Genomic DNA, 288,358 nt, shown 5'->3' with positions numbered 1-288,358 from the left:
CATTTCCCATATCAAAACTGTCTAGTTTTGACACTAACAGGATTAGTCCCCATGCCTAATGTCAGTCTTTCTTGCTACAATATAAGATGATTATTTCCTGTGCTATTCACTGTGGACATGTAGAATGGATTGTTCCCTTCTGCTTTGCAGCAGCACTTTATATCTTTGAAGATATGTCCTTCTTCAGTCTTCTCTTCCCCAATTCATTCATTTTAATTTGTAAAGCTGTATTTCTATATACTCAATAGTTCTCTTTTCTCTTCTATAGTAGCTCCCTTTTTGTCTGTATGTATCTTGAATTGTAGTGTGCAAACAACGGCACTGGAGCTGAGGCTTGCTTAGTAACTCAGAAAGATTACCTTATACATCTGGCAGGGTGCATTTCTGTTTATACCAGTTTCACAGCCTTATCTGGATCATGTCTCCCTAGACTCCTTATGACAATTCTTTCCAGCCACTGCAAAAGTAGCAAGTTTGCCTTTTTAGACAAACTAGAGCCATGTTCAGCTCATGATCCACTGGAAACCCCTGGTCACTTCCTGCAGAACTTGGTAGCCAGCTGTTCCTGCTCCAGCTTTCACTCCCACAGAGCATAACCATCAGATTTCATCCATCTTCTTCACAGTATTTCTCCAATTTTTCAAGATCATTTTTGGATTGTATTTCCATCCTCCAACACATCCAAATTCTCTCCCAGATGTGCTCCAAATTTGAAAAGCTGGAACACTATTCTATCCTCTAGCTCATTCATTAAAAACTAAATAAATGCACACAGAAAAGAATCAGACCCAAGACAAGTAACTGAACAGCCCTGTTCAACATTGCCTTCCATTTTGACTCTGGACCACCAAGTGAAACTATGGATATGGATTTCCAACCAGTTTTGCACCTGTCTGTACTAACTTCATCTACATTGTTCTTCCCTAGATTATCCTGAAATTATTTTCCTTAAAAGATCTGCTACACCATTGCAACTGCTTTTTCAATTGGACCAGCCTTTAAGAAAAAAAGTCATTTAGGAGTTCTCTGTGGCAGTTGAAAACTATCTTTGTGAAATGCCTTGGTTCCTTTAGTGCACTTTGGGGAGTTTTTTTGTTTGCTTGGGAGGACCAGATTGTTTCTGCTCTTAAAGGTAAGAACCTTTCCAGAGATCCCAGACTCTATCATTTCTTGGCTGTCCTTATTCAAACTACCTCCAACTGTAATATTAATCAGCCAGAACCTGTCTAGCAGGTATGATCAAGTCTACAAAAGTATCTCTCTCTAAATCTTTCTTCTCTATTAGGAAGTAAAAGAAGAGACACCATCTGATTTAAGGAATCTGATTGATTTGTACTCTACTATACTCCTTTCCCAGCTCAGTCAGTTAAACCTCCCCCTTATCACACCATCACATGCCTTGGGCTACTCTGTCCATTGGTCACCAAGAGCTTCACTCTGATCTTTCTGGTTTGGAAGTTCACAGCGAACAACTAGCACCCCAATAGTACTCACATTGTTCTTCCCTCTACTTCTTTTTATGTTGTCACCCTAAGACCACTTTCACAGGTTTTTTGTCCTCCTTGATATCTGCCTTAGAACAGACATACACATATTGGATACACAAAGCAATGCCTCTTTCCTTGCAGGCCTCTTTTTTTCTTCAAGGTTTGTCTTTGTTGAATAAGCTCATCAGGTATTAGTATACCTGTCACATAAATTACTCCATAAAACCAAATATTCTCTACTTTCTATATGTCTTAACAAAGACATCGAATGTGATCTGAAGACTGGCCCCACTATCATTCTCTGTCTCTTCTTTGAGATTGTCATAAAAAATATAAAACTTCTAATTTTTAATCCTGGTCCACCGGCAATCCCACTTACTTGCATATTTTTATCATCCTCCCCCCACAGATCCTAATTCAAAGCCCTGCACTGAGTCGAGGAAGCTCATGAACATTAGTGTAATTTCCAAGCTGAACCAAGGGATGGTGCTGCAGCAGAAGAGCAAACAAAAATAAGGTTTCAAGATGAAGCACTGCCACTTTACCTGGTTATTCGCCATCTGCTACTTCTTTCTGCTTTATCACACCTGACATATGAATGAAAGAAAAATGCAGTAACACACAGAAATGAGAGAAAATTAGAAGAACATTAGAAGGAACTCAGTGGTCACAATCCCCTAGTTTCACATGCATTATAGGATTCCATTAAAAGTTACACCAGCATGATATTATTTACACCACTTCTGCATTTAGTTAATCACTGTAGGAACATGAGGTTTATAGTAGTCATTTTCAAATTAATGAAATTCCTTTCTTGTTAAAGACAGAGGAAGAAAAAGAAATTTTATATTCAGGAAATACTTTGCAAAATGCATGTATAGATATTTACTAGATATTGGTTTATTGACTAAAAAAATGGGGTGTTCATATGTAAGGCATATGAAAAGATTTATTGACACTAAGTAGTTAGGACAAAAATATTGATTCTGTACACTGCAAGCAAGTTTAACCTCCTGCTACATTATACTTCCACAATGCCTGTGAAGGCATATGTGATAAGCTCTGTGCTCAAATTCTTTTCCCATTACTTTTGTTGGGTTTTTTTAAGGGAAGATCATAATGGAATAATTATGTTATTGGTTGAAACAACACTTTCACCTAGTTCAGAGACTCCACAGATGGAGTCAAGATTGAAGTCAGACTTTTAATAGAAACTCATGGACAGAAAACCCCATTTTAAAAGACTGCAAGCAGAAACTCCTCTTCTTTTCAGAAATTGTGAAGTTCAAGACAGGAATACCACCCACACACGTATTTCCAGATCTCAAAAGCATCAAAATAAGCTTATGCATCAGCCTTCAAATCTTGCAACAGAAAAACTTTAAATTCTTGCCTTTCATTGACTTGAATCAAAGAAAATTTTGAAGAGCAACAGCTTATTCAAATTTAGCTTCTGCCACACAAAATTCTCTACTATATTTCTAAGTCCATTAATGCTGTAGGACAGAATCCACAATATATGCAAAAATATTGCAAAACAAACAGCATATAAAATGAAGGAGCAGATGCAAAAGAGAACAATAATTTTATAGTAAAATAACCCTGAAAGTCTGCACACAGGCAGGGCAAATGGAAAAACAGACAGAACTTTCTCTTTACCTCTATTTTCATTCAAGTCAGAGATTTTTTTTATAGGATCAGCATTACCTTATGTATTGCTTTTTCCTTACATAGGAAACTAGCCTGGGGCTGATAGAGACATTATTTATGCATGAGATTGAGGAGTGAAGCCACCGGTCCCCCATGAAGCCCCCTGGACAGGCCCTCCCTGGCCCCAGCTACTGGAGTGGGCTGACAGGAATGCCTCCCAGGGCCCCCAAAAGCCCAGCCACAGCTCAGAGCCCTCATTCTCACATCAGGGTGTTCGTGCTGCGCAAAATCAACTTGAGAAGTTTTAAAATTGTGTTTCTTGTGGAATTATACTTGCTTGGCAACCAGGAGAGAACAAGACCACCATCATCGTTTTATGGGATTTTTTTTTTTTTTTAGGTAATCATATTAAAAACAAGCAAATGGGTTATTTAACAAACAAACAAAACAACCCTTATTACAGTGACTGCTCCACAGCTATAGAGCACAAAGAGTCCACATTCGTTTTTTGCTTCTTGTCCTGCTTTGATTAAAAGCTACAACCACTAAATCTGATGATGAAAATCAGAGTAAACCAACACTCCTTACTTAAGCCAATTAAGCCAACCTAATTTTCACCAGCTGAGGATATAGCCTCAATAATTTTTATTCCTTTAAATTATCAGAGAAGTGATTCATTTATATCCACATATTTATCACCCACTTTGTCTGTATTCCATGACCTCAGGCTGTTTTATGAAATCCATTTTTTTATATTATTCTGGTACCATCACTAATGATGAAAAGTACGATCACTGTTTCCTTGTCTGCTTAAAAGCCCATTTAGACAGGTAGTCCTCCTGAGTAGAAAAATCATTTATCTGGTAAAACTATTAATTTCTTTTCATCTTGCTCTACCTGTGAAAGACAATGTGTGAATCATATGTACAAACAGTGATAATTTTTCAGTACCATCACAGCTGGTATTGTGCCATTTTAACCACACCCCTCATGGTGGGGTAGAGTGGTTTCCCAGAGTGCCATTATAAAGGAAAATAAGATTATGTTACTGAATAAATTTCTGTAAAACAGAAAACATTTTGTATTTCAGTGATCTGAAGGACATGGAAGTTTATGAATACTACAGCCTGCTGTGGCTTGCTCTATCACTTCTTCAAAAATACAATTACTGCCCATCAAAATAGAAATATGCAGGAGCCTAGGATCTCTACAATGTCTTAATCTGAAGTACTTTATGCAACACTTTGCAGTGCTTTGCATTTGATGTTTTCCAAGTCAGGTGTTTGTGTCTGTAGTTTTGCCTTTTAATTACTCATCATTACCCTTTCCTGGGTAGGTCATAGGGGACTAGTGGCTTTATCTGACCTTATTGCAGGGCCAGATAAAGGTTCTGAAACTAAGGCAGGATGATCTTCACAAGAAACCTTGGTATTTCACAAGAGGTAGATTTCTCCAGTTTAGAGGCACACAGCAGCATCTAGAAGAAGAATAGAAGAAAACTGGGAAGCTGTCATTCTTTTGAAGTTTCACAGACAACCTACTTCCTTGATTTCCTACTACAACAACGCAGCAGGGTGACTTGTCTTCCTGTCACCAGCCTGTTCCACTATTTCACCTCTTCTATCTTAAAAACACAGCATGTCCCCAATGCTTCCAACGGTAGCTCTGGTGTCCCCAACAGTCATCTTTTGGTACATGATGTACTCTCACACAAGCCCCAAGATTTGCAAGAAAAGGACACTGCGGAGGAAGGAGGTGAGGGCTCTTCTCAAAGACAGGGAGAACTAAAGAGCCCACATGCAGAGTCACACTGTGGCTGAGAAAAGCAGCACCTGAAAGCTCTGCAAATCACTAAATGGAGGACCCTGGGAAAATAAATTGAAGCAGTGCTTAAACAAAAGCTTACATGCAGGAAAAATTTTGTGCTGGTTCTTAGGTACAAGATATCTGTTCCTTGCGGCCAACAACATATCTGAGGTAAGCTATTAGATAGGGCAAATTACACCTTTCATCTCCGAATTTGTCACTTTCTTTTCCCCTTGCTTCAGTTCCCTCTTTCTGCTTTGGCTTATTTGCTTTTAATTCCTATGGATTTCCAGCTAATAGTGCCCAGTCTCTCAGTTTTACAACATTCAGTATTTCATAACTCTGAGCAAAGTTTTAAATGTTAGAATCTGGTGATTTTGTGAGGTCAACTTTTAGTTTACAGGAAAAATCCTCATTACTACAGAGAGAAGCTGACAATACATCCCCTAAAAAGCTCAAAAACACCGTTAGAAAGAACAGGAAGTTTCTTAAACATCCTACAAATTATGGGCTCAATTTTGAGGTCCTTGTAGCTACTGACAAACATTGAAAAATTAACATTTTCCCTGCATGATTTTCTGCCTCATTTCTAGCTCACCCAGCTGCATTCCAAAAAGCAGATTAAAAGCAGTAAAAACACAGGTTGTTTGCAGTTTCTTTCCTGTCCTACCCTCTTCTCTATTATTCAGGTTTGACTGCTTCAAATGTAAGCCCATGTGATACTTTTGCACGCTCTCCCTAGTACTATGAAAATAATGTGTTGTAACGTAAGTCACAAATAATTGTTACTTTGATCAGAAACAAACATCCAGTCATGCCCCCATTTTCTTCCAAAAGGGGGGGGGCAACAGGACCTTGCAATCATAATAAATGTTATGATGTTTCTGTGATAAGAACACATACTTGCAGGGATGTTCATTTCACTGGAGAGTAGAGGATAATTCCTGCCCAGGACTGCAGCACGTGCTGGACTGCCTCTGTCGGCTTTCATTTTATGACCTCTACAGTACATAGTTACCCTAACACTCAGGAACCTAAGTTTCAGCTACTAAAACTATGGAACTTTTTTTGCATTCCCCTAGATACAAGGATAAACCAATGATACTGCTTGTTAAAGTCACTGGAATCCTCTCTTTATATGAAAAATATTAATTCTTCTCTAAATTATACTTTATATGCAGAAGAATTTTCACAGCAGAGTTCATTAATGAGGATGCTTTTTTTTTAAGCAGTTACTGTCAATTGCAAAGCTTCTGAAATTACAGTTAACAACAATTTTGCATTTTTATTCCTAACATTTTATATTGGCTGTATGCTATTTTGGCAGTCATAAAGCATGGGTTCAGGTTTCATAATCTCTTTGTAACCACTGACTATTAAAGTCATGATAGGTGTGTTCAAAACAAGTGTATTCATACGTGCACTGAGTGCATGATTCTGCAAATTCTCTCCTTTAATACATTTGGAGAGAGGGGTGTTGGTCCACCTTCAGGTAGAATAACTACTGCTTCCAGAAGAGACATGCTCAGTTTTGCAGAAATGTCGTCACCTCTGTAATGATTCAGAAGGTCAGCCCTGTAACGTCATCTTGCACCCTGGTACATCACAGCACTAATGAGTTCCACATAATAATTGCTGAGTCTTCAGGCTAAAAAAACTACTTATCACTTTTCTTTCAGCTCATTCCCTTCTTATGCTTGAATCCACTTTTGTGCAGAACAGGCTCATTTATGTTTGGAGTTCATTCCCCTTTGTTTTATTACCTACCTCAATAGCACCTGGGTCATTCTTGGTGCCATACAAACAAGAGATAATAATGCATCATATTCATTTTCTTTGGTGGAAGGCATGATTCATCCCCCTCATCCCAGATGCAATGATGTGTCCCTGAACAGATGAAATCATGTGGGTTTGGTTAGGTAAATTCTATCAAAGAAAGCCAATTAGTTCGAGATATATTTGTGGGAAGAATGCTTTTAATCACAGCTTTTAGAAACCTAAACTATGGCGTTAAATAATAGACAGAGGAAAAGCAATATTGATTGCGTGGGCTGATGTAAAAAAACATTAATCCGTTTGAGAATCTGAAGGTCATTTTACATTGTTACATATTATACTCCTATATTCATGTTGTTTTGCATGTTCAAAATTTCCTTTTCCAGAATCTGTCAATAGCTATTCTTCCTTCAGTCAGTGGGATGATATATGTTAAAGTATAACTCAGATTGTCTACACTATGGATGGAATTTACATACATTTTTCTTCCATAATCTGATAAAGTCTTGGTTTGATACATGAGTTTTCAGTAACAGCAAAACAGAGGATGAGAAAAAGAAAACAAGAAACCAGACCAAAAGACTTTCACATGATGAAAATTAGCAGCAACTCTGATTCAGTGGAGTTCAGTGGTGCTGCTATAGAGCTGCAGTAAGAAAGATCAGAACATGAGTAGAGTCATCTGTGATCCAAACTTAGTTCTTATGAAAATAGGTATATTTTACTCACCAATCTTTACAAATTCTGTCACAAATAGATACAACCTTAACTGATTTTTTTTTTCCAAATCCTAACTAGGCTTAGTCAAAAATTAGTTTCTATTCTATAGTGCATTCTGAGATTTGAGTCTGTAACCAACCGATGCATGAAAATATCAGACCTATGTCATTTTACCTTTTTCTAAACATTTTAGATGTGACCACGTTGATATTTATTACAAAAATAATAGAAGAGCTGAAAGGAACCTTATTTATGCCTTGAAACTTGATACAAGGTCAAGTATAACTACGCTGTCCATGCAAGATATTTGTCTAACTTATAATTAAAATTCTGCAGTAAAGGGCATTTCACAGCCTCCACAAGCAGCCTTTTTTGGTTCTTAAATATCTGTATAATTAACACATTTTCACTTACTCTAAATCAGCTTTCCTTAAAATTAAGGTAATTACCCCCTTTTTCATAGCCTTTTAATTCTTAGAAACTACTGAAACTTCTCCCTCCAGCCTCTCTTTTCTGGGCTAAACAAATACAGTATCTTCACTCTTACTTTTCAAGTATTTTATAAATCTTGCATATATTGTGTGGTGCATTTCATATTTATATACACACACATATATATTTAGTATCAACCCTGAAATTATAACAGTGCAATAAAGTGTTTTGAACTTGCTGAAACAAAACAACTTTATAATATTCCATGAAAATTTTTATTACTTAGGTATGTTCCTGCAAAAACCTGCAAATAGTTGGCATTTCTGAGTCAGCATTTTCCAATGAAAAACAAAGCACCAGAAGAAAATAAAATCCACAGGACTTGCTCTCTATTGGCAACATGTAAAAGGCCCAAGCATATCCTCAAACATAGATTATTTACTAAAACTAGGTATTATTTGTTGCAAACATTAAAAGTTTGGCCTTGCATCAGGCAATAATCTATACAGATTCATATGTTGCTAAAACTGTTTGCAATAACAGTCCTAAAATCCTGGTTCCACTAGTGCTAAATCACATAACTCTTTCTAAAGGAAATTACCTTTTCTTCCTAACCAGACTCTTACAAAAGACAGTACTGCTGAAAGAAAACTTTGTAGGAATGCCCTCAGACTCAAATTGTTTAGTCATATCTTTCACCAAAATCAAAGGGTTTTGACTAAAACAAAAGCCTGCCTCTGAACAGTTTTCTTTCACAAACCTGAACTCTGGCTAATAGAATTTTACCAAGATGAAAGCCATCACTACTCCAAACTTCTGGTCTGTTATGCCATAAACCCTACATATATATAGTGACCCTCTTTCTTTGTGGGTTCAAAGAGGAAAACAGAGGAACTGGACAATTTTAGATGAATTGGCTTAACGTCGATGTACAGAAAAAGTCTGGAAATTCTATTAAAACGCATTTGTAAGCACTTGGACAGTAACAAGGAGGTTCACAGCAGCCAGTGTGTTTGTCAAGAACAAATGTCAAATCAGTCCGCTTTCCTTTCAAGACAGACTGCGTGAACAGGAAAGAAGGAGTAGGTGTCATATACCTCGTTTTTAGTAAAGCTTTTGACACAGTTTTGCATTGCATTCTCATAGGGAAGCTTTAGAAATATGATACAAGTGAAATTACGATTAGAAAGATGCAAAATTAAGTAGATAACTGACACAGAGTCGAGAGGGACTGCAGGTAACATTGACAAGCGGGATTCAAGTTTGGAATAATCCTGACAGAGGAAATAATCTTAAAAAGACAACAAAATTCCAAAGTGACAAATACAAGTTGCTGCACGTGGGCAGGAAAGATGAGCTGCGAGAATCGAACCTGCCCAGGGAACCGTATTGCAGGGAAGTGTCTGGGAGCTGGTGCAAGTTCCTAAACCAAAGGGGAGCCAATAACAGCACAAATGCTGTTTCAGGATGTATCAGGATAAACAGAGCCTGCAAAACACACAACCTGGGATTCCTCCCACCTAACCTGATATAATTAATAGTTGGATGTCTACGCTATTCACACAGGTTCTCATCATCATATAAAAAAATGACAAGGCCTTTCTTTTTTACCGGCAGCTGGCGGTTCCAATGGGGCAATCCTCTCTTCAAAGTCAAGGAAGAGAAACAGTCCTGCAGTGGCTTGGAAATGTATCAGTTATATGAGTGACTGAAACCCTTTCAATATTTATTCATGTGCCCTAATTTTTATCATCATTATGAAGTCCAGAGTAATAAAAAATTGATCACAGAGCTAATACAATAAAATTACTCTGTGTTGTTTGTCTAAGTTGGTCATAAAATCTGACCAAGGGAATTAGGCCCCAGATGTGGGGTAATTAAGTAAAAAATGGATGTCCTGCTTGGCATCAGAATTAAGTGAGCAAGGTACGAAGGTAAGCTCGTGGCTCACGTCAGGTTAGGAGAAAAAGGTTAAAATTCAAGCTTTTCCTGGAAAGATTATGTAGCTCCTTTGACCTATTGTGTAAAGTGAACTGACTTAAGTGAAAAAGCACTGAAAAATTTAGTATAGGTCAGACTATTAGCTCTTTTTTTTTTTCCTCTCATTTGCCATATTTCAGTCATCTTCCTTTTAAATCTGCTCTTTTCAAGTGGGTCAGATAAAGTGTATCTGTTGCACTCAAGTTCTTGTTGGCTGATCCAACCGGACCCTAAATCAACAAGTCTGAGTCACTGCCTATGCAATCCTTTTAAATCTACGTTACAGGGCCAGCTTCATTGAAGGTGGTACAGAAAGCAAGAAACCGGGGCTCTAAACTCTGCAGGCTGTGTTTCTACTCTTGCCTTCACCAGGGAGGCTTCTTCTGGGGCAGAAAGGGGCATCCCTTCTTCAGTGTGCTCAGGAGGGAATGCACGTGGGTGTGATGATGTTTGCCTGCAGCCACCAAAATCTGCTGCTGAGCTGTACTCTGTGTCTCCTGCAAGAGAAAAGCTCTGACTCAGCTTCCCTGTTTATTCTCTTCTAGGTACTCAATATATTGTTGTATGACTTGAACTTGGCTGTCTGCTGAGGCAGAGAAGAGGAACAGTTTTAGAGGTGAGACTCAAATACATGTGGTCCTTAAAGAAAAAAAAAATAAAAATTACATCTGAAGAGTGGGGTTGAGCAGAACAATCTTTCATTTCATACCCACTGAGCTGGAGCCACCAGCGTTTCACTATGTGCCAACACACACAAAAAAACACCCTTGCCCCAGGCACCATGCAGGGGCTGTTGGAGTAAGACACCTGAACAGTGTGAGTTTGCCCCTGTCCAGTCATCTTAACACACATTTGCAGCTTGCTTGGGTTTTTGAATATGTTTCCAAGGATGATTTGGCTGCTTGCTGAATACTCCCAACACAGAAAAGAATTTAAGATATGCTTTTTTCTTTTCTTTTTAATGACATCCTGATTTTACCTGATATGCAGATGAAATTGGCTCATATTGTATAGCATGTCTCTACCATCTTTCTTCACACCACTAATGTCTTATTCTTTAAGCAAACACTGTTGAACTCATGTTATCAGTATTCTTTAACATTGATAAAGCAGGAGAATTTAGCTCTTAGTCAAGATACTTTCAAAAAACACCAGACCAAAAATCAATCCCAGCATAGACAGTGGTCAAGTACTATCCTGTTCACAGCTACTCTGCTCCTTGGAAGTCACATAAATTGTCAGGTCATATAATTTGGCTAAATAATTATCTGAGAGTGACTTGGTCTAAAATACGAATGATACTCAGCAACTCCACAGTTATTTTCAGCTGCTGAAAAAGCTGACTGTCAATGGCAGTTGTCTTACTCTACCTCATTTGAATGAAGACCTTGGACAGTAAAAATAAAAATAAATAAATAAATAAAAAATTTAAAAAAAAAACCAAACTATACTGCATTATTTCCTCTGGAAAGCTCCAGAGTTTTAAGGTTTGCTGATGCTATACATTTAATTGAATAGAATTTGGTGATAGAAAAGATGAAATATTTTGTAAATTGTGTTGACATTTTGCAGTTCATGGGGAGGATGCTTCAATAAAACAGGATTCAAGCACTAGAAATCAATAAAGAATGTGAGCAGAATGAAAATTCTACATTGCAGAGAAGTACCTCTGATTTCTACTGAAACTGGAAGAGGGGTCATTATTCTGAGCATGATACAGTTATACCGCAACTTCATCCACCATGGTCTCCTCAAGGTGGCCTTTGACTTGCTTTGAGTTTGTGCAGGTAAAAGATTCCCCTGCAAGGACCAAATGAATGTCATAAAAGACCTCACAAATGCAAAGTGGAAACATTTTGTAGGTAAGAACAGAATACTGAAAGAAAGTAAAAGAACTTTCAAAAAAAATTTCCAGTACTTAACACAAAACCTCAGAATACATTTCTCAAAGCAAAAAAGATTTTTACACTGTGACAATTTTGCTGTCTCAATAGGGCAGCTGGACGTAGTCACAATACCAGGGCAAAAGTACCACCTCAAGTCTTCCGCACCCTGGGAGAATAACGAGTTGTCATATCTGGGATAGGGTCATATATACTTGCTTACAATGGAGGAAGCATGACAACGTTATAGCTCCTAACATACTTCCTGATGCCCAATCTGCACACAGCACCAAGAGCAAGACTTTCTGCTCTCTTTGCTGGAGGAGGGCAGCGTGCCACTGGGGCAACAGCTGTTACTACTGGAATAAAACTAGAAGAGTACAAAAAGAAATATAAAAAGATAAAAATATTTACATCAAACAAAAATGAGGCAGAAAAAAAGACCTCCTACTACTTTATGAGGACCCAGGCTGTCAAAGTGGGTAGCTCTCCATGCCACAAGAGATTGTAAAAGCAGCAAAAGCCAGCTTGCAAATATGAACAATCACCAGTAATAACAGTTTCCTGTTAAAACTGGCAGGAAGGATCCATTTAATCCTTTTAGTATTTCACATGGAACAAACAAAGTTAATAAAAGAATCAGAAAAATTTCATCTTGTTTATTCTGTAAAATAGGCTACAGCCAGCATTATTTTGCTGCGCTCTAATATTCTGCTCCCCCTTCTTTAAAAGGTATATTTTAGTGAAATAATAATTGAAATAGAAATAATAGTAATATGTCTCCTGATGGACTCTGCAAGAAGGAACAGTATTCCTTGGGACTTTAAAATTTCTGATATGGTATATGTGAGGTTTGTAAAAGGATCTTTGTCATTTTGCACTCCTTTCAAAACTGGGCTATGTTTGAGGTGTCATAGCTGGTTCCAGTGAGCTAAATAAATGTCTAATAACACAAGAAAGTTTCAGCTACTCAGAATAAATAACTCAAATTCTCCACAATCCATCAAATACAGAGTTTGTAAGTATGGATAAACTAAAATGTGGACACAAAGACTGGTGAGATCTTTCTTTATTTCAAGCATGCAAGAACTTGAATGTGAACCATGATATTTCACTCTTTTACCTAAAAGAAAGGATTCTCAGTGATATTCAATTGCCATTTAATCCACTGGAATGATCAAAGACCAAACAGTGCTATCATGCATTCAAATATGAAAAAATAAGAGGAACACATACAATAAAACAGCAAAACCCCATCTGCTGTAAGGTATCATTTTTTCCCACAAAGCTTCTGAAGAGCCTTTTTGGTTTTAAATGGCTTCCACCAGTGAAATACAACTTTTGACCTTTATGTGTATGCTGCCTATTTTTCAAGGCACAAACACAAAGTAGCATTAAAAACATTAATAGCATCAAGCTCATTTTCAGCAAAGCACGGGTATGTTTCTATGAGCAAGCTTAAGCACAGCTACTAAATTCTACAAGTTAAGCATGTGTCAGCATGTTTTGCTAAAGCAGAACCTGTGTGCATACTAAAATTCACATGCTTAAAGCTCTGATTCAACCCGCATAATACCAATTTAATCTGGATCTAATTGAAGTGGATCAACACCAAATCAAGACGACTTGTAATTATATGGGACCCAGAAAGTATTTCCTTAAACTTTCCATTTCCAGACTGAGATTACAGGGATAACTATGAGGGAAAATCTCTTTTTATTTTATAATGTGAGATGGCCTAATAAGAAAAGGGGGGACACTAACAAATGTGGAAATTCAGGCTACGTTTTTTAAACAAGCAATTTGCACCGAACTTTTTGTTCTCCAAATACTCTATATCTGAGTATACTTCCCACTTTTCAGCTCTGCAGTACTTTAGGTATTCACATCCAGTTCCCTCCACATGCTTTAACACCTGCAGAAAGGGGACTGGCCTTTCCTCCACCATGTTGTGGCTTGCCACCTACCCTCTGGAACTGTCTCACCTTCTCTGCAGACCACTAATGACTATTTCCAGATTCCACTAAACCCTTAAGACTTTATTAACTCATTGGGAGGTTTAATGCCTGTTTGTACAAAGGAAATACTCAAAACTGCCTGTTATATGAATTCCTATTTTTCATGTGAAATTTGAAGTGGCATCATACTTAGTCAGCAATAGAACACATGTACATGTGATCAGTCCTGACAGAGATCAGCCATGACAGTGACTTTGTGGTGATAATGGTCTCAAGAAAATGAGCGTCCCAATCCCAGGCTTACCTACCAAATAGCAGTTAAATGGTGTTCATTGTAAATATAGTAGCATATAATACCCTTCCTATGACTAACAAGGGTTTTAAAACATGAGAAGGGTTATATAGTTTTCATTTCACTGCAATCCAGCTAGTATGAAAATAACAGTATTAAACCTTCCTTGTTGAAACTGCACTCTCTTTAAAACAGTCTCACCTAAGAACCTCTGAAAAGATCCATTGAAGCATGAGCCATGCTCCAGCGCCAGTTGCTCTCCTCCACTTCTATTATCTTTCCAGCTTACATCAATGAGGAAAGTGTAAGTTTGATACCAGTCCTTTATAAAATACAGACCACTTGGTAATACTTGACTGAGTCAGGTTCTTCTGCCAGTAATTTTTGTGCAAGTCCATGTAGATTTCACTGACTGGAGCGGTTATTCTGGATTTCCAGCAGTTCAACTGAGAGCTAAATTTGACCAAATTCTCAGCAGGAATCTGAGCAGAACTGGACCCTTTTTGCTAGATATAGGATCAAGAACAAACATGTTGGAACATAACCCTACAGGTTGAAAAGCTTTCTCTCTTTCCTATCACAATTAAGCAAATACTATAATATTTGCCCTACATCGCCTATAAATCATGGATACTTCAGGTCTTTTAAGAAAGATTGGATAGATTCAAATCTGCTAACAGTGTATCAGATACTGTTCTTACCATATCCTTGTTCTCAAAGGACCTGTCAGATGATTCTTAGAGAATATTTTCTGCAGCCAATTTTACCTCAGGGATTATAGTCTTCTGTCAACACATTACATAATTTGTTTTCAGAACTGTCCTATTCAAGGGCAGAACCAGAGCATATGCTGTAGCATACCTCCCCCATGCACTGCTTCTGCTGCTTCTTCCAGTTGGTGGCTTTCACAGAGATTAATTTAGCAAGTGTATAGTAAAAATCTGGATAAAATAAGATTTTACTGGATTTGGGCCAAATAACTAGATATAGCACTGCTTCATCCTTATTCAGTAACTAACATATACTTGACAATCAATCTGATATTTACTACTGTCTAGAATTTATGAAGGCCAAACTTTTAAAAATTTTTGGATGCAAAGTATCTGAAGTCTGCCTGATTTCTGCCCCAAACATCTGGAAACAGCACCTTTCTTAGTATAAAAGTTACTAAGTCTGGTGGCTTATCTGAAAGGAAAAAACCCTTTAAAATTGTAATGTTTTTTCTTTACATTCTAGCAAACCAATACGCAAATTTTACATTGAAAACAGATGCATCTTGAAATTCAGATATCTACACGTGAAAACATGGATTTTTTTTACTTCGTCCATTTTTCTTTAAAACCTGTCCTTCCAAGGCAAAAGTCTCTAAAGATCACCCCTATCACAGATACTACTCTATTCACATTTTCTTTAATACATCAGCTAGTCATCTGATAGCTCCAACCCAACAAACTAAAATCTGAAACGCTATCATATCACGGTTTCCCTTAGTCCTGCCTATCTGGATTATCTCCTCTCTCCATTTATTCCTTCGTAGTCTTGTCTCTATTTGTCTCCAAATTTCTGTGGTAGTTCCACAAGGCTCTTTTTGTCTTCATCCTTTTCCCTGCTGGTTTGATCACAAGCACTAATTTAGTTATTGTCTTGATATTGACAATCCAAAGCTATGGATATAAGGGGTCCATGGTACAAAAGGCAAGCTAAAATCTTAATCACTAAAATCTTAACCAAGTTCTAGCTGTCAGATAAAGCTCCTGTGGGAAATTCACACTGAGCAGGTACAACAACAGATGATGCTGAAATGCATAACTATTGGGAAAATAACAACAAAATCTATGGAAATTAAGTTCCCATTTGTAAAAAATTATGACATATTGCAACTTGATACCTGGTGGAGATTTCTCTTTGTTCTCTTAACCTCTGTTTTGTTATGCCACCACTGCATATCCTTATTAAGACAAAATATAAAAAATTATTTCAGCAAATTTAATAAAGTTCTGGTGGGACCCACTATGCTTTAGCTGAGAGCCATCCTCTCTCTAGAATCGCTGTGTTCTCCAAGCAGTTCTGGACACAGTTTGGTCCTCTCGATTTCCAATTACTCTGACACCCTTTTCTTTGGGCTTGTATCCTACTTACAACCAGCCAGAACGCTCCTGTGAAAATAAGTCCATGTCTGGCACTGTACCCATTGCTCTTTGCACAGTAACAACTATCTCTCTATTCAGAAATGTATTTGAAAACAACGTATCTGGCAAGGCTATATAATTCATTTAGTGCCTGAGCTCTATTAAGTAAGTGCCATTTAACATGATATAATTATATAATGTATATAACACAGCAAGATCTAACTAGCAGGTACCTAATCCTGCAAAAGCACAGTTCTTCCCCTCCACCCCCGCATCTGTCATTCCAGACATAACAGTTGGGTGTTTCTTCTTTTGGGGCTCTGTCTCTTTCACAACAGAATCTAGATCACTCTTACCAGGGTTGGCTGGTCATCCTCTAGCCAATTTCACCTTCCTGGACTCTAAGGGATATCTCCAGGTTTAATAGTCCCTAGGAGATTTTTAATTACATGAATTTGCTCCATCATCTGTAGCACCCACAATATCCTGCAGAAAGAGTTCAAGAGCTTAATTCCCTTCATAATGTATAATTTTTAAAGTGCCACTTGATAGGGGCCCATGGCTATTTAGCAATCACTAGCTCAAACAAGAAAGCACAGTTTATATAGTAGGGTCTATCCATCCAACAGCCCAGCACAAGTATCTGTGACATAAAGCTCGTCTTTGTATATACTGTAACACATACAGTATGTTTTTCTGTTGGTTATTATCTTGTATGTCACTTAGCCCTTTCTTAATAATAATGTTATCCACAAGTTAAAGTAAATTCAATTTCCAGTTTCCGTCCATGTCATCAGATTGTTTGTATGTTGTCATGTATATGAACATCCTCACACCCATATATCTTCGTTGTGCAATACCTTGTTCATGCAGACATACAGCAAGACCACAAATGTCCAGTCCTGGACATGTCTTATAGTTCAACAGAAGGCTTGGTGCATGTGATGGTGTATCCTGATTAATGTATGCTCAGCTACCTGCTTCCATTCCTCCCTCAAAATTTCCATCATTCCATCATAGAGATAAAACCCTGTAATCCTCGTACCTCAGTTCTACCTATCAGAGTACAACTTCACCTCTGAAACAGTCAGTTACAGGCTTGCAATGGTGATGTATCATTTGAAGAATACACCAAAACTTTCAGAGTACTACTGGACATTTACCTTCATGTCATTTCTTTAGTCTAAACTCCATTTCTTCCTCTTTGTGAAGACTTTGCCATATCAAGCATCACACTAGGTGTCCCAGATCATCAGGGCCATGTCCCTAGATCCCTTTGCAAGGGAAGGAATTACATGGGTCCCCACTGCTCGCAGGGAGCCAGGAGCTGCCAAGGGCCTTCATATTCCTCCTTCCTTGAAAGCTTGCTCATTGCCTTCCATTGCTATTATACACTTCTCCCCATGACTTTAATTTTGCACAAAGGTATGTCATTACAATCAGACACAATGCACAGTTAAGCTATGAACTGTAGAAGCCACTTATGGCATATCCTGTAATACTTTGGGTCTCTCAAATGATCATTACTGAAGTTTTTACCTGCCTATGCCACTCCTTATAAGCTTCTTATTTTGCGAGCTTATTGTTAAGATGATATCACCAGTTTCTTACTGTAGCCTATGCAACAAGTTTATTATCTCTCTATAACTTTCTACAGCTGGTTTCACAGCTGATGTTTCTGTCAAAAAAGACACTGATGACAGAAGCAGTTTCTTAGTTAAAAAAAAAATCTCTGTTCAGTATTTCTTCCCAAATGAGATTACTTGCTATGCTACTCATTCTGGCTCCTCACTGAGGAAGCCTTGGGAAAGTACTTGTAAACACTACTTACATAGGGAAACTTTGGTATCTGTTGGGGGGATTTTTGTTTTGTTTTGGAGACAGGGGTTTGGGGGTGGGGGTGGGGTTTGTTTTGCAGGGGGTTTTGTTTGGTTTTTACTTTTCAGGCTAATACTCTTTGACACTGCATTTAATATTTAAATGTTTCATTTGATGATAGTAATAGGAAAACATGGCCAGCCACAGCTGAATGAATTCACCTTGAACTTTCCCTTCTTAAATGCCTGTCACAAATGTTAGTTTGTAACGTGGCAGTGAGCACAAGGACTGCTTTCCATCCCTGAACTGAAATTTGTTTTGAGCATGCCTTAGTCCCACTATAAGGACTTGTTTATAAACCACTGAGCATTTGTAATTATTGGGATTTTATTCAGGTTTTTCTGTGAAGCAGTCCTTCCTTTGAGATAACAGGATGCTCAAAAAGGATTTAATTCTCTGCAGCTCAATAGGTGCAGCAGAGGGATCTTCTCTCTCTGTTTTGCTTTAGCTTTGCATTTTGAACCACACAGTGTGAAGCAGACTTAATTACCAGCTTACATGCCTTCTTCTTGGATTTCTTTTACAGAAGGAGAAAGGTTGGAGGACAGTTGTCCTTGCAATCCCATGAGGAAAAAAAAAAAACAAAAACAAAGCAATCTCTTTGCTCGCTTTTTGGAAACTAAAGTTTAGTTACTCTTAACTTTTTAGTTTTCTTTTTTCTCCTCCCCAAGATAGGAACTTTAGTTGGCATTGTTGACGCGGAAGTCACGGACACTGCACACAATCAATATGATCAAGCAGATGCCACTTTATTGCCAAGATAGCTCGGTTTATATGTTCATTCTAGTTACTGTTCACGCATAAGCAAATTAGAGATTGGTTAGCATGAGCTGTCCATGCGCCTAGTTACACCTAATGATTGGTTATATCAACACTGTACACGCGCATAAACATAAGGCATAATTGGTTGTATTAACTAAAACATGCGAAACTTGTCTCAGTCTAATTGGTCAAGATAAGCTGCCGAATTGAGGTTCTTTGTGCCAAGTTCCCTTTATCGTGGAATGCGCACCTGTGTTCTTCTAATTGGTATCTTTCTTTTTTTGTCTTCTTGTTTATTCTGTTCAAGGCCTTCTAAAGGCGTCTGGAATGCTCTTACTACCGTTAGCTAAATATGTGTCCACAAGCAAAGCATCCTTGAAGTCTGCTGCCTACAAAACATCCTTGGCTCACAAATTGATCAGTTCTATGGAGTCTGGATTGTTCACTGTGTGCCCATTACTTTCCAAGTATCCCACAGGCATAATATGAAAACACACCTCCAAACATGCCATGTATTTTATTTACATCTTTAGTAACAAAAAAAAAAAAAAAAAAAAATCAGTCATGCTTTAAATTTTAGGAAATAAAAAAAAAAAAAACCAAAAGAGAGACCTTCTTTCTTTTATTAACTGGACAATTTAAAATAATTTAATTTCCGCCAAGCTCTCATCTCCTTTCTTCATATATCCAGGACAGTTTTTAAAATCTTACGTTATATTCATATAGACCATTACCACACTCTCCTTCAGACCCTTAATCCATTAAAGCTCCCGTTGCTTCAGCACACTCATAGTTTGATTCCCTCATTTATGCACCCACAGTACTATTTCTTACTAACTCTTTACTCTCAACCCCATTTGGTGTCTGTCATGGTTAGATGCTGTTAATGAAACCTGAATCTGAGTGGGTATAAGGCACTATTTCCTTCTCTTAGATCCCCTTAGGGGTAATTCTGGTCAGAGTGAATTAATGAATAATGATTTGTATTATCACAACATTTATGCATCAGAAGGGAAGAACAGAGTACAATAAAAACATGCCAACTCTATCATGTCAAATTCTAACACGGAAATACTTTGCACTGATCTGTTACTCTGTATTCTTTGATTTTTTTTTGTTGTGACCACTAATAGTGGTTAGAGTTCCAGTCATACTGCTAGCTTGCCTTAGTATCACATTATTACTATCCTTCTATTTCTAGGATAAGTTTTAGTGCTTGATGGGGGGGGGGTGTCTTTTTTGGATTTATACACAACAGCAAAATCCTTTACAGAGCTGTCCCTTTTTAGTTTTTCATCTTCTGACTTACAGAGACTGTAGGTCTGAGTCTCATTTTGTAGTTTGGCATGGAAAGGAGTCAATTCATTTCTTGCTTTTTAAATGTAATAATTAAAGCCATTTACACTACAAGTGTTCTATCATTTGAGACTTTAAAAAAAAAAATTCCCTTTATTTTTTGCCAGTTTTCTCACTTCTCTTACTCTGCTTATCTTTGCATATTTAAATCTGCAGAGTCATGTATTGGCTATTGCCATGCCCATCAATCTCAGAATTCCCAGGGCACCTGAGAGTGTTAGTTATTTATTTCACACAAGTTTGTTTTCAGGTCTTACTGAGAATTAGTAGCAATAGTGCTAGGAGATTCAAGACAATTCCATAAAAGCAACACAAACATGGTATCCCAAAGATGGGGTTGGCTGTATAAATATTCTGAGACTGACTTGTAGACTTTTCACAGACTGAAAATTTTGTAATTTTCAATGGTGGGATTATGATAGGACCATTGAAAAAAGAAAAAGTAGTGGACCATTTACTTTTGGAACAATCCAAAACATCCAAAAACAGCAAAAGGAATGTGAGAAGTAGTAGCGTCAAAGAGTCATATAGGTGAAAAATGGGGGAAAAGTAGTAGGCCTACATCTTTGATGGGATGTGGTATATACTGTGTGCAGTTTTGGGTTCCACAATAAGGATATAAAAAGATTAGAATGTGTCCAAAGGAGGGCAACAAAAATTATGAAAGGACTAGAGGGCATGACTGACACAGAGAAGCTGAGGATACTAGGTTTCTCCAGCTTCAAGAAGAGGAGACTGAGGGGTGACCTCATTGCTGTGTATGACTTTCTCATGAGAGGGAACAGAGAAGGAGATGCTCATCTCTTCTCTCTGGCATCCAGTGATAGGATACAAGGGAATGGATTAAACCTGTGTCAGGGAGTATAGGGTTTGCATGGCAAGGTTTTGGTAGCCAGGGGGATACAGGAGTGGCTTCTGTGAGAAGCTGCTAGAAGCTTCCCCTATGTCCACTAGAGCCAATACCAGTCGGCTCCAAGTCAGCCCCACCACTGGCCAAGGTTGAGCCAATTGGCAAAGGTGGTAGCACTTCTGTGGTAACATATTTTAGAAGGGGAAAATAAAAACTATGCAATAGAAACTGCAGCTGGAGAAATGAGAATCTGTGAGAGAAACAACTCTGCAGACCCCAAGGTCAGTGAAGAAGGAGGGGGAGGAGGTGCTCCAGGTGCCGGAGCAGAGATTCCCCTGCAGCCCGTGGGGAAGACCATGGTGACACAGGCTGTCCCCCTGCAGCCCATGGAGGTCCACGGTGGAGCGGATATCCACCTGCAGCCCGTGGAGGACCCCATGCCGGAGCAGAAGGATGTCCAAAGGAGTCTGTGACCCCTTGGGAAGCCCACACTGGAGCAGGATCCTGGCAGGACCTGCGGCCCCATGGAGAGAGAAGAGCCCACACTGGAGCAGGTTTGCTGGCAGGAATTGTGACCCCATGGGGGACCCACACTGCAGCAGTGTGCTCCTGAAGGACTGCACGCCGTGGATGGGACCCATGCTGGAGCAGTTCGTGAAGAACTGCAGCCCGTGGGAAGGACCATGTTGGAGAAGTTTGTGGAGGACTGTCTCCCATGAGAGGGACCCCGCGCTGGAGCAGGGGAAGAGTGTGAGGAGTCCTCCTGCTGAGGAGGAAGGAGCGCATAGACAGCGTGTGAGGAACTGGCCATAACCCCCATTCCCCATCCCCCTGAGCTGCTGCGGGGAGGAAGTAGAGAAAATTGGGAGTGAAGTTGTGCCCGGGAAGAACGAGGGGTGGGGGGAGGGTGTTTTTAAGATTTAGTTTTTATTTCTCATTGTCCTGCTCTGATTTGATTGGTAATAAATTAAATTAATATTTTTTCCCACATCGAGTCTGTTTTGCCCATGATGGGAATTGTTAAGTGATCTCTCCCTGTCCTTATCTCGACCCACAAGCCTTTTATTATATTTTCTCTCCCCTGTCCAATTGAGGAGAGGAGTGATAGCGTGGCTTTGGTGGGCACTTGGCATCCAGCCAGGGTCAACCCACCACTCAGGGGAAGTTCAGAGTGGATATTATGAAAAAGTTCTTCACTGAGAGGGTGGTCGAGCACTGGAAAAAGCTCCTCTGGGAAGTGGTCGTGGCCCCAAGCCTATCAGTGCTCAAGAAGCATTTAGACAATGCTTTTAGATATATGGTTTAACATGTTGCCCTGTGTGGATTAAGGAGTTAGACTCAGTGATCCTCAGGAGTCCCTTACATCTCAGGATGTTCTATGATTCTATGAAGAGACCACTGCTAGTTTGGGCTTTATATGCAAATAAAAGTACCATAAGCACAGAGTTGACAGTCCATTTCTTGACGACTAGTCACACTACACAAACCAGACAAGGTCAGAAAGCAAAAATACTAAACACCAGCACAGAAAGTGTTAAAAAAAAATATAATCCCCAAACCACACTAAAGTGTAAATTACTAGTTGGGAGATTTTCTTAAGTGATTAAATAGCAAATCTCTAAATACCCTAGTTAAGCACTGTTCATGGCAGAAGTACCTCAGCATGTTCAAAGATGTAATCCTAAGCGCCTATCAACATATGGTGATGGTGTTTTTGTTGGGGGTTTTGTTTGGGTTTTTTTAATCCTTTAAGCATTTTGTTTCCTGTTTCAAACCCAGCTCATTATTTTGAAATTCAGTTTACAGATAGGAGCCCAATGACTAGGCTCAGCGAGGATGTTTTTTGTCATATGTCTAAACAAACACAAGACTAGACAAAAAAAATGCAATGACATGAATGTGACATATGACACAAGTTCAAGTTGGATCAAATTAAGAATATGATAAAAATAGCTGAATACCTGGCAAAATGTCCTGATATAGAAGGAAATATGTCATCTAGATCCCCTGCATAAAACTAAACAAACTCTAGAGAAACCTAGAGATACCAGGGAAGGGAAGAGATAAACTGATTGATTTCTTACACCCTCTCTTTCCATCTCTAAAATTTTTAATTCAGTATTTTCCACAGAAACAAATTCTGAAAATGGGTGTCCTGTTTCCAAATCAGTTATAGTTATTTGACTGTACTGTATTTCTATTTGAATTAACTACTTTGAGTGAAGCTGGTGAAAAGCCAGTCAGAATCAGGATGGGATTCCTAGAGTTGTGAATTTGTAATGTTGTATTTCTCCCCTCATGCCAAATTTCAAGATCCATGACTTTGGCTCAGAAAAAAAAAACAACAACAACAAAAAAAAACCAACTCAGAATTAATATTTTGGAGGCAAATGAAAGCATTCCCATTAGTTTTAACAAACTTCTTAAGCTACTCCAGATTTCTTTTATGAAGTTCTCTTAAGGTTAGAGCTACAGAGAGAAGACAAATAATGCACTATAGCATGGGAGAAGTGAATTAGTTAGGAATTGCTTGAAACAGTTCAAATTCTGTTCATTGAAGGAAGATTCAGAGAAGGAATGCACAAATATATACACATTTGGTGGAGACCTATTTAATAGGGGTACTTGCTCATAAGTGTATACAGATGAAGAACCCTGAAAAAAGTTCCCAAAAACTTTTTTTGCCATAGTTCAGAAAAAAAAAAAGAGGAGCATTCTGCAATTGCTTAGGCATACCTCAAAGTCTTTTTGAATGCAATTGATCACCATCCTTCCAAGGCATGGTTTGCAGTAAAAGATAAGCAATCAGTAATAGTGACTACCAGCAACTTTCTGGAAGCCCCAACTTAGAGATTCTCTGGGAGTTATGTGATAGTGCCAGAAATTCTAAGAGTCTGGCAAGAAAACCTAATTAGTAGAGCAGTATTGCAGTAGTTCATACTGCTATGGTTCGATTTGGCCAACAACAGAGTGCATAAGGGAAGAATTCAAAACGGATCTGGGTAGGAGTAAGCAGCAACTTTTTGTTATTACATTGGATTTCAAAAGGGTAGGTATAAAAATGTATATCTTGTCATAAATATTCTTGAGTGGCAATATCATGTAGAGAAATAGATATTTTAATGCTATAACTTGAAAATACCCATATTTTATGAGTAAATATTTTTAAACATAAACATTCCTGATTTTTAGTCCTTAAACATGTCACAAACATACTTTCATATTTTTAGAATTTTTACTTTGACAAAACAACTCTGATTATTAATAGCATGGTGCACATCTAATATTCACCAAACTCTTACATTCACTGCTTTAGAAAGAATTTTAAATACAGATTATGTGGTCTCTGCCTTGTAATAATTTCTGCATAATGCCCTTGTACTGCAGGGAATTTCATTAGCATGTGCCCTGATCTTGTCCTCCAAACCCTCATTGCTTTAGACAAGCATGGATTTAATTGAGAGAAAACCAAGCTGTGACTGTGGCTCAGGTGCGAAGGCTGTTTCCCTCAGCAAATTAAATCCAATGTAATGATTGAGCTTTCTTTTCCTTACTGTCCGCTTATGAGAGATTTAATACAGCATATTAATTATTATGTTGGGCTGTCTTACTATGATGTTGTTTTTCCCATCCTTTTGTGGGAGATTCATGCACAGATAAAATTGACTGGTTTATGTACTGTGAGGATAATTAACACTGTGAGGATGGATCACAAGATTATTATAAGTCATCAATTTTTATATGAATTTACTTTAAACCATGAAACCTAGATGGTAGGCCCTGCTGATACCATGTTGTATTTGGCTGAGCCCTGTAGCCCTTGCACCAGAAGTTTTTGCAGAAAGGCCTGACATTCTCTTGTCCTCCTTACTCGTGGGGAGCTCTCAAAGTACCATGAACTCCTACATTCATATTCAACAGCTAATCCCTATTTGTTGGCAGTACCGATCCGAATACTCAGGGGTAATAGCCTCAATCAAAACTCAATTTATGGTACCTCTAACCCCAGAATAAACTATACAGGTATGAACCAGCTGTCCACCTTTGAAAAACTGTGAAAGGATGCAGCCCACTGGATATATTGCCCCAGCAGAATGGATATGAGAAGTCTGAAAAACAGGGGTGTGCTTTCTGTATGGGAAGTGTTTCAGTAACATGAATCTGAACTGCCGGGGCTGACCCACCCAAGATATGCATTACAATCACTAAATGTAAATGAAAGAGCTAAACATCTCTAATATACCATATGATGAGTATATTCTACACAGGCATATGTGTACAGACACATGCACACCAAATTCATGAATCTAAAAGGTGGAACACTATTTCTCACTTCCAATCATCTGGAGTGAAGCAATATAATCTTTCTGCTGGGAATGTAAGCAGTAGCTATACCTGCATGCAAATCCTGTTTATCACTATTGCTGTCAAGTTTACGAGCACATAAATTTCTTTTCATGATACTTTTTCATCAGAGATCTATAGGCAGCCAGTAGCAAATCACAAAAAAAAGAAAAAAAGGAGAATTTATATAATTGACTTGCCGTATTACATTCAGGAAATCATTCTGAAGAATTTCCTATACAGCATGCAAAGTCTCAATTCTAAGGAATTTAGTAAATGACAGGAATTTAAGGAAGATCAGCTGTAGTAAATCTACTGAGCCTTTTATCTCTAATCCCAAACACATTATTTATCTTACATTGTAAGATCTTCAGTCCATGGACCATATCATTAAGCATGTTAGAGTCAAGCAGATAGAGCCAGCTATTGATAAGATTATTATAAATTAAATGGATTTATAATCCTATAAATTATACCTGAGTACAGAGAACTGTACTTAAATGGTAAGAAAAAGGAAGTTCATTAGCTAGCCTAACACCATGGAGTCATAGTGTTTAGAAAATATGGCATTTTTGCCACCCACTGGGTCAGAAACTTACAGTCTAAGGCACACAGTGTTAACTGTTGGCTGGAAAGAGAGGCTCCTATTCTGTCCTCTGTGCCCACTTAGCATCAACCATTAATAAGCAGCCAGAAGTGTTAACAATACTATAACACGTTTAATGCCTTTTGTGAAGAAAAGTAGTCCTATAAAAACAGGTGGGATTAAAAGTGCAGAGATCTAGAGAGAATGGGACTGGCAACTTGGAAAAGCCCTAGGCTGAGGTGCTCCAAGTCAGGTCCTCATAAAACTGTTTGTGCCTTGACCTCAGCTGCTCAGAGAATAACCTGCACTGGGCAAAGATGTGCTGTTACAGATGGAAGCTTAGATGTACCCAACCAGTTTTAATGCAAGTCTTCAAGTTCTTTGTTTTGTAGGGTCAATTTAAACTGAGACTTAAATTTAACAGGTTACATATTTCTGCTCCGGGAACCTGTATTAAAATAGAAGTCTTCCAATGGAAATAGAAAGAAAGCTGAGAATGAAGTGAATGGCTCTAGAATACTAAATAAAATACTGTATCTTCTCTCCTGAATCCAACAGTAAGAAGTAAATATAAACTGTATACTCTTAAGAGCCTGAATTGGTAACAAATCTGATCATAAACAATCTGTTATAAATTCGACTGCATTCCTTCCCCATCCCTCTCTTCCAAACTTCTCCAACGCTCCTCTCCATTTCTTTTTTTCCAAGTGTATTCTCTGCTTGCTATTTTGTAACTCAGTCCTTCAGAAAAAGTAAGTATTGATCACATGGTTCAGAAAAAAAGTCTCAGTGTTTGATTTGCCTCATTTTTCTTGATTCCAGAAAAAGTGTTTGTACACATCAAATGACACATTCCTAAAAATCTTAGCAAGAGCTACAGCTCTGACTGACCTCATTGAATAAAATCTTCAATGAATAGAACTGTTCTTTAAAAACTAAACAACAACAAAAAAAACCAACCCAAAAACACCCAAACACCCCCTCCCCCCCAAACAAAAAAAACCACCTCAACTAAGACTCCATTGGCCACGGGGCAGCAGCAGCCCTATTAATCTGGTATTTCTTCATAAAAATTGACTTGGATTACGCAGCTAACACAAGTGGCATAGCCCACTGCTTTCAAAAGGAAGGAGACCAATTTGCCTTAACTGAAAAATCTGGCTTTATGCTTTAGGCAAACTTGCTATGAATTCTTTATAAAATAACAGTATTCTTGCACATTGTAGTACAAGTGCTCTTCCTCTCAGGTTAATCCCCTAAACTACGCAAAAGGCTATTTGTAGTCCTACTAACAAAAACAGCACAGAAGTTGGCTGAAGTGACCTTAACCACGCACCTCCATCATTCAGAATTCTCTCGTTTCATTGACATTCAGCCTTCATAGTGCTTTCGACAGCATTTTAAACTTTGTGAGAATATTGCAGTTGTATATATATAAACACACAAAATCACACAATATATATACACAATATGTATACAATACTCTTTTAATGCTCTTCATCCTTAAATTACTCCTGTGTTCTCAGACTTCTTGGCACTTTAATAAGGTATTCTGGCTGGGAATAATAGAAATTGCAAAGCAAGAGATCAGGTACTTCCTCTCTGAGATTTCCTGAAAAGCCCCACATGACTGAACTGAAGGACAACAGAGGAAACTAACAACAAGGAAAGCAAGAAACCCTGTTGAATCAATAATAGACTATTTCACTCAGAAGTGCTCTGAAGAGATTGCTTTTGGGTCATGAGCCTGGGCAGGTTTTTGAACACCCTCCTCTTCGGAGGATTTAGCCTTTTGGCTTTCCCTGTTCAGTGTAAAAGTCATCTAGCTGCCAAGACTGTAAGATGGTATCTCAATCAATATCTGCTTTAAATATTTCTGGCAGGCACTCTGCTCTGGTTGACAACAAGCTAATATTTTTTTTTTTGTGCTGAGTTCAGCCAGAATTTTCTTGCTATTGAATGTTTCATAGGGAAAAAAATATTTATGGAAAGTTAGTATTCTGGTATGATGCTTATTTTTAAGAACTTTTTCAAAACATTTTCATAACATCTAGAAATGAGTTAAGAAGACTACTTTTTCTTTCACTACTGTAAGAATAGCTTTTCAAACACAAGTTTTATTTATATATAAAATGTAGTAACCATAGTAAAAAATTTATATATAAAATATAATAAGAGCATCTTTTTGATAAATAGAAGAATTATTTATTATTAACAGCCCAGGACAGATATCAGTCCTTGTTCAGGCTGGCAAAATGTAAAATTTAAGCTGGTCTTAAATAGCTAAGTATCCAACCTGTTGTTTCTCAGAGTGGAAAAACACCTCTGTACTTATAAAAGGCAAAGGGAGGTATCTAACAAGTCCACGTGCCATTAAGCAGCACAGGTTTACTCTTCACCTGGAAGAGGTGGGTGACAACCAAAGTTCATGGAATTTCTCTTTGATTAATGACTGGATGGGCGAAGCCAGTGGCCTTTCACTAATCCCAGGAACATATCCAGCATCAACATTTTATTGTTGTTTTTATTCTTTTAAAATATTTATCTTATTAAAAGCACTTCTTATTTTTACTCTTATCTCCAGGTAGCTGGAGAGCTTCAGGTCATAATTTAGTAAAGCATTTATATGGGTGAGTCCTAAGATATTCAGCAAGAATGCTTAAACATGCTTAAAACTAAACATATAGTTTACTGTACCAGAATATTTTCCTGCATTTATTCTTCAGTGCTCTTTACAGATTGAGTCGCTGTTTTGCAATTTTTTCAAGTAATTGTATAGCAGTAATCAATGCAGACTAGTTTAATTGGCATGTTCTATGGTAATAGCTAATATGGGATGCATAAACGTTTACATCTATATATATTTTCAATCTATTCTCCCCTTTTTGTCAATATTTCTGTGCACCATTTTCATGGCAGAGAATTGCTGAGCTACAGGAAAATAATGGGAACAAATAATGACTACAGGAAAACTGCAGGTAAGTGGCTGAAATGGGGCTACTGTAAGCATTTGCAGTTTTAATATAGCTAGTAGCACTTCAAAAACATTTGTCAGTATTTGAAGCTTAGCGTGCTGCTGTCCTGCACTGTCCAAGGAAAGCAAGCTGCTCTGGAGAGTCTGGGACCAGCCATTTATTTTAGGCCACAGTCAACCACCTTCCCCCAAAACACCCTTTCTGCAGAATTATAGCCTCAGTTTAAAACTTCAGTCACAAAAGTATCTGAGTACAAGTCATGTTTACATCTTTAAGGAACTAAAGCAGGACAGTTTCAGACAACACCACTAAACATGAAGCCACACGGGACCTATGTTTTGCTGGCTTACTGCACTTCATTACCACTGAGAATTGAATATAAGCTACTTCATTGTTTGGGGGGAGCTGTAGGAACAACCTAGACTCCCAAACAGGTGGGATTTCTCCTCCTTTATTATTATAAGCCTGACTTTATCATCCTGTTTAACTGTTGCTCCTAACACACTGCTTATTGCTCAAATTTGTAAGTTTAGACAACATCAGGAATGCTGGTTAAAAATAAGTTGTTCCACAAAGGTTTAGATATCATGCCAGTGGCTCCGGAATCATCATCTCATTTGAGCTGGTTAGTGAAAGGAGTGACAACTTCACTGTGCTAACAGAAAAATTTAAGTTACTTAGAATAGTGGATTAGATTCACTGCCCAGTCATTGATCCCTCTTCTTAGGTCCAGAATCACAATTATCCTGCAGCCCCTCCATTGCACAGGAGAGGCCAACATCTCCACCAGGGAAGGACAGCACTGGTACAGAAGCAGATGGCTCCTGTTTGACCAAGAGAGACATGATTCAGCACCTGTCCCTGGGCAGAAGAAACTCATTTGGCAGAGTGCTGCAGCAGAGCCTTGAACAGCCTTGTAAAGCCACCCTCCCATCAGAGAGCATCTCCTCTGCAATGCAGCTGCTCTCCAAGGGTGCAAACCAGTGCCAAATTGCCTAAGGCCAGATTCATAGCTAAGATTCAGTTTGTGTTTGTTTGATTTATTTTATTTTCCATTGCACTCTTGCTGGTTTTTTTTTTTCCAGGCAGCAACCTATGACTTTAATAGAAGATGCCGTGTTAAATGCTGTTTAACACTATGAATGCACCCATAGGATCTATTTTGCCTGTTTTAAAGTGGTGCTACAAAGCTTCCAGATCTCTGTCTTGACTATTTAAAAAAAACTAAAAATAACGCTTTCTTTACTTACTAGATTACAAGTGAACTAGTCAGTCCAGATTCCTGAAATAACTATAGGGAAATAGCGAATATACATTTATAAACATTTTTTACAAATTAGTTGTTATATCCATACAGTCCATATCCATACAGTCTCCAACACGGAAGTCCCTAAATGAAAGATAGAAGTTCAAGAGCCTTCATGATACTGGAGCACTTCAGGAACCAGTTTGAGAGAGACCATTTCACAAGCCACTCGGTACTCATTAGCATGCTGCACAGAACCACGCATGTAGATGTGACAAGGATTCATATCTATAAACTATGTATGTTGTACAGTAAATCACTTGTGGAGATACACCCTATCTATCATTATTGGAGGATGTCTATAGTTCTTGTCTAGTTCACTGGAGGACGTGTCTCCTATGCAAAAGGACTTTGTGTGGCAGCTAACTTTGAGTATATGAGAAATACCAAGTGTTGCTGCAGGTGTTCATAGAACTCCTCATTCCTCAAGCCTGCTTCCCAGCAAGGGAATAACTGCAGATAGCATTTTTTTTCCTCTCCTTTTTTGCCAACAGTGAAAGCATATCAGGACACACTTGCCTCAAGCATTTGTCAGTGTTATCCGAAATTATTAAGTTGAAACTTAAATTGTTGCAAGATTTTTATGTAGTAACAGCAATGGCTATTTTATTTTTAGGCAACTAAAATAATATTATAATAATGCTATAAGTCAAACAAAACATGCTCTAAAATTCATAGCAGATGTTTTTCCAAGCTAATTGTAACCACTTAGAAAAAAGATTGGAAATGCTATGGAATTCAAGAGTAGAAAAAGAAGTTTCCATCATGGTATCCTTTGGCAAGATACCCAGAATTACCACACAAATAGTGATAAAGTATTATAGTAACATTTTGACAGCAGATGTCAAAATCACATGTAAAGGCAGTGGCAGAGAAAACTTATGTTGTGCATTTGAAACCAAACACCGTAACAAGCAAGGCAGGCCTGGGGATTAGATCCTTGCATTTCCAGGGCTGATTATGAATTAAATCATGGGTCTGTTTCTTGCCTGTCAGAAATACGTCTGTTTCCATTTTGATTGGTATTTTGGTTTCCTTCACTTCTTGTTTTCTCTTTTTGAAATGACAGCAAATGGACTTATTACTTATTCTGTGCTGGGTCAGTAAAAGCCTGAATCCACACCACAGTCCAGGAGTTTCACTGCCTTCTACAAGTGCCCCTGGGGTATGTCAACATTAAACCCACACTATGATGTGAATCTCTTATATTTGTGAAACACTAAATCCAAACTATTTTTTTTTTTTGTTCTTCATATTTTACTGCCTGAAAACTAAGATGAAGTCTCTCCCTATCCTACGAAAACCACAAGAATGAGATTTTTGCAAGTACTACCCAGTAATAATAGCCTATAAGAAAACCCTTTCAAATAGTGAAATACTTAGAAAGATTAGTCCAAGACCTAGAAATGCAGAAGATGCAGGCAAAAGCACAAAACTCTGTGGGATTTCCTGGAAGAGGTCATTTTTCAATCACTTACAGCAAGACTGAGGCATCCAAACATCAGAAATTTTACTTTTAAAAAAAGTCATAACTAACCTCTCTCTATCATATTCCTGTGTGTAAAATCGAGTTAATGACACTGACCAGCGTTTGTAAAGGGCCTAAGATTCTGAGAGAAAAAGCTCTTTCCACATGCCAGGCAGGACCAGATATGATGCTAAGTAACCAAGTCACCCACCTTTTACCGCACATTTTTCTTTAAAAAGAGAGAGATGGGACCATACACTTATTCTACTGACAGTCTTCCCTCTTCAGTAAAGAACTGCAGACATGGGGAGCAATGTTATTTCGATTCTTTACAACAAAAACAATTCACAAAACAGGAAAGACTACACATAACTTTCAGACAACAAAGGCTAACCATCAGATATACAGAAGTTAATGGAGATGAGGGGTGTCTATTATAGAGAGATACAGGTTATGAGTGAAAGGGGTCTCAAAAAGAAAAAGTCTTTGGATTTAATGGATGGCAGGTTATCACTGGTTAAGCTGGGTGACCTAATCTTTGAACTCCAGGCATCAAGAGGAATGAGTAATTATTTATTAGACAGATGTCGCGCTCTAAATACTCCTTCTGTTTCTCCAGGTATTAAAAGGTTCACCATAGGACAAGTTTAGGATATTCCCTTAGGTTAATGAATATCCAGAGATAAAAAACGTGATCATGTTAATGTGCTTCTGCATAGAGAGGATGATATTCTCCATTAGGATAAATCCAGTGAGGTCAAAGCTGTGCCAGAACAGAATCTGACTCCCAGTGTTTATCTTACTGCAAATCAGAGACAGCATAGCAGAAAGTTCTGCTCGATTACTGTACTGGCTATATCGAGGCAAATTATTCAAGAATTCAATAGAAACTGAGAAGTAATGCACACCATATAGGCTGTATGTGACAGTTTACATCTAAATTGTTCATCAACATAAGAATCTACAGAACAAAATTAAAAGTTTTTAAAGGTTACAGCTGAAGTCTTGAAAGTACATATCGAAAGTGCATTATGGTTTGCAATGAGTCAAAGTACTGTTTCAGCACAACCACAAATTATTTATAACAATGGGTAAAGTGTATCATTAATAACAACCACAGTTCCATATATGGGTTGAATTCTTTCATCCAGAGGATCACCGAGTGTTTTACTGTCTATATTCATGGCACAAACGCACTGTCTCCATAAGTGGGCTTTCATTCTGGAAAGCATCGAAGAGATAATTGATTGCAAGGCTCATCCTTGTTCTCGATTATACCAATGACTTTTGTGCATGACATCAGCTAAGCTATTAGCTTGCCTACTTTCTCCCCAGCAGAGGCTTGTGCTCTTAGGAACTCCTCACGACATCCCAGAATTTTTGTGTTGTTACAAAGGAAGTAACGAGCTAAGTTAAATATAATAAATCAGTTAAAGGCAGACCACAGTCTGCCACAAAGGACCCTTGGGCCCTGCAGTGACCTCACAACCTGTTGAAGCTGAAAGGGAGTTTTGAGCAGAGCTTTTATCAACATCACAAGGAAGTAAAGCCAAGGACTTGGGCAGGGGGGGATTAAAAATGCTCTCAGATGCAATCTACTTCTAACTAATAATTTCTTACTTACTTCTCTGAAGTTAGACAAAGTGAAAAGTCTAGAAGAACCACTGTCTTAATAAAAACTGCTCCACTGACAGAGAGCAAACTTCCTCCCATCATTTAATCAACTGAACTATTATTTACTGTGGAAAAGATACATGCTTCAAACGAAACAGAGAATGATGCAAAATACACCAGAGAGATTTGTAATAGTGTATTAGCAGATGAATAATAATTTTCTTACTCCCCCAAATGTACTTATGCTTATAACAGCATACACAGCATAATTACAAAATATGATAACCAATTCTAAACTAATTCAACAAGGAATGCAAATCTGCATAGCAAGAGCTTGCTCCCAGCACTTCCAGATCGAACAGATGCAGGACCAGGCTTTCACAAGAGCCCAGGGGGTTATTTTCAAGGGCTCAGCACCCTCAGCTGTGAACAGATTTTCAATATGCCAAGGTCATATTTATGCACTTTCATGATTGCTAGATCCACAGAAGCAGCTCCCCTACTGTCGCCCCAGCAGTGCCACAGAGATCAGGACTCTGCACACACACACCCCACTGAGCTCTTTAGTTGAATATGGTCACTTTGTTTTGGTGCCTAAACTGGGGATGAGCTTTTCAAGGATGTCTGGCTCATATTGTGGATAATGACTTTTCTTTTAAAAACCTGGTCCATAAAGCATTCTTTGGATTACTGACAAGAATCTCCTTTCTCATCTAAATCCAGACAGACCAACTGGGTGACCTGCTGTGCATAGTTACATGGAAGCTGAAAGCTTATTGCTCTATCTGAAGTGTCTACTGGCGAGGCATCCTAACTATAAATGAATACAAGTTGCAGTTTTTCCTCTTCAGTTTATTTGTAAAATTCTCAGGTCTCCCATCCTTCAAGAAGAGGTTATGTGGTGCTACAGTAACACCTGACAGCCGTTACAAATGAGGTCTACGATATTGTATTACTGCATTACTACCACAACCAAAGACTCCAACTGATATTGGGTCCTAACGTGCTAATTGTAGCACAAAGGATGTTGAGAAAGGCTCACACACGCACAAAGATTTATTAGTAGGGGCCATACCTAATGGCATACATTGACTCTAATGGTTAAAGTTATTTGGTGAAAAAAGTACAAAAGGACAAAGAAAAAAGAGAAATTGAATCTCTCTCCAGTGGCCAGTTGGGGGGGGAGATGAGCATCCTACCCTGGGCATCCTTGCGAGTGCAGCAGGTTTCCTACCCCCAATACATCTCCCACAGTTAACTACCTTGTTTTCATCAGGACCTGATCAAACTCCCAACAGGTTGCTCCTGCTTATGATGCTGCTTGCACTGACTGGAGCACATGTTAATCAGGGGGAGGTGCTGCACAGCAGCTAGTTTGTAGTCTTTACATGTGTGTATCATTGGGTCCCATGCTGTAAACCAAGAGCTACAGCCAACTGTCAGGAAAAAGGGGGTGGGCAGTGAGAGACAAGTCTCTTGCTGGTAGTGATCACTTCCCAGGAGACCTGTCAGCCCCCAGTATTGGGTTTGCAGGTGTGCAGCCAGGAGAAAGGCAGCACAAGAGCAAGGGGCAAACCCTGCTGCAGCAGCTCAGGGAGAAGTCACAGAGCTGCAGAGACGAGGCAGGCTGCAGCAGTCCATGGAGGGCTGTGGCAGGACAAAGGCTAACGCACCTAAGGCACAGTGTGGCACAGTCACTGTTGGGTCACCAAGAGACAGACTGTCCCTTGAAAAAGTTAAGGTTTTTGTTATGAAAAGGCCCTTACAAAGCAGTGACTCTATACAAATATTTTCCACACTCTCACAATGTACTCAGTCTGACTGCACTCTAAAATGGGCACAGGGGGGCGTGGGCAGGGCTGCAGTCAGTGCAGCATCAGGTCTGAGCTAAGATAGATGTGGTCTCAGGTAGCACAAATGCATGGCTTCCACTTGACTCGCAGCATAAACAGCCTTTGTGCACCTCTACTTGCAGGGGAGCAAAGTGCACTGACCTCAGTTTGAAAATGACTGTGTTGACAGGTCTGCTGTATCCTGAGGAGCAAGTGCAGACACATCTGTACTGATGCTAAGGAAAATTCTATATACAGTGCAGGAGAAAGAATGGACTGTAACACTTATTTTGTGCTTTGTAGATGTTCCCTGAAAAGTTTCAAGGCCTAAAAAGAGACTTTGAGAGGTATCGGTACACCTGTATTTCAAGGTAATATAATTCATACACTTTTATCCTTCAGCATCAGGATGAGCATACACACTCAGAAGTTTCCAGATAGTAAAAGACATGATGTTTTCAACTACACAAAGATACGTTTTCTCCTTGGAGATGCAAAAAAAAAGAAAATAAATAAATAAATACTGGAAGACAGTGAAATTCCTGATTAGCCAATAAAACAATGAGAACCTTAACAAGTAGGTATTTCCAGCTGCTAAATATAAGGATCTTTCAAGAGCTGATATTTTGTCAGGTCACTTCCTAACAGGTGCTGTGAAATGGTATCCACCAAAGCCCTCATATATAGCAAACGGGCTGTGAAAGAAGCAGTTAACAATTACCAAACTCCACTAGGAAACATGTACTATAAGCACTAATGTAGTAGGGGTGTTCTGCTAAGTTCATAAGCACTATCTACACCAACTCAAACACCTTTGTTGGATCTTCGCAAAATCTCTGACAAAAGTAATTCATGGAAGCTCCACAGGGCAAATCAACACCACACAGCAGGGAACAACTCGGACAACAATTAGACCATTACCAACACTGGAAGCTACCAGCTGCACAGTACCAAGGGGAACACATTGCTTTTGAGACCTGAAAAAACATTTCTACATGATGATGTCCTGCGCAGTGTGGATGGCTCTCTACGCTTCAAAGAGCACAGGCAATTGTGTTATTCTGTGTGGTGTAGACACACCTAAAATGTCATTCAGAGCAAAGATTAGGTGGAATGGACCCTGTATTCATCTCTTCTTTGTATCAGAAGCTATGGGAAAGGCAGCAGTGACTTGCTATCATTGTATTACAAGAACAGTGTATGCTAATGTTTTCTTCATCAAGAACCTTCACCTTTGTAAATCCACAGGAACCTCAGCTAAGCCGAATGGGTAAATCACTGTGGGAAACGATGCTGAGCCCCCTGGGCACACACGAGAAGGCAGGGCAAGCCAGGTACTACTTGCAAAACATTTGAAACAGGCACCTGTTTCTGATTTTTATGGAAATTTTGTTTGACTTGTGGGAAAACCAGCTTGTCAGAGCACAAAAGAAGGGGTCTGTACTCCCTGGCTTACAAAGACAGCCCCCATCCCAACAAGCTTACAGGGGTTTTGCTGTGTTTGTACAGTGCCCAACTACAACAGAGTGCAAGTCAATAACTGGTGCTCCTTGGCAATGGTGCGGTAAAAAAAGAGAGTACATTTCTCTGCCATGTTACAGGGTAGGTCATGATGTACTTTCCTCACTCCTCCATTCATGTCTCCTGAGAGAGTGGTAAAACTGAGAGATTAAACAGTATTCACTCCCACTCTCCTGATAAGGGTGCTTTAAGCTTTAACTTTTCAACAGGCTGCTCCTGTTTCTCCTTCCTCACCACTCCCTGTGTGGGTGTGAAAAGGCTCTGCGGACATACGCTCCCTCGGCTTACGCATCCGCTCCTTCACAGGCGGATGGCACCCCAAGTGCCAGCCTCCTTCAACGGTTTCTGCGTTTGGCCTGCTAAACAGGATGGGCAAAGCCAACCCCTTTGTCCTCTGAGAGACAGCCACGGGTTGGGAGCTTGAGCCTGTTGACTAGATTAAATCCTACAGGCAAAGAGACACTGGCATCAACCCAGAGGCAGGCACTCACAAGGGAGGAGCAGTTAGTCCTCACCTCAGTAAGGAAGCTTTGGCTCAGGAACAGCTCATTTCCTGAGGACATCCCCTGCAAATCCCCAAAGCCCTTACCTGAATTTCTTAGCCAATGGCCCCTTTCTGCTCTCCCTGCCGCATCGTCACCCTCATCACACCCTTCTGGAAAATGGGGTCAAGGCAGAGGTGGCTCCACAAACCACCCTCGAGAGAAGTCACCTGGGCTGAAAGCACATCTGAACCGATCAGCCTTTGTGATTCAGTGACTTCTGAGGTGATGAGGTCTCCTTGCTTCCTGGGCTGGAATGGGGCGGGGCGCTTGTTCTTCCTCAGCAAAGCTCCTGGCTGAGAACACAGCCCCATGTGCCACCTCAGCATCCCAGGGCAATCCCACAGCAACCTCTCCCCCTCAGCCAGCTCCAGCCCTTCTCCTATAATTTCTATGCTCATTAAAGTCACTAAAACACTAAAGGCAAAAAAGTGACATTTTCTTCTCTTCAGCTCAAGAGAACCACATATTCCTGCCCACACTGAGATGGAAGGGAGAGGAGAGGAGGGCCAGGCCCTGGGAAGGCAGGAGAAGCAGGGCACAAAATGGCAGGGGACACTGCCTCACCCAGGGTGCATGCCAGAAGCATGCCTCAGCAGCATCACAACATATCCCAGGCTCTCGAAGGACAAAACCCACATTTTACACTCTGGCACAGACTCCTGCATGATTTTTGACAAAATATCCTTAATCTTTTTGCCTTCAGTCCTCTTCAATTAAATAACGTAGCTCATTGCTCAAGACAGGTCAGGCTCTGATCTCACCAGCGGGGGCTCAGTCAGGAGTGTCCCAAAACCAGAAGTTATATTGGGCTATATTCCCTGTTTTAAATTTCTCAATCTTCTTTCAAAGAGCCTGTCATGTTTTATTTGTGAAGTAGTGAGGCAGGTGTAATGGCAGGGCTGTTACACTAACAGTAATGAAAACCCAGGCTTCCACTGCTGGTAAATCAGCCACGATCAGCATAAAAGATTTTTTTTTTTTCATCTTGTTGTAATGCTTTCAAATTACCTTAACACACTGACTGGCATGACAATTTTCTAAAATTACCATAACTGTTACTATAAAAATGCTAGAAGATATTACTCCTCTTTTTCATCTTTTTTTCCTCAAATAAAATGGGAAGCTGCAAGCAATAGTGTTATAGAAAAAGGACAAACAACTGGAAATTGACAAAAAATGTCAATATCTTAAAAAATTACTAAATCCCACTTTCATTTCTGTAAGGTTGTTAAATACTTATTTCTTCTATTTGGTGGTAAGATAAGTGCTTCACAAATATAATCTATATATTAGGCCTGGGAGTGCCCTATTTGTGATACAGAGAAAACATTTTGATCTCAGTTCACCCATACAAAGCCATAACAACTGACTTCTGTGGTGCTCCTCTACATTTATCCTAGCACAACTGAGTCTAGACCCTGGCCCTTGAATTGTTCACTGAGAATTAAATGCAGCCCTTATTACTCTTGAGAATAGCCACATGTTAGTAAAGTGGGTACTTGAAATCACACAAAGTGCTTCTTCGATAATGCTGTTTATGAAGCTACATTGTGTTTGTTCCATAATGGATAGCTTCAACCCTGGTTCGGCACTGGGGAAGAGTTCTTAGAGAATGCAACAAAGGAGATCCATAGGATAGCTATGCTACAGAAACAATTAAAATCATTTTGAAGAAGAGAAAACATCCAGATGGACAAGATAAGACAGCAACAATTACACAGTGACCAACAGTTTTGTGACAGATACGCAAAACAGAAAGAGGTGTCTACAAAACAGAAGGAACTTACATTGACAATGCTTTTAAGAAAACCTTTCAGAAGATACCCTTTGTTCTAGGATCAAAATGTTTTCCAGGACCATTACATCTTCCAGGCTCCTCATCCCCTTCATTTTTAATTAGCTTTTTTCTTAGCTGTGCTTGGTTCCATTTCCTCTGTAATAGCTGTCTTTACTGCTGTCCTCATACCAGAAACGTTAGCAGGCAATCAGTGCTCTTGGAACAAGAACTTGGGATTACAAAGGAAGAAGATTTATGGGCCAGGCTTCTCCTGCCTTTAGGCAGTAAGCTGGTCTGAGTAGGGGAGTGTAGTCAAAATTGATCAACAGACACACCTGGCTGTACCTAGATATCTACCTACTGGTAGAATTAAAGCCGGTTCAGAGAAATAATGAGGCAAATACTTGAACATGTATTGTTCTAAGAGTAAACATAATTCCACAAGCAGAGCTCAAGTCACCACAGCCACAAGGTTAGATTTTGTTAGCTACACTTCTGTAACCCCATTCATTTTTATAAAGTGATTCCTGGCTTCTACCACTGCATCTTAGACCAAAACCTAACCTCTAGCTTTCTCCGATAGGAATAAATAAATCAACCTTCATTTGTACTCAGAGGGTTGATGCTGGGGATTTTGGTTTCATTTCCTCAAATTCCCTGAAATATTCCATAATGCTGTAGTTTTATCTCCCCAGCTACAATTGTCTGGTCTCTCCCAAATGGATTTTTAGCCAGTAGCAAGAAGTCTGTAGTAACTAAGAAGAGTATGCCAATATGGTAGAAGTAGACACCAATTAACATCCAGCAGCCATTTTTGTTGTTCTCATTGCATTTGAGCACAAACTTGGTAGAACTCACAGATTTCGTGCTCTCCATTTTCACAGATCACTCAGTTCTGCTGTCACTTCTGGTAAGGAATGTACCAGAGGGAATTAAGAACCACTACCTTCTTTTTACCACTGACAAAGGGCATTACAAAGTGCACCATTCCCAAAGGCAGCCAGGTTCAAAGGCAACTGCAGGCATTTCTTTCTCCATGAGCTGATGCTGGGATGCTGTTCTTCCATATGGTTTCCTACCATAGCTGTTTGTAAACACTATAGCAGACAAGACCATGAAAAAAGCACATTGCATACAGAAAGCTCTCTCTAAACAGTCTTGGGGGGGAAGGGTGGAAACACACGCAAACAAAACCTCCCCAAACCCTAAACACACACACACACACACACACCTGAGTATCCAAATTACCTGTGCAGAAGCTGAAAGAGAGGACAAAAAGCACCTAAGACCACAAAAAAAATTATTGTCATGGAGACTCCCAAATCCCTAAGCTTAGATCAATAAACTATTTCCCTCTCCAGAATTATCTTATTTATGGCACATTTCCATGCTTTCTAGTCCTTACTAACCCCAGGAGATATGGAGATATGTAAAAATGATTATCAGTTTCTCAAGCCTTCACTATTTTTGAATATTAACACAGGTTCAGTTTAATTTTATTTTTATCTGAACTAGTCTGCCCATATCTAATGGCTTGGTTATATTCCAAAAAAACCTCTCCTTCTAATTTTAGAAAAGAGATTGCAATTCACTCTTCTCCCCATTTATAAATGTTTTAAGGTCTCCACACTACAGGTTTTTCCTCCCTTCTGTGTTAGTAAGGAAAGGTGTTGTTTCTGTTTTAAACTGCTTAATTAATACACAGTCATTTTGTGAAATATTTGGCAGTAGTAACTTCCCCAAAATGATGATCTTGCAATTATGCGTCCTAAATTGTAATGACAGAAGACCAATTCAGTTGCTGCAAAATTAACAGTGTCAGCATCAAAGGGCTGTCTCCCTGAGCCTGTTTACTCCTACCTACTGATCTTTCCAAATTCTTATCAAGAGCATGATAAATTATTAAGACGTATGACAACAAAGACTCTTCCTTGAATGCTACTACAAAGACATTCTTCTAATGCTAAAATTCTGCTCATTACCAAAGAAATTGAAGGAGGCAGGAAGATGAAGAAGGGTCCTGTATAAGATTCTTTTCAGGAAGATATGTGCTTAAGGTCCTCTAAGGAAAGAGGAAAGCCAGCCAAGGGAGAATGCTGAACCTAAGGGATTTCACCCCAACATTATTGCCCATCTTCCATTCAGATAGTGACTGTGGAAACTGCTGAAGGAAAAGGTTATGGTCCAATATTCTGTTGGCAAAGTACAGTCATTGTCATTTATTTTATCATCATAATAGCCCTTGGCAGGCTATCCTTCCCAGCAATACAACAAATATTTTAAATGCCTTTTTAGCTAAGCAGTTTGGAGAGCTGTGCAAAAATAAACCACAAGTAAGCAGTTTCAACCCAAGAGTTAAAGCAACAGTACTTATTACTTAATTCCTACTCATTTGCAGCTCCTGTTGTGGCAGCACAAAGGAAGTGGCTGGTGAGGATTCATTGCTTAGGCACAGGTGACAAAAAAGTGATCAGCTGCTTTCTTAGTTGTCAACTAAGATGATCAACAAATTTTCACTGAAGGGATGCATTTGCTCAGTGGAATAGAATTGATAAGCCTTTGGGATGAGGAGACAGTGATTGACAATGAATAGTAACTGACTAATGAGAAGACCTGCAGACTGCTAGTAAACAAAGGTTTCAAACCACTAGCACTAGTGTGTACTGGACTTGAATCAACAGCAAGACTTCAGCCCACAAGGTTTTCTTAACTTTCATTTTGTACTTAAAACTTCAATCTTCTTCTAGAATACTCTGCATATATGATCATTTTTCTACATGCTGAAACATACCTTTTTCAACAACATTGTCAAATCACTTATATTGAGGAGATATACCTTGCTGCTGGCTGTAGGAAAAGAGTGTTTTCATGGAGAGGGATCAAGGAGAGAGGAGACACTGAAGTGCTCAGTTAGAAGAACTAGTAGCTTAGAGTGGAAGTGATTTTTTTCCCCTAGCACTCCACTCAGATCTTGGACCAGTCACAGCTTCACTCTTTCTGTTCCCCTGAGTGTCAGTCGCTAACATCTGATAAGCCTTCAAGACCCTGAAAACGAATATTTTCTCCAGATCAAGAGGTTACTATCATTCATCTGTAGCCTTCCTACTGCTTTAATGGGGATAGGACTCCACTATAAATGCATGTGACCCCCCATAAGCAGCAAAGGAAGTCAAATTTAGAGAGTTAGACAGTTCACCTGGTAGGTACTAAATAAATGTACAAGCCTATACCCAACTGCTCCACAGCACACGTTCTCTGAATGGTACACTCTAATGCAGCAGAGGAGCTATACTGATTACAAAAGCACAGACATTGCCCTTCAAACTGTGACTAAATGCATTCACCAGACATATAATAGTTCTGAGAAATAATGTGTTCTTTAGGATAAAGTACGTAAGATTAAAGAACTGGAACTGACTCATTGGACACCCAGTCTAGTCCCAGCCCCATGTTACATGATTGTCTCACTAGCTGACTAATTTCCAGTTTAAAAGTAGATCTACCTTCCTTTTTGGTATGAAGGTGACAGTCCACCTGCTGCACCCACTAACAGGAAAGCAGAGGCACAGCCAAGCCCAGCTGCTTTGCCCTTTCTAGTGGAAGTCAGAGGAAAGGTCCTGCCTCCATATTCAGCCCCTCCCTGCTTTCACCTGCAGCCATATGGCTCGATTTCCCACTTACTAGTCTTGCTGGAAGGATGCTCGAGGCCCTGCCTCCAGGAAGATTAGAAACCTATTTCTAAATCAGTCTAAACATTCACAATTTATCCATTTTTTCTTTTCTTGACATTAAACATGCATGATGCTTCCAGTCCTCATGTATATGTGATTCTCCATTGTATTGTCCTCCGTACACTTTTAAAGAATACCCTTTCAAATATTTTCCTGCTAACCAAAATGATGGCATATAGTGCACTCCCTTTGTCAGTCACCTTATCAACGTACAATACCAGTTCAGTCTACCACTGGTGACCTAATTCTGACTGTATACTGTTTATTTTCTCCTCCCCATCACATATCACTATTTTTTTCCTTTTACAATTTGTTAGGGAATTGCAAGCTATTTCAGGGTCAAAGGCGGCTGTACTAGTTAAGTGGCTAAATACTGTACTTTTCTAAAATGATTGAATTTATTTAACTGGCATTAAGTGCCTGTTCTGAGCTGCAGTTAAGTAACCAGCCTGAATGACAATCCGGCTATCAGAGTTAAAAACCTTTTAAATTTCACTCCTGCAAATCCTTTTTCTGATCCTACCTCTACAAGAGAAAGAGCTACAGGAATGATTGGGCTGCTTGAGAACATGCCCTGCAAGCCTGATCTTGCGAGGTGATGAGTCATTAATTCTGACTGAATTTAATGGGAGTTCAAGTTCTCAGCAGGTTTCGAGTTACAGCCCCCAAGCTCAGAACCAAACACTTTGGTGAGATGTTTCAGTGAGCATCCACTGTGCAGAGCAGCCATAGAGAACAGGAAGATTGAAGAGTTTACAGAAGAATAGGTAAAAGGACAGGAAAACCAGAGAAAAATAATTTGAACATAAATCTTTAAACATCTAAAAACCCAGACTAGCAGCCAATGCATATGTTGAATAAATGAGCCATTTTTCTTACTCAAATAATCACAGCAGCATGCATTTGGGTGCCTGTTTGAAGAGATTAGAGCAGTGATAATAATATTAGAGTCAGTAAACAACTAGTGTACGTATATTTGTATTCCACATCTTTTATTACTTAACCCTTTGGAATAGCAATTAGTCTTCAGTTTAATTGACCAAATAAAGTTGGTAGAAAATTTAAAATGTCTTTTCCAAATGACAAAACTGAGGCATTTTATTGATCATAAAGGTTTTTAATGCAAACTGAGGACTGCTGAGGTAGCAGAATTGTCTACAATAGGTTACAGTGTACAGTGATAAACTTCCCATCTCCTATCAAGCCTTTAGTGTGCTGTTCACTATGCAGTCTTTATCTTCACATGCTGACACATGTAATCTAACATTCTCACTTTGCCACAGTAGGAGCAATTGCTTGACAATTTGATTATGGTTTCCTGTCAGCTCATACACAGAATATTCTTTGAGCTTTCAAGAACTGCAAAATATTTTGATTTTACAATGATAATAATCTTCTGGGGAAAACATCATTTAAAATATTGATTTCTGATAGCAAACCTACTCCAGATCTGCATGCAGAAACTGCTCTGAACATCTAGAAGGAGATATGCTGCCTGTGAGAAGAGAGGCAGAAATGACAGTAACGTGCAAATAGCAGAGGGATAGGGTTCATGAATGAAAGCAGTTACCATCTGACAGCTGCTCTGCGCCCTGTGTGAAATGAGTGAATGGTCCCAGTGTGGGCTGTGGGAGACAGGCATCCTCCTCACAAAATTCCAGTCTGAGCACAGAGGCCAAATCCTGAAAGGACACGAGGACACCTTTATCTCTAAAAATGGATTTGGCAAATCCTGGGTGAGGTTCATGGACATAGGCAATGGCGGAAGACATGCGTGGCTGCTGCCTTTTTGGTTGCATCGAGACAATTCAGCACTCCACAGCAATTGCTGTCAGTCTAGCACATTTGATTTGTTTTTCAGGACAATATGTTACATAGCTCTTTGTGTGTGGGTTGCAGCCAAAGAGCTATTGCCTAAGTCAGAGGTTGGGCCCAAAACTGAACTGATGCCACTTTTGCATTCCCTCTGTCCTGTGCTGGCTTGGTATTAAATTGCTCCCCTCATAGTTTGTTCCATTTTACATTAAATGTCAAAACCCCCAGTGGGTCAAGGTGATATCTATCACCATGCAGCAAAGTCTCAGTCAAACTCTTTGGCTCTGGCCATGTCCTAGAAGCTTAGTGTTCACACAGATCTCTTGGTAGGAGCCAGAGATGTCAGGTGGCCTATCTGTGCTAGCAAAAGAGCCAGAGCAGCTGCAACACACTTGGTAAACTAAGCCCATGCAGTTATGTTTGTTGCCTTCAAATAAAATTTCAAGAAACATTTTTGTAACAAAAGAACATAAGTTTCACAGAATGTCAAGTGATACAGAGGTCTACATCCTGAGGTACAAATTGTGTGAGGAGTTTAGAGACCAGTTTCTTTCACCATATAGCCAAGAGTCCTATCTCCAATTGAAGCAAATGGAAGACAGACATCTAAACACTTTTACCTATGTGGCTGTTGAGCATTTGTGAAAACATTATCCTAAAAGCCAAATTGTCTTGTTACAACAAAGACGACCTTTTATTTGCTTAAAATGTAAAGTTGGTGTGGGTTTGTTTAAATTGCTGTTTTCATCAAGACATCAAAATACATTTTCTTCTCATTCTTCTTGTTGTCACTGTCCCCGAGGTACGACACTTACATGAAGAGAACAAGGGAATAACTACAAAGGGAGTGATGCAAGATAGGGCAGTCTTGGATGTCTAGAATCAGACTGAAAAGCAAAGACATTAAAATGGAAGAGATATCACTGAAAATAATCCTATTACTGAAACTGCATGACTAATAATAATTTATATGCACCCAGGAACATATGTGCACCCCCAGAACACAATCAATCACTTCACCTGGAATCCAGCCACTTAGCACTATAATATTCATACATACAAGCTGTTAGCTACCATTAATCAAAAAGCTTTTAACTAATTACTTAAACTTTTAAACAACAACTTTATGAATTTACACTAAATTACCAAGTTACCATCATATCTTATTTTATCAATAGGTATTCAGCTAACACCTTCCATTCAGCCGAATGCTAGAGGCAATCTAGGTGTGTCAGGAGAGGCAAATATGTCAAATCAGACAGCCAGTACCATGAAAACCTTTGTAAGTCTGAAGAGCTGTGACGTGCTGTAAGATGGAGAAGCCTCAGCAGAGGCTAAGAGCTACATGGACCTCAGCAGACTTAGAGTTTAGCTCCCTTATGTCTAAGGGGATCACAAGAAATCTCCAGATACAAAACATCCAAAAGAAAGTCATCTTCACTTGCACTACAGTATACCACAATTCATTGAAGTCAGTTAATTGTTGAACAGGAGGAAGAGCTTAGGAAATAGCTTCCTAACACTAGATAGTTTCTGTCTTCCACCAAACACAGGAAAGGACAAAAAGCTTCTCTCAGCCTTGTTAGATGAGACTGTCTAACCTACTGTACTATAGTTTAAAGAGGAATGATTTAGTTGTAACCAGTTGATTCTGCTGTTGTGCTGTAGTCAGTCTTGCCAAGAGTGTTAAAATACCATTACTATTTCAAGGTAGACTTTTTGGTAAGAAAAAAGAAATAGGACAGCCTGCGTGAGAAAGGAGTATAAACTACTGAAGCAGAGTACTTTGACAAATGGAGTTTCAGATTAGATGAATTGCAATTATTGTATTTTTTAAAATGTAATTATGTATACATTTTATAAGTAATGCTGACTACTCACACATACAAATGGAATGAAAAATGGAAAGCAATGCTCAGCAAAATGTAGGTCAGCTTTTTGAATTCATATGACTTTCCATCTTTAAAGTGATCCAAAATTTAAACTGAAGTACTTTTCTAGATGATGTCTAAATGGCTGAAGGGGCTTTCTGTTTGTTCTAGTTTAACTTTTTGGTGACCAACATAGCATTTCTCACTAAACTACTCTTTTCAGAAGAGATACAATATCTGAGGCTACACTGCCAAGCAGTGTAGATATGAGGCTGTGATAAAACACTTCTGGAATATTTTTCTTCCACAGTTCTGTTTTCAATACTATGCAGATACCCTTCCCAGAAACTGCACAGAAGCCATGAATTGAGTGCCATCAAAACCACATTGTCAGTCCTTTGTGGTCAGATCCAATAAACATTGAGAATATTTAGAGATTACCAAAAAGAAATGCCTCTCATCTCTCTGGTTGACTCCCTGAAGCACATAATTTGTTTTATAAATGAAGAAAATATATTTTTATAATTGCAGCAGGCGTGGAATATAGATGACACTTTATTTATGCTAATAATTAAAAATAAATGTCAGGCCTACCACATCCCTTATCATTTAAATCACTTCAATGATACATGAAATATAAAAGAAGACTTCACTAAAGGTCTCTAAAGAGAAAAGGGCAACACCACTGAATAAAGAAGGATTATCATGCTGGGGCAAACTTGAAAGTAGATGGCATCCATACAAAATGCAATTTATTTTGACAGTAGTTTTCTGTATTTCCCCTGTTATTATTGAAGATATATGGGTTTGAATAAGAGCTTTTTTCTTTGAGAAACCAGCTGTTCATTCTCTTTGGTCTGCAGTTAAGTCATATAGTCCTGTGTTAATGGCTTCACCATTTATTACATAAGAAAAATTATTATGATGTCATCAATTTGTCATTTAGAGCCCTATTGCAGGGTCAAGTAACTGAAGGAAGTGTCCTGAGAAACTGAACTGCAGTGTGCCTTGAGAAAAATCATTGCTTTCAGAATTTGGGGGTAGGTTTATTTTGCTTAAATGGTGAACAAAAAAAAGTGAGGGAAGGCACAAGCAATTCCTCAGAGGTATATGCTTTTATGTGGATGCTACACTTATTTCAAATGCCCATTTTCAGTCTCTCTGCATTAATGTTCTTGAATACACTGTCTCCCTTTAAATCAGGACCAGTTCTCTTTTTCCTACCTCTTTATTCAAAGTAGTCAAGCGTAGTTACAAATGTCCTCACAGGGCTTAAATGCCAAAAAAGTCTGCGGAAATATTTGACCCTCAGCATTCACCATACATCAAGGTTTTTTCCTTCTACAAACTCTGTCCCTTTGTGGGGGCATTATCTAGCTTATTGTCATGTCAACAGCATGTGCAAGTACTGTTCTGCCTAAAAAACCTCAGTGTGAGCAGGCAGAGGATGTGACCTTCTGACTGCTGTGCAAGGACAGACCCTGGGTGCAAGGGAGAGAACTGATTCTCCTCAGAAGGGTCAGGGCTTGCTCCAGGCCAAGATACTTCCAGGTGAGATGCAAGACCAGGTGACATTGCACTGTCAGCCCCAGTGGCTGCACAGAGAAACAGTGACCCTGACCCCAAAGCAGGAGACAATGTGCTTCTTCAGGACAGGAACATCCACTTTAATTGAGTCCTACAGACAGATGAGTGCTGGCAAGGTCTCACTCTGAGGTTCTCAGTCTCGGGAGAACCACATTCCTCCCAAGGAGCTCTTCTGGCCCCAAAGTTCTTGGAGGCTATTGGAAATCAAATATAATTTGACAAAGATCAAGAAAAAAGGAGTAACTAACAATATGGAAAGGTCAATAATGAGATGGTGGGCTGACAGAGAGAATATGAAACAAATCAGGCTGAAAAACCATTCCAACAGATTAACTGCTCCAGAAGAGGTGCTTACAGTTAAGTGTTTGATTCTATTTAAGATAGAAAAGTTACTTAAGGTAATCGACACACTACAGCTATTAGCACAATCCTATAAAAATGATGCATTGATCCTCAAGGTCAGAATATTTGGCTTTCCTTCCCAGTTGTAATACTCAAAATAATACTTAATTGATCATTGCTATATGCAGGTTGTCTTTTGCCTTCCAGGTGTTATCCAATTATATATAAAAAGCTCTGAGATACTAACAGCTCAACACCATTATTCCTCCTTTTTAGAGGGTCATAAAATATACCTAACAAACTTTCTTGTTAGAATATGGGTATCCAGAGCTCTTATCCAGGCCTCTAATGATTAGACCCCATGGCTTCTTTTACAAGTAGGTATGGCTACAAGACCATACTTTGCTTGGAGATTAACTATAGCATTTCATGTAGTTGTCCTTTCTTACTATATATCTGCACCAGAAACAGATTAAGCACTGGACCAAACTAGTTGTCCTTATTGCCAGTGTTGTGGCATTGAAAAAATTTTTGAAGTGTCTGAAACTGTGTAGATTGCAATTCAGTCCTTTCTCAGTCAGTTCTGAGCACAGAGAAGCCAACGCTTAGCTTCTACACATGGTTATACTGAATGCTTCCCATGTGCAGGGTTAACTGACATTGTGGAGAAAAGAACCACACAGCTCTAATTGAATTTTTGTTTGCCATCATTGAAATTCTTGAACTGATTTCAAATATGCAGTCTTAAAGTGAAAAAGAGTTGACCCCATTAACTGCGTTATCTTTGGATTCTATACAGCCCTAACAGAGCAGATTAGATTTCACCTTAAACTCCTACCCAAAATAAGAGACCATGTAAACATATGCAATTAAAATGAATTAGTTTAGTCACGTAGAGCTTAAATGTGAATGACGGATGCACAATTATTTCAGAATCCTTATTCTGCCCCAAAAATGAATATGGTGAAGGCAGATAATTAACAAATCTATTTCCAGAGATTGTTCCTGAATAATCATGGATGATTATAAATATTAGGTTTAGTTCCTGCACTTTGACCTTCAGGGAGCTCAGATCACTCCAAAAGGAGAACTCTAAGGACAAAACATGAATCTAATCAGGTACCATTGTGAACCGTTCCCAGCAAAAACAGGCACTGTTTGGCACTGTAAGAAGATAGACTTCAATGTCTACTCAGGCTCTAATCTGTAGCCTTTGGATATATTGAATGGAAGTCAGTATAGCCTAAAAGAAACCAATTATCATCTTTCCATGTCAGATTTACACAGATCTGTGATACACCAGTTAGAGGAAAAGACAGCATGAATCAGTATGCTCCTGCCTTCAGAGGAAAGGCAGAAGCATCCCTCTTTCCCTTCACCTGCACGGACCAAGGTGAGATGTGTCACCACCTCCTAGCCCCACTCCCTCACCCCCCAGTAAGACCAGCCCGCTTTTACAGCTCCCATCTCCATAACCCTCCACTAGCAGCAGTCTCTGGCCTTTAGTAACACTAGCGCTCTGCATTCATTTCCACGTACCGTTTTCAGACTCTAAATCCTGTTTGTGCAGTCTTCTGGAATAAGTTTATCTTTATTATTTTTCCCCCTCACTGTTGCCATTTACAAACCATGTAGATGTAGAACAGCCCTTTTGGGGAGTACTCTTAGTAACTGCATTGGCTCATGGTGTGCATACGTAAAAGTCAGGAGAAGCAGGAACATGTCTATCTTTATTTAAATGTTATTATTCTCTGCATAGCTTTTATAAATTACTTCCCTCTATTGGCAGCCATTTATGTCCAAAAAGAAGCATCTCTCAAATCATAGCAATGTTGACTTTTTTGCTTTACCAGCGTGCTCTCATACTTATGTTCTTACAAGGTAAAATTAGTATAAGTGGCAGCATGTTTCTACAAGGCACAGCAATGAAGCTGTCATATCAGGAAAGCTGGTTTGTCTCACTAAAAAAATTACAGAGAATACAAGCCACAGAAGGCTTTTGCTGAGAAACCATCTACTTTAACTATCAGACCATTTCCTGTTCACTATTGCAGGCGTAAGGACTACAAAGAATTTCTCCCTGTCAAGCAGTCTCCTTGCACAAGCACCTGAGCTCCAGACAGCTTACATATGACTTTTTAATAACATCTGTGTTTTACAAAACTATCTTAAAGACTGAAAAGTGTCAGAGAACTGATGAGGAGAAAACCGCCCCTTGGCACTGAGAGCAGGAGTGAGTAGCTACAGGGGGGCAGTGACCAAGCTTGATCACCTGAGGATAGGGCCATTGCTGCATTCAGGAGTCCAGAATTTCTCACAACTTCCCCAGCCTGATGGTACTCCAGCTTCAGGGGACTACCTGTATGCAAGTAGTTATTAAGCTACTATTCATGCTGAGTCAAAGTGAAGAAACAAGGCAGATGAGCAAGCAATGGCAGCAGTTGCTATTTAATAGTCACAACCCTACCAAAGACTGTTCATCTACACTTTCCACCCTCTCCCTGCTGCTGAGCATCTCCCTACCATCTCTGAGGTCTGTTGTGATAACTGTTCTCCTATAAGGAATTCCCTTGGGGCCTTGTACTGTCCTCCACTAGCTCCTTCAGTGGCCAGCATTTCATTTATGCTTTGTTTCTCGATGGCTACAGACTGGTTTGGTTTTGTTTTTTTTTTTCTTAAATCCCCAACCAAGTTCATGCCATTCTATCCAGTTGGTGTCTGTCTAGTAGCTTATGTGAAATGAGTTGGTGACCACTTTCTGGTTGTGCAGCAATAAATCCATTATCCCAGTTAGCATCCATGCTCGTCCCACGAGACTGAGCAATTCGTCTGAAGTCCAACAAGCACAAAACCACAGCAGCTCCTCTGTGAGGTTGTTGTGGTAATGAGGAAGAGCTCAACCAAACCATGCTTGTTTTCTGAGTGCACCATCTGCATCTACCATACAGACTTCAGCTTGCCTGGATATATCAACAGATGGGTGGGCAAAGGGATGTCTGATCATCTATTGACTCTATCTTGTCTGCAGAAAACCCTGGTGTAAAGCCAGTAACACCAGGGATCTTGCACACTTATCTGAACAGCTAATACTGCACATTGGAGCTGCTCTTCATTTGGAGGCTTGCCAGCGTGACGCCCATTTACAAGAAGGGTCAGAGGGAGGATCCAGGGAACTACAGGCCTGTCAGCCTGACCTAGGTACTGGGGAAGATAATGGAATGGTTCATTTTGAGTGCGCTCACATGGCATGTGCAGGACAACCAGGGGATCAGGCCCAGTCAGCATGGGTTTACGAAAGGCAGGCCCTGCTTGACCAACCTGATCTCCTTCTATGACCAGGTGACCCGCCTAGTGGATGAGGGAAAGGCTGCAGATGTTGTCTACCTGGACTTCAGCAAGGCCTTTGACACTGTCTCTCATGGCATACTCCTTGAGAAGCTGGCATCTCATGGCTTAGACAAGTGTACTCTTTGTTGGGTAAAAAACTGGCTGGCTGGACAAGCCCAGAGGGTTGTGGTAAATGGAGGTAAATCCAGTTGGCTGTGGGTCACAAGTGGTGTTTCCCAGGGCTCAGTATTGGGCCCTGTTCTGTTTAATATCTTTATCAATGATCTGGATGAGGGGATCGAGTGCACCCTCAGCAAGTTTGCAGATGACACCAAGTTGGGAGGCAGGGTTGATCTGCTTGAGGGTAGGGAGGCCCTACAGAGATATCTGGACAGGCTGGATCAATGGGCTGAGGCCAATCGTATGAAGTTCAACAAGGCTAAGCGTCAGGTCCTGCACTTGGGTCACAACAATCCCATGTAATGCTACAGGCTTGGGGAAGAGTGGCTGGAAAGCTGCCCAGCAGAAAAAGACCTGGGGGTGCTGGTTGACAGCCGGCTGAATATGAGCCAGCAGTGTGCCCAGGTGGCCAAGAAGGCCAACAGCATCCTGGCCTGTATCAGAAATAGTGTGGCCAGCAGGAACAGGGAGGTGATTGTTCCCCTGTACTCGGCACTGGTGAGGCCGCACCTCCAGTACTGTGTTCAGTTTTGGGCCCCTCGCTACAGGAAAGACATTGAGGTGCTGGAGCGTGTCCAGAGAAGGGCAACCAAGTTGGTGAGGGGCCTGGAGCACAAGTCTTATGAGGAACAGCCGAGTGAACTGGGGCTGTTTAGTCTGGAGAAAAGGAGGCTGAGGAGAGACCTTATCACTCTCTACAACTACCTGAAAGGGGGGGTTGTAGTGAGGTGGGTACTGGTCTCTTCTGTCAGGTGGCTGGAGATAGGACGAGAGGAAATGACCTCAAGTTGCGGCAGGGGAGGTTTAGATTGGATATTAGGAAAAATTTCTTCACTGAAAGCATTGTCAGGCATTGGAACAGGCTGCTCAGGGAAGTGGAGTCACCATCCCTGGAGGTATTCAAAAAAGTACATAGACAAGGCACTTCAGGACATGGTTTAGTGGGCATGGTTGATGGTTGGACTCGATGATCTTGAAGGTCTTTTCCAACCTAAATGACTCTATGAGTCTATCTGTGGTAAGGCAGCCAGGCCACAGCTGTACTTAAAATAAGGATGCACTGTGAGGGTACTGGTACTTCCCTGCTGGCGAAGGGTTCCTGATGCAAAAAGAGCTAAGCAACACATACCTGTCCCACCCTGCCATGCTGTTGCTTCCACTAGTGGTGATATCAGCTCTCCTACTGTCAGATCCCCCCTTCCCATACAGGGAGCACAGAAAGGGCTTTCATTCATTAAATGCAAAAACTCAGGAGTAACTCAGACCATCAGGATTTATTCTGAATCGCCTTTGCCCATAATAAATAGAAGTCCAGTTCTTTCATGGTTAAACAAAATGAAATGCACACAGTGAAAAAAATTTAAAACTGTTGAGCCATTAGATGACTCATAATTATGTGCATAAATGTTCAGATTTTAATGGTGAAAGGTGTGAGCATTAGTAATTAATATTAGATGTTGCCAGTAAAGATTAAGCTTAGTTATCAGAACACTGGTTGACCTCTGGAAACTTCAGATCATTGCAAATGAGATCCTTTTTTCATTACACAGTTAAGTGTTCACATACGGCATCCTATTTCTGATGAATATAGCAGGCAGAAGGTGTATTTCTTACAGTGATTTCCCTACAGGTTTGAGAAGCTTGGAGTGGGGAGGAAGGAATTTAAACAACTAGGTGCTGACAAGTTGGTTTATACCATAATTACTATCAAATTATTTTTATCTGACTATTCTGCTCTGTATTCCAGTTGTGAAAGGGTGAGGTTTTTTATTTTTGGACTGAACATTTGAACTACTTAACATATAATTTACATATGAGGGAGTGTAACTCCTGGTTTAGTTTCCAGTAGGACTTCTGGACAATTAGGGAAAAATACTTAATACCTGTTCCCCAAGCGACAATTTTTGGCTCCTGAGCATACAGCCCACAGCAGCAGATCATGTGCTGGACAGTCTCTAGGGAAAAAGAAAAGGTATCCTCTGCTAATGCTAGAAGTAGCCACCATGTTATTCTCTTGCTTACTGTTTGTTTCTAATTTCAAGCAGAAAGAAGTAGACCCATTTAACATAATGTTTAATTCAGCCCAGCTGCTGGTGGGTGGATGGCCATATCCTTCCTTATCTTTTTGGTGACATGATCTCCTCTGGAGTCCATCAGGCATGTAAGGGAGGGTCACCTGCTGACAGACACAATGGCACATATCAACCCTTCATAGCCTCCGTGGCAGTGACTGGACCAGCTATGGACTTTCCCTCTTTTATGCAGCTCATGGTATCAGCACACAGCAAAGGAGCACCATTTGGGAGGAGGGCAAGGGCAGCAGGCCAGAAGAATCCAGCGAGAGCCACAGATGCCTCTACCTGTCAGTGCACTAATACCTGGAACCACCCCAACCCCATGCTGTATACACAGCAGCGAAGAAGCAGATGCCAGCCCATGAAACACTGTAGTTCTGTTGTGTCTGTGTGGGGACAGGCAAAGCAAGAGCAGGCTCTGCTTCCCCAGCTGTTCTCATGTCTCATGATTACTTCTAGAGCAAGTCCATCCAGACTTACCTACTGCCTGTTTTTCCACGGCACTGTTGCCAAGTTTTCTTCAGTTAAAGTTTATGGTGATATGCAAAGTACTTGCAAAGATGTAAGCTATGAAAAGCAATTAATTTGCATTGGCCATTCAAACCTGAGAGCAACGCTTGAATAACCTGGCTGCTCAAGCCTCTCCCCACTGCATTTTGCTGCAGCATCAGATCATCCTGAAGTCAGGGAAAATGGGATTCATTTCATGAAAACACAAATAAAAGTGATTTTTCTTTTACATACCAGAACAACATTTTAAAGTGGCAGAGAAGAAAGTTGCATTAAACACACTCAACTATATTTGCTAAATTATTAATCTAACAAAAGCCAAGCAAAGAACATACATTCTGGATATACTGCATTTTTTATTAATTAACTGAAAAGAAAGAAGTCTTCTGGTAGCTTGCTCTAAGACTCACTATTGCTTAGGAATGAGGATTTCTAAATAAGAAAGATAAATTGCTTTATAATTAGCATAACTTTTAATTCATCATGTATGTGAACTAACAGGTATATTAATATCCCTATTTCTACAAACACTCCTTGTAAAAGCCCACCCATTGTACTTTGTACAAAGCAATCGCACCAGGCCTTATGCTACACAAAATAGTCCGCATGGCTGAAGTAGCTCCTGAGGTTCAGAAAATTTAGAGGTTATACTTGGGAATGCAGTAGCTCCTCCTCACATGATAGCTTTGAAAGGCAGTTTCTGACCATCCTTCCTAACCACTTGCCTCAGAAATACAGTGCCAAAATAAAGCTTACTATACCTTTGGATATCTGAAGGTGGCAATGGTTTTACTGGCTGACAAGCAGTCATTCAGCATGCTATGCTGCACAGCAGTCAGCACCGGCCTCCAGCCTGGCTCAGGCTCCTGGGCAAACGACTTGGCTGTTTCTCTCCTCAGCTGTAATCTCCCCAGAGAATTTACCTGGGGAGTCAGGCAAGGTCTTTCCCAGGTGGGTCATCAAGATACATAACTGGGCCAAGTCTTCTTCCTACTACAGAGCTTCTAGTCAGGAAGCATTAAGCCAAATGGAAAGCCATCCACCCTATAGGCTTTCCAGTAATTCCTCCGATTCCTACCATAAAGCCACAGATAGGAGCTAGGTTTATAAGTCTCTGCTATTCCTCATTTAGGAAGAGGTTTACTACAGTTTCTCAGATAGCTTCTGACCCAATACTGCTGCTAAAAGCAATTAAAAAAGCAAAAAAACCCTCTCTTATTCCTTCCCAACTAAAATCCATGTTCTAGAGTCCACCAGTTTTGAACACAGCTCTTCTTTTTCAGTTTGTTTTTGTAGAATTTGGAAGAAAGTATGGTAGAAGCTTATTTGGTTTCTGTAATACAGAGATATTTACCTACCATCATTCAAGCCCCTCTTGGAGAGGGAGCCCAAGCTGGCCCTGCTTTGAGCTAGCGGTTGGGATAGCAATATAATGTCTGCAGCATTACTTACAGAAACCACATTAAATGCATAGTGTGCCTGGCAATACTCCTAGGAACAGTTATCTGATAACTGTACAGTATTACAGAGTCAGTTGCTAGATGTCAGTCAGCAGAAAAACATATATAGCTGTATTGGGGTTGTGTGGCAAGGTTTTGGTACTGGGGGTGCCTTCTGTGAGAAGCTGCTAGAAGCTTCCCCTATGTCCGACAGAGCCAATGCCAGCCAGCTCCAAGATGGACCCACCGCTGGCCAAGGCCAAGCCAATCAGGGATAGTGGTAGCACCTTTGTGATAACATATTTTAGAAGGAAAAAAAGTTGCTGCAGGACAGAAACTGCAGCTGGAGAGAGGAGTGAGAACATGTGAGAGAAACAACCCTGCAGACCCCAAGGTCAGTGAAGAAGGAGGGGGAGGAGGTGCTCCAGGTGCCGGAGCAGAGATTCCCCTGCAGCCCGTGGGGAAGACCATGGTGAGGCAGGCTGTCCCCCTGCAGCCCATGGAGGTTCATGGTGGAGCAGATATCCACCTGCAGCCTGTGGAGGACCCCATGCCAGAGCAGGTGGGTGCCTGAAGGAGGCTGTGACCCTTTGGGAAGCCCACACTGGAGCAGGCTCCTGGCAGGACCTGCGGCCCCATGGAGACAGGAGCCCACGCTGGAGCAGGTTTGCTGGCAGGACTTGTGACCCCACGGGGGACCCATGCTGGAGCAGTCTGTGCCTGAAGGACTGCACGCTGTGGATGGGACCCATGTTGGAGCAGTTCGTGAAGAACTGCAGCCCGTGGGAAGGACCCACATTGGAGAAGTTTGTGGAGGACTCTCCCATGGGAGGGACCCCATGCTGGAGCAGGGGAAGAGTGTGATGAGTCCTGCCCCTGAAGAGGATGAAGCGGCAGAGACAACGTGGGATGAACTGACCGTAACCCCATTCCCCATCCCCCTGTGCTGCTGGGGGGGGTAGGTAGAGAATCTGGGAGTGAAGCTGTGCCCAGGAAGAAGGGAGGGGTGGAGGGAAGGTGTTTTGAGATTTGGTTTTATTTCTCATTACCCTGTTCCGGTTGATTGGTAATAAATTAAGTTAACTTTCCCCTCATTGAGTCTGTTTTGCCCATGACAGTAATTGGTTGAGTGATCTCTCCCTGTCCTTATCTCGACCCATGAGCCCTTTGTTATATTTTCTCTCCCCTGTTCAGTTGAGGAGGGGGAGTGATAGAATGGCTTTGGTGGGCACCTGGCATCTAGCCAGGGTTAACCCACCACAATAGCATTACATGCCTTGGTAAATGGAGATTAAAGAATTGGGTATCTATCTGTACATGAAAGTACCTAGTCAATAGATCACCTGATTCTCCCGCAAGATTCTGCTTGCTGCAGTTGTCTACTAGAAGTGTTATTTATAATTTTTTGCTTCTTCACTTTTCCTTTTGTCATTAGCAAAACCTTTTTCCAGCTCAAAAGCATAAGCAGAACTTTTTGAGAGACACAACTGCTGATGGCAGCCCAGACATCTGGTATGGTTCATATCCAGCTCCCGCCCAGCATGACAGGCACGGCAGAAGGTCCACACAACCTGGGACAAGCAGGCAGAAATATTCCCTCTGCAGTTGTTTCCCACTTGTGTGCAGAGCTGGGTACCAGCTTCCAGTGCCCACGTTACTACACCACTATGCCACCCAACTACTAGACAGGAGCGAGAGCTGACGCTACAGCTCAGATGATGGGCTATATTAACTCTAGAGCAGATGCAAGACAGCCCCGTTCTTTCAATATCAAGATCATTTGTACTGGTCAGAGCTGGGCATTGCCTTCACAGCCACAAAAATACTTTAGATAAATTATTTATTAAAAACTTTGCTGCCTGTGTTGTATTAAATAACATATCCTTCTCCCTGACCAATGCCCCTATAGTGTATGCAAGCGCGTTTGTTCATCTAAAACACAAAATAAACCAAATAGTAGCTGAAAACCAAGCTCCTTATTAGTTGAGGAAGGGAAAAGGCAAGTTTGACACAAGCTTTTACAATTAATACCAGTTTTGAAGTGCCACTTAACAAGATATAGCTTTCCTCCAAATTTATTGTCAACTCTTTCCTTCTATAATTCTTATGTCCATAAGGGTTTAAGCTTGGACACTTCCAAGTTCAGGCCTAGAAACTATCTGTTCAGTCTCTTTTTCTTTTTTTTACCTTTATGGGCATAGCTACAGAAATGATATAATAGAAGTCTTTATTTTAAAAGCTTTTTCTCATTAGTGTCTGCTCTCAGTTCTATAAATCACTGAGCTGTACATGTGATTGTGCCCTGCCATCCAACTTCAAGTACAGAAGTAGACAAATGAAGCTGTTACCAACCAATACTATTTGACATTTTTAACCCATACATTTTGAGAACTTTTTAACTACATATTTACTATGATTTCTGATTAAACCAAAATTGCTTTCAATGGCACATAAGTCACAGTGCAGAATTATTCACATTGTTCCCAGATGTAGTGAAATGATTTGTTTGCCACATTTGTGACTGAAGTCCATCTTCCATTAAGAAAATAGTAAGTTAAAAGAAAGTACTTCTAGATACTCTGATAATTCCAGATCTTTCTATGACTTGTTCTGCTCTATATTGTTTACCTTCCAAGGGAGGATTTCTACATCTTTTTTAGGCAAAAGAAGACTTAACAGCAGGTGTGTGCACAGCATTGCCTGTCAGTGAAGGCGGCTGTATATGTTGCTTTGTACCAGAGCCCCTGTACAGCTAGGATTGCAGTTTGTGGTCAACATTCATCCTCATTCATGAAAGTATTACAACAAAAAAGTCAAAAATGGTCCAGCTAAAGAGTACAGATTCTCCACAGCCAAATACTTTAATGAGAAATAAAGTAACCAGTAACTTATTTTCTTCATCTGTCCAGGTCTTGCTTCTGCAAGAGGTGACTTTTAGACTTTTCTTACTGTCTCAAGCCATATAGCTCTTATTTCCCCCTCATTTCCAATAAACACTTCAATGAAGCGGCAGCCATCTTCTAGAAATACCTAGACATGAAGAAAAATAGCTTGACTTCTGAGTATTTTATGTAAAATCCAGAATTAATGACCACAATATTGAAAAATCCTTTTATACTGATCTAAAAGAAGTCTCATTTGATCCTTTTATCATCTGGAATGTGCAAATATCTGTATTAAATACAGTTACAATCACTTTTGTTCTCATGGCTCTGTATCCTTATATTTCATTGCAATGAAAAATATGGCCATTGCCAGCTAAAGAATAGGAACTAGTAATTCATGGGGAAAAAAGTCAACTTTTCTTTAGTGCTCTTTATATATGCAACAGCTCTTTTGCTCTCCTGTGAGGGTGTCATAGCTGTATCTCAGTACTTTGGAATATAATGCCACTCAACCATTGTGCAATTCTTCAAGATACAATTTAGAGTTCTTACTAGGAAGAAATTTTATTTACTGCCTTACAGGAGATTACAAGATGAGCAATACAGACTAATAAAGGATAAAAAGTTGTGCTTGCTCAGCATTAATTTATGCTTTAAACACCCTCTTCATACAAAACATTTGGGATTTTACTACCCCTGTAACAGCCTAGTTAGTGTAACACTTACATGGGGAGATAGGAAGGCTGGGAAACAGTTATTGTAATTCTTTTTTGAGTAACACAGGAAGAGACATCCACAATATAGAGAGTATTGGGCTTACAGAGAATATTGGACACGAAATTACTAGCAGTCCAGTGCACAATGGGAGCAGCCACAAGGCTGAGCTATAGCATGCTGACTTGTTAGAGTGGGAGAGTTTTCAGTGTTTATTAACATTTCACAAATGCTGCTGTTCACACAACTGCTACGAGAGAAATAGCTGTCTTCCTATATCACAGCCTATACCCTTCAGAGCACTACAACAGCTAAGCTTCCTTCTACTCGTAAGCTTTGGGTGAATTTCTGGGAAAGAAAAGGAGCCATCAACAATTCAAGTTTACCTCTTCAACCAAAACTGGAGTAAACAAATCTGGTTTGTTTACTCTTTATCTTGAGAGATGGTCAGGTTTATTACTGCTCTCCCCTGGCAAGTTGTCATTAGAAAATACAAAGCCATTAGCCAAAAACCAAAAAGAAAGCAGCAGCATGTTCCCGCCTTGAGACTTCACAGGACAGCTACACCTAGGTAACTACATTGAAGGACAAAACCCCAGAACTGCATTTCTAAATTGATCACGCAAAACTGGTACTTTAAAATCCTGGAAAACAGAATTTTTGAACTCTCCTGCTATCTCAACTGTTGGTTTCATGACACTTCAGGGGAACCACATCACAAAGGAATTTTAATTAGACACTTCTTTACTCAACAAGGTATCTTCAAGCTGAATGGCAGGAAACAATCAATGCCTTGATGAATAAACTGTCAATCAAAGCATATTCCTACACGTGGTTACCCTGAGCTTCCTCAGCCAGAAGAGCACTGTGAAAGAATACTCCTGTAATTAACCCTATCTGCACTGCAGTGTCAGGAATGGGGTGATTAATCCATTTTCCATCTACCTTTAGCACTGATCAAATCGATTCTCACAACAGTAATCTTTTGTTTTAGTCCCTCACTCTGCCACTTAAGACATCCTGTCAAAAACATTTTTCAGATGATTCTTCTTCTACTGAGCCATTACTAGAATGATAAGTGCTAATCATACTGATCCATTTTGTAATATAAAATATTCAATTAAGCTGCACACAACATTAATGGTGATTACTAGAGATCAAACTGAAGGGCAACCAGAAGTGACTTATCTATGCTTAAGTCTGGTGACCCCTTCATTCCTTGCAAGGGAGTGTGAAAGAACAGATTAATCAAACACAATGGCCATATGTTTACAATTTTTTAATTTTTTTTTTTTTAAGCAGACTTCCACAGTCAGAGAAGCACTGACAAGTTGATGCAGGATTTTCTCGGCACCCACAGTTCACAAAATCTTGTGTTCATAATCAAACTGCAGCAAATAGCTGTAGCTCTACCTGTCACCACGGCTCAAAGGGAAGACATGAGCAGTGTGCAACTATTACTCCCAGGATGTATTCCCCCGGTGCTGGAAAACCTTTTGACTGAAACACACTGATTTAGGGTTGCTGGACTCAGAGTAGGACAGAAAGGCAGATGTGTAAGCAAGACATCAGAGAACTACTTTAAGAGCATCAATGTTTGGCCTATATTTTCACAGGAAAAGTCGCAAAGTACAAGACATTCTTAGTATAAGAGCTTTGACTGAAATACCTCTACCATTTATAATAAGATTTATAACTTGAAAATTATTTTTCCCCCCTCACAGGCTTCATTAAGGGGGAAGATAGGGAAGAATAAACATACTGATAAGAACCTTACATTAATGGATTGGCAGAGACAGTTTTGTGGATGACAACAAATGAACTTATTCATTTTTAATCTTAATATACTAACCTGTGGTAGAGAAGGTCAAAATCAGCAATGCATTTAAGGAAGTGTTTAAATCAAAGCAGACAAACAGCCACACTACTGGCTACTACCATCAGATCATTAAGCTGCTTAGAATTCAGCACAGGCTTAACATATTGTTGGATTATGGCCTTAATATTGGCAGAGCCGAAAAGCAGGAAATCCAGAATATTTAACTCACATCTTACAAATATGTTCTATCATTGCAGAATTCTGAACTGCTTGGAAATAAGAGTTCCTACATTCCTCTGGAGTGAAGGTTGTGGGTTTAAATTTAGGAATTTCACTTGTAGTGAGTGACATTTGAGTAGGATGGTCAGACAGTGTGGTTTACAGGAATACATCCCAGCCAGAACAGCTGCCATTGTGTCCCAGCAGATTATGTAGAACAAGGATTTTGACCCAGTTCTGGCATGATTGTTGGTTAAAGCTCAACCTGCTTTGAAAACCAGGACTGGCTTTCCTGGTTTTACCTCTTTCTCTTTCCAATGCATTTATCTTTTTTGTCTTTTTTTTTTTAATAGGAATTTCTGTTCTAGGCATGCTGCAAGGGACCCTTCCTGATGAAGTGGATGTATTCACAAACACATGGTGCATTTCAAACCCTGGAACAGCCAGATGATGAAGAGAATCTCTCTGCAAATGCCATTATAGCAATTAAAGCAATGTTGCTGCAGAGAGAAACTGTCCCTTAGGAGGTGACAGCAGGGGAGAGGACAGGTTGATTTGGCCCAGTTTTCCCAACAGTCAGCTACTTACACTGCTAGAAATCTAGCACATTGTGCCACACAGCGCATACAGACTGGAAATCAGCAGGCACACAAACAAGTGAGCCTACACACAATCCTACTACTGAACTGTCAAAGGATTGCCTCAAAAGCCATATTACACAGGGGCTCAAACAACAGGTGGTTTTGTGGAGCTTCAGGATTACCCACTTAATCTTCTTAAAGAATGAAATAGAACAGCCTCTTACAGAGGAAGATCATAAAGTTCATCAGCTGAGATGTGATTAGAAGAGAGCTAATCAGTTTAGCCACAAAGTAGATGATACTATTTGTTCTCTGGAAAGCTCCTCAGCTTCCTCAGAGATTCTCTTTCCTCCCCTTTCCCTGTCCTTGTCCCCCTTCTCTTTACTCCCCTTTGTCCGCATACAGAGTTTAACATGTTAGGTTAAATATTCATTTTAACCAAGGAAAAAACAGTACATACTAAAAATATTTCCTGCATACCAGTGGTATTCCAATGCAGTACAGCAAGAGCCTTAAAAATCTAGGGAAGGATCACTCCAAAATTATCATTTCAATTTGTATTTCTCACTTCTATTTGCATTTATGTTCACTGTGTTGCTGTACTCAATTTTCAATGGAAACCAGCTCCAGGGTTTGCACAGCAGGCAGTGTCATGAAGCCACTGAGATGCCATACATCTGCATGACTAGTCCAGCCAGAAATCAGTCAGTCCACAGAAAACAGATGTATACAGTATTTATACTGTAGCAAGGCAAAGCACTGTTAACATGTTCTTTCCTAGTCCAGGGTTCTCCAGAAGCTCTGCTCTCCTGTCAGGGAATAATTCTTCACGTGCCTAGATGCTCATTTAAATAAGACCTTTCAGACCGTGCAGTAGTATGTTCCTCCACAGAAAGTCAATCCTTTTGTCTTATTATGAGCAACCTTTAGCTACAAACAGAAATAGCACCTAGCGGACAAATGAAAGCAGAAACCGCCTTGCCAGTGTGATCATTGCCCCTTATTTTCTGTATTCCAGCCTCAGTCACAAACTAAAATTCCAGGGAACTTTCTTTTAAAATTACCAAAACACAAGTAGTAATAGCTACAGGATTTATTATCTGAACACACACTTGTGGGGTTTGGATTAAAATCACAAGTTCACTTCACTTACCAGTCAGTAAACAATCACCTTTCTGTAACTCCTCCAGCTGGCTTCATAGCTACATCCAGAAGTCAAAACAGTTTACGCTCCCAAGAACTACATTACCCCAGTACTATTTTAAAACTTTGTTTTCTAAAGCCTGTTCTTAAAATCTCTTATTCAGCAACCCTTGTCTTGAGTGTTCCAAGATATCACTTAGGAAATGTCCTGATTGGCCACAGCAAAATCATCCCCATCTGCAGATTGATAAGGATCAGGTGAGTCAATCAGCTGTCAGACTTCGGGTCTCGTTTTGTCATCTTGTAAAGTAAAAAGCCTTTACCACCTGGGATTATTTCCATGTCAGAGTACTTACATACATTAAGCCCCTACTTTGGGGGATATCCTAATGGTTCATTTTTGCCATATTCTTATTTTCTGTTCTTTTCACACTTGCACTCACTGAATCAATGTAATGAAGATCTGTAAGAGAGCTGTAAAAATCATGGGATATATTCATAAGTCTGTATGATTCAAAGAAAGAAAATATTACAGAGTCTAATGGGAGACCTAAATTGATGTAACTTGCATAACAAAATTTTAATTTCCATTTATTTTGATTTGATTTTTAGCCATCTCTGAGTTTGGTTTAAGTTTAAAGTTGCAGAAGGCTTCTCTGTTTGCTACTTTACAAAAGTCATCTCATATTAACTCTAAAATCGTTAATAATGTTTAACCATTGGGACCAATATAAATGAATCTACAGACCTACTCAGCTGTTTTCCCAGCATCTGTCCCTGTGTAAGCGTAGCTAGTGTGAGTTACCTCCAGATGTAGCAGAGGCAGAGAGGGACAGAAGTAGCTGGTCACCCAGTTCCAAGATCATGAAGGAGCACCACTTTGGTGTTGGTGTGCGCTGTGTGCAATCAGATTTTGCATGTGTATTTATGCACCAGGTTAAGAAACTATCTGATAGAGGTCTTTAGTAACACTTCTACACACAAGAGAAGACTTGTGTGGGAACCACCTCTTTAATAACTGAGAGAAATTTTTTGAAGTGCAACATTCATGGTTATTCTTATCTTTAGAGAAGGATCCTGTAAACAGAGTGCTTTATCTATACCTTTCACAGAATATTGATTGAAGACAGGTTAAATTAGTTCCCCACTTTCATGGTCTTATTCCTTAGCTGGTGCTATTTATTACACAGATCTAGCAACACCTTGACTCTGGACCACTACACTACAACAACTGTGTCTGCCTTTTTTTTTAGGTTTCCTAATTTTTCCAGTTCTAGGAAGATTTACAAACAGTACTACATACATTTTCTTTGATCTTAGTTCAAGAAAGAACTTGCAAATGTTCTGCAGCCCACCTCCTCTCAGGGAAGCGTTTAAACACATGCATTGTGTTTAAGTGCTCTCCTAAGGATATTTCCTTGAGTCAGGACTTGAACTGAGGTCCATAGCACGTGGTTTTCAATCATATATTTCTTATACATACATTTCTTTATGACTGAGATGACATAACTCGACATTAACTCCCATGAACAGGCACTTTACTTTGCCATCTCAGAGGAGTAGCATTAGCCTAAGAAAACTTGCAGTATCAACCCATCCTCCTAAGGTCACTGAGAAATTCAAAGGAATTCTGAATATGAGAATATTGTTTATGTAGCTATGTAGAGCATTCTACTTGCTGGATATTATTTCTGAGATTAAATTAAAACCATAAAAAACTTTGTCATGCATTCCTATAGTCTCTTCAGGCAGGGCTTTATGATCAACTCTGATGGTATTTTACTTGCGTAGAAAAAAATGCAAGTAAACGTGCCTAACTAGGCAGCTAGACTTATGCTAAAATGCAATTTTTTTCGGTGAGTTGTTAAATAAAAAGCCATGAGAGAAAATGAATCTGTAGTCTTTATTGAAAAACAAAACTAGTACTTGCCTAAAAATGTTCAGCGTTACAGGAATTGTATGAAGGGAACCAAAATCTGAATCCAAAACTACTTCTTTTTAATATACACCATACTCTAGATTGCCTGTCAAGCTGGGGAACACTGCAGATATGAATGCAGCCAGTGCATATGCTGGCTTTCTAAATAAAACCTGTCAGCTTCATATTCAAGGGTCTGTTTTACATGTCTGTCTTCTGAAGCTAACTTCTCTCAGCACTCTATTGTAAATTAAAAAATGAAGTTCCCAGGAGCGTGTCTGTTGCTCAAGAGCGGAGACAACACTACAGATTGTTGATGACTTCCGCTGCCTCAGGCGTGGATGTACTGGGCAGTTAGGAAGAGCAGTGGGGACGTCCCCCTCTCCGCCACTCTGAGGGCTGTGTGGTGGTGCGCTCTGCACCACTCCCCTCCATAAACCAGCTATTCACATCCGAGCTATTTCAGCCCCCATTGCTATCTCAAAGTGTGCTTCTGGGATGGGCTCTACTATAAATTATTGATTATGTCTGAAACTGTGGTCTCTTTGAAGGCAATGACAAAAATCTCAATGAATTTTCAGGACTTTTGCCACTCAGATAGGAAGGGTCACTTTGCATTTGTGAGTCATATTTTTTATCAGTTAATTGAAAAGTCTCTTCTCTCCTTCTGTAGAGACTTATAAAGCAAGTTCTTGATTAGGTAAAGTAGTTAGCTACTACTAAAGTAGTAGGTTCATTTATTTCAAAGCCCATTTGAGTTCCTACTGTTCCCAGACTGCTGCCCACACTAACTGATAGAGCCTCAGTATTTCTCTGAGCTCCTCCACCTAACTCCATTGCCTCCAGTCTGATTTAAGTTCAGAAATCACTTAGGACAAGGTTTGCCTTTCTGCCCTGCATGTACCTAACACACAGAGTGCCATCTGTGTCTGGAGCTCCAGGTACAGCAATAATTTGTCTTGGAATTAAGAACTCTGAAAGTTAACATGTCCACAGGCCATTTCTAGCTCACATGCATGAGATCCACGAGCTCGGTGCCAAAAAAAAGACGGTATATGCCATCCTCTGCCAGTTGACTTGTTCTTGGTTCAGTGCATTAGAGTGACAATCTTGCAGGCAACTGCAGGCTCTACACAGAGGGCTTTGGATCTGTCCTGGTTTCAGCTGGGATAGAGTTAACTGTCTTCCTAGTAGCTGGTACAGTGCTATGTTTTGAGTTCAGAGCGAAGAATGTTGATAACACTGATGTTTTCAGTTGTTGCTCAGTAGTGTTTAGACTAATGTCAAGGATTTTTCAGCTTCTCATGCCCAGCCAGTGAGAAAGCTGGAGGGGCACAAGAAGTTGGCACAGGACACAGCCAGGGCACCTGACCCAAACTGGCCAACGGTGTATTCCATACCATGTGACGTCCCATCCAGTACAGAAACGGGGAAGTGGGGGGCAGGGATTCGCCGCTCGGGGGACTGGCTGGGTGTCGGTCGGCGGGTGGTGAGCAATTGCACTGCGTATCATTTGTACATTCCAATCCTTTCATTATTGCTGTTGTCATTTTATTAGTGTTATCATTATCATTATTAGTTTCTTCTTTTCTGTTCTATTAAACCGTTCTTATCTCAACCCACGGGTTTTGCTTCTTCTCCCGATTTTCTCCCCCATCCCACTGGGTGGGGGGGAGTGAGTGAGCGGCTGCGTGGTGTTTAGTTGCTGGCTGGGGTTAAACCACGACAGGATCTAAGGCAGAAATCATGAACTGGACCTTACTCAATGGGCACGCAGGCAGACAGCATAGCACAAGGTGATGTGTTGATGGTAATCTGCGTTACTAAGCCGGTAAGTGGCTTGCAGCAGTTAGAGGGTTTTCACAGTATTTATCTTAAGACCTTGATGTAATGAATTGCAATACTGAAAGTTAATAAGCTTACATATGTGGATCATGGTTTCTAGACCTTTCTAAGAAAAGGGGGCTTAATCTTCAATCTGATCAGTGGCAAATAGAAATAGGTGTGCTTTAAATACAACAGTACAACATCAAGATAAGCCTGCTGGGTCATTTCTTTCACAGAGATGCTGTGGAAATAAGGCCTAAATTCATACCTTGAGAAGCCAAATAGTTAAATTACAGTATTATCTTCTTAAATGAAATACTTTGTTAAAGGAATAAAACAGGATAGAATCAATTTTTATTGCTCTATCATGCCTCTAAACCGATTGCAGCTGTAATAAAATTAGGAATCCCATTTCATTTAAAGCAAGGAAAGTAATTTTATTTACTTTTTTCAGTCACGCCCCCACACAAGCACACGCACAGAGCAATCAGCTGCTGCACTTGTTAGCTCACTGATTAAATACTTTGTCACTTAACTCTGAACTAATTAAAGAGAATTGAAGCTGCCTGTGCATCAGCCAACACGGCATTAACTTTAACTGAAATTCCTATGCTTCACTCATTTCTTGTCTGCAGTGTTGGGGGGAGGAAGATTTTTTTGTTTGTTTCTTTCAGCCGGCAGCTCTACTAGATCCATCCTCAGCTGCTGAGAGTTCTTTGGTCAATAACTTTTGATAGCTGTACTAAAACAATAAAATCTCCCTGTATCTGCAGTCTTGTCAGCTTTGTGACCCACAAGTGCTCTGCATGTGTGTGGTGGAAGTGCAGTAGTGGAAGATGGTGAACGGTCCAATACTGCAGTTCTAGCTAGTATCTGATACACACTAGTGATGTTGGAGGGCTCACAGACTCTGATTATCTAACCATTGAAAATGTTTGTTTGTCAAAATAATTGCTAATTGTTAGAACTTATTCAAAGTCCCACCCCCTGGATGTCTACTAATTTGCAAAAATCATAGCTATGTTTTTAAGGGGTTTTTTTTGTTTGATTGATTTTGAGACACAAATCCTAAAGCCTCAAAGTCTAGGGACTGATTAAAAAGTTTTCCAAGTCTTTTCATTTGAAAAGTCATTATTTTTAAGCCAACATCAGGATTCCTGAGAGTTTGATGCACCATTTTCAAATTTTGTCACCAAAGCAGAATTATAGCCCAGGAAAACATATAGCCCAGGAAAAGCCTTCTCATTCCAAAGTTAACTACCCTAAACATATGCATTTGTCCTCTACCCTCCAAATGAAATACACTGTACTGACAAATGAAGTATAGATTGGTTAGTTGCGTAGGTACGTGTCTGTGTTTGTAGTTTATGGAGCTGATAAATTAATCTAGATTGACACTTAGACTATACACGTTTCACCATCACGTTTTTTGGAATATAACCAAACAGATGGTGCATGAACATCACAATATATTCTGAGGTTCCCAGAAGGAGTTAACATTTTTTTTTTGAATGGCAGCTCATGATATATCATAACTAAGGTTGTATCACGCTTTTCCCTATAAACTGTGATTTTCAAGGGTTTATGATGTACCCATAAAAATTCATTCAAGCTAGAAAAATAGCCTGAAACCAAGAACTCGGGTTTTGTTGAGGAATGTCAAGCAAGCCATCCCATCATTATAACATTTTCATTTTTCAAACTTTCCCAATGCATTCATATAAACTGGGGGAGGAGGGAAGGGAGAGGTCCTAAAAATAAATGAGTTCTTTAAAGAAGGTAAATACTTTGGGTTTTTATGTCAAATTTTAAAGAGGTTTAGTGCATGCCAAATAATTTTTTTATTATACTTCTTCCTGTTATAAGACAACAAAAGCTGGGAAGCTCAAAATAAAGAACAATACTCCTTCTTGGCCAAAGCATTTTTTTTAATGTCTGAATTTGAGAGACTTGAGAGTCCAGAAATTAGGCTTTTAACATATCCATATAGATTGTACACCCCAAAGTTTGTTTTCTCCATGTCATCTGTCCGTTTCAAATGCTTTAGTCTCTGCCCCTTAGATATTTAAAAGCAGCAGTAAAAAAAAAAACAACAAAGAGAGTTCATTAATATCGGCCTTAGCCAGCACTGTCAGGCTGTAGAAGCATCATCTTGCTCCCACTACAAGATGCATTGACTCCACTTTTGTTTCACCTTCCTTTCACAGGTGAAAACAGAAGCAGATTAAGGTTTGGAGAAGGAAAGTATGAGTCTTTCCTTTAGCTTTTAAATCTGTGGTCACACTGGCAAAATTTAGTTTGGAATTTTATTTTGGATAGGTTCAGGTATGTGCATAGACAAATGCATGCATGCCTTTTGTTACTGTACTTTGTTTTAAATATATCAAGCCTGCCCTGCTGAGCATCCCTTGTTGCCTGTCTCTGTGTTTCATTCCACTCTGTCATCCCTGTGGCTTACACTGTTATCCCCAGATTTTGGGGGCCCTATGCAAAGTAAGATATATAGGGCCATATCCACGTCAAAACTTGCTCTCCATAATTCCACAAGCTAAGCTGTGCATTATTTCTTTTTGGAAGCGCTGCAGGTTAGACAGCAGATGAGAGAAGAGAGAAAACAAAACCATGCAGCATTTCAGAGCTGCCTCCCCTATCTTTGCACTCTCTGCTGTCTCTCCAGTTTCCATCTTCTTCATGTTCCTTGTAATTTTTCTTATAGTTTGGTTTTTGTTTGGGGGGGGGGGGGGGGTCCTGTCTGAGTCTGTAAAATGGGGCTTCTCTGTAAAATTCCTCAGACACCCATATGAATAATTCCCCGTGCACATTGTATAAATGTGCCTTTGGTAGAAAGGTGCACGATGGCATCACTCACTGTGCTGGCGATGTAAAGGTCCCTGGCAAGCACAGACCAAATAAACCCCCTGAAGCCACTCATGAGTAGCGCTGTGAGTGCCAGCCCTGGAAAGCCCACATGGCAGCACGGTGCAGGGAGCTGGGGCAGCAGAGGGAAATGACAGGGAGGGGGCGGCAGGCAAATTGTAGCAAATTCTTTTGACTGCAGAACAAAATTACCTGCAGTGGGAGGCCTGGGACACGTCACTAGCTCTGCTGAGACACAGCTCAGCGCTGCTCTGCAGGCTACAGCTGACTCACTTTGCTTTGCCTGGCTAAAACACAGACTTGTCCCAAACAGCCTCTCCGCACACCCCTATCAGGAACACGAGTGGCATAAAAGCCGTAGGAGTATACAGGCAGAACTGACTGGCCAATAAACGGACAAAACTGAGGAAAAACAATCATCACAGTCTTACTGTCCTAAGACTCCAGGAGGTCACAGAGCTAAATTAGTGCAGCAGAAGCAAGCGACTGGCTGTGACCCAGATCATGTATTACATACCCCATGGCAGCCCTGGGGCTCAGCTCTGGTCCCCAGTATGCCACTGTCTGCTCTGACTTTTGCACGTCTGAACATCAGGGCGATCCTCAGCTATTCCTTTATGGCAAGTTCTGGTTGGCCTGCACCAAAACAGAGGTCAAAAATGGGACTCAGAGGACATGTTTAATACAAGATAAAAGTTATACGCGCACGAGACTAGGAAAAAAGCTTGACATCTCTTGCAAAACGGCATTAATTAGGTATTACTTTAAATGATGAATCCTGGCCCATTCCCATGTGAACAGTTGGCAAATGCACTGTTACCATCAGGTTGGATTTGAGGGGTTAGAGGTGTTGAGTTTGTTTTAATTAAGATACTTTGTTATAATCACAGTCTATTAAGACTTTTTTATTAGTTTATTAAGACTTTTGCTTGTTGTCTGCATGAGGTACACTGAGTGTCTCGTGTCCCCCTAAGTAGTACTTCTACTGAATATAAAACAATGGCATTAGAAGTAAAAAAGTCATGAAAATACATTAATAAAGCCTTTTGAAAGTGCAGGCTTAATTTGCACTCTTTGTGATCATTTAAGTGATGAAAGACTTTCATCCACAGCATCCTTGTTTATTCATATGGTTGATTGCTACATGATGATGATTTCTTTTGTTTTCCTCATTCAGCATATGCTCCATACCTTGTAAACTGCATACCTGTAAGAAGCATCCTATCTTGTTTAGATTAGAAAGATTTGTACGTACTGTGCCCTTCTGAACAGATTTGCCTGGAATGCTTTCAGGCTGGCATTAACAAGATAAGGCAATATGCAATAGAGATGTGCTATACTACTTAGAATCACCTTTGAGCTTAATTTTGTGCAAGTCTGGGTTGGGTTTTTTTTGTATTTAATGCAGGCCCACACCTATCTATGATGTTAGTGATGGTCAGTGATTTTTTACTAACAAATTTCGAGCAAAGTTTTCCCTTGATCTTTCCCATGCCAGCGAAAGTGAAATCTGTTGCCTTGGCATATGAGGGAAAAACTTGGTTCAGCACGTCCTAAACTGTAATATTTTAAGGATACTGCAGTTCTTGGTGGTTCCTTGTATGCATAGCTGTAGGACAGAATAAGACAATTTAGGGTAAATGCTTCCAAAACCTGATAAAAAATAGTTCACTTTATATGCTCAGTGCTTATCCAGTGAAATCAAGAGAAACTACTTGCACCATTGGCAGTAGAATTTGTTCTTCTCTATAATATTCCAGAAAAAAATAAAATTAAAAATCAGAGTAAGATTGGCTTTGATGACAAACCCTTCGGGGCAAAGACTGCCTTCTCACACAGTACCCAAGACATACTGAACCCAAATCATGACTCCAACTTTTAGGAGCTGGCACAAAGAGGAGTAACACAACAATGCCCGTTATGCCCATTACATGACATCCTGTGGTGTCTTTGCTGGCACCTTGCATATGGACTACTGTTGCGAAATGGAGTGGTTTGGACCGCCAAGAAATGCACCACCACAACTACATATTGCTTGAACGCCTTAGAATAGGTGAAACACCAAGATGCCTGTTTTCACCAGCCTACCATGCACATTATTTAATATTTTTAAGCTCCTTACTTTGACAATTGCAATTTGTCACTGCATAAAATATGGGAAATGCCACTTATTTAAAAGGGCTATATTTAACACACGCAGAAACTGCATTCAAATGCAGTTAAGGTTGTGACAAGCCACGAAATGTGTAAAATCACAAATAATGCAAAATTGGCTTCTTAGTCAGAGAAATTAAAGGTTTCAAAGTGCATGAAACCTTTGCCTCCTTCCCATGTAAGGCAGCAGTGTAGAGCTGGTGGCAGGCTGAACAGCTGGTAGTTTGCTGTGCCATTGGTAAAGAAAAAAATGTTTCGTTTTACTCTCTCTTTCTATGGAAAATTATCTTCAACTTTATTATAATGCAGTGTAAGTATCAAGTTTATTCTTAGCAGCATGTCTCTTCAGTCATGCTGTGAAGGTAATTGTAACAAAGGGAATATGAAAAGCATTACTAGTAAGAATAACATCTTACTTTTACGCAGATCTTTTCATCCAGAAAGGTTCCTAGTCGCTCTTGCAAACCATTGGCAGCATCTTGTTCTCAGACCCTCAAGGCAGCACTCAGCCCCAGTGCTCGGCTGTGCCTGCAAGTGCACAGCTGGGGCAGAAGCATCCTGGCGGCTCAGCACAGACAAAGAAATCATCATGATAGAAGTCACATCCTCCCTGTGAATCTGAGATCTGAAATTTGCTTTTACCTTTACCTCTGCAAAAATTCTTTACATCTTGTTGTACCCATCTCCCAATGGCTTCTGGTAAAATATCTCAACTCCTTGGCATTTCTGCTGAAATCTTAGGTCTTCTTGTGGAACTGTGGCCAAGATGCTTTCAGCCTCTGCATGCTTCTTGTATGCATGTGGCTGTTAAACCTGTGAAAAGGACACTGGAGAAGACTGAAAGATAGACAGACTATTGGCTCAGCGAAGGCAAGCTTTCTGAGGACAGTTTGTACTCAAAGGTCATGGATTCTTTTCCTCATTTAAGAGTGAAATACATGTGGATGTGTTGTTCTTTCAATAGCGGAGGGAATTTGGGCACACTGGTATGGCAATAGGAGTCCCTCAAGAACATTCCTTTAGGCTTTATCATTTCTGTTTTATGTAACTATTGTCCACTAAAACTAAGTGTTTACCTCTGTGGTTGGCTGTGATAACTCTATACCCTAATAAAACGCAATATTATGTGGCAATTTTGCTTACCTCACAAAGTATCACACCACGCTAAAAACCTTGCTGCTGTCACAAATGAAGCAATGCAATTACCTGCTTAGAATCTCTGAGAGGGAAAAACATAAATTAATAAATAATTTTGTAATTATAATTTTCCATCTCTTCCAAACAATGGTACCTTCAGCAGGCTACAACGCTGGATTAGTAGCAAGTTCTTATTAAACGTATTCTGAGTTTGAGTGGAAGAGTCTGATAATTATCTTCCAAAAGTAGGACTACAGGTTTCAAAGCACTCTGCCCTATAGAGCAAGGTGCACTTTTCAGTCTAGGAAAGAAGTTGGACAGCATATAGAAGGGCTGAGAACTGAGATGTAAAGTTGCCCGTGGATGCAGGAGGACAGAAGGGGCTATCAGATCAAACAGACAAAATGTTCTGAACTGGTGAAGAGGATTCCCCTGGAGCAGAACAGAAAGGACAGAGAGAAAACAGACTTCTGAGGAGACAAAAAAAGAAATAAGCTAGAAGAGCAAAAATATAAACAAACAAGTCCTAAGCTAATGAACGCATGTGAAGAACAAGGCAAATGCATGTGCGTGTCTGCACTCACACATGGGTAGACACTCAGCCTCCTGTGCAACCAACATCATCTTGGGAAAAAAAAGTAAGCCTTTGAACTGCAAAGCATGCAAAAGCATGCATTTTCCTCCCTTTTGGCTTTTATCATTTATTCATTTTCTGGCTAGAAAGAAACGGTTTGGCCAAAACAAACTGTCAAGAGAGGTAACATCTGTTATGGAAGGCAAATTGGCAAGGACTACGTTAATGTGGGATTTGAATAATGGTTGTTTTCCTCAAAATTTAGACTCTTTCCAATTTTTTTATAACTACAGATATAATTAATGAATTAATATAAAATCAGTCCACACACTGTTTTTATTCCTGGGCTTGGTCTTCAGCTATAAACAATTATATCTGAACATACATTCTGATGAGAATTAGGCCTAAACTGCAGTCTCCAAAATTCTCTCCCAAACCAGAGAGGACTGAGTTAGGACTTTATTTGCCTCAATTTTATATTTGTTTTTCACCTTAATAAATTCTGTGGAGTTGTTTCAGACTTATATTCTTACTAAGAAAATCCTTGTACAAAGTTTGGTCCCAGGAGCAGCTTGCTATCTTGTTCTAAATTTACTTGTTACATTGACCTAGTATTCATAGTCCTATTTCTATTCCTAATTTTCACCAGAAGTATATCAGCCACAAATGTGATAAATACACATGCATATGCTGTATTTCTATTTATTGTACCATGGAAAAGTACTTTATGCTGTAATAAAAACAAGTGCGTATATAGTAGGAAGCATTAAAATGTAGGATCGGTCACTATACTTTGAATAAACACTTCCTCTTTCAGCCTGTGTGGGCCTATACCAATTCTAATAACCACCACATCAGGAAAGTGATTCCAGTTATGTATATTCCTGATACCGATGCCTTTACTGGAACAGTGCAGTGCAAACAACATAGGCAGCAACATAAATTCTCTTTTTTATGCATTCTATTAATATATGGAAATGTTAAGTTTGCATTTAATCCAGACTCCTTTAAAAGAGTTGCGAGAACACAAGGAGGAACATGTGCTCATTCCTGCACAAGTTTCTAATTCCTGCCCAGGATTCTGGTGAGAGCAGCAACCCTGGCAGTGATGCTCAAGACTTTGGTTTACGTTACCAAAACTAGAAGGTGAAATTACAGTCACAGCATATGTTTATACTGGGGTACGAACTATAAAAGCTGCTCTTGTCCTTCCACTAGTTGTTCTCTTGGCCTCCTCCTCTCTCCATTTTATAAACTCCAAACAATAAACTGCCAGAATGAATCTATCTTTTTTTGCTAAATTACAACTGTTTTGAATTTAGCTCCTTGTATGATCACCCAGGGGAGCTGCCATCTTCCTGTCCCTTTACACTCCTTGAGTGAGATTTTTGCCCAAGGGAGCCCTACCACTTGCTAAAATGTAACTCAGATTTTTTTGTCACAAGTAAGCGAGTTGGTGCTGCTTCTAGTAAGCCAAAGCATAGCAATGTCAGTCAGTGCACTCTGCAGCTTTGCAAGAGGTTTTTCCCCACCATGATTTGTTGGTAAATGAGTAGAAAGCATATAAAATGTATCAACCAGCACATTTTGGCAATTAAAGAAACCCAAGGTTTCCCAGGTCATACTGCTTCTTCCCCATGGGAAGCTCAAATATGCGCAGGGCGCACCAGGCAGCAGGCTCGCTTCTGTGGGCAGAGCTGTTCAAACCTGTCCCTCCAGCGCCGTCTGCAAGAGCGGTTGGAGCTGGGCAAGCTGGAGCTGCTGTCTCAGTTTCGGGGGGGGTGCAGGATGCATGCCACCAGCAGAGACAGGGGAGCCACTCACCGGCTGGGGCCAAGGTCACTTGGACAAACACAGTTGCGTCTTGCCCGTGCACCACACCAAATCTCTACCTGCACCAGAGTTCACACTGCTAGTTGTGGTTTTCCATTGCTACATTACTTTTTCAGAAAGAGTGGGCAGACTGCAGCTTCAGGTTTTGTACTCTAGCACTTTCAAATGTATTTTAACATGGTCTAACAATGTAACTTTAGTTCTCGTTCCAATTTCACATCTTTTTGGCTGAAAGATTCTTCCTTCGGAAAATACAGCATTGCCAATATATTACTTCTCTGCAGGAATAACTCAATTTTGTTTAAAGGTCTTTATCTTCCAGCCAGGACAACTGAAGAACAATTACTTCAAAGTAACATTTCAAAATAGCTCTTATTTTAAATAAAAATTTGGAACAATGATTTTTATTTTTGCTTGCTGATTCTAAATGGGAAATTTGATTTCAACATGTGAAATTGCTTCTGACTGATGGAGCAGTCAGCACCTCCTGTTTTGGCATTTCTGATCTAAAACTTTTTGGAAGTTTTTCCTCTTGCAGAACTGTTGAAAATATTAACTTTCATTCTAATTTGAACCTGAGGTAGTACCAAATTATAACTATTCTCCCATGAGGGGATGATTCAGTTTCGGACACGGGGTGGGAGCAGGGAGGGAACAGTAAATTGCTGCCATGAATGAGCACAGGAACTGCTCATGCTTTTCTGATTTTTTGCTTTTTACTGCCACATATACTCATCTGTGTGTTTTACCTGAGCAGACTGCCTTTTTTAATGAGAATTATGTACACAGTTTATTCCAGTTCCAGACTAATGCAGGTTTTATAGTCAGCTTTTAAAGGCACAGGTTTCCATTTTGCATCTAATTAGTTTAGGGAAATAAAGCAGAAGAGTCAGCAACGCCCTACAACACCTGCAAGAAGACACTTGCCCAGCCTGGCTATGTACCCCACCACATTCAAGGCACATCCAACAGAGAGCTATGGCAGGCGTTGCCAGCAACACAAGGGCTGGCAAACCACACTCAAAGCTCGCTGTGGTTCACTGATTCACAAAGCAGAGGAGACCGTGTAAACAGCTCCTGAAAACTGTGCCACTGAGCCACTGGGAAAGGCAGCTTCCTCCAGGAGCAGGATCTGCCGCAGCATTACTGTTTCATCAGAAGCACAGCTGGAGCCCCGGGGAGGAGGGAAGGGGTGGGCAGCTGGCACCCTGCATCACTCCAACCTTCTTCTTGTTAAGCTTCAGAAAGATGTAGGAAGAGGGAAGGTGGTACTGGTCAAACAGGGCCCTCCAAGGGCTGATTCACAGGTGCATCGCCTGCCCAGAGAGCAGCATAGCATCTATAAAAGCAGAGCTGCCAATGGGGCCGGCGACGTGCAGCAGCCTCTGTGGGCATCCGTGCCCCTCAGCCCCCAGCTCCTGCCCCGCTCCCAGGCAGGGACCCTGCCCTGTCTGAGAACGGTAACACCACGAACAAAAGCCATGTCAAGATGCTTCAGCTCCAGCAGGGATGCTCCTGCTACCCTCCCCCGATATAAAAGTCTGCGAGAAGAGTCAGTGATCCAATACAATCTTTCAGGAGCAACCCCCGTGCCTGTGCGGGGGCAGGGGCGGGAGGGCTGTGCCACCGGGCAGCCCAGCTTCAGGGGGAAAACACAAAGCCAAGGTCCCAGGGACACCAACTGCTAAAGAGCCCACAGCATTTTCTGCAAGCGTGGGAGTGTTAAACATAACAGTTATCTGGGAGAAATTTTCAATTTGGATAAACTAAATTACTGCTGGATTTACAGTCAGATGCAGAATTATTTTTTCTTTCTCTGCCAGATTGTTCTGTGGTATTTCTGAGCTACTGTGGCCCAGACCAGAAGCAGGTGAAATGGTTCCTGCCTCCAGATGAAAAGTGTCTTTTCATTCTCTTTTTTTTTTTTTGACTCACAGAGCAGCTAAAATTGAAATCTAGAAGTAGCGATACGATACCTATTCACTCTATTTTGTATACAATTAAAGCAATAATGTGTCAGACTGAAGTGCTGTTATGGTATACTTGATTATTGCTAACAGCACTTGTGTGGAGGTGACCATCAGCTCAGCTCTGGGAGTAGTAAATCCATTATATTCTAAAAGGAGCCACAGAGAAGTTATTCTCCAGCTGGAAACTTGTATCTCTCTTGTTCAAGAATTTCGTTATTGTTTCTTTTCTTGTAGATTTGCCACTGTAACCCATGGTATTCAAGGGATCACATCAAGCAGGTAACCTACAGGGTATGCTTCTATTTATTTTGAAAGACGGTAAGCTAATTCCTTACTGTCCACATGAAATCGCTAGATACTATGTTATTAAACACACTTATAACGTGTGTGCTTAATTTCTCTATGCAAAACAAAGCAGGCAAAAACATTGGAAACAAAATTGGAAAATGCTTTTCACCAAGCTTCTGCTTGTGACCTGCAAAATACAGTTAGTTTGTTTTATTTGTGATTTTAAAAAAGGTGCTTCACTTGATATACCTATACAAATGGAATAATAATAAAGGGAACCTGAAACATAATTTAAATATTTGTAAAGATTTGTGAAATTCTCCTATGAACACCTCTATGGAAGAAAAAGAAAAAACACTTGATGCAGGAATACTAAATTACAAACCACCCTATTCTCTGATGGGAAGTGAGAGAGAGTGTGACTGCCCAAGTTGTGCTTCTTATTGGCTCCTGTATCATTGATTCCTTTTGGCACTTTCTATCTAGAACACAATTAAGTTGTTCAATCTTCATCACCATGCTACCTGCCAAGCTTTGCACCGCCTGAATTGTGCTGCTTTGTTTGGAAAGAATTAAAAATTGTGTACTAGAAAGGGTGAAAGTGTTTGATGCTCAGGTTTCAGAATGAGCAGCTGTTCTCATAGTCAGCTATCAGAGTATCAAGAACACATTATTGTTGCATGTGCTGCATATAAGAATTCATGAAAACAATGCGAGAGCCAAAACAAGTAGTGTAGATCATGATTTTTTGCTTTTAAAGTCTGTGCTCATGTTTAGCTAAACTTTTCATTACCGTGGCAGCACCCGTCTGATTTTTCTCATAATCCTCAGTTATCAAGACAGAAGTTAGCATATGGGAGGTAGAGCAGTCCTCACTCTTTTACTTCATAAAATCTTGGAGATATCAAAGCCACCAGGAGATTGTAGCCATGACTCTTCTAAAAATTACTCAAAATTAGGTTACTTGCATTCCCAGCAGATGAAGTTATTGCTCACCAATGGAGGTACATGGACAGTAACAAACAGACTCCTCTAACAAATCGCAGATCAGCTGGTGATATAAAACACTGGCTAAGAATTACAGCATTTGCTGCTGTCCTGGTCCTATTGCATGAGTTGTGAGATGAGGAGTACTCTACAATCCAATTTTAAGAATACAGCAGTATCCCTGAAAAATAACCGAGGAGAATTGTGGACAGCCATAAATAGGAAATCTCTAACAAACATATACTTTGAGCGCGCCTCTGGCTAGAGGGGCCACCATCAGGACTTTATTCCCACAGATAATTACACAGAGATGCAATTTGAAGCAACAAAATTGTGCTTTTAATTGTTCATGATTAGAGGGGGAACCCAAGCAGCAGTGTAAATAACAACAGGCAAAGAGAGTGAGAGCATTGCATTGAAAAGGCAGTATTGTTGCAAGGCAGACAGAGAACTGAGACCAAAATTTGCCAGTGTTTTCCAACTAAAACTGCTGATCTAATAAAAGACATCATCCTTCTAAAAACCTTGCCCCTTTAAATCCTTAGTACAGCAGCACTACAATAACAATACTATTAGGCTCTTAAATATGCATTTATCCATATACACAAATCTCCATTATAAAGGCTTGTATCGATAAGCAGATTGTTTAGGATATTTCTTCAGGTTTTTAGCATAATAATGATCATCATGTTATCGAGGAGGGGCATGACAGAAAGGAGAATTTCTCTAGCTCATTTACCATGAATAATGATCTATCCTTATGAATTATGATTTATGACCAGCTGGGGAAAATGCTTAAGTTAGAGCTACGGCAGCTACCTCTCATCCAGGACAGATAAAGCTATCAAATTCCTTCATTTATTTGCAGTTAAAACTACAGGAACAGCACCTAAAATGCAGGTACTTGGTGTTCAAAACCAGCCCAAGGAATGCAGGCAGCTTAAGAAGTCCTCCGCAGACTGCACTTAGATCCCACTTCACAATTTCTGAATACCTCCATATCCCCAAAAAGCCACAGCCAAAAGCCAAAATACCCCATTTGGAAGATCACTTTCTATGTTCCCCAAAACGCTGATGGTAAAATTTAATGTGAGGACTGAGGTGTGTTTGTACAGCATTGAGGAAAAAACATACCTGCTCACAGGGAACTAGCTCTTGCAAGGCAAAGTTATCTTTTTCTCTCCTTTTCCCTCTCCCCTACCCCCCTTTTTTTTTTTTATAGTGAGAGGATAACTGAAATTGCTTGCACTCACTTTGCACAAGTTCAGCCTGCATCAAAGTAACGAAGAGTAAAAGCACTAAATCCCAACGCTAGCATTTGGCAAGAACTGCACTGAGAACAGGGACCTAAAACGGCAGCAAACGACTGCCCGAATGCATCCCAGCTTCCCACTCCCTGCCGGATCTGCCTTCCCTACCTGGCAGGGCCCATGACTTTCGGAAGGACAAAGAACATGCTCAGCCCTCCGGCAGTCGGGTGCTTCTGCCAGCCAGGATTTAGGAACGGAGCTGGGCGAGGGAGCCAGCGCTGCTGCTGCTAACTCAGCGTTTGCTGGTGCAGTAGGTCACTCCAGCGCAGAAGCCAGCAGTGACCATAGGCTGCAGAATTAGGATCAGGCATAGGAAGAATGAGGGTCATTAAAACACTTGCAGCTAAAAAAATTTTAAAAAATCAGCCTGGCAAGCTTGGAAACCGCTGTAGTCAGTAGAAATTTGTAAAATAAATCTTATTGTAAAATATATCTTTCTGGGGTTTTCTTTTTATAGAAAGCTTTATTTTTTGAAAATTGGTATTCAATCTTACAAGATATTTACAGCTCTTACAAGCACAGCGATTTCTGCTTTCCTTACTGTTTTGATGTTAGAACTTGATGAACACCTTCGGATGCATCGATCTTTATTATCAACTGCAGCTACATTAAAAACTCAAAGGAAAAAGACGTTGGCTCACCTGTTTGTAAAAGCCATTCGTTACAATATGCAGAGAATTGGGCTGCACACAAACTCTAATCACAATCAGTAGGAGGCTGGAAACATTTGCCATTGCCAAAACAACAACAACAAAAAAATCCCCAAATCAGGGACTCTCATTTTTATTATTTATTTATTTATTTATTGTCAAACAGCTGAGGTGTTTCTACTCTGCAGACACCGAAATCGGTTCCCATGAAGGCAATTAGCATTGTCACTGTTTGTTCATTATTCAAACCTATGTCCTCCAATTTACACTACCCATATGCTGGGCTAATTTTGTACGGCATAAGATGCCAGAGAAAGGTGCCAGATCACTAATACATAAAAATTACAAATAACTGCAGTGGCTCAGCTGACAGGCAGGACTGCTTCCAGGGTGGAGCTCTGGACCAGTCTGTCACAAAATGCGCCCTGCCCATATGAATCCTTTAAATTATTGTTTCCCAGGCTAAAATTGGGTTTTAGCAATGTGAGGGGGCAGAAGGGGAAGGATTTTCCACAATAACTGATTTTGGTGGTGACTGCGCAGAATTGTATGGGAGGTATTGAAGATATTAAAAGAGATCACTCTCTAACAGTCTGAAGGGGTGTGCATGTGTAAACATACATTCATCACAGAAATAACTCTTGTAAGACAGAAAACATTTTTCCACACTAATCCTCTACTCTGTGCCACAAACCCACGGTATAGAACATAAGAGAGCCATACGATTAAGCTTATACAACAAGGCATTGCAGAGGTGCTGCTGAGGCAAGGTCTGACAAGAGAAGTCCAGGTTTCCCCCAGAGCTGAGGGGGGAAAGCATCTCCCTGTTTTAAGACCCATAGACACTGTTTGTGATGCACGGGGTAACCTCACCAGTATCAATAAGGACATGGAGATTTTCGCGGCTGATACAGAAGGCAGCAGTGAGACCCTTTAGTGTCTGGCAGATGGAGTGTGTCTCCCCTGTTTAACCCCTTGGTGGCTTGCAGGAACTCTCGCCAAGGTAAGGGGATGTGGGCAAGTGCCTGCCAGCTGCTCCTAGAGTGGCTCGGTCTGGGTAAACGCCCAGCCCCAACCCCCCCCCAGCACACAGCCTGCTGCAAGGCAAAACAGGGCTTCAGGAGATTCCTATCTCCCCCATCCTGGGCAGATCTGAGGCTGTGGCTGCTCTCTGCCCCCCTTCCTGCCTTTCCAGCTGAGCTCCCTGCCCCTCTCCTCCCACCCCACCAGGCCCTTTCTGCACGCCTTTGTACACAGGCATGCCAGTACAGTCTAAGGAAAAGCTCACTTCCGTCTACTACAGCAGAGAAAATCAGCAAAAACTTAAACTTTCAAGCTAAGTAGAATATAGAGAGAAATTTCTGAAAATAAAAGCTGAGTGGTCATGGGTTTTTTTCCCCTACTCCTACTAAGGAAGACAAAGTAGTGGTGCAGGGGCTATGTGATCTTCTCACCATGTATCACTGTTCATTACAGAGCCCCATCCAGCAGGGAACACCAATCAAATAGGCCATGTGAAAGGTAGAAGCACCATTAGCACCCGAACAACAACTAACAAGAGTGAGGCACAGTCTTCTGCGAGGGCAGGAATTCAGGTGCGTGGCCTCCTTCATCTTCATTATCCCATAACATGACCACATAGAGTTGTAAAAGGAAGATCCTCCTGCCGAGACCAACCGCAGATGCAAACATAACTGTCTACAGAAATTAGCAAGGCAAATAGATCAGCAGAGTCTTATCGAGGCTTGTGACCGCTATTATATTTGGCTGCCGCAGCTTTCCTGGTGGATATCAAACACTAAGTGAAGGGAAGGAAAAAAAAAAAAAAAATCTATCGCACCTTCCCTGCCAGTGAGCCATGTGCAATCCAGCCTGTAAATAGCTGTGCTAATTCACAGCTGTCACATTTATAAATGCCACCAAAGTGCCAAAGAGAATGCAGAAATCCAGAGCCATGCATTGTCTCTGATCGGCAAGAACAACGCTACCAACCCCTGCTCCTCTTCTGCCAAAGGCCGCTGGGCTAATATGGCTGATAAGTGTAATTCAGAAGGCCAACTGTCAAAGCAGATGAAATGCATGTTTTCTTCCTAGCCTTGTAATGCAAATCAGTATGTCCTGTTGAAAAATGACAATTTCTGGTTTCCTTCTTGTACCTGAATGAAAAAGGTGCCGATTCTCAAGACTTGCAGAGTCATATTTTGTTTATGCACAGGCCAGTGAGGGCAGCTAGCTACACTATGAGCCTTGCCAACGTGCTTCACGCCAGACCTAGAGTATGTGGGCAGAGGTTGCATCAGGCTCAGATTTGATGTACAGTCGAGTCCACTAGGAACTGAACTGAAAGCACAAGTTCCCTATGCATATATTGCTGGATTCTGGAGACAAATGTAAAACACCTGCTTATTGCTAATTGGGAAAGTAGTAAGACTGTACTCAGAAGAAAAAAAAAATATTTTTGCATCTTGTAACCTTGTCAAAAAGCCAACATCATCTGCTTTAGTGCACACACAAAAATGTTGCTCATGTCTTGCCCCTGGTATGAGAAGCTCATCGCTTCAGAAAACATATTTAACTTTATAGGAGTTTAAACCTCTGCTGAAACCTTTTAAAAACATCACATACAGCTCTTCAAAGCTCCAATCCCAGAGCCGTCCTCAGAATAATGGAGAATTTAAATCAACTTTACTCTGGGATTACCTTGCTCCTCCAAGTCTCCCCTTGGTCAGAAGTAATTTATTAGAAGATCACTTCCACTAAAAACAATTCTCTATCCTCCTTGGAAGTATTTCCTTCCAAAAAGTAAAGAGCTTATGCTAGACTTTGAAAAGCTGGTTAATCAGAAGGACATCTGAGTTAATTTCTCTAATGTTCTTTGCAAAGTGCTGGCATGGCAGGCAGTCTGCCCAGGTGTGTGGCCAACCATCCTGCCCATTTTTCCTCCATTTATTACAGACACAAATTCAGCCTCCACCAAAGTTCTGCACATCATACTGCTTTTAATAACGTCTCTGACATGTGAGTGGTAGATGAGCTACCTCATTAACAGCAACTGCTTTCAGTCTGTGTATCAGTGATTTACAGTTCAATGGCTGGGGCTCTCTTTGCATAGCTGTATAGGACAGTAAATAATACAACATAGGAAAGTGTTAATGAATTCATAAAGCATGCTAGCAGACAGGGTCAGTGACGTATTTATTATCTTAAAAAATAGATCAGTCTGGCCTTGCTAGAACAGGATAAAAGGTGGTTCTGCCAGTAGAAAAATGTGAAATCCCTATCTGTTAGCCTATGATACAGAGTAAGCAAAAAGAGCTTAAATACCAAGGTTTCTGTGCCAAGAAAACTGTTTCAGAGAATGCATAATTCAATCCTTTAAAAGGGTGGAGATACCTTTTTTATCAGTTTAAATTATATCTGTTTCTTGCTCAAGAACAATAAAATGAAAAAACAGCAGAGGCCTTAGCTTGAGGGGAAGCAAGCCAAGGAATGTTCGCAGTCTTCCCTTGCACATTGTTAAGCACATACAAAGCAGTTCTCTATTTCCAGGTACCCCGTTGTCCTGGTTTCAGCTGGGATAGAGTTAACTGTCTTTCTAGTAGCTGGTACAGTGCTATGTTTTGAGTTCAGTATGAGAAGAATGTTGATAACACTGATGTTTTCAGCTGTTGCTCAGTAGTGTTTAGACTAAAGTCAAGGATTTTTCAGCTTCTCATGCCCAGCCAGCGAGAAAGCTGGAGGGGCACAAGAAGTTGGCACAGGACAGAGCCAGGGCAGCTGACCCAAACTGGCCAACGGGGTATTCCATACCATGTGATGTCCCGTCTAGTATAGGAACTGGGAGGAGAGGGCGGGGAATCGCCGCTCGGGGGACCGGCTGGGTGTCGGTCGGCGGGTGGTGAGCAATTGCACTGCGCATCATTTGTACATTCCAATCCTTTCATTATTACTGTTGTCATTTTATTAGTGTTATCATTATCATTATTAGTTTCTTCTTTTCTGTTCTATCAAACCACGACACCCGTGCACTCCACTACTGTTCTGCACACCCTGCTCTCCAGGCTGCGCTGCCTCTGGTTGCGGGAGAGCAACCACTGCACATGGGCAGAAAGGGGGTACCCTGTACCTGGCGGGAGCAGGAGCAGGCTCCCTGCCCAAACCTCACAGCTCACCAACAAACCCCAACTCCAGCAAGAACCCTGAGACAACGAGAAAATTGCATCAGCCGAGAAGGTAAAATGTTAATTCCAATACTTTGACAGTAAGCAGACTGGATTTTAACTGCATTGTTTTAAAAAAATTAACAGATATAAAAGGATCATAAAAGTTTAACTTCAGATTTCACACGCAGAGGTAGAGCTGGGTTTCACCAATGATGCACTGACATAAGGAGCACTAGAATAGAGGCTTTCCTCTTCTCTGACATCCCTTTTACTATTTGGTGGTATGAGCTGTATCAGCGCAGCATCTCTCTGGCATTTCAGATGCATGTTCTACCTGCCCTCCTCCCCCCCCACCCTCCCAATACCCTGTCATTTACAAAAGGAAAGATTTTGATTAATGAGTTCTTCCTGCCAAAAGGATAGGCTCGCAAGCAGCAGAATGAAAATAAGTTAGATTGTATGGAGCCCATAAATACAATCCTTCTGCACAAAAATCTCCAATTAGTAGGCAAGCATACTTGCTTATGAGTCATTAATGAAAACTTCTATATGCTGAACATTCATATCTTTCTGTTTGTGACACCGCCTCCAAGCTTGACCCCCTGTCATCACATCAAAAAGATCAAGGTTTTAAATGAGGTATTAGCAATTTCTTAAACAGCTTTTTTTAAACAGCATGGAAAAACTATTGAACCATGACTTTTTGGTCATAGATGACTATTGAAATCCCAACACATCATCTCCTCAGTCCTTCAGCAGCTGAAGGCATGAATGCCACGTGTTTCACCATATATAGCATTCCTGTATGAGTGCAGGAATTTTTGGTTATTTAGACCCTGGCCACACAGCGAAGTCTCTGTGGGCAGTTTCCCTGCACTCACGTGGAGGTTTGCGGGTACAGACAGCAGAAAAGCCAGGTTCTGTAAGACAGCTTCAGGTGGAACTCGCCTGTAATTCACTTTGACTTCTAAAAGGCAGTTTGATTCCACCACATATATAGATTAGAGAGGAACTTAATTAGTATGTCTTTTATTCTTCTACTCTTTTACTAGCCCTAAAACTGCCTTTTTAATTACGTACAACTTACTCTGTATTTTAAAGTGAGGTAATTACCAAATGTGGGCAAATCACAAATTTTTTAAACTTATGGTGGCTGATACCATTTGGTTCTTGGACCACATCGCTACCAACAATACCAGTATCGCAAGAGCAGTAAGCAGGGAGTCTGCGCGTCATTTGCAAATGGAGAAGCAGTTTCTTTCTGCTTTCAGCCTTCCCCTGCACAGCCAGGATAAAACTTCCCCAGCCCCCCGAAGGCTGCAATACCAGTGGTACTCATCTGACTTGCCTTTCTCCCCAGAGCACTCCACACCACCATATGTTTGCTACCGCTTGATATCGGATATGTTTAAAAATCACCAAATCGCTATGGTGTTAGCATGCTCCCAGGTTTGGCGTAGCAGGGCTGGCCACAGCATGATCCCTAGCTTTGTCCCAGTGCTGGGCACAATTCCTATCCTCTTCACAAAGCTTCCAGGTTGAAGTCCAACACATCAGCAGCTGTGACACGGCTAGGTGGCCTCTCCTGGGGACATGCGCCACTCACTGTTCACCTTCCCCTCCAGTGAATCAGACGATTTTACTGCAATCTGGTTCATGTGAAAGTGAAGCAGTAAGATTCAGATACGTTCAGCTGGCCTCACTGCCTAATAAATGAATGCTGTCAAAAAAAATACAGTTCTTGTTATTTTGAGGCTTGCATAGGGTCATTGTACGATGATTGTTCCTTAGGGGGGGAAAAAAAAAAAGGCAATTTTTGTGGTAGATTGCTCCTTTTAGATATGAGAAGCCGTCTAAGGCAGAGGATGTTAAAAAAAATTGAAGAATGTGCAGAAGAGGCTCACATACATTATTTCAGGCTGGAGGAAATACCTTACAGTGAGAGACCTGAACAGCTCAATCTGTTTATCTTATCAAGAAGAAGATTGAGTGGTGAGTTGATTACAACAGATAAGCACCTCATGGGGAGAAAATATCAGGCACTAAAGGGATCTTTAATCTAGCAGGAAAAAGTGTCACAAGAAGCAAGGGCTGAAAGCTGAAGGCAGATTAATTCAAACTAAAAATTAAGAACATATTTTTAATTATGAATTCAGTGAGTTATTGCGCCTGATAGCAAACAGGGAGAAACTGAATGCTCTAACAGAAAGAGAAGGTTTGACTGGCCCATCTCAAGCTCCTTCCGGCCCTGCACTCTGAATTTCAGAGTGGGGTGGGGAACTGGGAAGCATCCTGGTTTAAGAAAGTGCAATTCATACTTCTTGTCAAAATAAAACAACTTCACTCGCCCATGCTTGATTTCTTTCTTCCACTGGTCAGTGAAAGGGGTATTGTTAATTTTGTTTATTAAGAATATTTCAACAGCTAAATCATTCATGTATTTTAACGCACATTTGTACTATAACTCCTAGTGAAGTCACATCCAGATAACATGTTAATAAGTACTGGAAGTACAATTCTCTTCATATGCTTCGTTGGGGAATATTCTGTATCTATATATGTGTTTCACAGTAACAGAAGAATAAAGCTGGAGAGCTAGAACTGGAACCAGACAAAGGAAGGTTTTAAAGATTCATTACATGGGACAACTCAAAGGGGCAAGAAAAGAGGCAGTGTTCACCTCTGGAAGAGGCTGAGACGCACCCCTTGGCCGCTCCCGCATCCCACGGGGATCCGGCCCACCTCGCACTGTGGACACGCCACCTTGGCTGGGACAGGCAGGGGGTCTCACACCACACAGCATCACACAGACGTGCCAAAGGGTCCTCATCTCAGCTGGGCTAATGGAGCTGTAGCTTGGGGATCTCTTACACGTCTCACTGGCCATTTCTTGATCAGGCACTTGGACAAGAGTGCTGGAGAAAGCATTTTGCTTATGAGAAAGCAACTGTTTTTGTGCATTTTCAGTTGCAGACCACTATATCCACTGGAAAACCAGTGCTGAAAAATAAAGCCTGTATAGAAATTGACTGCTTTCCTGTAGCACTCCCTGTTGTGCTATGTGAAGCTATAAAGCTACCGATATTTACCTTGGGCTTCATTCTTCTATTTACTGTAGATTTCAGTTAAAGCAATTGCTCTGGAAACCCTCATGCCAGTTAGTATGATCTCAATATATACTGTTTCTTTAAAATGCACACGTTCTACAAAGAATGCAAAGAGTATCATAGGAACTACTACTTTTTAATTAGAAATTGCATTTAACTAAACAAAATGTAATAAATTAAATTCTGCTCAGTTTTAACAATATAATCCAATGGACATTAGTACTATTACATTTGTGTAAATGAATATAGGATTTCACTCAGTAAAGCATCAAAAAGTCTCAATATTTACTAAAGAAACAAAGAAGGGAACCACACTGTGATCATCCATCACTTCCCCATCAAACAAAACAGATACTTTAGAGACTTGCTGCAGCTTTGCCCAGTTGGACAACCTGGTGCGTGAAGAAGCTCAGTGCTTGGGAACAAAACACAGCAATCTCCCAACTCTGTATTAGGATTCCTGATCATTCTCCAGAAGGAAATTGCCTACACCAAAAATACAGTTTGGGTCACTACCCCAACTGACAGCCACGAAGCTTCAGGAATCACCAGAAAACATTTGACCAACATTAGAAATTGCTCACGGTGAGAACTGAAATTATAAGACTTATATGACTATCTCAGAAAAAAAGACAAGCAGGGTAGATGCTGCATAATAGCTTATGCAGTGTGAAGATCTCTTAAGTGTTTGGGATTTTAGTATCTATAGTAAATGCTCTTTACTAATCAGCTTAAATAGTAATTTGAAGTTCCTGTGGACAAGAAGTCCTCTGAAGTCACACAGGACCAGGGAGCCTGCACTGGTGGGCTACCTCAGCTGAAAGACACCCACAGGAAAACAAGAGAAGCTTCTACACCCAAATGACACATCAAAAAATTCATCTGCAAAACAAGATTTAAAGTAAACAGGAAACCAGAGGTTTAGGTAATTAAGCAGGTATGGGATGAACACGTATTTGGCTAAACAGAAGTCCTATGCATTGGTGAAGCTGTGGCAGAGTACTGGCTGTCCAGATTAGCAGGATCAGGCTAAAGTAGAACAGCCCATTCCCACAGCCACTGTGTTACGGGAACAAAAAGCATATACTAAAGACAGCTCAGTTTGCCTGCAATACCATCTCAGGTATTTAATACAAAAACCATGAGATGGTTAAGGGAAGTCCAACAAGGCAGAGTGGTGCTGCAGGTATGGGATCACAGGCAGAGAAACCAGCAGGTCTCAGTACAGCATTAGGCAGAGAAGTGGAGGATGTTTCTATTCAATGGGCTTGGTCTCAGTTGGCAAGATAGGGGGAAAGGTGAGACAAGAAAAGGTTGCACCAATGATAAATTATCCACAGAAAAATCATTACCAGCTTTCAGATATGCAAAACATAGGTAGAAGTCTGGAATAATGAATCTGAGGATTACTCAGTTTAATTCCATCTGTAGTTCTGCCCGACATCTGATTTCCATAGGATAGAAAATACCAGAGAAAATCAAGCTAAAAGCAAGAACAGCAGAAAAAACTGCCTTTGGCTTACAAAGAGCAACTGCAGGAAGCAAATGGCTGTAGCCTGGAAGGGGGAAGCTCCCTGGGAACCTCAGCATCATTCAGAAATGCTTTTCAGGGTAACAGCTGACATAAAAGATGGGGATTAATCATGGTCACAGAAAGTAGCATGACAAAAGCCGCAAAAGGAGAGTTTTAGGCCAGCTAGTTTTTGCCAGTGAAAGCGGTTGTGCAGCGCGGGTGCTGCCCGCAGCCTGGTGGCAGGGGAGGCGTGAGGGAGCAGGGCACCCAGGGGACACCCAGGAGGGAGGGCACAGGCGGGGGACCCAGGCAGCCTTTTGCAGCGCTACCTGCCGTGATTTATTACTTCTGCTGGAGCACAGTGGCTCCCAGGGAGTGGAGGGAAAGCAACGTATAAGCAGGCTAGTGCTCAAGTTTGTGGAATTACTCTCTTAACCATCACTTAGGTGACTTCCTAATCACCATGTAAGCAGCTATTTCTTATCAGACCACTATTCTGAACAGGGTTTTCCCTGTCTCCTCTCAACCTTAATTTCATCTGGCAAAAAACCCCATAATGCTGAAGGCTTGATAGTCATTGCAAGAACAGTCGCTCTTTGCCCACCTATACTTTTAATATGTTACTGATGAGTAAGGCTGAGTCACATTTACAATTAAGACATTTGGTCATGCAATTAATGATGAAATTGTCCGACAAATGTGTCAGTAGTGCAGCGTGGTTCCTATGGAGGCTGACAGGAGTTCTACTTCTGGCTTCAGTGGCAGCAGAGCCAGCCTAATGGTGAGCAATTCAGAGTTTTCTACCTTAAAGCTTTTTTAATGCCATGAATAGCATGCTGTATCCTTGGTAGCATATCTTTGAGGCTATCTGTTGGCATGGCTTAATTATCCAGTATCAGTTTTCAATTACAAGCATATGAATTCTGACATGGCTGTTAGAAGTCTAACAGCTCTTTACCCAAAATGTACATGCATTCTCTGGTGTCCTTAGGCATAATTTTTCTTCTCCATCACAGCAAGATGTGACCTCTTTACTGGCATTAGCAGTGACATTGTAGTTCATAAACCATCTTTAGTTGGAGTTGAAAAGCATTGCAATGATGTGAAATATTTCCCTGGAAAAATAGATTCTGCTTGCCGAGGCACTGCCTGACAGCTTCAACACTCAAGAATCAGAAGCTAAAGATATTTTAAGTCAAAGAAAGCTTATGGTAATAAAGTACAGCCTGGTATATAGAGAGAGAAGTCATTGTCTTAAGTGTGAAAATAGAAGAGGACTCTGACTTAGACTACGTTTTCTTTTAGTCTTATCATGCATCTTATTACATCTCTCCTGCAACCACAGGTGACAGAAGACCAGTTTAGAGCAAGCTGCCTCCCTGATTGCAGTCCTGGACTTGACAGCAAGTCCCAGTGTTCCCAAAGCCAGCACCCTCCTCTGCTTAACTATGATGAGAAAAATGGTATTGGTAGGAGCAGGCTCTGAAGGAAATTGTTCTTCTAGAGAAAAACATCCTAATCCTATTATGATTTTCATTGTGTTTCCATTTTAAAATGTCCAAGTGATAAACTCATAAGAATACATAATGAAACCAGTCAGACCATTAACTACAGTCAAATGCAATACCACTATAATAAAACTTGCAGGTGCTTCTATAATCAGCAAAGCAACACAATTCAGATTAAACAAGGAAGAGGGGATTCTTTGAAATCTTTTACTCCTGCTTTCAAATATTTAGAAAATGCAGTTTTAATGCTGCAAATTATGTTTCTTTATGTTATTATCTTCCTGAACTAGATGCTGTGACAGCAGTCTGTATTTCATAAGGCATGGTTTCCAACCAGCAAAACCTGTTCTCAACAGGAAATTCCCTCCACTTAGTCCAAATGTTCTGAGGACATCAAACATATTTGTATAAACATGCTGTATCATAATTGAGAGACTTGCTAGTACTTGGGATTTAGACAGAACTTTACAGCTTCAAGGTGCTGTACAAACATTTAACCTATTTATTAATTAAATTTTCTAACTAGGGACATAACCTAGATTTAGTTAGAGAAAGCTGTGGATGAGAGGAGGTTGGATAAATGGGTTTATCATGTTTATGTAAAAGACCATACTGAGTCCTCTTAGAAGAGCTTCCTCACCAAACCAAAAAGGTAAAACTTCTCAAAAGCTTCTAATCCCCAGTGGGCAAACTAATGGGCAGCTGGATGACAGGCCAGCTTGGACCACTGGGCTGAGGGTTTCAGAGGTATTTGTCACTGGTCTCCCCAGGTTCTCCCAGAGAAGCAAAGATGCTTTTTATTGGATTCAGTGGAACCTGGATGAATGTTTTTAAAAACTTCACATCACTCAGCCATGTCCTTCCCTAATCTATAAACTAGAGCACTGCGAACCAGCAGCCTCAGTACTCTTGCTCTGGCTTCTGTTTTTTATTACCACACTAGGGGATATTTTCAAAGACTCAGTTACGAGTTATGACCTAGGTTTACAAAAATATTTGGATCTGTAATTCCTATTAGCTGCTTAACATTCAGTGACATCAACAGCCTCATTGCCCATCTCCAGCAGAGTTTTTGGTAAGAACCACTTACTTCACAACTGAATTCTTCCCAAACTCCAAAATTGCTCCGAGTCAAACACAGTATAGCTAAAATCACCTGTCCTCTATGGGTTTATGTTCTGACAACACAGGAGAGTGAAACTCTCTCATCTGATATAGGAGTGCCTCTGCAACTTATTACTCTTTCATTGGCACATAGTAAATTGAGCTCTGGCAATAGCAATACTACTGGGAAATAAAGATAATTAAGAAACATAAAGCACGTCACTCTTCTTGAGCCCAGTTGGAATCTTGGTTTTCTGTGTCTCTCTTGTTGTAGGATTATGAGCCTAGTTTTAAGTCTGTATTCTCATAATTTTACAAAATTGACCATTTGCAATCTTCTATAATCTAAAATGTCTAATAACTATGCATTGAAAGTGAGCCCTTTCCATAATATTTATAAATATTTCATATGAACTGGAGTTAATACAATTTATTTATAATGCATGGGAGCCTGCAGTGGGTTTATAAAAATAATGGGTGTTAACATGCAGTCATGATTTAATAATCAGAGACTAATTTCTAAAATACATAGAGAGAGTAGCTGGTTCCAGTAATTGGTAATAGGCTTGAGAGGTGCAGATGTAGACAGATGACTGAAGTATGGTTAATGTACCATATAGGGTGGAGCAAAGATGGCATTAACAAGAACTTCATCCTCCTGGTACTCTTATTATTTTCCATTATCTGCCAGGACAAAACTAGAATAGCTTCTCCAGAAATCCCCAGGCTGCTGGATTAATTCCATCTTCCTGCTGACAACCACTGTGCCAGAGGATGATGTCACATATATTAAGTCACCATGGTGCAATAACACCATCCAAGGATTCCTGCCTTCTCAGGAAGCTGCCAAGGAGCCATCAAGCTACATGAACCACTAACCACGTATTAACTAATTGATTCAAAACTGTTAAAAGGGAAGAAAAGTTCTTTATCTGTCCCACAGTAAATGCCTCTCTCATCTGATACACCAATGTTGCTTAAGCAATTCCCACAACAGTTTAGAGATCTACATGGCAGATGGGAGCGAAGAAACCCATCTGAAGGAGAAAACAGATGAAGTTATTGGATTGACTGGAGAACATGCATACAGCTGAAATGGACCTTGTGGTTTTCATCTGCTGTGAATAAAAGGATGCAGAAATAAGCAAGCAGATGCATCTGATAGTGATAATGAGAAGACCACAGCTGCAGTGAGACAACCACACACAAGTCATTCTAGAGAGCAACATGGCAATGGAACAGACTTTCCATGTTAATTGTCATTTTTGACACACATCTCAATTCACTTCCTGTACTCTTTTAGTAGCTTGTGTATGGAAGACAACAGAACAGCAATTTTTCAGGCCGTTAGATGCTCATTTCCGCATTTGGGGGAGGGCAGAGGACCTTAACACCCACAATTAGCCCATGAGACCACCACTGCAGTCACGCACGCGCTTCCTCCCTGCGGTTCCAGCTGCACATTGTTTATTATTCATTACGAGACTAATCACACTTTCTATGATAGTCCAGTGACAAAATGACTCTAGATGTATTTCTTCATAATTTTTTGCACTACTCAGCATCAGTAAACCATGAAATGTATTAGAAAACAATGTTTCTAATGGCTTTCTTTTCAAATACATTTCAGACTGTTCATGTCAAGAAATGCTTATCTTTTGAACTCTCAGATTGCAGGGCCTTTAAAAAAAAAAAAAACAACAAAACCAAACAAAACACAAAACTACTTCAGATCCCAATTTTAATAGAATTTTTTTTTGTAAGAACCTAAACGGAGTAAACAGTTATTTCAGGGCAGCTGGACTAAGTTTCTCAGAAGTAAATGAGTGTTCAGGCAACAACCTGTGACGTGACATCACTCTAAATGTTGCAATTCCCTATCATAAAAGACTTTGTGCTTTCTGTTTGGTAAGATATCCTGCATATTTATTTACAAGAGAATGCAATTACAAAGACAAAAGAACCCTTAAGAACTAATATGAAATTATTCCCCTAAGTAGAGTTACCTACAAGCTTCAGCATCTGCAGTTATAAGCTGTACTGCCTCGACTCTCATAGGAGTATTTAGCACACTCTTCCTGCTGGCTCCCCTTTTGCCTGCTGGTGGTGCCTGTTATGGGTTGTTCCAGCAGGGTCGCTTCAGATTCCAATCAGAGCAGCATGTTTATATTTCCCGTAAAAGTATCGTTTAGATCCGTGCCACTAAATATCTACAAATGTAAAATAATATATTTATGACTCTCTATAAATAATACATTTTTTAAATGTTGCAATATATATTAGTCAAGCGCACAATGTTTCTCACTCTGGATATAATCTGTGATTTCAGCTATTAGGTGAAGAATATGAAAAATGAGAACAAGTATTTTAGTTTATGTTCTCACATATGTTGGCTATGCTCTTTGTGCTCTACTGCTTCAATGTCCAATTGTACGTTCCTCACATAATTTTAATTACCATTTTTCTGTTTAGGAAAAAATATAGAGGGGTACTGCAATGGCCAATACTTAAAGTTACAGCTTTAGCTGACATCAATTCTGATCTGTGTGAAATGCTGGGCAGGACTGGAAGCCAGTGGCCAGATTCCCCAGTGTGGCAGATGCTAATGTCAAAACATGCTCTCCTGGTTCTCAGTCCCTGTGAACACAGCCCCAGATCTGCAAAGCAAGCTGCTGAAATCAAAGAGCCAAAGAGGGTAGATGGCCTGAAGGACACATTGCAGGCATCTTCAATAGAGCCAAATCTTGAGTCCTGCACCTGTTGAAAGCAGTTATAGCTTAGCATCAATTACAGATGGATGCTAGATGCATCCCCTTAGCACTTAACTTCTGATTTCAGAAACTTTTCTTTCTAATCCTTTTTTCTGTGTTTGTGCATAAGTCTGAAAAAAATTAATTCTGTTAAACTATTTGCCTTTGGACATCCTTTGTATTTTTCCTTTTACCAGCAGACCATGTCCATTGCCAAGCTTTCCACTCTTAACAAACCTCGGGTTCAGCTTCATCCAGTTTTGCCTTTCTGGAATTACTTGTCTGTTGTAAGCAGTCCTTTTCAAGCTCTATTTTATGAGAGAAACCTCCAGGTTCATGTCTTTTGCTCTCTGTACATGCCTTTTTGGAGCATGGTACAAGAAGTACCCACGCTCTCAGGTCCTGAAATCAGCCCTTAGACCCCTTAAAAGGTCCAAACTCAAAGGAGGGAGGGCACACGTGCACCCTTCCCCAGTGGCATCAAGGTCACAACCGTGTGTGATGTCTAATATAATGCCTTTTCAGAGGATGTGTCAAGAAAATGAGGAACAAGGCATTAGGAAAAGAAATGCTTAACCACAGAAACCTTGCTCTTAAAAGCCCTGGAGAAACAGGGATCTCTAAAAAAAAACCCAAAAGAAATCTCCAGAGAGGCACTGCCCTGTGGTCCGAGCTCACAAGCCTGACACGGGTCCGTGTTTTAGATGGGTCTGACGTCCTCTTGCCTTCCCTCTCCTCCAGCTCTTATTCATGCCAACAGCCAAACTCATGCAGCCTTTGCTCCTTAGCCTTCTCCGCTCCACTGCTCTTGCTCAGAAAGACCACCCTGTCCCAAGGGGGGGGGCACTGCCAAGGGCCCTGGTCCACTCGCCCTCCCTCTCCAGCCACAGCCGTCCGGGACATGACAGCACCGTCCGTACCCAGGGATGGCCCCAGCAGCTCTCCTCAGCCCGCTTTCACTCACGGTATGTGCCGCCACTAGTGATGCACATATACAGTATAACTTCACCTGGGGGAAACATTTTCCCTCCTGCTCTTTTTGGTTTTTTTTAGATGGAAGCCCTACCAATGCATGGAAAGCAGAGCTCCTCAAGGTGTCTGAGCAACTGCAGCAGCTCAGGTAATTAGTGTTCAGGCTGAAGTGCCAGGAGCCTCCTCAGGTAACCTAGGATACTTTTAGTACAAGAGAATACAATAATAATTATGTATATGAGAATCAGTTTGTAAATATTACTGATCAAACTTCAGATCAATAGATGTTTTACATATCAGCATAAACATATAAACCTCAGTCTCAGCTTAAGCTTTTAATTATTTAATTAATTTGCCAATTCATTTGTCTCTTTTATGATCTGATCTATTGGTCTGGTTCTCCAGCATTAAAAACCATTATTGCAGCAAATGTCACCATTTTAATTTGTAACCAGTGTCCCAGACGCATCCCATAAAATATTATTTTAATCCCTTAAAAGGAGAAGAGGAATTTTTCATTAATTAATTGGGCAGTCTTGTACATTAAATATAGTAATAAATGTCTTGCAATGCAGGTGAAATTTAAAATATAAATAAATGTTGTTGACTATAGGAATGTGAAAATCCTGATATTTATGTTTAGTTAGTACACAAGTCTACTAGAGAAAGAAAACAACTAGAGTCATCTTGGCCCTGACAACCTCCCTCCACTACCACAAGGCTGAAGGAATCGCACATCTGTGTGAAAGAGAGGGCGAGGATATAAAACCAGCACCTCTCAAAAGCAGTTCAGCAGAGCCATCCCAGGGCTGCAGAGACAGTGCCCGGGGGGGATCACTCACCTGGAGCCTACCCCTAAGCCTTAAGGCTGCCAGTTTGGTCCTCTCTGTAATTAATCCTCCCTAATTCAGATCTCTTACATGGGATGAATCCTTGCCTATCTCATCTCCTCACACTAGGGAGCCAAGGTAACTCACTTTGACCAAACGCCTACTTTTCTGTGCCTGAAGTGCCATGGATGCCATTCCTACTCTGTTCTCCACCACTTGGACCTTTTTTGGCAGGAAGGCCAGCTGTATGCCAGAAAGACTTCTGTAAAGACATCTTTAAAAAAACCTAAAGCATTCACATCATGCAAAACATTGCAAGTACACAGTAAGTGACACTATGGAATTCATGTTAGTACTTCAAATATTCAGAGCAGATAAAACAACAACAAAAATAATTCTGGATAAAGCAAGGAGTTCTGTTAACTCTAGCAACTGTTTAAAACTTTTCTCACAAACTTGCTTTTTGCTCACAGTGGAGGCATACACAATGATTACTTCTACATATATCACACACGAAAACTTCTGAGGTTAAAGTAGACACTTTTGGATTAATAGGCAAGGGCTTGCCTGACAGGTGGGCTTTACGCTAATCTTTATCATGTGTCTAAAAAGCTAATCAGCAGCATACCGCCCAAAGGGTCAGCGGGAGTCACTCCACTAAGAACTGCTCCTGGAGACCCCAGACACATTTCTCCATCTCTCTTCAGCCCTGGGGACTGCCCTCGGTCTGTGCAACCCCACTGCGGACCAGCTGGGCGGCCAGAGGCTACGGTGGGCAGCGTGGATGTGAAGGAGACAGTAAGGCTGCATGCGCGCACGCTTGCATTTGTGAGCTGAGTCAAGAGATGTTCTCTTTATCACTAAAATACTCCTAGTATTAGAATAATGATTTTTTCTGTAAAAAAGAACAATGCTGCAAATTAATATTGTTGGTAGCTATTTGAACATACATGGAGAGACCTTTCTCTACTATAAAATCACAGTGAAGATCTTTATTTACAGGGTATTCAGTTAATCATCTAACAGGACTGATTCATCTGTTTCTCACAGCCATAACAAATACTTCCAATTCAGAATGATGTATAGCTTTGTTTTTACAAGTAAACAGATGAACTATTGTTTGCATTAACTTACAGTATAACATAGCTTCCTATGGAAAGTCAAGATATTATTCTTTTTTGGGGGGTGGGGGGGAGGATGTTAAAGTAATTTTTAAATGTGCACATGGGCATAGAACATTTAAAATGAGATTAAACAGTAGAGCACCTTCTAATTTATTCCTTCCCAAACACCATAGTAAATAAGATGGTATTTTGAAAGAGTTTGTACAAGTTTAGAGCTAAATCTTCAGACATGAGAAAAAAAAATAAAATTGCCAATGAAAGTTCTTTCCAATATCCTGTTATATTGAGTATAAATACGAGTTTATCAGACATACAAATCATTATTTCCTATAAAGCAAGCTGAAGGAAACTTCGGAAATAAATTAACTAATCTCATCTACCAATTTGTGTAGAAAAGCATGCCTCCAATGTTTTGAACTACAAAAATATCTGTATTATTGTGTACGTATTTCTGATATGAAACATAATTCAATCTGCTAAAATCTGTTTTGATATGTAGATCCTATGCTATAACCTAAAAAAGCAATTGAATTGACCATACTCTTAGCAAGAGATTCAGTTTTTCAATAAATAAAATGCCCTTTCCTAAAACTTCCTAAAATTAAAAGGTGTTAATTTGTAGCTGCAGAATTCCACTCTATTACAGAATGCTCTTGAAGTTAGTTTTGCAGTAATACAGCAACACAACCAATTTCATAGCAAATCCAGTCAAATTATTAATGTTTACATAATTTTAAACTTGAAAACATAATTAGTAATCTTTCTAGTTACCTAAAAGAGTTGGTTAGTGCTGCCCTTCACTGGTTCGTAATGGTATACCACAAATCAAAACTAATGGTTACCAGACAAAAGTGTAGTTCAGCCATATGAAAACTGAGTTTTCCCTACTTCTCTCTCCAGGAGTTCCACACTCCTATCAAATGGACACCCAAAAATGCCTCTTAATAATCCAGGTTTTCAAGTAGTGAATGCTTTTATATACTTATTTCTCCTTTTCATTGGGAGGGAAAAGTTAATTTAAATGCTACCTCTGCCCATTGTTCTTGTGTTTTTATCCCATGCCAGAGCGCTACTGTAATTCACTCCTGAATGTTAAACTATGCTTTTCCTCCATGAAAGAAATTCATCAACAAAAGAACAATGAAAATCATCCCTGGAGTGTTTCTATTCCATATTAAAATATTGGGCTGATTAAAATTGGTACTAAGAAATGTCCGTATTTGTGTAGGAACATATGTGGGATTGGGTAAATAACTGGTAGTTCTCAATATGTGCCTTTTGTCCTGCTGAGAGAACAGAATACAGCTGGTTCTTTAACACAGCAAACGTAATCATCATTGTACCCAAACATTAAGCTCCATTTGGGAACTGAATTTGGAGTGGCTGGTTGGTTCAGCTAGCTATCACATACATACTATGAGAGCTACATGTCATTAAAAAGCTATTTTTGAAAAGGAAAGATGTTTAGGATAGTATTAACAGCTAGAAGTTACCTGACAACAGATGACGAATTACTGTTAATTACTGTATGTATTATATGTAGCAAGTCCAACCTTATATGCATAACTCATCTGAGAGCAGTGTTAGGTTCTGTACGCAAACGTAAGAAGCAGTCCCTGACTCCAAGACCTGACAAGTCTATCTGCTGAAAAAAACAAGGACATGAAATATTTTCAAAACATAGAATTAAAAGATGGAACCTCCATGCCAAAAACAGGTCTAATATTTTTTGACAAATAATCTGTTCCTTTTTATAATGTATTATCCTTACTACTATGCTTGAAAAATGACTGAAGCTTGCATTGGTGCAAACCATTTCTGTAGAACATTCCATTCTTAAAAGCCTTTTTCCAAAGGCAAAAAAACCTTTGCTGTGCACATTTTTGATCACTTGTATTGACAGCTGTACCCTATGGCCACCCATGTGGGTAAGTAGGCTCCCCCAGCACTCGGCTCAGCTACAGCAACGTGAGCCTCCATGAAGCTCTACGTGCCTGTGGGTTTCCAGCAGAAAGAGTGCCCAAGCAGAAGGTGAACTGAGCAGAGAGAAATTCAGAAAACGGGGAATTTTGAAAACTTTCCTCCAAAGAACCTCAGACAATACCATTCAGGGAGTTTGTCACTGTGTAAAAATGGCTGAGCCAGCCCAGCCCAGTTACTCTAAACCCATCCTTATTAAGGCACTTTATTTTCATTTGATTAATAAGTGCTGGCCCATGAATAGCAACTGGACTTTTATGATCTTTGCCTTCTACAGAATGCATAATGATAGCGTGAAAATGCTTCAGATAAATCTCTTTCATCTCCTCTCTTATTTCATGCTGGAATATTAAGGTTTACCTTTTCTGGAAGGTTTGACCAATTTCTGAGGACCCTCATGTCATACACACTGCTAACCACAACCAATGAACTGAATGAATAGTTAAACCTTCCACAAAGATGAGAGGTACCTAAAAAAGAGTTATCAGTTGGTTTGGAATAGTATAAATAAAAGCAGAACAAATATAGAAGCTATGAAGTCTTTACAAAACAGAGTAGTAAAACACCTCGATGTTTTGTTACTCCTCTGGTGTTAGCATATCCTTACCTTTCCCCAAAAGTCAGCTCAGCCTCCTCTGTAAGGACAGCTATTTCCAGTGCAGTTTAGCGAACCACAGTTATGTGTGGCTTCACTGATGATGAGACAATCTACATTCCATCTTGTACCACTAATCAATGTTATAATATGATCCAGTTTGTTAAGCAGGGTTCACGAGCACAGCTGCAACTTTCAGCCCAGCAGCTGCTGCTGGCTGTGCTAACACAGTAAGGAAGAGCTGTCACGCTCTAACTGAGAGCAGCCGCAGTGCCAGCCTTCAGGTGGGACAGCCATTAAGAGCAATACAACCCAAAGGCTTTGTCAGGAGGTTTCTCAGCTACTGCTGGTTTCTAGGAAATGATGAAACCTAAAAATACTGGGCTCTGAAGGGAGGAATGAATAGGTGAGAGAAGGGTGTACCTAGATCTGCTACCCTGTACCGCTCCCGTATCTTGTTCTGAATCATGTAGAGTCATTCTCTGTCCAACTGCAGGAGTGACTTTGACCCCAAGGAGGTCGTTTCCTTCTTTCCACTGCAGAGATGAGGACTGATGCTCTCATATCTCATGTTCCCTTGCCTCCATTGCTGGGATTTTCCACATTCCTGTCTACATTTTGCTTTGGATACAGCTGCAAAGATTTTGATATTAGCCACTTCCCCTTTTTTAATAATTGACTATTTTTCTTTTGGGAAAAAAAAAAAATGTGTGAAGTATTTGTTATTTTCAAAGGAAAGCATTTAGTTTAATGACATATCTGTTCACAAAACAAATCAACAGTGATTGAAAATAAAATGTATGCTACCACTTTGTGAAAGTCATTTACAGCACAGAAAGACCACTTTGGCAGACACATTTATGTCTATACAAGATTAGATTTTGCATTTATTATGGGCATGTGGCATATTATTAATTATTAACACCAAAAATAAATGTTTATGTTTGCAGAAAAACAAGCTGCTAAATTCTGAAAAAATATTGTCAAGGATTTACACATTGTGTCATGTGTGTTATGTAAATGGAAACAGCAGAGATTCAGTATTTATTATTAGAACAAAACATTTTTCATCCTGCAAGCGGAAATCCAGGCTGTAATTTACGTGCACCTCTGAATCAACAAGTCCGATACTAAGAATAACCCTTTGTGTATCAAATAACTGACTTTGCCTTCTCACCGAGAGTGCACCTCATGGAACTCCTTTGCCCACATTCCCTGGGGAAGTGCATGGGAATTACAAAAACACTTCTCACAGAAGACCTGAAATTTTTTTTTTCTATCCTAGACCGGAGGAATGAGTAATAGGGTCACATGCCCTGCCAGTGGGCAACAATCCCAGTCAAATGAAGAACCCTGCTGATGAGGTAGTCTCTCTCCCAGATTTCATACATACCCAATTTCAAGATTCAGACCAAGATGTCCTGTTCAGAGAAGCTCTCAGCCCTGAAACATGATTGGGAAAGATCTCCTTACCCTCTAAGCAGAAAAAGTCATTATCAAGCCGTATGGAAATGGAGGCAGGAGTAGGATGTCAGACTCGCACATCTCTTTATGTAGTGCGCATCAGTGCAACATCATACTCCCAGCTGGCCACGCAGATTACTTTACTCGGGGGCTGGAGGGCTTTTGAGAGCGCTGCATGCCTCCACCAGCCTTTTCCATTAAAACTTCCCAGTGCTGCTAGCCGGGTCTGCCCTGGGCAGAGCACTATGATGGAAGCCCTGGTCTAGACAAGGCACTTGTAGCTGCCAGCATTTTTCTGTTCTGCCATCCATCCTGCTCAGAGAAAACCTCTTGCAAACTGTACTGTGATGGAGGTTTCAGAGCAAGGGGTGACATTTTTTTCAGTAGCCTCCCTGTCCCCTGCCCTTCAGCTGTGTTGAAGCTCAAGCAGTGGCAAAACACTGCTTGGGAACGTCTGCGTTTTCGCTGCTTTGCTGAACAGAGTCAGGATTTGTCCCCCTGCCTGCACAAATGCAGAAACCTTTTGATTTTGTCATTTATCTCAATACAGTTTTCCAATCATTCTGCTGGAAATGACGCTGCTGGAGGCACTAAAGGTGCAAGCCCAGACCAACATTCAAACCCTCGCCAACCAATTGACTTTCCAGGAGGTTAAATGACTGTGGGCAAAGCAGCAATAAAGTGGACAGATGAGCTCTGCCTCTGGGAGAGTTCGCTGTTTCCTGGCTGTTTCTACCCCTGTCTCAGCTCAGCAGGGGGAGGCAGGGGCAAATTAGCACTCCCCTGCTCTTGCCTCCCGCACCTTTTGCCTGCTGCTTCGCAAAACCTCCTTCAGCTGGCAGCAAAAGAGGTCAGAAACATGTATGCAGCATGCCGGAGCAGCAGAGCAGCATGTGGACCAGGCAGTGGCTCCACAGCGCAGAGAGCCGCTCCCCGCGCAGCGGCACTTTCCCTGCCGCTGCTCAGCCCAGAAAGGCTGCACCCACTGCCCGCTCCCCGCTGCCCAGCCAGGGCACCAGCCCCACCACGATCAGTCTCTTTGTTTTGATGTCAGGCCTCAGCTGCTGCATCACCTCACATCTGCATATTTCATTTCAGGCCTCAGATACCACTATACTGAAACTCGGGGTTTCAGGCAGGGAAGCTCACCATTTCTCTGGACACATCTCCAGGGACACCTGTTACTTCAGGCAAAGCCAGGGACTCTGCTACTGCCCAGTGCAGTGTCCTCTGCTGCAGGAAAATGCATTAATAAAATAATTCTGCTGTATCATTAGAGGTCAACTCGGACTACAGCAGGTAATAAAAGATTCATAACAGCACATGAGGGGATGCACTTAATATCCAAACCGCTGCTTGAAATCATGCAAAGCTTGATTAGGTTTAGGACTTGGTTAAAAACTCACAGTTCAGCTGTTGTTTTACAGAAAAGTTTGCAATCAGCGGTACCGCTTCTGTACCAGCAATATATGCCGCTTTCAGTAGAAATTATGCCTTGTAGCAAGGAGTGTCCTAACAGACACAGGTGCTCCCATGCTCAGGCCAGTAATTAAAAATTAATCCCTTTCCCTGATTCCATTAGGGGCCAATACCAGCTATCACTGAGAAGACATAAGAAATACTGCTGGAAACACTTTCAAGATAACACGTTCCCAGTGTTGTGACCTTCCATCCTTTGGTATTTAATGACTGCCTAAATCTTCATTTTAGCGAATTTCCAACCAGGTAAAGCAGGTAGTGGGACCTGCAGTAGTCTGTACTTTTTAAAATATTCCATTCAAACTCTGGTTAATCTTATTTTCTATCTAAATATCAAATCTGCTTTAGGAATCCTGCTAAAGTCCAGCCTCAAAGTGCTGTGGCAGTGAGGTCACCAGTCCATTTACATGTGAACAATTGTTACTCACTACTAAAGGGGCTGTCAGGAATTCAGTACAGGCATTTGCGCAATATTTTCAGTTTGATTATAAAGGCATCATCCTTTCCATGTTTTACTCCAGCTTATGACTCTAACAAGCACAAAACCAAGACAGACAAGTCTCCTCTAGCTGCCGAATTCCATCTGCTTTTCCATCCTTGCAACAGCCTTTGACAAAGAATTTAAATCAGATCCCTTTTTTCTGATAAACTTAAAATTTGGCTGCGAAGTTTGGCCGCATTCTCAGACTGGATTTGATTTTTGGCCATCATTTTTACCAGTTCAGCACATCTAATCTCAGACTTGGTGATGCTGCACTTGAACCAGTTGCTCCAGCTTTGATACAGGAGGCTAATATCATTAGCAGAAGAACTTAATGATGTTTGACATGTCAAACGACTTGGTCCTGCCTTTAATCTTTGTGGCCAGCCAGTCCCACCAGCCAAGCAATGGTCTCAGCAGACAGGTCAAAGACTCAGCACCAACGATGGAAAACTTCCAACACAACACCATAGGTGAGGTTTAGGGCACATTACCCAAGCAGCACAAGGTGCAGAGCAGGTACATACAGCACGCTCGGTTCTGCTCTCCACCAAGTACACCACTGTCACTGGCACTATTGTAACATGAAGAGCTGTGCTCTGGGCACATGGAAAGGAGGCTTCCACTCCCAATTCTAAAGCAAGAGAGCCCTCCTCGAGTGCTGCCAAACCATTCACCTTGCGGTATCTGCAAACAGCTGACCCAGACCTGCCCACAGCCAGCCAAAGCCACCACGCCTGGAGCACCTCCAAGGCAGAGGTCCCCAATAGCTCCCATGGGCAGCAGGGCTGGTCTGTCCGCACGTGCTGCTGCAGGCACTTGGCTCACTGAGTATGGTGTCTTGCACTTTGCTGTACAGCCATCCATCTGTCTTGTAATTAGGGGAACAACCCATTTCTTCCAACCACAGTGAAACTCTTGCCCCTCTCCTTTACAAAAGGCCCTAAGGAGCCTCGATGCCTGACATGTTCCAGTTCAAGCGGTAAAGGAAAATTACTCATTTTCATCTTCTATCCTTTTGTACCAGCTCGGGGACAATTCCCCTGCACCAGGAGGCTGCAAACAGAGCAAGAACTGCTTTGGGGGCTGAAAAACCCTGAAGCTGAATTTTCCCACCCCTTTGATCATTCCTGCCTTTCCCACACAAATGACTTTTCCATGTATGTGGTGCCTGCACTAACAGAGCCGCAGAGATGCCAGAGAAGGAATGGAAAGAGAGAAGCAACACCACAGCCCACACAGGAGAAAAAAAAGCTGGGAGGAACTAGAAGGCATCTTTTTGACTTTGCTGGTTTACCAGTCCATAAGGGGAGGAAGTAAAACGTCCTTCTCAATGACTTCTGCCAGTTATTTACACAACCTACCAAATTCTGAAGCCCAAATGGAGAACAAGTCTCTTACTCTACCACAACTCCACTGCCTCCTTTCACCTGGCTACATCCCAGCATTGCAAAATGCCAAATCTTGTCAACCGAATACAATGGCACCGTTGCCTGCATAAACCCATTTAACACCTCTTAACATGCAAAACACGCAAACGAATGATAAACACAGCTCCCGAGCGTTCAGGATACAGCCAGTGTCCGACTGGCCAGACCTGGCACCCGGAGTCGGTCAAATTCGGTAACCACGTAGTTGCCAGGAGTAAGCACAATTCCTACACGGGACTCACTAATCATTATCAGTTTTAGATACTGTTTTATAGTCTGGAGACGTCTGGAGGGGAGAGTTGTGTACGTCTCCCATACAAATGACAGAAGTGGAGCGGGTGCAGGATGGAACCGGGCAGGCAGAGCAGATTGTGGGGCCGGAGTTTTCGCATCTCTGAAGCCCAGAAGGACCGCTACGAGGAGGGCGGTCAGAGCAGCACCGCAACAGTACAAATAACGCTTTCCCTCTCTTTCGGTGGCACTTCGGTGCAGCGGGCAGAGGAAGGACCAGCGCTATCCAGGCACGTCCAGCCCTGCGGAGGGACCCTCCGGCGAGGCGGGCGGGACGGACGCTGCCCTGTCCCCGCGCCCGAGCGCCGCTGCGGCGGGGCGCTCGGGTCAGCCCGCCCGGGCTCCGGGCTCGGAGAGCAGAACCACTTACGGCGATCTCCGCGCGCGCGTTACCAGGCCGAAGCCGAAGTGAAAAAAGGAAAAACAAGGCTGCTCCAGCGGGAACGGAGCAGCCGCAGCCCCGCCGGACCCGGCGTTGCCGGCCTGGGCGGCTCCCGCCCCCCGCCGGGGCTGCGGGCGGGAGGCCGGCGGCCCCCCCACCCCCACCCCACGCCCCGCGGGGCAGGCGGCGCCGGCGGTCTGCTCGGCGGGGGCGGCGGGGCGGGAGCGCGGCGGCGGGGGGGGGCGGGCGCGGCGGCGGCGCTAGGGCCGCGCGTCGCGCGGGCCCGGAGGTGGGGTAGCTGCCGCCGCCCCGCTCGCCGGCAGTCGCGGGGAGGTCGCTCCGAAGTGCGGAAGCGCCGCCGCCGCCCGAAGTTTGGGCGCGCCGCCGGAGACCGCCGCGCCGCGGCCCCGAGCGCGCTCCGCCCGCCGCTCTCCCTGCGCCTCATGCCGCGGCCGCCGGCGCCCCGCGCGGGGACGCCCCCGCCCTGAGTGGCGGTGGCGGTGGCGGTCGGGGAACCCCGGCGGGCAACACCTGCGCGGCGCCCGCGCCCGCGGCGATGATCTGCGCGCCCGCGCCCCGCCCGCCGCCCCGCCGAGCGCCGGAGGAGAGCGGTAGCCCGCCCGCCCGCACCACCCCGCGCCGCCCGCCGACCGCGCGCCGCCAAACTTCGACGCCGACAAGTACCTAGGGCCAGCGGCGGCCCGCGCCCCGCCGGGACACCGTGCCCCGCCGGCAACTTTCCCGTGGGGAAGCACCCCCCGCCCGCTCCGCGGCCCCCATGTCGCCGCCGAGGGATCCCCAGCGCGTCCCGGCGCCGCGGCGGCTCCGCGCCGCCCCGCGGTGAGGCGAGGGGGAGAGCCCGAGCCCGAGCCCGCGCGGTGAGTACCGCCCGCCCGCAACTCCGCGCGCCCCGGGGCGGGAGGGGGCGAGGGGGCTGCGCGGCGCGGAGGGGGTCCGTGCGTGTGCTGGTCCCTGTGTGCGGCGGCGTCCCCGTCCCCCCCTCCCCGTCGCGGAGGCTCGGGCCGCGGACCGAGGGCGGATCGGCGCGGGCCGCGCGCCCCCTGCCGCCGGCGCGGAGCGGGAGCGGGGGCCGGGGCCGGGGCCGGGGGCCGGGGGCCGGGGGCCGGGGCCCGGGGCCCGGGCCGGGGCGGTACCTGCGCGGTGCTGCCTCCTCCGCGGGAACCGGCGGAGCTCGGGTCGGTCCGCGCCGGGCTTTGAAGGGGGCGCGGCCGCGGCGCGCAGGCGGCGGGAGAGCCCTGAGGGAAGGGCCCGACCCTCGCGCCGGCTGCCGCCCCGCGGCGCGGATTTTCCCGCGCGGGGGGCCGAGGATCAAAAGTCCCGTTTGGCAGAGGGCGGTGGCGGTGGCGGGAGAATAGCCGCGCTGGCCGAGGAGCAGCGGACCGGTCACTGGTACTCAACCTGGAAACAGTTCCATCCCTTGCATCGGAAATTGCAGGCGGCTTTTCTAAACGTTCGCTCACACACACACGCACACAAAACCCCCTAAAGAAACCCCGCATGGCGGTGAGCAGCGCAGATCAGCCAAACCCGATAAAACAGATGCTTTTGTGCTCTCAGAGTTGGTGTGTGTGCATTTTTGGCCTCTGCTGAATATACTTTTATTGTTCTGCAATCAACTTTTCAATATTCCGGATCTGATGTGCTAGGAGCCAGCCTTACTTCTGTGGAGATGTTAGCACAGACAGTGAGTGAAACAAACGGTGGAGATGCGTTTAAAGAGGGAATAAATCACTGTCTTGCCTAAGGACAATGCGGTTGAGGATGAGAAGCTGTGGCCTGGGCAGCCAGTCAAAGGGAAGAAAACCACAGTAGAACTTTCCCCAGCTTGTTTTTTGGTGTGTGGCGTTCTTGGTTTGGTTTGGTTTGGTTTTCTATTTGGAAACAAAATAAAGGCTGATTTCTGGGATATTTTTGGAGTTTTAACGGATGTTTGCCAGAGAGTTTCCAGCAGTTAGTGGCAATATTCTCATGGAGTCGTGGACTTTGCCATCAACCCTCAGCCCTGTGACACTGATAAGAAGTGGCACCAACTTTCTAGCTACGTGTGTAAAACCTGGCAATAGGACAGAACAAATTCAGGGTCTCGTAGGCTTTTGTTTTCGTTCAGTTGTGAGGTGTCATCAGCTCACGCTACGACTTGAAAGCTTGGTAGCCCTGTATGCCGGATACACTGCCTGAGGAGCATGTATTACCTTATTGACGGTGAAAAATAATGACCAAAAAACCTGCAACCACCCCAAATGCTAACTTGAATTCCAAGAGAAAAAACTTGCAGAACAGGTTGATGCTAGGTACAGAGATATTTAAGGCAATAAGCCACAATTATAAGGATTCTAGAGGAAAAACTTAAAGCAGCTACATACAAAGCCTTTAAAATTTAAATAGCTGAAGTGCTTTTACTCCATATGCTGACAGCTGATGATACCCGGCAAGTAAAGGCAACAGTAGTGTGAGGTGTCACTCAGCAAAGAATGATGTGGGAAAACCAGAAATATTTTAAGTATAGTGCTGAATCCCAGTTTTTTGGTAGCAGAACACTGTGTTTTATTTCCTTCAGCCAATAGGTATTGACATTTTAAATTCCTCCTGAGGCACGGAAATCTTTTTCTGCTAAATAGTTAAATAAGCTGGATAAAAATAGAACCTAAACTTCATTTGGAGCAGCATTTGAATCCAAAGGCACCACAGCAATTGTATTTCATCCAAGTAAGATGGAAAGCTAAAATTGTTAAATTGTTAAACACAGACCCCCTTCTTGTTTGCATAGCTGAATAATTCTGCACTTATAAAAGAGGTTGGGTTGGTGGGGTTTTTTTAAATACTGGATTTATGTACCGGGTTCTCAAGTTGCTTAGGTGTAGCAAGGTATAAAACACTTGGTTTTCATTAACTGTTGTAACTTGCAGGTATGAGGATTAGTTCTGTTTTGTAATACACATTATTTTATACGTTCTAAACTGGCTTTAAATAATTAGTAACTGGAGTGGACACAAAAGGTCTTTTTACCTGGGCTTGATTAGATACATTGATCTGGTGAAGCTGTTAGGGATACAAACTTAAAACATGTTTCCTTTGGAAAAAAAACTGTTCTGCAGATGCTAGTGTTGGGAGGTGACAGCCAGCACTCCTTGCCTTGCTTATGATTTTAACCGGTTCTCCTCAGACTGCTATGCATTATAATAACTGGTTTTGGCTGTCGCTCTTACTCGTGCGCGGTGGCGGCGTACACTTTATCAAATGCATGCGCTGCGTGAGAGGCAATCGGTTGTTATTTTATTACCTCCTTCGCGTACCTGCTGTGTGCCAAAGAGGGAGGCCAGGAGCCCACCCGTACGGTTTGCACAGCGACTTCCCGGCAGGGAGCTGTTGCAGGGCATGCAGCCGACACGGGTTTTGTGCGGGGGGAGTTATTTGGGGAAGAGGGTGGATTTTCACAGTGATGGAAGGAGACAGAGGAGGAGTATTTGCTAACAACCCCCAACGAGATCTGAAGTTCTTCAGCGGCACCGATTCTGACGAGATGCATTTTAGCTGGTTTTTGAAGGGGGTATCTGCTCAGGCTGCAGAATAAAAAATGCTGCGCAAGGTGTGACTTACCCACCTGGAAAGGGAAGCACATGCATCACCTGCGTGCCGTTCTTCTCAAACAGCCATAACATACTCGCTGTGGCCTGAATGCCCAGCACTTTGCAGATGGAGCAGTGCTCTGGGGGAAGGCAGAGACAGCAGAAATGGCCTTCAGCTCCGGTGCCTCCCGGTGTTTTCCATATTGCAGGGGCTATGGCACATGGGAATGTTCAAGGCCCAAAACATCCTGCCGTTCATACTGCTGTTGCCCCTCGAAGGAGATCTCCAGGAGCAGTGTGCTCTGGAGGCTTTGCATACCTTAGCTAATGTCCTTTCAGCAGTTCGCCGTTCCCTTGCCCTCAGTTAGTAAGGATGCTGCTCACTCTTTGCCACCCTCACAGGCCCCCAACACCCAGGGTGTGTGAAGAGCAGAGCACTGCGGGGTGCAGGGGATCGGGGCACCAGGCATTAGTTATTCCTGATTTGTTTGATTGCTTTTTTGTAAGGTCAGATGCACAGGCATTACTGGGGACAAAAAAACATTGCTTTGTCTTGCCCACAGCACGAGGCTTAGCACTACACAACTGGTACAGCTGTAAAATTCAGAAATGTTAGTCTAAACGGTGTTTTACAGAATAATTCAAATAGATATGTCCTTAGCAATAGAGCACTGAAATGTAGAATGCATGTCATAAGTGACTCTGCAGGAATAAATATAAGCAAGACAAATCTTAACAGCTCCGTCAGAAAAACCCCAGCAGTGCTCAGCACATGATCCTTAATGTGCTTTGGTCAATATCTTTCTCTGTATCAATGGAAGCTCATTAAAAGAAGATACTGCAGACTAACTGAGCCATGCCATATTAGTTCTTGCCAAAGCTTGACATTTTTAATACATTAATAATATGTCTGTAATGTAATGGAAAACTATTAATCAGAACTGGTTATATGCCAGAAATTTAAGCTATAATTGGCTGCTTCTTGTCAGGAACGCCTGTCGTACGCTGCTACATCTGCCTAATGCTCAGATGTCTTGCACTCCTCTGCACTTTCTCCTTGTCAGTGCACTAAATTCGATCAATGTTATAGTCTATAATTCTGTGTAATGACCGTCATTATGACTCTGGCTTACTTTAATGAGAATTCGTTATATGGGAAGTATTTTAGCATAGGGTGTTAAGGTAGTGGCTTGCTTCACATTATTTTAGTCCTATCCAGTCCTGTTTATTAGTGGATCTGAGTCTCAGCAGTTATAAAATGTTACGGGTAACTGAAAAGCTAGCAAGGAAAATATTAAAGAAAACAAATCTATTTTTGCCTGAATATACAGGCTTGTAGTCTAAGGATAATTAAACTCAGTAACTTCTTAGTTCTACATAGAAACATGAAATTCACCTACTGTTTATTCCAGCTATGACCAAGCCTTCTCCAATACAGAGTATGTTTTGATTTGTCACAAATTTAAAGTCATTTGGCTCTTTTTTTAGCAGAGAGTAGTTTCCCTTTTGTTTAATGACTGTTCTAAGCTATGGGGTTTTGGGGGTGGTTTTTTCCCCTGCAAAATAGTGAAATACGTTGGAAAGGATGAGAGGGAAAGAGCATGAGGTGTCTTTAAAATCACATGGAAAGTGTTCTCTGAATTACTGAATTCCAAGATAATAAGTAAACATTCCCATTGAAACAAAAATAATGTAAAGTTGCTACAAAAAACAGTGGTACTACACAGTGTGCTTCTTGAAAAGATATAATTTTAATTTGGTCTTAGGTATTTCTGCTTTTGTGTCAGATTCAGATTTGAAGCTTAAATATATTTGAACTAATTGAGAATTGTTATTGCATGAAAATTCAGATATTCTCTGCATATTCTGATAAAATATATGAGAGTTGTATGGTAACACTTGATAAAATGAATATAATGGAAAATTGCATTTACGTCCATACGGCAATTATTGTAAATTACTTTGCTATGGAAACACAATTCAACCATCTGTTGGCATTTCATAGTGTCTGTAGTTTAGCTCAGTTTAAGATGAAGCATTATTTAAATATAGGGAGGCCGTTTGCGAATAGCTTTGAAGGTAAATTTTGAAAATGTGTATTACCAAAGTGACATGCTCAGGAGCTCCCCAGGTCACATACCACTTCCCATGGTTTTGGGGTATAGGAGGGTTCATGACACTGGGCATAATTTAAAACTGGGAACAAGCAAAGCGGGCTGCAGAAAGTGGTGACTTACAGTTGTTTCTTACCATCTGTCTGATGGGTTTGCTTAGATTTTAGCATCCAGACAAAAAGAGTGCAGAGGTGCTGTGGCGGCTGGCTGAAATCCTCCTGCAGAGAGCCCAGCGCCCAGGCTCCCCGTCCTTGGCTGGCACGGGCTGACGTCAGGCACAGGCTGAGAGAAATGAGTTGGAGTTCCTAGCCCTAGTTTTCCTTGTCTGTGTTTAGGGTACTTACTCCGTCTTTGCAGTTTCCCTCGTACATAATTTGTATTTTTACCTGTGTTTTTTAGCAAATGTGTATTTTAAGTCGTTGTAATAACATCCTAGGATTTTATACCTGTAATAATATGATTGAGGTGATACAAACCAAGGGAATTTCTAGTTGCTTTCTGAAGAGAGGAAAGGGGGATATATCTGCTATGAAATAAACACTGAGTACACAGGTACCCCCACCCCCAAACCTAGGAAAGTAAGACTGCCATAACAGAGCGGGAGAGCATCCTTATAGTCGGCTACAAATGAACCATTATCTTTATCAGTAGTTTATCATCAGTGTGATCAGTAAATCACAGTTCAAAGAAAGAAAAAAAAAGGAGCAAAGCTCTTCCAATGCTAATGAGAAATTTCAAGGAAACGGAAGTGTGCTGCAATATCTTTGTTACCCTTAAAAAAAAAAAAAAAAATCTAAGAAATGCGTGAGGCTTTTGGAGCTTGCTGAGGTCCCCTTGCCAAGAGACCATCAGCACCCGATACGCATCTCTGTGTCACTTTAATAGAAGAGCCTTCCTGCTGCTGCCCCACGGCACTGGGCTGCCTGCTCCCCTGCCTGCACGATGTGGGCAATGGTTGAGTTCGGTAGCTTGTTCTCCATTTTGCTAGGGTGAAAATACAGTTTTGGAAGCAGAAACCTGTAACTCACCTGCAACATTATAAATCTCTCTTTGTTAGAAAAGAGTTAAATCCTTCATGTCAAAATACTTTTCACTGTGAATGATTTTGTTAGTTTGTTCATTCTAGCACAGCACCCACAGTAAAGGTTATCCATATTATACCAATTTGCTTTATATTGCATCAAACCTCCAAAATGTCAACATATCATATATTTTGTAATGCATTGATTCTTGGACAATAACTCTAACTCTTATTGTTTCTAAAAGGGTGCTGGTGGCAGAAGAAAAGAATGATTGATGGGAAACAGACACCAGCCTGTAGACACTCATCCTTTTGCTTCGGATACTGATTTATCAGTGCATCTGGGCATCCCCTGCGAGCCCTGAACACGGAGGATCACTCAGGGTTATCGACAGTAGCTGAAGACCTGCAACTTCACAAATTGTTATGTGCTGTTGGACATCTTTTACAAGAAGCCCTGACAGTTAAGTTATAAGACAAAGGACAAGCGCTGCATTGCTGTGAAAGGCTGTCATCGGGGTCTGGGTGGCTTCTACCAAAGTCTTCAACTTAATGAAACAAACACCCTATCCTAATGCTTCATGTTTGAGTTGGAACCTATTTTACAAAATATATACATGTATATGTATGTATACATATAATCTATAGACTGCACGTACACCAGTACTGAGCATCCTTACGAAGGTGACATAAAAGGATTTAGAAATGTATTTGTCAAGATTTCTGTCACTTCACGCCCTCTGGGTTACCGTATCCTCCGTGATGCAGCACTACCCTTCCGTGTGGGGACACTATGATGTGTGTAAGACTCAAATTTACACAGAAGAAGGAAAAGTATGGGATTACATGGCCTGCCAGCCGGAAGCCAGAGACATGATCAAATACGTAAAAGTGACTCTGGATCCCCCAGACATAACGTGTGGAGATCCTCCCGAGACTTTCTGTGCAATGGTAAGGCAAGCTTTTCATTTTGCATAATTAGTGGGTATATATTTGTGATAGATGGCTTCCAAATGGAAGCCCTAGAGCATACATGTAATTATCCAAGAAAATCTGCATCATATTCCAACTGTGAAAGGTTCTGAACAAAATGCTGAGCAGTACATTAAGCTGGGCAATGAGATGTTCTACTTACGGGGACCTAACTTGGCTTTACCTGAATTCGGTGTCTCTCTGGGTCAACTTTTAATGACTTTAAAAGAAAGCAGCATAAAACTCTAAGTGCACTAACCCGTAACTGGGGTGCATTTGCGTGGATCACGAAAGACTTGAGTGAATTGGTTCCAATGAGATCACCTGAAAGCATCATAGTGTGATATAATTCAGCATAATTTCCAAACATGAGACCATTGTTAGAAACTTAAACTGCAGAAGCTTAAAAAGCAGTGGTGGGAGCTGGGCTGGTGGAGTTTTTCTGGCAAGCCCACGCAGCCGCAGGCAGCATTGCCTGAGCCTTGCCACCGCATGCAGCAGGTACATACCAGCAGGTCCATATCTGCGTGTATGGACAGTGCAGGAAGAAACACCTTCGGGTGGGGGCCAGCTCTAGCAACACTGACAGCTTTCTTCTTTAACTGAAATGGTAAGCATTTAAGCCAACTAAAAGAGACCAAAGTCAAGTTCCTTAATTTAGATGCTCCTAAAATTAGAGACTAGTTTTGGAAATGTTTGGCTTGGTAAATAATTGTACAGGTATGAGAAACCAGGCAGACACTATATATATCAACCTTGTACAGCTGTGCTGCTCCCAAGTGTTTGATAGATCGTGGTGTAAGAGGTCATTCGAGTTAAAGGAAATCTTCAGCTTCTCCTCACAAACAGGGAAAATTCATTTTCTTTGCCACTGACTATTTCTGTTAAATATTGAGTGGAAAATACAGTATTCCTTGACTAGAAAATGTGAGTTTGAGATGCAAAGCGTATGTACTTAAATCTGTTAATAAAGCAGTGGAAACATACATCACATTACCTACATAATTTAGATTTGAAAAACCAGTGAGTTCTGGTAAGTGAGGTTATCATAACTGGGAAAAGTCTACAAAGTATTTATTTGCCTGTGTATGAATCATCATTGCTGTGTGACAGCATCCCCACAGGAAGGAAATTTGCTTTTAAATGCCTTATGGTATCATTTTCAACCACTACTGTTCTGCAAGGAGTTCAGGTCCAACCACACATACATTTAGGGCATTATGTGCACGCATGCAGCTGCTTCCCACGTACATTATGGTAATAGCCACGTGATAAATTGCGGAGCTACATGAATAAATTACATTCACTGTGAACCTTTGACTGCACCCCTTGCTCTCTGCCCACTAATCCATCTCTGCTGACATGGCTTTGACACTCAAAACCTCTGAGCAGCTTCAAGCAGCCACTGTTTAAAAACAAATAAAAGCAACGTGCCCCACGTAATAGGGTCTTTTTCTTATTTCTTTATCTTGAAATGTATTTTCTCCCTCAGAATAGTAACAGCTGTGATTTAGCCCTCAATCGGTGACGTTTAGCAACTCATCATGTAGTGAATAAGAAAAATTGTTCTTTTAATGCAAAAGAAACTGCCCAGCAAAACTTGTTTCTTCCTTTTAGTGGAGATAAACATTGCAGCAGTTCCTGTCTTAAGTAATTTTTTAAATTTCTGAAGGGCCTGGTTATCAGTCCACTCTCTAGTTAAATGATTTTAAACAAAAAACAAACAAACAAACAAAAAGACATTTTGATTAAATCTAAGTATTAAAAATGGTGCCAGAACTCCCCCTGAAAACACTTGACCTAGCAAGGTCCTTGATGCTGTGATGGGGGATGAAGGTTTGCTTGGGAATGATCTGGGGTTACGGCTGTAGCTCGCTTGCTGCTTAAGCCCTTGAGATGCAAAAGGCCACCAGAATCCCGACACAAGAAGTAAAGAAAGAGGAAGAACTGGGGAGAGGGAGAGCGAGCGCACACAATGAGGGTGTGTATTTAGTGATGTGAGTGTACAGTGACTGACTCCTACATGATAAACTATTGTATTTGCATTCAGTATAGATGTATATTGTACATATACACTATATTCAGATATGCATTGGTAATGGCTTGACTTACTTGAAACACTGGGAAAATGACAGAAATACTCAGTATTCCTGAGGTACTACATAGCAGCAGAGCACTCTCATCCCTCAAAATGCTTCATGTCTATCTCTACTATAGCTACATGTAGAAATTACACATTTCCTTCAAAATAAGGTTTTACATATTTGTAGGGCTGAGCCTTTGGCATTTCCTAATGAGGAGATCTCTTATTTTTGTGTTCATTTTTAGTTTTAGAAAATGAGTTAAGAAGATAACACTGACATACTTGGAGAAGGTGGGCAGTAGAAAAGAGTGCATTCCTCTTAGGCGTGTTCTTGCACTAAAAAATCCTGAATTTGAAATGACAGAAGTCCAAAGGTTTCTTTTCAGCATGGTGAAGTGCTGAACTGCCTTGCACAAATGCTTGGTTTTATTGTTGTGAGTATTGGATATTTGCTGCTAAACCTGTGTGCCAGTGTTTTGTTATTAAAATCAGGTTAACGCTGCCTTGGAGGAGATCAGGGTCCTTTCAGATATCCTAACAATAAACAAGGGCACCAAACAGCTGAGCCTGCTTCTGCAGGAAGAGGAGGAGGTTGAAGCAGCCTCCTGTTTTGTTTGCATATCAGTTCTCCATTCAGGCTTTGTAATTTTCTGTTCACCACAGACTATACGGACTAAGGTACTAGCTGCTGAGCCTGTGTCAGCTATCAATGTAGTATAGATTATATCCCTGAAACACAACCAGACTGAGAGGTTCACCCAAGTCCTGCTGGGAGGTCATGGTAAAATCTAAGGCAGTCTGTGAGAGGGAGATGGTAATAGTCTGCAATAACATACAATGCAATCATGCATTGCAATGCACGCCAAGCATACAATACGGAGGAGATGGGCAGTTAATGGTAAGATTTGCCTCCTGCTTATTTCTGTATATTCCCCATGGAATTAAATATTCTTACAAGTCCATTATGAATTTTTACTCAGTAAGGTAGTTGACAGACCGAATAACAAGGTTTTGCACATGCTGGTTTGTTGCATAATGGAACACTCCTCTAGATAAACCCAGCTAAACCGTGGCAGCTCACCACTTGTCAGTACCTTTGGGTCGTCCCTCCAGGACAGCGTCTGTAGGTATTACGGGGAATATGCAGCAGGAAAACTATCCCACAATTGCTTTTATGCTATCTATTCTGAGAGTAACATTATAGTTTCTGGTGACATTCAGTATTGACAACTGATGAGATTATTCTGAAACCTCAAACCCCTGGAGTCCTATGATTATGTGAGATTCTCAGCTTTCATTTAAAACATCATCTTTATTTTCTTAGTCCTTCTGGTTGCAGAGAAAAGTTTGAAAATGAAACTGAGAAGCTCAAAAAGCAGAAGCCAAATAAATAGCCCTCCCAATTATTATTTGTTTAAAATTTCATAATTTTTAAAGTCACTCAGGACTTTTAGGGCTTGGGAAAGGATTTTGCTCGAGAGGAGAGATGCATGAAAGAAACATATAAACAAATGCATGACTTAGAGCAGTGAAAGTTCATGGTTTCTGGCCATGGACTTGCTTGTGTCTGTAAGGAGGACAGAACAGCATCCTTTCCCAACAGGTAGCGCTTCTCCTGCCTGCGGGATAACCAACCCCCTGCGGAGGGGGTTGAGTGGTCACCTCTGGCTTCCCTGTACATTTTAAAGCAATCTCTAGCTGCTTAGCGGGAGGCATGCATGCTGGCAGACGATGCACATCGGCTTTCTGTGGCATTCCTTCAAGGCAATTTGGCCATCTTTTGTCAGAGTTGGACTGGACTATCATGGCGTTTCAGCCAGCGTGACCATTCCTGTGGGTCTGTAATTCACAAACTTCGGGCATTTGACATTGGTAAGAGTGTGTCTGGCACCATACGCTTACACTTAGTTGGCCTGGGAGGAGAGGGAAGGGGAAGGAGAAGAGAAAAAAGAAAGAAGCTACTTCACGTTTTCAGAACTGCAGGATTCATTTTGCAGAGATACTGTAAGCAAATTTTTAAGTACCTGGGTGTGCTAGTTTAGTTCTTGTGGCCTGCAGCATTTCCATTTACAAAACAAATCTGCTTTAAATCCCTGGGGGTAACTAACCCTTGGTGAAATATACTTCCCTCTTTGTAAGCACTTGTTACAATTTCACAAAACTCTTGTCCAGTTATAAAAAGAAACAAATCTGACTTTTCATGACCATTACCATCTTTTGCCTTACAAGAACAGTGCATAGGTGGCTTCTGACTTCTTTATTTCTAAAACATTTGCCAGCTGTGCCCCTGCTACAAGCATCGGGAGCCCGCATGGTGCCACTCACAGCTCGGGGGTCCCATTGCCCCCAAGTCACACCTGCCCCTTGCATGGGCTGGCCCCTGTGCTGAAAGCCAGCCTTTATTTAGTATGGGGGTTTGCATTCAAACCTTAGCCAGGATTAGTGTGTAAATTCGTCATGAACTTAACTAGGAGACTCCTAGTGGCTATTGCTGTAATTTGCAAACTGGAGACAAATTTACGTTACCAACCTGTGTTTGCAGCTGAAATGGCAACATAAAAATACAATTTTCTGCTTATGTTTAGACCTAGCTATCATAACACCATCCCACATCCCAGTGGCTAAAAAATGATGAAATTATCAGCAATTATCGTTGCCTGCAGCTAATATTCTTCATAGGTTAAACAGAAGCTGGAAAAGAAGCCTACAGACAGGAGTCCGGTGCATTTGTACAATTTGTAGAGCAGAAATGCTGATGGCAGTAGAAATTTGAGCCCTTGAGTGCTAGTCTGTATTTCATAGCCAATCAAAACTAAATTAAGAAACAAAGATTATTAAAAAGTCTTCTGTGCATGTAATTCTGGCATAATATTAAGAGGTGGACATTAAATTTTTCCCTCTGAGACTTTCAGCTTCAATAATATAGCATTCCTTTAATTACAAGTAGGCTCGTATTCCTTAAAAAAGGGAAAATACTCCATAGTGTACTTAGTGATACCATTATTATGTTTACTGAAATAATTAAATTAACAGATACTCTTCTGAGTCATATATATAAATCAAAATGAGAAAGAAAAATGTACTTTTTGAAGCATTTTGGCATACATACATGCATTCTTGGGTAAGACATTTTAAAACAGTTTTGAACCATACCGTTAAGAGATGCTGATAAGAAAAAAAGCTTTTTTCTTTTATGGAGTGAATAAGGACATACAATCCTTCATTTTAGTTCCATCTGTGCAATCTTATTAAGTAGCATGGGGTAGAATGGGAACAGGGAGTTAAAGATGAGGCTATTGTTCCTATCTTGTTTAATGTGGATTTTCATAGTTGTATATTTTAAAAGTATGTACAGCTCGAAGTTATTGCAGACTTTATTTACAATACCTGCATCTCTTTTGAACTCTTTTGAGCACATTTAATTAATATAAGTGTTGCTTTGTCATTGTTGGAAGGAACCTTATCCTTCAGGGAGCAGAGTTTTTATTTTGGTGTTTCCACGTAAGTTACTGGGTATTTCATTTAATTTCTAGAACTGCAAGACTATATGGTGACCTACAGGCCCCCCACCGCTTCTCTCCTCTCCCCTGCGTAGGGCAGGACACCTCTGCCACCCCACTGATATGGCTGTTCCCATCAAAGCACCACTTTGGTCCTGATGTTCCAGCCTCAGACCAAAGCAGCTAGCAGGACGAGAGGAAAGCGAGAAGCGCACACCATGCCCTTTGCTCCTGCTGTTGTCCTCCCCGGTCCCCTCCTGCCGGTCAGCGCGGGGGCAACAGCCTACCTGTGCCTTTGGTAGCCACCTGCCTGCAGACACTTCAAAGGCGCCTTGATCCTCCGACCTCTTGGGAAAGGAGTTCTTGGTTTCATAAAAGAGAAAAAAATTGATATACTTAATGACAGCAGGAAATAAAAAAAACGGTTTGGTAAAATCTCTTTTTTTCCAACTGGAAGCAATCTAAAAAATCAATAATTTCTCATAAATTAAAACTGAGGATTGCCGGTAAAACAGATTTGCATTTTATTCAGTATCACACATCAAGATTCCCCAGTAAATCATTAATGAAACTCTATCCAGTTGCTTTTTTTTTCTCCTCAGTTACACTTTGGGTACTGGAATGTTTTCAAACCTTAAACAAAGCAAAAGCACACCCACAAAGTACTTAAGTTGTTAAAAATATCTGGGGGAAAAACAGGGTTTCTAAGGAAAGTCAAGGGCTTCTACTTACTTTCAGTTGCAGAGCTTTAAGGCACATATCACTACTATGTGTGAAAGTGCATCCTTTTAACAAGATGTATATTTTATAAATACACTTTGTAGAAACTACTTAACTGCTGCTTTTAACACTGCCTTTCTTCCATTTGGTACTTGCTCTCCTATTTTGTTTTTTTCCCCGGAGTTAGCTGGAAATAATGAGACATTTGTAGCTAACACAATGATCAAATTATTGCAATAATAATTGATCTTAGAAAGCAAAGGATTGCTGGGGGCAACTGTGGCTCTGCGGATGAGGTTCTTGCAAATACCTGAGCTGGTGTCCCCACCCTGCTGCCCTCGGCACCCTGGGCCCCCCAAAAGCACCTTCCTCCACAGGCCAAGAGGGGTATCTGGGGGGAGCTGCCCAAATACTCTGCAAGAACTTGGGCTTTTGGTCTTGTTTGGGTGTGGAAACAGCAATAGCAATTTTATAAAGAAATAAACAGCTTCCACTGTGAAATGGATACCCTGACATCCACGGGAGAATCTGAATGGCTTGCTGTCAGTGCAGCTGGACCAGAAACGTCCCCCCAGCAGCACCTTTAGTGCCATCTTCTGCAATAAAACAATACTACTTTATAAATAAAATCTTTACTAGCAATGTATTGTAATTTGAACCTTTTCTGGTGAGGCAGAGGAGATCTCGAGCCTGTGGCTCACTGCAGGGAGACTCTCCTAACAGGATTTCCTGGGGTGCAGAGAGACAATGCAGTAAAGCAGCATCCCGACCAGCGCTCCTTGTCTAGGGTACGACAGCGCGTCCCTCCCCACCCTCCCGGGCTGAGAGGAGGCGGCAGCGGGTGACCCTGCTCGTTCTCTGCTAGAAACCCCGGACTGAGATTTTTTTCTAGGAGGGGGGTAGATCTGCCTTTCAGCAGAGCGACCTTTGCTTTTTAACCTGCCGGTGTCATGCTGTCGGCCTGGAGGAGCAGTGGTGCAGGATCACCTCCATCACGGGGAGCAGCCGGTTTGCTTTCGCACGTTTCGGTCTCGGGTGCGATGCCCCGCAGTCCCAAGTGAGCTGTGCAGGCTTTCCAGGCTGCTGTCTCATTTTGAGGACAGTGTACAAGGAGTGTGATATTATATTTCCTCCCGCTGTGATGGACAAGTCTCAGAGTGCGAATTTTGGATTTACTTGGCAGAACTGAGTAGAGCTAGTTTTATGCTGCCCAGGTTTGTCCAAATTATCTAGACAAACATATTTTTCCTTCTTCATTTAGTACATGTATGTCTCTCAACCCCAGAGTTTCGTGTTTCTTTCTTGCAGGGCTTGTACTTTGTAACAGCTAAGAATCACTGGAAACCAAATGCAGGTTCCTGAGGCACTTCCATATATTCCATATATTAAAATTTCCATTTGTAAGCATCTTAGTTGAAACAAAGCCAAGTGAACTTGGCTGAGAGTTCTGCAAACCCTGTATGCATCAGGACAACTGTTCTGGTTAGCAGGTTCCCCTGGAGTCCTTTGAGAAAGCAGAAGTCAGTAAGTTGACTCCCAAATAATGATTTTAACATTTAGACATTTATGTTACCTAGAAAGCAGCCAGTCCTATATACAGCCCAAGTTGCCCCATGCAAACATTTAAGCCCACAGTACGCTGCCAGAGCATTCAAGAAAAAAATAAATGTACCGACTGAGAGGATAATCGGGCTCTCTCATCCTTTCTGCTCTATGCTGTGGAGCAGAGCAGGAGAAATCCAAACAAGCATTAGCAGTCTGTGTTGACAAAGTATGGAAATTACCCATCTCGTTATGCAAGGATGAAAACCTGTCATTTGTTTTTATCCACAGAGTTTAGAAAGGGGTGAATTTGTGGGAGCTGCTGAATTTTAGTATGAGTACCACTCCTGCTTTTTTTTTTAAACAATGCTGATACTGTTCTGCCAAAGCTGCAATTTTGGATACATAAAAAAAACACATTCCTATTTAAGAGTAGTTAAAACCAGGTAAGAAAGAGATCTGTTAAACCAAATATTTCTTGACTTTTTTCAAGGCCTGTAAGTACTAGCTGGATTTCAAAAGTCAAAAATAATCCCAGATACTATTAAGGTCATTGACTGGTGATATTCACGTCACTGTGTACACTGGGATGCTAATCTCACTAGCTGAAAAGTAGGAAGCAGTTCTGTACCCGATTTACTTGTAGAAACAATGGCTGTTGATACACATTTTGGGTATGGAAGTTTATGTTTTCACAGGTCACTTGCAGTGACACCATCTTGATCTACAAGTACAAATATAACTAGGGACATGAAAATCCTTGGCATTGAGCTGGCATAGCAACACGCATAAGTGATTTCATGTAGTTTTGATGTTTGCTGTATCATATTTTCTGTAAAATAGTTTTATTTCTTATCTTCTAGTTCCTTAGATTGTTTATATGGAATTTAGGAATAAAAAAAGGAGGGAAAAGAAAAGGGCGCAAATGAATTTTAATTATATTTATTACAAGCAAGAAATTGTGCTATAACAGAGATATTTTATGTCAGGCTTCAGCCCAGAGAGAATTTTTATAGCTAAGTAATTGTAAAACCTTTAAAAGAGGATACCATTATGATGAGAGGAGCATTTTCTTACACGTACATACTATGTCTTTCCAGCATCCTGGTGCATTTTAGATTTTTATCTGTAAAACTGTCAGGAGCCATCATTTTAACTCACCAATTTGATTTTTACCATCTATACCTGCTCTTAAGGCACTTTCCTCCAGCGAAAACTAGAAACAGAGCTGCTTGTGGGTGACATTTACAAATGACTGGGGGGAAAAAGATTAAAAAAAAAAAAAAGGAACAGCAAACTACTACACAAAAGCCCTCATCTCTTAAGAACAACAATGTGCATAGCTATAGAAAAAAGTACAGAATGTAATTTTCTGACTGTTAAAACAACTCTTTCTACATGTGCTATTCTCCCCATCTATTTTTATTGCAGCCTTCTAGACTCTGACATGCCTCTTGGCTTCCTTGACCATATGGATCTGCCAAGCAATATGAATACTGTAGGGATAGCCTGCAGAAATAGCCTAGCAAGGTGTCTCACTTTGCAAGAGCTTGCTGAGACTTCCAGAAACTTTAAGTAATGGGTTTAAGGGGTTCAAGCAATATAGCTTTCCTCACTAAAATTTGGGGGTAAATTTTTGCCAGCAGTTTGCACCTGGAGTTCGCTTTTTCCTGAAACAGGAGTGAGAGAAGCTTTTGAAAATAAAAGTTTAAGAACATACAAGCTTTTTGTTATCTGAAGCACTGGCTTTGATTTTTTAAAAAAGGTATCCTTCAATAACTAAAAAGCAGATAAAGGTGAATCATGATGTATATTTCATGTCTAAGAGTCAATGTTTGACTTTCCATAAACAGACTTAAAATATGATCTTCCATTGAAATCAGTGTGCCCTGTATAAGTCAACAGAAGGACTTGAACTGACAGCAATGGATTGTGCCAAAATACTGCTTCCTTAGTAGTGCATACTATCCTCTGTACTGTACCGGTTTGAAACTCTCAACTGGAAACTTTAAAACCATCTTAAGTAAAAGCAAAATTAACAGTATGCCTTTATATTTTCATCTTTTTCTTGTCAGAAGCAATTTCACTGAAGTTCATTTATTTCCAACCTTTTTCAGTTATAAAATCTTCTTTACTCATTATACTGGTGCTTGGTTTTGGATTACTTCACCCCTGTGAGCTTCAGTGCAAGGCTGATTGTCTCCAGTGACAGGACAGGATTTGGTTAATGGAATACATTTTTTTTCTTGGGTACAGTTTTGGCAATTTTGGGGGCATGCAAGAATGCACTGAAAGTGTATTTTAGACCTTCTAGATGGAAAGTGCCAACTAGACTACATACATAGAATACATATCAGGGTTTACATATTAAAATATATTATTTTAGCTTTATGCATCTCATGGCTTATTTGTAAATAATTAAAAAGGACAGAATACTATTATTGAATAATCTTCCCATAGTTCTCCATAATTGCACCATCATCGGTTGCAGCGCTCAACATTAGCTAAGCATTGTCATTTATGAACTTTAGGTTTTATAGGTTTAAAAGCAAGTCTCCAAACAAGAGTTCAACAGTTCCCTTTTTTTGTTAATCAGAAAAGATGGGGTTTTCAGCATAACGTTTTCTGAAATTTTAAGCCACAATAGAGAGTATGCGATTTTTAAATGTTAAACAATGGACAAATGGTCGATGTCCGAAATTCACACAGGGTTGGTGTATTTTTTGAAGCCATACACACATTTGTTTCCTTTCCTTCTACAAGTTGTTTCTACAAGTCCTTAGCTGGTGTAAAGTGGTGTATGTGCATTGAATGGGACAGTGCAAACACTATGGAGAAGGTGGCTCCCTTACATCTGCCCTTTGTGCCATCCCTGCACTCCTGGGGGCCAGCCCCTCTCTCCAGCCTCACTGAAATGGAGGCTCTTCAAAATGGTGGAGAAAAGGAAGTCTGAAGAGAGAAATGGGGAGTTGCTCCAAAGAACACAAGAGCCTCCCTTCCTCCTGGCTGGATCCCTGCCTCATCATGCCTTAAGGGCTCCGCGGCTTGAGAAGCCACCAGAGCTGATGGGTTTGTTCTAACTTACACTTCTGCTACCCTTTTTGGAGCAGCAGTCCCTTTTAAAATGGTACAGACCCATACAGACCTCAGTTGTGGACCTTAGACGAGTACAGGTGAGATGTTTTTGAAATCTTTTTGAAGTCTTAAGGAGTTCAGCAGTAGGATGGGAGAAGCATGTGCTGAAACGTGGATTGGTTTATGAGGACCCCTTCATTGTGCTGGTTTTCCTAGGCACGGTCTCCAAGAGAGTAAATACATTGCAGGAGTGCCACGAAAGCAGGCACAGCTTTTTACGGCAGCATTCAACTCCCCTGATCAATAATAACCTGACTAAGAATTTAGAGTAAATGTCATTCTGGTGATTGTATCTTGTCAAGGGCCTCATACTGGTAAGTGATGGGTTTGGAATGATAAAATTGTGCATAAGATCAGAAACAAAAATCAGACAGCAGCAGGGTCCCACTGAACTTAACCTTAGCCTCAGGTTTTTTTTCAGTTCCCATCCTCAAGGTCATTGCACCTATGCTAATGCAACTGCCAGCATCCTCCTCCTGCCAGTCCAGTTCCTTCTGATAACCCAAAAGAAGATTTACAGGAGCTGACCAAGAAAAAAATAATGCTTTTCACAAATTAATTAGAGATGAATGGCACCTGTGATGACCTGTTTTAACACTTTTTTTTTTTTTTAATGACACCACCTTACATGAACTTCTCTAAACTGCTGTCACATAAGCCAGTCACAGTTGGGTTTTTTTGGCTGTCATCCTAGCCAACATCCAAGGCCTCAGAAAGTAGATGTAAGGGCAATGCTGAGCAAGCCTTTGCTGTCACTGCCTTTACTCTGGATTAGTAATTGGTTTGTTTATAATTATAAGCTGTATAAAGCCTTGCAGGAAAAGCAGAACATGTTTACTTTTACAATGATAAATCATAAATTACAAAAATAAATCATAAATTGGAAACACCTTTGGAATTCAAAAATATCCCTCTTAACCAGGGATTAGATCCACAGCATTTCACTGGGAAATACATACGAACATTGTCAGTGCAGCTATAGGAAAGGGCTGTTGCTGAAGAACAGGGCAATAAACCTCCTCGCTTGAGCTAGTGACAGCAGTCTGCAAGGTAATGCTGGTCTTGGTGGCAGACCCTGCCCTGTGATCCTACACCTGCCCACAGTGTCCCAGGAGGTGTTGCAGCCCCTGAGCAGCCTGTGCACATGGAGAGAAGCGCGTAGCAATGTTGCATCTCGGAAGAAGACGACAGAGATCCCTCATATTTCTGTGCAGATCTCGGAGGATTCTTGTATAATTTGTTTGCAGGAGAAATCAGCTTTTTTCCATGTAAGAAACGCTTGTGAGATTCCCAACGATGTTGTCACACAGACTTTGTTAGAAGACTTTATCTGGCCCATAAACACATGAAGCATGTCTGCTTCAGCCTTCTACTTTGTAGATCTCCTCATGCTAGGTAGTTGGGTTCAGTTATTGTTGGTTTTAATAATTTACAGTTTTCTGACCTAGGTTGCTTAATGCTTTATGCAGAAAAACAATACAGAAAGTAACACATAACACAAAATATGGGCACGCTTTACAGGTAATTTACAGTCTTAAGTTAATGAGAAATGAGAGTCCATTTCTACAGTATCTGCAGCGCAGTGTCTTATTCTGCAATCAGTGAACCTCACAGGCATTAAGCAGATCTGCAGCCATAGAGAAGAGCTATTTTCTGATCTGGTTTGGGTATTTAGTGGAATCTTTTTAGCTTTTTTCAGTTTGAGTCAGGTTCCAACTATTTTTTTATAATTTTCTTTTTGTTAATTGTATGTGTAAAGGTCACAGAACTAAAGTTGGAAAAAAAAAAACCAAACCCTAATTTTAACCTGCAGTTGATTTATGAAATGATACTCAATTCCTTGAGTTTGTGAAAATAACATGTACCACTGATAATCTCTTGGAACTGATTTAACACCATATTCTATTGCAGTGCTAGGAAGAAGCCAAGGACTTGTAACAATCTATCATTTGCAGTGACATTTTTATTACTCTTTCAGAAATGCTGTGCTTTAATTGTCTCCCTGCTTCAAATCAACTGCTTAGTTTGCTTTAACAGTAGGTTTTTTTTCTCTATAGTTATCATTGCCCTTGCTATAAGAAACCTAAACTCTGTATATTCCTGGCATGGTAACTGCTAACAGGAACAGGAGCAGAGAACCTATCCATGTCCCTCTAATTTAAGAGAGTGAAAATGCTATATTGATTTCAAGTTGCCTTTTTATGGAGTTCACACCAAATTCCTTATAGACCTGCATCCCAAGCAATTCCCCCTTGATTCACTAGGATTGAGCTGAGAGAAAATCCATCCAAAATATACTTCTTTTTTTTTTTCACTGTTATGAAGTTTGCAACAAGCTGCCCAATAGAGAAATGTCTTTGATTTCAACTATTAAAAAGAAACCGTAAGCTCTTAATTTAGTAGCAACGTCGCTAGTGCTTTTGCATCTTCTGCAGTGTGCCTCCAACCGATGAACTGAAGTGCAAGTATAAATAGCAATGATGTCTTTGTCAGCTTGTGAGAAAAAGGGGTTGGGGTTTTTTCCACATTTCCTGAAAGGACATATAGTAAGACATCTCTAATCTCTTCTTTTGCTTAGTACATAGATTTATCTGTTTGATGGGTTACTGAACCAAAACACTGATTTGTTGCCTGCTGGCTCAGTGAACAACAGGAACATGACCCTAAGGTTGTGTAGTATATGATTGGCACCCCAAAGTTTAGTGATTGCATTAAGTTCTCAGCTTTACAGTTCAGGACTTTGAGGTGCCCTTCACTTTTCAAGTGAGAGACTATTTCCCACCACCCCAAAACGTGCTTGCCTGAACCACCACCTGGCCAAATTGTATGCTCAGACCTGTAGTCCCTGTGTATCCCCTGTGCATCTCAATGATAAGGGATCCCCTCCCGGCATCCCAAATCCTTGGGAGATCCCTTTCATAGTCAGGCTGCTCATTCACGGCCCGGTATCTGATAACTAAGAAGTTGTCTGAGGAGTAAATGGCTTTGTTAGATTGGGTCTGTATTTTAAGAGAGTACCTGTCAGAAAAGCATTAAGTTTCACAAATCCCTGGGTTGGGGACCCGATGCGATGACAAAGAGGAAGAACTTGATGACAGCTGTGGCAGCACAACTGGTCCACATGCTAAGAGGTTTTAATGGAACAGATGAAATCTGTCCTGGATTCTGAATCACAAATGCATTCAGGCAAAATAACAATGGGGGGAAAAAAAGAGTTAATTTTCAGGGCTTGCACGCCTTCGAGGTTTGTTTGCTTGAGAATATTTTTGGAGGGTAATGTTAGATGCTAAGGGAAAGTTACAGCAAGGCTTGTGACTAATGGATAAGATGCAGCATGCTCTGTGATGCTACAAGAAAAATGCTGATGCAGTTAACTGATATCAGAGAGATAAAATAGCACCAGCATTAACAAAACAAAACAAAACAAACCTGAAAGATTTTATAAAGTTTTTGAGATTCCCACCTTGGTATCATTTTAGAGGATGTTTCTAACTAGTAGCCACACAAATAAATGCAGATTACAACGTCATACAACTCCATTAACTAGGTGAAGGAAAAATAGCGACATTTTCATTTTAATGAGATGTCTGCTCTCTCCTCCTCTGTACTGTGCATCTTAATGTACCTTACTGTCTGCACTGACTTGGGGCTCCAAGGCTTTGTCATTTCTTGGCAATTCCATTCTCTAATTTCTTCTGACACATGGTGGTTAAATCCACAAGAAATGTGAGGTGAGGCAGAGAGGATTCCTGCAGACTGCTGCACCATAAGAGGAGTGCTCATTTGCATTATTCATTAGATAAAGGCACTGATTTGCATCTCATTTTGGTCGTCTCCATTTCCAGGCAGAGGATGTAGAGAATTCACAGAGTTGCTGAATTTTTATGGTATTAATATTGTTCATTTGGGATTAAGTCTCCATTGTCTGCTGCTCCGTATTTTGTCCCACACATCTTAAATACCTACAGAAATGATATTCTTTTGTTCTTTTTATAATGAACTGTAGCTATTTACTGCATAGTAGAAGGGTGCTAATTTGTTTATCATTGCAGTTTTTAAAGTATTTTTTATCAAAGCCATAACTCTGTACTTGGTCATTATTTGTAATTAGATTATTATGATCTTTTTCCCTGTTGTTCTGAGGTTATGGTTCAAAAGCAAAAAGCTTTTAAAGCAGCTGCAATGATTATGTGTGATCTGACAGTATCCACAAATCTTTTTTTGCCATTCAGTATTCTTAAGCAGTAAGCTTCTAAGAACTGTATGCCTTCCGTTAAGTAACGTGTTAACACAGTAAAGTTGAGAAATAGAATAGCCCTAGATAACTTTCAACACTGTTTTGTTCTTTATTAATCTTTATGAACCAATTTACATTATGCTTAACATTGTCGTTAATATTTGATTCAGAAATCTATACTGTAAAAAGGAGGGGATATCACTGTTCTGTCTGCAGTACATTGGGGGGATGCTTGATTTGGGGGGGGGGGGTTGTTGGGTGTTGGTACTATTGAGCTCTTTCATCCTGTTATTTATCACAGGAAACTGTCTGAAGAAATTAGGAATTGTAGAAGACATAAAAAGGTATCATTATTTCATATATGCTTTTTGAGAAAATATACATGATAAACACCTTAGAAAATGCTGCTGAAACCCAGAGCTGTTCCCTGACCCATCATTTACCTCTTAGGACAGCAAATGGCTAAAACAAATGGTGGCTTATTCTGACTCTCAAAGCCCTCAGTTAAGCTGGGTGCTTCACTGGGCTGGATATTGTATAAAAATAAGGGAAGGCATTGTTCCCCATTTTAAATAGCTTACAGTATAATTGAAATACAAATGTAAAAAGTAATAACAAAAGCGGGGATCTGAAGGCTGACTTTAGCAAGATGAGGTGCTAAGGCTGATGATTGTGCATTATTTCTATTTTTTTATTGTAATTATGGCATGGCTTTATGGCTGATGCTGTAGCTGTCCGATTTCTTGGGGGTGCCACGCTAGACAAATTCATGTGAGGCTTGGATTAGAAAGTGGGGAAGGCAATGGCCCTGAGCAGCAGTTGGTCAGGACACTTCATCTGTAAACAGTGTTATGGCAGAAAATACAATGCAAATGGCATATGAAAGTGAAAACAGCTTGTACTAAGACCCTGCCTAATACGCAACTTAATTATAATTGAGTTTGCCACAAGTTAGTGACACAGCTGAATCTAAACAAATCACCTAGGTAATGCGCTGATTGCACTAACAGCAGTTGTTGTCAGTGGCGAAGATGCCATATGGCTCCTCTTCTCTACCCAGGTCAAAATATTGTTAGGAAGAAGCTTAAATAAAATCAACACAAATGAGGAATTAGCCTATTTGGCTTTCCTCCAGCCCACAGTGCATGTACGCATCCCAGGGTCTGGCCATTCCCAGGCACGCTGGGGGGGCTACCCAGATTTTTCCAGAATGTACCAAGTGGAGGAGTATCATGGTACTTGAGGACAAACAAAGGCAGCTGGCGCTTGATCGCATTGCTCAGGCACAGCTTAGCTCTCCAAGACATGCCCAGATTATGTTTGGGCAGTTTGTGAAAGGAAAATACAAAGGTCACTGAATGCAAACCAGCAGGGGAATGTAAGAGATGAATGAAGCAGGAGCCAGTCCTGCACAAGGCAGGGTCAGGTTCAGCCCCAGGGAGGGCTTTTCATGTGAATGGAGACATGAGTCAAACTCCCACTAATTGCAGTAAATTTGGTACAAGTCTTTTAAAGTTTGTACAGCCTTCTTATTTTCTTATTTTGGGAACAGACAAAACTGTAGTATAAATTTTGCAGTGCTGTGACTAAGATGTTACCCCTCACATTCCCTTACAATTTTAGAATCTCATCCATTCACAATAAGTATCAAACACTAAAACCAGTCACTAAAAACATTGCAGAAGCTACTGCTCCTGTAAGAGCAGCAGAGCCTGGTAGTACCACTGCTTTTAAAAGATGTTTTAGCATTTCTATTCTGAACTGCATGTGATGCTTTTCTAGGTTGCATCAGACTGAAGCACAGCAGAAGTGGAGTTTGTGCTATGTTAAATTGTTATTAACTACAAAATATCTTCCAAAGTATAGTGTTCTGCCAGTTTAAGTTCTATACTTTTGTTATGCTTTTTGCTTTGAAAAATACACATTTGAAATTAAGTATGCCAAGTAGGCCAGATGCTGCCCTTCAGAAACAAAAATTGCCTTAACTGATTTTGTGATTATTCGGGATGTAGAAGAGCCGTAAAATTTCTGCCAGACTTAAAATATCTTTCCTTGAACACTGGTCCCGCTGTGCTGATCTTGCTGTCAGCAAGGGTTTGCAGATCCTCGGTTATGAAACACCTTGTCACCACTCACCCAGCAGCTTGCTCCCGCTCTGCTGTGAAGTTTGTTAAAGTACTTTGTTCAGATTTTGAAATATAGAGTGGATTTCCTAATTATTTTCTTAGGAAAAGGGTTGTGGACAGTCCTTTGATACAACTCAGGGCAGCTATTCTGAAGCATGTTACGGAAGCAGTGGATAATCCAAAGGCTTCTGCACAATGGATTATTCTAAACAATATTTACCCTTAAAAATGCCCTTGTCTAGTGCAAAGTGAGGAGAACAGCTGTTCAACATTTATTTTTATCTTCACTCTTCAATGGACATCAGACCTCTGCCTCTTTTGGGGCTTGCCACAGTATCCCTGACGAATTTACTGCACAGGTCTGCCTCATTCGTTACAAACCACCTATTTTTTCTGCCATTGGGCTTCTCCGCACCCTCAGCCGCACCTGGGAGAGTTTGGAGCAAGTCCACTGAAGTCACTGTGGAAGCGCCTAGACCCTGGTTTAGATGCTCTGTGCTGCCTTGGCCATGCAAAGTAGCCAAAAAAGCAGGCCTGAGGATGGAGCAAAGGATTTTTGCTGGCACAGAAAAATTCCTCCAGTGGCAGAGGATTGGCAAAGCCAGCTCAGTGCCATCTGCTCATTGATCCTCCCCCTATTTCAGAAGCACATTCAGGAGACAGACCATGCCAGCAGCTGGAAGATGTGGAGTGGACCTGAGAAAAACCCTTCCAGACAGTCAGTGCAGCCAGTACACTGGGACTTGTGTAACCAACACAAGCTGGAGCAGTCTTTAGGATGCTCTGAATTATGCCTAGAGTTGTTCCAAGTCTTAATCAGGATGAAATGCTTTTTAGGACTACTTTTCTCCCTCTTCATTTGTGATGAGCATAAACTGGAAACCAAAATACATGAATTTGCCATGGGTAACAATTTCTACAATATATTCAGAAATTAAAAATGTGAAGCTGTTTCATATAAGCTTTGAGAATGACAACTTAAATAAAACTGTTAGTCTAGTCATGCCAAGAGCAGATCTTGGGTGTTCTTGGCACCACAAAAACACAGTTGTTTGCCACACAGATGACCTTGCAGGATCCAGCCCTTCTAACATGCCTCACTAATTACAGAAAGCTGATCCTCATGTATTCATCCCTCACGTGTGAAATTCTGAAAGCTGAATCAAATTAAGTTCCAAATATATTTTCAGTTTATGTTGAGAGATGCCACTGTTTCAGCAAACCTGAGAGAAAAGGAATATTGCTTTCTTTCAAACAGTGCGAACAGTGCTGCAAGGAGATTACATCTGTTACAAGAGGAAAATGCTATCTTTATGCCTTTTTGTAAAGCAGCCAATGGCTAATGGACAGGAAGTCTTTCAGAAAGTTTTGCAAATCCACATAATGTTCCTGAGTACTGGAACATACATTGGAATCACTGATTTAACCAAGAGAAGAAAAGCAGGGGGATTCGCGCAGCCAGATAGCTCGCTGTTGGCTATGTATCCGAGAAGGATCAAAACCACAAGTCTTGCCAGCTAAGAATAGCATTATCTTAACTTTAAAATACTCCCTTCTGATGTTCCGTTTCAGTTCATAGCATGTAAATCAGTGCTGCTTCTTGCCCTTCAGAGCAGGCCAAAGCATTTATAGGTCTTTTGCTGTGATAAATGTGGAGAACTGCAAGTGCATGGAGTCGGTCCCTTCTCCAGAGCAATGATTCACATGTAACTTGGGTGGCTGACAGAAATCCTGTAGATGCATGAACTAATCTAAATTACAAGGGCCAGAAATGAAGATGTACAGTGGTAGCTGATCAAGCTACAGTTTCTTAACCATGAGCTGAAGCATAGAGCAAAGTTGGAAGACTGCTTCTGAGAAACACAGATGTGCAGTCTCTGATGACTTTCATTACACTTAATATTTGTGTAGTGGATTGAATGCATGATAGGGGTACTCTCTAAAACTTGAGGGCCTCTGACTCAAATAATGTGATTTATACCATGATCTTTCAGTTCATCTGAAGTGCCTGTGACAATCCCTGTAGTTTCAGGAACATGCAATGAACAGGAGCGGATGCCTGCACCTCATCTCACACCAGTTCCACAGATGAGCTGGCAACTTCCCATGGTACCACATTGCTTCTAAACATTTTGGTGTCCAAGCTGCTAATGAACACTACGATTAAGGATTCTCCTGAAGGAAAATTAATATAAGAAAATTATGGGAAACCATAGTTCATATTTCCTTTACTGTCTCACTGTTCACTTCAAGTACCTTCAAAAGAATTTAGTGTATTTTTTAGAGCTTTAGAGGCTACACTCAATATCTCAGAGCATGAAAGTTACTGCTTTTGTACAGAATTCTTGGAAGTCAGTCACTGTGGTGGCCTTCAAGGAATAGCTCTTGTGTTTGCCATGCCAGCTAAGTTTAAAAGATTACTGTTACAACTCAGGCATTCCAATAAGCTTAAAAAAAAAGTTGATGGTACGGTTATAACAACTTAATATACTTCCTGCATGTCTCTGTGTTTCTTATAATTTCTCACACGTCTCCCTGTTCAGCTAAGCAGTCCACCCTTTTCAGATTCTCTTTGTCTAAAAATCTTTCCATGCCTCATCCTTTTTTTGCCACAAGGGAATCAGAGTTCTCTGAACATCAAAATAGCACAAGAATAACCAGCAGTAACAATGTCTAAAAAGTTGTAGGAGTCTGCAGGGGAAGTCAGGTGGAGGGTAATATTACACTCTGCATCGGCACTTAATGATGCATCATTTCCATAAACTTAGTGAAGATAGGGGTTTAACTGGTTGATTCCTGAGTGAGCAGTTTCTATAGTGCCACTGTAAAAATTATTTATACAACCGTATTATTTAGGAGCACTTATATTTATGAGCCCTTCTTGTGCTAGCTAGGTGCTGTCCAAACATCTGGTTGATCCCTTACCCCAAACACAAGCTCTCATTTTAAGGAGACAACAGGTATGGACAAGTTGTGGAGCACAAAGAAGTAAGAGGTCAACACTAGTCAGCATGACAGACAGTAGTTGTAATACAGCACATGATTAATATTTAGTATCACATTTCCACTAGTCATCACTGCAAAAAGAGAGGCTTTTAAGGAGATCAACTTAAGGAAATTCATGATCTCATTTCACTGATGGAGAACTCCTCCCAGGTGTGAAAAGCAACATGGGAGAAAGTATGAGGGTGCCTGTATAATAAATAAGTAAATAAAAATCAAACAGGTAAGGAGTGAAGGCTCTTATCACCAGGCGGTGATACAAGAGAAGATTTGGCTTCCTGATACCAAACTGGAGATGATGAGTGGGGTGGGAATAGGCTGTGAAGGGTTTTGAAAGCGAGGGTAAACAGCCGAGTGTTGATGAGATGGAGAAGGGGGAGCTGTGCTGGAGTGCAATGGGAGCATGTGGTGGCCAAAGCAACAAGCTAGAAAAATGATCTTTGCAGTAGCGTTCTGGATGGTTATCAACAGGGCAAGATCGCATTTGTCAAGGCCAGAGAAAAGGTTGTTGCTGTAATCAAAACATGGTATGGCAAGAGCCTGAATGAGAGTTTAACTGGGAAGATGGATAGGAAAGACCATATCATAGAGATATGATAGTGATGTAGCGTGGAAGCCATAAATCATCTGGCAGAGCCAGTGCACTCTCAGCAAGGTCAATTAGCCCATGATGAGCACTGTGCTGCCAAAGCTAGGCTGCTGCTACCCAAGCTATTGGGTTTGTAACTATTACAGGAACATTTAAACAACAGATTTATAGCTAGCTCAGATCTCTGTGCACATAAATAAAATGTAAACATATTTAGCTTAAGTGTGACTTTCCAAATTAATCCACCTGACAGGCAGGAGGTACAGCAGATCCTGCTCGCTTTAAGTCACTCTTTGCAGAATGTTTCCTGCAATTCTGGTTTTCCTGCTTTGCTTGCAGTCCTGCTTTTGACTCTCAGTTTTCGATTTCTGTCACTCACAGCCTCTCTCCTATTGCTGGTCAGCTGCCCTACAGCAACTCTTTTTCCTCCCCCAGTACCTCATGTTTAAAACTGAGGGTCAAGTTCTACTTTGTCTTCCACCTCATTGGGGAACAGTGTTTGGTCATGATAAAAAATGGCTGGTCAGCAATGACATACACTGCAAGGAGTGACATACTCAAAGGAATATGACTCAAAGGAATATCTTTTGGATCCATTGTTTCGCTGTATTTCTGATAAGAAGCATATTGTGATTTCTCTTGCCTCAGCATGGCAGGTTTTTCATGGCTTTATTCAGGGCAATTAAACACATGAGGGTTTCAGATACCTACTTTCCAAAGCATATACTAGTCATTCCGAGACATGCCTGTCTTGGAGTCATCTGGCAGTCCCAGGTTGCACTAGTACAGGTTTCTCGCTTTCCATCACAGGCCCAAACCAGTCAATGTATTTACGATAAAAAATTTTATATGCATTAGAATGTTTGAGAGCCTTCCAGTGATGCTAAATGAGAAACACAGGGCATCTGGATAGGGAAAAAGATGGAATCCAAAATACTTCTAAAAATGGTGACAAAAACCTCGCAAATTCTAGCTGTGGTACTTTGCATCTGACTACCGTCATTATATTGATGTTTTCTGAATGGCCAGGTTAAAATATTAGAAATATTTTAGATACTTGGGATGACATTTTAAGTGAGTTATTAACTTCCAGATGTTAAGCCTTGAAAGAAAAATTAAAACGAGTGTAATGTGCTTGATTGCATAAAATAAGGCCAATCTAAATGCCAGTATAAACTTGCTAAACGTTAACAGTCAATGAGTTTACAAGAAACTAGAGCTACATTTACTACGTAGTATCTGTCCACAGGATGAGAGATTTAATGACTGAGAGAAAAGTAAAATTTAGTAGCTAGCTTCAAACCATTCCTCCACCAGCTCAGAAAGTTCATGTTTTTACAGCTGGGGCCCATGGAAGATGTTCTGGTCACCATTAGCCAAGCCAGAGGTCTGCACTGTATTCATCAGCAGCACTGTGGAACACTGAAAATACTGGCTGGTGCCTGGGTCCTGGTCCTACACCAACCCAAACTCCTGAGCTTGAGGTTTGATAGAAATGTCAATACTACATTGCTGTGACTGGACTATAAATACACATTTTGGATTCTGTTTCCCCCAGTATTTATCCCGCTTCCTTCATTTTTCCCAATTTCATCCACATGGATTTCAACCTCTAAAGCACTTGCTTTCTTTACAAGATGCACGACAACTTCACAGACTAATCTAAGAAGGAGTGAAAGAGATTTCAGCTGCAGAAGGGTTACATGTAGCAATTGACTACTGTGAGCATTAGAGAACATTAGATTTCTATCTAAAATTTGTATTTAGGATTTTATCTCCATTTTATCTGCTTTAGACCAGCATGAGCGTGACTTCTCTGGAGCGCTGTGGAAGAAGGAACATGCAAGGTACCTTTTTCTTAAGCTTCGGCACAAACTCAGGCTGTATTTGACAAGACAGCAATTCCTACCTAGCGTCCTCAAAGAATACAAGCAAACTTATTTCCCTCCCCTCCCCAAAAAAGGAGGTGAGAAAGACCTTTGCTCCTTTCATTTTTATGCAGAGCTGGCACTTCAGGAAGCTGGACAATTAGTGGTATGTTTATAAACGTCATTATAAAAAGTGTCGTTTTCAGCAGAATAAATTCAAGGGTCTCACTCATCAGTTTTAAATGAGAGTTGCAAGAGCGCAAGGTCAAAGGTATGACCTTATGCAGTTGCTGCTTTGAAAATGCCAAGAGAGGAATTTTCACCGTAACTCCACTTTGCCCCAGGGAAAAGCCTGCTCCAATATCTTTTTAAATTAAAGTGGACACCAAAAAGCAGTATGAATTAAGAGAGGGGAGTTTACACTGTGGCTTGATTTGGAATAATTATAATTGTAAGGAGGTATTTTTCCAAGTATACTCTCTCTCCCTAATTAAACCCATGCAAATGCCTCATTTTCTCGTTATTGCCAAAGTGTGTTTCAAACTCCGGTAGAAATGCTCAATTGTAATTTCATTAGAATTCCATTTCTCCAGGCTATACAGGTGCAGCGAAAGAAGAGGTAAAATTAATTAAAACTGTGGACATGTTTATACCCGCCAGGTGTCATAAAAGGTAGTGGCTGAGACATTTTTCAAATAATTAAGCAGACAGTTCTGCTTTTTCTGATGAGTTATTGCTGTTCCCTCTTTAATCTGCATAAGAGATTTCATCATGGAGCTATTGTCAGGTGATGGGATTGCTCTTCACAATCAGCATCCCCCTTGCACCACCGCACGCTAATCGAAGTCACAATTATTGGTGCAAAGAGGCAGTGACATGCAGTCAGCACTTTTCCAAAGTCAGGCTTCGTATGCCAAGGTCTGCCCATAATTTAGGCTAAAGAGGGGATAACGCAATTTTCAGTTTAACCATATGTGGGTTAAATAGCTTGAATGTTTATTTGAGGCATGGCACAGTTTCTGCATGTAAAGCACCGTTCTTCTCAGTGAGGGCAGCATTTAAACAGATTCCTATGTGTTGGTGGTGTTTATGTTATGGGTTTTTTTTTCCATTCTGTTTTGTCAGTAGTTGTCTTCTGGCCGTGTTGAAGTAATCACTAGTTTTCCTGAGGATGTGCAAATTGCCATGGTCGCATCCTCAGGCAATATTGTACATAAGGCTGTAATGATGCCATTTTCTGCATTTTCAGTGCAAGTTAGGAGCCAGAATTTGGCATATTTTGCTTCCCTGCATTGGCAGTGGATAGAAATATATCTCTTCACTCTTCTCTTTGGGCTTCCAGTACCATAAGCACAGCCTCCATATATCTGCTGTGTATCATACGTATACAGCTCTGTGGCTAGGGGAGGAACAGGCGGTCACAGCATCCGTGGTGCTTTCTGGGCTCAGACGTAGCAGCGCACATCTTTGGTACAAAGGGCAAGGCCAGCCTGGTTAGATCAGCTTGTACGGAAGAGACAATGAACCTGTTGTGCTCCTGGGACACAGCAGTGATGCCATTGCCCCTCACGCAGGGCTTGTGGAAGAGCCTCGCTAACCCTATGCTCCCCACAGCTCTGCTCAGCATTATTAATAACCACAGCTGCTCTGCACCTCCAGTAGCATCACTGTCACGTGAAAGTTGTTTTCCATCCCACATCCAAGAGAATGGGCTAGAGCCTGCATTATATAGCAAGTCATGCCTTTTCTGCATTTTAGTGTTTTACATGTCTCTTGCAGTCCTGTAGCAGTGATGTAAAATGGATATCAAGCCCATCATACTTTCTTAGAGTCATTTCTTACTTTATTTCCTATTTCAGTTGGTTTCTGTTTTGCAATCACTATTGATTAAATATTTCCTGATGGGCAATTTTTTTTTTTTTTAATATTGCAATAAAAGGAGTCAGTGTCAAATAGATTGCTCTGTATTTGACAAAGTAGAACATGCTCACTGTATTCAGTTGCAAATGCTCATAGCAATGGACATAACTAGAGCAAAAATAATTCAGAATGACAATATTCACTGCATACTTCCATTTAGAGTTAGCGCCCTCCCTGAGCGTATGTTTTTCTTGGTTTTTACTTAATGCACTTTATTAACTTTACATCATTTTAATTAGATTTCCTTTCATAATATTGTAATATTCTTCTACTTTCAAAGTTATCCCTTACAAGGTCATTTGATACATGACTAATGCATTTGACTAAAATGCACAAATAAAATATGATAGTTCCATTAAAGCATATGGAACTGTGCTGAGAATAACAACTCAGTCCAAGCTTTAAAATGAATAAATAAATAAATAAATAAATCAGTAAAACCTTGGAGATGAAAGATAAAGTCATACACTTCTAGAACCAAATTCAGCTTGTGTGTGCTTTGTACCTGCTGTTCTGGGGCCGAATTTGACCTTCTGAGAGTTGAAAACCGTTTTTGAAACAGAGTTGTTACTTTTTTTTCTTCTTTTCAAGTTTTAAATAGCCATTTTATACTCTTTCAGTAAGTACTAAATTCTGCCTTCTGCAACAACCAACTTAAATTCAGAATCTGCCTCGACCTAAACAGTGCTCCCTTCCATTTCTACTTCATGTTTGTCATCTTTTTTGCAATGCCCAGGCTTTCAGTTAAACGTCATAGGAGTAAGGTCCATCAGTAATACCTTCTGAATATATTACCTTTCTGTTTCACTGATTGTCTCATTTCATTATGTAAAAGAGCAAATAGAACACTTCATTTACTACCTTTGTGCAAGTCACACTATGCTGTTGTATTTCTCCCTAAACAATACCAAGCTCTCATTTTTCCTCCTGGAGAAGTCAGCCCAGGCATCTAATCATTTCCATCACCTGATTTTGAGTCTTTTCTATTTCTGCTATGTCCTATGGCAGGTGAAGTAAGCAAAAGTATATTTTAACAGAGGGTACAACAATGATTTATTGAGTGGCATCTCAATATTTCCAGTGTTTCTAGCCTATTCTTTTTGCATGCTAATATTGTATTTTCCCCCCCCCCATGAAAATTTCTGCTCCATAGGCATTGTGCTGTGTCTGTCGTTCTTTTATTAATTTGAAAGGCCTTTGGTTTACCACAGAAAATATTTCAAAAATGGTTTAGTAGGCACTGAACTCCTCAAAGCTTAAGCAGACATACTTAGAAATTAGTATTAAGTGAAATACAGTACAGACAGTCTCAAATTTATCTAGGAAGAAGCTTTTCTGAGAAAGTTTTAGCAATTGATATTTTACATGGCTTACTGGAAGAGACATGTACTGGTAACATTTAGGAAAACAGTTGGTGTGGCAGCCAGGTGCTTCTAGAGCATCTGATATTAAGTGTAGTCTCTTAGTATTCTTTTATAGAGTAGGGTAGCTTTTGATTAATATAGAGTCCCTTATTACTTAAACTTATTTTTAAGTGTCTCACTAGCAAATTACTAAAACACATGTTGTTAGAAGTTCTTTCTCTTCCACAGTACATATCAAATTTTAGATTACAAGAAGAGAAATCTGATTGCAAACACTCTAGCACTCTGGGCACGCTGCTACTCCAGCTTCCCTGTGTGCCAGGCTTGCTCTGATTCGGTGTCTCACGATGCGCTGCAGCCTTCCCTGGTGAGCTAAGGGGGTACAGCACACAACCTCACGATCCTTCAGCTTTGAGAGCTTGAGAACCAACATTACTGCATAACTGAATCAAAGCACTTCCACCGAGAGCATCCAGAACAGACCCATGGCATTAGTACCAGCTCCAGCAACAGCACAACATTAAACGAGCAATTTCTCTCCTACACCAACTTTCTCCTGTGGCCTCCCACGTCACCACTTGCTGAGAGCTTTTCCAGCAGGAACATACATACCAACACACAGAGCAGAAGATAGCATACAACAATTTCTACAGGTAGCCACAAAGTTAGAAATAAACATACTGGCTACCCATAAAATGCTATCTGTAAATTAATATCCACAAAATTCTGGGAGAGTAAAAAAACCACCCAAGTCCTATTCAAGACATTTGAAACTTATCTTGCTCAGAAATGACCAAAAGCCATCGCAGCCTTCTAAACCTTTAGTAATACCCATAGAATAGCCTTGACATGTTCACTTAGCTCTTAGTTAACAATCATCATCACTGTCCTTAATTGGGTAAATTTGTGGAGAGTCTCAAACAGGGGAATCATCCACTCCTAATTATCACCTCATTCCTGAAAGCTGGGTCCATAGTGCGGAGAAGCTTGCACTGTGGCTCTCAAAAGTGAACCTCAAAAATTGAGTTGAAAAAAATAAATGCATGTTATGATACTCACACTTCAGTTATTCAGAAATGGAGCATTCCATGAGTACTCTGTTTTTATATAATGAAAAATGTATTTGTGCACTGCATTTTTAGACCTGTGTTTTTAGAAGTAACAGTCTAGTGTTGAGATTACATAGGATTGGAAGAATGCCTCTTTTTAGAAGGACAATACTCCCTTTAAAATGTGAAACTAGAGGCAGAATGGTAGCACCTGAGAAAGATGTAGGTGGATAAAACTTCAAGAAATAAATCGAGCAGAGCAAATCCACTGTCATCCTTGGATATCTGGAGTGGGATTTGTGATGCTTTCTCAGTAGAGGATACTTTAATTTTATAAAAAAGTACATATTTTATATGGTAAGAATATAAACCCATAAATAAATAGGTATCTTAGAATAACACACTGAAGCTTAACATTCAGACAAGCTAACTAAATCATGCTATTAGTACCTGTACTCAGCACACTCTTTCCCTAGCCCACATGCATGTGTTTTTCTAGATGTGGGATCACTGAATTTTTATACAGCATGTAGGCAGTTATGTATGTAATTACCAGTGTGGCAGAAACAAGTTAGTTCTCGTTAACAAAACTTTTCCACTGTAATTTGCTAATGAGAATGAAAGAAAACAGAAAATAATTGTAACCTGTCTATGGTTAAATGTGACAAAGCTAAGCTATGCCCTCAGGGACTGGAAAACAGCAGTAGTCTGCATTTCTGTAGATGTCCTGTCTTGTCTTCTCTTCTCTTGGGACCACAGTCCCCCTTCATTGCTGATAAAGGCAAGACAGACTCCATCACTTCCAGGAATGGAGGCTGAAGCTAAACACACATTTCAATAAACCAAAATAAAATTTGGTGAAGCATCTGGAAGAGAGGTGGTAATCTTGGAGTATTTGTTGCTATTGTCCTCTCTACTGGCCATGACCTCTGGAGGTTTTCTAGTTACCCAGAACCTGATGTTTCAAGTGTCTTTAAAACCTGAATGTGTTCACCACGTGGTTCAAGATAGCATGTCCTTTGCTGCTGTCTCCTCCTGTCCATCCCTGCTGTGGTTATTGCCCATTTCACCTCGGCAGAGGTCACAGAGGGGACTCCCCCACCGCTTCAGCCTGAGGTCTCCTGGTTTAGCATAAACTGCAGCTGCTGGGGTGGTCATCTAAGCTGATGAATTTTGCACTGAAGCGAGCAGCCGGTCTACTCTGCCAACTCTGCTGTGGGTCTCTGACCTCCAGGGAGGGGCTGTGACTTACATCCCTCCAGCCAGAGTCACTGGGGAGTAGATGTCAAAGTCCTTCATGAGCTGGAAGCGTCATCGTGTCTGGCTCCAGCAGCACTTCATGTCTGTTGGTTTTGGATGGGTGCATTTATCTAAACAAAGCTCCTTCTCTGGGGTTTTTTTTTGTGTGTTTGCTTGTTGCTTTGGCATTTCCAGAGAGGGGGATCAAATTCCTTCAGCATCAGTTCTCCTCCGTATCCAATACTGGTTATAATACGCAGCCTCAAATTGCTGCAAGCCATAGCCCTGCCTGTCCTACCCATGGCAGAATATAATGTCTCACTAGCTGCAGAAACAACTCCCCATCTTTCTTCCGGACATCTCGCTAACCACTGTCAAAATTGTTTTGTGGCCCCATCTCCTGCCAAGTCTCTTTCACAGGCAATGACTTACATTGTTTATTCTTTGAGAGGACCAAAGGCTATCCACAAATCCTTGTTTTCTGCAACACCGTAAGCTTCCTGAGGCAGCTTGGAATGGCCATTTTGTGCACTTGCAACTTACTCCTTCTTCTGCACCGTTCATATCGGCAGTAACTCTTGTGCATCCGGACCACCCAACTCACAGCAGCCAGTTCTCGAAGATGCTATGGCTATGTACCATAGGCACCCTCCACCACAGGTCATGTCAGGTGGGGTCTGAGACACATGATGTCTGACAGAGACGTTCAGAGGAACACCTTTCTTATCACCCAGGAGCCCGAGCACTGGGGTAACTTCCAGTTGTACATCCAGCACTGCAGCCAGATAGTTTTGTGCTATAAAGAAAGCACAAACTTGCACTTTTAAGGAATACAGTAAAAAGCCTTCTCACTTTAAGACAAAATTATCACATTTCTTCTCTATCTGCTTGGTCTTCTCCTGTTTTTCCTCAGAAAATTGAAGTTTTTAATGGAGGCAGTAGTGGTTTGTGCTCCCAGGGAGGCCTGGTCTCACTCCCTCAGGGAGGCTGAGCTGTGATTGTGCATGACCTCACTGTGCTGACCTCACTGTACTGTTATTTACTTGAGACAGGCAACACAAGGAAATGTTTCCTTCCTCATTTTCACTACTTTAACCTAAAACAGATTTTTGCAGTAAAGGATTCCTGGCTTTTTTGTATACAGTATACCAATACAGCTATTTTAGGATCACATTCTTAGCTATTTCAGAAATTACACTTCAGTCTGGGAGCTTCTGATGAAGTTCATTAGTTAACAGGCTAGAAATCTGACCTAAGGGGGTTGTATATTCAATTTTGTTAAAGCCATCAGTATTTGGGCAACTCAGGATTACTGTGATTGGCAGTTCAAAAATACAATGATCTTCTGTGTCTAGCGCATGTTATGCTGGAGAATATTTAAATCAATAATAATGCTATCAGAGCTGGAAATCAAATGCAAAATAATTCCCTGGGCTTCCTGTGTATGATGACATTTGCTTGTTTGATGAATTGCTAATGTATTCTTGGACAGAAGTGCTGGCAGTCCAGCCAGCTCCGCTATATAAATGGCAGAGCGGGGAGAGCGGGATAGTATTTACCACTATTTACTGCTAACAAACCATGCACCTTTCAACACGTTATCTTTCTGCTGTGAATTATTCCAGTTCTGAAAAAGCAACAAATAAATAAACTTTAAGACTAGTCTTTTAAGAAGTTACTGTTTTCTTCAAGGAAATGTTAGCTTGCTTTGTTTGTTTTGAAGTAACAGTATCAAATTGAAACATAATTATCTTTTTAAAAAGGCAAAAATGGTTTCAGCTATGGTGCCTGCCTAATCCTCTCAGCTATTTCCGTGACACTAACTGTGAAGTGTTTTCTTTTCTGTGTTCATTTCTCTCATGTTTGTTTCTGACACCCCGCACAAGAGAAGCAGCCTGACTAACCTGCAGGCAGACCTGCACTGGCAGTGGTGAAATGAACTATAGCCAAAGTACTTTCCTATGTATAGGTGATGAAGCGGGGAGAAAACAGAGAAGAAAAATTCCTCCTATCTTTTCATTTTATACAGGTAGTAATGTGGGGTTTTTATCTTTAGCAGTAATTGGCTAAAACTCGCTCAAATAACCGAGCCAGATAAATCTGAGAGGCGTTTTACTTATTTGTTTAATAATGTCACCATAAGGACCAAATTAAAAAGTGCACTGAATTTGGGGTTTATTACCATGAATTATAAATTTTGTCAGCATTTAAAAAGAATACTAGTTTTGAGATTTTTTTCTAAGCATACTGCTGTGCTATGATTTCTTTTCATAGTGGATTCATAAAGATTTTAAAGCATGAAGTATTTCTGATTCCCAAAGGACTCTGGCTTTGCTGGAAGATGACAGCTATAAGACTCTACAGAAAACTTTATATTAGTGTGGGCTCTAGTAATTTTTAGCAGATGCATCTTTTTATCTTGAGATTGGAAACAAATATTCATTCTTTATTTAATTTACTATGCTCACCATCTTAATTAAAATAACCAGATGCTCTACATTGTATTTGATACACATAGACATATAGCTATGTTTAACAGGCGTGGTATGGAAAGATTTGAAACCTTACTAGTCCTTTTCCAAAATCAAATACTTTTCCCCATATTTACTTATTGGTTCTTCCTGAGCTTCCCATTTAGACTTACTTATCTATCAGATATTAGAGTAATATCACACTGCAGTTGCTTAGAGAAATCAAGAGAAAAAATTAAATATATGCATTTCAAAAACAGAAACATACTTTCTGGCTCTGTGCATTTTCTAATGAATATGAATTTTCTAACTAATATGTTTTATTCCTTATGAGTGATTGAATGGCTGTGATAAAAAAAATAACAGAAACCTCACCAGGTAGTATATGATCTTTACAGAGAGAAGTTAGCAATTCACAAGATGATAGGTTCAGGTAATACCTTGCTTTTCATTAAAGTTAAGATTTCCTGAGACTTCTGATTTCAATCTCACAACTGAATTGCAGCATCATTGGGTGTCTGGTGGAAATTTCTTTTTTCTCTGGTTCGTGCTAGATTGCAAACTGCTTTCAGCAAACCTCACAGTATTTCCCCATCTCCCTGTAACAAGTACGTCTAGTGGGTTTCTCATGGTTGCTTTATAGCTCTGTCTCTTCAGTGCTAAGTGGATCTATACAATGTCTGACATAATAACACTTCATTCTCAACTGAGACTTTGCAGCAGAAAACCAGAAATTGTGAATAAGAGTAAACATGATTAGCTGTATGGAAATTGCATCCATCTGAGAGAAAAACAGTGATCTGGGCTACAGTGCATTGTGGTTTAACCCCAGCCAGCAACTAAGCACTACGCAGCCAACCCAGTGGGATGGGGGAGAGAATTGGGGGGAAAAAAAAGTTAAATTCATGGTTTGAGATAAGAACAGTTTAATAGAACAGAAAGGAAGAAAATAATAATTATAATAATAATAAAATTACAATAATAGTAATAAGGGAATTAGAATGCATAAACCAAGCAATGCACAATGCAGTTGCTCACCACTTGCTGACCGATGCCCAGTTAGTTCCCGAGCAGCGATCACCCCCCCCCCCCCCCCCCCCCCCAGCCATCTCCCCCCAGTTTATATACTGGGCATGACATCACATGGTATGGAACATTCCTTTGGCTAGTTTGCGTCAGCTGCCCTGGCTGTGTCCTGTGCCAACTTCTTGTGCCCCTCCAGCCTTCTTGGTGGCTGGGCGTGAGAAGCTGAAAAATCCTTGACTTAGTATAAACACTACTTAGCAACAACTAAACACATCAGTGTGTTATCAACATTCTTCTCATACTAAATCCAAAACATAACACAATACTAGCTACTAGAAAGAAAATTAACTCTATCCCAGCCAAAACCAGGGCACACTGAACTGTAAGGCAAGGTTTCCAGGGGACTGAGGACCTCTTTTTGTGTGCAGTGGAGTATTAAGTAGGATACTCTCAACTGCGTTCATCTGTAGATGGAGAGGATAAGTCACACCAGGTGTAGGACAAAGGACTTTAACTGAATCCTTTGATACATGATGCACCTGCATCTTACTAGAACTTCTTTCCCAAATAATCTCAGCACCAAAAGGGTGATAGGAATAGCCCGTTTAGGCCCCAAGGATAACAGAGACATCAAACCTGGTGGTCGGGTTGCAGCTGCTTTGCTGGGTGACGTCAGGCTCTGGTGGTGTCTTGTCCTGAGCTCGGGTCATTCAGGAGGGAAAAGCAGAGCGATGGTTTTGGAGTTGATGCTCCATCAAGATGCGTGTTTACTACATCCCTGTTGTTGAGGCTCAGACTGTTCCACCACTCAGATAATGCTTTTACTTTTGCTGTTGATGTATCTGTATTATTTGGGTATTTTACAAGCTTAACTCTTAAGGTTTTGGTACAATTGTATGACTAATATCTGTAGTCCAAGACACTCTACATTAATCCAGCTCTGGTTACCTTTGGTGCTTCTGTTAAGTACCACCAAATTCCACAAAGCCTGCTTAAAAATCCTCAACTGTGTGATACACAGTTTCCAAAACATCTCTCAAAAGGTGTGTTAGACTGTCAGAAAGGAACAACAAGTGCAGATTTTCTTTTTCACAACCATCAGTCTTTAACTTGACCAGCAAGCAGAAAAGCCAGGTGGCATTGCCCCAGCAAGCCTGCTGTGCCAGCCGCCTGGGTGGTGGCACGCACAGCCAGGTTATGCTTGTTGTGGTTTAACCCCAGCCAGCAACTAAGCACCACGCAGCCACTCACTCGCAACCATTTCTTTTCTACACAGGAGCCACAGGGATGTGTGGAAGTTAGGTGATTCCTTCCTTTGCTTCCCTGCTTTCTCCGTTGCTCCAGAGCCCCGCATGCCCAAGATTAGGCTCTTCACTTATGTAAATTGCTGAGCTCAAAATAACCCAAGTTGTGTGTCCCCATTAAAGACTGCAGTACACACTACTGCCGCTCTCCTACCACAGAATGATAGCCAATTTATTCCCTAACACAGCAAGTGCAAATTTTATCAGGGTGATAGACTACGTAAGAGAATTTTTCGCTGACAAATTCTGTTTCCATTCCTCCCATTGATTCATTGTTTCAAAGGACCCATTATCTCTCCCATTTTCTATACCATTCCCCAAAAGGTCACATTACTGTTTCTGGAACTTTTTGAGGAAAAAATAAAGCAGTGGTTCTTTTTTTTTCAGATCAGAAAAAAATAATATTTTCACAGCTGTTGGTGCGAAGGTTAAGAGTGTGCCAGCAGCTCTGATGATTAGCACAGGCTGCTTCTGTGTGCTTGTTTGTGGAAAGCTTGTACACCATCCTGCATGTTTCTCCAGCTCTCATTGCAGAGCTTGGCAGAATCCAGGAAAACTTCATCTGTGAGAAAAGCAGCTTGGTGTCAAAGCAGTTTTGCTGATAAGATTCAGTCTGGTTCGTGGCTGGTGCTGATAGAGCTTTAGGTGGCTAGTAAATAATAGATATATTTGTACTGCATCTGTCAGCTGCTGTTACACATATAAGGAACACAATCTTGCTGGCTTTTGGCTTTTTGTAATGAAGTATTTATCAAAAACAACTTCTTTAATAGAAAAGCTTCATTGGTCTTCATTTCAGGTGTCTAAACATTATGTGAGCTGATCGTTTAAAAAGATATCTACGTACCTGAGGGTTTAGATTATCAACAGGTCTACGATATGCACTTGCATTCACATGTTCAGAGCATTAAGCCCCCTTAGATACAACTCTGTCTGAACAGAGGTACTTGGTAGGAAAGTGAGGGGAGAGAAAGCAGCCCTGCTTGCTGTGCCCCTACCACTTCACACTCCTGTGCCGGGGCTGGGGACAGGCTGTGGGGACAGGCTCCTCCTGCCCTGCCAGTGGAGCGGGACCTTGCGCCTGTGCGAGTGTGCGTACAGCCCCCCAAGCCCCACCAAATCCACAGGTGACCATACCGTAGGAGGTTTAACCTATTTCTACGCGGTCACTTAAACCGCACAGGCAACATTTCTTTCTTACCGCGTCTGACGGGTGCCTTTGCTGAACATCTCTTCCCCGACCATCAGTGTCATTCTCCATGGCAGGTTCTGTGCAAGATTTAAACATGAAACCAAACCCTGGTGTAAAGTGGGCACTCTCCTGAGAGGGAGATGAAGAAGCTGCCAACTGTTCAGTGCCAACTGCTGTGGGCATCAAGCAGTTTGCTGTGTCTCCCCCAGAAATGCAGGCATGCACTTAAAATACCCAACCATTCTCACTGGAGACCGTATCAGTCATACATTAGATATTCATCTTTCATTCCTGCCTATTACTAATTGATAGCTGAGGTCTTTAGCATGCATCATATCTCATTGCGCATCATGGCTGTAACTAAGTTGAAAATACAAAGATTCCTTAGAGCTAAAGATTTGGATGAAGAGACTTTATAGATCTTAGTTTTACACGATGCTGCCTTTTGTACAGTAATTACTATTCTTGACCTGTTCAGGTCCATGCTCTGCTCTGATTTGCATGAGTTAAATCCAGACTAACATCAGTGGCTTTAGCAGAATTAGTACAGGTTTGCTCTCATTTTCTCTATCAATCAGCATTAGTCTTTTTCATAAACTGCTAATGGTCCCAGTGATCCAGGCCCCACCAAGGTAAGGGTTATTGAAGCATTTAGACAGAATTTGAGCTTCAAGAAGGGCAGAGAGATGGGAGAGCAGGGGATGAGATGGGGTGAGCTTTGTGCTTCCTCTCCTTCCTTCCGCACCTTGCACCTAGCCCAGTATCGGTCCTGGAGCTCTCCCTTGATGCCAAGTCTAGGGAAAGCAAGCCATTCTTCAGAGGGGAAGGCTATTTAATTAGTTAGTGGGGTTTCTCACCAATTTCTCTTAATTAATAAACCATTTCTAATTGAGAAAGTCGTAGAAAGAAAAAATCTAGACTATCTGAATATCTCTTCCAGCTAAGCTGAGCTGCAGAGCTGGACTACATGCCCAAAGGAAGCTTGAAAGCTTTCTTCCAGTTTTATTGCCTTCTTTCTTACCTTTCTCTCTAAAAACCCTGCAGAAAATTCACTTGAAATGTTGATCCATCTGAACTTTAAGTTGACATCTGCATGAACTTGTTACCTGAAGTTTTGGGTCAGCTTCCTGGCTGCTGAATATACTTTAACATTTTTAATCTTTTATTTTTCTAGCCTTTTTGCTCTTGCCAGATTTCAGCAGTTTTGCAATAGCATATAGAGGAAAAAAAAAAAAGAAAACACTAATTTTTTTCTGTTAACAATCAAGGGAAAGCAGAGAAGGAAAGGAAATGAGAAGCAAAAAAAGAAGAGAAAGAAACAGAAACTTGAGCAAAAGAGCAAGCGCTATTATTTTTAGAACAGGCAGCTGGTTCTGACGATGCACCTAAGGTAGTTTTCTATTTCTCCGTAGGACTTGAATTAATTCCTCTCAAGACTGGTATTGATCCTCGTTCTTTTCAGAGTTGCTGACCTTCCTCCTTTCCTGTCCCAGCCCAGCTGGTATGCTTTCATATGGCTTGGCTAGCTTCTCAGTGCTTGCATTTCACATTTCAGCAGGAATACCCTTAACATACTTAATCTACTCATTTATACCATAGCAACTGGTTAGAGATGGTCTGTAGATTTGTTTGGTTTGGGTTTTGGTGTGGGGTTTTTTTAATAGAAGATGTTATCTATTGAAATAAAAAGTCAGGTTGATTTTGCCACAACTATGAAAATCTCACAAGTAAAAGTTGTGGTCTGTCTAGTGCTGCCATTCCTTGCTTCTGTATATCCCACCTTTTATCTTCCCCTTCTCCCCCCCAAAAAATGTAAAAAGTGCTTTCTGTCAACATTTTTAACAACTTATATGCTAGATACAGAAATTATTATTAGTGGAAATTTTCTTTCAAGTCAAATTTCAAAATTTTCAGTTTGTTGTCCAGCTCAGAGCCCCGACTTTGAAATGTCAAACTCCTTCACGAGCTACAATTTCTGTCCTCTTCAAAGCGTGACTGGAAACTGCCTGACTCCTCTTTTACAGTCTGTTCCCGTTCACTCTCTACAAGGGACATTTCTGCACATCCTGTGCCTCGCTGTCCCTGTCACCATCTGAGAGCCCATCTGCCTGCCTTATGCCTCTGAGCGCAGAGGAGAAGATCCCGGAGGCTGTCTGAGGACAGTGCGGCTGCCGGGCTCCCCAGGGCAGCAGGACCTGGATGTGAACTGTGTCCGCAGGAATCAGGAGGCAGAAGGAGCTCTTGCTGGTACTAACAGATAAGAGCGGCCACAAAGAAATCCAAAGGAAATGGCCAGGCATTGTGAGACAGGGAGGACAGAGGGAAGAAGGAGACTTGCTTGCTAAAAATTGTGTTTTCTGTGGAATGGAGGACAAAAAAAATTGAATTTGGGAGTTGCTGATTCCTTCTTTGGTGAAGGGAAAGAAAGTATAGGCTACTGTGGAAATGGCAGCAGGTGCTTTTTCAATGGCTGGGAAATTAGGAAAATATTTTTTTTTTACTTTCACACTATATGAAGAAGGAAGACATAGATGTGTGTTGAAGAATGGTAGAGGAAGTGAAAGTGAGAGCTGTCTGTGGAGACACCACAGAGAAGAGCAGAAAATAATTATTGAAGAGGAAAAATCTTCAATAAAATGTATGTTAAGTTTTATTAGTTGTGCTAGGGTGTTTCTTGAACCACCGTTAGCACGTTTCTGTTCTTGTATTCCACTCCTCCCTCTGGCTCTATTCATTTTCTGATTTTTTTCCCCTTCTTTTTCCATTGCTCGTCATCCTCTTTCTTTGTGAGTAAGCGAGGTTATTATTAACAATCAATTTCCTTCTTGACATGTAACTGTACAATGGTTACCTGTTAGACTTTTCCATCCTTTGGCCAGCCCTACCTTTTCATGTACCTGGTATAATGTGTAGTTAAATTTAAGTGATGGATCTAATGACTCATAAGACAATTTCAATGTCATTTGAGGAAAAATGTCTTGATAATTTCTTGACAGTCCCTGGGGAGCATCTACCCAATCTCAACTAGTTTGAGCTACCACCAGGGAAAAAAAGACAAGAAATTCCTTTTTCTTTTTCTCCCCATCATTTTGAAATGACAGCCGAGCAAAATAAATAAACAGTATGAAGTAAATCTCATCCTTAAATATATCTGATGCTGAAAGTAAGAGTTACTTTTATTTGTCCAAGGAGGAGCTTATATTCAGCCACATTTCTTTAGGCATTTCCAACATTAATTTTAGTAGCTAGGATTTTAAAAAGAAAAGCTGTGTAAAAGAAAAGATTGTTAGAAGTGTGTCTGGAAGATAGTTGCATTATTTTAATCCTTAGGGAAAACACTTTTGCTCCTATTTAAAAACACCTCTGCAGTTCCACCATATAAACTTTACTGTGCACAGCTGCCTCCAGCCTGCCCACTGGGGAGTGAAACCTTCCTGCCTGCTTTTATTGCCCAACATGATACGAAGTGAATGAGACTTTCAAAATTCACTCACTTTTTGTAAAGTTTTTGTGTTACTTACTAATTCAGAGAAGGAAATGTATTGTCTCAGAAAAATTGCAGTACCTGTCTTCAACTGGACTAAATGGGTAAAATGGCAATAGGCTGATGTACTGGCTGAGGATCAGCCTGTGGTTTTCAAAATGACATGTCCTCCTAATTAATACAGGAGAGCTAAGTTTGCACTGCATAAATTGAACCTGTGCTCGAACACTTCTCTTTCTCCACCACTTAATGTTCACAGACCACGATCACTTGTCTGAGGCTTTGTGGTTAGAGGTGTTTTGTGTTAGGTTTGGTGGCTTGGGTTTTTTTCAGTTTCTGAGTATATATATCCTTTTTGTTCTGCTTTGACATTGACATTGTGTTTTGCTTTAGTCTGAACACGTAGGAACAAACAACCTGATCTGCATAAAACATTTGTGTCACCTTTCCCTCCTGAAATTAGTATTCTTCAAAACAAACCAATATGTTTATATTGCATATAACATCCTGTGACAGCCAAAAAATGAGTACAGTAGGCACGCCATTTGCAGCTGATTATATTAATTGCTATTCAGGTCATAGCTTAGATTAATTATTGTGTTTGTGTAGGATGTTCTTTAAGAGGTTTCCTGATTGCTGTTCAGCAGATTGATTACTTGTTACATTTACCTTGTGGTTTCTGTGGGGAAAACATCTTTTAGGCTTCAACATTTGCAAACATACTGAGGCCAGGCAGGGCCGCTGAGAAGTGAGGATACCTATGCCTGCCACATCGAGAAGCCACGACATACATCTGCATTAATACCAAGCTAGAAAATCGAAGGTGCATAAAACAGACATTTATTTTAAAATGCCTGAGTCTAGAGATAGTAATGTAGCCTTAGGCACTGATGTACTTTTTGTAATTACAGTAAGGGAAAAGAAATTTAAAAGCATACAGAAAAATGCCAGTTGGCTGATTTGTGTAGATGAGGCAAATGATTTACAAAGAGCCCACCTGAATCCTTGCTGTACCCATCACGCAATTTGCAAAAATCCATGTTTCCATGCCTTGAATCTCATCATTTGACAACAGAGTGACCCAGACTTTGATGGCAAATGCAATGAATTGCTTGATGTTTCTGCTAGAAATTGGCTGGTTTGAGGCAGAAGTGGGAATATGATACTTCCTGTGGGAAAAAGCACAATGTTCCTGTTAGTATCTGGAAGATTTTACAGGTATTTTTAGGCACATTAGCTTTGAAGAAATTCAAGAATAAATTCACGTATAAGTCAATTAGGGGACATCCTTGGTCCTAGTGAAGGATAAAGGCAAATGTGAACTGTTAGATTTTCTTTTATCTCCTGTAGCCCTCTTGAAATATGTTAATTAACCAGATGGACTCTCAGTCCATATTTCCTGACCTGTTCTTCATCTTTTTTGTCCGAACAACAAACACATGATCATAAACAGCTGTTTACAACAACAAAAGTATGAGGTGCTGAAAAGAAGACAAAAAAAGTAAAACAAATAAATCATAGCAATCATAGTTGCTCTAAATATTTTTTAAAGATTGCCTTGCAATATAGTGCTGAAACAGTAATAGGAGTAAGGTATAAGACTATTATAACTTTGCAACAGACATGAAGTTTGTCTTTGTTCATTCCTATCATTCACTTTTATTTCTTTACTTCTATTGGAGGGTTAATAAAACAGAAGAAAAATGAAATGTTTCCTTTAAAATTCAAAATAATCACTAGAGCCTGATAAAAGATCTTAGCAAGCATTCAAGATGGTAGTATCATGAACAGAAGCTTTGTTTCCTATGAGTTTTCCTAGTGGAGCCAGTAGCAGCTCCAGTCAGAAAGGGTTTAGAGGTCCTGAGTATATGAGGACCCTTTTCTTTTTAGCAGTTAGGCTGAGATAAACTGTCAATTAGAGGGTATTAGATGTGATGATGGTGGATATGACACAAGAGTTCCAAAGAGATAGTTAACATAAATTAGTTTTGACCTGCCACTAAATCTTTGCATCCAGCAAACAAAATTCTGTGCAGTGATACCTGTCTTAATGCAGTGATTAATGTATGCCAACACACTGGTCCATCCAGTAAGTAAATTGATATTAAACTGTGAGATCTTTCCCTCATTTGAAAAAAATATTTTAGAGGCACCAGGTAGACTTATTTGTCAAACTCTGTAGACTTACCTGCTAGAGTTGCCTAATGCTGGAGAAATACAGTATCAGTGAACCAGACCACCAGGTTTTTTTTCAGTGGAAATGTATAAACCTTCCTTAGTGTATTTGCTGTATCTCATACTTTTCCTTCTCCGTATTCTCATGCATTTAGTTTTTAAAATGGCACGTTAAGTAATACTACTTAACATTGCAAGCCATAAAAATAAATTATGGTCAAGTTCCATTAAGAGCCTGCTTCTGGTTCACAAACATATACTCTTTATAAAAGCATCTTTAGACTTTTGGGGAAAAGAGGGGAGGAAAAAGAGGACTTGCAAAGCTGCACTTCTGGCTGTTCTGCATGAGTTCTTGTCCTGGTCTCTAACACCTGTTTTGTCATTTAGCATAATGACCACTAAGATGGAGGCATGAGAGGAAATTAGGCAGTAGGGAAAATGACTTAATGGTAATTCACCTTTTCATAATCCAGCACTTTTCCATCCCATTTTCTTTACCCATCTTAAGACAGTGACCTTTTATTTTCTTATGCTTTTCCTCTTGTGTGCAAAATTCCTCACTGTAGACAGGCTGCTGCCTTCAGACCGAACACTCAATTCTTTGCCTCATACACAGCAAAATGAAGGTGTGATTTTACGTGCATGAATGTAGTTATGCTATTTGGACTGTGTTGGCACATATTAAAAAAATGGTGGGAATGAGGAGCCAAAACCTCTGGGAACTCCAAGCAATGTGTGATCCTGTTACCCTACACTTTCAGTGCTGATGTTACCAACACAGCATAAAGTCTCACTGGCATAGATGGGCATTTCTGTGCTGTAGTTATTCCCTGACTTTCCCATGTGAACATATCCACTGTGTTAGGACTAAGGATGGGTGAAATGCTGTGCATTTTGTTGCTGATTATAATGGTTGCCTTTCTGAGGGTATTAACTCCTGGAATAAAGAAATTGGGACCATGACTAAAATAGTGACTATGGGCATGATTGGTCAGAGTTATGAGGAGAGATTGGCACAAGTAATTTTTGCTATAGTATCATGTTCTAGGAAAGGAAGGGAACTGTAGCCAAATACCTGAGAAAACCAGGAAGAGGGCTGAAAGCAAGGAGGGGGGAAAAGGTACTTTTTGGCCAGAACCTTGCCTGGAAAGGTGCTTGGCCCAGTGAACTGCCTATGGGTTGTTCACTCATAATGCCTGGCAAGTGGGACCTTCTGCATACTCATAGCAAATAAGTAGGACTGCATTAACAGCATACCTTCTCCATCACCAGTTTTCAAGAGGAACCAGCAGGACTCCCAGTATCACTTTAGCATTTAGGAAAGAAAGACCTGGCTGTGACTTCCTGGCTTTTATATTCAGGGGAATGACCTGAAATAATTGAGGATTAAGGAGGAGGAAAACAGCAACAAAAAGAAGTTGTGTTTTTTAAACTTCAGTTGTTTTTTGCCTTTTTTGTCTGATGACCTCAGTTCTTCACACTCCTCCTTTCCTGTTTCATACCATTATCACCTCTATTTCAGTTTCATCCAGTGTTGCCGACAGTTGTCACTAACTTGTTTCAAAATTTAGTTGTACTCTTTTTTTTTTTTTTTTCCCCAGTGACTTTCTTGACCAAGGACACACCCCAAAGCCTACCTGTAGAAATGTAGGAGTAAGGACTGCAGTGCCTTAGAGCTGGATTCCTGTAAGCAGGCACTCCTGCGACGCTCTGGTCACTGATCCCATTTATATGGCATCACATGTGGTTCACACAATCAGCTCTCAGATATAGTTGCAGTGACTTCAGGGAGGCTACTTTGGGGAGTAAAGGCTCTCAGCTGTGAATAAAGAATTCACTTTTTATTCTCTGGCCAGAAAGTTCACAACAGCATGTGTCAGTTAATGCTTCCTGTGAAAAGCGTTGCCTAAGTGCTGCTTCTCTGTCCCTGAAACTTTCCACTTCTGAAGCAGTTAACCATTCTGTGGCATTTTGACAAGTGAAAATCCCAGTAATGGTACCAGCATCAGTTGTGATTGGTCAGGGAACCAAAACATAATTTAGTTTACACCTATTTGAGTATCAAAATCTTCAGCTTCTGAAGCCTTAATGCATTTTTCAGAGAAAATTGATTTTAATTAAAGACACTGCAGGAAAACCTAATACATGTTTGAGGATTTAATTTCCTAAATTTTTGTCTCCTGCAGCTTTAATGAAGTCACAAAATTTATTCCTACTTTATCCTTACTTACACAGATTTCCCATAACATTGCATTAAAGATGAGAATGTAAGCAATGTAGTCCAGATTTTAACTAGATTTTCACAGCACTGAAAAGTAAATGTATATCTTCCCAGAGATTTTATTCAGCTACTATTGATACCATCCAGGAGGCCAAAGATGATCTCCCCCCAAGCTCTGGAGTAGATTAGGGATGTAGCACAGAATCTACTTTGTATATAACTTCTTCTGCATTATGTCATGTAAGCGTGGAAAAAACATGAGTTTCCTCTAGAACTGAAAAAGCAACTATACTGAAAGAAGGGAATTGTATTGTTCTTACTTGATTTGTCTTGGATCATTGCAAAAATTAAGTAAGCCTTCCCTAGCCCTTCTTACTCATCTGCCCTACTAAAGATTCAAAACCCAAAATAAATCCTTCATGTAGCCTTCTCACCATTGACTTGACTTATACTGCAGCTGCCCTTTAAAGAAGTGTTTTAAAAAGACAAAGCATGAAACCACTAAGGAAGCTGCAGTCTGGGGTGCTGCTTTTAAGGGCAAATGGTATATTTTCTTACAACATCACTCTCACATTTAATTGTTATTCTTGGTATTTCATCAGGTCAGAAAAGTTTCATTTCCAAAGTCTAGTGTATGCATGCACCATTACTGCCTGTTCTGCTAACGCCATGCAGGCAGCATGCTGCAGCCTGCTCTCAAAGCAGCAGTTCTATTTGCAGAACATTCTGTCTATTTGTAATTTAATTAAACTCACTTGGTGAATTATTTTAAATGTCATACTTAATAATTGGTGGGGTTTTTAAAAATGCAGATATAATAAGGAATAATTGATTTTACATGAAGTGAAGTCCCGTAATAAAAGAATTCCAAACAATAAAACACAGTGGGAGAGAAGTCCTCATCTGAGATGACTGGAGGGGTACATCACTTATCACAATAATGTCATTCTTCTAACCTTTACAATTATTCATCATTAAGAGATTTATTTTACTCACAGTGTCCCCCATTGAACAGAGTATGTCCCTTCATTATTTTTTTTCTACTGTTTCTTGTGGGAGAATTTCATCTTACAGACTCTTGTTGCTGTATACCTAATTCAGTATCTTGGAGCAAATCTGCTTCAATTTTAATACGTGCAAAGATTCTCACAGTCTTCAGTGGGAGTTGAGGGACATGTGAAGCACCTGTCCATCCCAAATGCCAGAGTAACAGCACCAAATACATGTAAGGCCTAACCCTCTTGTTATTCTTTGCCCTGCTTCCTGAAGTTTTCCTACTCCCAATTTACTCAGGAGTGTAGGATGTGACTGTTCTGCATTCCCTTCTCCAAGGTACAGCAACAAGCGAACACCTGAGCTTTGCTAAGACCAGTACATGACAGCATGTCATCGTAACAGTGACAAAAGAGCAGGTGGCCAGCCACAAAACAATAAAACTGACAATCAGATGTATCAAAATGCTGTCAAGATGGGGAATGCCTCCAGGCAGAGATTGTCTTCATCCCTGTTTGGGCAATGCCCCTCAGCAGTCTGTGGGCTGGGACCACTCAGTGACAGGCTACTGCAATACCAATGTGTAAACAAATAGCAATAATTAATATGTTCAACAGCCCAGCAGAAAGCTTTTTTTTTTTTTTCTTTCTCTGTTTGTCTTAGATCATTATATTAATCTTGTTAATGTAACTGAACTATAAACATTTTACACAGACCTATGGTATTCAACACAGTTTTGTCTCTTGGACCACAAGGTAAGCTGAAAACGGGCTGGCAATCTCCTCAGCTGCGAATAGGAATGAATAGCGGGATGAGAAACAGTGAGTTTAGAATCCATCTTTGACATGTAGTATGCTTTTTAATGGCAAATGTGGGCTGTCCAGTACAAAATCAGAATTTGAGCACCTTTACTACATAACTTATCCTAAACTCCTCTGCAGGATGATGAGCTTCATTATTGTATAAAAGCTAGTCAGAACCTCAACAAATCTGCCTTTTCAGTCTGTTATCTTTTGTAGTTACATCAGCCCATGCCTGACTTTGCCCTGCTAGCCTAGACTCAGCTAATAAAGCCATGCATTTGTAGGTGGTATTGAAAAAACCAAAATCCCATTCATGATGGTGACTGACAAACATCAAGCATCTTAAATGAAGGTGCCCTGAAGGTCTTACAGCCTGCAGTGTAATTTAGTTAAGATATCAAAGTGATAGCAATTATATCATCTATGACAGCTATTCTATTATAAAACATTTCTTTAATTAAAAAAAGGTGATACCTGAGAAGGCAAGCACTGCTGTGAAACACACTTGCCTTACGCTCAGGGAAACACAATTACTCTTCAGATTTACTCGAGTGACATTTGTTTTACCGCCTTCTTATCTGCCCTCGGGTGGGGCTCTGGCCGCTGCTCCCTGGACCCGTGGGCTCCCCACAGCCCTGGGGCACCGCAGGGACCTCATCCTCAGCCCTGCCCCATCTCCAAGCTGCAGGAGCAGAGCAGTGACTTTTAGTTTTTCTCACTCAAAAACTAGTGCAAGTCACTTTCCTCCACTGACACTGGGGAAGAGCAGCTGATGACAAAGCAGGCCAGCTTCAGAGAAGCATGATGTACGTGGAGCTAAAAGCTGCTGGGAAGTGGCAGGATGATCTGGGACCTCATAAGTACTAGGATACCTCCTGGAGCTTTTATTCAATTGCTGTTCAGGTTTTATTCAGTAAGAACATCTGTTGGTTTCAGTGAATTCTTGACTAGGAATTAAATTAATTGAGTCTAGGGGTAGGATTTGCCTCATTGAAAGGAACTTCAGAGAATTTAAATAAAACCATAAAGTCCTAATAAAATATTTTCTGTGGCATAAGGTTGTTTTATAACATAATAAATATTTAAATATCTCTTCATATATTCAACATACGGTTTAAAATTATTTTCTTCTTATGTGCTTGCAGATAAAAAAAAAATCAGAACTTCCTATTTTTTAGCATCATATCCAAAATTTTGGCCAAGTTTCTAGTCATCCACATGTATACAAGGCAGTGTCTCCAGGTTTGGTAAGTACAGGACCCTACAAGAAAATGATAAGTCAGAGTTAAAACTGTTTGCAAACTTTTACATATATATATATAGTTGTAATTCAAAGTTTCTAACTCTTACATCTGCAAAATAATGTTTACAAAATTAAGTCTACAAAAGCAGTCTAAGAAATATGGGAGCTTTAGAAAGGAAATTTCCTGGGCATAATGTCAGATGGAGGAATTGATTTTATAATCTAAAGCTAGTCAGTACTGTATTCCAAAATATATACAGATAAGCATAGAGACACAGATAGTGAGAGTCACAAATGTTTGCAAGGAGGCAAGACATAAACAGCAGATTTTTTTTTTTAAATAGCTTCTATGACAAAGACAAGAACGTCTCTGCTTGCTTGTTGAATAAATTACAGTAATACATCATTTAAAATAACCTTAGTTTGTCACTATGAGTTATTAAAGTCAAAGATAACAGGTTTGCTTTCTTCTTATGTACATTTTAATTGTTGACCAACTTTTTGAATTTGCAAGTGCCCACATAAAGTATTAACCAATGTATTCAAATGCTATATAAAGAAATTCACAAAAATAATCTCAAATCCATTTTAAATTATTTAAAGCCCTATGTTGACTTAAGTTGTCAGCTAAAATTTAGAGTTATTTTCAGGAGCACTTTCAATAAATGCTCAAAAATTAGAATAAATGAAAACTAAGAAATCTAAGGGCGTAAATCTTTTGAAGTTGCTTTTTCCTTTTTTTTTTTATTTTTGCATTAACATATCACAGATGGCCATGTTGAACAGCATGATTTTTTATGCTGTCTAAAGACATTGTTACAAGCAGAGCTATGCCACTTCTTATCCTTAAAACACTTTATTAGGGCCTGAAAATACTCAGATGGTATATGCAAAGTGTTTGTATACCAAAAAATGTAAATGCTGCATAACTTAAAGAAAGAGGCATATGCTTTTGGTTTGTAGCATAGTGCAGCCCTAAATTCTGTGTTGGAGGAAAGAATATCTCACCTTCTCTGAGGTCTTTTATTTTTGCACCCTTACAAATAGTGACTCATTTTATAGACAGATATTTTTCATTCTAATAAGTGCACTTCATATAGCTCCTTTAGTACAAACTGGGACCTAAAACTCCCTTTAAAGATAAATGCTGAATGACACTAGATTGTTTAGATTACAGAGTAACTATAGGAATACATGGCAGCATATCTATCATTGTGGCAAGACAACTTCATGCCTTTCCGGCTTCGGATGCTGCCTTATCCAGCCACAAGAGCATGTTACATCAGAAGCACATCCAAGTGTTAGGGAGGTGATGTCACCATCATGCCCTTCACTGAGGCAGCTGGAGATGGAGCTGGGCTGTCCTGGTACACTTCTGCCCCTGAGCATCCCTGACCTCTGGGCTGCACAGCCAGGATACTGGCAGCTGGTGCAAGGTTTTGGTTTTTCCTATACCATTGCAAGAAGTCGAGTCTGTTGGAAAGTAGTCCTACAATCAAATGGAAAGTCATTAAACAGCATTTTTGCTCAAAAATGGTTGAACAGCTAGACAGGCTGGGATAAGGAAATGTAATTTTTCAGATTTCAAATGGCAGCAGTTAATTGCATTACTTTAGCCAAGGTGTTTCTCTTTATCCCGTCTTCTGTAAGACAAGCCTGTGATGTGTAGAACTGATAGGGAACATAATATGCTGTAATTTATTACTTCCCAGGGTGGTACAGTGGAAAGGAGCATACTTAGAGCTTGTCTTATCAACTTACTCTGTAATAGATTGAAATGTATTAGGATAAAAGGAATCCCTGTCCTCAAACTTTACCTTCAGCCATCCCAACAGGCAATTGTAGAAAGTCTGTTTTTTCCACTATAGAAAAATTACATTCAGTCTCTTCTTGTGAGAAACTTCCCCACTTAATGCTTACCAAAAGTAAAATACTTTTTAGGGTATGTTTATTCTACAGTGTTCATGAGTTACCATTGTCTCATCCTGGCATATGCACCCAGGCTTAATCTTGGTAGAGGGTTAACAGCACAGATAAAGAATTGGCAGCACAACATCCATGTAGGCAAACAGCATCAAAACGCCGAGCACATCAAAACCACTACACATCCCAGGCTGTCCTGTTCTTACTATTGGGGTTGCCGGAAATAGCCCAGTTAATGTGCCAGTGGCTACTCCTTGTTACTGTGGAGGCATGCAGAGGTTTAAAGTGGAACCTCATATTGCAGCAGTCTTAACTGCTTAAAGAAGTCTCTTCATCTCCAGATTTGAATTACTTTACAATAACCCAGTAAGCAAGTTTGGCTCACTTCAAGGGAGTTGCTTGCATGCTACACATCTGACGTGTTAACCGAAAGTATTACATATGTTATCATAAGCCTTTCTTGCACTTAAGAGATGCTCTTGTTTTATTTCAGGTAGAAGAGTCTCATTTACACTGGGGAGGTACTCTGTGTCATTTGGGACAGTAACTGAGGCCATGAAATATTTTTGGAGACTGGTTTTATCTCCAATTCCCATTGCTCTGAGTTTCCCACCTGAGGCAGCAGAGCCCGAGAGGCAGCAGCAGGGATCATGCAGGCATTACGCCCCTGCCCTCTACATAGGACAGAGGAGCAGCTGCTTTCCTTACCCCTGCCCTGCCATCCAGCCAGTTGGAATTCTCCATATTTCAACATGCTCTGATGAAATAAGTTTTGAAAATGACAGGTTGTTAGGAGTCAGTGCAACCACATACCATACCTGAACTGTAAATTTGCAGATGACAGTCTTAGTACAAATTATTTTAGGAAATGATTGTATATTTTTCAGAGCTGTGCAGTTATTTTTTTATTATGGATATATGTAATAAAGGAAATTACCTTACAATCTGCAGCACAGAACTGAATAAATTACCAGTTTATCACAAAGTTTGCAACCCTTCCCCAAAAGATACTGTATGGGGTGTTTTTGATTGAATTACTTATATTGGTGCGGTATCCTAATATGGATTTGATGAGTGTCTTCATTCTCTTTCAAAGCACTATGTGCTATAATCTGAATGTGCAGAGACATCACACAATTCATTGTGAATACTAATAAGACATCACTGTATAATAAAATTCAATATTTAAATTTGTTTCTATAACAATTCCACGTTATATAGGTATACACTGTGATTCATTAAATATATTTATTTTATCCTGACAAACACAAATGAAGGGAAAACAATGTAGCCCACCTTTTAAGAAAAATGAGGTGAAATTGGATTTCACTTACAATTGTCATTTTTATTTATGTTCCTTTTCATTCTTCCTTTAAGTGGTTCACATACACGCAAAGGTCCTCTGAGCCTGGGAATTCTGTAACAAAAAATGATCAAATACAACAGAAATGAGTGCAGATTCTGTGGCAATAGTAAGACAGATTTTTTTTATATATTAAAAGCAGTGTTTCTGCATAACATCAGCAATTCTAATTGTGGCGTTTGACATTCAGTGTTAATCCATCAGCTCTAAAGCTTATTAAAAACAGCAGTAGACACATTGGTAATATAGGAGCAGGTCAGAAATTGTCAAAAACAATACTGACATTAAGAATCAGAAATAAAGTTACAGTTATTGTAAAAATGCAGTTTTGCATGAAATCCACAGGCACAGAATCAATAACACTGTGGAGTGGGATGAACAGTGCCCACAGGTGCAGACAGTCCCAGAAGCACAGCTGAGACATCCCCAACAAGAAAAGAATTTCTTCCATCTCTTTAGTCCCTTCTATTTGTTGTCTGGCTCTGCAGTTTCTTTTCTCTATGGCATTAGCCATAGAATTAATACAAAGACAAAAAAAAAATTCTCTTTGGTAAAAAGGCCTGTGGGGCAAAGGAAGAGGGTCTATTCCTGGCTTAGCCACCACTTGTCTGAGCATTAATTACTTCATCTCTGTGTCTGATCTCCCCCAGCTGTAACTTTGTGGGCAGCTGAACACGCTTGCAAGTCATTTGGAGATTTACAGCTAAAAAGTAATATGCAAAACATTACATATAATGCAATATTACATAAACGTGGATTCATAAAGTTTTCTTGTAGCTTTAAGTGACACAGTTTTGCTGTCCTTATTCATAGCAAGTACACTACATTCCTACATCCTCTTACATGGGTAGCCTATTGAAACTGGTGTGATAGTACGCAAAATAAGGGCTATCATAGTTGGGGAAGACAACTTGCCTTGGCTTAACAAAGCTGTTTACTTTCAATGATAACAAAGCAAAAGATTGTTCAGATTTGGGGAATTAACTGTTTACTGAATTGCACTCAGTGTTTGTCTCATTGTGATGATTAGTAAAATAACAACTTATTATTTTGGTAATGCGGTCATGAATATACATATTACATTACTTGGTGTAGCCTGTATAGGTATTTGATTAGACCATCTCTTTTAAGAAGATGAAAGAAATAAAGCAAAATTTGAGATACTCTTTTTCCTACTATGTTTTGCTTCACATCTGACAAAAGTTATTTAACTATTGCTACTACTTAGGAATCCTCTTTAGCAGTCTTAAAAGTCTCCCACAGAGGAAGCAGGAATCACCCCAGGAAAACTATTAAAGCCAACAGTGGTTTGTCCCAGTCAACCATTAATGAATACCATGGAAGATTTGGTATCCTTCTGCTCATTGTCTTGCCATATTTCATACTCAATATCCCACAGATTATGCAGAATGACTGTCTGTTGTAGCTGCACATTTAGGCAAGCAGATAGCATCTTTTAAGTTGGTGGAAATTTTAAGCAGGAAGTAAACAGTAAGATCTGTTTCCTGAGGGCGAGTACTTAAACAAGGACTCTGTCTTTACAAAGCCAGTTAGGTTTGGGGTTTCGTTTTGTTATTTCCCCTTTTAACTTTCTAGTACAGGAGTTGTGTGTTTCAGTGCATGAAAATAGTTTTGTATAAACTTTGTGTCGATCAGAATAGGTTGATACAGTGCATTTTGGTATCTCAATCTTCATCATGAGAGTTTGCCAGTATTCAGAGTTAAATGTAAAACCTACTATCACAATGAGATAATGTAACATACCTTCTATCAAACTCAGCTGTACTTCCCAGGTGTAGCATATTCTACAGTTCCACTTTTAGGAAAGAATAAAATTTTCATATGAAGCAAAGAAAAAAATCTGAAGCATGCTCACACGTATGCATACATATAGAGAAGAAAAATACTGCCTATAAAAAAAACAGAATTCTTCATATCTGAATTTAGATGCAGAGATTGCAACAGAAATACCCTCAGCACAAACCTCAGCAGCATTTTGAGGTGCTATGTTTACATCTGTAGGATGCAATCTGAGGAAAGGAAATAATCTGAATTTGTTGTCCTAAATCCTGCTGCTCTTTGTAAGAATAAAATCGTAATGATGCCTTGGGGTGACATATGTAGTGAAAGTCATTTTGTTGGGACAGAACTGGTTGTGCCCAAGTCCAAAAAATTTACATCCCCAGAATAGTCTTTTGCAGCATAAATAACACTTGCACATACGAGTAGATATTTGTATATGTAAATGACCTTTTAACAGATAAACACGTGTATGACAGCACAAGCATAATTCAGCTCTTTGTTCACAATTTAGGGTGCATTTTCGTGTTGCCCTTAAGCCAGTCAATCTATCTATACTGCTTCGCTTCCATCCCCAGCTGTTGCATCCCTACTGGCAGTATCAGCACTCCTCTGGCCAAGCAGTACATCAGACTAGAGACTTGATTCAGTGTAAAACTAAGACTGGCAAAAAAAAGTACTTGCTCTCTAGACACGTCAACCCTCTCATCCAGCTCACCACACAGCAGCATAATTGCTAGGCTCAAAGGTGGGATCTCTCAGGTTTGCAGGAATTTGGTCCTTAGAGAGAAGCTGCCAGCTCAGAGACCATCAGCTCCCCAGCAGGAGCGCAAGGGGAGGCAAGCGGAGAGAGGCTGAGCAAGTAGCACACTGCCAGATTGCAGGCTGATGCTTGCTTGGGGCAGGGCTGAGCCCACAGCAAAGGCACAGCTCTGAAGAAAAGAGATTTTTCCAGTGGATCCACTGGAAGTTGCTGGATTGGAAAAGTGGCACAACGGCATTTCTTAAACTTTTTTTCAATTTCATGGACCTCCTCCAAACCCAGAATAGTTAAGTTTGTGTTGTTTTAAAGAGTAGCCTCATTCTAACTTAGTGTAAAATTAGCTTTAGGGAATGGAAGCCCTTGGTCTGTTTTGCTGCACTATGAGGAAAAGATAGCAAGCAAGTGAGTGGCTGCAAGGCCCCGGCAGGACGGGAACCCTCTGTGCGTGTCTGCGTATGTGCAGCCTTACACCCACCCTTAGAAATGAGGCCTTCAAACCTCCCATTTGAAACTGTATGATACTGCTCTGTAACCATAATTTGAGCTTCACTGAATCTGAAAATTCCCAAATTATTATGCACTAATTATGAAGTATATTACCTGTCACGTTACTCAGTCAGCCAAGCCTAACATGTAACTTGAGCTATTGTATGAACCACATGTATAAGTGCTGAAGTTGTTTTTACATACTCCTAGTGGGACATTAGCATATCAGACTTCCACTACATAGTTTGAACCTGCACAGAAGCCAATAATATAGAGGTTAAGTGGATGTCATTTTTAAAAATTTTTTCTTCATAATATTTGCTTTATAGTAACTGCCTGTACTAGCGTGGACTTTTCTTATTACTCTATACTTAAATACAGTAGGAATAGACCAAAAAGCTTTGCTTGTTGAGGAACAGTTTCTTATTTTGCACTGTACATTTTTGTACATGCCTTTGTAAAGTACTTTTGAAGTTTAAATCAAATACAGCAGTCTTCAGTTCCACTGTAAATATTTGGACACTGTAGAACAGCTGTGTGCTATTAAAAAGCTGTGACAGTCTGCTTTGATGGACAGTCAGATAATTCTTGAAGCTAAGTTAATGAGCTACATAGTGTTCCAGAAACCTTCCAAATTGAAAAATACCATGGCTAAGAGGAAAAAGAAGGGGGGGGGGGGCAATCTTTCTCAATAAGTAAATAATACATGCAACATTATCGCTAAGCTATTTAAGTGGCAATTTGATGATGGAAAGTTTTAGTCCAGATGTATTAAGGACAGATGTTTTTTAAACTGCAGTGTAAGCCCATCCTGTTACATCTGAAATCTTACCATAATAAGATGTAACTAACCAGTAACAGCTTGGTGAAAACAGTTTTCACTGTAACTCCCTTTAAAATATAAACATAATAATCATGATAATTCTGTCCTTTAATGGAGACATCTAGACCCATCTAGTTTTCATGTAAGTCATTACAAAATTGTACATTCATTTTTAAATAACTTTAGAATTTTTGTGTTTCTACACGGCTCATTTCTAACCTCACGTGACAGTTAGTATGTGCGTGACTGTGACTCTTGTAGGGCTGTGATGAATGGTCTACATAAAGAGCTGTCCAAGTAAGATGCATTTACTGAAATTAGCACAGGGTAGGACTACACTGAACACTGTTGTAGCCCATCAGTTAAACACCACATCCGTGTTCTCTTCTGCTCACTTCACTTGATTTACACAGAAATCAGGCTGAAATTCTTGGCCTGTATCTGAAGGTACTCAATTGCCAGGACTCACAGCATCAATACTTTGCATGAGCCTCCACAGATACTACTCAAGAACTGTCCACCAGAAGGACAATGAAACCCTTACCATAGGAGCAGGGGCCACAGGGGCAGAAGATGGAGCTTCCTTAGGAACCAGTTAGAAAGCTAAGAGCAACCTTTTGTAGAAGCCACAGCCATCACATCCCATCTGCCTCCACCACTGTTGCAAGGCACATTTCTTCCGTTTGTCTGTGGGCAATAAAAACATAGAACTAGTGACATTTACTTACTCATTCAATTGTGTTATCTACTGGAAGAGAACCTCCTGCCACTCACATACATCTCACTCATTGAGAGGGAACACCAGCCAAGCGCAGCTCAGAGTGATCACCCTGCCCTGCATGGGAGGGTTTGGTGGTCCACCCTCAGCAGCATGGTGGAGGAACCCACCCAGACTGCAATTTTCTAGTTTTCTTCCACCATGAGTGTTTGTGAAATTTTTCCCAACACAAAATTTCCACACTCCCATGATTTGATATCCCATGATCTGATTTCATACTCAGCCAATATAAATCTGCTCCACTGTTGCCTATGGCAAGTTGTGGAGCTTTGCATTTCTGTTATGTCCATCTCCTCACTCATCGCATATCCCTCAGCAAGTGCCAGGGAACAGCAGGAGCAGAGTCACCCGACACAGGGGTACACATGGGCACAGGGGACCACCCCAGTACCAGCCATGCCCTTACCAACAGGCACCATCCCACATGGCCTGAGCACAGCTGGCAGCCCCAGGCACAATGAGCGGACAAAGCAGTGTCATCAAGGGAGCCCCATCAGGAGCAGCAGGAGGCAGGGCTGCAATACAGGCCCAAGACCCACCCATGAGAAAGAACCAAATGAAGGCCCAGCCTGAGCTTAAATAGGGCCTGGCTGGTCAGGGTCATTAACACCTGCTGCCCAGGTAGGGCTGGTCAGGGTCGTTAAGGTCTGCCGGGGCCCTCCCCGCTCTCACAACATGTTTCTCAGACTTTTTGCTATCCACAGATTTCCTTTGTGGACCAGAAATCTGAACACAATAATTATAACAACAACAAAAAAAAGAAACAAGAAAAAAAGATTTTTTTCTTTAGTGTTTCCAGCACCCTGATCCCCCTGTCACCACTAACGTGATTTGATTTCTCAGGTTTTTGATGCTTCTGTTCCCTCTGTGATCGCCACAATAACTGAGACTGTCCATGATAACAGACCAACTTTCCTTTGCGCTGGCTTTCCCTTGCCCAGGGGTGACAGCTTTCCTCTGTAGTGTTTTAGACATCTCTTTTCTACCCCCTCAATGGTTCCCATTCTAAATTCATGGATGGTCCAAAATATCAGAAAGTGAGCAAGGTGAGATCTGTATCAGACCACAAAATATAAGGTAGAGACACCTGAGGTTGTTGTGGTTGACAGTAGAAGCTATTCCCAGTCAAGGAGACCCCCTGTATTTCCTGCACAACTTCTTGCCGGAGCTCCTGCAGGGCGGCAGGACAGCTGGAAAAGCAGCTCGGACAGAAATGCACCAACGTGAGCTGAGCACGACACTGGAGATTGATACCCTCTGCTGCCTTGTCCAAGGAGCGCTCTCATGGATGGGCTGGCTTCCCCAGGACAAGTGCTAATGTGTTGAGGGAAAGGGATGCTGCGTCCCTTGGGATTTCAGTTTCTCAGACCCAAATATGCATCCAGTGTATAAAGGAACTCAGGTTTTCTTGGAACATTTGCTGTATTGTTCAGCCAGAGCTCAGCACGATGGGGTCCCAGCATTAGGAAAGTGATTATATTGCCAGATACCTGCTGATACAAGAGGAAAACACCAATATTGAGCTTCTGAAATAACAGAACCACACTTAGGTCAGTGCCAGTAGATCTGCCTTAAGGTACCGTTATGCCAGAATGAGCAAGTGGTCAAAATAACATCAGCAAGGTTGCCAAGTCAAAGATAGCCTCAGAAGCATAAAATTACCAACTAGGAATAAGTAGGCTTTTTCCCCCCAAAGGTGAGTAGAGATATTTCAGAGGAAACAAAATTCCATTTGCCTCATAAAGTAAATTGAAAAGTATTTCCAAAAACTAAAGTAACTAAAAAGAGAGAATGTTCTGCTAAGAATTAAGTGCCTTTGCCAAATGCACCAATGCATTTGGTGCCGCAAATATTAAATTTTTTTTCCTATGATAAATTTTCAGTTCATAGTATTGGAGAAAGGCATGCTCTAATAATCTGAGAGCTACTCTGAGTGCCAAGAATGCCTTCATGTGATCTACCAAAAGGCTTTGGAAGAAACAGTATAATATAATATAATCGGGGATTACAGAGTTCATCATGCAAAAGCATTTCTCTCTAATTCTGCATCTATATCTAAATTTGGGATAGGATCCCATACCTCATGGAGGTGTTGTCATGAAGATTAATTAGCTAGGTCTATGTTCCACAAGGCAAAGTGCCAAATCTTTAGAGGCTTAAATATCTTTTTAAAATCTGAATTTTAAGGGCCTGTTTGCACCGAGTTTGTTGCAGGATCAGGGCCATAATCTGCAATGTACTTTCAAGCTTAAAAGTGCACAAAGTTGTTAAGCATTATTATTTATTTTTGGCCAGTCAGATCCTCCCTGGTTTGATCTTTTTAAGTCTCCCCAGAGGTTATTGATTTAAACATGCTTTTACTTTCTTTTTGCTGGTTTTGGAGAATGTATATTGTTCAGCCTGCAGCTGAGTTGAAAGTGCTTGTCTGGCCATCCAGATGCCTCTCACTTGGGAGCTCTGGGAAAGAGCATCAAATCTTCCACTGAGATTTTAGCACTTTTTCTTTCTTAACTTAAATCACTAACTTAAATGCTGTCACTGCAGTGATGAAAGGCTAGTGATGGTAAAATGTTCTTGGCTACAGCCATCCCTGTCTTCATCACAACAATAATTCTGCAGACATTGACCAAGATGCTCTCAAACCAGCTAATGGATATAGTGAGTTTGATAACATCTATTATCATGTGGCAGATTCTGTGCCTTGCCAGTCCTTCACCACACTGACTGTTTGCCCTTAGCAGGACAACGCCTAAATGAGTAGTATCTCCCAATTAATGGCTTCATAATCTGGCTCTGTCATGGTAAACAAGTAATTCCTGGTTAGAAACCACATGCAAGATGTAAGCATTAGGGCAATTGATGCTATTAGCTATTACTGTCTCATTAGTCATCTGCAATGTACAGCACGGTACCAAGTGAACTACTTGTAATGATCTCTTGGAAAGGAAAACAGAAATACTCTGTTATTTCCAAAAGCGTGACTTGAAGTAATTTACTGCACAACCTCACTCCAAACGTGAGTCAGGCTGTATTTATTTCTTGTCTTGTGCATCTGCGCTAACTACCTTGAGGCAGCGGTATAAAAATTGCACGCTGTGACTCGCTTCTTGAAAATTTATTTTGCTCCTTCTTAAAACCTTGGCCTGCTTGACCTCAGCAGCCTTCACCAGTTTGAAAATGCAAGTTATAATCCTCTGTAGGGATTTAGCCAGGTGTCTATTACAGCATGTAATCTGTGATACAGCTACCAATATTCATGCTGCAGAAGGGTTAAACCCCTCTGTCTTTGTTACTGCGTAAAAAAGTCCATGAGGTGTTAGTGTGGACAGGAAGCAGATTGAAAGAAGTAACATCTTCAATCAAGCCCTAAGCCTGTGAGGATGCCACTGAGAGAGTCAGGCAGCTTCACCTGGGCAGCAGCGCTTGGACTTTAACCCTCAAATGGCAGCTGCAGCACCACTGCCAGCTCCCCTGCTGACGTTCAAAGGTCATACTACTGCTAGAGCTCTGTTTTTAACCAAAATCCTCACTCTAGGGTCACTGTCCCGTCCGTCACTGAGTTGTTCCTGAACAGGCGCTTGGTAAGACATGCTTCTGCCCAGCAGGAGCAAACCCAGCCCCAGTGCCCTGTCCCAGGCAGAGACACTTGCAGAGCACCTCAGACACCAGTATAGAAGTTCAAGCTGGCTCGCACAAACAGACATCACTGTGTGCTAAAACAAACTAAATCCAGCTAATTGAGGGGAAACCCTACTGGGACCAGTCAGCCCTAGTCAGCAGCTTCTCAGGTAACTGCTTTTTCCAGCTGGGGCTGAGCATGATCAAACAGTGTGATACAGCCACAGGCCTTCGCCATGCCTGCAAAACGAGCACCTTTTCCTAAAGCCAAAACTTTTAGACTGTATGTCAGTAGTTCTGGTACTATTTTGAATTCCATGAGCAGCCTAAAACAAAATAAATAGCAACTTAATTTGCCTGCCTGCAAGGAGCTATTTAATATCAATCTCCAATTACTGTATAGGAAAATAGTGGGTTTCTTTTAGGTGGTCATGGTGTTGGGAAAGCCTCAGCTACCTTTTACACTAATTGGCAGTAAAGTGTTTAGAAGTATTTGTTAGTGTTTAATTATTTAGAAATCTCCTAATGGTTTAAATATCGTTTCGAAAAGTTATAAATATTTTCCACCTTGTCCAGCTGAAGAGCTGCTGCTTGGAAGGCTTAAATGAAGGTCTATTTACGGCTGCCTGCTGGTCACAAAATTACTTACAGCTGCTAATGCTTCAGTCCTTTCGATGTCCCCCCCACGGAATGGGGTTAGTTTCACAAATTGGGAAAAGTTTCTCTTTGTTGTATTCATTTCACTGAGGTAGAGGTCTTAAAGAGGATTATCACAGAGATCAAGACATTAAAATATGTAACTAATCCCAGTTAAATTAATTGTTTTCATACAGAAGTGTACTAAGGGATGTTCATGTAGGGTAAGACCCCTTTACACTGTTTTGGTAATGTAAATATGACTTAACATGCAAATTACTTTTAAGGTGAATTAAAAGCAGTTTAAAGCCAAGTTGCTGGTAGAGAAAATGGGGATCTGACTCCAAGCCTCTGAAGCAATAAATCACATTAAATATTTCAAAATTACATCAGTGACTGCTGTGTCAGTAGGCAGAGGGGAACTTACCTAAACTCATCATTTCTCTCCCTCTCCCTGTGTTAGAATTCAGGACATTTGTTTTATCGGCTTATATCAGCTTAGATTTTTTTTCTCCTTATTTCCTCTCCAGAATACTGAACTCCACACAGGTTATTTTGGTGTCATCAAATCATTCGCCTCTTAAAAGAGAATTGCATGCTATAAAATTAAAAGAATAATTCAATTTATTGGGGAGGATATGATGAAGCTTTTTATTAGGATTCTCATTTTCAGTGATGTCCTTACCCCAGGGTTTCAGTGGCAGGTTGTGCCACTATCATTACTGCTGGTAAGAGTTTCAGGTGCAGGACAGCACTGTGATTCTGACCCATTTCTCACTATACTCTGCCATTAATTGGAATAGCCTCATCTTTCCTGAAAAGCTTTGTGCTCGCAGAGGTGTAGACTACTATTCAGTAGCAAGCTAGGGCTGATTTTTAGCATTCACTGCACCATTATTTTAGGTACCTTATTGTTACCAGCTCTTGTACTGCATTCTCACTAGCTTGTATTTTGTTAGAGGCCCGTCTCCCAGAGTTCTCTGATTATATTGGCACCTCCGCTTTTGCTATAAAGGAAAAGGGGAAAGAAAAAGGGAGCAAAAGAAATCAACTCTTACATACAGAAAGAAACAATAAGTCCCACACAATCCGGGTTACCTGCTGGAAGTCATAAAACGTGCCTCCTCCAGCATCCAGGGACTAGCGGATCAGGGCGGCTTTAGTTTTTAGCATGAAGAATCACAACAGACTCAGTGGTTGCTTGTTGAGCAGGAAACCAAAGCCATCCCTCAGCAGTACTTAATGCACCTGTCTGGCTACCCAGGAGCATTTATTTGCTGGGTTTCAATATCCATGACCTCCCAGTGAAGTTGCTTTTACCAAAGCGATGACAGAAGCATATACATTATAGGTATGCAGGCAGCTTCATGGTGACAGGTACAGAAGTGACCAGATTTTTCTAGTAAACCTCAGAAAGGTGTGATTTATGCAACTCTGAGCATTTTCTGCAAAACTGATATTTACATATAGTCAAAGGGTCTGGAACCTTGAGATTTCACAATATGTGTATTTTCCCTAAGGAAAAGACCTAAGTAAGTTAGCAAATTCTGGCATTTGTGTCTGATATATTAAATGAAGCTTAAATAATAAAAAATTTGGTGTTTTCTCTATTCTGCTTGAAACTTATTTTTTATTTTCACTGTTTTATTCAAAAGGAAGGCATAGAAATAGTAACTGTGAGCTTGAAATCAGAGCTGTAAGAGGCACTTATTATAGACAACATTTTGCAGAGTATTTCCAGTTACAGCTGCATGCTTTGAAGCTCAGTGTAACAAGCAGTGTGCTGCTTTTCAAATAACCCTTTTTGTTGTCTTGTAGTTTTTTCCTAACTTTGAGTCCCAGTGAATCGTTGTCAGTTTTAGCATTCAGCTGTATTAATGGGAAAGAGAGAGAGACAAAGAAAAGAGTATTTCCCTGCCCAGGTAAGAGTAATTTGCCAGAGGGGAGGTCAAAATGAGTGCAGAAGTCCTTTTGCTTGTGTTTCGTGGGAGTAGTCAAGGAGCAGAGCAGTGGCCAAGGTGGCGACTAATGTTTGAAACCCATTTCCTGCACTGGATGGCATTGAATCACTTCATTGCCCTGAGGCTTTGAGATGGAGAGAAGCGTAACTGTAGTTATAAGAAAAGAAAAGGTTGATTACCATACCAGAGCTTCTTCTGTTTTCAGGGTAGGTGAGGGGAACTCCGATTAATGACAATAACAGCTGCACTTATGCCTCTATCAAGCATTGCTAGGTATAGGCATGCACGTCTTTTTCTGCAGCAGTCCTGACCATCAGTGAAAAGAGGCATGGCCTCTTCCACAATCCATATGTAAGGCGGAGGGAAGGATACAGAACAGCAGTTGCTCTCTGGAACAAATGCAGAATGAACAAGTAGCAAAATGTTAATGTACTGTTGAAAGCTGAAATTAGATAGACATGATTCAGTGCAGCCTGCAGGGTCTGATATCTTGGCAACTGCTGCAAGATATCCCCAATCTGCAGACAAAATAGCCTTTGTGAAGAAGCAGAAGATTGTAGTGTGCAAGTTAATGCATCAAAAGGCCAGGAAGAGAGTAATTCACTTTCACCTTGCTACAGAGGACAAGCAGCAGTAAAAGCTGTACACTATTGGTGAGCTTTTTTTTGTTGCTGTTTTTAACTCAGCCCCCAGTTCAGAGCTCCAGCCACCTTGGCAGCGTTCCAGCTGGAGCTGCTGACATCTCCCACCTAATCAAGTGCTGGATTATCTTGTCCTGATAAATTGGAGCCAGTGCCTTGTGAAAAGTCTTTCCTGAAGTACTTCCTTACCCTGTAATAAGATGGGAGATGTCTGAATCAAGCCCCAGCGCTGGCAGAGCGCTGTTTTTCTAATGGCTTTTGGTGGCGAGTGTAAATGTTTTAAGGCAAGCTGGTGCTAAGCTGGGAGCACAGTTAAGCATGATAAATTTCACACCCAGGTGAAAGGAAACTTGAAGGTGTACTGGGTACTTGTTCATACTGAGTACATACGTGCTGCACTGCTGACCTCAAACCACTTGCCCTAAAAATTACTTCTTTTGTGAGTGGAGCTCTTGAGGAACATACTTGTTTTAAATAGAAATTCTCTTCGGCTGCTGCATCGTTCTAGGAAGAGTTGGAGTTACTGAGCTATTAAGACTTGCTTACTGTTCTGAGTCTTCTGTGACCCAATCACTGGTCTGAGTCGTTCAGGGTAAATAAACTCTTTTCTTTCTCTAAAACATACTAAGACAAATGTTTATGTCACAGAAGCCAGAGTGCTGTATGTGTGTGTGTGTGTGTATATTTACTTTAACAGGTAAAATGGCCAAGATAAATCTTGCTAAGATAAAGGTATTCTTTGCCAGCATTTGTTTTTTCTTCCTTGATTTCGCTCCTGGAGAAAAAGCAGCAGTTCTCATGTACCAGACAAGAAACATCTTTATGTGTCACAGTCACCTATATTGTGCCTCTTGTAACGCTGCTTTGCTCTTTTCCAGGGGAATCCCTACATGTGCAATAATGAATGTGATGCGAGTACCCAAGAACTGGCTCATCCTCCGGAACTGATGTTTGATCTCGAAGGAAGACATCCCTCCACATTTTGGCAGTCCACGACTTGGAAGGATTATCCAAAGCCTCTTCATGTTAATATTACGCTCTCCTGGAACAAAACCATTGAGCTTACAGATAACATAGTTATCACTTTTGAATCTGGCCGTCCAGACCAAATGATCCTGGAGAAATCTCTTGACTATGGACGAACATGGCAGCCCTACCAATACTATGCCACGGACTGCTTAGATGCTTTCCACATGGATCCAAAATCAGTGAGGGATTTGTCACAGCACACAGTCCTAGAAATCATTTGCACAGAGGAATACTCTACTGGGTACATGACAAATAGTAAAATAATCCACTTTGAAATCAAAGATAGATTCGCTTTTTTTGCTGGACCTCGGCTTCATAACATGGCTTCTCTTTATGGCCAGCTTGACACAACCAAGAAGTTAAGAGATTTCTTTACCATCACGGATCTGAGGATAAGACTACTTAGGCCAGGAACTGGAGAAATATACGTAGATGAGCAACACCTGGCACGCTACTTTTATGCAATTTCAGACATAAGGGTATACGGAAGGTAAGAGAATATGTACCTTTAGAAACAGGCATGTGTGTTGATTTTAGAGGTTATTCAAAACTGTTTATTTCCCCAAACATGATGACGTTTTCTGCTGAGACATGTTCATTGGAAATCTGGCTGAGTTGAAGTCTGTTCCTGGTCATACTAGAAGTTTTTGTCTCAGCGGCACAAGGTCCCGGGTGTTCACTGTCACTAGCCTGGGATCTTGAGCCCTAGGTCTCATCAGCAGGATAGTATCAACAGTTTCTTACATTGGCTCAGGAATTTAACCTGGCATTAGGACACTTTCTGCTTTTATATAGTTGGAGCCTGAGCTGATGGCAGTTAACTAAAAAGAGATTCTGTTTTATCATTTGACTTTTTCAGGCTTTTAATTTAAGCTGTGATTGATACAGCAGCCCTTGCACGGACCCTTCCTACTAGGTCTGGCTATGAGCTGCCTGTGAACAAGGAAGGCGGCAGAGATTAGAGTTCATTCCTTGTACTTTAATTAGCTCTGAAATGCAGTGAAGCTGAAGTAAAATGGAAAAAAACAAGTGTTGTAGAGAGACTGATCTGAATATAACAAAGATGATTACGCAGCTGGGTTCAAGACAAATAGTCCCTCTAGGGCAAGCAGTGGCTGGTATCAGGTGCTGTAGTCCCAGAAATAATAACTGTGCAATGACATTCCTATTGGGAAATTTTCTTCCCAACTCAAACTAGCGATTGACTGATGACCTCAGGCAGGAGGGTGATACCCTTTACATGGGTCTTGGATGCCAATTTGTTAAGAAATAAATGGGACCTCCTCTATTAGCAATTCACTCACCTCTCTAACGTGCCTTTTCCTTCTCCTCTGTTTCTTCTATAGAGAGTTCATATCTTCCTTTTTAAAAAAAACTTTTGGTTTTTTTTTTCAAGAGAAGCTAAGTATCAAAATGAACAGAAAAGCTAATGTATCATGGAAGGCCAGGGCATTTTTTGCAGACACAGGAGTGAGTGAAAAAAAAATGGAGACAGTGATTATATAAAGCATTGGTGACTATATTTTTATTACTCCTGTAGTGAGTTTGCTATTTTCTACCTCTTTTATACAAGCTTTCAATGTTCACAAGCATTTCCATATTGCAAAAATCAATACGTAAAATCAAAATAGAATCAAATTACTGTGATGTAATCTATTGAAAAATACTCCTCTAACTGTACGTAAAGGATGAATTGATGCCACATACAAATTTGAATGCATAAGTGCTTTTGCAGTGCCAATGTGTTTTTATATGACGTCAGAATACATTCTTGGGACCGTAGGTGTAGAGTGTAGTTACAGTCTTCTGTGTCCACACCAAATACATACACATACATACAGAATCACTAATTTAACGTGTGAAAGTATAAGATAAATGTTGCTGGTTTAAGAAGTCTTACTGTAACTCTCATTAGTTACATTGTAAATTGTTTTTCAGACCTCTCTTGGGAGGGCTAAGTGGATCATGGACAGCTTAAGATACTGTTTGAAATAATAGTTTGGTAAAATTAGCCTCAGTATATAAAAAAATTACATGTATGTTCTATTTAATATGTATCCTTTCTCCATTGGGCTCCACGTAGGTTGGCTCTACAAAGGCATCATATCAAAGCTCAGGATTTGAAGGTCCTTACGCTTTAAGGAAAATCTGCTCCCCATCTGAAAACCCATTTGGAGCTTAGTCTGACTTCAATTAGACTATCAGTACTTTATCAAAGAAAGCATCTGAAGGATTAAAAAAAGAGTGCATTGCATGCAAATTAGAAACAGAAACCTTTCAAGCACATCTGGGGCACGGCAATCTTGTGAAAAATTATCTATAGAAATGAAGCGTGACTGTATGGAGAACTTAGCTGATGCTAATGCTTGTTGTCTAAATGCTGTAGTAATTGGACACATGCTTTTACAGAAATATCTGATGTGTAATAGTATCTCACTAGACTCATGTGAATTCTTATCACTCTTCTGCTAATGAGACGAACAGCTCTTTAGGGATTTGGTGGCCTTTCCTTCAATATGTAGTGAGCCCTTCTTGTTAAAGACTTTATGGGCTTGCTTACTGCTAGGTAGCTGTGGGCCTGTGGTACACAGCCCCTGATTATTTAGTTGCACCAAATGTAACTTGCAATAGGCCCACTGTCACTCGGTTTTAGCTGGTTTTGGTCTCCTACCAGAAACCTTATAGGGTCCCCTCAAAGAGTCTCCAAATCAGCATTATAGTCATGTGCCCTGGCATGCCCTGAGCATGGGAACACAATGGAGGGGAGCAAGGGTTACCAGGGGTTTTGTGCCACTGTTCCTGATTCAGCTGAGCTTTCCAACCCTTGCACTTTAATTTAGGATGTTAACTGGAAATTAAGTTACAATTTTTTTTTCTTGCTACAATGTTTCATATTCTGGGCTTTGCGAGCTGGGTATTTATATACATGTAGTAAAGCCAAACTAGACTATTCAGGAGGACAGGATACAAAGGGACCTTACGAAGGAGCTTGACATGTGGTGGATGAATGATGCTAGCAGACACATTTTAAAGTTAGTCCTTTTACTGAAAAAAATAACCTATAGGTTAAATATAATTAAAATCACTAAAGCTCATAATAGCGTATTTCTACAGGCAGCACAAAATGTAATTTGTTTCACACCATATTTTAAGGATCAATGACAGTGAAAAGCATCTATCTTAAAGCCACCTTATTTAATATACAAGATGCTGGGGTGGGTAATACTTCACAATGAATTATAGATAGGAGATTTTCCCACTTAATATAGGGTTTGTTTTGTCATTGCTTTGCATTTTGGTGTGATGTATGTTGCATTAGAGATGAAAGCCTGTGTACTCTCAACGCCTTACCTCCTCTGTTACCACCTGTTTATTCATCCTCAATTTACCATTTCCATTGTGTATTTATTAAGATGATGAAAAAAGGAAATGTGGCTGTTAGCAATTTCAGCAACCCCATTGTGCTCACATTATTCAAGAAGCCTAATAATCCACATGAACTAATTCTGACTTACTGATGGTCTGCTTCACTAAATCGGGGTGATTTTTTTCTAGTGAATAATGGACAATGCAGTGTGCCAGTACCTTAATTAAAGAGAGCCTCTCTTAGTCTTGATCTCATTTTAATTTACAGGGTAATACTACAATAATATCACTAATGGAAGGTACATTAAAGGGCATCAAGTAGCATTAACTGTATTAAATTATGGCACTTGTGTTAATTAACTGTTGAAGCAAGATGGTCCTAACGGCTAGAAAGGTCGACTAATGCATAAATAAAGTCTTCTGGGATGGGAAACTAAGAGAGAGCAGACATTTTTCCCATCATCTGGCCTTGCTGCAGAGAATCGGAGGGTGTCCTGTGTGCTAACCTCAGGAAGGTTTCTCTCACTTTGCTGCCTGCAGAGGTGGCCTGGACTGTCTGCAGGCTCTGTCTGTCTGCGAATCCACGTCAAGGACAGTCCTGGCAGTAAGCTGTGAGGTACAGCTCCCTTTGTTAACATTTTTTTTGTAAGAGACGTTCACTAAAATGCTGATAATAATTCCTTTGAAGTCAAGGAAAAGGTTCCTAGCAGATTTTGGATCAGGCTGCTAAAGGTTTAACCACATTCATTCCAAAGTATTTTTGCTTTAACTGTTATGTTGTCAGTGCCATGTACATTTATACACTGTAAATTAACTGTAATTCGGGATGCTAGTAAAAAACATTGCCCCAGTCAGTGACAGAAGGACTAGCTGGCTAAAACAAAGAATTTTACTGCTTTTGGGTGATTAGGTTTTGATCTAAGAGCCACCAGTTTCCTTCTGACACCAGAATACCCAGCCTCTGTACAATGTTATTAAGCCCTTTGGAATTTATTTTTATACTCTTCTCGCCTTGAAGCTTCTGCATTTAAGCCCCAGGGTTTTGTGACCCTCTGCAATTCCAGCAGCAATAGAAACCTCTAACTCCCAGTACACAAGCGAAAAGTATCCTCAGTTTTAACAGTTTCTTGCTCTCACATTATCTCTTCTGAATTTAAATCCATCTCAGAATCTGAATAAATTACCGTGAAGGAAAGCACGTTTGCTACCTAGGGGGTTGGGGCTTTTTTGTCTTTTTAGTCAGCCTGCCCTCCCCTTGCCAGCTGTGACTCTGAACCACTCAGTATTGCTGTGCTGGATTTGGGGTGGGTGAGTGCCCTTCCTCTCCAAAAGAGCTGATCTGCCCCCCCGAGTCGGGAGTTCGCACTGCAGCCTTCAACCGACAGCCACCGTGAAGGCTGGGTTGTACCAGGTTTCATCCTCTGGCTTATTCTACGGATGGGTTAATTGGATTAAATCTGTATGCTACTCTGGCATGTACAAGCAGAACTTTGCCCTAGGAAGGTGGTAATATATAGAAGGGCTTTAGTTTTATTTATAAGAGAAAATGTTTTCATTAATGTTCGGCTCAGAACCAGACCATCAATATGAAGATATGTAGGCTTCAAGCTTTTAAGGAGACAACTGAATACCGTTCTTGTTTCTAGTATTTATTTACCATGCTTGAATACTCTCTGTTTTATGAGAACACTTGCATAAGCAGCTTGTTCTCCTTTGAGATTTTCAGTAGTATTTGGAGGGAATCTAGCAGTTTCTCCAATTAAGTTATGAACTCATTAAAGAACAGGAAAGAAAAAGAAATGTATGTATTCAAGAGCATGTCAATTTATCTTGAACTCCCAAGTGCAATTAGCTTTTTTAATTTATCATCTCCTGTAATATGTCATTAAGGAAAATGGTCTTTCATTTTCTGTAAACAGATCTAGGATCATCAGGAATTGAAATAATTAAATGGTCACTGTGTTTATTCACACATGAGCAGTCTCCAATGATTAACTCAGTACAGGTGTCCTGGGTGGGGTTTACTACTGCCCATGTTGAAATAATACTGGTTTCCACCCTCCATCCTGGTGATACAAGTCCTGTCCATCAGCTCAGAGTGGTCTTGGTCCTGTAGTGGCTGGAACAGGAGCAGAGCAGCGGAGTCTGGACGGCTGACTAGGTATCTAATTCTGCTATACGCTTTTGAAACTAGTGGGTTTAAATCACCAGGTTTCACTCACCACCTTTGCTCATTAGCATTTGATCATCTTTTCTTGGCCTCTTTTGCAGGATGTCAAGTATTTCCATACTGATCTCCTCCAGCTGTCTTTCAAGGAAGCTCAGTATCGTGCAGGATCAGGGTGTTTGAGGAAAGGCACCAAGCCTTTTTGTAGTATAATTCATTTTGCCACTGAACATTAAAGGAGTAGAGATGAAACTCCTGATGAAAGAAATGAGAATTTTTCTTTCTGTATTGCTTTGTATGCTGAAAAGCTATCCAAAAAGCCTTTCTGAATAAATCAGTGATTCCAATGTCTTGCAGAAACTTTCTTTCCTTTAAGCTTTTCATTTCAAAAGAGTTCAATTTAATGCAAACACTGAAATAAGCTTAAGGATCTCCTGGATCACATATACAAATGATTCCTGGCACAGGGATGTCCTTCAGGTTAAAGTTAAAGCTAGAGTGGTACCAACATATTATCGTGTTAAAAGTTTAAAAATTTTCAACTATTTCACAAGTAACAGGAACTACCAACTTGCAGGTGGGTTTTTTTCTTTTGTTTTTTAATTTAACATTCTGATCCCTTCCATGGGTACCAGCATGGTAAGATTTCCTGCCGTTAGTTTTGTCCATTTCAGTACTTAATTACACATGCTTAGGAGCTGATTTTTCCTGGATACTCCTCAGCATGTGAAGTGCCGCAGAAGGTAGTAGTTGAACCCAGAATATCCATATGCTTTCTTTTGACAGACATGATGGTTCTCTCTCTCTCTGTTAATCTTTTTTGTTAGTTGTAATAAATGAGCCATCATTCCGCTGTGATTTAGGGAAATATTTGAAACCAAGACAGTTAACTTTGCCACCTTTCCTCTTATTTCTGTGTAGTACAGTGCCGTAGTAAATGCTGTGTATCAGTGCCTATACGTTATGAGAAGTTAAGTACTGAAATGAGACCAGACCTGACACTAGTTTCAGATGTCATCCTGTAAATTGGGAGTAATTTCAGTGAAGTGACCTGTATTAAATCAATGAGTTTCAAATGCCTTCACGTAGGAGTAGTGAGGGAAAACAAGTGATGGAGAGGAGGGGAGAACAGAAGGAAGGAAAGAAAGAAAGGAGGGAGGGAGGACAAGTAAGGAGGCTGTCCCAGCCTCTGTTTAAAAGAAGTGAGTAAAAACCACACCTCTCAGTCTTTTCATCCTCTCTCATCTTTGTGTAATAAGGCTGATGTAAAGCAGGACAGTTCTGCTAGGTCCAGTGGTACAGTCACACAGAGATACCTATACAGAAAACTGGAAAGTGAATTAGTGAAGGTCAAGGTCTAATAGACTCATTACGTGGGGTCTATGAGAACCCTTCCTCTCCTTCACTCTTGAGTCCACCTCTGGAATTAATGGGCCGCAGCAGTACCAGTGACCCCTGCACAAAGGGAATGATCATGGTCCCTACTTGATCACAGCAGGCTGTAAAACACAGGTGAAACATCTTGTTAATTGGGCTGAAAACAGGGTAAGTTTTCAACACTGCTGTAATTCTGTTTTCATAGAATATAATCTTGTTTATGGAAAAGCAAAAAAAGAAGAGCTACAGAAAGAAACAGCAATGCTGTGAATTTAGCAAGCAGCAATATGGTCAGGGAAAAGGAGACGAGGGGTTATGCTGCAGGTAGCATTCCCAAGACAAAGTCTGGCTGCTGATGCATTCAGGAAAGCATAATGTTAGCTGCAGCCCTTCGCAGGAGAATGAGCTGTGTCCTGGTTAGATTCGTGGGACATGGTGGAAATGAAAAGATGCTGAATGGCAGGAGGCATCCTAATGGCATTAGGAGGGAGCAGGAAGTGAATAACTTCTTGACATACTACCACGCCTGTATGAGACCACCTTTAATTTTTGCACCACACCAAGTCCTTGAAGCCTTAGAATCTGTCTGTGAACAGCATCTGGTTGCTCACACAATAGTTCATCCAGACTTGTAAGCAGGTAGCAATTGAAAAAAAGGAATGATTGGTATGACTTTTATGCTGGAAATGCTGCCATACTCTGGAGTAACATAGCTGTACTTCACTGATGATTATTTTGACATTTCTAGGGTGATGACCATTGTTTTAAAATAAGCCTAAAAACAAAGAAAAACATTTTGGGAAGAGGCTGATAAACCATAGCTTCATGCTATGGGTTAAGGCTTATCAGGCCTTAGGACATACTATGGATAATGCAATACATATTGTACACATACATGCCCATATCCCAGTGCTGGAAGGCAGTTCTCTCAAATTATGCTCTTTCTTTAAACCCTTGAGTCTATCCTCTGACTTTGATGTTTGTGCAGATGTCAATAGTTGTCTGCTTCTTCCTTGTAAACTCCCTGGAAGACCTTGTGATTCTTTTAATTTTCACCCTTAAATCCATTTTTGTCTTTATGGGAGCTATGCAGACTGTCTTTCCTCTCTCCCACGCTTCCACCCTCTCTAGATGTGTGTTGGCCTGTAGCATGAGCCAGTATCTGATATATTAAGATTTATAAAGTACTTTGAAATACACTTAAGAAAGATTGTTAGAAAAGCACAATGGATTGTTATAATCTGTCCTCCCTGCACCATCACTCATAAAACAGGCATGTAACGGGAGTACTGGTACAAATGTTAATGATGGCAATGCTGTCCCAATGACAGTGGGACATGGTGGTTCACATTTAACTGCCATCAGTATTTCTGTTATGCTGCACATTAAACCTGTTAGCAACCAAAAAGATAAAATTTGATTACAATAACAATATATACATTGAGATATGCATCTTCACACTCAACTGATTAGTTGCCATTGACTGTTTTCGCTTTGCTCAGTGACATGCGGTATATAAATCATTACAATATGTTAAATGCAAATGGTCGGTAATAGAGTAACCATCTGCTCACTCTTGGAAAGTTAGCAGAGGAATATAGTAAGCTGTACTTCTAATAACGATGCTAAAGTCACATCCCTGAAATACCAAATATCTAAAAACAGCTGCCTCCACTAATGCCAACATTACTAATATGTCTCTTACCCTTTTCATTTTCAGAAGTAAACCACATATTGTAAGAGGTAATTTTGTTCTTCAGCATGAACTTGACTTCAAGGCTAGAGTCTGTAACAGCAATGTGAACCACCATATCTCAGAGCCTGATCTTTTTCTTAGATTGTGTTGAGTGCTTTTGAACAACCAATAAATAATCAGGCTGCCCACTCTTCTCAGGACATCTTTTCATCCACAAATATAATTAAATGTTCTTCCTCCCCTAGCCCCTGCTGCCAGACCCTTTTTCAGGGATGACATTATTTTGTAAGTGATAGATAGTTGGCACATTGCTGTCTGGTAATGTATTACGCTAGAGACCATCAAAGGGTGCCTTCCATCTAATCACCTACCGTGCCCTATGAGTGTTAAAGATCACCACTGCAAAGAGGGATCAATTACGTTGCAGACATGTATTATCAGGGGCTGTCACATACCTTCGTAATGAGCATTTCTGGATACCCAAGTGACAAAGTAATGCATTGGAAAATTAGGAGTGGGACAAGAGTGAAGGACTGCCTGCCAAAGTTGAGGCTGTGCCTTCAAGCTAGAGCAGCTCCTTCTCTCCTTACCCATTCAGTCATCTGCTGGTCAGGGTCACTATCACAGCATTGACGTGCTGGCTTCTGCATCAGTAATATATTGCATTATCGCCTATCAGAGAGATTAATATGTTCCCATACTGAATTCCCAAGACATGGCTCTCAGCATTAAAGAAGCTGAGGAATTAATTCAGCTCCCAGTGTCTGAATGGAAAAGAAGTTTGTGATTTCATCAAAGTAAATCAGATGCTAGCACTCTGTGGCTTTCTTAAGCCACGTTGGGAGGGAGGGGTTGGTGTTTGTTTGGGGGGTTACATCTGGCATGGCGGTGTCTGATTTAAGATTGTGCTTCCAGGGAAGCACCTGCAGGGGAGCTCATTAGCCTGGCGGTTTCTCAGCCCCAGGATGAATTACAGTATAAGATACTTGCTCTACAGGGTCTCAGAAACCTGCAGCTTTGTGTAGGTACACTGTCCTGCAAAGCTTTCCAAGTTTAAAAAAATGTTACAGGGAGACATTTTTGTGCTAACACATTTTCCTTTGTTGCCTTGCAAGAAAAGAAGTACAGGCTGAAGGCTGCACACATTTGGTGACTCCATTTTGATTCACAGTGAACACTTGCCTGTTTCAAAATGGGGTGTCTGCACTTTAAAGTTATCTGGAGCATTTATAGACAGAGCTGGTGTGATGAGCAGCACTTTATAATACCTCAAAGGCATGGTGCCAGAGCTGGGAATTTGATAAGCTGGGGTCCTGAATTGGATTCCAGCAATGGTCACAAGTTTTAGGAAGCTCTCATTTGAAATTGCAAGCAGGGGAAAAACAGGATTCTTTCTCTTTAATTGCATTAGTTTTATTGAACTGAAGCATTGCTTCAGTTCCCAGAACACTTTATATATATTTTAATGCAAGTTACCAGAGACAGAATGGTTGCAGGACCATTTATTGTTTCTGACTTTTATATTTGGTAAAACTGATATTACTCATTTTCCCATTTAACTCTCTTGTGCATTAAGAATCTTCAGACTTTGGGATGGCGTTTACTGAAGTAGTCATAAACATAATAATTTTAACTAATTTGATTTGGTAATGCTTCTATAGTGCTTTTGTTTAGGCCTGTTCAGAAAAGCTAGGCCAAGCCATGTGAACATGAACTGGAGTCCAGGAACCCCTCATAGCCTTTTGTGCAGGAGAGGGAACATAAAATTCATTCGCTCAGTAGCTGATCCTTTATGTTTTATTTGATGTATGCTGCTAGCATTCACTGCGACACAACTGTCCTGGCCATTGGATGCTTCCCATCTGTTGTTTTGTGGGGAGGGTCACTCGAGAGGTTTGGGTTTTTTTAACCATACTTACCTTGGATGTATTTTTATAGCCTTATCACATTTTAATTGGCTCTAAATCTTCTCATTGTATTTATTGAACTGTGGGACACTTCTTCCCTTACTTAAAGCTTACATTCTGCCATGTAAGCACAACCAGGAATTGACTTGGAAAAAAAACTTCTCAAAAAATTACCATTCCTGCACCCCAGTTAGAGCACAGCAGGTCCCATGACCTTCTGCACCACCGGGGGAGCAGGGCCAGTGGGATCAGGGTACAGCAATGGCAGTTAGGACAGGGGACAGAGTTGCAATATGAGAAGGTGTCTTGGTTTGTCAGTGACCCACTTTGGGAAATCCTCCCTCCCTTCTCCCACACCACACATACCTCCAGCTACTCATTTCTCACTGTCTTTGCTTCTCTTATGGTGATCATCACTCCTTCAGTTGTATCGCATGGGCAGTTGCTGCCCATGTGGCTCAAAGAAGGAGTGGAAACCTTCAGCAGGAACATCTCAATTTACAATGAAAAAGTAAACCTATTATTCTTGTATAATGCAAAAAATTGCTTATCATTTAACAAGCTTCATTAAAGATACTGTGCTTATGGAACCATGCCTCCCTTCCTTCCTTTGACTGCCCCTGAAATAATTCTTTCAGCGGGACAGCAGAACAGCAAGGAGCCAGTTACATTTTTAATCACTTGTGTCCCATAGGAATTGCAGTCTGCCAGCAAGGGCAGCTCCTTCCCCTCTGCAACACAGGAGAAGAATTAAAAGATGGGAAGCTATGGTTCCAGAATGGTGTGTTACAGTTATTAATGAGCTAAAGATCAAACAATCTGAATGTCATTAAGTGCTAATATTCTGCTACTGAAAATATTTAATCCAATCCACAAGCTAGATCTGGAAAAAAAAGAAGGGGGAGGGGCGTCTTCCCCTTTTTTCCTTTTTTTTTTTTTTCCTGAATGGTAAGTGGGGAGTGGAAAACAGTAGGATGAAAGGAATAGGGAAAAGAAAAATAACTTTTAATTTCTCCTCTACTGTATATATCTCAAAAGAAAGTTTCAACAGTGTAGAGTCTTTGCACACCCAAACCAGTTTGCATCATTTTGCCATCTCATCAGGTAGATCAGTTAGTCACTGCAGAAGTAACACTCAACATGGTGATTCTTTCTGAGATTCCATCTTTCAGGTGGATGACGGCAACAGCTTCAGTTCTGACATGTACGAATATCTCATGTTTTAGACTTGATGTCTTAAAATATACATCTGGACTTTTGCTTTTTACAGATACAGAGTCACTATATTGAGAGATCAGATTCTGAAATCTCTCCTCATTCTAATGGCTACTTCTGGAGACTAATGCAGACTTTGGATTTTGTGGTCTATGCATTTGTTTGTTTGTCTGTTAATGCTTCATAAAATATACATGCTTCAAACAGGAGAGATGCAGGACAGTGATACCACCAGAATGACAAAGGGGTTTGTGTCTTGATTCCAAAAGCAGGTGAAGTATATACTTTTAATGTAGTTCATTGGTTTCCTCACTGTGCAGTCATACCCAGGTTTTGACTAACAAATGCACAACTACTGTGTGGCTGATATTCAGCCTGCCTGTGAATTGTGGAGAGGAGATACAGGTGCTCTGTCTAAAGGCTTCATACAAAGAGCATCACATTACATTTTTGGAGGCATTTGGCACTTAAAATGAAATGACCTAAAGGTGGTTTAGTGCTGGCTTTTGGAAAAAATTGGGGGTTTTATAAATTTTGACTGTGTTCTATTATACCAGGACTTTTGAAAAATCTCTTGCACGTTTTAGGACCACCAAAAAAAGGGCTTACTCCCAGAGAAAAGGTTCTGCAATTTAAAATGGGCTGAGCGTATGCTGTAACAGGAGAGGCACCTTTTGGAGTGTTGTGCAAATGTTGCTGCAATGCAAACGCAATTAATAGAACACAAAGTCCAGTCTCAATGCCCTCTATGCAGGAGCTTCCCCCTAATTCCTAACACATAAAATGTATACTTTTTTATATCCTCATAAGCTTAGCACATCTTAAAAGAAACCAGGTTTGAAAATTCAGCTGCTATAACTACATTAGGCAAAGAGAAAGGGGGAAGAATTGCCGTGAGGCGTAGGTGAGACTTCATCCTAAGAGACTTGTAGGCAGCAGCCCAGGGCACTTGTCCTGTCTTGCACCTGCAGGAGCGGGTGCCAATAACACCGGGAGGGGGGCAGCTGTTTTGTCATGGGTGTTACCGGTGTTTGTGGTCTGCAGTGCACACATCTCAAGAGGAGCCTGTTACAGACTAAGACTTTTTTCCCTCATTTTATCAAGTTCTTGATCTTCAGAGGTAGGTCGGCATCTGAAAACACAAGAGATTATCATGAAGGGGTAAAACAGACAAAACACAGGAGTGATTTGCATAGGAAAAAAAAGGAATAAAAATGTTGTATTCTGAAAGCTACAATCAACTTCCATTACAAGAAGCTTGGACAGGTGCCAGAAGCTTGTTCCCTCTGTGATATGATTATATGGCCACTAAGTCGTTTGGTTCAGTCAATTTGCTATATATCATGATAAATCTGTATATAGCTGAAAATCCTCGAAGTTCTGCCCTTTTCCTCTCCTGAGGTTTTCTGCCCAACGTGAAAGCAGAGAACAGCTTTAACAAGATCTGGGGACACTTCTGAGTCCTGTGTAATGCTCCCCTCCTGGCTTGTGTAGGTCAACAGGAGGAGATGCTGAGCAGGCACGAGAATAAATGAAGACAGACAATGAGCAGTACTGATGGGGACAGGAGGTCATGACTGCTGTGGGCACCATCTTAAATCCCAGTGGAGCTGTCTCCTTCCTTCTCACCAACTCTCTCAGTGTCTGAGAAAGAGAACACAGCACTAAAACACATCAGACACAAACACTAACTCCTTCATCCGCAGCAGTATTACTTACGAAAATATTTCCTACTAAAGTGGCCATTATCATTTCTTCTTGGTTTTTTTTTTATTTGCATAATTCAGGAGGTTTCTGATAATTATGCGCAAGTTCATTAAGGATAAAGCTCTGTCATGAAAGGGTTCTTGTTAGGATCCTCTCAGGGCACCTTGTCTCTTCCTACTCCTCAGGTCTTCTGGACAAATCCCTCTTCTTCTTTTCAATGGATGGCAACTCTCTATCAGTGTGCAAACAAAAAACAATTCATTTTGAACAGCAGTCTCCTTAAGTCTGTGCCCTGAAGAATGCTTTAATACAAGGAAGATGTTGTTCACTATCTGACTGTCTATGCCCCCAACAGGATCCTGTCCAATCTTGCTAGATCTATTTCTTGTAATAAGCTGCTGTTTGAGAAATAGATGCTGCTAGACATCCCTGTATTAATGACTTTTTTTTTTTTCAAATCTAGGTTCTTTCTTTACCTGTATCTATCAGTTCTCTAGTATTGTTCATAGAGCTATGTATTATATTTATTTTATATATATATATATACACACACACACACATATATATATGCATACATTTTACTTCCAGATTAGCTCAAACATTCTTTGAGAACGGAAACAGCCTGTACATTTTCCATTGGAGTCTGAGGCTGAGGAAGCCTGCTTGACATTTAGGGAAAACTGAAAATTTTGTATAGGATTTTAAAAGCTATGTTATACAAGATGGAATTGCAAAGGTTTGTTCTTCAGTATAAACATATACTGATTGTTTTTGTCAGCAGTATTTCACAATTTGCTTTCCCCTATGACAGCCTTATATTATTCATAACTTGCAATCTATTCCTTAAATTTTCAGTTATAAGAGTTTCCTGGTGGGGGTCACAGAATATGAAGGGAAGTATTGATTTGAAACATTTGAAATATAAATGAAGTTGTTTAGTTCTTTTGGTACATAGAATATTATAGTCACTGGATCAAATTTGACCTCCCAGCATGTCTGTTTTCATAGACAACAAAAACACGTTCCCAACCCCTCAGTGGACAGTGCAGCTCAGTTCTGGCCTCTGTCTGAACGTTCTTTGATTTACCCAGTATTTGTTAAAAACAAACATGAATAATAAATGTTTCAGTGCACTTGAAGGCCAAAAACGATCACTATTTTATTCTAGTCCTGACATCAGGTCAGAATCTTAAGACTTTGCTTTGAAACTACCGGTCCTTCGTCACTTAAACTTAGAGTAATACCAAAGCAGTATCATCAACCCCATTTCACAAAGATGTACGCAAAGTCCCCTGTCCCATGTCACGTGAGTTTGGGGCTAGGGCAAGTATTAAACCCAGCGGCAGACCTGTTTTAGCACTGGGGGAAAACCAGTCAGCATTGGTGGTACTGCGATGGGCAAGTGTAAGTGCATGTCCATACACGTCTCCCACTCGCTGCTCCAAGGCCAATGCCAGAAGCCAGGTCTCCTCTCCCGTTCCCATCTGAGGTCTAAGAGCTCCTTTCCAGCTGCATCTGATAAGTGAATAGGACTGCCTCACTCTGGCCACCCGCTTCTGAGAAGACCAGGTCATCTATTAGGAGTCATACCCACAGAACATCTATTAATTTACTACATTCAGATTTTTCTTTGGTAAAAAGCCAGTAAATTTGACCCATGATATCATCTATCTCAAGCTTTCTCATACTAAAGAGCATTTGTAATTTTCCCGTCTTTGTATAATTCCACTGACTTTGATAAAACATAATAAAATGTTTGCAGAATTTAGCCTGTTTAATGGCTTCAAGATAACAATAAGTGTCTGTAATTAAACAGTAGTCACATGGTATTTTTTAAAAAGAACACAAGCCTTCTCTACATGAAGTCAGCCAATGAAATGCAGTAGGTGAAAGAAGAATTGTTTTCTCAAATTAAAAAGATACAGTTAGAACTTTATTTCCTGAACCGTTTAAAATTAGCCCCAGCAAATAGTTTCATTGTGCTGTGTTGTTATACCAACAGAGCTAAAGATAAGATGACCCAGTAGCTCTTTTTCAGTATCTAAGTTAGCTATGGATGCTAAGTTGCTTTTGGCATACTTCAAAACACTACACACAGACACAAACTGCTCACTTTTCATCTAGCTTTCTTCAGCAGGAGAAAGCATTAGTATTTTTGAAGTATAAATTATTCACAGAAGACACTTCTGTCAGGGATGGCTAAAAGTATCTTTAGAATTCAACCCACATTAATAAATACTTTTGACTAATTTTTTTGAAAACTCAGAAAAGGCATGATTTTTCCCTTGGAAATATTTTTGTTAAAAGTTGTCAAAAATAATTTCTAAAAGGGGATTTAAAACCTGAAGATAAAACTACACATTTCATTTGACACAAATGATTTTTTTCCCCCCAGTTTTTTTCAGTTCAGTCAGTGAACTGAAAAATCAATTATTCACACGACTCTACTGGCAAATAATTCTTATCAAAATAATTCCAGAGGGAATTATTCTGTGACAAGGAGCTTATATTGTATGGAATTTAAAAGTTAAAAGATTGAGGCTAGCGTGATAAACAATGAGAAATGTTCTGTTCATTTTTCTCACTTTTCTCTTTCAAATTACAATGAGAAAAAGCAAAAAAGAGAAACAAAAAAAGATCTATATATTTTAAAGTGGATTTGGAGTGTCTGGTTTGGTAATAAGAAGCTGCCAATTCCCAATTATTTTAGATGGAGCCATGAGGCCCAAGCATTTTGAAAATCAACTCTAACGAAACACAAGAAAACACCAGAACAAAACCACTTCTTGAAATATTTAGTCAGCTTCATTTGCTCTGAACAGTTTGTTATGCGCCCTCGACTTCGATAGTTTAATCATGAATACCTCGGAACACACTCCAGAAAAGAATATAGCTGCCTCATGCCTCATAATTATCCTTAAAGTTCAAGTTCAGCAACCAGATTTTTCAAAAAGAGATCAATTAACCTGCCCTGGGAGTAAGGACATTCTTCTCCTTAGCCCTTATGAGAGGCATTGAATGGAGGGGCCGTCAGGCCCCGGCAGAGAGCGATGGCTGGGACGCCGGCACCTGCACCCGCAGCAACCTGCCCGGTGCTTCCCTCTTTCTGATAACAATGGCAGCACTGCAGAGGGAGAGAGGTGGTTTTCCTAAATGTCCAGTCAGTGCCTAGAGTTCATATTGAAAATTAAAGTGTGCTTTTATCAACAGTTCTTTACCTTTCCCTCACACATCTCCTATAAAACAAGACAGATAAAAGAAAGGAAATCTGATTTTGAAGTACCTGTCTTTTTAAAGCACTTAAGTCCTGGGCTTTTCAGGGACTGTTAGGTTGTGTGTAACTATATTAACGGAACGAGAACTTAGATCTTTGTTCTTTATGTGTGCTTTATTGCTGGTTGTGCATATTGGTGGTACACCTGGAGCAAAAGGTGGCCAAAATATGTAGCAAAAAAACCTAAAGATATGTTCAATAGTGCTTTTCTCTTTGGAGAAAATGCCAACTTCTTTCTGGCAGTTTTCAAAGAGAGGTAAGTGAGGTGTCCTAATGAGCTGCCTGAAGCTTTCCTGCCGTCTGCTACCTCTTACTCCGACTCTGCTTCCCTGGCACGTCCTGCGTGGCTCCTGTCGCTGCAGGAGCCTGCCCAGCCAGGTGTTTTGTAGGAGCCACCATGAGTTGGGTTGAACCAGCCGCTCTGACAGGGTTAGACAACTTCTGTAAACGATTCTGATTTGCATTTGGTTTTCTCTGAAATATGACTTGTCTTCTTCTTGGAAACAAATCTTTACCTGGCCTCTGTGTTTGTTTGGAAGGGAGGTGGAAGTCTCCTCTGGGCTTGCTTTGATTTGTAAAATCCTCGCACCTACAGATAAACTTGGCAAGAGGGCTTAAAAGCAGAGCTGGTCACAGCAGATGCCTATCAGAGAATGAGCAGGGGAGGAGAAGGTTCCTCACTAAATCCTGATACCAGGACCCACAGAACAGCCCTTCCTGTTACTGACTGCAGTAGGAACAGGACCAAGCTATTAATTGCATTAAAGCTATCAGAAAGGTCTCACTTTTTCAAGTGAAACCTGGTATCCAAGAGCAGACATACGTAGGGTGGGCTATTCTGCACCTTTTCTGTGCCTATGTGCAGGGATCCCACCCTTACAGCTGCTGCAGCTGCACGGGGGGGCCAGTCTTTGCTGGCTGCAAAGGGACACCCAGCGAGGACAGTGGTGGCAGCATGCCTCTGCGCTGAGTTAGGGCTTACATCGACTGTTCCTCCTGGTGTATTTCTCAGAGTAGCACAAGGCATATTTTCTCTCCCTTGGAAACAGCCCATACCCCACTCTTCCATATATACCGTTGCTGCCGCAGTAACTACTGGGGCACATTCGAGCCTTTAAATGAGTCCATAGGAGGTCTCTTAAACAGAAATGCTTTAAAATCTTTTGAAAAGAGCAGCAGATGTACTGCTTCACAGAACTGGTTTCCCTGGTGCCGAATTCTGTGCACACCATGGATATTTTTATGCTGCTTTTCTCTATTATAGTCGTCAAAAAGTTATTGAAATCAGTATGAAATTAACCTTGCTTGTTTCTCATGTAGCAGAAATGCTGCTCCCGTGACAACGGCTCATGAAAATACTTTGTTCCCTACTGTGACACGATAGGTGCTACACCCTGAGTCTTTCTCTAAGCTTAAAGTAAAGATATTTCTGCTTTGGCCAGGTCTGTCCAACATTAATCATGGACATGAATTTGTAACAGCTCACTTGGGGTATCGCTGCACGCGAGAATAAAATTTCTCCCATTGCAGAGAGTTAAGTAACATTTTTGAATGGCATTGTAAGCATGTCCACTTGGATGGTAATTTAACGACCACAATTTTAGACCTCCCACACAACAAATTGTTCCTTTTCAGTGTTGTGCTGAGAAAAAGAATTCAGGGTACCAGCTGGCAGCTGATACTGTGAAATAGTACTTATAAATAAAGACAAGAAGTTTGATGTAATCGCTAGCATCTTAGAGCAGCTTTCTCGGGATTGCTGCTGAGCAGATGTAAGACTGGTATTAATTAAATTAAACCCAGAAAAATTGGTCTCTCAATAAACTTAAAAGTGGTGATGCACATTAATGCAATGCCAGGAATTTCAAATTTAATGTTCAAATTTGTATCAGGAGAAAAGAGAAGAAACAGTGACTCCTAAAGACTTTTTAACTTTCATTTTTAAATTTGTAAGCTATAAAACTGCAGTGATATATTGCTGCACCTTTCATCTGAGGTTTGTGTGTCATTCTTAACGATCTAGCAGGTTGTGGTACAGACTTTTACAACTGCTGTGATATAGTGGTTAAATTCTGCCTGGTGGTATTATAGTGATTAAAACAGAAGGTGTGTCTAGGGTATCTGTTGGTGCGTATTGACTTCTTGATATTGACTTACTGCCCAATGGATGGATGGCAAACTAAGGCTTCCTAACCAAGACATTGGACAGCAGCAAAAAAATTAAAAAATAACAAAAACTTTGCATCCTTAATATCCTGATGGCAATGGGCAGCAGTCCAACCTCAGCCAGCATGTGCCTTAACTTTTTTCCACCATCAGACAGATAATGAAAGGGTACTGCCAAGCGGATCGCATTATTCCAGCTGGTGGACAGCGAGCTGCATTCTTGTCCCAGTAGCCCTTCTGTCTCTGATGCATCAAACAGTATGGGCAGCTGAGGATATTCGGGTTTTTACCCTCTCCTAGTTTTTCTTGATATTTAAAACAAACCAATTAAAACACATGTGATACATCATGACAACTCAGAACACCTATGCTGTGTAGTACCTCTGCAACAGATGTGCTTCCCACTCTGCCATCCCATCTATGTATCAAGACTTTGATTGCTGTGTGAAGTACAGCAACTTAGTAGGTGAGACCAAAGGGGTTCCGAGAAAGAAGGACATTTTCAAGTGGAAGAGAAGGAAAAAGAAAAACTAATTGTGACACTGAAGTACTTAAGAGTTTACATCCACTGCTTTTTCTCCATTCTTCAGTGGTAGTCTGGGAACCTACCAAAACTATCACTAGTGTTAAATGATCGGTTGGTAGCACTAGAAGAAACTGTCATTACTGATCTTCATCTTAACAAGAGATTTTGCTTCCTCTCTGGGAGAGACATGACTGCCATGGTCCCCGTTCAGCATCCTTCACATAGATAAGAAAAGCTTCCTATTTCTGAGGTTAAAGATTAGATCAAAATAGTTTCATGGAAACAATGTAAAATACCAGCATCCTACCTTCTCAGCAGTCATGTCCCTAAAAGCACATCACACCTGGGCTTCTTAACCTCTGCTGACTCCCAGTTTCCACCCCATGTTTGTTCAAGATATTGGGCCTGCCATTCAAAATGATAAAGAGGTTATCTGCCATTATATAAAAATACAGCCACTGAGCCTAGGATAATATGAATGAAAGCTGGAAACAGATTAGGCCACATTTCAGACAGTGTGAACTAACAAATTCATCGATTCTACTGAAGCCAGATGGATTTACATCAGCTAAGAATCTGGCAAACTGTGTTCACGGGTGAAACTATTTGCAGAACATGCTGCTGGCAAACTCTAGCAGATTCCACAGCCTCTCTCTTTATTGACACTTTTCCATGAAAACTAATATCTCTGAAGAAAAAGCAAAAATTAGTATTTGGGAAGGCGATGGAAGTTAGTTCTCTACAGCAGCTAACAGCAGCTATATTTTCAGACAGATCTATTTCAGCTTTAACACTTAGAGAATGTGAAATGAAAATTAGAAAAAGCATTTGGCCATTCCACTTGGCTAGGTGTATCTAAGTATGTAATATTAAGGAAAGGGGGGGGGTTATGTGGTAAACTGAAATAACTTGGACTCAGAATTAGCTGTTCTGTCTACTAGGCATAAGCATCACTGGATTATTTTTAGACTTTGGACCTAAGAGACTGAAGTAAGTCTGAATGTTTTCATATCTGTTGGTCTGTAACTTTTTTTTATCTAGCCAAGAAATCAGAACAGTTTCAAATACTTAACTACTGAGGTGTTTGTAAGAGGTTTAAAAGGTTACTGCCTCCTCCTTACTATGTTTGAGTTCTGAGCATTGCTGATCTAGCCTGTAAACATTTTCAGTTGCCTCTGTTTGTTTGGAAAGATGCATCTAGTAGAATACTGCATTTCAGAAACATTTACAGTTTATTTGGCAAGGTAAGGTTGCTTGTGGCCCTCAGTCTGAAAGGGGCTTGGGGAGAGGAGCGGTGAAGCCAAAAGGACCTGCCCCACTAACGTTTGGCTTCAAAAGGGAGACAGTACACATCTATCAGACAACATACTATCAAATACAGGTTGAGATATAAATGGATCAGTAGTGATCCTGTAGTTCTTGTTCGTATTGACTAGCATTTAACTTGACAGTATTTCCCATTTATATAATCAGAATATATAGAAATGTGTACTGGTGTGTGAACACAATGAATCTTATTAACAAGTTAATATTTAAATTTAGCATTTGTGTACTCTTATTGTTGGGCTGGCTTAGTGCAAACAGTGGACAATTCCATGCCCTGAATGAGTTCTGTGAGTCTTGGAAAGCCCTCGCTCCTGTGGGAAAGGGAATTATGCTGCCCTTTTGGACTTCGTTTTCTTTTTTAATTTCAAGCTCTCCAAACTGCTTGGAAGTAGGCCACTGAGAAAGCAAAGCAAACATGCTCTCTGTGCCTGGGTTTTGCTGTTCCCCACTAGATATATTATATTCAGCTAAGGGAGAATAAGAAGCTATTTTCCCCAATTTTCCATACTGCCTGTGGGAATCTAATTCCATTTCCTCCCAAATTTAGCAGCAAAAACTAAACAGTAAAGAATAGAGTTGAAGAGGCTTCTGTAAATCTCTAGATTCTAAGGTACTAAGGTGCAGCAGGATTACTGAGCACAGGTTAAACTTCTTTTCTAGCCACAAAGCTACTTACAGATTTAAGAAGCTTAAAAACCTGATCCAACATTAGTCCTTGCTTTGTAAATGAAAGAATAATATATCTACCTATACAAAGTTATATTTGTTATTATTGAATTTTTTTATCCTTTATTATTGATGTAGCCCTATTCCACAAAGGAATCTTTTTTTTTGGTGGGAGATTATGATGTATTAGATAACAGGGAAAGGGACAGGGGAAAAGATGGTGACCAAATACATATCCAGAAATAAACAAATGAAAGAAAGGACTCACATTTCATTACTCTCACTACAGTGGCTACATTTACCAGCAGACCACAGGGGTCTTATTCATAACTTCCAGAAAAAGATGTAGTGCCTTTTTTGGACTTGGATTCCGTACAGAAACGTGGACCTGAGATATTCATATGGCTCAAGAAATACTGAATAAAAACCAGAATTTACTTTCCTGCTTCACATGAGCTGGAACATTTGTTCAGCAGACCTACTTGCAGCCAGCAACCCATGCCATTTTCTGATTGCCAACTGTCCTTAGTTTTTTTGACCGCTTTAGCTCAGAATTTCTTCAGATGGGTAGTCCCTGCAGTGAGCACTGGTAGCTTAGATTGTAGTAATTATCTTGTTACCTCTTTTATGTGTGTGTTCTCACTGTCTGTTCCATTCTCGCAGAAATAAATTAACCAGCAATCATTTTATTTCTTCGCAACAGTGTCCTTGTTTTCATCCCCACAAAATCTGCTTCAATAGTAAAGCTGTGTAGGCATCTATTTAAGCTTTGGGAATTAGGATAAGGACCAGCATACTTTGGTTTTTGACATGACATGGAAAAATCCTATGATATAACGCATAATAATATTCAGCAGCTGTGATGTTTCTGAGACTGTGCGCCTCTATGAAAAGATGTTCCACTGGTTATATTTAAAGGGAAAACAGACTTATCTAAGTATTTTCATTATGTTTACCTTGTACACTCAATGGTGCAAGAGTTTTGTCACTTACCTGTTGTCCTGGTTTCAGCTGGGACTCCACACTTAAAATGTATTTGCAACATGGAATTTTCGTCGTTGTCTACATTGTATTAGAAAACTAATCTCACTGGTGAAGCTGCCTCAAGGTCATTAGTAAGCTTGAGAGGCATAATGTAGGTGACAGCCTTAACACGTTTGATGTCACACTAAACATGGCCAAGTCCTTTAGGACAACTGTGACAAGGTACTGGAAGTAGTCGCTAGCACTGGGGAGCTGACTAAGGCTCCTAACATTGCTAACAGTGTTTTAAAAGGCCTAATTAAAACTGTGCGGGGATAGTATTTTATGTTGTGTGTGCATCACGTTGTGTGGGCAGTAATGTGAAGAGCAAACATGCCAACTCCTCTGCAAGCTCAGGCTTTGCTTACCTGAGAGCAGAGACCTGACTCGTGGCATGTGAAAGCGAAGAGTCTGTGCAGAGGGCTTCCAAGTTGGTTTTAGGTTGATTTTCTAAACTTTGGAGATGACCTAGAATGATCCAAAGATGTATCTAAGCGAGGAGCATATGGCTAGTCGTTAAAAATGTATCAAAGAGCTTCTCTTGTCTGTCTTTCTCATGAATGATCTCTTCAACATAAATGATCCCCTCATGTGACCCCCAGTCTGTTGGTTGGCACTCACATGCAAGAGCACCAGAATGCTATTAGCAATTACCTTAGTGATATTTACAGCATTTTAATGTCAGTTGTCTGTATGTAAATAGAGTCTGTGCGGAACACGGCGCGCCCGGGGCTCCGGCTCCCACTACAACAGCACTGCTCCTTCAACATGCCAGAGTGCTTCCTGCACCTTATGTAACTGCCAAAAATATCATTTCAATTGCTTTATGACAAAATAATGAGTCTGTCAAAGATGAGTGGTCAGAAAAACAAATTTGTCCTCCCACACAATTAGAGTTTATAGTGTTGGACAGCAATATCAATCTCCAGTGATTCAAAATTGAATTTGCACGTTGGAGGAAAATGTGTTCTTGCATGTGCTGTAACCGGGCTGCTTAGCAGGAAGAGTCCTCGCAGGTTGAACTGGAAAGATGGAAATGAGCTGAGCTCATGTGGAAACATCAGGATGGAAGTTTCCAAATACATTAAGTGTTGTGGGGACGTGATATTCACTTCCACAAGCTCAGTCCCGACAGAGCTGCTCCCACAACAATCAACAAAAAAAGTCTGGAAAAACTGTCACCAGATATAACAGGCAGACAACTGTTCCCTTCAGGTAGAAAGCTGTTTCAAGCCCTGCATCTCCCTGTACATAACCTAATTGCTTATGGAGTTGTTGATACTTATAATCATGGACTTCAGACATTCTTTGTAAAAACGTACAAAGATTAGACCTCAACAATGCCATTTATGGCGAGCATATACTGTATCTCAGAACTGCGCTTTGCCCTTAACATTTGCTTTATTCTTACATGGGATTTTGCCCTTAGGCTGTTTGCCAGTGCAGTGCAAAGGCTGCAGCATACATCCTCTTACATTTGCCACACCTTAACCTGTATTCTCAAACCTGGTCTACTTATTACAGCTCCCTCAATCATCCCTTCTCAGTACACAAGCAAACCCACTTGGCATGCCAAGCAGCTGCTACCCACCCACTGCTACCCAGTAATTGCATTTCTGGGCACGTGTACGTAATACCTTGTAAAGCACTTTGACTTTTTTCTTTGTATTTCAAGAAACTATATAGGCATCTGGAACACTCAGTACACAGGATGTGGAAGCAGTTTTTTAGGTTTTTCAGAACTTCTCCATTCTTATACATGCAGCCAAAGTGACCACATTCTTCTAATGGAAGCATCTACAAGGGCTATACGAAAATTTGTGTTTAATGTGCTTTGTACGTAAATCTAATTAAGCCTTCTGTTACTATCTCAGATTTAAAGCAGTAACAGCTAGGAACAGCCTTTAAAAGCAAGTATTTAAAGAAATTACAAATGGTACCTAGGATTTTCAGTAATAATTTATCATCATGGATATTCACATAAGGTAACAAAATATTTACTTACCTCTGAAGCAGAAAAGGTAATCTTCCTTAAGAAAGAGACAAGGCAGATGAAGGACTTTGAACTTGGACAGTCTTCCATAGGAAGCTGATGTCTGCATTCTGCCAGTGATCTGATAGGAGCCCAAGTCAGCTACCAGACCAGTGGTGCTCAGCTGATTCCCAGTTACCTGAAATGCCTAAGGTCCAGGCTCTACTGCTTTGTTTTCACACTGCTCACAATCCAATATATCTCATCGCAAGAGTGGTTCTCTCGTGGTCTGTCTGGATGGTACTTTTACCTAAATAGTCTTCTTTCTGTAACCTTAAATATTTCAATTTTCCTTACTGCTTATCCCACAGATAGAAGTAGCTTTTTAGTGTACTGTAGTCATCTCTCAGCCCCACTACGCACATTTACCTCTTTCATTCATCCAGAGAAGTCTGTCCCTCAAGCACAACGGGCATTTCTCGTCTTTGCAGAAGTCTCTGATATTGTCCATACATACACTCTGATGAGGTCCCTGGGACAGATTGCCCAACTCCTAGTGCAGCCTTCCTAAAAACCAAAAGAATACAAAATATTATTTCCTTGTTCCGGTAAAAATGTCTCCCCACATACAGCACAGAATTTGGTATTGGCTTGCTTCTCCCCAGACACAGTACCTTCCAAATTATGTTCAGTTTGCTTTCCTCAGTTCTCTTTCAGTTTTAGCACTGTCTGCATTTTACACTCATTCAGTATTCAGCTACATCCTTGATTTGCTGTGGAAATCATGATTAATCTCTCTGAGTTCTGTGAAGTGACCTCAGCGAAAAATAGGTGCAAGCGAGAGGAGAATCATAGCCTCAGTGGTTCAATCCTCTGAATGTCTTTTTTCCGCTAATGGTTCTGCTCTTTTACTCCCTATGTATAGTTACTGACACCAACAAGAACTCCAGTTTAATCTCTTCGGATTTCATTAATCTACAGGGGTTTTTTCATATGTATAACACTAATGATCATAAACCAAACCCAACTTTATGTTGCCTATACACTAAGAAGGCAAAAGTAATGTTTTTTGCCACACATTGTCTGACCTTTTGTGGTTTGGGTCTTTTTTTTAAAACATTTCTTTTTGTGCCCACTTTAACTAGCTCTCATTAAATCTACATTTGACATTTTTTAATATAAATGTATTTTTTTACCTTGATGTTTGATCTTTAGCTAGTCTTGTAGAAAACCACAGTGACCACATTTGTTCCTTACTTTCTTCTCCTTGGAAATTGTACACAGCTAAGTTTGAATTATTCTGAGCGGTTTTAGGATTATTCAGCATGATAGGCTCTTTTTTTGCTCAGTTGTTAATGTTAGGTTTTGACTATCTATTCTCTGCCCGCAAAGCTTTTAGATCAGTCCTTTATTTTTTTCAGTGATCAAATTTGGTTTTTTCTCTCATTCACTTTAAATCATACTCCTAGAAGGCTACACCTCTCTCCCCATTGCTGGGGTATTTTGGGGGGCAGGGGCAGGTGTTTTTGTTTTTTTAATTGGAGGTAGTAGAAATTTTGCTCTCCTTTCTCTTAAACATGGTATTATTTGGAATTTTCTTTTAAGGCAGGGTGCAGCATTCTGGGAGATTCTGCTGGGAAGGCTTTCAAAAATACATATTAAACATCTAAATAAGTTAATTTGCAGAGAGGCATTGACTGAATGAATCTGTGATTATTCCACTGGTTTAGGGTAGGAAGAGCCGTTTAGCAATTCCTCCATTTAGGAAGCTAAGTGTCTAAAATGTCCCTACATTGTCTGGTTTGTGTGTATTTGTTCAGAATGCCCCTATGAGGGCTGATTGTTTTAAATCTCAGTTAATAGGGTGTTGTGGTTTAACCCCAGCCAGCAACTAACCACCACACAGCCCCTCGCTCACTCCCCCCCCCACCCAGTGGGATGCAGGAGAAAATCGGGAAAAGAAGTAAAACTCGTGGGTTGAGATAAGAACGGTTTAATAGAAAAGAAAAGAAGAAACTAATAATGATAATGATAACACTAATAAAATGACAACAGTAATAATAAAAGGATTGGAATGTACAAACGATGCACAGTGCAATTGCTCACCACCCGCCGACCGACACCCAGCCAGTCCCCGAGCGGCGATTCCCCGCCCCCACTTCCCAGTTCCTATACTAGATGTGACGTCACATGGTATGGAATACACCGTTGGCCAGTTTGGGTCAGGTGCTCTGGCTGTGTCCTGTGCCAACTTCTTGTGCCCCTCCAGCTTTCTCGCTGGCTGGGCACGAGAAGCTGAAAAATCCTTGACTTTAGTCTAAACACTACTTAGCAACAACTGAAAACATCAGTGTGTTATCAGCATTCTTCTCATACTGAACTCAAAACACAGCACTGTACCAGCTACCAGGAAGACAGCTAACTCTATCCCAGCTGAAACCAGGACATAGGGTTTTAAAATTTGACAGAAGATCCCCAACTACTTTTACAAGAAAATGCATTTTGCTAGTTTTGTGAAAACCTGTATTTGGCACAAACATAGACCTCCAAAATTTGTGGTTTTCCTTTGTCTGTTGGAGCTTGGTGGCTAAAATCGCAGAAGATGTCTCCTGCAGAAACCCTGCCCATTGCTGTATTGCGTGGTCCCTGCCGTGTGGACCACAGAACAGCTACCATGGCATGATGCTGCAACTCTGGGCTGAGAAGCACTTCCTTTGCAGCAATATTGCCCTAAGAAATTAAAAAACTGGGCACCAGAACCAGCAGCAGAGCTGTTCCGTGCTGTCCATGCTCTCTTGCCTGGGAAATAAGGAAAAGGAGGAGGCAACCTATGAAGAGGTGGATCACAGTGGAGTTAGGGAACGTGGGAAATAAAAGGAAATCAATATGCATGAGAATTTATGGGAATTGTTTGTGTATGCCTATATACATCCATACATATAAATACTTGCATGTGTTTTGTATATATATGAAGAGACGTGGGACTGGATAGAAGCAGAGGGAAATGGAGAAGGCCAGAATCTGCCCAAGACTCTTAACCACACAAGCAAAATTGAAGAAGGGTCTTTCTCTTCAGGAACATATGACAAGAGTAGCATCTAAGAAGTGCAAACAGACTTTGCACAAGGTTTTCTGACACACCCGTTCTTTACTTTCAGGTGCTTATTAAAAGAGCTGTGCACATTTACCAATTAGCAGATGTACCTACATTTATTTTCCCCCACCTCATTTCCCCTACCAGTCTGCAGGACCCTTTCAGAGCCCTAGGAACTACAGCTTTCCTCAGAATCAGCTGGCTTTTTCTTCCTGCCCTGATCAGTTTGCTGCCTCTGACACTGATAAGTCCCTCCAATAAAACAAAGGTCTCCCCCTGAAAGAAATCCAGTCGGTTCCTCTCTCTCATTTATTCTAGTGACTCCACAGTCTCTCCTGCTTCATTCTCCTCTGACTCTTATTTTTTGGTCTTGTCATTATTGTGTATCTCTCCTGTTTGGGAGTCTTCCATTTTCATATTCCTGTGGACAGTAAAACCAGCCGTTACTTTTCTTAATAGCAGTGCCATTTACCAAAATCTTCAATCTCTACATGAATAGGCATATCTCATCCACTGACACCCAGACAGGCATCTTTCATTCTGCAGTGGCTAGCCATTGAAAATTTACTTTACAACTGATGTAGTCTTTAAGCATCAGTATTGTGGAAATGATATAAAAATTAATCACACTTTCTTTTGTCTAGCATATTCAGTACATTTTGGTAATTTCAATTGAAAAGGTGCTGAACCTGTTTTTCTTTAGAATGAGCATTGCTCAAATAACAGCAGTTTCATCTGCCTCATTTCTAGCATTGAGGAGAATGCTTCACTGTCTACTGTATTACAGGTTCTTGTGGATTTTGTCCAGCAGCCACTTATGACAACTGCAAGCTTGTTTTACCCTGGAGATATATATGTATGTGGCCAGTTGCTTCAGGTCATATTCCTTCCAAATGGAAGTCAGCTTGACAGCTGTTAATTTGCACTTGGCTATTCCATGTGTTGTTTTGCTCTAATTATTGGTCACTGTATAGAACAGGTGACAAATACCCACATGAGAATCCTTTAAATCACTAGATGTACAATCATTAGGAAAACAAACAGAGAGGGACGTCAAATACTAGTTTTCTCTCCAGCCCCAAACAGAAACAGATTTTAGCCAGTTTTGACATCTATTGGAAAGGGATGGAAAGAGGTGACAATATCTTACTGTTTATGAAACTAGCTTCTCATTCTGTAAGTATCCTAGTTTCAGGGAAAGAGGGGAATTTAAGGAAAATACAATTATTCTAAGACCAGATGCAGAATCTGGTTTATCTAATGATTTTGTCACAAGGTTTGATTAGGTGTTCTTTGCTAAGTAAAACTAAATGTGCCTACCAAAATATTTCCTCTGACCTTCAGCTACTACAACTATGTCAAATTAAAGCAGGCAAAAAAAATTTTCCTTTCTGAGCAAGAGAGTACTTGCTGAACAAGAATGGCAAAACACCATTATAGTGAGCTTCCCTTCTACTGAAGTGTGGCATAGCAGAGTATATTTAATTGAAGTCTGTTTTCTCAGACTCCCAGGGCCTAATATGGATCTTAATTTGGGCCAGGTTCTCTAAGGACATAAGCAGAGAACTTGTTTTGTTCCTGGGAGTAGTGAGTAATGCTTGAATTTTTGCAAGATTATAGACCTGTCTGTAGTGAAAATTATGAATAATTTAGTTGATCTCAGTGGGGTGCGTTAGTGAAAATAAGAAAAGATTCAGCATCTTGGAGACTTGCAAAATTACTGCTTTTAGACCTGTGCAAGCTGAAGATATTACAACATGCTATTTGAGTGATGTCTTGTAAAGCATGCTAAAACAGTAATACAGACACAACACATGGAAATAGAGTGGCTGCCATAGGACATGCTTTACTAAGACTTAATCCGAATTTAAACTCACCTCTAAATAATATCCCCCTTTTTTTTATTTTTGCCTTTTAAAAATAGGTGTAAGTGCAACCTTCACGCTACTGGCTGTAAAGAAGAAAACAAAAGACTACTTTGTGAATGTGAGCATAACACAACTGGCCCAGACTGTGGAAAATGCAAGAAGAATTACCAGGGCCGACCGTGGAGCCCTGGTTCTTATCTGCCTATACCTAAGGGCACTGCTAATATCTGTAAGTAGTTCTGTATAATAAGGATATTTCATTATTAGAATTCTGCCCCGTATCGTGGCTCTGAAGGAAGATTAATGCTGGCAAAAGTTTGTCATTTCTTTATGACCCAGCGCATATAACTGAACAAGGTCAAATTGTAAGTGTTAATTGTAAGTATGCATCATCTGTGCTCTCACATGTTCTTGCATGAGAACTGCATGTTTGTATCCATAGACAAATCCCTGACCACTGCACAGAAGGGGCTGAGGAATGAAAAATTAGGACCCTTCACATAAAAATCACACAGGGAGGAGAGAAACCAGTGGGAATATCTGCAGTACTGCTCCAGCCATGGTGCCCTCGGCTCTCCATTCATACATCCTTATTGCCCTAAGATTCAAAACCACCTCAGTTCAATGTGTGAGATGAGGTCCTTGCTCATTTTTTGTCCTTTTAAGAAAGTTAAAATATCTCAGACCAAATTTTTCCAATTAATAACTAAAGATCTAAAGGTTGGTAAAGGAAGTTTTTACCTGACGTTGACCGCAGTCCAGATTCACGTGCGCTCTTCTAGATCACTGTAAGTGTTGAAGGGGGAAAGCGAGGGCAAAAACCTGAGTGTTTATATCTGCTTGTTTCCAGCTAATAGCCATTCAACAACACACATACTCACTATTCCAGCATGCTTTCATATTATCCAAAGGAGGTTATTGACAGCTGCATTTCCTGGTCCTGGACAGGATTGGGTCAAAAAAACATGGTGCTGAAAGAGAGGGCATGAAGACAAGTATGAGCATCAGTTCTTCCTTTCATGCATGTATGAAGTAATACACAGTGATTCAAAATCCTCCTGAACTGAGTTAACAGACTTAAATTCCTTTGAAGAAAGGATTGAAGAAGATGAGGTTAAATCACCAAAACTTTTGACAGAAGTTACTAGCTTCTTTTAAGAAAAGAGCCCACAGTTTTGCCCTGATTAAAAGCAAAACATTCATTTTAGAATATTAGAATATAACAATTTACTGAAAAGTTATTTGGGAGAAACAGAGCTATGTACTGCAGTTGAATGGAAAGTTTAAAACCAGGAGCAATGTGCAATGCTCAGAATGTTATCTAAGACTTCAAAGCAGCAGCTGTGAAGAATCAAAACTCAAAAATGAATATCATAGGAAGCAGGACCTTATCAAGTTAAGTGTGAGAGTAATAGACCAAGTAACAAACCATGAAGTGTGGGGGCATGAAATTATGATAAAATTCTTACTGAGCAGAAAAAAATGAACTTCCAAAAAGCAGGGGAGAAACATTTTGTAAGAGTATTCACTTTTTCGCATGTAATAAAACGTGAGTGTGGCTCACAGAATTAATACTTTAAAGCTTTGTTCAGAAAAAATGGTGAGATTTACTAGGTTGGTTTTATTTATATATCTTATATATATGTATACACACATACATACATACATATGTATGCACATATATACATTTTTTATATCGGTATATATAATACAGTTGCTACCCCAGCAATCATCTAAACTAGTGACAAGATACATCTCAACGTGAAAACAGGGATCTTTCTAAATGCAGCTTGCTATGTCAGTTACGTCATTTCCAATCAGTTGAGCACACACCAGACGGAACAGTGGAATTAGCGCCCACCAAAAGTATGCCTGAAGACTGTTAAATAACTTTAAACATTATTGAATTCCATCAGATATACAGTTCCACCAAAAATCAAAACATTTTGCAAATAATAGGCAGTCTTTCCTGGCTTTTATTAGTAGTAGTAATTATGATAGCATCATGAAAACGTAACGTTGTTTGAGCTGACGAATGCTCCACTTACCCTCAAATCCTGACTTCAGCAGTGATCATCAGCAGCAATTTATAGCAAACAGGAAGAAGTATGAAGGATTTGTTCTTTGCCTTCCCAGTTGCCAGCAGTAAACTGGCTTTCTGAGCTGGACCCTCCGTCATACCTACAGTGGTTGCTAGCTGCTGAGCAGAGAGACCGACCCAACTGTCATAAGCTTGATCTCAGTGACATCTTATGGCAATACATTTCACGCTTTAATGACACAATGAGTGAAAGGTATTTCCTTTTGTTTGCTTTAAATGTTTGTATATGGTTAAGCCTGTACCTCCTTAGATAGGAAGAAACAGAGAATAATGCATCCCTATTTACATCTGTTATACCATTTATGATTATATGGACTTGACATGTCCACTCCTCTGATCTATTTTCTGAATGACAAATCCTAATCTATTTAATCTTATCATATATAAAACCATGCCACATCTCTGGTTATCTGTGCTTTCTTGCTCTCTTCTGGTTCTATGATGTCATTTTTTTATTTAGTGAGGCTAAAACTACATGTGATATTCTAGACATGACAACAATATGGATCTTTTACAATAGCATAAAAATGTGTCTGCTTTATATTTTGTTATTACAGGGATCAGCCCTTGAGTCCTTTTTAAAGACTGTGCCACAGTTACAACATTACTTCTGGCATCAAGGCTGATATAAGTGACAGATTATATGTTACGGTAGTTAGTTCAAAAATGTCATATTTGAGTTCCTTTAAAACACTTTCGGGGTGAACATCACCTTATGGCAATTCTTATTGTTTGATATTATTTACATCTTCTAAAACACCTTCAGATGATGATAGACATTGAGAAACTTCCTCAGATTGTGAGAATCTCTCTAAACTTCTTTGTTGTGAACATCAGTGAAAACAATTAATTTAGTATTCAGTACTTTTATACCTTGATTGCCTATCGACCCAATCATCTCTCTGGGAGGCCTCCTCCTTCTAGTGTGGTTATTTTAACAAAAAAGAATTACTAACTTTTATGTCTGTAGCAAGTTGATTCTCAAAATACTGTGGTTTATATTTAACTTGACAGATTTTATGCTTTTTTTCCCTATCTTTCTCCATTGAGATGACTTACACTTTTGAAGGGTGTCTTTCCAAAATCATCTTCATTCTGCCATTTTGGGTTGGGTGTTAGCGGTTTTTTTCATTTATAAGATAGGTGATTTTTATAATTAAAAAAAAAAAAAAAAGATGGGTTATATGTGATTATTCTGAGTGTCTCATACACTTTATCTCTAGCCTGCCTCCACACTGTCTGCATTAAATCTTTTTAGCTGTTCTTTTCATTTTTAACTAACTTCCTCAGTTTTGTCTGCTTGCTCTCTGAAAGTTAAGTATTATTGCAGAGGATTTTTTTTTATCCTTTTCCTTCTCAACAAATATGTTGACTTTCAGTCCAGAAGTGGTTCTCTGATAACTACTTCTTAAATCAGGTCCTATGTACTACTCAGAACTAAATCAGCTTCTCTTCTTGTGGGTTGTCCGATTACTTGCTACAAGCAGCAATCATTTATGGTATGTAAAAGTTTCATTTCTTTTGTCACTTCCTGATTTAATGGCGCAGGTGTTGGAGCATATGAAATTTTGCATTATTGTGTAAACTCTGCACAGCCAGTGTAATTTCACTTACCCTGTTGCATTTGTCACCATCTCCATCGTGTGGTCAGTAATGCAGCCCTAGCATTATACTCTCCCTAGTCAGGCATGAATTCTGTAAATAGTTGCTTGATCATGTTGATAGAATTAACTTATCTGGTTTGACACTAAACTTCCCTTGATGTATTACTTTAATTCCCTGGGGACACTTTGTATAATCCAGTAATACAGTGTCCCTTTGATACTCTTCCTTCCTCCAATTTTCAGTCTATCTTTTCCATCTAAGACCAAAATATTTTAAATGGATTTGAAGGGGGTTTTTTTTATATGAGTGTTCTTAAATAAGGTACAGCTAAAAAATAATTGTATAAATGAAACACACAGAATTTTCTTTCACAAAATAAAAAGATCCTTTTTCTTGAGATTCTCTGAATTTGGGAAATTTGCTCAGATTCAACAAGAAGCCTCAAGTCCATTTCCAAATCCTTCCCAGCTGAAACTTCTGTTGTCTCCACTGTTCTGTTTCTACCATTTTTTTGTGGCCAATAAGACTTTAATTGTACCTTTTCAAGCTACATCTCATGAAATACAAGACCATTCTAGATTATACTCCAGTCATAGCCTAAACCTTGATATAAAGCTATTTTCTGTATCCTTCTCATTTTAAGTCAACATGAGTTTTTCAGGAGAAGGCAAAACATTTTTTCCATGCTTTGCTTGTGAAAGACAGAATACTCTGCTGTTTACCGGCACTAACAATATTTCCACATTTGTCTCCCACATAGCATTTATTTTATATTTTCACTTTATCTTATTGACTTTTTTGTGATTACATTTATTCCCTTGTGCTGCCACATCCTATGTATAGTTTGTTCTGCAATATGTTTTGACACTCCAAGTGAACTTACTGAATTTCGCTATACTTGGTATTTTCCCCTCAGTAGTCGTATGTGTCTGACAGCACTAGCCCTTTTCTTCCTCCTGTTGTTTAGATCATCTTTGGCACTTATCTTCTTCACTCCATCAGACAGAGCTGTCTAAGACTGTGCTGGGCTGCCATCCATCAAAGCCTGCTCGCTTTTTGTTAGTCCCTCCACAACCAATAACCTGCACCAGAAATGCTTGACACCTGGGGAAAACTGCCTCCCAGCTGTTACATGACTTTCCTAATTCATAGTTCAACGTGAAACAGAGGATTGACCAGGACACGGGGAACATTGGTGGTTCTTTTCAGTCAACAGTTAGGCAGAGAGTCTCACTCACTTTACTGAATTGCTCCTGCCGTGGGTCCCCCTCTGATAGTACAGCCTCTGTCTCAGCAGCACGGCCCTAATCCTCCCTGAGTGGGAAAAGACTCACGAGGCATCACTGCAGCACAGCTGCCACAGAAACAGTTTCTGGCAAAAAATATGGCACTTGAAGTATTGCACTGATTACCCTCCTCTCTGGGTGTAGTTTTGCCTGTGAATATTTGCTGACACAAAGCCATCTTGAAGGACTGGAGTAAATGATGTTGGCCAAGAGGTTGTGTGATGGCAGGCTTTCTATTCAGGAATCCAAGTAGCATGGAACCCTGTAACTGAAAAGATCACACATCCTGCTGTCCTGTCAAAGCAGACTCATAAAGTAGATAGTGTCCCATTTTCTAAGGGCCCCATTCTCCCGAACAACTGGAAGGAGAGTTCCAGTGCCTACTTCATGACTGAGGTAGAGGAGATGATCCCACATGATCTTGATTTGAAGGAATGGGACACTCATGTTTAAGTTGTAAAATGTTGCTCCTTGATGATTTTTATAACATCTTTCATAGAGAAAAAGGAAGATAAGAATGCAATAAAATTGCAAATCTTCTTACTGTTCCTATTTTATATTACATACTAATTTTGGCTCATGAAGCTAGATGTAAAGCCACAGGAAGATGTCACACAAAAGCTGTGTCAGGCTGGGAAACTTGGGTCAGGGGGCAAAACTGTAGTGTATCAAGAGCATTCAGGAAGACAGAAGTGTCAGGAAAACCTGCAAATGATAAGCTAACTTCCCTTCAACTAGGTATCCAGTGCAATGGCCAGCAAAACATTGCAGGTACTTACCTAAAAAACAATGCACTATAAATAGCATGTGCTGTATTTTTTTAAAATGGGTCTTGAAAAATTATTCTTCAGCACTCTACCCTCTTATGTGACCCTGCTGAGTTGGTTGTTTGTGCTGGTTATGGTGGCATCTGTTGCTGGGAAATGAATTGCTTCCATCCGTCACTGGTTTCAAACAACTCTATTTTCACCATATACAGTGAAGATGAGCAATGAAAGAGGGTTCTAGTCCTTAAGCAGCAATATGGGAAGGCAAAGTATCTGTTATAAGATATACTCAAAGTTCTAAAAATGGTCTGAGTTTCAGGCTTTTTAAAGTTTCTAATATCTAATATTCTATCAATAAATTATAATTACTTGAAAAAAATCCTTTGGTCTCACTGGAAGTTTCCTAGACAGACAGTTTTCAATACTGGTTTGGAGTTACTAAGACATCATAAGAAAAAGTCCAAATTTTAAAACGTGTTACCCAATAAACCAGTAACTAAATATTTTCTCTGTCCCATTTATTTGTGGTGGTATTGCTTGGAAAAGCAGAGGTGGAGGATAACAAATTTCATCCAAGCAGTTATTTTTCTGGGAATTGAAAAATTGTCAATCTTTACAGAGTAAGGAGTAGCAGGAGTTCTAGGGCTATTGCAATGAAACACATGAGAAATTTCCTAAGAATTGTGTCTTTCGCTGTGCACGGTCCTTTGGCTGAGTACAGGTTTGGCATTACACGAAAAGTTTACTCCTATGATCGTAATGATCACTCCTGTTGAGGGATTACAAGATGCTAGGTTCCTCCAGGCTTCTCAGGGCTTTAAAATACTAGAGAATTCAGAACTTCTGAAATTAATGCTGAGGGTCTGATATTGCAATCATGCCTCAGTGGAGGAGTTGCAAAGGGAAAAAAGACTCACTGCAGGGAGTGCCGTCATGCTGCAGCACGGGTATTCTAGCAAAAGATCGGAGGTAGCATTAACAGCCCTGCTCTGACTCTTTGCTATGGAAAGCTCTATATTTTGTTCCTGTTTAAGAGTTAAAATGTGTGGTGTAGAGTGCAATTATAGGGATGGCTCTTGTCAGAAAAGCTCTCACACAGCTTTGATCAGCAATTAATATGAATCCAAACTTGCACTGCATTATTTACTATCATACCCTGCCATGCCTTCATAGGAGAGAGTCTTAATTCTCAGTCTCTGGGCTGTATTCACCTCACCTGGATAATTCCCTGAGCTCTTGGCGACACTCTTTCCCTAAATGTGAGCAAGCTGTGAGCTGGATATGGTGTTTTGATAGCAGCAGGAGCCTGTCCCTGGCTCCCTGTCATACGGGAGATGCATGTTCAACTTGTGATGGAGAAGAGGCAGAAAAGCCCACAGGAAAGATGGTAGCCAAGACCAAGTTGACAGAGTAATTCCTTCATCCCACATGTACTCCCTGCCCAGGAAGAGATGCAGCCTGGCTGCATTAATTGCGCTGCTGGCGGGAAGCGCACACAGGCGTTGACAATGGAGGCGATAAGAGGGACTGCAGGGTATGACCCGCCCTGAGACTGGAAGCAGCAGTATGGCCCTTCTCACCAAAAGCCTGATGCTCTTCCTTTATGTTACAGATTTCACACTGACCCAAACTATAGAAGAAATCAAAAACTTGCTTTCTTTGCTAGCATCTGATTTTCTTTTTTCTCCATTCTCAGTAGTCAGCTCCATGGTAGCTAACAGCTAAAACAACCCATTTCTGGAAAAAGGGGAAACGAGAAAATTACAGGGTAGATGCAGAAGATCGTATGAAAGGAAAACACGAGATTTTCTTCTCTCAAGTAATGCATGTATATTTAGATGCACTTACAGTGAACATGTAATATACCAAACCACCACCCTCAAGTCAAGTCAAAAATAATAAATAGTATTAGAGACTTTCTTCTGCAATGTTTGCCATTTCGGGGGCAGTAGCTACCCCTGAACTTTCTTTGCACGCTTTACTCACTGTTTGCTCGCTGTAAAACTACTGCCATTAACAGCCATCCCAGTGATTTCAACTGGAAGATAATTTAGGCTAAACATGGCTTTGGTGTAACAACTGAATATACATAAATGCAATCACTTGGTTTTATTTACTCTTTATGTCTAGCTGAATAGAGTTGTGCGTCAAGGGAAGTAATGGGCCTGATTCTTCATCTCTCTCTATCACCTGTTCACATCATTTCACTGCTGCAAAGTACTCACAGATTTCAATACAAGGCTGACTGCAAATGATCCACATCACGTAATGTACTGGTTTCCATCCAAAGGGCCAGCAGCAGTGGGATGACTCCCCGCAGCCTGTTGCTGTCCCCAGCGGTGGTGCCACCGGAGGAGCCATGCAGCCAGGGTTGTCCCCCAACCCCATGCCTCCCACACTGGCAGAGAGGGAGAGGCAGAATCACACCACCTGCGCCTCATTACCTAAGGGCTTGCACCAAATACAGCTCAGCTGAATTCAAGAGCTAGCCTCAATATGTAGCTCCAGATCTCACAAAAACACTCCTACTAAGAATAATTTTCCCATCATATGCGCGGTTTTCACAGAGTGTTAATAGATCCTGCTTCATGGCCCTATGTAACCAGCTCTTTTTCAGACAAACTTAGAAGTGCCATTCTCACTCTCTGTAGCAGAAAGGGCATAAAGCGGTGCGCTATCAAGGCTAGTCACCACACACAGGGATACCTGGTATTACAAAAATCAAGCTGGTTACAGAAGATCACACCAACTCAGAAACTCTGTACAGAAATAGCAAAAGAGCTTTTCAAACAGAACCTGAAGACAACTTCGCAAGGTTAATACAGAGCCCTTCAGGCTAGCAGGCAGCTTGCTTTCATTATTCTCTGCCCAGGAAGCATTTATCACTATGAATTCATTGAAAATTTTGAAATACAGTAAAATGAGGAGAGCAGACTTGCAGGAAAACCTCTCCCTTTGCTACAATCTGTTCAGGAGAGAAAGGAAAGGATATTTGTGTGCGCATGTAGGGGAGAGAGAGAGGTTTGAGGCGGGGGAGTATACCCAGAGGAAACACAAATACCATTTCACAGTGGAAGTGTGAGTGCGAGAACACAGTATCTGTATTTTATCTAATATTTGTGCAGGTTCCATCAGTGTATAAAGGAAAAAGAATCCTGCTAATTTAAAACAGCTACAATGACTTGCTAAAATGTAAACAAGCTGCTGCTGAAATTATGGGGAAAATTATTTGAAAATTGATTGCCTTTTTGACATTTAAGACAAAGGGATAGAAGTTCTCTTACATTATCCTAACTGGAAAAAGCGCTTTTTGTCACTTTTAGAACTATAACAGCATTGTTCTGTTATGATATTTTCATTTCAGTTTTAATTGATTCTAAAATTTTGGAAAATACATGTTAATCTCAGCAGAAGTAGAAATAAGGAAGTTTGCAAACAATATCTGAGTGTGGGGCTCGGTTAGCAGCAGGTGCTCTGCCAGACCACAGGTTTCATAGAGTATGAAACCGGAGGGCTGCAATTCTGACCTGTGCCCCAGGACTGATGTGGTGAAATACAAAAGATCTGTTTATGGTTGCCATTCTGCAAATGCGATTACTTCAGCGTTGTCTTAGCCATGCCACAAGTTAGAAATGTTCCCAACTTGACTCTACAACCTTGCTTACAGTGAATATCATTTATCCCCAAGACATTCCTTCACTACAGATACTTGCAGAATGAGGTCCATGCCATCTCTGTGTAAGACAGAACTCAAGATAGATGTTGAAAGAAGTATAGCAGATGTTTAATGGAGAACCAGACAGATTTCTGCAGTAAAATGCATGCCATCAAAAGTCAATAAAACTTACAAAAGGCAAACTGTATTTAACTAAGAGGATGCAAATATCCAGGATTTAAATACCAATCTGCAGTTTGCAACTTTAACCCAAGAGACTAGCAATAGTGCCATTAGCAATGCCATTTAATCTAGAGAAAATGGCCTTTCAGGTAAGATTTCATGTCCTTATTTTTGTGCTACACACCTTTCAGGGCAGACCTGACAACAAGCTACATGTTGGGACTACATCATGCAACATGAGATCCCCCATTGCTAATCCAGCAGAGGAGTTTTACTCCTCAGCAGCCCCACCTCTTCGGGTAAATCTCACCTGCCTCTGGAACGGTGTCCTTGCATTAATTCAGCTTAGGAATTGAAATGAAAGCGGGGGGGGGGGGGGGGAATCAATGAGAGGCTTAGTCAATATGACCAACCTAATGCATTAGATTGTTTCGCTCAATTACATTTCTTTTCCATAGCTTAATTTAGATAACCGTCAGGTAAAAGAGGAAAAAATGGCTACATACAGTTAATGCAACAGAAGGTATCAGCTGATTTAAGCAGCTGGCCAAAGCAGTTAGCAATGCATCTATCCCATGGTTAAATTATTCTCCTAGATCTGCATAATACATGCATGACTGATATTTTTATCTAGAGCATTAAACCTAATGGCTGGTTAGTTGAAATACAAAACTGTTCTGAACAAATTCATGAAGTTCAGAGAGCTGGTGTAGGTCCCAGAAATACCCATCTGTCAATACGTTTTAGTGGTCCCTGCAGCCTCATACTGAAAAATCTAAAGACTCTGCATTTATAAAGGGCTGGGTACATATTTGCAGTTACTTGGGTTTAACTATGTATTGATATAATATTCTGAAAACTTGGAGAAAATTGTTTTCAGAATCTTAGATGTAATAGTTCAGCCAACTACAGCAAACAGCTAACTATACTTTTTTGTTTTCTTTCTCTGCAGGTATACCCAGTATTTCCAGTATTGGTAGTAAGTAATAAAACCAGTATTGTTTTGCATTGTCATTCAGCTTCTTGGATCTAATTTCCCAACATCCCTTTCTGTTGTAAATAATGTTTCTCTGAAAATGTGCTCTATAGTGCAGGGACTATGTATTGGCATTCCTCTGTTGCATTAACGTGTAACCCTATTACGTGGTCAGAGAGGATGTCACTCCTGACACCACATCTGCCTTCAACTGCAGATTTTCTGATCAGTTCTGATCAGCAGATGAAAACTGAGTGCTATACTGTTTCACAGAAAATACTTGTTGAGCATCTTTTAAAAAAAAAAAAAGTGTTTGCTAATAACAGAGAAGTATAGGACCATTAATTTTCATGCATGTATGTGTGTGTGTAAATTCAAAGAGCAAATGGAAGAATTTATAAATGGAAGAGTTTTCATTTTTATGAAGTAGCTTAGCAAATGCAGTGTATCTGCTGGAATCTTTGCATAACTCCAGTGGCCTTTGAACTGGGCTTTACTCCACAAAATAAACAGAACTGTGTTCCTTCACAAAAACCTGCTTTCCTGTATGCAATTAAAGCACCAAAATATTAAACTATAATAAAACCGTAACACCATTATGTAAAGAATTACTATATCAACAAAATAGATGATTAATTAAATAAAACACTTGAAGGGACTAAGTGCACAGTAGCTCAGCTGTGAGTCTCAGTTGAGTCCCATACCTGAGAAGTGCACAGTCATGGCACGTTAGCTGATTACAAATAAAGCAGGGAGGTAGAAATGGGATCCTGCTGTGGCTGACTGAAAGAATATTCTCCACAGCCTCAGTTTTGCAGAGGCTTTAGATAGCTTCTGTGATGCAGGACTATCACAATGATAAAATATCACAGCAGTAAAATGCAATTTGCCATCCCAAATATCCAACTGAAAAGCTTCTAATAATTTGCGTAAAACTATCTCGCTGCTTATGCAGGGTCAGGTCTGTCAATTTATAAATCAGCTCAGTTTACTTAAGCTCATGAATGGTGCTGATTTGTTAAGCTCTAGACAGCAAGTTAAATGCCATCAAAACTAGCCTCCTTGCAAATGAGAGCAGCATTAACAGCTGAATGCCGTGGCATCTGTTTTGCAGCTTTAAATAGTGAAACAGCATCAATGACAATAACATGCAAATGAAAGCCTTCAGTCTTAATAATGTAATTTTCCTGCTGTAGTGTCTCCTTCGGCATTCGCGTAACTGCAAATGTATAGTGATATGCTGTTTTCAAAACCTTGGTTTTATACATATATTTTATAACCAAAACAATGAACTAAATGAAAGAGAAGAAGTTTATGTCACTGTTCTCAGGAATATTCCTGCCATTAATAACAGAAATGGGATGAATGGGAAAATAGCTCTTCAGAGTTTGGTTGTGCTATAGTTTCTTAGTACTGTGTTGCATGGACTATACGGTTGTGTTTTCACTTCACACTCCATACAGCCTTCGTCACCACATCTACCATTTCTGAGCATCAGCAGATGTTGGCCTTTGAAAACTTAATAGGGAAACTCAAATACCTTTTAAATAATGGTGACCTGAAAGGATGCATTGTTGACGTATTTGTATTTAACACTGGACTGATAAGTATAGTTTATCTATTACAAATGAAGAAAATTCTGTTTAACATTCTGTAGGAAATACAAGAGTTTCTGCAAGTCTATGCTTTATCTTTAATCTGCTGTAAATGTCTTGGAATAATATGTGGTAGAATTCAACAGATTTCTTTGCCTACATGGAAAGGATGAAGCATGAGCATCTCTTCATGAGCACAAGTAAATACTGATACTCTGCTTGGTTTTTTCATGTGTTTTTTCTTAAATAGCTCAGGGGGAAAATAGCTCTACTTGCATAATGTTCCTGTAAGATAGAAATAGCAGAATTATCGTTAAACAAGGATAGAACCCATAAATTTATCCTGGTCTCCAAGAGAATTTAACAGAAGTACAATTAACACATAAAACCAAACAAGATTAATTAGTTGTGGCTGCTTTAATGGATTCTGCATGATTTCTTCTTTTGTCTATGCTAATACAATGTTTGTGTTCATATCAGCAGAGTTTTTCCCCATCTGGGGACAGGAAGTTACTCTCAGGAGATACAGTTTGGGTTTTATTTTGCCTGGCAGCAAACACTAATGGGGGGTTGGGGAGGGTATTGGCTTTTGTGGGCTTCAAGCTTTTGCTAGTATATAAGGAGGACGGGGTTGGGGCGGGGGATTATGAAGACTTAACTGCCAGCATACAAAGAAGATGCCACTGCAAGTGATGTTCATTTAACACTTTCAAGACTGCAATGAAAGCAAGCAAAGAAAAATAAAATATATTTACCTCTGTGCACATATGTGTATCATTCTCTATTCCTTTTTTACCTCAAAGGATCTTGTATTAAAGCAGCTTATCATTGAAGTTTGAACACAAAGAAAGAGTGGTCATTAAGTAAACATCCTTTCTGATCATCTAGAAGACGAAGGAAAAAAAAAAAAATCAGAGCTTTCCCATTAAGGTCATTTGTACCTGCTGTTGTCTATCAGTTGAATTAATAGGTTCTCTGATCATTTCCAGCATTCTTGATTCCAGTGCTGGCCTTTTCAGCATTTTTCAGCCATGTCTGGAAAAATACTGGTGAAAGTGTTAGCAATTAATGAGTCCCAAAACCATTTCATAATTTTAAACAATGCTTACATACAGTATATAAATATTCTGAAAACATTATTTTACTTGCTAAAATAATGATTGTACAATTTTACATAGACCAATGCATCAAAATGTTCATTATTGTGACCAAATACCAAAGTTACTAATCTGTACATGTATGCCTTCAAAAAGTTGAATTTTCTAAACTATAGCTTCTATCTTTTTCCCTGTAAAGCAGATCTCCACTAATTATGCTAAACAGTTTGTTATAAAGGGTATAATTAGATACAGGATAGGATAGACATGGTATGCAAATAGCTCTGTGTGGGTGATTATCACCTTAAAGCCTGCTGGTGGCAGATGAGTCAGAGTTTAGAGACAGACCGTGCACCCAAGTGCAAGATGCAATCATGATAATCAAATGGTATTTTCTGCTTTGTTCTCTATGGTTTTGTTCTTCTTTTTAGCCAATTTCAAATTAAGAGAACTTTTTTTTTTTTAAACAATAACAAATGCAAGACACAAAAGTAAAAAAAAAAAAAAAGACTGAATGGGCATTCATTTTATTTTATTGTTTTCTTAACCTTGAAAGATCTAGAAGGTATTTTCCTGGAACTAAAATAGTGTCAGGATGAGTGTAGCTTTATTTGTTTTACATATTCGTTGTGAAATTTTAATGTGATAAATATATGTCTTAAAAGGTTGTGAGAGCAAACACTAATGGATTTTTTTTTTCTTTTTTATAACAACACAACGAATTTTGGAACTGATTTTGCCCCCTTGTGGTAACTGAGAAGTTCTGTCTTTAAATTTAGAGTCATGGGATCAAAGCCGATACAATGCCAAGCTCTGGACTAGATTATATGCACAACACCCACATATGTCAGTAGGGTATAAACATGCATAACTAGGTTGTACATTACTTTTCTATTATTATTTGAGGTCAAGTTTTACGGAGAGAGCTGTACTGTTGAGAGACCATTAAGATGTTTATCTCCTTAGGACATCTAAATATTGTCTTCAGACTGTATATATTATTTTGGACATACTGGCACAATGTTCCCATTTCAATTCAATTTTATCCAAATCTGACTTTTTAATAAATAATACTGTCAAATCAGGCTCCTAGTCTAAGGCAATCACCTTATCCACGTAACTGATTATAATATCAAGCCAGTAACAGTATTCGTTTTCCCTCCTTTAATACTTCAAAGCACTCAGAATTCTTCACTTTAACAATTAGCTTTTCCATTATATTAAAACATTACTGGGCTGAAAGAAAATACTGATAGCCTATGTGGTATAATGAACTCATTTGAGCACTGGATCTGCAAGAAATTTAACATTCCAAATAAAAGACATTAGGAGTAGTTTATTTACTAGTTATTGTATAACTAGGATTTCACCCTTGAAGTTCAGTAAGCAGAGCGCCTGCACTGACCCCAGCGGCAAGCGGAAACCCTCTCTTTGCAGAGTGATTTCTAGTGCAGAGTCAGAAACTACCAACGCTGCTCCAGGGAACACCAACATGTTGTTGGGGTGGGATTTGGGCAAGCCTTTGTTTCAGTTTTTGTTTTGCCAGATCCACCAATTTTAACAGATAAGAAGAGCCATGCTCACCAGTCTAGTAGATATGGCCACTGACAGTTTAGTATTTTTTCTCAATATTCATCCCAGTTTACCTTCATCATCTTGGGTTAGTTAAAACCGTATATCAGTCTTTTCAATGCTTTTTTGACTTGCTGTAATATGCAGGACATTACTTAGTTCACAGTTACCTTTGTTTTAACAGTTAATAAACAATCAAGCGACAGGTCACTATAGAAAATAAGATATCAACATTTCAATATGTACCATGGTACCCGTGCAAAACACATTGCACTTGCAATATACAAGTTTAGCTGCAGTTACTCAAGGAAGTTTAGAGAGAGCAGACATGATCTACAAAGATATTTAAAAATCTGATTATCTATAAAGTGTGGGGAGAAATTGCTGGGAAAAAATGCACTTCTATAATTCCCCCTCTCCTCTTTTTCTTTCTGTCCCTTAGACATGTAATCAGTTTATTTCATAGAGTATAAGGGAAGAATGAGGTTTCTAAATCAGCATTCTGATTTTTAAAAAAAGATCTTGATTTACTGTTCTTCATCAGTTGTGAATTACTGTACAATAATCCCAGTTGACCAGCCAATTTCAGCATCTTTGTAGGAAAAAGAAGAACCAATCAAAATAAAATGGAACAACCCCTGCAAACTATCAACACAGTAATTTACTTTTTTTGTCATGAGAAAGTACCTAAATATTTCCTTCCAAAAATACTTGAATTCATTGTGCACTTTTGCAAATATTTCAGTGGAAATACTTACAACTAAAGAATACTCCCTCAAACCTCATTAGTTTGAGAATTAGCCAACACATTTGTTAAAATCAGTGGATTTTTTTCTGATATCTAAAAGTTTCCAGAGCTGGATCATTGGATTTCTTTTTTAAAAGCCTCTAAAAAGATCGCTTTCTTTTACTCTAAGACAACAATTGGACACGTAAAGGACTAATTGCATTTAAATTCTTCCAACAGTTATAAAAGCTGTTATGGCTGAGGAGCTGCCATAAAACAACCACATCTTCACATTTATGCAGAATACTCCTTTCTTCAAAGGAACAGGTATGAAACTTCCTACATTGCTCCAAAAAAGATTGCCTAACATTGGCCAAGTATTTTTTTTTTAAAGTTAATAAAATAAAGGGGTGACTTTAAAAAAAAAAAAAAAACCAACAATTTTTCAGCATTTCTTCTCTCTTGATGAGTTAGATTTTGTAGTGTTATAAAAGTGCTGAAAGGCAAATTTTATGTGAGATAGGTTATCATGACTTCAAACAGACCTAAAGAGATAGAAATGCTGTAATAATGATAGTGTGATCTTTGCAAGAAGTGATGGAATATGATCTGATAAAAACAGACCCAATTATTCCAGCAGTTACTAAATCCGCCATTGATTTCAGTGAGCATTATTTCTTATTACTCCTAATTTTTTGTCTAACATTAACACCTGAAACCACTGTTATACATGTAACTCCACTGTGTTCAGCAGACATGTATACATTAGAATAGATACTTAACTCTCAACTATTCATGGTTTAAAACAGACAGTGGCAAGGCCAGTTTTCTATGACTAGAAACATGGACTTCTACTAGAATCATTAAGCTTACATTGACAATTTTTTTTAATGCTTTTTTGTGTTTTAAATAGAAGTTAAAGGAAAGTTAAAAAACCTGTTAAATCAGAGCCTCTCACTAGGGTTCCTTATTGTTATTATAAATTAAATACGTAATGATAGTTGTCAACACAAATGCTCCCTGTCTGCCATTAGAGTGAACATTATTTAAGACTTACTGATTTATTAGTAGTAATTTTCAGCAAATGCATTGTTTGTGGACTGGGTCAGCAGAAACAGTTTAGGAGGTGAAAATACGCTAGTCTGCCCTAGAGTGCAGATGCCCAGGCAGCAGTGTAGTCTTCATACACTCCATCATCTGCGCTCTTCAACCCCGAGGAAGGATAGCCCCTCCCAGTGGGAATACATTTTAATTTTCCTGCCAGCTCAGTACTTAGTTGGAGTGAGAAACCAACAAAGTGCTGATTAATTTCTGCCAACACCATGACAGGTTTTTCTCATGTGCAGCTGTCTGGTTGGAATCAGGCTGAAACTACCTGTTCATTATTTCCCCAATCTGATGTAGTCCATGGTGCAGACTGCAGTTCCAGTGAATATTTGAGACAGATTTTCTTTGCTTAATATCATAGGTAATTCCGATACTGTATATCCAAAAAAAAGGATTGGAAGGAAAAAAAAAAGGAGATGATCAAACACCTAATAAATATAATGCAATCAGTTTCTCCTTACTTCATGGAAGTAAGATTTTTTTTTTTTTCCCCAGCAGTTATTTTCTGCATATAATTGGCTTTGGAACAATAGTAACTAGAAATGCAGAAATTTCTAATGCAAATTTAAAATGTCATATCTGATTTTCTGCTCAGTCATATAGCTAACATACCTCTACTCTTAAAGGTGCCTACAATAGCTTCAGTTTTAAATCATAACACTAAAACATACTTTCAGAAACTTTTTCACATTTCTGTAGCCTTTTTTGCCCAAAATAACTGTCATAGAATATATTACAGTAGATTAACATAGCATATTTTATAGAATACCTACACCAAAATTCATTAACTATTCTGGCAAATAATTACTTTAATTACAGAATGCAGTGTCCATACGTGGAACTCTTCTGGAAGAGCTTGGTTTATCTAGTCAACTTGTCTATAAATAAAACCCTTAGTGGTAATCACTGAGGACTAGAAATATTTTCACCAGTTGCTATAAAAGATTAACTAGCTGCTAAATGAATCTTCCCAGTGCCTGTTCAAAGGATGACTCATCTGCTCCAATATACTTGTGGGAATAACAGTCAACATTCTTTGACTTGAACATCTCACATACCTTTTTAGATAAAGCATTTAAAGTCAGCTCCATTTAAAAAAACAAACAAACAAACAATAGAAAATTTCAAAGATAAGAAGGCTGGCCTTCATCAAGAAACTTGTAATCTTGGTGATAATACATCCCATTAATAAGGATATAAGAAAAAAATATTCCTTTTATCAAAGATTTAAAAAAAAAAAAAAAAGAAAAAAAAAAAGCACATAATAGAAGCATTAAGTCTCTGGGAACATTAACCACATTACCAAGCAGCCGAGACACTGAAGACAGCAGCTGGTCTCGGCTGGATATGACCCTGAACAACCTCATCTAACTTTGAAGTTGACCCTGCTATGAGCAAAGGCTGGCAACAAATGACCTCCAGAAGTCCCTTCTAAGATGGTTATAATTATCACTAATAACTAGTAATAATCACTAGCAATAATACTTAACTGGTAATCTTCAGGCACTGTAAATATGCACTTTATTGTTTTGGGCACCCATTAAGAAACTCAGCTCAATGTAATCTAATTTAAAAGGTCGGGGAATTTTTAATTATTTTGCAGTAAGTCACAACCTCCATTTCAAGTAAGTTTGCTAAAATGAGCATGGATCTATAGCATTTATAGTTTACTAAGAAATACGTAACACTGATTTTTCTGTCATACAAGTAATGATTTTATTTGGACAAGACAAGAGATTACTTGGGGAAATCATCATCAGAATAAGATTATATATGAAATATTACTGATTATATGAATCAGATTGTATAAAATATCTGATTTCCTATATAGGACCTACAGTTTATTAAATGATGGATACTCCAGAGGGTTAGTCCTAAGGCATTACAAAGCTTTGATGCTATTACTTTTACTTCCGGTAACACCTAGGCCATTTCAGTTGAAGACCATTATGCATGTGAATTTTTGTAGTAGGTGTGCCACACAGTATTCAACAACAGAAGTAGGATATTGGAAGCTCCAGTCTGAAATGTTACAGGTTTTCTGCAACAACCCTGCTGTTGCACAATGGCTAAAAGAGAAAAAGGCTCAGGGCACAGCAGGACAATGTAGTCAGTAAAGATTGCTTTTCCTTTTTTAGCTACTGATTTTTATATGTATTCTCTAATGTCCAGTCCCTTTAAAAATCTTTAGGTCAAGCCTAAGCGTTCCTAAATCTACCAGAATTTCAACAGCGAATTAATTGTGCAAGTAATTTGTCTGTGTGTGCTTGAAACTTCTTTACTATAACCGGTCAGTCAGTGTTTCAAGGAGGAGGAAGAGGAAGGTGGTCTCTCAGGTGCATGGAATTAGAGTCTTTCAGTGGGCTAGGGTTATCACACCACCTCAGTAAGTATGGCTTTTAGATACCTTATGTCATACACTCTGACTATTGTGTTTGCACTTCCTATGTGTGTGAATTGGTGGATCTGACCAGTAGAGGCAGGTTATTTTTAATCAATACATAGACTGTTTGAGAATCTACCAAACTGACTCAGTTTTTCTTTCCTCCATTTTCTTGATTGATAAGGAAAAAGCACAAAAATGCAAGAATATGACGTAATGATGTGATTATATCACAACTTGACTGATTCAATTGGAGAAGACTACCTAACATGGCACAGTGCAGGTCATCATCCTTTCCTTGAATTGTTCTCTATGTGGGAGGACTTTTCGGACAGCCAGTCCCACCCAGCCAATTTCTCTTCACCCTTGACAAATGGGTCAGAAGATACTATGGGATGTCCTCCTTCCACATCACATATTTGAAGCCCCAGTCTTTTTGTTGTAGCTTCCCTGCAGGTCTTCCACGAAGATGGACATAACAGTGAAACATACCTTCTTCAAAAAGACCTGTAAGCCTAGACCCTTGATGCCGGCGAAGTTGTGACAACGGCAATCTAATCACTACCCAACTGAATTGCTTGTAGGCAGAAGTGAAGAAATAGCTCCCTCCTCACTAGTATCACCACTATGTAGACTGATGTGACCGTTAAGGAAAATTCTGTTCAGCTCAGAAAGGACACCACCACTGCAGTACTCGCAGACAATGATATAAACGTGGTCCAAATCTGATGTTCAAAGCTAGGCAGATGGAAACAGAGAAAAGATTATAACAGAAGAATAAGGAGAAAATAAATACCATTTCCCAGATCAGGGCCCAAAGAAAAGTTTTCTTTCTTTCCCCCACAACCCCACCCCCTTCACCTGCTCTCAAGCTCCAACACCCAGCACCATTCTGCTAAGGGTTATCACTCCCCCAGCCCCAAAAAACATTGACCAAAGGAGATGAAGCTCTAAAGAGACATAGCTAATTCTTTCGCTGAGAGACAAAATGCTTCATGTAAGTAATACATTATGTAGGGCTTTTAAGAAATGTAGACATTTAATGTTTTTACAAAAAAAAAAAAATCAAGCTGTAAAATATATCAGCAGAGGTGATAGGAAATAGATACAACACACACAAGTGTGAGAGCAAAAGAAAAGGACCACACTACTGGTAAATATATTTCTTCTGATAACAGAAATATAATTCACTCAAAAGGCCCTAAAACAGGATGTTATAGTAAAGTATGTGTCTTTGGTGAGAAATCCATATTTGTCTGATATTGTCATTTTATCTTTGCAGAGCAGATTTAACAGAATATGTTCCTGTTTTGTTCCTGGTGTTAGAACCATATATATTGGTCTAGGATATCTTCTCATCATGAAAAATTGTATTTTAAACCACAGAAGATAAATTGTTATGCACAGTATTTTATGTCCATTTGGTGTTTTGGGAATCATCAATTGCTTGTTTTCTCGTTCACTGTGGAGTCATGTACTGTTCAAGTGCAACTTAGATTAGTCCAGTAATGGATGTTTGTAACCTATGTCTTTGTCCATATGCTTGCCTGTTTAGAACAATATCACAGATGTAAATAACAAAACCTGATTTTTCCTGATGCATGCAGATCCTCCAAAGTTTGATAGGATATGGCCGAATATTTCTTCCCTTGAGGTTTCTAAACCAAACCAAGGTAGGACGCTGTAAAATTCCTAGTGGTCTATAGTTATTGAAATTACTTTCAAGGAGTCCCGCATGGTGGCAAAAGCAGTAACAATGAGAATCCAACTCATTTTTCTTCTGGTGCTAAGTAATGCTATTCTGTGAGAAAATAACCATAAAGGAAACCTTACCTGAAAAGGGAGTCTTCCAACACTCAGATTGTGCACATCCACTGCAAAAAGCCTGGAAAAGTAGACACACATATTATAAGTACTAATACACAGCCCTAGATAATGTTGGACTTGTTTAGACAGCACAGTCTATATTTTGAGTAAGTTTTGAGATTTTTTGTGTGAGAAAAGATTGTCATTGTCTACATCAAGCCCATTTTTAATGTCGTTTCCACTTTGTTTTCCCAAGTGAGCTGAGAGGCGTTGTCAGCTTGTGTGCCATCCACAATACAAGCAAGTTCTCTGCAGGATAGACTCATAGTTTTCTACAATTTGAGTGCCACACAAAAAAATTACTCACAGACTGTGGCATGATGATTAGCATTGAAAGAGACAGAACGACTTTTTAAGATGACTAATAAAAGTAAGATTCTTTGTTACTTCAAGTTGTATACAGCTATACTTCACATTTTGAAATGATTGTTCATTATAAAAAATAACGTCCTTTTGTCCCCCTTATTTACTGCCCTTTGCTCCCCAAAAAATCCCTGCAGAAATCTGGCCTGTGGCTTGCTTTGACTGTTTGAAGGGTGTCCTTTCTGTGCTATAACACATACAGATGGAGAATAAAATTAATGAAAAGGTGATCTAGAAAATAGCTACTAAACTGAGCAAGATGTATTGGGAATCTGTTGGGGAATTACATTGGAAGGGCTGTAGTTAAATCCATTGATCACAATGACCAAATCAAAACATACGCTCATATGTATAAAAATCTACCATGTTATATGTGCAAGTTTCTATGTGCCCAACAATAGAAAATACTAATTGATCTGTGCTCTCTATAAGGATTAGCAATGTACTTTAGTTGCATTATTCACATATATTTTAAATTAAATATCCCTGATGAAGTGATACTTGGCATTCCAATAACTTCATTTAGCCCGTGTTATATTTTCCAAGCTTTTGCATATGTTCCTTAAACAAACAAAAAAATCCCCAGATTGATCTCTGCTCTCTGTAAGGATTAGCCTACATTATTCACAGGAATTTTAAATCAAAACATTCCCAATGAAATGATACTTAGCATTTCTAATGGATTTCATAGCTTAATTATACTGCTTGTGATCTCAGACTTAAATTCATTGCAAAATACGTCTTGAACAGCACAAAATTATTCACTGTTTCTTCCCCAAAAATAAGAATTTTAGTAAATTTGGTATCGATGTTTTGTTAGGAAGCACAAAACACAAAAAGTTACAAGCATTTCTGTTCAGTTTTTGTCTTTGCAGCATATTGTTACAGTGTTTAATACTTATTGTAGATTAAATACTTCAGTCAAGGATAGTGTATGAAGAGAATAATTACAGAAATCTGCCTATACCTAATATCATTTTATTGGGGTTTTTTTGCTTATGCTATTAGGCTAGAATGAATATGCATACAATTTAATAAAACCCTTTGCAGACCACTCTAGTTACCATATAGTCATTGGTCATGGATTGGGAGAAATCATCAAATAACCTCAAACTGCCAAAGTGCATAGATGTGAATGACATTCCCTTTCTTTATCTTGGATATTACAGCTCAAATGATTCAATAGTTGATAGTATTTAACTCATTTTCCCTAACTTTCACCCTTTCCTTACAAAACAGTAACCATTGTTAATTTAAAAGTTTGAAAATAAAGAAGTTTATTCTTTTGATTTGTTCCTATATGATACATTTTCTAATTTACTGTTCATTTTATTACCTATCCAGTTGCTCCTAAATTAGCTATCTCAACTGTTTCTTCTGTTCAAGTTGCAAACCACAAGAGAGGTAGGAATTCGTGGATTCATACAGTGATTCCATAGTGCTCTGTGTTGTGAATACATTGCACTGTATGAATCTGGAATATCTGTGAAGTGTACCCATCAGCTTACTGGTGAGGCATCTTCATTAACAACAACAGAAGCATTAAGTCGCATAAACATAAACCATACAAAGAAAATAAATATGCTTCTTAGCCGCTGCTGGCATATAAAGTGACATGGCATTTGTTTTTAAAGGAGTTAAATTTTGAATATGACCTTTCAGATTGTTGCCTAGAAAGCAAATGTTTGCTAGAGTCTCATTTTCCTCACTGAGGATACATAAGCAGATTAGTTGAGGGCAAACAATACATAAAGCGTCAATTGTCCATATCCTCAAGAAGTATCTGTAAATGCCATGGAGTGTAATGCATAGTTATGTCTTTTAATGCATTGTAAGTGTGCCTTACATCTTCATTTTATTGTAACAGTGTGCAAATTCAGAGTGTAGGCATTACATTTTGAACTGATGTTTCAGTGTTTTATCAAAATAATGGAATTATATGGGCATAATGAAGGATGCCAATATTCCCTCTGACTTACAAGCAACCTGTTTCATTTGCATATCTATCATTCACAGTCTGAACCCTGAGCTGTTCTCATTGTTTTTCCTCATCAATTTATCTGTAAAGAGTATGTATAAAGATGTTTTGTCTATCTGTAGCTATTGTGAATATCTCATTATTCATGAAATACATATTAACAAGGAATAGGGGTGTTAACAAATGTTTGAACTTAGTTTGACCCATTTGATGAGATCATGATAACGAGCCATACTGTTTGTTATGAAGCAGGTCATTTCTAAGGTTACAATGAAGTCTCCTTTGTTTGCCTTTTGTTGCTGTATAGAGGAGGAACACACAGTTACTGGAAAATGAAAAAATACTTTAATGATTTTTGAGTGCACTTTCTTGAAATACTCTTCATGCTTTTAATTAGAAAATGACACTGATAGCTGTCTCATGCATTACCTGTCCTAGTTGAAAAATTATGCTTCCCTTCCATGTGTGTTTACCATTGTTTCATGTGATGACATTTCATGTTTTATTGGTCGTGGCTGAAGCTTCAGCTGAACCTCATCCCCACAGCACAATAGTATGTGATCTCAAAGATGTAAACACATAGCATTATAACTGGGGAAAAAGTATTTAATTTATAGAAACAAAACAATTAAATGATCAACCTCTTTATGAGCCTTCTTCAATAGGTAATTTTATCGTGCTTTCTACAACAGGATCAAGATTGTTGCAATAGAATCGTTGCATTGGAAATAGTCTTTAAAGGCTCATACAGTTAATCCTTCTGTAAGTTGGCAAGGGATTTGACAATTCCTGAATCATCCAAAGACAATTATCAAATCTAACATGGATATCTCTTCTCCCTTTTTCCTTCACATTAAACCTATCTAGCTATCTTTACGTCTCCTCTGAGGTTTTATTTTCCAAACCATTTACTTCTTATTGTTATTCAGCTTTAAACTGTCTCCAGTTTATCTGTGTCTTTTCTGACATGTGGTACTCAGAACTGAAAGCAGCATTTTCTAGCACTGTAAGCTCATGTCATTTCATTGTTGGTAAACCATTTGCAGCCTGATTTTGATGCTTTTCCTCCATCTCTTTCAGTGATTGCATGGCTTTGCCAGTGCATGAAAGCGGTTGGGCTGCTAGCCAGAGACATGCGCCTAAAAACCTTAAGCTGTGCTTCTGACAACTCTAATAAGCAGGCTACTTTCTGGTCTTGGTGTGCTGGTTAAGATGAACCACATGATAAGCTAGAAAGGCCGTACAGCATTGATAGGTATTAGCTTCCCAGCTGGCATGATGCTGAACGCAATTCTACATGCTATGTTTGACTGGTTTAGGGTAGCACCTCCTGTAGCCAGTGGAGGAAATAATTCCATTTCAATCGTATGAGAACCCTTTACATAGCTTTTTTTATAAACACAGAGGGATGTAAAAATGATTCACTGATCAGGCCAACAGCAGTAAGCAATGTTCATATTATTGCACTAGCAAAAACTGGGAGGAGGCGGGGGGAAGCAAAAATTAGCGAAATATGGGTTTAATTGTTACCTGCCACACCTTTTTTTTTTGTTTCCTTTGCACCATTGCTAATCTTTGATCAGATGTTAGACTGTTTTTGAGTTAACTGTGTTTTTTTCTATACCATGTAGCATTTACCAATTTGATGATCAAGATTCATAGAGCTTTCCTGTATCTTAGTATAAGTTAACTTTGAGACAAAGGCTTTCTTTCACACAGCACAGTTGTTACAAAAGAGCAATACCCATAGGAACACAACCAAGTATAAGAATTGGTCTCATTGTTTACCTTTAATATTGATTAGCCACGTCTGAACTTGGGTAGTCCTTCTGCATATGTTTAGGAGCATGTGTGTACATTAAACTAAGTCCTTTGTACTTATTAGATGTTTCTTCAGTCCAAATCATAACTTGGAGCAAGCTTTGTTACAGAGTGAATTACTTTATGTGCAGCTTTGTTTCTTATGCTTCTGTAATGGCTAATTATGTGGAGTAGTAGTATTATTGAAGGTCATACCACAATTTCAGAGTGGAAGTAGTGCAGTCATTCATTGACAGAATAGTTTCAGTTTCTTTCTGCTACTTTAAACACAAAAGATGACGTAGTATAGTCTGATTTACTGGCACTTCTTTATAGTCTACATATTTTTGAAACATAAAAATGTAGTATTCTGCTGCCTGTTACTGATTCAGAAAACAAGGTAAATTATTTCCTCTAAATTCACCTACAGTATGATTGTGTTTAGCCACAAGTCTGACAAACATACCAGTAGGGTATCATCTCAGCAAAACAAATTGTCTAATGGTAGCAGAAGACGGGTCCTTTGTCAGACAAAGAGACTAAGACAGAATTGCTTCTGAATCTGAGATTCAGAAGAATCAGATTGCTTATCACTAACCAGTCTGTCTTATTTTAAAAATAAAATACATAAAAACTTAAAATTGTAACAATTTTCCCTGTGACTCGTGTTTGCTAGTGCTAGTTTCCACTTTTAGGTCTGTTGCCTCTGCCCCACACAGGCAGTTTTTACTCAAGCAAGATGGATATAGTAAGGGAGAAATGCTGCTGGGTGGCTGGCTGAGATGCTGAATCACACTGACCAGCTGCAAAAGACAACAAACGTTAACACTTTTTTCCTCCCCACTGAATTATGTCAAGTGGTAACATACTGAGACACCAAATGTTTTACTGTACTCCAGCAGTTATAGGCATCAAAATCATCAGATTGGCATGAATGACAAAACATTGGTTTAGCAGTATAGCATTGAAGAGAACAAGAATGCATATATGTTAACTAAATGTGTATATGTAAATTGAATTAATGTTTCCTGGCAGCAGAACAGCAGCTTTCAAGATTGAAACATATGTTGTGCTAAGTGTTGTACAGTATAAGAAAAGATACAATCTATTTACAGTCCACTACCTCAGACAACAGCCAAAGAAATATATATGTATTAGGTATGCATAACATGCTCATAAACATGTACTGGTATTGTTATTTCTTTATAAAAATACAGACAGGCACAAATATTGTATCTGATGCCCTATGCCAACAATCAGTGGGCTCATTAGATGCCCCAGCATGATCAGCAGCATATCACAGGAAAGGCAGCACAGGGGACGTGATCCCTGTCATGTATGGAAACATTTTACACCCCTGCTACAGCTTTATCTAATTACAGGCTACGTCAACTTCAAGACCTTGAAACCCTTCCAAGTCACTGCATCCAGTACTCCATTACTTTAGGAATCATACCATAATCTCTTTCACCAGTTAATAAAGTACATCTCTAAAGCATCGGTGGTTTTGCTACAATTTGGAAGAGTGTTCAAGAACCTCAGTGCCCTAATGGCTAGACACCATCTCCTAATTTCCAGTTGAAATTTCTCAATGGCCAGTTAACACCCATTTGTTCTTGTGCCAGTGTCGTCCATTAGCGAAGATATTCACTTCGGATGGCAGAAGGCTATCTCCTTGATGTATTTATAGCCCAGTGATATATCCCCATCTTCAGTTCCATGGACTAAACAAGCCAAACTATCCTAGTCTTTGCTTTTTAAATAGGCTCTGTACTTCTCTGATCATCCTAATAAACTTTCCTGCATTCCTTCTGATCTCAATCTCAGAGCTGAGTGATCAGACTTATACAAGCTTCCTACACAAAGCATAGCTGCGCCTTCTATAATGATATTGATACCTTTCTAATTTTGCCTTCTTTCTGCATAAAACCAAGCATTGCTTGTGATTAAAGACTAAAAGGCACTAGCATTCTATGGTTAATTAAGAGGTTTTTAAAAAGTGGCTGTCATGCCAGCTGCATTTCAGATGGCTGCAGTAAGCATGCTTTCTATTCAGTACACATTTCAGACTTCTCATGATCTTTTCTAGCCCAATTGTTTTTCATCTCTGAATATAAAAATGGGTTAATGCTTACCTCAGAAGTACAGTAGAAGTAGCTCTTAAATAACACCTCTCTTCCTTCCTTTTCTTCTCTGTTAACTGCTTTAGGAGGTGCTGGCCAAAAGGTCAAACTAGAGATCTGTTTGGTCTTGAAACAAAACACTCTGGTTCCCAAGGTGCCTACCAGTTAGAGTACCCTGAGTTCAGTAGTATTTTTGAATACTCACCATTTATGTCAGAACAAAGCTTTTATTTTACTTACAGTTGTGGATTTAAGCAGGATGAAGTTTGACTATTTTGTCCACTGTATTTAATATTTTCAATATGAGGAAGTTTTTCCCGGGTCTTGATTTATACTCGTCTCAAATGTGCAAAAAGATGTGCATTTCTATCAGCGGAAACTGAGCCTCCAGGACCCCTGAAAGGTTTACAACTGCAAATGCTTCAGTTCCATCAGGTCTGCCAACAACAGCCAACCTTCAACGTCATGCCATGGTTGTCGGGTCATGCTAACCTGCCTGAAACAAACTTCACTTTCATTGCAGATAAACATCTGCTGTTGTCCATGTTACATTGATTAACGTGTATGTGCCATTCATTCATACTTCTATTCATGGTTCATCTTTACTAAGCATGTAATGTGCTATTACTCTGCTGCTGTATACGTTTTGTATACATTTCTGTTCTTCCTTGAAAGACTGTGAATGCTTCGGGCACTCCAACCGGTGCAGTTACATCGAGCTGCTCAATACGGTCATTTGCGTGAGCTGTAAGCACAACACTAGAGGTCAGCACTGTGAGTTATGCAGGCTGGGCTACTTCAGAAATGCTTCTGCAGAGCTGGACGATGAAAATGTGTGCATAGGTCAGTCCCGGGATAACTGCGGCTTTTCTTCTGTGCCTTTTCAGCTACTGGCAGTTGCTAGGGACCACTGCTGCTTACTTGCCAGTTGAGCCAGAATGAGCTTTTTCAATGGATAAGAACATCTGTGTAGACTTTTCACCTGATTTCCGTTGCCCCAAGGAGGTATTTTGAATCTGTATGTGATGATGAACCTCGCTGGCTAAGGGTCCTGGGAAGACTTTCCCCAGAAGCCCCCAAGAAACTGATTGTGCTGTCCTTCCGCAGGAGGGAGCCACGCCAGGGTTGCGCACATGAAAACTGAAGGGTTGAGGCAGGAATACCTGTTCCCAGTCTGACTTTCATAATTATTAGCACAGACTCTTGAATACTTGCCTGGAGACCTACAAAAGTTGCCAGCTGCATCAATAGGACATGGGGAGTGGTGTTTATTAGCCCCCTTTATTCACTTAAATTTCATAAAAACATGTTACAGCTAATTCTGCTCCCAGGCACAGGGCTGTAAATGCAGCATTGTCTCCCCTCTCCTTAGAGGAGAAACTGCAGTTATGCCCATGTGGTTAGGAACAGAATTTGTCAAATCAGTTTGACATGATGTCAATTTAGAAAAGGGATTCTTAGGTGAAAACAGTGCTTTAGAACTAGCATCTGCTATAAATACCCAGAATGCAGAATTAAAGAACATGTCAGACCATAATAAGAAAAGTATATTAGGAAAAAATATATTTATCACACTAGAAGAATATGCATTGTTCTCATGTCAACACAGACAGTATATAGCAAAAGTTAGGATACTTTAGGTGAAGATTGAACATAGTCAATAAAGGAAGCTTCATACAACGGCCAGTAATTAACAGGTAGCCACAAAAGGTGCTGTTCTAATAACAAACAGGTGGAGGATTTCATTATATAATGTTTCTTATAGACATAAGCATCGGTAGAACCTGTTCTGGATTTTCATTGTGATTTTTTTTCTTTCCATTTTCCAGGAAGCAAAAAGAAAGAGTAGTTATAAGATAGTTTCATGCTAAAAGAGACTATGGGTGAATAAATTATATTTTAATATTCTTTATAATCCGTTGCTGAGATTCAAGCCAGAAACTATTTAGGTTGCTGCTATTTGTTTCAGTCTGCAGCTTAACAGATTTACATTTTATTTCGTGGTAAACACCCAGATCCATCCACGCACTGCATTTCACGTGTCCTTCTTTTAACTTTGCTTGGCAACACATTCAGAAAATGCGTGATCTCCTTTGACATTAATTAGTCTGAGCTAATAAGAACTTTAGTAGGCAAGTCATGATTTTGTATGACTGTGCTGAGGAGATTAACCCAACCAAATGTGCTTGGAAAAACCTCACTGTCCCTCATATTTGTTTGATGTAGGTGACGGACATCATCGGTGTGTGACATCAGGGCTGTATCATTTCAGCTGCCTAAATAGGCCTAATGAGTATGACACTAAATTACTCTATTTGGGATTTTTCATCAGGTCATTCAGTACGTTGTTTTCCCATGTACACTGAAATGCTAATACAGCAGCTGTAGCTATGTAAGACAAAGAAGTTAATAAACCAGGAGTCAAAAATAAGTAAATCTTAAATTAATTTGCAAGTGATATATTTAGAATGTCTTAGTAAAACAACTGTGCACTTTGAAATTGCCCAGACTCTGCAGAAATAAAATTAAAAACCCTTTCATTTAACAAGAGTCTTTAAAAAAAAAAAAAAAAAAAACAACAAAACAAAATAAAAAGCAGCAACGTGATGCATTTGCTGACTTTCCTGATTTTCCCACCTTAATGCAAGCAGAAGTCTCTTGGGCTCCCATGAGAATTGTAGCATGTGAGATGACTATAGGATCAAACCCTGGTTTGCTACGTTAGGTAATTTGTTTTAAATAAGTAATATTCTTGTTGGACTAAGACAGTTTTCAGGATCATAGTAATCATACTGCATACAAAATGTATGTATCCTAGCTGATTTGCCAACTTAAGAAGAATTTCATACTACTTCTTTGTTTAAAGTCAGTGAAGTGAAGCAGATACTTAAGCACTTTTCAGAAAATAGAAGTTTGTGCTTAAAGTGCTTTCCTGAACTGGGGCTCCTAAGATTTAATCGGGCAAAATGTAGAGTATTTTCACCTCTGAGAGAGTTGATGGATTCACCATCCTTCTAGGTCAAGCACAAAGAGTCTTGCTCTATTGGAAACGCTCATTTCTCTGAGTTTAAAAGCAGTGTTTTGGGTTTTAAGTACGAGTGGAATGTTGGCCTGAACATTTTAATAAGCAGATTTCCAGTAACATGTGCAAGTCTTATTCCCATATGAAAGCCATTTTTCCAGGCTAATTCTTTCCTCTTCAGCCATATATGTAGAAAAAGTAAAAAATGTTTGGATAAGCTAGTTTAATGGCAGCTAACAGGGCTTTGGCTCTGATTTATCAAAACTAAACTACTGACATAGTTTTCATAAATATATATGGTAAGTACATGGATAACAAATCTGTGAATCTTAGCCGATGCTAACTAAATGGAGAAAATGTAAAATGTTTCATTTTTAAAACTGACAAATTACAAAGAATTTAAATACTGAGAAGGTTTTTACCAGTGAACCAAATGCAGCACATTATACAGTGGGTTTAAATCTAATTTCATTATGCCCTTAATTTCTTTAGAAGCAAAATAAATTTTATTTCCTAAAATGAAATATTAAAAATTTGTGGATTTGTCAGTTAACTGCAAAATTACCTCATATGGGCAACTACAGTTTCTAAATAAATCAAGGTATTTTAAAGTTAAAAATCATTCACTTGACATGCTTACAGTGAAAAAGATTTTAACAACTTGAAGAGCTTTTTATTTCTACAAGGTCTTGATAAAGTCCTAATAACTCTTTATTTCGGTGAATACACACACTGGCAAGCATGGATAGCATGGAAACCACCAAGTAGACCCAGAGTAATAAAACATTTCCTTTCCCTTACAACATAAATACTGAAATGGTAATTATCGTCACACCTGTAAGAAAGCCAACCTTGCAGTCACTGAGGCTTAAGCTTCAGTTAACACCTGTAAGACCTTTAGAAACCCTAATAATATATGGTTAAGTGAACCACGAGGGCTGTCCTGTAGCCACTGTCAACCCAGACTGATAAGCAGCAAGCCTGCAAGCTTCAGCCCATTTTCCCAACCTTCTTTTTTACTTATTTTCATTGTGTTTTGTTGGCAGCATCACATTGATACAGTGAATCTCAGTGAACAGATGACTACCACTGTCATCTTCCCATCCTTCAAACAGTCACCAAATGAAGGTTAGGAGGAAAATTCCTTCCCAGTTCAGATCTGCAGGGGTTTTTTTCCCCACCCTGGAACCTGGTGTGTGGTCTGCTTACTAGGATGATCTAGGAGTGTCAATTTAATGTTATGTAATGCCCTGTTGTTGTAAGGGCATTGGAGATACTCACTGCCTCCCTGTGGCATACTGGAATTGTGGCTTTTGAGCTTTTTAATGTCTTAGGTATTTGGCAGGTCTTGGGAAGTGTTCCACAGCCTGCAATACGGTGTTGGACAATGACCTTGGATGTTCAGAGGACCTCTGTAGGTCATATATCTGTGGTATCAATTGTGCACTGGGAGAGATGGAGGCTAGGTTCAGTTACTGAAGGTTCCTGGGTCTGTTTGGTGTTCCAATTTGATCTACTTTTGTAAAAGGGCCTGGCTTAAGGTTTTGTTCCCACTATCTCCTTTTCCTTGAACAGCACAATATGGGCCTGGTAATTCTTATGTATTTTTATGATAGAGTTCAGTAGGAAAGCTTTCACTATTTCAGGATCAGGTTCTTGTTCTCCGGAAAATATAACATTATGTATCTATAACATTCAATATCATAGGCCATACATTTCTTTCACAAACACTTCTTTAGATCACTGTAACTCCATTATGTCCAACTAAGCTATTTTTAATGTACGAGAATTGGGCCCTCTGTTTCTAATGTAATTCCAAGCTTTCTGTCTTTCAAGGTTTTCTATAAACACTCTTTAAGCAAATTTTACTTCCTGCATTCAATTTATATCTCGGTTCCATGCCTGTTTACATAAACATTTCATACATCTGATGAACATCAGAATTGCCAGCTTTTCAAATGGCACTCACTGTGCTATAATTCTGCTCAGCCTTGCACAGTATTTTTGGCGTGTCAGTTTTCAACATCATTAATGAATGTTGCTAGCTAATTGACTCTATTATTATTGTGGAACTCTGTTTGCCAAAGGTAACTATTCTTCTTCAGCATGCCAAATGTTCAAAGTGCCATCTGTAATTTATAGTTAATAAACACTGAGACAACAGATGACAAATGTCTTCCTGGTAATTTTTTTCCTGTTACAGTTTTTCCATTGGATTTTTTTTGTTTTTACTTCCCAGTTCAACTCTATTTTGTCAATTACAATATCACTGAGGTTTAACCTAATGCTAGGGAACAACTGCCAAAGGTAGTCATCAAAGTAGCACTGATTCACAGACGTATAAAGCCAGACTCCCAGCAGGTTGCCCAGATTCAGGAATCGATTTGTGTATCTTTTGCCTTCAATAGCAGCAGAGATCAGACACTGCCAAAATGTGTCTGTGGTCTCAGCTGACAGTGGAGTTACTCTGGGTCTACATGGGTCTACATACGAATAAGATACAGCCCTTCATTTAAAAAAACAAACCAACAGGGGAAAAAAAAAAACACAAAAACAACTGAAGAACAGGAGCGCCAAAAATGAGCTCTGCTAGCTACTGTCTTGTCGTCTTTGTTCAGCTAGTTGAAAGCTGAACACGGATATTGTAATCACGTTCAAGAAAAGGGCTGTGAATGGACAACACAGTAAGTGTTGTGGGAGGAAATGGGTTACCCTAGTCATTCTTTAATTAGGTGAACACACATGGAAAATATACAGTGGGGAATGAGCCTCGTTGCATTTTCCATCTGCCCACTGGGAGGTGAGAGAAATGAAAATGGCAGCGTAAAGCCACTTCTGATAAGTTTTGCATTACATTACTGCTCACCTCAAGCTTTTCATTGTGGAATATGTAAAAGGTTTATTAACGTCACTGATAAATACAATCTCATCAATTTAATGGCAGATATCCATACAAATTATTATACTGCACAAAACTATAAAGGAAGACTATCTTGGAAATAAGTAAAGTGCATTTATATAGCCCTGTAAAGACATTCAGCATTTCTGAAAATATTGAATAATATAGATAAGCCTGTTTTAATAATGCAAAACATTTCACCCTGATGGCACATTGATATATCCATACTATATAAAGCTTTTCTAATGTTCATTAAATTGTCAAAAATATTCTTACCAGAAGAGAATCTGTTACAATCACTTATCCTCAAAGACCATGGTATCTTCTGCCTTTATACCTTTTCTGTTTACTTTTTCTCTTCACCTCATAAAATGTCTCTTCCTGAAATGACATATGCAAACAAATAAATGGACCTCTAGTAGTTATATTCACTACTCTAGATATCCTTAATAGACAGTCTTCCTTTACCTTTAGCACTGGAAATGCACCCTTTATTGGTATTGAATGAATTATCACCATATGTAGACCTGAATCCAGTGTGTATGTGTTGTCTTGTTTCTGCAGACTGTTATTGTAACCCTTTTGGTTCAGTCCATGATCGCTGTAATGACAGAGGATTTTGTGAGTGTAAGGAGGGAACATCAGGGCCTAAATGTGATAAATGTCTGCCGGGATATATCTGGCACAGCTTGGGCTGTCAACGTAAGTAACTCTGAGAGTCGCCCCTCTCCTGCAACTTTGCTGCCTCTGCGTCTGTATGCTATCACGTGCAGCTACTTAAGAGCAGAAAACGAGCAAAACACTCTGCGAGCTGTAAGACTGCCATACTCCCTGAACCGTTTCGGAGACTCCCAGATGAGGACAGTAAATTGACTGTGTCATCCATTTATTTCAATATGCTTTCAGTGTCCTCTCTCTTTCTTTTGCTAACGCCTGGAGGAGCTCCCCCTGAAATATGTAAATATGCATGGCCTGCCAACTGTGAAATAAGTTTTGTGTACCAAAATATTAACTCCATATTAACTCCAAATTTAAAATTCTTACTAAAAGACAAGGTGATTTCTCTGCATGTTCACTTTTTTCTGTACTAAACTTCTTAAGTAACTTAACTATGCTTTCATACCTTAAAACTATGTCCCTGGACAATAAAACTGCAAAACACTGGCTCATTACCTGTTATAATTAGTGAAAACTAGACAAAAGGAAAAGGTAAAAAAAAAAATGGAGGTATACTTAACATCCTTAAAAATAAGAGCTGAAATTTTGTGCAAATATTGCTAGAGCAGATGTTATTTCAATGCTTAGTTGTATATTTAGCTTCTCTTCTGGTTAACAGGTCTTGTAAACAAGTGAGTGGAAATACCACATCGGTATATACAGGATTAGACTTCTATTGCAAATTTCTTTTGTAGTAAATTCTTAAGATTTATTCTTTATAACTGTTTTGATCATCTACTTCCAGAAACTCAGGGGAGTCCTCTCATGTTTTTCTTTCACCGTTTCCCCGTCTCTCTGCATTCTTACACACACACATTAAAGAAAGATTTCTACAAGAGCTTGCTTTTGATTTTTAAGACTAAGAAGCACAAGAAAGAATGTAATTACTGACATCCATTAGCCAAATATTATAAAATTGGCTATATAGCCACGCCAATGCTCTAAATGCTGTAAAACAAATGCAAATCTTATATCATAAATTAAAAAAAAAAAAATAAAGTTAGAGATTACTGCTGCCTCTCCAAGCAATGAGTACCTCTGAAGTAGAAAATCTGGGTGTGTTACAATTCAGCAAATCTATGTGGAAAGAAAAACAATAAATAAAGAATTTCAGGAAAGATCGTGATAATTAACCAATTAGCATCAAAGATAGTATGTGAAAAGAAACGAAGTTTGCATGGGCAACGCAGTTAAATGTTACCCAAGAAAACTGGACTTCCTCAGCTTCTGCCAGAAAGCTCCTGTTTATATTTGGCAGGTTATTTGAACCATACTTTTCACATGTAGTTGTTAACTGTATGCTCATTTTCTGAATGCTTGCACTTGAGTTTTGATTCACAAAATTATTGAGCACTTACGGTTGCAGCAGAAAGCAGGCAGAGTAGTGTTTCAAATCTCAGAGTTTTCTATTATTAACATTTTGAAAAATCAGATACTAGGTATTTAAGGAAAAAAAAAAAAGCACTCAGAAATCATAGGATCTCCCTCTGCCTTGCACCCTTTATGCAGAAGGAGGTTGTCACCACCCCTGTACCTTAACCTAGGTACTGACAAAATAAGCATTAGAATTTGTGAAGCATCAAGATACTGTAGTGACAGGAACCACAGGAAAAAAAAATTTAAAAGTAAATTAATATGATTCTCTGCAGTAAAATTTAATAAAGTACAGTAAACACCATGTCCATACGGTGGGTCTAAAAAAAGATATTAAGTAGCTGAGATATTGGAACAGGTCTGGAGGTCTGTGGAGCAAATTTTACAGTCATATAATTAATATAATAATATATATACCAGCTTGTCAAACCAATTGCTTATTAATTGCAGTATTTCCTATCTTTTCAGGTTTGGACATTATAACCCCAATAATGTTCTTTTAATGAGGACTTTTTGAGCCCAAGATATAATTAGCCTGATTTTAGCTGAATCTGAGTATTTGTAAAAGCTTTAGACAGTTTCTGGAAATGCAAGCTAGTGCCTTTATATTTGCTGACAAAACTAATTAAGTTTCCCTCACTGTGTTGTAATTTTCTGAACAAATCTCAGTCTGATTGTGTAACTGTTAGATATTCTCCAAGTTTGACCAAATTATCTGATCAAATTCAGAAGAAAAACAACGAGATGCGGTTGTCAGCTTTATGGAACAGACATCACATTGCCATGTTTTACCAAGCACACACTAATTTAAATCCCATTTCAAGTCTTTTTGTGGAGGAACAGAATTTCAATTCATTTAATTTTCTAGTGTGGCAATTTTAGCTTTGTTTGTTATTTTCCCATTGAAATCTAAACAAATGACTGGGCAAGCAAGCAGACTCCAATATACAAGAAAAATAAGAACTCATCCTGCTGCCTTAGCAAAGCTCAAAATGATTATTTGTCTGGACATGTAGCATGTGGTTTTGATCTGTTTCCCTGAGTTTGTGCTGTGCAGAAATGTATGTATGCAAAGATGGATACACACCCACACACAACAGACCAATATATGTTTACTTTTTGTTATACATAGCCTATTGGCATTACTAAGAAAATCTATTCTTATGGACCTTTGTTGCTAAAAATCATTGACCTAGGGCAACCAGAATTTTGACCTATAAAGAAATAAGTTAAATCTATACCATAGCTAGTTTAATTACTTGTATGATTGTATTAGTAAATGGAGTGGCTTAGTTTTATATATTAGTAATCCTATTGGGAAAAAAACGCTAAAGTCCTGTTGTGTTTTGTAAGACTCACAATGTATCATTCGATAAATTACTGTTTGGAGTCTACCTTGTACCACATGTGGGCAGAAGACACAGAAGCTATTATCCTCAGAAGTATTCATTTAGGTACCTCACTCTTACTGATTTCATCTAAAACCTCTGAGGATCTAGGCAAAGCGCTCATTGCTTGCCATCTCTGTGCATACAGAGGTCAGATGCAATTTTAGACTTTGCCTCCCAGATAAAAAGCACTGTGATAACAGCTGTTATCTTATTGAATTCAGGGTTTATACTGCATAGACTTAGCGGTCAGCAGGGTCTGGTTGGTACAGGAAGGTTTTCTGCCCTCAGAAAAAGAGGCACAATAAATGCAACTGTGCCTTGCGCTACTTCTAAGCCTTCCCCCCGACCCATTCATGCCGCAGGCACCATGCGTGCAGGGAAGCTGCTGGGGTTTAGCTCTCCGCCTCCCTCCCTGATACTGACAATGGTTTTCTCACCAGCATGCATATATAGATCAAAGCGCAAGGAATTAATTAAGAACAGCACAGTCTGGTCCTGAAAGCCTTTTAGAATTCCAGAAACATGAGAAAATACATAGCTATATTTCATTTTTCTATTTTATAGAAATTAAACAGTTTCCTTTAAAAATGAACATAAAAACAGAAGAAAAAGCTCCAAGCCTGGCAAGGAATTTAACCAGCAACTACAGCTGTTTTGGGCCAGTCTTAAACTGAACATAGTGCTTTGTGATAAGAGGGACCTGCAACAAAAGGTAGAACCATTTGCACACAGAAGAACCATTTGCACACAGAAGAACTGCCTGAGTTTTAAAAAAATGGATGAAGGCAAAACATTAAGCAGGAGCATTCATTTGATTTTCTAAGTGTACTGCTCATAGTCTTGCATCTTTTGTATTTCTTGGCCATGACATTTCAGGTGACTAAATTCTGTTGCATACATACAGGAGCATTTCAAATTAACACCTTTTAATTTCACGCACACAAGAATCGATTCCAGAACCAGCTGCACATTTAGCCAATCAGGCAAAGAAAAAGTGACTCTTTTGCCAATCTCACTTTACCAGCACAGCTCAAATTTTCATTAGGCGTGATCACCCCACAGGGGAAAAGGTGAGGGAAGGTCCAATGATTAATATTATTCACTATCTCCCTTCATATGAGCAAATAAAGACATTTGAACTTACAGCCCCACAAAGACCTAGACCGAGTACAAGAGTTACCAATGGTAGCTTGTACCCAAGTTAAACTCCCTGAGTTATTTATTGTGAAGCACTGTTTCAAATCATCTTGGTTCAATGGTGTAAATCTTAAACAATTAGTGAATGAGTTTTCAGCCAGATGCCTTATGTCAAGCTCTGAATAGTTTATTTTATTTCACCCTTTTTCGTTCATTTTAAGTAGTTTTTATTAAAGCAGCAAAGGATTACACTCTTATCTTCAATGGTCAAACTGTGGTGAGTGCTTGTATCTGTCTTCCAGACTGAACTTGTATTACTCTGCAGCCTGTTGATAATTCATATTCTGTCACAGTGTGCATTCAACTTATTTTACAATTATTTAAGTATAAGCTTTTTTGTGTGCATTTTATCATGTGTTACAAATGTTAGAAGCCAAGGCATTTGATCAAAATCATCATGCAGATTGAATTGCCAAAGCAAATCAAACCTGAAATTGTAACCCTGGAACTTATATTAACATTTGCTTTTGGAAGTTAGCGTTTACAATTCAGCAAGAAAAGATATGTTACCATCCATTTCTTTAAAAAAAAAAAAAAAAAAAAAAAGGCAAACAAAACCCTTTCTTAAAAAAGTACATCATGCACTCCTTTCTAGACAGAAATTGTCTCCCCCACTGAAGGTTAGTGATCTTTTATACATGTTTGTACACAGATGTATCCTGTGAGTCCTTCAATACCTACACATTGAACTTGTACCTGGGGAACTATACTCTGTAAAAAGAAATAGAAATTCAGAACCGGGATGCCCTGCCTTCCAGTTCACCTTTGCAACTGCCTCTGTGGGGAGCCATAGACAATCCATCTGTATCTTTTTACATCTTTTTACCAGTAACAGTTTTAATGCTTTTAGCTGGTCAGGATATGGTGGGATTTCCCCTCTGCACAGGTGCTGTACGTACTTTCAGTTCTGGTGTGGTTTGGTGCCAGGACCAGTGCTAGTAAGTGCACTGCCGCGCTTGGAGCTGGAGGGAAGCTGGAGGGAATTTATTGAAAAGGATAAAGTTCTGATGGGGCTGAACATAGCTGTCCCCAAAGAACAATCTGCCCCTGGTCTTTATACATGAAATACTGATTTCGCAATACCCGCCTTACATGATTGTTATGCAGACTGAAGAAATTGTGTGTGTATAGGAGTTTGGATGTAAGAGGAACAGACTCTGCTTCAAATGGCTCCAAATTTAAATCCAGACTAATTCTCCTTAAATCAATCCAGAGTCCCACTGCTGCAACTCAAGGGAAAGTATGGCTTACAGATGTAAGACCAGCAAGGCAAGATTACAAACAAATTTACAGCGTTACCAGGCCTGATTCTCAGATGATGCAAAACATTGATTCCACTCACCTCAGGGGAAGCATGCTGACGACTTATACGTGTAATTCCATACTGGTATCCTGGGTCTTTTAAACCTGCAAAAATACAACATGAATGTGTGTATAAATGCATTCATTCCAAAATACATGACCCACAGAATAACCGTACAGATACAGGGATACATAGAAAATTGTTCACCAAAGTATGAATATCATGGAATAGTATTATTTTTTAATGAGACACTGGATTTGAAGGAGAAAAAGAAGGTTGATATCTCTCTGGGGAGAGCATATCTTAGTCAGAACAAACATGTCAGAACACAGACAACTTATTCAACAAAAATGATGACGTGAAGCATCTTTCCTGCATGAAGAGCACAGAGGAGAAGATAAAAACATAGGATGCTTTCTCTGTATAGTTATTATACAGATCTACACAGTTACTGTAGCACTCCTAGGTTGGGGATGAAGTCTCCTGCTGCTTTTAGTACTGCTGCCTACAAAGTGTGTGAAGTATTGTGGAAATGGAAGAACCTGCAGAAGGAACAGACTAGAAGGGCATTGGTGAGAGCTCAAGGACATAATCTCAGCATCTCTGTGCTGAAAGGAAGGCTTCTATGAACAGTATGGGGATTGTGAATTAGGTAACACCTGGGGGGGGGGAAGCCGAAGAAAATAACAGGTCATAAATCAACCAGAGAATGAGGTATAGAAAAGGGGGCTAGTTAGCATACTTAACATCTTATTAAGAGGCACCAGGCTCTTAACAGACCGCAGCTCTTCACTTCAGGAGATTTACTCTGATAACCTGGCAATCAGACTTGCTTTCTCCAAAGTGCAAAGAAATGGTTTGGTAGCAATATTTATACACCTGACCTTTAATAGAATGATTTTTCCCCAGCAAGGTGAAGGATTGGATTAGAGCGAAGAGGTTGTTCTCCTGATCTTGCCCAGGTGTCAGCTTCAAAGCTGCTATTCCATGGCTGTCTAAACTGCTCTCTCTAATTGCAAGTGCTGCAATCCCTCTTCTCCCAATTCCTAACTATTTAGTCCCACACCCCTAGCAATCTTTCAGGTACTTGTTTGACCTTTCATTGAACCATTTCAGATCTAACTCAGCAGGACACCAACCAAAAAAGAATAGTTTTCTGCTGTGTTAGTTCTGTGATATGAATCAGCAACGGGATGGGCAACCAGGAGCACCCTGGGAGAGCATAACCCACTCAGCTGGGGAGTGACATAACACTGGCAGCCAGCAGTTCAGCTGGACTAGGCTGCCATGCAACCGTAGCACATCTGTGGGATTAGTATTCTCCTCTTTCCATTGTTAGACCATTCGCATTATAGTCTAGCAAGTTGCTGGTATTTTTATCAGACAAAGCCACATAATTTCAGATGGATGCGCAGGTGGATAATTAGATATAATTATATTAGATAATTTTCCTAAAAAAAAAGTTCTATACTCTCCCAAAAATAGTTTAAAAACCCACTAACCTACAGAAAAACAAACAACTTTTTAAGATTCTCTTGTACTGAAGCAGAATCATAAGTTTTTACAGATGACAAAACTAGGATTCTGCATGCAGAGCCAAAATGAACAGTGGTGACAGACATGAGCAGAGTGCATTTCAAAACAGACCAATTTTAAAAGAGTGAATACAATTTCTAGGGTCTTCAGTATTTTTGGTGCTGTATCATGGGAGAGTTCTGAATAACTAAATATTAGGAAATTCATGAAAAGTTAAACAAGTAACATTATTTGTTTTCTTTAGTCACACGATTTTAAAATGGTTAATATTTGATAGCACAATGATAAATATTTTAATATAGTATATTGCAGTCAGTTAGGAATAGATCAAAAAGATACAAAGTAAGCTCCACTAGATAAACTTTTATTAGGTACATGAAATAGAACATAAAGCTTGATAGCAATTACCATTTAATCTATTCACATTTGGAAACGTATTGAAGGGGAAACTTATAACTCAGTTGTTATGAATTATTAAATGTTCATTTGAACAGTGATGTGCAGGACTGCTTTTCCTCTGAAAAATCTGTCACGCTTTCCTTTTAAGCCTGCTCAGTGGCAATAACTTCTATGTAATTTGCCTGCTCCCTGCCTTTTTATGAGGAGAGAAATAAAGAGATCAATAGCACCACAGACATGCCCAGATGGGATGCTTTTATGAAGGGGTCTTAAAAGTATCATTCAGGAGTAAGTAAAGTAATCTCCATCCAATACTTAACTGCAGATAAAAACTACTGACCTGAGACGATTAAAGAGAGTCGACACTTCCTATCTTGACATTGATGCAACTGATGGCATTGCTGACACCAGCACATGCTGATTATTAAGACTTCAGTAGTTATTGTTTTAACTTCCTTTACACATGTGCAAATACAACTCTCCCAAGAGATCTTCCTGTTCACAATGATGGCAATACGAAAACCAAAGTTTAGTTTAGAAGGAGCTGATAGGTTATAACTTGCAAGGTGCTGACTGCCTCCCTTAACAGAAGCTAAGCTCCCCCAGTGTTATAAAAAGTTAAAAAATGCCTTTTAATATTATGCGTTAATAAATGGATGCCATCTACCTGTAAATTTAAAAGACCAGCTTCCACCTTTAATGGATTTCAGAGTTATTCTAGGTACAGGGGTACACCTGATGTTAAGGTGTGTTTCTGCCTTGAATTTGAACATGCTGAAAGGATGTAATCCTAAAGTAATCAGCATTTCTAACTTCAAGTATGTATTTCTACAGAGCTGAGTATTGTAGTATCTAACAACTAATGAACTCAAGGCTTTTTAATTACATACTACTGCTACTACTTGAGGTACTTTCCAAAAGATTTTAGATGTCTTTACTCATTGACAGTATTTGTTACGAGTAATCTATAAAGGTGGAAAAAAAAAAAAAAATCTCAGACTGAAGGTTTTAAAGAAATTTAGTTGAACTAAAGGAGTTATTATTTAGTATTAATAGCTTGAGTACTTCAGCAATGAATTTCTGAAAATAATTAAGACCTTTCAAGATCTGAGCTCTTAACTAACAGTTAACATAAGTGCCTTTTTACATTTCCCGATTCCCACTTCACCCTTTTATTTTCTGACCATCTTACCTAGCCTGTTTTAGAGCTGGTCTTCAAAACCTTTCACTCCTGAGTCATGTGTCTATCTTCATGCTTGCATGCTTATAGACAGTAGAACATCTTACAGCAGAAAATGAGAAAGCCTGTACCGAGTTAGACCAGGGATCCATTTACCCCAGTGTCCTCTATTTGACAGTAGTGGGCTTGAGTGGTACTTCATTCAGCATAGGCATCCAAACTCTGGGAAGCTACAGTTTACGGATTTTCTTAGCCAAAGAGTTCATCAGTATCTTCATATTTAGTTGGTCTTAATGAGCCTTTCATCCACTAATTTGCCTAATCACTTCTTGAGACATTCATACTTCCGGTATCCAAACATTCTGGGCACAAGTTCACAATTATGCAAAGTGTAACAATAATAATAATAATAATTTCTTTGTTTTAAATGGCTGGCTGACAATTTCATTTGGTAATTCCTAGTTCTTGGGAGGAAGAGGTACTAAGAATAAATGAATAATCATTTCCAATTCGTTTTCCATAACATTTGTGATTTTATAGATGTCTATTTCATTTTCCTTCCATCTACCTTCCCTCTCTTATGCTGAAGAAACCTAATCTATTTAATCTCTCCTTTTACAGGAACTGCTTATATCTATGATAGCTCTTCATTCTACCTTTCTTGATACTACTGTATACCTTTTCAATATGCAGGACTTCATGCAGCGTTCAAGAGATGGGCGCATCATGAAGTTATATGGTGACATTGTGGTGTTTTCCATTTCATTCTTTTTCTCCTGTCCTAAAAAAATTCAAGAATCTATTTGCCTTTTTGACTGATAAAGAGCATTAAGTCAACATTTTCAGTAAAATACTCTGAACTACTCTTAAGGTCCCTTTTCTAAATGGTAAAAGCCAAGTATCTATAGGCGTGCATTCCTCTTGAACACTGAATTTCATCTACCATTTTATTGTGCTGTCACCCAGCACCTTAGAAATTCTTCTGAAGATCTTCACAGCCACAATACCGTTGTAATATGAGCAAACTCTATTACATTACTCTTCACTCACTTTTCTAGCACAACTCTGCCTGTGTAAATCCTGACACAGTTCTTACAGGACTGAGTAGTAGTCTCTGACATTTATTTTTACCCTGTTTCCTATTATTCAATCCATGATTATTCCATGAAAAAAAACAAAAACAAAAACAAAAAAAAAAACCACAAAAAAACCCTACCAAAAAACTCTCTTATTGGTTTCTTTGGGGGGAAAAAAAAAAAAAAACTGCTGAGGGATCTTATGAAATACTTTTTGGAGATTCAGATACATTATCAACTTGATCATTTGTGTCCCTATGCTTACTGATTCCTTAAAAAAAAAAAATCATCTACTAGGTTTGTACACCATTATTTCCCTCAACAAATGTTCACTCTTCCATGCTCATTGTGCTCATTCATCTATCCGCTAATTCTATTCTTCATTACAATTTCCATCAACTTGCTTGCTGCAGAAGTTTTACTTGCTAGTCTTTAGTTCCTCTCAATCTCCTTGGAGCTCTTTATAAAACACATCTGCCATAGTCCCTTCTTATAGTTAATCAAGCCTGTCTTGGCAATTAAATTAGTAAAATCACAGGTAACCGTCAGAAATTTGTTTCTGCATTTTTTCAGAACTCTTGGATCAGTGTTATTTGCTTCCAGTGATCTGCTGCAATAGACTGTCTTCCATTTTAAGATGGAAACCATTAAAGAATGGTTTGTATAAACTTTGAGACACACCTCCAGAGCATGGCCCCATCAACATAGGCAGTAACCTGGTAACCTTCTAAAGCTCTTCCATAGTTAATACTTCATAGATTTTTCCCTTCCCTACCTTATACACCATTTGTTTGACCTAGACACTTCCTAGAAAGTTTCTGCTTCTGATGTGTTTAGAAAAAAAATTAATTACTAATTTTTATGACTTGAGTACATTGCTCAATCATTTCTGGCCTTCCTTGGTACTTTAGCATGTTCTTACAGCTAAATTCTGAGAGTCTATACTCTTTTCTTTTTTCCTTCATTTTGTCATCACTTCAACATTTTTCCTTACTGTTTGTAAATGTATTTCTTTATGAAGTTTTCTTTTACTCTGCTGCTAACAATGCAAGTTTTATAAAAATCCTTTTAAATAGTGGTCTTTTTTTTGGTACTCGCTTTACTCTGCATCTCTAATATGACCAGCTCACCAAATCATCTGTAAGCATTCTGCCCCTTTAGCTTCTCCTTGCAGTGAGAAGCTTCTCCATCTTTCTAGTAAGTGCCTACATGATCATCTCCTCTTCCCCTAGATCCATACCCCTGAGACATGTACTAACCCTTCTAGTAACTTCAAAGCCATCTTAAAGTTAAGCATGCAAGTTAATATTTTGACAAGGAACATGGGTATGATAAAATCAGGAACAAAAGCTTGATCTTATAAATGTCAGTCCAGCTTTTTGTCAGATCTTTGACTATTACCCTTTATGGTACAAATTCTAGTCAAGCTATTCACATGAATAACAACCTTGAAAGTGAATACAGCTTTACAGGATTCAGCCAATATATATTTCGAGGGGACTCATAACCCATACAAAAGTACCATGATGTTCTGTAAAATATTAATGGTATTGTTCTTTCCATTTCTTTCATCCCTGCACAATTTTGAGATATGATTTTGTTGATTACGAACTGTTCTTCTGTCACATTGGACTGCAGTCAATGGCAAAATCATTAAAAGAGACTTCTAATGGAAGCCAAGTCAAGCCCGTTATAATTATCTTGGCTTCTAAAGAGAATAATTAAATTGTTAATAAAACTTTTACCTATAATCATCAAGTGAGAAGAGGAGGATGTGACAGTGCTGGAAATTTAAAGATGTCTGCAAAGAAGGGGAAAGACAGTCTGATCATAATTCAGTTGTTGGTAATTAATGTCTACAGAAGATTACTTACAACTGAAATCAACTTGAAATAATTATATTAAAGAGACTGTGTTCATTAACATCACTGATTTCAATATACAGCTGGGGTCCACAATGATTAAAGCATTATGCCCAAAACCATTTTGTATTTTTATAACTACAGCTTGGACAAGTACTTCTTCGTATGCTATTTTTTTCTTTCCAATGACAATCTGTCTTTTTGTTCAGATGGAAGTGGAAGACCATGTAATAACAATTGCACTGATGCCACTGGCTGAATCTAAAGACAATATTTTGATTTGTACTTCTGTTTGCAGATCAATTTACCCACTTCATTCCCTTTGTAGAGACTGAGTGGAGTAATTTTCCAAATCTTTCACACTTTTCAGACATTTATGAAACCCTGTGTATTTTCCAGATGTACAAAGAATAAAGCATAACAAAATCTGTCTGTGCATAAATCAAAATATTACTCCAGCTTACAGACCCAGTGGTCGAGCTGTATATTGAGCATCTCTGAACAGCCAGACAAAGAGACCTTTATCTTTCTATGACACCTATGTGCTAGCCCCTGTTCTTACTCTATTTCCTGCTTAAATTTGAAGGCTTTTCCAATGGACCCAAGAATCTATTCTTGCACTTCATAACTGCTAGGTTATAAGGAGCTCAACCATCATCTCTTTGGAGGAGGAATTCTCCCTTCAGTAGTTATTTAGGTTAGCCTTAAGAAATAGCACCAAGCAGCTATAGGTCAGGGATACACAAGGGCTACAATCAAAAGAGCTACCAGCTTTGTTACCCACATACGCTAACCAGTCCCCATTTCCGCTGACAGGTGCGGGAGGAACAAATGCCTCCAGTATCCTCAGTACAGAAATAGCTGTCCATAGGAGATAGTTCAGCAGGGTGTTCTGTTAATGAGATGCTGCATCACTGAGCTCTGAATGTTACACATACTTTAAGTCAGAAATGAACTTCCCTTTTAAGCCAGAAGATCCTTGAAATAGGACTCTTACTTTGAAGAGTTTAGAATTTAATCTCCAAGGAGAGTAAAGAGTTTCACCACATGTAGCTCTTTCTTTAAAGAGCTGAAGCTGCATTTTGATAGTGAGGCAATAAGCACTGACTAGTGTCCAAGGAGAACAAGTTATTCTCACAAGGTTCAAAAACCTGGCTTACTTGCTACTGATTTCAAGAACAGGAGAATCCCACAATGAGATTTAAACTGGGGCCATTAGTGCAAGGAAATTCATATTGAGCGCAAACATAGCATCCTTAAATCAGCCCCATTATGTTGACATTATGCAGCAAAGTGCAGCGCTCTGCAAGGAGGCTTCAGTTCTCAGAAAAAGCATCCTATTCCACATATCTTTACAGACAGCTTACAACAGTGTATTACAACACAAATGTCTTAAAAATTGAGCCAGATGTTTTGGAATGCCTCAAATTACATATGCACACATGCCATTTGGTACACAACTGTGGAGAAACGTGAAAGGCTGCATGCACACAGCATAACTTCTGCAAAGGTTTGAAAATTTGGGTCAAGATTTACACCACCTATCAAAATAAAGCCATGTACTGCTATAATTTTTCTGCAACAACCTGAGAGCTTTGCTAGTTCATGCAAAACCATTACTGATTTAAAACACAGCTGAGAAGATCCTAGAGAAGTGTACTCCAGTTATATCTTCTCTTTTATTCAGTGGCAACATGAGAACTTAGCAATGATGCTGCAGCCCACGCTGCTCTGCACCATTAGAAGACCTTGACTGGTTTGCAAATACAAAACACTGAGCCAGCTAAGATGTGTTGAGCACCTCCCTCACCTCCTCCCACCCATCCTGGCTTTGGCTCAAACCCCACTGTTCCAGTTCCAACCACTTCCCTTTAGCACTAATTTTTCTCTTTTAGCTTAGCAGCTACTCATTCTGTAGCTTTCTTGCAGTCTTCAGAAAACCATCATCCCACTCAGATCTGCCATGTTACCACTTAAGAAATGCTGTCTCAAACAGGCAGCATAAAATCTTTGCATTTCACACTCCTCTCATGCTCTCACTTCACTGGGCCTGTGTTTCAAACCCAAGCAGGAACCACACCGGAGTCTGCTGCCCAAGGTGACACGTCTCTGCAGAGGTTGGCCTTACGTGCTGGCTAGCTGTGCTGGCCATGTGGCTTCATGGAGCAGGAGGAGGCTTGGTGTTTAGCCTCAGTGTTTGACCCCTCACAAGGGTCCAGGCGTAGGCCAGTTCTACAAAAAGTCATCCTACCTGGAATTACAGCCTTTTCTCATCCTCCAGTATCACGTGCACCCATCAGTCGGCACTCTACACAGGTGTACAGCAAACACCAGCTCCCTCCATAGGAGGCAATGTAAAGGAATACACACAGTTCTGGAGGAGTTGTGGTTGGAGAAGCCAAACTTCCATCGTAATCACTGTCAAGGCTGCTGAAAGAGGACAAGCATGTGACAGGAGTTGTGGGGGTTCAGGTTATGTCAGGTAGGGGTATGCAAGGGGGATGGCTGGGGGCAGAGGACAGGACTGGACCCAAAGAGATAAACTTTCAGGAAATACGGCTTCATCATCCAAATTCTAGTTAGCAGAAATCTGTTTCCAGTTTCTCTGAGAGTTCTACAAAGAAATGTACTCAGGCATTATGTTTTAAAAGAATATACATTTTCTAGAAGTACATTTTCATAAAAATTGAGCATTTCTTGTGTGACCCTTACTTCTCTAAACCAAAGGTGAGTATATGAGTTTGTAACTCTCTTATATGCACAGCTTCTCAGGAGCATGAGAAAATGACCAAGGTCGTGGCTTTTCAGTCTTAAGTGTGAGTGGAAGACTTTTTGAGTAACACAATTATTTTGTTTCATCATGAAGTTTAAGGGTATTGATACAATATATCTTCACTAATATATAACACACTGGTCATAGACTAATTTATTTTGTCTAGATTAATGAAGATATCTTTGTTTTTTTCAACTCTGGCATGACTTGACAATCTAAAAATTGGAGAAAATAATTTTAAATAAAATAAAGCAAGTACTTTGAAGTGAAATCATATTTTGCAGTTATCTATTCCTTGAGGATCTCAGGTTATTTCAGTTGTCACTAATAATTAAATTTTAACACCTTTGTGCGTCAGGACTGGTAAACAAATATAAGTATGTTAATCAGCATGTCAAAAGTAATGCAAGAACCATATAAAGCACAAAGGGAAACAGTTCTTACTCATTAGAGTCTTTTACTCCAGACTTTTTAATATCCTGAATTATCCTAACATTTTGTCATAGTAAGCAATATCAACATCCATGTTTAGAGGCATTATCTTTAGCTCATATGCGTGTAGAAAGAACTTTTCAGACATTAGCCCAAACAAACACATGTTGAGTGCTCTCTTTCTAAGTCTAAGCCAGGTCTATTGTTATTCAGATGTTTTCTACATTCTAGCAAAACTGTAGAGTTGATAAAATGGGATTAGTGCAATCCTGTTACTATTGCAGTAACTTAGTAGTAGTAGCCTGTATAATAATATTGTGAAAAATATGTAGGTTGCCTGTATGCAGTCTTCATCTGTATTGGTCAATGTGTGATAATGAATTATGAATTCTAACTGCATACTTACCAAAACATCGCTTTTGAAAAGACAAATAAATAATCAGAGGCCTTGAAATTTTGTTAGGAGGCAATATAATTAGATAAACAAAGACAGTTATTTTGTGTTTTGGTGTGAGCATCTTTTGGACATTTTTGCTGAATTATGTGATACTATAAGTCAGTTTAAAAAGTGTTTTCAGCTAAAACACTGCCAAAGTCCATCATATCAGTTACACCTGTGTAGCACATTGCAGAAAAACTAGTGTGCCTGAAGAGGATTGTGTTGGAGAGCAAGCATCTATTATCTGTGTTTTCCCATCTAATGGCTGCTCTGTCATGAAGATAAATGCACAATGATACCTAGAGCAAGTCTGTGTGTAGCAATAAATATCATTGATGAAAACTATCGTGAAGCAGCTAATAGCTTTAATCATTTGATACATTAATTTATTAGTTCCCATTTTTGCTGAGTGCTACATGCCAGCTGTTTGAGTCATCTTATTGATATTCTGATGAAAAGAATAGGAAAGTAAAGCATTACACCAATTAAAACCCCACTTACAGGCGAGCGTATTATCATCCAGTATATCTCAGAAAGGAATTATAAGAATCTGCCTGTTGAGTGTCATTTTTTAATTTTACTGTAATAATTAAAAATAGACAATAACGGATAATATTTTTAAAGGCCAAGATAAAGCAGAGGGGATTAAAAAAAATTTGCAAATCTACTGTATTCCCGATATACAAATATGAAGCTGCTAAAGTTCTGACTGGTGAGATTAGAAGGAGGTACATACATGACATCGGTATTTGTAATTGTCAGAGTATTTAAACATCTTATGCAATTGCATATGACACTTAAGTTGACAAGATTGCATATTCCTTTTTTAAACTTTATAGTTTATAAGCCTTTTTATAGCTAAGAGTCTCCAAACTCCCTTGGAAACAGTAATCAACTCTGCTGTTGCATTTATCTAATCAACAGTGCAATCTAGTAAATAGAACTGGAATTCACAGGACCTGCATTCATTCCCTCCTTTTGTTAGCATAGGCAAATCATTTGACTTTCCTTGGCATCAGCTTCTTCATTGTTCACTGGCAATAACAACTCTTACTCTGAAGAGCTTTGAGACACCTACAGGGCAGTGTTTTTATCCCCATTCTAGAGCTAGCTCAACAAAAGCACTCTGAAGCATTTCATCCACGTTCAAACAATAAATCAATGTAATTTCAGAAAGAAGATCTCCTGATTCCCAGAATTGTTGCTTTAACAAAAAAAAAAATTCCTTCACATTTCATATGCTTTGTAGGAACTATATAAATGTTTTACCTTTACCTTTGCATTGTAACTAATGTTCATATAAACTCTGAATGTTCATCTTCTGAGAGATTCTACGCCATATACTTTGCACATTGGTGCTTTTGTCTCCTATAGCAGATTATTATCCTAGCATCTTAAGTGCCTCTGTTTAGAAAAATGCACGCAAGAGGAATATGTAATGACATAGAAACTTGGCTTTACCTTTACTTGTGGTCACTGTGACATAGCTGATTGTAAGTCACACGTAAGTGTGACTCGCTTTTTTTAGTTACATACCCATCCCATTTTAATATCTTTGATATGTATGATCGTGTAAAGATTGCCGATGCTTCCATTACAAATGCTATTTTACATAGTTTAGAAGTTGATCATAACATATATTTCCAGTAGATCTTGTCACTAATTTTTCAAAATGCCCCATGCAATTGGCTTTAAGCCAAAGTAGCAAGAAGAAAGTTTGCAACATCCAAATTTAGATCACAAATAACTTTAGAATAGCAGTGTTCAAAATTTAACTTGACATGAATATAACATCTTCTGTGTAAAAAAATAAATACAACTAAGTCTGCTTTAAAAAAATAGCCATTACAATGCAAAATTATTACTTTGATTTCAAAGATTTTTTCTACACAATGTTTGCTATACACAGCAAGTATTGTAAAATAAAATTTGCAGAACCAACCTTACTCCATCTGAGTAATACTAAACTGATTATTAAAAATTTAGCTCTTTCTTAACACTAAAACCAGGACATATGTTATTAAGCTACAAAAACTATGCTGCTTTGGGCAATAAAAACTTTAAATAACTCATTAGTCTCCTCTTCTTTATCAAACACATCATGAACGCTTTTGCTCAAATTGCCAGAGAGTACAGACACATTCACAAATGTATCATATATTTGCGGAGCAAAAAATTAGGAGAGAATAATTTTTTTTAAATACTGTCATTAAGTAACATAAGATTATGATTTAATCTTAAATTTCTCACTCAGCAGCTCTCTAAAATAATTTTAAGTTTTGTCTGCAAGGACCTTAAGGATCCAGGGCCATGCAGATGTTTTGAGGAATACCAATACGTCCAATATTTGTCCTCAGATTAGTACTATTGTGGAATTAATGTCATTATTAATAGAAGCCACCGGCGCATTCTCTCACTCACTCTCTTCCCCCCTTCCCTAAAAAAATTTTGGAAAATAATTATTAGAATAATTCTAATCCCCTAAATCATTAGGGAATATTTTCAGTTGTGATTATCTTCTCTGGTTTTGCTGCCAAATAAAGTACTAAGTGTGGGGGACTATTTCATGGGTTTTGAATGTCTTCTAATGCAGCATTCATTGGGAAGAGTGGCAGGAAGAGAAACTTTTGTCTTTGTAAACAGAGAGAAATTATTTGCGTTCCATGGTGTCCAAAACATTGCAAGTCAAACACCCTAGCAGCTATGGAGGCAGGAACATTCAGCCTGTTACATAATTCATAATCATGTATTTGAATTGCTGACCTTTGCACACTCCTGCTTTGGTTTGCTCTGCAGGCTTTCTCCTGCCTTTCTGTGCTTTGTAAAAGCGATTCTTGTTGCAGGTCTGTTGAATAGCTCTTGGGAGCTTTTTAAGAAAATACTGTTCTCACGCTTGAACCTGAAAATGCTGCTGTTCAGGCAAGGCCATCCTGCTAGCTTTTTGGACAGGACTGAACTGCCTGACCGTAGGTGTCTAGTGCCACTGCTCAGGAGCAACGGCGGTCGGTGATTCCACAAGGAGACAGCAAGCCAGGAGCAGGAGGTGGCTGGTGTGGGGGAAGGGGAATGGGGGGCGGCAGGGCAGGGAGCTGCCCGGAGGGTCCCTCCCGCAGCACCCACGCCAGGCAAGCAGAGCGGCGCTGGTGGCAGTACCAGGGCCAGTCGCGGCCTGCAGGCTGCCAGACGAGCCTCTCCCGCGGCGGCGGGTCTGCGGTCGCACCGGGAAGTCAAACGTGCAAGGCCAGGGTGGGCCGAGGCCAGCAGGTCCCTCGGGCGAGGGCCAAGGCGCGGGCTGGAGTTCAGATGCGCTCCCAGGCTGGGGGGCAGAGGGTGCTCGAGCGGATGCCTCACAGGAGGCTTTTCGCAGCTCCTGCTCACAGCTCGGGGGTTTCCCCACAGCTGCACCTGGGTCAGAGCAGACCTCGAACACAGGCAGGGAAGCCACGCATGGCCGGATGCAGAGCCTGCAGGCAGCAGGCACAGCCTGCCTCAGGCGCCCAGGGCTCCAACCGCTGCCTGAGGCAGGCAGGCAGGCATCCCCCAGCAGGCCTCCTGCCACCACTCCCACAAGCCTAAATCTCTCACAGGTCTTACGACGTACCTGCCTGCTCCGCGCAAATGTCTGAAATGCCCTCTGGCACCTCTAATGGCGGTAGCTGCTTGTATTTAGGGAACCACATCTCACCCTCCAACTGGTCATGGGGCCTTCTGATGACCCCGTCGTCTTCTGTGTCTGAGGAGTTTTAGTGCTTAGCCAGTTTTTATTGATAGTGGTTACATCCAAACCCTGACCTTGCTGTTGGCACTAGGAAGAAAAAAAAAAAAAAAAACCAACCCAAAACACCCCCCCTGTACTTTCAATTGCTTCTCATTGTAGTTAAGGAAAGAGAAGACAGATCATGTAAGAATGTTCATTTATCCCCAGGAAGATAGAAATAACAGCACTGCAGCTTACAGCTTTTCAAGTGGAATATGAATAATGGGGGTATGTAGTCCCTTTTGAGCAACTAAAGCTATGATGTAGTTTATTGCTCTCCTGAGAGTACCCTAAAATATGATAAGAGTCATACCAATTCAGTGGTGCTCCTCCATAAGCAAAGCAATTAAAAGAATGGGGAAATTTTTCTCCCCCACTTTGGGGATCATCCTCTTTTGGAGAAGTATAAAATTGGAAGCATCAAAATCAGAAAACTGAAAGGTTAATCAATCATTTTCTGAAACCGAGGAAGATTGGAAGGTATTATCTCAACCACAATTCTTAGATAACTAAATCTGGATTTGGTTTCAGCCATTTTAACAAGCAATCTTGTGTTGTTTGTGCCAAAGCTACTATGGCTCCTCTATCATCAATTCCAAAATTCAGTTCTCTCCCTTGTCCTCTTGACAGATTTGATGTATTTCTTCTCATTATCTTTTATTAATTAAATCCAGGGATTTTAGATTAAGAATAGAGATGGAAAATGAGAAAGCACAGACACAACCTGTGAAATAGAGTAACTTTCTACCTCTGCTATCCTTATACCATGGTTAAAATAAAATCTGTTCTGTAGAGGATTTTGCACTTTCAGTAGTGAAACCTAATCAACTATGCTTACCCATGTGGATGCTAGGATAAATTTGTATCTATTTACAGGAGAGAGGAATCACCATCCGTTCTGCAGCTGTGCACTGGGGAGAACTCTGAATAGTAGCTGCATCTTCTTGTAGAAACTCTGAAGATTTCTGCAACTTGATCAGAACTGGCTTAGCTTTGAAGTGAGAATTGAGCAGAAAGAACAGAAATTACATGTAGGCAAACAATCTAAAAATTCTACCAGAAGTTTTCAGCAAACACAGTACCTCCACTACCCACCTATTCATTTACTGTCTGATAACTTAATAAAACTGGTTTGATTAAAAAATCATCATTTCAATTGTGCCTCTAATGGGCATTTCTAAGACAAGTCAAGATGGAGATGTCTGCCTTTAGAAACCACTCTCACTTGGTCAATGTTTATTTCCTTGTATTGTTGGCAATATAATTAATCACAACATTGTTTCAACTTTGCACTGGAGATCTTTGTGTTAATGTTTGTCACTTTATGACTGGAGTTTTGACACAGTAAGATATGCTTTAGGCTTGTACTTGTCTACACTGATTTATTTTGTCTTAACTTCAGAATGTGCCTTGGTGGTTAAGCACAAACCAGTTTTCCTCTCATGCTATCAAAGCATCTATCTTGTCTTGATTTGACAGTATCCTAAGATAGTTTCACTGATCCTACTACAGCAAATGTTGAATTAGTGTCACTTCAAAAAAACAAATCATTATGAATCTCTCATTCAAAAGAGCAATAGCTCTTTTTTGTATCAGGCATGTCTGTGGTTCAAAACCACTGAAGAAATCTGATCAACACTGACGTGTATTCATGGTAGCAAAATACTTAAAAACCATTTGGCAGCAACTGTAACTGGTAACAATAAATTAAATTCTAATAATAACCTAACAGTAGATCTAATTGGCAGACAGGCAGGGGGACAAATCTAAGTGACAAAACCTTCAAGTCAGTTGTTAGTGACCGGTTATTCAAATGAGTAAGATACTTAAGTTATGAAAATTTGAGGTTTTGTCATGTGCTGTGCAACACTAATTGTAATAGCAATACTTGTAACCTTTCAGAAGAAGCCTGACTACTTGGAAGTTTTTCCCCATGCCCTTATATCCTCATTCCTAATACTTACTTTATTATATGGGTGAAATCTCATGAGTCAGTGGGCTCCACATAGAGATCTTTAACACCTAACAAGTATATATTGTATTTTTAGGATTGTTTCCAAATAATGGAAATAATCTGTTGTTGCTAACTTTGGCAATTCGAAAATATTTTGATTGTGGTCACTTATGTTCTGAAACAACTGGAAACAATTTTAAACCTTTGCAGTTGAATGAGGCTAAGTGTTTTGCATTCCCCAACTCCATTAATATCTATTTGACAAATTGTGGGAAAAATATTACTAACACCTTCACGACTGCAGAGGTTTTCTTGTGCATGTTTGCTGTATTTATGTGTAGATGTACATATTCTTATTAGGCATACACACACAAGCCTCCTCATTTGTTGCAATTTCTTTTACCTTCTGTGATTGTTTTTACTTTTTATTGATTAAATGATCATATTTTTAGAGAATGCATGTTAATTACAGAATCTTTATAGTATTCATAGGAACTAATTCTGTATTTTACAAGAAATCGCTTGTGCTTGGCCTCAATTTACTGAACTTATTGAAACCTCCTAATTTTTTCATGTCATTTCAATGTGCTGTTCACAGCTCTCTATATATAGACAACCACTGCATATATTGAAGCTACCTATGAACATCATTACTGAAAACAAGGGTTTCACTATGCTTGGTTTATTACTCACTTATTATGCCGAGACAGAATATTCTGTTAGCACGTGTGCTGAAAACTTCCTCATAAATGAATTCAGGTAACATTCTTTACTAGATAAGACATACCAAGGAAACATATGCATTAGAGAAAGAAAATAGCCAAGAATAATTTCTTCAGCCACGAGACCTGCATGCTTTCAAAGTTATGAATAATGGGTGGAAGCCAAGGTCAAAAAATTCTCGTGATTTCAGTAGTGCCATTCACACAAACTACTGACAAACAGTATGGAAAATTCACTGCAGCAGAAGTAGGGTCAAAGCTTGCATCGCTGCTTTAGAATAGACCAAAATGTTGTGTAATATATTCAGAGCTGTCAGCTCACCAACCTGTCCAGGGACTATAATACTCATGATCTGGGAGACAAAAAAGGACAAAAGTGAAGAGATGGTTTTAAAAAGAGAGGGAGAGAGAAGGCTGCAACAAATGATAACACAAAAAGAGCACACTGCAGAAAAATAGTGATGGGAGAGATCATACAAAGCGCTGCTTGAAATGAAAGACTTCAGAATTCAAGAAAGGAAGCAAGGCCCTCTAATAAAAAGTTTCCTTTCTGTGACTTTATCATTAATGGTCTTTATGCTGTTCCCACAAACAATGAAAATTTCATAATGAATCCAGATTTTGATGCAGAAAGTGAAGACCACCTACCCCAGATCAAAAAAGGTGTCCTTTTGAATACGTTCATTTCTTTCTTTTAAGTCAATAGCCTGTCCTTTCTCATATTCATGTGGCTGACCCACCTGAATAGAATGTTACTGTAGGCAAGCTGTACAAAAATTAAGGTAGCACAAAGAAAGGTACAAAAGGTATTTTCTCCCCTCTTGGATGGCCTTCAGGAAAGACAGGAGGCTAAAATAAACTGTGCTTAAGTCCAATAGCATATTGTTTTTCTGTCTGAGCAGTAGGCAGACCAAAAGCCCTGTGCATGTGCTCTGAAGTTGCCCACAGTAACCAGAAAGAAGTCAACAGCACAATGCTGTGCCTGAGGTGGCCCTTCAGATCAAAGAGAACGAGGCTTGCGTTTGTGTTACTGTGTCTATATTGCTGCTTCAGAACTAAAATCAGCCACAGTTGTCTATCCCTTTTCTTTCAAGAAGCTGCAATGGTATTAAAGTTGAGTTTTGGACAAACTCAGAAATTTTTGTGTATTATTCAGATTTGAACATTTAAGAGGAAAGTAGACATTTTTCAAATAACTATGCTACTCTCAATATATTCCATTAAATACTCAATATAAATTCTATGAATCACTAGCACATCACTCATCCCTTGAACTGCTTGAGTTGGTTGAAAGACTGGATGTTTTCCCCGTTTTCCTTTTTTTTTTATTCCATTTCCAAATGTAATAACATTGGAATTACAAATCAAGAATATTTTGTGACTTGTGGCAAAGCATCTTTCATCATCATTCATAGAGGTCTTATCCTAAAAAAGAGGCTTCAATATTTTATTAATGATTACTTTGGAAAAGATGTTTACATTTTAATTCAAAAATAGTAATATCTCTTACTAACTGCAGGGGTTTGTTGGTTTGGAAGGGGAAGGGGGGGCTGCCCCAAGGACAGAAAAGCTTCAAATATCTATCCATTTTTACATGTGGCTTTTTTCTGTCTCCTTTGTGTAGTGTTTTAAGGATCCCATAATCAGACCATAGCTTAGATTGCAAATTGATGAATTACGCAAATAACATTAAAAATTTTGCTCTGGTTTACTTTAAATATTTCACTTCCCACAGTAGCGCAGATCTGGAGACTGTGCTCAGAAATATGTCCCTGAAAGGCCTGCAAAACTCTCCGGAGCAAATCAGATATCTCTGTTTTCTTTCTTAAATGATCAATTTGATGTCCTGTCTTCTAATTAATGAAGATCTGCCAGACAACCCACAGCTAGTTCAGCCACACAAGTCTTAGTCATGTGTGATTACTTCAGAATTAGTTCTTTTACTTGCATCACTTCTCCGTGTTTCATTCTTTGATCAGAACTTGATACCTGATGCCTTTCAGATTAATTCAAGCTAATTTTTCATTATTGTTACTTTTAATGATGAAGATAAGGCAGAGCTGGTTCAACAGCTTTCAACAGTGGAAGCAACATTTCACTGCTTGGAGTAGAAGAAGGGGCAAGGGCATGGCAGGTAGGAGAAGGTAGGAGGGGTACAACAGGCAGGAAAGCCCCGTATTGCCAGGCTCGCTGCTCCTGCTGCTTGGGGAAACGAAAAGGCCAAGGGCCAAGCACGTGCTGGGGTTCAGCCAGCCCTACCTGCTCCCACCAGCACCAGCTGCAGCAGCTCTCCTTGGGCATCAGCACAAAGCAAGGGGGCTGCAAGGTTCTGCCCCTTCCTGCCCTGCTCAGCAGCTCCCAGGTCACTGCCTTCTCCGAGTAATGCTTAGACCCTCTTCAGAAATAAAATGTCTTATAACGCCTATCCTAGAAAAATACTGTGTTAACGTTTGAAACAACAATTAATATACTTGCCTTGCTTTGGTCCTGGCAGCGTGTCACCTACTTTTGTTTAAGGCAAAAATTTTGTTTTAAATTCCAGTGAAAGTACTTTTCTTTATGCTGCTGATGTGCTACACTCGTTAGCTATAGCTAATCCAATTCCTAAACTGAATAAACATAATCAGTTAATATTAAAGTTTTAAAAGTAATCCTGACCATGCTTTTGGGAAGGTGGAAATGGTATTAGAGTTGGTCAGAATAAAATTAAAACAAAATTGGCAAAAGGAAATAATGGGATTTCATAACATTTTCAGAATTGTTTCATTTAACTTCCAAATCACCACAATTGCTATCTACGTGATACATATAGTGTGTACATGTGTGTGTGCAAGAGCAAGAGATACAAGGACGAAACTAAGAAAGCTGTAAAAATACAGGATTAAAAATTCAAGAATTTTCAGCTACATAGTAATTTGCTGAGAACATGAAAATCTACCTGTTTTTACTTTAATGCAATTCTGTGGGCAAACTTTTAAAAGCATGCAAGAAAAATGAAGGAGAAGCTTTTGATCCATCCCTTCTTTAGAGTGCATTCAAAAAAACTTTAAGAGAAATAAATGGTCTGATTTACAAATCGGCATCTATAACATTGTATCCAGAATTTTGTAGACAGCAATGATTAGAGGCATTTGATAGCATCCTGCATGGGTGTGTCAGGCAGAACAGCCAGCACGTAGCAAAACGCCACTTCAGCCACACATCTCCAGCAGACTGTAACTACAGAGCAGAGTCTGGGCTGGTGGTCTCTGAAAATAAAAGGCTATAGTTGTCAAAGTAATTTTAAAAATAGGAAAGCTAGCGGAAGATAAATTTGTTTTACTGAATACTTGGGAAAATTTGGATAACATGTTCCGAGCCAAACACAAAGTGAAGTATCTCATCTCCTGTTTAAGAAGTGGCATTTAATTAACTATTGAATTCCATTCAATTATTCAAGGCAAACAATGGTCAGTATTGGTGGGGCAGATATTTCACCATTTTCATTGCCTGAACTGTAGGAAGCATCTCAGCAATGAGTAGTCTAGAACAAGCAGATTCGGTAGCTGTACCATCAGATAAAGTATTTTGATTTTGCATATTGATATGGCTAAATATATATAATATGAATAATAAAGTCAGTTTTCAAGATGTATAGCCTCAGTTGTAAGAGATGTAACTCAAATACTGACTTTTAAAATACAGTTTGGTTTTTTTCAGCCTGTTATCATTATAATTTTCTGGGTTGTTAATCTCATCACATTCATTTGGTGGTGATTTACTGTTCTTTGTACAAAATATAAACACTATGTTTTGTAATGTATATATAGAACATTAAAATTCAGACATATGCCTGTCATCAATAATATGTGTTGTTTGTTGTACCTTAATATTCAAATTTTGACATTACAATTCAGAAACCAGACAACAACTTTAAATCCATAGCTCCTAGTTAAAACCCTTGATTGCTAAAGGAATCACTGAAAAAAATTGTTGAACCATTACCTCTCAATTGCATCTATGAGTTTCTAACACATTGCATTATTATTTGGCCCACTTGGATGCAGAACATTAGAAAGCAGTTGTCAGGAAGTCCTTCTAGAGTAAGAAAATTATTTTTCTGAAAGCAAGCCAGGACAGATAAGATTACCAGTAAGGCTGCTGGTGCACAAAATTGGACAGATTTATGTAGGATTGCATCACTTAAGAACATGGACTGTTTCAATTTTAGTTCTCATAATACTTGGGTTGCTTTTAAAAGTAAGTAAATTAACATTTATAAAACTGTACTTTTTTGTAGCAATAAATAGCAATGTTTAAAGTAAAATTAACAATATTTTCCCTATTCTGAATTATTTAGGGTATTTCCAGGCTAAGGTATGCATAAACAGCATATAATGCTGAGACTGCTTCTAAATCAAATAATCTTTTCCCTAATTCTCCAAGTGAAAATTTTTACTGTTACATTCTGCCTAGATAGTAGGTGTAAGATCTTTACTAAAATTGCCACTCCTATGGAAGACAGAGCTGTAATCTAGCACATATTCTGCTAGTGATATGACCTGGAATAAAACACAGATTGACACATTTAAGTAGTATGTTCCTCATATCTCCACATATTTACCCAGTGAAATATTTCATTGGTATTAAGTAATACGAAGTGAAGCTGTCAATTTTTCAGATACGATAATATTATGCAGCTCTAAAACTTTTGCCTGTATTCTTTTCTCTTAATTCTTTTGTCAAATCTGACTTCTGAAGATATTATATCAGGCTACAGTATCTAAGATAGTTTTAAGATGCCAGTTACCCTTGTACCAAAGTAGCAAATCTAATTAAGAAGAAATATTTGATCTGTAATGGAAATAACAACATTATCTTTTATTTCCATATGTATATACCATATGATCCCCATCAAATAGCATGCTGGATTTCCTGCCTGTGCTTGCCTTATCTTTTTTGCGTAATTTTTTCAGGTCATTAATACATGCAGTTCTTGATTATAAAACCCTGCCTTCTCATACAGCTCTTTTTACTTCAGCAAAGCCGTGTTGCATTTTTAACCACTGTTCATGGTTTCCAAAAGCTCCGGATACATTGCCCCTTTCAAATAACACCACACCCACCCACAGTTCCAGTTCAGTAGTAACTATAAAAATGCAGACACTGGCACAAGGCAGGTATTAATATTCATATTATTTTATTATTAGTCATTATTCATATTAATTCATTAATTAATATTATCATAGTCAGTGGTCTGAAGTGAATGATATGGTTCTCCAAGACTACAGCCTAAAAACAAAGGAAAAAAGGATGAGAAAATATCAAATAAAATAAAAAAATTCAAACATGAAGTGTTTAAAAAAACCCCACATCCCCTGTTTACATGGCTCAGGAAGAGGGGGGAGGTAGTGTTTCAATTCTGGTTTCAGTGCAGAGTTTCTCCTGTAGATGAACTTATATTTATTCTGCTTTTCTCCCCCCCACCCCCCACCCCGCCCCCGCTATCTTGCAGCAAACGTATGTGACAATGAACTACTGCATTGCCAGAACGGAGGAACATGCATCAACAACGTGCGATGCCAGTGCCCTCCGGCTTACACTGGCATTTTATGCGAGAAGTTGAAGTGCGAAAGGGACCCAGGAGGCTGCAGCCAAAACTCCGGCCAGGGGCCAATATCACACAGGCCTATCTTACTGCTGACTGCTCTACTAGGAGCAACTGGACTTTGCATATGCTAGACTCTGGATGGTTGATGGCATCACATTCAGGCTGCTTCAAAGGAACATGCCACATGAAAACAAAACAAAACCCAAGCGTTTGCTACTGAAATTTAAGGAGGAAAAGAGAGAGCAAAAATAACCACATACAAACTAAGGAGGCCTAACTGAACTAAGCCATATTAATCAGTTACGGACAGGGCTCTGAGTCAAGACTGTTCACCTCTGACTCGAGGCAAGTTGGCAGCTGCCTATTCTGTCAAGTCAATGCTAGCTGCAAAGCTTACACAGGACTGAAATGGCTTTGACAGCCCCCAGAATGGGAAGAGAATTTAAAAAACACTTGCTATTCCTATATGGTGCGCTACCGTACCTCCACCCAGTGTGTGGACCGACCAAATAAAGGCATTCTTTGCTGTCAGTGCATTGTGGGTATAAGGAAATCTGTAAAAGCTGCCATATTGGCCTGCTTCAGTCCCGAATCCTTTCCAACCTGTGCTTTAGTGAACGTTGCTCTGTAACCCTTGTTGGTTGAAAGATTTCTTTGTCTGATGTTAGTGATGCACATGTGTAACAGCCCCCTCAATAAAACTCAAGCCAGTCATATCCTTGTATACCTTAGCAGCACTGCATCAGTAAGATGCTGTGTTCACCTACTGTACAAGAGTGGCTATAGGACAAAAAGTGTATTTATCCTTTTGTATTCAAATGAAGTTATTTTTCTTGAAATAATGTACAATGTAGATTTTTTGTATTATTGCCTATTTGTGTTACCAGACAATTTGTTAATGTATTTAATTCTAATCAGATAAGAGAAAAATATTACTTTTTATTTAGTCCTTTTCTTTTTCCTTTCATTTAATTGTGCAGAGATTTCTCTGTATGGGCAACGTGCTGGCATCAAAGAATATCAGTTTACATATATAACAAGTGTAATAAGATTCCACCAAAGGACATTCTAAATGTTTTCTTGTTGCTTTAACACTGGAAGATTTCAAAGAATAAAAATTCCTGCATAAACAGTTCCAGGATGATGTATTGCTATTTCTTAAGGCCTTTTTACAAAACAAAAAAAAAATTGATCATTTTACCACCTAGTATGTGGACGAAAAACAAATTCAACAGTGGAAATTGCATCATAACAACCTAACCTGGTTTTATTTTTAGTACTATCATTATTTTTGCAAACAATTTTAAATGTAAAGGACATCATTTGTTTGAGGAAGATGTCATCAAATCCCAAGCTTGGAAAAGGTACGAAAAGTTGAATAGTTCTCATCTTTGTTCTCTCAATTCATCACAGAAATTATTCCAAGGCTAATTTACAAGGTATTACAGAAGCTAGTCTTTAATTCATACCATTTTTGTGGATTCTGGCAGTAATGAAGTAGATATAGCCACAGCTTATATTGTTTCCCCAAAAGCTTCATTAAAATTATATGTTTATATATGTACCAGTCTGCCTAAGAAACTGCAAAAACAGCAGCAATCACAAAAAAGCCAAGATTTAACTTTTAATAAAGTCAAATTTAATATTTAGAAGGAATGTCAAAATATACAGCAGCGAGTAGATAAAAAGTGCTGCTCCAGCAAATAAAATTTGTTTCAAGTATTGCCCAAGGTGCAATAAATTCTTGTTTCTGCCTTTTATTAGGCCAATTACTGAGTGTGACAGAAAAGGATAGCAAGAATAGAGAGGCAAGCCAAAACCATAGCAGTGTTTCAAAGTCCTGGGGAAAAAAAAAAAAAATCAAAAGGTAGCGAGACTGTGTGAATTCATTTCCTGGCAATTTTCATCATAATGGCTATAAATATTTTACCAACTTAATAGTCTAGTATGGAAAACAATTAATCAGCAAAAGAAAAATTCCCGAGAGAAATAAATTCTACCTGGCTGCCTCTTCCAAATGGTGAGCAGAGCAGAATTTAGGGCACTGCCTTCTTGGATAAGCTCTTTCCACTGCGGAAGCAAGTTTTGCAGGCCGGTACCCAGCCTCCAGAAATGGGTAGGCAAATCAGGTCTTCATTTCTAAAAGAATCCTGTGAAGAAGAAGAAGAAGAAGAAGAAGAAGAAGAAGATGATGATGATGATGAAGATGATGATGATGAAGACAACAAGCTGGTGCTTGTTCAGGCTGTCACCTTGGCCATTCGTGTAGAATGTTTGCTATTTACACTGCCACTCTCTTTTGGTGGGCTAAATAAGATAAGGCAAAGATAAATTAAGAGCTTGGCTGGTTGCCAGCCATCGCCTACATGAGACTGCAGGTATATATTAGAAAGATGTTCACAACAATAAACAGAAAATTATATTGCAGAATCAATGAGGAATATAAATGGTAATACAGATGACATGCAGAGCCAGAGATTACCTATAATTAAGTGGATTTCTGATATTGAAATGTGGAATTTAAGTTTTCTTAAAGCTTATTAGAACAGACCAAATTCAGATTGTGTAATTATTGGAAAATATGCACTTTAATTGTCATTATAAACTCAAGGCTTTGTGAAAGTGCTAAGAAAGCATGTTATGCACGTTTGGTTAGAAGGGATTCTGCCAGCAGTGCTGAAGTATAATGAATATCAGATCACAATCAATTCAGCTACATTCCAATTTCATATACTTATGATCTTCTGAACCAGGGCAGAGTATATGGCTTTCCACGTATTTAGCTACGATTTCGTGCATTTTATACTCCCTCACCTATTAATAAAATTACAATTTTATACAGGAGTACATTCAGTGGAAAGTTTTCTTATCAATCATCCTTTTCTTCAGCTTCATTATTTTTTCCTCTGAACTCCACAGAACTTCACTAACTGAAAATTTTGAATATAAGTTTTGCTACTGTATTCCAAGTACATTTTTAAAATTATGTGTGCATCTTTGAGAGAGGAGATTTACATCACTCAGCATTGCTTTACCTGCTTTTTTATTTAATTCAGTGGAAAAGGCAGGCAGTTCCCCAATTCAGAAGCTGTGAAGAATAACAGATTCCTTTTCCTGAAGATATGGTAGGATGTTTCCATGATGATATGTATTCACAGTATCTGCTTTACTTTTCACCTGAAAATATATCTACCCCTTCCAACATATTCTAGGTTTCCTGGAGTGGGTATCCTGTCCCTGTGAATGCCTGTAATATAGCAAACACAGACATGATACCGAAAAAAACCCTAGAGCAACACAATCAACTAAACTAGGATTTTGGTTCTGTATCAAAACACAGCAAAAGGAACCTACTGCGGAATTATTATTTCCTGTATAATATTTCTTTCCTGGAAGGTTTAGCATCCAAGAACTGACCAGGCTTCACATTGCTTAGTTGTCCAGATGACAGTTCAGAGTACAATGACCTTAAACCTAGCATTCATAATTAAATTTATGCAGTTGTATTAGTTCCAGGTATTTTGCTACATCAGTCACTCCTAGTCAGCTTGCAATTCCTGTGTTTCTAACTAGAGAATTGGTTCTGATCCAGGATCCACATGTGTTTAACATCTGAAAATGGGGCAGCTTATAACAAGGTGCTGCTCCCTGACAAGGGAGCTGCAGAAATTTCCACTTCAAGCTAGGCATCTTTCTCAAAGGGACGTTAAGAGAGAGGCATCTCTCTTAGTGCTGCATAACTGTTTCAAAAACAAACTATCCAAATGAAAAAAAATCTAGTCAGATGCAAACTGACCCAAATATTGCCCTCGAATGATAATTGATCTAATACTTTATTATGACTGAGCCACAGATAAGAAGTTATTTCATGTAGTGAACAGAACAAAAAAATAATGTGCAAAAGACTCCTCGAATTTAGAAAGAGTTCTTCTGCTTGCATATAATTTTATACATCTTTCTCATAACTCCAAGTTGCCAGGGGGATTTGTTAGAGCCTCACTGGGATTCTAGGTTTATTAAACCATTGAATTAACTAGATTCATCCATGCATGGGGTTTATTCACCTGTGAGAAATCTGAGTAATATTTTTCATAGAATATGCAAGACCAGATTTTCAGCCAACCTCCAGCCCAGCCTTCATGTTTGTCCTTGCAAATGCAAAGTTACACATGTAAATATTAAGACATAGTCAATCAATTCATTCCTAAGAAAAAACGTAAGTTTAATTATTTATGGATGCAAACATTTATCCACCAAAATGCAGATCTGGCATTATAAAGCAGAATTTTCATATTAACCAACTTAATACCTTTCCCACCATCATACAGTATCGGAAAAAAGAGGACGTAAGAAGTGGATGCAAAACAAACAAGCAGCATTTTGCACCATATGGTGCGTTTCATTTAATGAAATGAAAGTTCTTCACCAGTACAGTATGTTCACCAAGACACCATTTTTGCCACAATATGCAATAGATAAAATTCCAGTACAAAGCATATGTTCCACTTCATTGTTTTTCTGGCCATCGTTATCTATACAGACCCAAACACATACATGATGAAATACTGCTCAAGAAATTTTACAGCCTCAGAGAAGACAGAGAAGACTAATGACATGCAATCTGCAGACCTAAACAGATTGTAAAGTCTTCGGGGTTGAACTCCTGCATACATTGCTAGCTAATATTCGTTTCTGAGGACCAGGATAAAGATCACATCATGGAAGTGCACTGAATCAGTTTCACGGCAGTCAGAACCAAAGTGACAGCCTAGTTACAGAAAGCACAACAGGACAGTCATCTGTCAGGAGGGGCAACCACATCTCACCCTGGGATGTACCCAGGCATCGCTCCCTCAGCAAAACTTTTGCCTGCGTGTTTACAGATGTGCACGTTCTAGTTACAGTTGCTAAGACACCTGCTACTTACACAACGCTGCTGAATGGGGTTGCTGCACACATGTTCAAGTGTACTGTTGTCACTAGAAATACAGTTTTTGTACTAGAAGTGAACCATTGCTGAGACCTCCCAAGAATAATGACATCAGTTCAATCCTGTATACTGGCAGACTTTACAGTTCAAGACTTCAAGATAGGCTTAAGACAGAGCAACCTCCTTCAAAGAGGAGAAATATTAGAGGCATTGATAGGGATGAAAGGGACTTGAGAAGTCCTAGATGTAAGCGTAAAAAGCTACATATATATAGACACACACACCCCCCCCGACACTGAAGCCAAAATCTCCCTAACTTGGATGCCTTAGCATTCTAAATAGAAACTGCCTGATTTTCACAAGTACTCCGTGTTCACAACTCCCAGAGGTTGTCCCTTACTGTTATGACAACAAATGTACAGTGAAGTGGACTCTTCTCTGTTTTAGCGGAAGAGGAAATTAAAGTCTTTCTACATCATACTGTAACTTGCAAAGCAACATATATGATAATCAGTGCAATCTTTAACATATAGAAGAGTTATACAAAGTTTATGGTAGAAATCTCAAGTGTAATATTCTTCAAACATTAAGTTATAAAAAAAAAAGTCACGTTCTGTCATTTTGGAAAACTCTAAATATAATTAAAAATCAGGTTTTATTCATTACTAACCTAATCCAAGTGACAGAGAGCCCACAGCTGCGATCTGAAGATAGAACTCAGAAAGGAGTTTAAGCTTAAATTTCTTCTACAGAAGAAATATTGCAGGTTCACTAGTCACCTCTAATAGAGCAGAACTGAATTTCAGCACCATCACTGCAGCCTAGATCTGAAGTACTATGATCACTCCTGATCTAACAGGCATGCTTAACTGTTAAGTTTATAAGTATCTCTATAAATTCAACAAGCTTGGAGAATTCATATTATTGGCCAACAAAGTCTGAGTCTCTGTAATGATCACAGTGAGGCTTTTTAAGTTCTGTCAAGTTGTCTTTAGTTCTCTAGTCACGTGTGTTCCAAAATACCATTTCTGGGACCACTGGTCACTCCAAAAATCCTTTTATAACCTTAAAATGGAACTAACAATTTTACTCAATCTGTAATCAGACACCTACAGCAATGCCACAGTAGTTCTCTCTTTTTAGATCATAATATTAATCAGATAATGGAGAGGAAAGGTTAACATTGTCCTGTACATAGAATCATAGAATCATTTAGGTTGGAAAAGACCCTTAAGATCATCAAGTCCAATTGTTAACCTAACACTACCAAGTCCACCATTAAACCATATCCCTACGTGCCATGTCTACGTGTTTTACATATTTTTGTTATTCCTTAATGCAGAGGTAAATCACAACTCAAGTCATAACACAAGTAACATTTTCTTTCTTTCGTCCCTGCCATTTTTAATGCTATCCAAACCTAGTTCCCTCATTTATTCTACAGAAATTTTAGTATTTTCCAGCTCTTCCAGTATTGCCCAAAACAAAATCTTCTTAGCTATGTTGCAGAAGGTAACATTAGCAAACCACAAAATTAAAAAAATAAAATAAATCTTTACATTAATCTCTTCAAAACAAAGTTGACAAAAATGAGTATAAAATCCCTTCAAACCATTTTGCTGTATAACACTATGCAAATATCTTAGCAAATATTTTCTATTTAACAAGTCTAAAAGGGGTTATCTACCCACTTGTGATATCACAAACCACTTTACATACAGTCAGTTGACAATACATGAAAGTCAAAGAGATTCCTGCGTGATCCCAACAGAAGAACAATGTTCATACATCGTTCATAAAAGTGATTCACAGCTACTATGCCAGATCCAAAGTTAATTAATGTAGTGCAGCAGGATACATCTGGAGGACAATATTGCCTGTAATTTAATGATCAGTACAAATCTAAAAAAAAAAAAAAAAAAAAAAAAAGAATAATTCTTCAAGTTCTCCAATTCCTGATTCAGCTCCATAGCATGAATGGATTTATTTTAGAAATTTTTCAGGTTGGGTTATCAGCTGTTTTGAAAATAATGCATTCTCTAGATCCAGAACTGCAAAACCATTCCTCCACAAAACCAGAAAAAAACATTAAGAGATGTACACTCATTCAGGCCCTTACTTTGCCAGTTTGTGCAAGCCGTATTTTAAGTTCCCTGATTTTAAGAGGCCTCGATCTAGCTGATGCTTTCACACCTCTCAATGACTGTTTTCAGTGTTAACCTGAACATGTAAATGAAAACATTTCAATCCTTGTACGTCTACCGGGAACATGGTTCACTTCACACCTCCAAATAATTGCGGATGTAAAATTAGTGGCTGCTGTCTATAAATGTTTATAATTTACAGTACCAAGAGATCTCGATCAAAGGCTTGGGTTCTCTTGGACTAGATTCTGTAAACATGTTGAATAAAAAGATATATTTGCTTATTGTAACTAAATAAAACACAAGGCAAAATCATTCTTACAAGATTCTTATGATACTCAAGATGTCAAAGCACTTCCATTTATCACAACTGACATACTTCAAAAACCCTCAAGGAAAAGACTATAGGCTAGATTGTTATTCTCTACAGCCTAAAAATGCTCAGATACTTTGAACAGAAATTCTGTATCATTTATCTTTTAATAGAGATGAGGAAACTGTGACCCAGAGAGGCAAATGGAGTTGCCTGAAACAACCCAAAAAGCGACTGGCAAAGTCAGGGAACAAGTTCAGCACAATAAAGCTCCACATCACACTGAATATGAATCAAGTGTTACACTGCAAGAGTATTGAAACTTCTTAGTAGCTTTGGTTGTAATTACCGCTATATGTAGTATTAGTATATATAACATGTATTATTATTATGCATAACATGTATAACCATTTACAATATATTACTTCACACCTCCTCATTTCAGAATGGGAATCCAACCAATATGTGTTCTCACAAATGATGTGCAGGTCAAATGGATGTATCCCAAATGGCGTGAAATTATTCCTTGCCTGAACAGGTAACTATGACACTTCATTAAGCATTATGAACACCAAGGTCAGAAAGAAGTTAGTTTTTCTGTACTGTTTTTTTCATGAGAATTAATAACATATAGTGGATGATAAATTAAAGATAGCAATCATGTTTTTATCTATCATGATATCTCATAAATGATTTCCTAAAGCTTAATAGAAGTAATTTTAATGACAGGAGAACTTAATGTATTTACAAAAATGCACAAATAAATTTGGACCTCAAGTACTAAAATAACTTAGTTTATTATTTACTTTTGGCTAGTTTTACTGACCTTATAGATAATAAGTCTATTAAATTCTTCCTGCAAAACAGGCCTGTTAAATACATGCCCAGCTCAAAGCTGGCACATATGCCAAAAAACAAGAAGATAAAACGTAATACCAGTGACATTTATGAGTTGAGATTTGCTCACCTAACAGAGCTAAAAAGCATTCACAGGAAATGGGATTCAAATACTAAAACAAAGTCTTCAGCTTCAGTGTAGAAATTCAAAAGGTTAAGTACAGAAATGAAGGTTGGAGCCCACCCTGCAGGAGCAGAGGTTAGTGAAAAGAAAATGTAGACCAGCAAGAACAAAACAAAGTGGAATTAACAATTCTGTTCTCACTACCAGTCAGACACAAATTTTACCTCAGTCCCAAACAGAAGTGTATGTGAAAGGCATTGGAATCCAAAGGGAAACAAAGCAACAAACAAAAAATCCACTTTTCTCAAGAGTTAGAATATTTGGGGGAAACCCAACACTGGGAGAGTGAAAAGAAAGAGAACACAAGTTGCCCCCAGACTAAAAATATACTAGGATCTCAGGGAAAAAGCCAATCTAGATACTACATATGTACTCATAAATTCATAGATGCAGCATTTGGCATTGTAATCTCTGATTTGGAAACCACAGGACTTAAGCCTAGCATGGACAGAACACTCTCCGCTTGAGGGTTTCACCTCCTGTCTAGGTGAAACACTACTCACTCATCCACTGGAAAAGCCGAGGCCTGTCAGCACCACCTCTGCATTGGTTTTGGCTCCAGCTGTGAATTTAGCAGTGCTAGTCTGGCTATCTAGTCCAGATGTTCATGAAGCAGCTGCTTTTCAACACCTTTTGAGAAACCACGTCACAGGTGTCCCTCAGGCCAAAGCAGAGCAAGCTCAGCGGGGGAAGAACCCCATTGCAAAGATCTGTGTAAGGCCAGCAGTTACATCTGCTCTTTGCCACAGCCCTAAGTCATTAAATGTAATTCTTACAAGAAAATAGAAAATGAAACATGTTCAGAAGAGAACATTTTCCCTTCAGGCCTTCTATCGGCATCTGCTGCCACCATGTTCAACATGGGACTGAACCAGGCTCTGAATGGCTACACTGACTCATTCAATGCATTTCCTGTTAACATCTCTTACCTCTAATTACTGGTGCTTGGTAGGATGGGAGAACTGGCATGTAGAGCGCTCCGGTAACTATATTTATTATACTGCTTTCTTTTACCATCCTACAGCTTTCCTTCTTCCCTCATGTCAGAGTTTTTTCTATGCCCTCATAAAATATATTTATTACTTTGCTCTAGAGATCTCCCACAGGCAAAAAGTAGGTGGATTGGTACTTATGAATTAGTCTTGGCAGTGCTCTTTTGCCTCCCTAGGTCTGGTAGAGTCATAACTACTTCTACAATTCTCTCATTGAGTAGGATGTAAGGAACGATGACTAAACTGTGTAGATTTAGTGGTGAACAATGTTTTGACAGGTTTCTTGTTTACTGACAATATCTAGCATCTGATTATCTCCCAGACTTTACTGAGGTTAGTCTCATGACACTCCTGCAAAGCAGGGAGGCATGCTATTTCCATTTTATTCATGGGGACTGAAACTTGAAGATGTTGAGACTTACAGAGTCAATTACAGAAAGAGAGATTAATTCTGACACCTTGTTCACCACATTAAGTACCGAAACCTACAGTTCCCTACTCCAGCCAAATTACACAAATCTGAAGCTAAATAGTCTTCCATCTGCATGCATTTGCCACCCACTTACTTCAAATTATCTTATCCAAGTCTATTTTACATTACACCTCCCAAAACATTGTCTTTGCCTACCATGCTTGGAGTTTCAATGTTGTGATATGTAACTCACACAGTTGATTTTGCTGTTTTGGGTTTTTCTCTTTTGCACTTCAGTCTAAGGGTAGAAGGCAACCGCAACTACTGTTTTTTGAAGGGATGTTATATATGAGTCAAAGTAATTGGAAGCATCTTAACAGTCTGAGAAATTAAAAGACATGCATATGAAAAACACAGTAAAACACTAAAATCCTCTTCCAAAAGAAAGGGATGTCTATGGAGCTTTTTCCCTTCCTTGTCTGATTTTTTTCTTTATTGGACGTATTAAAGCTCATATCGTAATAATATTATGACTTCATAAATTAATATATATAATCTTGTATAGCTTGAAATACCTATAGCTTAGGCATTTAATTTTTTCCATAATGTCTAGATACTGACACAATTAGATTTTGATACATAGATACTTCTGCTTACTGGAAATCTGGTAGCAAAAAGACTCCACATTTTGAATGGGCTCATAAATATATATTGAATTTAATTTTTTAATACACAAAATCCATTTTCCTATAGTTTGGTTGGTTTGGTGGCTGCTTGAGAGAAATGTTTTCTATAAATATTTTTGTTTTGTACAACTAATTAGTTCATAAATCAGTACATTGTAATATGGCAGATTACCCTCAAGCCAATAGAGAGCAACTGATTGAATGTACTTACCTTCTTCATAATTCATCTATCTGTAATGTCTCTGCATTTTCTTCTGCTGCTTTCAAACACTGTGTTGCCACTTTTTTCTCTTCCCATTCTTCAAATATGTACACAAGTTTAACCAATAAGCATACTTTCCATTAAACACCAGATTTTTCCTGTGTTTTGAACCAAGTGCAGTGGGCTGATGAGGTACATAAATAAACAATAACCAGATAATCATAGATTAATCAGTTTGATTCTGTAGTAGGAATTTTTACATGCTTTCCATTTTGACATTATTTATTAGGGCCATTTGCTGATATTAAAAATGTGCCAACTCTCAAGCAAAAATGTGCCTCTAAAAGAGGGGAGAGGAAAACTACAAAATGTAAAATTCCTGTAACAGATGTCAAGGACTAATTTAGAAGTCAGTTCAGGATGGCAACCACATTAAAAAAAAAAAAAAGCGTAAGCACATGCTGAACTTGGAGCATGTACTTTAATAACACCAAAGACCCCTTTTGTGTATTTTTTTCTTCCTAATCTATAACGCCTACTTTATTTTCCTCAAATGGCTTGCGATGCCTAAGAAGAGGTAGGATTGTTCTGAGGCAGTATCACTTGTGAGTTGCATGCTATTAGTCATCCAGCCTTCTACAACTTTAAAAAACAAAACAACAACAACAAAAAACAAACAAAGACAGGCATGGCTTTGTCATTATTTCTGCTGACTTAACTTCCTGAGTGGTAACTCTTGTGTGGCGATTAGCTGGCAGTCTTAGTACAACTGCTAATGGAGATGTGCACACTGATGAACAAAAGCTATCAGTGTTTTCTCCCTAGCTGTCAATCGTAGCAAAGGAAGCCAAGTGGAAGTGGAATGAAGATGAGCTAGCCTTGCATCTTAAATCCAGGCCTCAGAGAAGGAGGAAATAGATCGACAAAACAGTATTAGAAGACATAGAACTTCAGTGTACATGATGCATCTATTCGGTGGACAATTAGGATTCATTCTCCAAGGACTGACCAGTTTGCATTCATTAATGACCTCCTCCAAAATCCACTAAATGCAAAGGAAAGCCTCACCTTGCTTTCAGCAAAACAGATTCAGGTTTTAAATTCGATTGAAAAATAATTTCAGGAAAGGAAAAAGTAATCCCTTAGGCATTATCTCTCTGATCCTTTGTACAAATCCTGAACATTTGTACAGTTCCATGCACTATTTATTGTGCATTATTCTATTGCTGCACTTAAATTATTCTCATTTGAATGTTTCCACAGACCCAGCAGCTCTGGTGACAAACATCTTAATTTTAAAAGCTGGCCTGCATGGCAGGCACCATTTCTGTCCAACGGAGAAAGGAACTCCCTAGCTGAAGCTGTATTCACCAACAATTTGTTTGCCAGCAGCATGTTTTCCTGTTTAATCCGTGTTAACATTTTGTTCAGAGTTATCCTAACTGGCAGGTATTCTATCTGATAAACATCTCCTCTTTTCCCTCACGGTAACATTATTTATTTATGACATTATTGTTACAGACAACTAAACAGCCAAGAGGGAAACACATTTGCTTTTCTACAAATACCTGCACATGCTGTTAAACCTGCATCATTTTTCTTATAGAAACATCTAAAACTTGGTAAAAGGCTTCCTAGCATGTCTTTGGTATCCACTGAGAACAAGGAACAGGGACAGACACATGTCGCAGTACCAAACCAGCAAGGGTTCAGGAAAACAGGAGAAAAATAATGACAGTTCAGGTTGTTAGGCTGATATATGAAACTCTCTCCTTTCCAGCCCAATTTGTCATGACTCCACGACTAAACGAGCTAAATGGGCCCGATATAAAATGACTCGGATCAAGAGCTGCTTTCATTCATGTTCTCTGTGTCTTTGCCAACATAGGAACTAGCTACTGTATTATCAGGAAACCAGTACCCAAACATACACACAGTAAGTTAACACCAACTAATCTGTGTTGGAGGTCACGGTGCCCCCCAGGCTGCTTCATGACTGAGGCTGAAGTAAGAAGGAGGAAATGGTATAAATCAAAATCACCAAAGTGCCTGAAAAGCAAATACCCTCAAATTCCCTGTCACTTTACCAGTTAGTACCACATGTTGGATCCTCGGTGACAGAAACACATACACATTTACAAAAGGACTTGAAGACCTACATCTGTTTGATGAGTAACACTGAATATTGTAATGAGTCATGAATTTAAGTCACTACTCTGCACCAGATTGGGACTGGCAATCTCCCACATCTTTGAAGATCCTGCTCCATCCAGGGTCTGTACTTTTTTTATCAACTTATAAAGATTTCAGTGTGTCTACCTGTAGGTTTCCCACCGTTCTTTCCGCATGATCTTTGTCTCAAAGTGCAAGCTTCCTTAGCACATACAGGTCTTAAAGCTATGTGACACAGCTCAAGACATAGCACGTATGCTCAATTATTATTAACTGACATATTCATGAGTCTTCTCAAACTGGGCTCAGAATTTTTCAGATACAGAAAGGAGAGTCTCTGCAAAAAGGCTCAGGTCAAAGGAGCAAAAAGACAAAAACTGGAAGAAATGGAATGCATAGACTTTCGACAGCAGGACAAAGGCAACCTTTAAAGATGGACTCAACTGTAGGTGTATTATTTAAGTAATACATACTTATGTGCATTGGAATTATGTAGGTGGATATACATACATGCTCATATGCTTACAGTATTTGCTAACCAAAGATTTTATAGGGCTTTCCAAATATTTCAATTCTGTTACATAGGAAAGTATTTGCATATTACGTGAACATACATAGGTAATAACTGCGTTTGAGTATCTACCCACCTGCTCATTTGCAAATTACTTTCTAAGTTAAATCAGCCTTATCCTCTGTACTTTTTCTCAGCTAAAGGATGTTTTTCTGCCCATTTTCTGCTTCTTAGCATAGAAGACTTAGACACCTTCTGGAGTCCATCATCAACAGAATCTGTTTCATCAATATGGTCCTTTGCAGCAAAAAAGCAATGCACGCTGCGAATATTAAATACAAGAGTCAGCAAATACTCTTTTCCACCCAAAACAATAGCCGCAGCATATAAAGGCATGATGGCAGCAAGTGCAAGATGAAATTCTGTGCAAAACCTGAGCGCATACCCATGGTCTGTGACAGTGTTATGAACTGGTGTCTCTGTCACTCTGAGCCTGTGCCTTGACTATAGTTATCCATGTTAATTAAAACAGAGAAAGGAAGGGGTGCTGATCTGTGCAACCAAAGCTTCACTGCTCAGTCGCTGAGGCTGTATACTGCAGAAGAGCCACTGCATCACCTCTCGGCCAGGGACCACAGGGATCACCACCAGCAGCATGGGGCGAGGGGGAGGGAGGCAGGGAGAACAAACACATAGACAGAGGGCAGGTAAAAGAGTCAGTAACGTGGACAGCAGAAACAATGGTTATTGGCAGGTCAAGGGGGGGAAACAGGTATACTTTTCAAAAACATCACAAGCATCATTGACCAATTTAGAAAATTTTTAGTTTAGCCCCTAATTAAATTTTTTTGCTGCACACCACTACTCCTGAGAGCAGGTCAGGTTGCTGATTAATAAGTCTTGCCTGCTTAATGTTTCTCTGCTAAATTAGAAGAGCCTTGGAGCATGTCTTACAAAAGCTAAAAAAAAAACCCACCCAAAAGAACTGCCCCCCTCCCAACTCGTACAATCTTGAAAAACTCATCTTGTTTCTAATACACCTTAGAACTTCTTACAACAATGCCAAGCAAGTGGGGGTGAAGGAGGGGGCTGGTGTTTATAAAGCCTTCTTAGAACCTTGTGTTGGCTGCTTTTTCAGACACATTATTTGCACACCTTCACTCGCAGCTGAAGTCACTGGGGCCATTGACTCAAAGGACAACAGGCCAAACTCAAAATTCTTGCACCCAGTGCACAGAACTTGGCACTATGCAGGTTTTCTGCCTGATTTTGTCTTGGCACAACAGAGGAAGGGCTGAGAGTTTTAAATCATTCTAAGGAAACTGAGTATCAAAGTCTTTGGGCTTTAGAAAGCACTGATTGTCTGGCTTTTTTAGATGCCTTTAAAAATACAAGTTTTAATCATTATCTTCATCATCATTTTTATTTATACATACACACACGTATATATAAATATATACGCATACATAAACACGCACGGTACTCTAACCCCCGAGTATCGCTACTTACTCACATTCGCCTGACATCTTGTGGCTACAAGGAAAATAACACTCCGTTTAACCAAACATCTGAATACCATCCGGATGCATATAAGCATACTAATGCCTGTGTAATTTAGGCAACAGCTCTTGAGGAATGCAAGACAATTACTTCACTTAATTAGATGTGACGTGGTGTCGGCATCGTGTTCTGTTAAGACAAGCTGGCATAGAATTGTAAAGGCAAACCACAGTTACAAATAATGCAGAGCTTTGGTTAACTGGACTACAGCAGATAATATATTGCTCAAAACTACATACCTATCTAATCTGAAATAAGCATTGCCAGGGTATCTGCAGTTGTTCTTCTGATATTGCCATGCTAAATATTACTTTGATTTTTGTTACAGGAACCCAACCACTCCTGCTGCAAAAGCAGAACTGAGTGCAGCGGACTACGGGGGGGAAAGAAATGTCTTGTTAGACAGGAAAATAAATGACTAAAAAAGAGTGGTTTTGCCTATATTCACAGGCATAGCACAGGTACATGTGTGGCATGGGGGGAAGGGGAAACACCCATCCTATGAAGAGCAGCTGCTTTTTCTTTTCCTAAAAAAAATAAATCAAGAAAAATAACTAATCTCGGTGGGGGAAGATTCTTCCTTTTAGGAGGATTTGCTGCACTGTCTGAAGAGGTTTGACACTCACCTCCTGTTCTCCTTTTTGGCATAGAGAAGAACAATCAAGCAATAACACAGAGAAAATAATTTGTGCAGTCTGATTAGTTTCCACACCAGATGTTCCCACATATATTCATATCTACCCAACTCTTTTTCTCCAGCCAAGAGTGTGTGCAGCTGGTACTTCTGTAGCCAACACCAAAGCTATTTAACAGAGTTATTAGCAGGGGGGGAGTTACATTACGGATCCCGCCACTCTTCTCTGGGGCCCTGCTCCTGTTCCCATTGAAGTTAAGGCATCATCGCACTCATTGTCTTCAGAGAGCCAGAAAAGGTTGCTGGAAAAATTTTTACTACTCCGTTACATACCTGCACTTTCACCTCTTCCAGCCTATGACTTCCATTTCATTTTCTTGCTGGTACTGTAAGGCACTGCAGCCATTCACTGACCAGCTCTGGGTTTTCATTCTTTGTGAAGTAGATTCCAATGGCAAACAATTTTAAAAAGAATTGCAACAGATAAGAACTGTTGCTTGTTTGTTAATTAAATTTTAATCGCCATAGATTTCAAGAAATGGCAACTACAAAGTTGCATCTCATTAACGTACCAGTGACTGAATAAACCTCAAAGATGGACATGAGTGTTCCCAGATGAAAACAATAGTCATGGGTTCAGGCAAACTCCCCCAGGGTAAGGACTGGCTGGAAAGCCAGCCCCCCAGCTTTCAAATGGCCACATTACAAGAAATTCTAAATTCCTAAATCAGCTCCTGTTCATTCAAAAAAAAAAAAAAGTTCTTTCTTAATATTGACACAAATGCTGCCATAGCCTTGGAGCTTTGGGGTTTGTTCTAATTGCTCCGGTTGCAAGTGAGAGGTTTTCTGTAAGATGTAGAAAGGAAAAACTTACTATCCCTTCATATCTTATTAAGAAGGAAATGATAAGGTTATGTACATTTGCATTTCTAGGAACTCAGTCTCTGTGCAAATTTTGCAGCCAGTTTGTCTTCACAACTTCTGTGTCTTGTTACAGAAGACACACCCATGTGGGATTCTTTCATGAAGGATTTGTGTTTTCTTGATGCAAATTAAAGGTGATCTGAGGTAGAAACATGCTGGTAGAAGCACTGCAGTAACAGCTGGGAAGAAATCATCCTGTATACCCAGCTGAAAGCTGCTACTCTCCAAAAGGGACATTTTAAATGTTTTGGTGTCAGGTTAGCTATATTACCTTAGATAACTAAAAGCATAATATGGAACACTGCTTTTAGAAGGCAAGTGATTGCAGGAACTGGTCAGTAAGAAGTACGTGATTTGAGAAGAAGGAATGGTCTGTCCCTACCCCTGAAGTCCCTGTAAAGAGACAAGATGCAGTACTGCACTATACCAACACAGTAAGACTGGATGAGTGCTGACAATAGACTGTCAAAGGACAGCACAGCCTGGGCAGGTACTACTGGGAAGTAGGAAGGTAGATAAAAATAGGACACATTGATAAAATAGTCAGAGGGGTCTTGGATACGCTTCCCTTAAGCAGCATACGGAGATGCAGGAAGGAAGATTAGCAAACCCAATGCTGTCACTCTGAAAGGGACAAGCTGATAAGCAGAGGATCGCTTCAGACCAAAGAGGGCGGTGGGCATCATGTGGGTCTCCTGAAGCCTTAAAGGGAACTTATAGGTACAACTTACTCAGATAAATAGATATAAATGATCACACTGTTCATTGCTGGTTTAGACTTGAAATGTCACAATGTTTAAACACCCTCCTGTGGTGACTGCTATGCCAGTATAGAAGTCTTGTGTAAAACCAGGCAGAAAATGAAAAGGACCCACAAAGTAAAATAATCCATTACTTTCCTTCTTCTTGTTGAATGAGGTGAAGAAGGGCAAAGCAGCACAGAATTAAAGGCAAATTACATGGCTAACAACATCTGTATACTAATCATTGAAAGTAGAAATAACAAACACAGGCATCTGTTTTAGTGTGTGAAATCCCATTTCCTGAACTTTGCTAGCAGAGTTCTGTCACCGACTTCCATGCAGTCACAATTTTATCCAGAAAATGTATCAAGTCAAACTCTGTGAGAAAATGGAGGCCTGCCAGTGTGTTAAGATGTGAGGAACACTGCACACCTCAGTCTTAAAATAAATAAATAAATAAATAAAATCTTTGCCATGAGAATTTTTCTCTTCATAGGGAAATAAAACACATTTGCATCATACCAGCACAACAGCTTACTCCCCTCCCTCATGCACAGCTGATGCAAACTCTCACTCTTCGTGTTCTAACAGAGAAAACACCTGGGCCTGTTTCAGCTGTATTAGTGGAACCTGATTTTTAAAGCTCCAGAGATGCAGATATGACATGGGATTCCCAAATGCATCTGAATACTCTAAAATCTGGCCCCCAGGTCCACTGGCAGTGAAACAAGACACAGGATGTTTTATCATGTTCCAAAACATACTCGAGGGATAACAACTGAAAGCAAACATACCATGGGCAGGGTCTAGCAAACCAAAGGATATCTTGCACAAGCTGAAACAGTGCAAGAAGAAAATTGTTTGGTCCCTTCCTCCCAGTAATCAGAAAGCTATGTCATCACAAATGCTTAGAGAGACTATATGGCAACCAAATGCTCCCCCTCACACCCCCTTCAGCGAGCTCATTTCAGTTGCAGTTATAAAACACAAACATAAAAAGAGTTCAATGAACCCAGGAGAGAGAGCAGATGTTAATTATAGCAAAATGGTATCAAAGCCAAACTGAACTTGTTTTGGTTTGGTTTTGCATTATTAGTTCGGCAGTGCTCCCAGATAGTGTAAACTACAGCGTATGCAAACCCTGACCACTTGACAAAGATATATGTAGACTTGCCCATCCTATGTAACCAAGTGTCACCTACGTAGTTATTAGCAATCGCTCTTAAGCTAATGCATCGTATGTCTTTTTGACAAGAGTAATGGCTGGGTTCTGACAAAGAATAATTGCCATTTCAATTGAAAATGTTAAAATATAACCAAAATCAAACATGAAATTATTAGTGAAAAATGTAGGAGAGATGACAGAAGTGTATAACTTCACTGGAATTATCAGTAATAGACTGACCTTAATTTAGTTCTAATAAGCATTCAATGCAGTACAAGCCACAAAAGCAAATGGAAATGGTAGTTACAGGGCTTTTGAGACTAGGGTGCCCTCGGAGCTTCAATGCTAACCAGAGAACAGCAGTGCTCCTAGAGAGTTTCCATTCCCACCAAATTTAGGGTTTAATGGCCTAATTCTTCGGTTTTAAATTAATTTTGAACTGTCAAGCTATTGAAAACACTGAAGCTATACAGTGTACCAAAACGAGGAACAAGGCCATGTCCTCCAGGGCCAGCTGCTGTGCTCCTCCAGCACACCCTTTCTGGGAAGTAATGAACAGTAAGCACTACAAGTGTCTCCTTCCAAATCTCAAGACGTTTGGAGTATGCCATTTTCTCACTTTCAGTAATTGAAATTAAGCTCTCTAAATATTCCAATCAATTACTTTTTGATTTACTATCTTCCATGGCATTTTCCTCTTTCATTTATTGGTGTACTTGACTTGTATTTCCTATGGGGACATTGCGTGCTAAAATCGTATGTTGTTCTTTTAAAATGTCTCTTTCCTTCCAGTGCAAGTTTAGGCTGTACCCTTGTCCTGGTTTCAGCTGGGATAGAGTTAATTGTCTTCCTAGTAGCTGGTAATAGTGCTGTGTCTTTTGAGTTAGGTATGAGAATGTTGATAACACTGATGTTTTCAGTTGTTGCTAAGTAGCATTTACACTAAGTCAAGGATTTTTCAGCTTCTCATGCTCAGCCAGCAAGAAGGCTGGAGGGGCACAAGAAGTTGGCACAGGACACAGCCAGGGCAGCTGACCCAAACCGGCCAACGGGGTATTCCATATCATGTGACATCACATCTAGTATATAAACTGGGGGGAGTGGGGGCGGGGGGCTGGGGTGGTCGCCGCCTGGGGTCTAACAGGGCGTCAATCAGCGGGTGGTGAGCAATTGCACTGTGCATCACTTGTTTTGTATATTCCAATCCTTTTATTATTGCTGTTGTAATTTTATTAGTGTTATCATTATTAGTTTCTTCTTTTCTGTTCTATTAAACCATTCTTATCTCAACCTACAAGTTTTACTTCTTTTCCCAATTCTCTCCCCATCCCACTAGGTGGGGGGGGAAATGAGTGAGCAGCTGCATGGTGCTTAGTTGCTGGCTGGGGTTAAACCACGACAACCCTGTAGGGTGCCCCTGAACCAACCTCTTCTCTCCCCAGTTCTAGCAGAGATCTCTGCCTTCCCAGCCAGCAGTCTTTCCACCACAGCAATGATTAGAATATTGATCAAAACTTCCCCTGAATCCTGTCTCTATAGGACTGCACTAAGCATAATAAGTTAACAGACTTAAACATCTTCCAGCATGCATTTAAATAACATAATAATGTCTGATTTCCTACATTCAAGTGCACTGGTTGTACTCCTTGTCTCCGAGGAACAGCAGATACAAATCGTGAGTGGACTTTGCCTGTGTATCTGTAGTACTGGGCAATCCAGACTGTGGGATTGTTCTTTTTATGCTGGCCACTAATCATTGCCAAACAAGTCAGAAGATCCTTGTCCCAGCTGTGGGGCAAATAGGTGGTGGAAACATCATTAGAGCAGCTCTTCACAACCCACTGACTTACGCATCACCTTACTGATCAACTGTTGTTTTGCAGTAGTTGGAAACTTAGGTGTTTTCCTAAAAGTGAATTTAAAATATCCCTTTGCATTCCATCCAGCCTTCAAAATACTCTGTTGTTCAGGCCCATTGCTTTGTCATTGTTACATACTTTTCTTGCGCACACAGAGCCCTCACCCCACCCCTCACAAATACTATGCTTTTCTTCAGCAGTAGAATTCTCAAATTCTCTAAATCAATCAATTTCCAACATTATTATGAAGAGGGAGACCTTAAAAAAGAAAAAGCTTTCGGGATAGTAACCTCTTCACTACAAGTATCAATTTTACCCATGTATACACATTGCAGAATATCCCCGTAAGTTTAAATATGATGTTACTTGTTCTTAATGTACCAGAAACTAATAAGGAAATCATGCCTACACTGTACTGATAATTCACAAGGCCAAAGAGACAGGGTGGGGATTTTCTGAAATTTTAATTAAACCTAAGAGAATCAATAAAACCATTTGTTTAGTTCTAGCACCTGTTTTTAGGCAATAACATCTTCATGCTGCTGCTTGTTTAGTTATATTAGTTATATTAGTTATATTGCTCAGCTGCAAAAAGACTATTGATTTGTATGTAAAACCAGGCAAAAGTACTGGCTGTTTACAAGGGATTCAGTTACTGTGAATACTGTCTGTAAACAGTCACCCGACTCCAGTGTAACATATCAACATGCCTCAAAGGAAGCAAGCTAAACAAATCAACAGTTCATATAGAACATAGGAACCACTAAGCCACTTTCTTTGCCAGGTAAAAAACTTTCCAAGTCTGACAACACAAATAACATAAAAGAACATGCTTTTCAACAGCTCCTAAGAGGAAGATTAGGGAAAGAGAAATAAAAGAAGAAGAAAATAAAAGAAATTTTATAAACATGATCACTTACCATTCAGGCAGCTTTCTGCTATATTGTCTTTTCTGTATACCTACTAGGAATTCTTAGGTACATGCAGAATTCTAAAAATATGAAAACACTTATCTAACTACTAACCAGTGAGCATTCACTGGTCCAAGGCACTCCAGGCAGCAGCAGTGGCTGGTCAAAACTTTTTTGCCACCAAAAGAATAATTATCTGCCCTTGACCATTTCTGCCCATACTAGAGGAAGGAAACACAGTCAAAGCAAGTGGAATCTTTGTCACAGCCGCTAACCTGGAGAGTTTACAACTGTTTCTCTATGGGATTTAAACAGAGCATCTTAGAATCCTTGTTCACCATTTCTGCAATACCCATAAATTACAAATTCCCAGCAATATTTATTGTGCCTTTAAAAGTGAACATTGTCTTGTCTGAGACTGCAGTATCATGAAGAAATCCTGGTTCCATTCAAGTCAGCAAATTGCCTGAGCACCTGTAGATTTCAACTGTCCAGTTTCATACTTCTGTTCACCCTGTTAGTTCGTAACATTTCTATGAACAGACCTACAGCTCTTCAGTATTGGTAACTGCATGTCTTTCATTTCAGTATGTTTGCATTGAGGTGTAAGCTTAATTTGAACCTCCTGACTTTGTTACATGTAGGACAGTTGTTGACCATCTTTTATTATTATGAAAGTACATAGATGGAGAGTTGCTTTTTTTTTTTTTTAATTCATAACACTAACATGTTCAGTAAGAATTACATTAGCTTCTCAGTCTCAAGAATTCAAGAACAGAGAGACAGAGCAGTCTCTTTTCAGCTAACAGGGCTTTGTTGCCCTTTGGGTAAATTGGAACTGAATCCAACAAATGTGGCAATACTTGGGCTTCTTCTGCATTTACTATTGGAATCAGAAACCCCAAGCAAATAATACTAAACAGGGAGGAGGCAGTCACAATTAATGCTCCTCAAACTTTTTTCAGCAGATTCTTCATCCTAGAGAATTTTGTCAAAAATATCAGACATCCAAATTCCCAAAAGCTGTTCTCAAAGCATCTCCTTTAATGGACAACAGAGCTGGGTAAAAGCAATAGATCTTGATTTTTGGTCTACTTTATTTCTGACACTCCAGGATTACTGTAGCTTTTAGGCTCCCACTGCAGTAATTGAAGTTGAGGCCTCTGTGCAACTTTGGGGTTATGTCTTTAACCTCAGCTTTCATGCATGTGATCCAAGGATGGTGATGTGTTCCTCCCTATGCACTGAAGATCAGTTTGCTTGAGATGCAGCTGGAATACAATTTTCTGGACAGTCATTTCACGTGATTGGCAGAGAACTATGACTTGCTCTAAGACATGGCCTCAGGCACCATCACTGTTAAAACTTATGCAGCTGAATAATTCTCAAGAGCACACATCTTGACTGATCCATATGGCTTCAGTTTCCACCAGTCTGTGTCCTTTTGACAATGAAAGGTCCACCGTTACACCTGAACTTATCAGTTCTGGTCAAGCTTGAGCTGCTTCTGAGGTTGTTGGCTATATTCTACATCCCCCATGGTCTCTGCTTCAGACATTTTCTTCATCTTAGAAGCTTAAAAGAAAATATAGTATGATCCTAGTGTTATGCTAGAAAGTCTAACAGTGAATTCTGATCTTGAAAGTAACCCTATAAATTTAAAGGATATTTCAGTTTAGAGTTTTCCTCCTCCTTATAACAAGATATTTTGTTGCACAATCACAATAGATCACTTAAGCAGAACTGTATAAAATATCTTGAAATAATATAAAATCTCTGGAAAGTTCCATTACTCAACAAAATGTTGTTAAAATGAGTGCTCAGTTCCCTCTTACAACAAACTTCCTCCCAGCCTCACAAGAAGCCAAACCCAGAGTGTCCTATAAACTCTTACATAAGAAAATGCCACCACTGACTAGGCGATACTGTGATTCTACTTTGGGTTCTGTTCTCACCAAAACATTCAATATAGAACATTAATATTTTTGCAGAGAAATAAATGAAAAATACAATATCTACAAGAAATGCTCACTTTCAAAAAACCAGAGGAAATGTTGATCATACTTGATCAAGTGTGTGTTTTGCCACTGAATTTGCTACTACCTGTATTCCATAGGGTTTCTTATATTTTACATATACACACCATGCTGCATTAGTGTGCCGGAAAGTGTTCCGAGCTGCTTTAAGACGTATACTTCAACAAGTTGAAGTTAATGGTCTACTAACAGTCACACTGACTATATGAAAAAAACCAAACGTTAAATGCTTCTTGCACTGGTAAGTATAATAAGAAACCAATGCCCAAGGCAAGGTACTTCTTGTGAAAACTTAACACAGGCTGGCAAAAGGCCTCTCTG

The 288,358-nt window shown here is 39.8% G+C and overlaps 1 protein-coding gene across 9 annotated transcripts; it reads left to right on the top strand.

Annotated features, from left to right (window-relative positions):
• The first annotated feature begins 97,298 nt into the window (after positions 1-97,298).
• NTNG1 (netrin G1) lies at positions 97,299-265,957 on the top strand. 9 transcript variants are annotated; one of them, XM_052801126.1, is made up of 10 exons: positions 107,048-107,719; positions 112,831-113,536; positions 174,515-175,155; positions 204,072-204,244; positions 214,565-214,591; positions 224,677-224,742; positions 226,643-226,702; positions 231,875-232,042; positions 237,685-237,822; positions 264,727-265,957. In XM_052801126.1, the coding sequence occupies exons 2-10, from the start codon at positions 113,291-113,293 to the stop codon at positions 264,951-264,953; spliced, it is 1,746 nt and encodes a 581-aa protein (XP_052657086.1). In that variant the 5' UTR covers positions 107,048-107,719; positions 112,831-113,290; the 3' UTR covers positions 264,954-265,957. The 9 variants fall into 9 exon arrangements, with proteins under 9 accessions (XP_052657078.1, XP_052657080.1, XP_052657081.1 ...); XM_052801120.1 differs by lacking the exons at positions 107,048-107,719; positions 231,875-232,042 and adding an exon at positions 97,300-97,435; XM_052801118.1 differs by lacking the exons at positions 107,048-107,719; positions 224,677-224,742; positions 226,643-226,702 and adding an exon at positions 97,299-97,435.
• Positions 265,958-288,358: the final 22,401 nt, after the last annotated feature.

This window comes from Harpia harpyja, chromosome 11 (assembly GCF_026419915.1).
Source record: "Harpia harpyja isolate bHarHar1 chromosome 11, bHarHar1 primary haplotype, whole genome shotgun sequence".
Classification (NCBI taxonomy): domain Eukaryota; kingdom Metazoa; phylum Chordata; class Aves; order Accipitriformes; family Accipitridae; genus Harpia; species Harpia harpyja.
This window is presented reverse-complemented; position numbering and strand designations above follow the sequence as displayed.

Coding starts and splice junctions, on each gene's coding strand:
- NTNG1 (XM_052801126.1), top strand. CDS start 113,291: ATGTATTTGTCAAGATTTCTGTCACTTCACGCCCTCTGGGTTACCGTA. Junction 113,537..174,514: donor CCGAGACTTTCTGTGCAATG/GTAAGGCAAGCT, acceptor GCTCTTTTCCAG/GGGAATCCCTACATGTGCAA. Junction 232,043..237,684: donor CGATGAAAATGTGTGCATAG/GTCAGTCCCGGG, acceptor TTGTTTCTGCAG/ACTGTTATTGTAACCCTTTT.